The sequence below is a fragment of the Acartia tonsa genome, chromosome 8 (assembly GCF_053477335.1).
Source record: "Acartia tonsa isolate MP-2025a chromosome 8, ASM5347733v1, whole genome shotgun sequence".
NCBI classification, from domain to species: Eukaryota; Metazoa; Arthropoda; class Copepoda; order Calanoida; family Acartiidae; genus Acartia; species Acartia tonsa.
Window position 1 is genome coordinate 43805998 of NC_137267.1, and position 211991 is coordinate 44017988.

Here is a 211991-nt window from a genome sequence, read left to right on the forward strand (position 1 = left end):
AAAACACAAATTGAAGAAATTAGTCCTAAATAATTCTAGTTGAAGTCAAGATTTTTGTTTTTATTTGTTTGTTTTTTAATCAACATTTAAGAAGACAGTAAGAGGAAATATGTTTTCGCCGGGTGTCGCCGGCTAAAAAAACGATATTTGATTACCCAAAGACATATTTTAATCACCAGTACTGGTTTCATTTACCCCCCCGCGCCCCCGTAGGGGTTTTTAGCCCGTTTTCTGAACGTGGGTGCACGAAAAGCTTGTAGGAAAAGGCGTTTAAATGCGCTTTTAAAGTCAAAACTTAAGATATAATTCAAATAAATAAAAGACACAAAAACATAGACATATTGGGAAATATTTATTCTGACTTAGAATTAAAGTTAATAATAAATATTTTCAAGTTTTATTGCACTAAATGATGAAGAGGAGAGGGGGGGGGGCTAAACCTAAATCTAAACCTCTTTATGTTTGATGTTTTAATGTAACTAAATAATCGTTTCTATAGATTATTACAAATATCAGGGATCTAAAGGGATAAGACAAAGGTCAATAAATTGTTGTACATCCCCAATGATAATACACAAAATTACCCCTTGTGTAGATTAAAGTTAGTAGTTAAAACGTTTGAACACACAACTGTAAAACTTTGGGGACTAGTGTTATAAACAGCCCAATGTCCCCTACCTCACTGCGGAAAGGTAAAGTTAATATGCAAATAACGTGAGGTTCTTATAATCATTCTAAATTGGAATTAGCAAGTAGTCTTCTGTTGTCTATTGGTAATGCTTTGTTTTTAAATTATGAAGTTACAGGGTATTCATGTTTAAAGTCAGCAGTTTCATTTAGAAAGGGAGAGGACTGTTAATTACACTAGTCCCCAAACTTCAAAGTTTTATAATAACGTTTTTATATTGGTTAGCATAAGAACTTCAGGAAATTTAATTGATTTTTTATTGGTTGGTTCATTAAGATGAGTGTCAAAACTTTTCAACCACTAATTGTCATCTACAGACAAATAATTTTGTAATATAATTTATTAACTATGTATCAATATTGGGGATGTACATATTAATCTGTTATTGTTTTGTTCCTTAGATCCCTAGGTGTTAATATATAATACAAAGTAGCTTGATGTCTGTTTGTCTGTCCGCCCATCCCTTAAGATCTCGCTAACCAATAAACTGATTGAATTCTACTTTTCAGGGAATATATCTACTGGTCCTGTGGTTGTTTAAAGATCTTTTTCCAAAATAAAAATCCCCATCAATTTTTTTATATTTCTATAATTAGGGTCGGTCCGTCCGTACGTCTGGTACAGTTAGCTCTTTTACTTAACTTAAACAGGCTAGAATTGTCCTATCAATCTCAAACTTTTCATGCTGATTTCTACAACAGTTAGGTACGACTTAGAAAGCACAGCAACTCTATAATCGTTACCAGAAAGTCCGTACATCCATTTATAATAAGCTGATTGACAACAAATAATGGTTTTGAATGTTAAAAATATCCTATTCATCAGATTTTTTGAATACTGATTCCTATTTCAATAACGTCTATTATTATAAGCGAAGCATCTCTATAATCAAGTCCTAAAAACGTCAGTATGTCCTTAAACAGTAACATGTATTTAATCAGTTTTAATTACAATTTTGTATAGACATGCATTAATATTCAGTTCTAACACTTCACAAGTGTTAATATTCGTTTGTCCTTCCATTTCAGAGCTTCGCTTCTTTCATGGATGTTGTCATCCTTGTTTAATTACCTCTTGGGGCAAATCCCCTAGAGGCTAGGGGCGAAGCCGCTAGTGTACATATAAACAGTAAACAAGAATCATAATATCATTATAAATATAGATATTAGTTAATAAAAATTTATGTTAATCATGCCCACATTTATAATGGATTTATTAAACATAAAAATAAAGTGAAACTTGTAGCTTGCTAAAATAAGGATCCCCATCCACCCCCATTTACACCATCCCCTCCCCTCCTACTGAAATGAATTCCATGACCCCAAATTTGACACTTTGAACACTAAAATCGGACTACAAATAACCTAGTTACACTTTAAAGGGCCCAAAAAGCTAGTGATAGGGTAGCTGCGCTACTAAAAAATTCTCATATTGCTCTGATAACCAAAACCCCTAATTAGACATTTTAAACACGAAATTCAAGATAGTTGATGGATAGATAGATGGATAGAAAGATGGATAGGTAGATGAATAGATATATGGATAGATAGATGGATAAGTAAATGGATAGACAGATGGATAGATGGATGGATAGATAGAGGGATAGATTGATGGATGGATAAATTGATAGGTGATGGATAAAGAGATGAATAGTTGTTGGATAGATAGATGGATCGATATATAGATGGTTAGAGAGATGGATAGATAGATGGATAGATAGATGGATAGATAGATGGATAGATAGATGGATAGATAGATGGATAGACAGATGGATAGATAGATGGATAGATAGATGGATAGATAGATGGATAGATAGATGGATAGATAGATGGATAGATAGATGGATAGACAGATGGATAGATATATGGATAGATAGATGGATAGATTGATGGATAGATAGATGGATAGGGTAAGGGGAACTATTTTCGGGAGGGGTTAATCTGGTAATTTTCTATCTACCTTCATAAAATGACCTTTATCTCCATGTTCCTTTCAAATGACAGAAAAAAAACATAAAAGCAAATTTGTTTGTTGTTAAAATGTAATTTTTGTGAGATGAATTTTAAGGGTACTAAATAATTAAATCCCCTTTTTGGTTGATTTGCCCCAATGTGCAATGGAATAGTAATAATGTTAACAAAGCAATACCTATAATCTAAAGTTATAACCCAGGAAGAGAGGGAACATTGGTCTGTAAATTACACTGGTGTACCCAAAGTTTTTTTTATAACAATTTTATCTTTTTGAGTACTTTTTATTAAAAATTTTGGGATCTTAAACGTGTATTGGATCGTCCAAACTTTTCCATTAATAACTGAAATATACAGAATAAATAATTTTGTTAATCGTAATTTGGGATGTGCAGTGCATTAATTTATCGCCCATTGTCTTATCTCTTAGGTTCACTTAGGTGAAGAACAGTTTTCTTTGTAAAAAAATTTTCCGTGTATGAATTATTTTAGAAAATACTTAAAATTAGCATATTTATTTTCTCAAATTTTTATGTTCAATAGCTAAGATACTCTATGAAGAACTTTTTAATTGGCAACTTCTTTTAATCATTCAATTTTATATAAAAAAAGAATAATTTTAGCTTAATTTACTTTTAGTAAATAAAAGATCGTTCCTAAAACTTGGCCCCCTCCTTTTTAATAAATTAAAATTATGGGGGGGGGATGGGTATTATTTGTCTAACCTAACCTTGCCTAACTCCTGCGGGGCTACCAAGTGCCCACCCAATATAAACTGTAGAGAGTAACACCTAAACTTGACTAAATTCCTTATTTGTAGACAGATTTTCAAAAGTTATCTTTAGGGCTTGGCAGCCGCATGTAAGCCTCCATTTTAAACCAGTTTAAGGATGCTTAGAATATTTTAGAAAAGAGGAATTGCCATATTTCAGGGTCAGGTTTAGACTTCCAGCTGATTTTTAAAATTGTAAAAGGGTGACTTCCTTGTGGCTTACAGGCTGCTGAAGAGCCTTGTTATCTTGTTATTGCCGCGCTACTTAAGAATGAAATTGTCCTGTTTTGTCTGAAAATATGTTGAGTAAATAATACTTTAACATTTTACGTGCAATATCAAATTTAAATTGAGCAAAAAGAGAAGAATTTTAAAATGTAATGTTTTTTTTATATCTTTAAACCTTCGAACTAGTTATTTATCGCATAGTATTATAGACAGGTTTCCGCTGATATGTAAATTTAAAAAGTTTAAAATTAATTATATGATTTTAATATTCGTGAAAACTTGTCTACAATGCGATGTTATACATGATTTTTCAGTGTGGCTGATAAACGATTCTAATCCACCAGATATTAATCGGTTTCGAAGCCATACTCCAAATAATATCTATAGTATTTTAAAATTCCGCAACAAAAAAAAATTGGTAAACAATCTAAATTATACCTATATATTACATAAATTAAAATTAACATAAATTTGTTTAATGTTTTGTGAAAAGTTAAATTTTATTGTACAATTCAATAAAAAAATATATTTTTAGATCATAGTAGGAACAATAAAAACAAATAGAAGGATTATTTTTTGAAGTTAAGCTACTCTATAAGTAAGTTTGTCTGTCTCTCTTTCTGTAACGCTAATCTTGTCTTAGCTTATGTTGCAAGTAATCATCCTTTTTGCCTCACCAGATTTTTTTAATATCCTTATAATAAAGTAACAGGAGGTCTGTCTGTGTGTTTATTTGTACTGACTCCGAAGGATCTCGCTAACCGCTGAACTGATGTGGTTCTCCTTTACAGGATAGCTTCTTATAAGTCCTGGGAAGGTTTATAACTATATAATTTTGGGGAAGGGTACCACCACCCTCACAAGAGAAATTATGTTATCAAATTCAACTCCTCACGCCTTAAGTGCACCTAGAGGCCTTTAGGGGTGTAGCTGCTAGTAAACTGATAAAGTGATGCTCGCAGCTGGATAAATAACGATATCTTTCCTCCTACTGGATAAACGAACTGACCAATAAATCTCTTAACTATTAATAGTAAACTAAATTGACAAAAAAAATTCCCCTGTCATAATATTCACGTAAATTCTACATCTACAGTAGATAAAAAATACGAGACCTAGACAGAAATTTTCCTAAGTAATTCAGTTGTTGGTCAGAGTTGAATCTGCTTCTTTCCGTATAGGCTTATTTCCTCATTATATGAATAAATAACCAGAAAAAATCAACAATACCCAAATAAAAAACTATCTATTCTTTACAATAAATAATTTTCATAAAATTAAAATTATTTTATTAGCATAATTGGTTCAACTGGATTACAGTGGGTATTTTAAGCATATTTTAAATCATTTTAAGTCATGTTTAAAATCACGGCTACGTATATCTTCTTATTTATGACACCGAACCTTCGCATCTAGGACATAGTGACGAACTCCTCAGGCAAGATCATCAGTAGCTTCACCTATCCTGATAGAATGCAAAGAATTATAAATATTATTGGACAAAAAGAATTTTTTTTTTTTTTTTTTTTGAAATTTGGATAAGCGGCATATATATTAATTAAAATCGCAAATTTCATAATACGTATTAGATAACTTTATTAGTCTTAGATTTCGAAAATATAATTTGAAATCAATAAATATGAAATCAATAAATATGAAAAATTTTAGGTTTCTACTGAAGTTTAGTTATACAATCATATCTACAGAGTACATAATAAACAAAAACAATCATAACTATAATAAAAATAAGTTTTTAATTCTATACAACATATTTTATATTTTTATAGAATTTTTTCAAATGTATGATCTACTTTAAAAACAAATTTTTTAACGTAATGTCGTAAATGATAAAAATATCCATTTCAAAAAGATTTAAATTTTACAATAGGATTGAATTATGAACCAAATCTTTTACATGTAATATCTTCCTATCCGCAAAAAATTTATTTGAGAAAATAGCGTTTTTAAAAAATATTTCTACTATTGCCACAATATAAGATTTTATTTCATTATTTATCAGAATAAAAAATCAGAACTTAATACGATGTCATCAGGAATACCAAGGGATCCACTGAATTGGAATAAATATTCACGTGACCTGAAATAATCAAAGATTAAAATCTAATAAACTATCACAGATTAATAAAAATCTTTTGAATAATGGTTATTAGTGTTTGATCCAATTTTGAAAACATTTTTTACGGAAAAAAATATTTTATTTTTCAAACTCAAACGTGAAATTTCAAAACAGCACAAATTTCTGACGTTTTCCAATCAGGTAATAATACGTCCAATCCCTTATAGTCCAAAAAAGATTATTAGTTTTTAAAATTAATCTAGAATACTACTCCAATGATATTCAACCCAATCAATACCATATGTACTAATACAATCTGTTAAATTTAATCTTAAGCATTTTATACAGATGTTTGATTAAGAAATCAAGTATAATAACACACTAATTTAAATAGAGATTGTGAAAAAAAGGAAAAAATATATGTTTAATATACAATCTTTATCATAAAATTTTATAATATAGTTTGTATTTCCATAAATTATTGAATATTGCTTTTCACCCATATTTAGTGTATATCAATTGCACTTTGTTGTAGTCTAGGTGTTAAAACTTCCCTTTTTTAATATTAAACGCGCATTCACATTATCTAAATGCTAATCAAAATTGTAACTTTTGAAAAAAATAAAGATTCAATTTTACATTTACTTCATGTAATGCACCAATCCATTCTCATTCATTCAAGTCTAAATTAATTTCTTCCCTTTAACATTCTGTGCTAAACCACCATTTTTAATATCATTACATCTGCCCAAAGCACTATATACAAAATCAACATGTCTATTCACACTGTTATTTTGAATATCTAGCTTTTTATCGACAGAATTTAACTTTTTCTTATTCAATTCAATGATCATACAACGAATTTAACGCAACAACTCACCATAATCAGGTAGGTATATTTTGGTCTAAAATTCCTCTTACTGTAATCAGATTTTGGAAACGAAACTTTTGATTTTTAAACAAAGAATATAAAACAGGCGTGTCTGTTATATATATAAATGTTTTTAACGTGTCAAGTATACAATTGTCCCAAACCATTAAAAATAGGGTACATATTATTTAGAATTCCAGTTAATTTATATAATTCTCGATTTTTGACATTATGCCATTTTCATATCAATAAGATGTATTCTTAACAAATATTTTAGATCAAATAGGTATTTCGTCTGTATTTATAAATGAACATTTTTTATAAAAATCAAAAAGTAAACAATTCCAGTCTATTATTTTTACAGAGTGCAATGTACATTTTACTACCCATGCATTGTTAAACTAGCCTTTTTAATTTTTGATCTTCAGAAATTTACTTATGGCTTTATTATATGTCGTGCAATTACTACAACATTCTGTAAGCATTTTCATAAATAAATAACTCATTTATTCCAAAGGAGAAACTCAAATATTTTTGAAATTCATAATGCTAGGATTATTTTTAAAATCTCAATTAATATTTTGAACCTACAGGATGTATTAATCAATATACGAATTTAATGCCAACGTATAGGGAACTTTTTGTGCTAGTTTCTTTAACTTAGAGGTAAAACACGATTAGGTATAATATACTCTTAAAATTACTTAAATTCTACTTTTTTAAAATTCATCTACTACATTTGATATCCAGATATCAAGTTTAAATTTAATTATCGACAAATGCAACTTGGAAAAGTAAAACACAATTAGGTATAATTTGCTTTTAAAATTAATTAAAATCCTACTTTTTTAAAAATTTATCTATTTGTTTGAGTACCCAAATTTTGTTTTAATTTTGTAACGCACTTTAGTCAATTTGAAAAAACATTCTAAGAAAATGGTATTTTATATCTATATTCAACAATACTTCAAACCTAATTTAATGTATTTAAATTATCAAAATGCAACAAGTTTTTTACATTCTCCTTACAATTATAGGTAGTTCAGTTCCCAAATGATAGCAAACATAGTTTTACATAATTTCGTCCAATTTAAAAAACTTAAAAATTTTCTTACCTGTTGTCTGATAAATCGAACTTAGTTTTAAAGTATCCCATGTAATTTGTTCCTCATGCTACCTTCCATCGTAGACACTGAATATGCAGGTTTGGCTGTTTATGAACTGGCATCACTGATTTCCTACCAGAATGTTTCCTAAAATTTAAGTGTTATGTACTCTATGAAGTTTTAGACTTTTAATTTCCAGTGTCCTATCTTTGTATTTAAACTTTCATGAAATAACCTTTTACTAATTTTAACCCAGGAGTATAAAATAACCAACAAGCGAAATAATTCTAAAATTATATTTAGAGGGCAAATGGAGGGGTTGTTAATTTTACGATGCGTTGTCCCCCAATGACAACTAAAAAACACATAAGTTTCATGATTTTTTCCAAATTAATTTTCTAGTAAAACAAGGATAACAACATCCAAAAAAGCGAAGCTCTGAAATGGAAGTACAAACGAACATTAACACTTGTCGAGTGTCAGAACTGAATAAGCAGAATATTATTGCTCAAAACTAAACAAAATTGTTAGTAAATTTGTTGCAAAAGAAATTAAATACATGATACTATTTAAGGACATACTTATATATAAAAAGTAAATATATGAAATATGGTTAATTTTGTGCAGGTTGACAAGGATTAGATGTGATTTAATCGAAATATATTCCTACAATTGAGCTGTGTGTTTTTCCTTGGATAGTCTCTTTTTAACAACAGTGCCGTGTATTATTCCATTTATACATTTAGAACTTATGCTTTGCTTATAAGATTGTACCTTGTTGTAAAAGGAATCAGTATTCAAAAAATCAGATAATTTTATCATACAAAAATTTGTTATAATAGTAAAAAATCACCATGTTTTAAATGGACGTATGGACTTTCTGGTAACAATTATAGAGTTGCTACGCTTTCTAAGTCCTACCTAACTGTTATAGGAATCACCATGCAAAGTTTGAAATCGATAGGACAATTAACCTGTTTAAATTAACGAAAAGAGCTAGCCGTTACGAGCGGACGGTAGGACCCTAATTATAAAAATACTTCTCTTTTAACAAGGATACTATTATTCATGTTGAAACCGCGGAAAGTACAGTGTAATGAATGTTGCCCCGGATTGCGAATTGATGCTCGCAGCTGACTAAAATAACGGTACCCTTAATCTAGTCCCTTTAACCACATCCCCTCCCCTCCTACTTGACGAACTAACTGAACAAAAAATGAGTTCCATGTTAGCAAGCAAAATTGAAGACAAAGTTTCCCCTGTCAATAATATATCCACGTATATCCTATATCCATTGTTATAGGATAGCTTTACTAAAAAAAGAAAACTATAATTATATATTTTATTATTTATTTAGTGCCGCTATTAAATATGGAACTTTTCATTACAAATGCACATTTTATATTTATGTAAATATAAATATTTAAATATGGAAAATACATAGAATTACAACATTTTTATTATTTCTGTCATTTAATACCCGAATTACTTAACAAGATACACGGACTACAAAGATTATAAACGAGGCACAAACAAAACAAAAAATTCTACCCCCCAATTTAATTAATCCCCCAGATTAAGATTTTAATTCGTTAAACCATTAACGTTTAAAAAGAGCCAGAATAGAAAATGATGACATCTTTTCTATTATTTAAAATTAATAATTTAACAAATATGAATCTTAGCCTAACTTTTTAATTTTGAAAGCTGTATTAATCACATTTAAGATTAAAGATAATGGGATAAAATTAATATATGAATATGTTTTTGTGATTAAAACAAAGTTTTGTAATTTATCTAAAGGTTTTTTTTAATGTTAATACATAATATCAACAAAAAATATTAAAATAATCTATATTATTATTGTACTTGATGTTAAAAATTTCATTTATTTTATTTTGAAACAGATTCTTGCTTAAGCAGCCATAACCTCCTAAAATATAAAGAAATATAACATGAAAAACAAGAAAAAATAATGATATCAAAACAATCTTAACTTAATATGCATGTGTTGATCCGTAGTAACCCCCTAGAGACAACAAAGGACTAGAATTCTAACAAACAATTCAAAGTGAAAATATCCCCACAACTTATTTTCTTTTTACCCCTTCTTAATCACTTCCCTTTAGTTACAGCACAAAACAAGTTTGACGCCAACATTAGGCAAAAAAAGTATCCAAATTTTCAGCAATTTCAAATTTAATTAATTTTCTGAAAAGTCGACCTCATCCGATTTTAAATTTGTGTTCAAAAGTGTAAAAAGATATTAATTTTTTTTAAGGGGGGGGGGTGAAGACACCCTCTCCAAAAATAGTTTGAAACCTTCCCAGGACCTATAAGAAGCTTCCCTGTAAAGGAGAACAATATCGGTTCAGCGGTTAGCGAGATCCTTCGGGACAGACAAAAACCACTTACTACTTTATATAATAGGATTACATACCTTCATTCTGTTGAGGGCAGAGCCGGCGTTGAACCAGCTGATCTGCTGCTCGTTGAATGTGTGGTTCAAGACGATGGTGTCGCTGCTGCCGTCAGAGTGCTTCAACACAGCGGTCAGAGGCTAGAAAGAAGCAAGATTAGATTTCATGAAAACTGGGGTCTTTGTGTACAGACATACAAACCCCAGGAGGAAAAAGTAATAAACGTTAAACAAGAATAGTTTTCATGAAAACTGGTGTCTTTGAAAATAGACTACAAATGCGTTCGTGTTCATGTAAAGACCTATAATCCTACCAACAATGGAGAAAAAGTAAAACAAACTTAAATTAGTAAATTTGTCTATCGTAGTATGACCGACAGACAGGTTAAATAAGGGTTTTTAATGCAACCATCTCGTAATCAATGTATAAATGACACTTAGATTTTTTAAAATTTCTAGTACCAGCAACTACCGGCTAGAATCGTTTGAAAACGTTTTGGAGCAGCAAAGAGTATTATGTGGAGATGTGTTTCGTGATGGATTTGCATTGAGAATACCAAAAAATGGATAAACGGGTGAGCCGCCAGCCATTAGCCGTTAGTTTTCCAACTTTTTGTTCGACTTAGAGAAAATAGACCTAACAAGGATTAATCATGCAAAATTTTAGATCGAAATTCGAAATATAAGTGCCATTTAGTAACATTGATTACGAGATGGTTGCATTAAACCCCCCCCCCCCCTTTACTGGGTGCTTTTTGGTAAGGCGCATCATTAACAAAAAGTCAATAGTAAATCTAAAACAACAACCGTTTACGGTTTCTTTCCGACAGACAGACATAAATGGATATACTTTGGATTTAGCACCATATTTTCATGTCCTTTAATAAAGGTAAACTTGGAGCTGGCTAAAATAACGATTCCTTCCTTTCACCCCCTTTACCCCATCCCCTCCAACTGGATGAACGAACTGACCAATAAACGTGTTCCATATTAGCAAGCAAAATTTACCAAATTTATTTTCCCTGCCAAAAAATCCACGTATATTCTACATCCATTTATCTGAAACAGCAACGAAGAAGCTCATGTTTCCTCTATATGGATTCTTTCAGACAGACGGACAGACATTTATAATTGTAGAGTAGGTTTGCTACTAAATCTGTGTATTTTACCTTGCCAGGTGTGAAAGTCTGTAGTCCCATGATGGAGATCTTATCATCTGGTCTGACGAGGTCGTAGTCAGCCTTGTCAGCGAAGGTCAGGGGGAGCATACCCTGCTTCTTCAAGTTGGTCTCGTGGATTCTACAAACATTATTCAATGAAATAAAAGTTTTAATTTTGCATACTAGAAGTCAATAGTAACCATGGTTTAGTAGTCGCGCGTCAGCCACGTTAAAGCCTCAAATTTAAACCCGTTTGAATGCTTTGAAATTTATTGTGAAAAGAGGGTTGCCATATATGAGTCAGGTTTTGACTTAATGGGTTGGGTTTAGAAAAAAACCTATCCCGCTTAATTTTTTCTTGTTTATACAAATGGGGGTAGAACCCGAAAAAAACACCGATTTTGTTTTAGATAAATACCTGGCAAAAGATTTAGTAATAATGGCCTTGCCACCCAAGAATCTTGGCTCCAGAGCAGCGTGCTCCCTAGAGGAACCCTCTCCGTAGTTCTCATCTCCAACAACTACCCAGCTGATACCTATAATATAAGATAGATAGATAGATAGCATGCTCCCTAGAGGAACCCACTCCGTAGTTCTCATCTCCAACAACTACCCGGCTGATACCTATAATATTAGATAGATAGATAGATAGCATGCTCCCTAGAGGAACCCTCCCCGTAGTTCTCATCTCCAACAACTACCCAGCTGATACCTATAATATTAGGATATATAGATAGTAAGATAGCAAGAACAAGGAAGTCATAGATTTACTTTACTAGACTAAAGTATTTTATATAAAAAAAAACATAGCCAATAAGCAATCTACATTTTAGAGTTGTTTTTAATTGCGAGGCTACTTAATAGTTAGCTTTCTCATTCTATTTGTCCGTAGCGCAATGGGAGAAATTAAATTTTCAAGGCTCCTATTTAATATAGACAGCAGAAATTTTTGGTGAAGATTCCCTGTAACAATGAGCATCCAATTAATTTGGTCCGTCGGTTTTGCATCAAAAGAAAAATACTTTTAAAAAGTGTTTCGTGATTTATTTTGAGTTAGCGCATACCTACCTAATCTCTTACTTTTTTATATCAACAGAAAATCTTTTCTTTAAATCACTCTGTCCATATGTACTATGTACGTACAGTACATCCATGATATTTTTATGTTCCGCTACTATAAAAAGGATCTTGTTCAAAACTATTACTAACCGTTATCTCTGTACTGCTTGGCAACTTCGGGGACAGCGTCATAAGCTCCAGTCTCTTGGTTCTTAACCTGAATTAGTAAATATTATGTCTGTGTGGTTATCAAGATCTCAAGAACAGTCATAAGCTCAAGGTCTCTTGGTTCTTAACCTGAATTAGTAAATTTTATATCTGTGTGGTTATCAAGATCTCGAGAACAGTCATAAGCTCAAGGTCTCTTGGTTCTTAACCTGAAGTATTAAATATTATGTCTGTGTGGTTATCAAGATCTCAAGAACAGTCATAAGCTCAAGGTCTCTTGGTTCTTAACCTGAATTAGTAAATTTTATATCTGTGTGGTTATCAAGATCTCAAGAACAGTCATAAGCTCAAGGTCTCTTGGTTCTTAACCTGAAGTATTAAATATTATGTCTGTGTGGTTATTAAGATCTCAAGAACAGTCATAAGCTCAAGGTCTCTTGATTCTCCACCTGAAGTAGTAAATTTTATTTCTGTGTGTTCATTAAGACCTGAGTAACAACAAACTTGTGCTACCACCAGAAATATGAATAGAATAATGATAAAACAGCTTCCCTTGAAATTAGTTGATCTTTAATATAAAAGTAACAGAATGACTGTGTGTTGTATCGAATAATCTCGCTAGCTGCTGAACCAATATGGTCCTCCTTTACAAAGTAGCTTCTCATATGTCCTAAGAAGGTCCATAATTATTTTAGTGTAGGGTAACACCACCCTTCCAAGAGAAATCACATTAGAAAAAAATGTTTTAAGTTATTCTTATAAAAATTTTAATATAAAAGGGGTAATGGGTCGATTTTACCCCAAATGCCTCTAGAGGCATCTACTGCCGCTACTGACTTATAATGCCTACCTTATTCATCTCCTCGTTCTCGCTGTTGATAGCTGTGATCAGAAGGTTGTTAGAGATGTTCTCCAAATGACCTCTAAAATAATATCAAATTCTAGAAATTAAATAGCAAAAATACTTAATTATTAACTTAGTCTGTCTGTCTGTCTGTAATGATTTGAGATATGTAATTTTCTCGGCTGCTATTTATGATACAGTGCTGACTTTTAGTGAGGATACACCTACCAAAGGTAGTTCAGTACAGAGGTGGATTCTTAAAAAAAAAATTGTCTAGCTAATCGCTTAGTGGGGCAAAATTGTTTTCGTGAAAAATCCACCAAAATCTACAAAAATTAAATAAAATCTTATGTTAATAACCCTTCTAAGATTTTGTTTAGTTTTTGTAGATTTTTAATTTGATTTTGGTGGATTTTTCACGAAAACAATTTTGCCCCACTACGCGATTAGTGTGGCAATTTTTTTTTAAGAATCCACCTCAGAACTATCTTTAATCGTCATTCAATCTATCATTCTTTCTTTTCTTTCTCTTGTTTTTTTATGACCACTGAACATCTTTTAAAATCACATTATTTGTTTGTCCATCCATGATGTTTTTGTACTTCGCTACTTATGGATGTAATAATCCTTGTTTTATACGACATAACTTTTTGTCTCATAAACAGAGCAATTTTAAACATAAAATTATCGGTTGAAATTTAAATTAGGAAAAAATCATTTTTTAATGAAGAAAGGGCTCTATATAATATTTCTTCCCTTCTATTTAAAAGCTATACCTGAACTTAAGCCAAGGTCCGGCGGCTGAAATGTGATCGGTGGTACACTTTCCTTTAACCTAGCAAAGAAAAAAGAAGTCAAAATTGGTTTGGGGAAAATGTAATTTTCAATTCTTATTATAAACTTTTAGTTTTCATAACTTAAAGAATTTTTCTAATATCGAGAGCAGAAAGAAAATAAGAACAATTTATTTGGTTAATAGAACTTTTAACAAGGGACATACAAATGACGAGAAAGCATTAAAAAAAATTTGGATTATTGGAAGAAGTGAAAACAATAATATGCCTTTTTATTACAAATCTATTGTTGGTCAAATATCTAAAATACAATAAATGTGCTGTAATTCCTAATCAATACATACAAGGAAAAATTATATAATAATAGGAATCTATTAATTTTTTAGTTGCAATTTGTCATAAAACAAAATCCTTATAATAAAGTAACAGGATATCTCTGTTTGTCTGTACCGAAGGATCTTGCTAACCGCTGAACCGATCGGGTTCTCATTAACAGGGTAGCTTCTCATAGGTCCCGGGAAGGTTTATAACTATTGTATCACCACCCTCCCAAGCGAAATCACAAAAAAACGAATTTTTTTTACGTAGAGACTTAAACGCAACATAGAAGTGTTACGTACTTAAAGTGCCACTAGTCTTAAATAAAGGATAATAAGTTTTTAGAATATTTTGGACGTAATTATCTTAAATATGAGTTATTCTACCTTGATGAGAATTCTCATGTCTTCCAGATCAGTACCAGCCCATCTGGAGAAGGGGCTCAGCAGCTGCAGTCTGTACGGTAGGTAACGCATTATATTCACATTAATTTAGGTATCAAAATTACATACTTCAGTAGATTTTTGATCATTAGTTAAGTTGTATCTATCATTTTCAAAAGTTTCAAAGCGAGATTTTATATTTAAAGTTAAATAAATTTTTTAACTAATGAAACAAATATCATTTTCGATGTATGGATACTTTTGGCTGCACCTCCAATCACAAATCTAGCTAATATATAAATTAAAAATAATAGGTATACATTCACAATGATAAAAGAAAACTTCGTTAGGAAAAAATTATCTCTTAAAAATTTTGGGCTCTAGTTTGGAACCAACCAATAAAAAATTAATACAAGTACCCAAAGTTGGTTTTAAGCTAAAGAATAGTTATTTCTCGCATCGTATCATAAACGGCTTTCCGCGGATATATTCGTAGAAAGCTGGATATAATACGATGCTACCCATAGTTTTTTCGTATGGATGAGCACCGGTTCCTATCCACCGGATTCGAATGAATATGAGAAAAATATAACATGACTTTAAATTTTAGCCAATCTAATTTTAACTGTCCTCTCCATTACTAAAGTTCATGCAACTTTGAGTACCAATGTGATTTACAATCCAATATCCCCTCCCTTCCTGAAGTATATTCAGTGGAAGTAATGCATTATTTCCTGTCTGAGGTGGGGGAGACATCGACAGCGACGCCAGATCCGTCAGCAGGAGGAGCCTGGTATTATGGATGTATTATTACTTGGATATTACAACAGATTTTCATGTTCTCTAATAAGGTGATACTTTTAGCAGGCTAAAAGAACGATTACACACTTTCATTTCCTTTACCCCTCCCCTTCAACTAGTAGATGAAATGACTGACTAATAAATGCGTTCCGTGTTAGCAAGCTAAATTGACAATTATTCCTCTGCTTTAATATCCATGTATATTCTACATCCATTCCTGGTATGTGTCCTCGCCAGCATCAAATCCACGCTGGGGCAGCTCGTCACCGTAGGGGGAGTCAAGAACAAACTCGCTGCCGTCAGCAGCCTAAAAAAAAATATAAAAATTGTAAGATTTTTTTCACTGATTTTGTTAAAATAACAAACTTTATTCTATAATATCAAAATCAATTTAAATAGTGGTTACAAACAGACGGAAACACAGACATTTTAGAAACCACTGTATTGTAGGTCCCGAAAGCCATAAAATTTACACGGTATTAACAATCATTGAAGTGATGAAATAATAAAATAGGTAGAACTTTTGCTTAGGTACACTTATTCTAATATGAACCTCATTTTTTGTTTGTTAATGATTTGCTTAATAAAGTAGAAAAGTTTTACCTTCAATTTGTCAGTCAGAGGGTTGAAGTCCAGGGTACCTGAAAATAAAAAATATATATAATATACATTGATTTTTAAATAAAAGTTAGCTAAACATAGGAAAATATGTGCTTTGGGAGTAAACACTTCAAACTTTAACTTGGGGAAATGAAAAAAATTATGTAAAAAGCACTTCTTATTTCAACCTAAAAAATTGCCTATAATATTTGTAATGAAGTCTTAGTTTGAAATTATCAGATTTTTCATCTAAATTGAGTTTGGATTTTGTAAAAGTGACCATAAAAATAAAGTTTTAGATTCTTGATTTCATATTAATCAACCTTAATTAGGTATGCATATATTATTATTAAAATACTATACCAGCGAGAGTAAGGGCAACGGTCATCTCGGGGGAGGTGACAAAACCATGGGTAGCGGGGTTGGCGTCGTTACGTCCAGTGAAGTTTCTAAATAAATAATAAAAAATGACCATTTTAAAATTAAATCTTGACCATGATTGTCTGTCAAAAGGTTTCTCAGGTAAAATGAAGTTTATCGTAATATTAAGAAAAGTTAACTATTACAAACATTGCATTAGAACGACTGGAAATTAAAATTTAGGGTTATAAAATAGTGAGTTAAACAACCCAAAAAAGGCGGCGTATGTTTTTTCTCAGGGATCTAAAAGGAATGAGGCAATGGACGATAAATTGATGTACATCCCAAATAATGATACTGAAAATTACCCCTTTAGTAGATTGCAAATAGTGGTTGAAACGTTTCGACACTCAACTCAATGTATCAACTTATCAAAATTCAATAAAAGTCCCAAAGTTGTTAAGCCAACGAAGAAGAATATGGGTACTAGTGTAATAAACAGCCCAATGTCCCCTCCCTCCAGGAGTTTATGATACCTGTTATAAGAAGTGACAATGGTGTTCTTTTCTCCCTTCTTGACGTTCTGTCTGTCCCACTGTCCAATGCAGGGGCCGCAAGCGTTAGCCAGCACAATACCTAGACAATGACATTTATTTAAAATCAACATACAAATATAAGATTACTCAAGTTATAAAAGAGAAGCATCTGAATTATGTAAAATGATCAAACTTATTATAATGATCAGATTTATTATGCTTGGGTGCCCCACTTCCAATGAAATACCTGAAACCCAGAGACAAGGGTCCAGAATTCTTACAAACAATTGTAAATGAAAATTTTCCCTCAACCAACTTCCCCCCCCCCCCCTTGTATTTAGTTTAAGCACAAACAAGTATTACGCCATATTAATTATCCAAATTTTCGGCAATTTCAAATGGAATTAATTTGCTGAATCACGGCCCCTGTCTAGACCCTTTGCATGACTAGCACGTATATTCCCTGACAAAACATTAGTAGTGTCTACCTTCATCCCTTAGTTACACCCATCCCACCACCTCTAATGTAGCCATTGGAGATGTTTTTGGACAAAAAGTCACACCCCATGCAAAAACCTGTACACGTCAGTGATTCCACAAGAAACCTACCTCCGAATTCTCTCATTGTCTCAGCGAGGCCATCCCTCTCAATAGTGGCTCTAATCTGCTCTGATCCGGGGGTAATGTAGAAGGTTCCCTTGGACTTCAGGCCCTTAGCCAAAGCCTAAAATAATGGAGGGTGTTAGTTAAGATATTTACTACAGCTTGACATAAACAAATATTTGATCGAAAAATAAAACAATACTAATATTAATTCCATGAAGGAAGGAAAAATTGTACTGGCAATTACACTAGTGCCCAAAATTTAGTTATCAAATTATCTATCTTATTAGTTGGCTTAAAAACATTTTGTAAGACTTTAGTAATATTTTGATTGATTGGTTCATTAACTATCAGTGTTTGAACGTTTCAACCAATACTTTTAATTTATAGTAAGGGTTAATTTTGTTTAACATTAGTGTAGATAATGATATGCATAAAGAAAGGAGTAGGTTGCGCTAAAAATCCGTAAAGGTGTGAGTTTTAAGGCTTAAAAATACTAGTAAAACGATAATTTACAATAAACATGTGTATTTCTTATTGAAAAGAACTAAAAGAACATAAATTTTTATCGTTCTACTACTGTTTTTAACTTATAACCTTTACGGATTTTTAGCGCAACCTACTCCTCCCTTCCTAAAACCTCATACGACCAGTCATAATGTTCCCTGAAAAGCGGAGCACAATAGGTCAAACAGACATTATTCATAAAATTCATTAAATCATATACTACTTTACCTGCTTCATGAGAGAAGCAACTCTGCTCATATCCTCATAAGAAGAGTTGGTGCAGGATCCAATAAGACCATCCTTGACCTCCAGGGGCCAGGCGTTGGCCTTGGCGGTCTCACCAAGCTTAGAGATGGGGGTGGCAAGGTCGGGGGTGAAGGGACCGTTGACGTGGGGCTCCAAGGTGCTCAGGTCAATTTCGATAACCTGAAATAAAGCAATGGATGTAGAATATATGTGGATATTATTATGACAGGGAAAAATTGTCGTCGATTTAGGTTGCTAACATGGACATTATTTATTTGTCAATTAGTTTATCCAGTATGAATAAAGGATAGAGAGATAAAGCGGTGTATGGAAAGGATCGTTATTTTAGTCAGCTACAAATTTCACTTTGTTAGAGTTCATGATAATTTGGTGTAAGATCCAAGTAATAATAAATTCAGTAATAAAGCTAGTAGTATTAGAAAAACTATGGCTTTATTATAAAATTATTTACATTTGAAGTAAACTTTACAGGAAAAAATTTTATTTTTAATGTTTGATAGGTAATTGTATGAATGTAAAATACCCTATTTTTCAGGTAAACTATTAAATAAAAGTCAACAATTTTAAATATTTTTCACAAATTCGGATCAGAGGCAATAAATAACAGATTAATTCAAAAAGAGTTCTGGTAAAATTGTTATGTAACCATTTTTTTATAACACAGATGTTAGATAGGAGAATTTAGACAAGTAGACTAAAAATTGACGAATACCCATGAAACGCAAGCATTCATTTTCTTATCATTGATCAAATTTCTTTTAATAAACAGATACATGTTAAGCAAAAAGCATTCAAAAGAAAAAAGTTAAAGGCCTTACAAATTTAAGTTTTGAGTGAGGTATAGACACATATTACATCCCCTTTTGCACGCTTACGTATCATATCAAAAACAAAATTACCTGGTCATAGTGACAGTTGGGGTCAGGTGAGAGAAGAGCTCCCTGATACTCGCTGGCCAGGTCAGCAATACCCTTGCGCTCAGTAGCCACCAGGTAGTCGGCCATACGCCCGTTGAAGGGGAACACAGAGGTGGTGGCACCGATCTCGGCACCCATGTTGCAGATGGTTCCCATGCCGGTACAAGAGATAGAGTCGACGCCAGGGCCGAAATATTCGACAATGGCACCGGTACCGCCCTTGACGGTCAAGATACCGGCAACCTAAACATAAAAAGTTTTAGTTACGAGTTAACATTTATACCAATATTTTGAAACTTAAAACTACTTATTATTTACTAGGGAGGGATCTTTAGGGATACGACAATGGACGATAAATTAGTGACAAAAACCCAATAATTATAAACAAAATTTCCCCTTCTGTAGATCAAAATTGTTATTTGTAAAGTTGAGACTCTACTTGTTTGGAACAAGAAACCAACGAATAAGATAACATGGTTAGTAAACATTAATTATGGGGGGAGGTGTTCGACGTTCGTTTGTTTGTTTATTACCTACTTTAGACGTTTAGATTTTATTGGGTTCTGGATAACCCAGAAAGGATTAGGCAAAGATAATAACCCCCCCCCCCCTCAATATTTTCACTTTTTAAAAGAAAAGTGAAAGCCACCAAAAATATCTACCTTAAGGATAACGTCCTTGGGGCTAGTCCATCCAGCCAGCTTGCCAGTCAGCTTAACACCAATAACCTTGGGGCACTTCAACTCCCATGGAATGTTTGCCATGACGTCGACAGCGTCAGCGCCACCAACACCAATGCAAAGACCGCCAAGACCACCGCCGTTGGGGGTGTGAGAGTCGGTTCCGACCATCAACAGACCTTAAGATTAAGCAACATTTCATATCAAACCCACTTTTAATAAATCATCTAATGGAATTCATATTTTTGTCAGATATTATTAGTAAAATCATAGAATTATCAGCTCAGCAATGGCATTTCAGGAATTGCTGATTTTTTAAATTTGAACTTTTGCGCAGTGGTCATCATATCAAATTATTGAGTTATCAAAATAGAACGTTTGGGGAAGGTTTTAAACTATCTTGGGGGAGAGTATTTCCTTAACACCAAGAAAAATTGTACCTGGAAAAATAACTTAAAAACTCTAATACTTTTTAATTTGAAAATAAAATTGATAGTGGTGGGTCGTCCCCCCCCCCCCCCATTCCTCAAGTGCCCCTAGAAACAGCTAAGGACTTTTCCGCATTTTTATTAGTAACATTTATATGATCTATTTTTAAGGTGAATTAGACGATTTAGCGTACCTGGGAAAGCATAGTTTTCTAAGATGATCTGATGGATAATACCAGAGCCAGGTTTCCAGAAACCAACTCCATACTTGGCACCAGCAGTAGCTGAAATATATAAAAACAATATCAGTTAAGTCACGTGTCAACTGAAACTATTAGGCAAATTTTTATGAATAGGTAATAAAAGGGAAACAGCAGTTTTTAACGAGCAGTTCCACATTGTACCTTCTGAAAGCAACTGTCACGCCAAATCCAAGTGCAATAAGTCTCTTTTTTAGTTAAATTTGGTTTCAAAAAGAGAATTACTTAAGAGAACTTACCCAAGAAATTGTAGACCTCCTTGTTAATGTCCTTAGCTCTGGCCAAATCTTGCTTGCCTTCAATTTGGGCCTACAAAAAATTAATATCTATAATACAAAGTAGCTTGATGTCTGTCTGTCCCTTAAGATCTCAGTAACCACTGAACCGATTGGATTCTAATCTTCAGGGAATATATTTACTGGTCCTGTGGTGGTTAAAAGCTATTTTCTTGAGGGATGGGACACCCCCAACCCAAAAAACAAAAAAATCCCCCTAATTTTTTTTCTTTTTTACGCAGTTAATGTAAAATGTGGTGATTGCAGCACCAGAGGTACTTCATTTTTTTTTATCATATCTTGGGGCAAAGCCCCTAGAGGCTAGGGGCGAAGCTGCTAGTTATCTATAAGTCAATTACTTATTTTTTGACTCTTTAAATATGCATTGCATAGGTAGGTACTTAATATTATGAGAGAAAATAAAATATTTTTTTTACATTGTATACGTTGAAAGATCAACTAAAACATTCCAACTGAAAGACATTTGTTAGAAACCACGATATTTAGCGAAAAGTTTGTATTTATTACTTTAAATATTTCAACTTTACGTGTAATAGCAGTACAAGGTCTTTGTTATCTAAAATAAGTAGTCCACGGGTAAGATAAATTATAGAATAGTTATTTCTCGTATCGTATTATAAACTGCTTTCCGCGGATATAGAATATACAATTATAAGATTAAAACTAGTTTTTTTTTAGCCCCGAGGTGCCGGGCTAAAAAAACTGGTTTCAATCTTATGATTGTATATTTCTATATTCGTAGAAAACTGGATATAATACGATGCTAGACATAGTTTTTTCGTATGGATGAGAACCAGTTCCTATCCACCGGATTCGAATGAATACGAGAAAACTTATTATACATCAGTTAATTGATTTTTTTTTGATAAATACAAAGATTTTAGTTTTTTACCTGGATTAAATGGTCACAATGGATGGTGGAGGGTACAGCGACCTACGAAAATAAAACATCTTGAATTATGGTAAAACAACTTATTGTAAAAGTATTTAATTTCCGATGTTCTAATTGATGGGAATAAGTTAAAACCACGAGTAAACAAGTTGAAACGAAAAATGGTAGTTCATTTTTTTTTTTTTGGGGGGGGGGGCGAAAATTCATTTAATTTGCATATTTTACAAAAATATGATTTTCAAGTCTTGATATTAATAAATATGCCCCATAGATCTAAAAAATATGCAGTTTTCTAAATTACAGTTTAAAAGCATTTCGTGCAACTACCCCTTTTTCTTGAATATACAAAGATTTATTTTTACCTTGGGTAGACCTGAAGAAATAAACTGAAGCATAGCCATCTGAGCTGTGGCATCCTAAAATATTTTTATTGCGTAAAAAAACGCAAGTTACCTAGGTAATGATTTTACTATACATTAATTACATTTATATAGTTCAATGACAAATATGTAAGATAAAGTTTACGTTTAACATCCCATTTATTTTCAATTTAGAATCTGGCCCAATCATACCCAAAATAGCCTAAAACCTGGAATGTACCATATAAGTAATAACACAGATGTAACAGTCAAGTCGTTTTAGATATCCTATTATATAAAGTATCAAGCTTTCTTTGTCTGTGGCGAAGGATCTCGCTAACCACTGAACCGATTAGGTTCTCCTTTAAAGTGAAGCTTCTTATAGGTCCAGGAAGGTTTTAAATTATTTTTGCTGAGGCTACCACCATCCGTCCACGAGAAATACCCAAAAAGTACCCCCAAAATAATATTCAAAAGTCGCTTGGCGGCGTCAGTATCATATAAACATGAATAAGAAACAGTTGATCTTGGCATAGCTAAAAAAATTATTTCTAAACTTAGTTAGGCCTCTAGGGGCGCAGTTGCTAATGTAATAGAATTTAATATGATAAAAAGATATGAACCTGCATAGCAACTCTGTCGGGTCTTAGTCTAAGGTAAGATTCTCCACGAACAATATCTTGTCCTGCGGGGTCATCCAAGTGAGAATATAAAACCTAAATAAAGTTATATATTAAAATTTGAATATACACTTTTTTCTAAGATTTATTGATCACCGAATTTATTCATATTAATAAATAATTAAAATAAAAAATATTAGCCCTTCAAAAACAAATATTACGAAACTTTAGTTTTTGGTGATAAATAGTTAAACTCTTAATTATCTTTTGTATAATCATGTGAAACACAAAATATCCCATAAATGCTTCAATTAAATAAATGTTAAACTAAGATAGTAATTTCAAGAGTATATTAAGATGTGTACACGAAGTAAACAAAGGGGAGCAACAAATATTTCAAGTGAATAAAATTTTAGCATTCCTAAATATCTACTTAAAACCGGTTTTCAACAATAATAATGTCATATAACTTAAACTACACTGAAAAAAATGTTAAGCACTAATAAACCTTTTCTTTAACTTTCAAATAAATTGAAAACAAGGATGACAACATCCATAAGTAGCGAAGCACAAAAAATCGTGGATGGAAATACGTAAAAGTAGATTTAAAGTGTATTTATTCCAAAAAAGTTTGAAAATTGGACCAAAAACACCAAATATATGGGGAAATACAAATATATGGCCAAAAACCTGATAAAAGGCAGTCTGACAGCCATGGTTGTTTTCTTTTAACAACGGGAAATCTAATTTTGATATCTATAACTGAAAAAATTTTGAAAATCGGACCATAAACACTGAAGATATGGAGAATAATGTGATAAATACAAAAATAGCCTAAAACCTGCAAAAAGGCAGTCTGGCCGTCATGGATGTTTTCTTTACACGACGGGAAATTTAATTCTCATATCTATAACTGAAAAAATTTTGAAAATTGGACCATAAACACTGAAGATATGGTGGAAATGTGAAAAATACAAAAATAGCCTAAAACCTGCAAAATGGCAGTGTAGCTGTCATAGTTGTTTTCTGTAAACGACAGGAAATTTAATTTTGATATCACGACGGGAAATTTAATTCTCATATCTATAACTGAAAAAATTTTGAAAATCGGACCATAAACACTGAAGATATAGAGAAAAATGTGAAACATACAAAAATAGCCTAAAACCTGCCAAAACGGGGTCCGACCGCTCTTGATGTTTTATAGTTAATTGTGCTCCTTAATAATGGGAATGTTGTCAAAAAATTTCAGCTGTCTATCTTTAATAGGAGCCGAGAAAATCACGTTTCCCCTATTCTGTCTTACACGGACAGACGGACGGACGGACAGACGGACGGACAGACGGACGGACGGACGGACGGACATTTCGAATTATAGAGTAGCTTCGCTACTAAAAAGGGGGTGGGGGCTTTAGTTTTTCGTTCGTTTCAGGAGAAATACCCATTTTTACATAACAAATGTTCTAAGGAATAATTTACCTTTTCTGAAAGGGTGAGGGGCCTGTTAAGTCTTGCCCTAACAACTTCTAGGTTCTTCACCAATCTAAAAAAGGAAACACATTTTTTAAGCATAAAATATACCTTAAAATTCTTTTATTTTACAATGACCATTATAAATAATGAGATTTTTTAAATCCAACAACATATGGATCCTTAAAGTCTTTAATGACAATTAAAAGGGCTTTATATTTTTTTAAATTGCCTATTTAAAAAAATTATCCTATACATCTTATTTTAAGAGTTTAGCTCTTTTGCATATTGTCTTCCTTATCTCTAACTTACTTTGGATATGGCATCTCTGATCCCTTGTCGAATTTTGACATGGCAACGCATGCCACTGGACTTGTGTGCAGGCATCTGGCTTCTGTCACCAGGCGGACCCGGGACACCTGAACATGAATATATATTGTAGTTTTAATCAAAAATGTTTTCATAGGTTTTATCTGGAAAATGAAGGGGCATTCGACTTAAAATTACGCTAATAACCAAAGTTTTATAACTTATTAACTACGTTAACTTATTCATTGGCTCAAAATCTTTGGGAACTTTATTGAATTCTGATAGGTTGCTGTCAAACTATTATCGTCTTATCTCTAGGATCCCTTGGTTTAATCAAAAATAGGTTATCTTTGCAATATATTTTGCAATAAATTAAATATTGTTCTGAGCTGGATCTTTAAATCATTTTAATGGTGAGCCAGATCGGGGTGAGCCGAATTTCAGCCAATCACAGCGCGGCATTACATAAAATGCTGTGCTCTCATTGGTGGAAAGTTGGCTCACCCCGATCTGGCTCACCACTAAAATGATTTAAAGATCCAGCTCTGGAATAATATGATATTAATATTCCATGTATCTACAAACATAAAATTACTTGTTCCGTCCCAATAATGAAATGTTAATGCAAAAATATTCTTCATTTTATTAAAATGTATATTATGAGATCAAATGCGAAGGCAATTTAATCATTAACGTAAAACATGCACCTAGTATATTTTACAAATGGCCGATAAAAGTGCATCACGTGAACAATTCAGCTCATATTTCGTATACAGAATCTGCATTTTTTTTATAATTAAGTAAGCAAAGAAAAAGACGTAGAAAAATTTAAATGATAATTAGAATTTAATTGTCCTAATAAAAGGAGTTCAAATGATATTTCGAAGCCTAAAACAATTCTTGAATTCGTAATTGAATATATCTTTAACAAACTATTAGAAAGTAATATTAGTTGTATTAAAAATCGTATATTTCATGAAGGGAAATCTTTTATTATTTACGTACATGCAACTCAGCTTAATAAAAGGGGGGAGGCGGAAGTGACACTTTTTGAAACCCAAATTAAAAGTCAATAGAACTCGACTAAATAAAGAGTTACAGCTCTGAGATTTGAAATGGCAGTTGCTTTAAAGAGGTATAATATGGAACTGTGAAGAAACGGCGGCGGAACCGCCGCTCCCGCCGAAAACTGCTGTATTTTCTCACCAAATGCGCGCAAATATAGGAAACGACAGAAAGTGAAAGGCTGCTAATGCAGGAGAAGAGAAGTGTGGTTTAACTAAAAGTGTGATGCCGTACAATATATTTGCACTTGACACTTGTGATTTTAATATTGACATGTTTGAAATAAAACAAGTGTCAAATTAAAATATAAGGAAAATTTTTATGAAAAAAAAGTTCATCTCATATGATTGAAAATTGTCTAATTTGGGTAGAAAAGGCAAAAATAAATTTCTCTATAAAGCATCTGTCATGTCATTTCACAGAGCTGTAATTTTTTATTTAGTGGAGTTCCTTTGATCGACTTTTGGTTTGGGTTTCAAAAAGTGTCAATTCCACCCCCTCCCTTTAATATGTCTAATCAATTTGTATTATTACAACTTTCATAGAATCTGAAAATCATCAAGTGCTAAAATTCTCGGAAAATGTCAATCCCAATAGCTAGGTTGTTATACTTTAAAAATTGTAAAAAAAAACTTCAATCTCAAATGTCTAGCTTTATTATTGGAATCATCATCATCAGACGCATCTCTCTTTTTGACTGTGAAGGCCAGAGAATACGGACACCTTGTTCCTCCATGAATTCCTGCTGTCTTTGGCAAGTTTCTCAGCTTCTCCCCATGTTAATTCCAAATTAAAGAGGTCCTTTTCAGTGCTCCGCCTCCAGGTCATTTTTGGTTGTCCCCGATTACGTTTACCAGTGGTGGGGTTCCATTTTAAGCACTTTTTTGGAAACCTATTTTGTTCCATTCTGAGCACATGTCCTAGCCACCTTAGTCTTTTATATTTCACTTCTGCTTCAATACTATTGCACTTGGTCTTAGCATACAGCTCAAGGTTAGATATTTTGTTTGGCCAGAATATTTTGCAAATTCTTCTTAGGCAGCTATTGTGAAATGCATTAAGTTGATTTGTTTCAATTTTCACAGTTCTCCAGCATTCCGCTCCATAGAGAAGAACTGATTTCACATTACTGTTGTAAAGTCTGATTTTTGTTTTCAGAGCAAGTTTCTTTGAATTCCAAACGTTGTGTAGACTGTTGAAATTATTGGAATAGAGTTATGTTATTCAATTTCCTGATATACCACGCCCTCAGATAAAAAAAAAAAGTTGGGGTGAGACGACTAGTTAATATATAAGTAAGTCATTAATTTCATGATAATAAACAACATTTATAACCCGCTGTCATCAAAAAATTAGTTCAATTTGACAAGTCTTCATGGAAACTCGTGGAAATTATATTTAAAGGTCGAATTTTAAGTGGGAATCGAACCAAAACCATAAACTCGACGTAAAATTGAATTTTCATACCTGTTTAGTAAGAACCTGAGTGATGGTGGCCATTTTTCACGACCGACTCAATCACTTTTTAAGTCACCACGACAAACACAAACACGGTAAGAATGGCAAAAAAGTTCACACTGCCACTGGAACCCCCAAAAATATTACGAAATGGAGGTGGGGAAAGAAGAATGGGGATGGGGGGCAAGACAATCAGCTGATTCCTAGCAGACCTCTGATCAGCTGGTAGTTGGATCCATAAAAAATCCGTGAAATGATAAAAAGAAAAATCCGCGAATTTACAATATTTCCCGCATTTATTTAATTTTCCCATTGAAATTTGTAGCTTACATTAATATCCTGTAAAGAAAGAAAATCGAAAATTTAAAAAAAAAATAATCTTCTTTTGTAATAAATATATTTATATCAAAACAAACTTTTAAGATCTGTACCCAGCTTTCTCAAAATGTCGTCTTTGGGGATTCAAATAAGGATACTTTTGACTTTTTTGGACTGTGGAAAACAGGGTCAAAAAAAAATTTTAGATAAAAATGATCAAATATATCAAAATTCAATAATTTCTAGCGTTTTTCTGTGTAAATTTGGAAGATTTTGTCATTGTTTCTATTTTATTACATGATACATGGTCAATAATTGAAATTGTTTTTATTTTTTTCATGAATCAAAAAAAAATATTCTTTTCAAAAATCAGTTCCTACAGCAAAAAATATTATGAATGTTCAGAATTTTTGTGTTTTATTTTCCAAAACGCTTTGTTTTTATTTTGTTTAAAAAGACTAGTTTGTTTTATATTTTTATTTTTTGTTATTGATTTTTGACTTTGAAATATGCAAGGAATTGTTTGCAACGCTTTCTAATGTTTTTTATCCTTCTAAACGTTCTTTTTAATTTTGCCAACAACTTCTTTCTCCCTTTTCTTATGACGAGCTTTGAAAAATGTGGACTATTTGCCTTGTTGAAATGACACACAAGTAAGTATATTGAAGAAGTCACAAGGCCTGAAACATGTGTTTGTTGTGTGCAGCAAGCAGCACCTGTTTTATCATGGCATAAAAGCGACAGCTGTATTGGTAAATGAAAGGATGTCAGAACACGGCCCAGAGTAGTCACGTCAACATGACTTTGCGGAGATTTTTTCAGCAAGAGTTGATACGGGAAAGCTAACTCTATCGAAATTTATAAAAAAAAACAGTAAAATGATTAATTGCAAATGCGTAAAATATTTATACATAAACTAAGTTTAATCCAAAAAGCTAGCTTTTTCAAACTAAAAAAATTCACTCAAATGGGGAAAAGACAGCTGCAGTGGTAGGTAATGTTAAGCCGTGCTGGTACAAAAACTGCATGAATAGGCTACTCAGACCGACGAGACAGTACAAAAATTGCATACTTAGATTACACTCAGTATCGAGACGGTAAAAAAACTGCATGAATAACAAGTTAGATTCAGCGGCGTGACAGTACAAAAAATTACGGACCATGTCTTGAATTGTGTTTTTCCCGTGAAACATTTCGCGCTCCGACAATCCCGTGTATAATTTTGCTGTAGAGGAAGCCAAATAAGAAACACGAGCCAAAACGGACGAAGATCGCCAAATGTAGAACTTTCGGGAGCCTGAGATTTTGGATCTTATACTTATAGGGATGTAAATTTAGGCCAGAAAGGAGGGCAAAAGTGTCCAACGCATAATTTTCCCAAATCTTTCTCTCTCCTAGTTGGAGAAAATATTGCTAGGTCTGTGAAAACAAAGGACTGTTTTGAGTATATTTGAACCCGGGTATCAAAACAAGAGTAGAGTGGCATGAGAAATACCCCTTTTATTATCCTGAATTTTTTTCACTTATTTTTTTTTTTTTGAAGCAACATATTAAATATTTTTTTCACATTGTGTAAAACGAATAAAAATAATTTTTAATTCGACAAAAAAGAAACATTGTTTTTAATTTTTTTGGTAGTCAGCTCTAAAAAATAGAAAAAACTATTTGAATGAATGTAGTCAACCAGCAAAAAAATAAATGCGAGAAAGTTAATTTGTAATATTTACAAAAAATATAATTTCATGTTAAATTTACTTTTTTCAAAGAAAAGGAAACCGAATTTAAAGAATATTAAAGTTTTTGCTTGACATATTGAATTGAGACTGGCCTCAACATCAGCTGATTTGAACCTGAAATGCATATAGAGTGTACAACTTTTTATTTACCTTTTTTCATTTTAAAGAATTTACGATTTTCATCATGTTTTATTTGGTTTTGAATTTTTCAATGTGATCATTTACTACAGTTTAGACTTTTTTAATCAATAAATAGTAATTTCAACCAATTTGTTTTAAAAAACAGGCAAGAAACTTTAAAACTTGATAACCCTGTTCGACACGTCAGTAGGGAAGAGAGGGATACAAATGTTGACATCAATGAACTCGGCAGCTTCAAATTTCAAATTATTCGTGATTATTAATTTGTTTCAATTTACGTTGTTTTTTTATTAATAATTAGTGAATGATTCATACTTTTTCATTAAAATCAATCTTTCAATTCATTTATTTGAATTAAGTTATATTAAACGATTCTGTTCAATAAAATATAAACTAATTTTAAAACTAAAAATTATGTTATTTAACTTTCAGATAGAACATAAACAAAATAGTCCTTTAAAATGTCAGCTGCTGCAGAGGTAAGTGTAAACAAATTCCTTTACCGCTGGACCCATATGGTTTTGATCGATCTTTAGTGTATCATAAGTCAAAGAAAAGTTACTAATTTATTTCATGTTTTTTTCTATATATATACAATCTGGTTGGTAGTGTGAACTTTGATTTTGAGAGGGCTGTCAAGAATAGTTTTGAGTTGGAGACTGAGGTTAATTTGGAACCAATGTGTTCTTTGGCGGCAAACGCTTGACTGAAGCTTTTAAAGTTCCTGCTTCTTAATAAAATCCCCCTCATAAATTATAATCTTTATAATTCTCTCTCAGTATAATATCATATAAATGATGTCAGTCAACCCGTTGTAAATGAGCAGAATGTAAATACTTTTTATAACTAACATGGCTAATATGTATGCATTTTTTGCATGTTGCATATCAACGTGACACAATTTTTTCTATTCTAGACCTCTCCCTATGGCGACATCAACTCTCCCACGGACAGTGTTATCGGAGCAGATTTCCAGGACCTGTCCTCTGAGGAGCAGGAGAGACAGAGGGAGGAGTGGAAGTCGGAGCTGGCTAAGACGGAGGAGGAGATCCTGACCCTGAAACAGGTTCTGGCCAGCAAGGAAAGACATGCACAAGGTAGTCGCTACATCAGGTGTTTTATCCCAACCCCCTACCCACCCCCTTTTCAAAACAAATTATGGTTATGGTTTTTATCTTATGCCTAACCCTGTGAGGGGGTGGGGGCGCTATATCTGCGCTGCTACCAGTTCCCAGTACATAATCTAACTATACCTATAGTAATAAACAATCAAATGTTAATAAACTCCCCCCCTCCCTTTCACTGATTTTCAATCCTTTTAATTATTATGGGAGGGGGTATTAGTCCTTAAACACCAACTTTATAACCTTTATAATGTATACTTTTTACTATCTCATATGGCTTCTCTTCAAAATGACAGTGATGTTAAAGCTTTTAAAATCTTATATTTTGTTATACTTATAATATGTCAATACATGAACATTGAATATTGTATCTATTTTAATTTTGATTACAGATTCTAACCATATATATATTATTGCCATTTCTGCTCAAATGTTGAGTAGCCCCATTTATTAAATAAGTAATCTTTTAATTGTATGACTTCGCACTAAGACTATATTTAAATTATTAGCAGTGGAAACGTTTTTAAACGTCTTTTGAAATGGCGAGTTTTTTTGGACCGTAGTCTGACTTAAACATATGAAACCCAAAAATAAACGATATTCGAGTTGACAAATTCTGTATTTAAGGTTTGAAGAGACGTCTTGGAATCACCGCATGGAGAGAATTCTCAGAGGACATGACCCAGGTATGAAAGTGTGGTTGTGTTGATTGTAGCTCACATGTACTGGGATTATATTCATCTTTAGGGTGATGCAGACTGGGTGTGGGTAGTCCCGCAGAGTTGAGTCACAGCAGGTATTGGCCCTGGAGTTAGGCATAAAAGTTATTGTTTCTTTATTACTTTGGGTCCAGTCAGTAAGCTTAAGTGGGTGGGTAGCCCCTTAGAGTTAGGGCCTAAGCGCAAGGGAAGGCATAAGTAAGGGGTCGGGTCAGTGATTGATAAGACATTTTAGGAAAAGCACCGAATTTGTTAAGTCAAACTTCGAATTGAAGTGTCGCTAAAAAATTGAGTTAATTGAAAATGTGAAATTTTTCAGGGAATTAAGAATCTTCAAGAATCTGCTACATACAAAAGAACATCAGAAAATCTCCAGTTCGCTAAGGTAATTTTTTTTAACAAAATGCAAGCTATCATAAAATTTTACACCCATAAGTATCGGAGCCAAAACAAGTTCAAATCAATTTGAGGAAAAAGAAACATGAAAGACAAACAGATATCCTATTATATAAAGTAGTAAGCGTTTATTGTCTGTCCCAAAGGATCTCGCTAACCGCTGAACCGATGTTGTTCTCCTTAACAGTGAAGCTTCTTAAAGGTCCTGGGAAGGTTTTAAACTTTTTTGGGGGAGGGTGTCTTCAACCCCCCCCCCCAAAAAAAAAAATATTTTTATTACTCTTTTGAAACTCAAATTTAAAATGGGATGAGATCGACTTTTCCCCCTTCTACCTTAGGTGCCCCTAGAGGCCTCTAGGGGCGTAGCCGCTAGTCTAATATATAGTATCTTCACTAATAAAAATATACTTTATAATTTAATATATAAATTAATAATGAGAAGTATGATAGTTCAATTAAACAAGTGTTTCATATTAACTATGTACATAAACATTTTTTTAATTGTTGACAAATATGTAAACGATTGATTTATCTTTGATTTATCTTTGATATAGCATCTTATTTGAAAATTATTATTTTGGCGACGCTAACCTATATTACGTGTTCGAGATCATGTCTGTCCTTCCTCTTGTAATGTAAAGTGGTTTGATTTTTATTACCAGTAACCAAACCAACCCTTTAGCATATAAACAATTGTAGAATAAAGATGAAAATCTTTCAATCTAAGTGACCGTACGTTTTATGTTTTATTTGATATACTTACTGACTTAAGATTAGTTAGTTCTAATTTAACTACCAGTGTTCTAACTTTTCAAACAATTAATTTAATGTAATTTAATTTTTAGGAAATTGCGAGAGAAAAAACAGCTGGACTATTCAGTGGAATTGCCGCTAGTAATGCTTTCCAGAAGGTAAAATATTTATAAACTAGGTAGTAAAATAGTTGCCAAAAATTGTTGATAATCCTTATATGAAAGTAACCGTGTTTGCAGCGATGGATCTTACTAACTGCTGAACCGATATGGTTCTTTACATTGAATTTTTAGGAAAAGACTCTTGGGAAAGAGTTTCTCCATCTCCTATGATAAAACGCTCCAAGACCCTACCCTCCAAACAAAAATTTTTTTTTATTTTTTTTTGTGAAAAACTAAAATCGAAGGAACATTAAAAGAAAACAAAGTAGCGGGTTTAATCGTATTTTCAGATTAGCTTTTCTAACCCTGCGGGCCCCAGGATAATCATTAACATTTACCACACCTAAATCAAAAACTGCTGTGAAAATACTACGAAACCCACTACTCCGTTATCTTTCCATAATCCAAATCGAAAGTGCTCTAGAAGTCCTTTCCAATTTAAATGCGCAAGTTTACAGGAGATCTAATTTTGTTACATTAAAATTTAGGCCTCTGGTTTTATGGGAGCTGCCAAGACAAAGATGAGCAACTCATATTCTCAACAAACTTTTGATGATGCCTTAAAGTAAGTCAGTATTATTTTTAAGATTATTTAAACTTGGAATTTAGTGAACCACATATTTTTTCATCCTTAATGGTTTATAATTACATGCATGTAGATTATCGAAACTTGAACATCATACTTTTGTGATATATGCAACTTAGACGTCTGACTTATTTTCACAAAAACATTTTGACGAATATTTTAGTGATGCCTATTGTTGCGTTATTTTTTGTAATACAAAATTCTAAGTAGGTAGGTAGGTATGTTAGAATTTTCTGAAAATCTGAATTTTCTCATCACAAATAGGACATTTTTGGACGTTACTCAAAAACCACTTAAAAAAAGATTTTTTTTAAAAATTATCTTTATGGCTAACAAATATTTTTCATATTCTAAAAACATTTAAAGGTACTCTATCTCGGTAAATGCTCTTCATGCAACTATACCTTTAAGTTCAAATGAATAGTAAGATTTTTTTCAGTGAGCACCAGAATGGAACAGAAAAGAATGGAGAGAGCAAGCCTAGTCCTGAAGCTGAAAAACAATAACCAAATCATTTTATACAGGTATAAATATTACTCAAAATAACGGCCTTTAGGGCAGGTTTGTTGCTATTAGGTACTGGGTTGATATAGTCCCAGCAGGGTAGGCGTAGAGAAAAAAAAATTGCCTTTCAATTTATTTCAAAAATAGGGGGTTAAGGGGAGTTTTCAGTGCTCAACTGACAATTTGTGGTGAAGCTCCAAAATAACATTTGGATACACAAATAGATTACTTTGAATTGGGAGTAGATTGTTTTAGATAATCTTGCTTTTTTAAATTCTATATATTTATTAGTTTTCGAGCTTGTTTTTTATCAATTCTTAAATTGTATTTGTTACCACTCTTTAAAAAAGAAAATCCTTTTTATAATTATTAAGGAAACTCGAGGGGGGGGGGGGGGGAGTCCATTTTTTTTTATCTGTGATTATTAAGCTTTTTAGAGTAAAAAGAAAAATCAAAATTCGGTTTTAGGATGTACTTAACTATTTTACCTAAAAATGAGCGAAGGAAGAATTTAGGCTTATCTTTACTAATTTTTATACTGCTTTAAAAATTGTTGGTGACTGTAAGAATATAATAATTTGTAGCCTATAAATGAGAAAACAGATCCTTTTTCATGTAGACAACAATAGTATATTTGAAATAAATGTAATATTTTATTTTATTTCAGAATTAACCTTCAACACACACACAACATAGCAAGCTTGAGAGTAATATCTAGATAGGACAAAATACAAAATTTAGTAATTTTTTTCTTTTTTAGCTCTTTTATATATCATTTATACTTGAGTTTTGCACAAGTATTACAATATATTGATAAAATGGCAACTAAAATTATAGTTTTTAATTAAGAAAATCAGAATAAATACACTCAAGAGAGATTATTGATCATTTTTAATGAAAAATAGAGATTTTAAAGCTAGTTTTGATTTTCTTAATTAAAAATCTGTTAAAACAAAACTTGGTGGATTTTGTGATATTCTATTTTATGGATTTTTATTGTATTATATCAAAAATTTAAGCATTTTAATTTATATTGCTCAATAAAAGTTAGGGAACAACATTTTATATAATAAATAAGAGCAATTTTTATAAAAATTTTAAATGACTTTCAAGTAAAGAAAAATAACCTTCCATTTTCTATTGAAAAAGATTTTAATAAAAGAAACAAATATTATACTGCATATCCCTTTCTTATATGCAACTATATTGATTGCAAAGCTTGTTTATAGCATGATTTACACCCCTTTTTTTTGCTTTTTTTAAAATTTAGCATTAACACTTTTTTATAAAAAAAAAATTATCATTCCACTGCTGGTTATTGTATTTTTCTCTTCTGATTATTTTATCATATTTGATATATTTATGTTTTATTTATATTATATAAAATCTTCACTGTAGATACTGCACTTATAAAAGTACTGTATTATTAAGTGTTGATTTATTAAGTAATTGTGATTTTTAACCAAAAAAAATAAGTTATTTTATTTTGACCTATTTTAATGGTCCCCAGTTATATTTATTTTATTTTGAATTAAGGGAAATTTTCACTATATAAGCCAAATTGGGTTTTGTGTTTTGATTATTTCTAATTTGCAGGGATCTTAAGGGATTAGACAATGGACGATTAATTGCAGACCAATTATAATAAACAAAATGTCCAAAATATTGGTTTAAAAGTTTAAACATTGCCTAGTTCTTAACCACCAATCAAGAAATATTAAAATTACCAAGGGGCGTCGTAGCTCAGTGGTAACACACTGAGTTACGGTGATGAGAGTTCGAGTTCTAGTCCCCATGTGGCAACTCGAACTTCTCAATTGAATACATTCTCGCAACTTCCCCTGCTTGTGTAAGGAGGGGATTATTGAGTAAGTTTGGATACTTAATAGTCAAGTACATAATATCAGTACTACCCTTATCCCAAGCTCCTCTGCGGAGAGCGTCATTCATTATGGTGACTTAATTTGGGACACGTGCCATACTCGACGAGGGTGAGGTTATAATGAGTAGCTCTCATGAGATAGCGGGTCAAGTCATAATGTGCTTGAACGTGGAGCTTGATAGCCCTAGTGGCTATACAAAAGTGTCTCAGCCTACTCCATGATTACTTCGGTCCAAACTCTAAGAGACTATGGCTATTCAATCAATCAAAATTAAAATTACCAAAAGTTTTTTTTAAGCAAGCTCATAAAACTTTGGGTACAAGTTTAATTTCTAGTTCTATGTCCCCTTCCTCCCTGCTAATATAGGAACTTTGAAAAGTAACTCTAACTAATTTTTGGTACTTGGTGAAAAAACTCTTTAATTTTTTGGCAAAGTTTTTTCAAACAACAAATGTTTGAAAATTCTAGAAGTATTTAAATTATAATATTGAAGAACGGTCAAATTGATAAAGGATTATACAATACATTGTATTGAGAAATCTTTATCCCTGTGTCCTTATTTATAGAATTGATCTGGTGCAGCATCTGTGTTCAGTGCGGGCAATGACGGAACTATTTTAAAAACAGAGAGACTAAATTAATCTCCATTTATTACGAATATTCATGAAAAGTAATTCTAAACTGACTTTCTTTTAGCTATTACAATGACTAATGTATGATGACTAGTATTTGAATTTAAAGGAGAAGAGAATAAAATTGTAGGAATTAATAAGATTTAAGATTCTGTTATTGCCCCCACTGAAAATAATATTGTATTTTTATTACTGCTGAATTATGATATTGTACTACCTATACTAGTATGTAATCTGAACAACACTTTAATAAAATATAAAGTTTTACACAAGTTTTAAGAATATTGTTTTTATTTTAGTGGCATAGCTACTCTACATTTTAATTTGTCGGTTAGTTTGTCGGTAGCTTCTTGGTTAATCAATGGTTTCTAGTCCATTCTGACTCTTTGTAGTGTAGGTTTATAACTTCTTTTGGGGGAGATTACTACCACCCTTCCAAATGAAATCGCCCCTAGTAAAAAATGACCCCCCCCCCCCCCAATTTTTTTTTAATGTTCTTTTTAAAACTAAAATAGAAAATGTAGGAAGGGCGATCGGCATCTCCCTCACCTCAAAGGACCCTAGGGGCATAACCGCTAGTCTTCTATAACGTAAGAATAATTTTTCAACTGAGCTTTCCTTTTTAGAAAAGATTCACATAGGGCCTGGAATCGTTTTAGGCTATTTTTAGATTTAATAACTAAAGTGCCCATAGACAGTTTATACCAGCAACGAATTTAATTCGGAAAAATCACGTAACCTATACATTGTACGTGTTTTCAGCTGTGGATGGGGGCATCCTCAAGGGAATTTTTCGCGAGATTAAGGTGGTCCGGAAATTGCTAAACGTTTCTTTGTCCCTTTGTTTTTTAGAAGCGCAGCTATGCTATAGTTAATTTAATTTTCTCATTGCACGCAACGAGAATGTAGTAATGTACAGCTTATACCAATAATTCATTAATCCGGAAAAAATCATGAAACCTATATGTGTTTTTCTTCTGTCGTTGGAGGGCAACACATCGTAAAATTGACGACCTCTCCATTTGCCCACCAAATTTAATTTTTGATTGATTTCGCTTGTTGGTTATACCTTATTATTCCTGAGTAATGTACTGTAAAACACGCTGGTACTCAAAGTTTTTTAATCGCGTGCTTTCATCGGGAAACTTAAGATTTTTGGACACTTCATTTTTTATAGATGTTGTCATTCTTGTTTTCTTTGAATGAATGAATTGACAAATATTTTAGTCGGATTCGATGAAATATAAATCATAGGGATTTCTTGGGAGAAAATAAGCTGCATTTTGAGGTAGCTTCATAAAAAAACCAAGCCCTAAGAATGATATAAAAAATTACTACTCCTGTAGATTACAATTAGTGGTTGAAACGTTTGAATAATCAACCAATGCAACGAATACAGTTAGGGAGTTGAATCCATTTTTATAGAAGCAGAACTATAATCTATGATTATGGTTTGGACCCTCTAAAACTATAATCTACCCTTCCACTTTCCCCTCTCTTGGTGAAGATATCTTCAACGCTGATACGATTTTTGAAATATAAGATTCCACTTTCAATAGGGGCGAAACTGAAATCATACATTCATGTTTACATATCAGCGTATTCATAAACATTGATTTCCTTATTTATATCGACATAATAGTAATGTATCATTCTACTTTCAATAGAGCCAAAATTGGAATAATACATTCAAGATAACATATCATATCTTTGAATCGACATAGTAGAAATGGTACATATTAGTTAGTTTTTTTTTATATTTTTATTAGTTTGAAGTTTTTAAGAAAAACCTAAAAATAAAGGTTGCTAACACTTAACAATCAGGCCCATTTCCGGACCTTAATCGTTCAACGCTCCACCCCCCCCCCCCCCACATATCATCTCTGCTCTTATTAGAGTTAGATGGCAAAAAAAATTGTGCCTGTTTCCTGTTTAATACTAAATTTCCGACTTTAAGTGAGACAAATTCATTTTTCGCCCTTTCATTTAACAACTTTATTTTTTAAGGTTAATTAAAATGTTAAATGGATGTAATTACCTTTTTTTGAAGCTAGAACAATTTTTTAAAGAAAATGTTTATCTTAAAGTAAATTTTCTATTAGAAATCTCAAAAAATAAATTTTCTTATTCGTTGGCTTAACAACTTTGGGGACTTTTACTGAATTTTGATTGGTTGGTTAACCACTACTATCTATAATACAAAGTAGAACCATGTCTGTCTGTCTGTCTGTCCATCCGTCTGTTGCTTAAGATCTCGGTAACAACTGAACCGAACAGATACTACTCTTCAGGGTATATACCTATTGGTCCTGTTGTGGTTTTAAGCTATTTTCTTGGGGGGTGGGACAACCCCCCCCCCCAAAAAAAATGAAAATTCCTCCCCCCCCCCAAAAAAAAATTCTGGTGATGCCCATAAATTATGGTCGCAGCACCAGATTTTTTTTATATCTAGAGGCTAGGGGCGAAGCCGCTAGTACTTAAAAACCTAACCATTCAAAATCTAATAAAAGTCCCTAAAGTTGTTAAGCCAGCCAATAAGAAAACTTTGGGGACTAGTGTAATAAACAGTCCATTGTCCACCTCTCTTTCTGCTAGTTCCCAAAGTTTTATAATAACGTTTTCATTTTTGTTTGCTTAACATCTTTGGGTACTTTTACTGAATTTTAATTGGTTTGTTTATTTAGTATAGTGGCGAAACGTTTCAACCACTGATGGCAAATTACAGTAGGGGTATTTTTGGGAATGTACATCCATTTATCGGCTATTGTCGTATCCCTTTAAATCCCTGGTGGCGATAAACGTGAATTAAAGAACCTAGAGGTTTTGGACCAGCTAAGAAGGTAATTTCAGTCCATTGTTCCCTACCTCCCTTGGTACAATAAAAGTTGTCTACAGGGAGGGAAAAATGGACGAAAAATTAAATAAATTCTGTCTATAATAACATGAGAAGACAGAATGAGAAGGACAGTAGCACCCTGTAATCGTTATCAGAAAGTCCTGAATGTCCATTTGAAACATTTTACAAAGTTTTTTATATTAAGAGTTATCTATAATACAAAGTAGAACGATGTCTGTCCGTCTGTCCGTCTGTCCGTCTGTCTGTCCGTCTGTCTGTCTGTCCCTTAAGATCTCAGTAACCACTGAACCGATCGGATTCTACTCTTCAGGGTATCTACTTATTGGTCCTGTGGTGGTTTTAAGCTATTTTCTTGGGGGGTGGGACACCCCCAACCCCCCAAAAAAACAAAAAATCCCCCCCCATTTTTTTTTTTTTTTTTTTGAAGGAGATTTCCATGGTCCTTTACGATTTTTGCCATAATTTTTTATCACCTCTTGGGGCAAAGCCCCTAGAGGCTAGGGGCGAAGCCGCTAGTAACAATATAAATTGATAAGATACATACAAAATGTTATTGATTCTAAGTGACGTTTTCTACAAAAGGGTTGGTAGAAGTCTGTATGTCTAAAAAATCACTCTTATGGTTTGCAGGTTTCTATAACTATGTCTTTTTAATATGTTCACTCTCAGCAAAATAAGAGAGGGTTTAAATTTCAGTAGTACCCAAAGTTTTATAAACATTTGTTGGATTTATAAATTTGTTTACTTTTATTTAATCTTAATTGGTTGATGAAAACTGGCATTGTCAAAACTAAACAGACAAGATTAATTGTTAATTGCATCTGTTTCCAGTTTTGTTAGTCCTGAAGGGGCAAAGGCCCAGTCTAACAAAACTGGTGTTCATATTACTACTTTTTAGTTTACTATTTGTAGAAAAATGTCTATAATATAATACAATACATGGTTTCAAGTATGGATTAGACGGGTCTGATCCAGCGGATATTAATTGGTTTCGTAGACATACTGGAAAATCATAAAAAATCATGGACAGAATGACGGACAGGCAGAAAAGTGAATTGTAGAGTACCATTGCATTTTATTCTTTCTTAGTTAGTATTTGTTTCCAGAGAGGGAGGAGACAATTGACTGATTATTACAATAGTACACAAAGTTTTACAATAACGTTTTCTTATTCGTTGGCTTTGATTGGTTGATTAAATTGTGTTTATAAACGTTTGAACCACTAATTTTAATCTACAGAAGGGGTTATTCAGTGCGTCATCATTATAGATGTGCATTAAATCATTAAAGATAAAAAAAGGGTGTGTAAAAATGCAGACATTGAAAAAATTCAAACTGCTTGGCATGTGTGAATAGTAGAAAAATGCTATGTATAATTATATCGTTAGAACCGACATAAGCTCTATTTTTTGAAAATATAAGTACGATTTTTGTGCTATTTTTAGTTTAGAAGCTGTATTGATAAATGTGAGAAAAGTGAAATTTTTTTTTTGAGTTTTAAGTCAGTTGGGACATTCTACCACATAGCTCATAAATTAGAGCGCAGTGATATGTTAGGCATTAAACTGACAATTAAACAGAGAAAATGGAGATGGTTGGGGCACACTTTAAGGAAAGGGCATGATGATATAACCAATCAAGCCTTGACTTGGAACCCCCACATAGGAAAGAGGAAACCAGGTAGACCAAAATCAAAAAAAACTTCCTAACGGTTCTAACGATATGCGTAACATTTTTCTACTATTAACACAAGCCGCGCAATTTCAATTTAAAAAATGCCTGCATTTTTTTTGCACACCCTTTAGCTTTGCTTAAGTGAAAGCTTTTTATTACATTAAGTTTTAAGTCTTAAGTATGTGTTATAACATATAAAATAGGCCAAAGTTAAACTTTATCTAAGAGTGATAGGACAATGGCAGATTGGTTATCATACCTTTTTACATAAAAATGAAATGGTTTGGCATGGATAATTAATATTCCATTGTCCTTTACCATTATCCCAAAGTTAATTAAATCTATAAGGCCTTTGAATCTAATATATTAAGCTATTTGAAATATATCTAAATCTATTTTTACAGTTTTCAAGTCCTGAGATAAGAATTACCTTTACATAAATTCAATCCACCTAAAATGAAAGCCAAAATAGACAGGCAAATTTCTGGATTCTATTTTGTACTTCAGTTTGAATTTTCATTGGTTTGAAATAAATGCACATTCCCATATAAACAACCCCTTAAATAGTGGATGTAAATATTCATTTATTTCCCGGGTATGATCATTTATATCCCTGGTATGATTTTAGAAGATTTTTAATTTTTTTTAGAAGATTTTATAATTTTTATCAATTACTAAAAGAAAGAAAAATTATACCAGGAAAATAAATGAAATGTAAAAACCAAAATTAAACCACATTTTACTATCATAAAAACGAGTTTTTGTTTAAATGAGAATGATATTCCTGTCCAGTTTTTTGTTTAGGAAAAAACTGGACAGGAATACCCCATTTAAAATAATCTTTGTCTAAGAAAAGATAAATATACCATGCGTGATTTTATTTCACTTTTTGGGCTAATGATTATCACTGACAGAAAAGTAAAAATAAGTATTTTTCCGGTGGTTTTTTGGTATATGTGTATATAAAAAGAAACGGCATTATCCTCTTAGGAATTTTTTTACCAATTTTGAAAATTTGGGTACTCCCCCCCCTCCCCCCTCCTAACAGAGTCTGAATTCAATCTAAGGCAAAGTCTTGGTGAACTACACTTTCCTTTGACCTTTTCTCCCTTGCCCCGTCCAGACATACAGAGGCAAGGGTAATAGTAGGGGGGGATTGAGTGTAAAGGGGAAGAAAAGGGGGAGGCGGAAAATGTTTAAATTTTGAGTGCTGTGGCCAGAGATGTTCGTTGTCGGGTGGGTACTCAAAATTTCAAAAAACTATTTTAAGTTAGGTTATAGGCTAGGGAGCCGAGCACTGCGGCCAGAGATGTTTAAATCTTTAATTTGACACCTTACTTTTAAAATTCTGTTGAGTAATTATTGAAAAAATCAATTTTTTTAACCTCGGTTTAATAAAAACTTTAAACCTAAATATTTTCTTAAACAGACAAAAACAATATGGGTTCATATATCAGAAAAATATTACAAATCCATTCTAAGCAAAATTGAAAAAAAGTAAAAACTTAGAAAAATAAAAATGGCCTAAAATATTATATTTTTAACACTTAATTTTAACTATTAAACTAGCCAATCAAAAATCTCAAAAATTGACAAATCAGGAAGCTTCACCTCAAAACCTAACCAATAGAATTGACAAAAAAAAGGATAATGTTCATACAACAATAAAAATATTGATACATACATAACATGTAAAGAATGAGAAAGTATGAACAAATATGCTTCCGTCTGTTTATAAACTTCAAAACAATGCAGTTAAAAATGCATTATTGTTTCTTGTGTTAAAAAAATATCTGTTACAGTGTATGTACATTTGTTTAGGTTTTGTTCAGGTTTTGTTCAAGTCAGCCCTTTAAAGCCAAAATTATGATTCTTAAAATAAACTTATATTTTTTATTATAGTTTTATAAAACTTTTTCAATTTTGCTTAGAATGGATTCGTTATATTTTTCTGATTCTAAAGGTATATATGAACCCATATTTTTTATGTCTGTTGGAGAAAATATTTAGGTTTAAAGTTTTTATTAAACCGAAGTTAAAAAAATAGATTTTTTCAATAATTACTCAACAGAATTTTAAAAGTAAGGTGTCAAATTAAAGATCTTACTATTTTTGTTCATACTGGCAATTTTCTTCTTTTATTTTGTTGCGTTTTAGTACCTTAAAACCGACTTAATTATTTTTTTTTAAAACTTAAATTACTTCAAAAATACGAGGTCTACATAAAAACCGATTGCATATCTAAATTCTATGGACCATTTTACATCTATTACTTACTAAAAGAACAGGCTAGCTATCTTAATTAAATAAAAAGCAAAAAAGTTCAGACGCCTTCTTTTGAAAATTTGAGTACCCCCAACAACGAACATCTCTGGCCGCAGTGCTCGGCTCCCTAGCCTATAACCTAACCTAACCTAACTTAAAATAGTTTTTTGAAATTTTGAGTACCCACCCGACAACGAACATCTCTGGCCACAGCACTCGAAATTTAAACATTTTCCGTCTCCCCCTTTTCTTCCCCTTTACACTCAATCCCCCCCTACTATTACCCTATTAATTAAAAGTAAGGTGTCAAATTAAAGATCTTACTATTATTGTTCATACTGGCAATTTTCTTCTTTTATTTTGTTGCGTTTTAGTACCTTAAAACTGACCTAATTATTTGTTTAAAAAACTTAAATTACTTCAAAAATAAGAGGTCTACTAAAAAAACCGATTGCATATTTGAATTCTATTTCACATCTATTACTTACTAAAAGAACTGGCTAGCTATCTTAAATAAAAAGCAAAAAAGTTAAGACGCCTTCTTTCAAAAAACTATTTTAGGTTACACTGGTCGCCGGAAGGGAAAAGCAGTTTTTTGAAACAGGCTCTCTGAGATTATTACAGATTCTGATATATACATATATAGACTAATGAAAAATGCAAAAAACGAAATCAAAAGCGTTCCTTCTTGGGAGAAAATCCGGGAAAAAGATTTTAGCTATTTTTAACCTAAAATTCACATTGTCAAGCCTGCAAAGAAATATACAGACATTTAAACATGTAATTGCTCAGCACCTAGAAGTGGTAGAAAAATGCTACGCATACCATTAAAAAGCTCATAACCTCTAGTTTTCATATTGGTATATAACGTTTTTGTACTATTATTATTTTTTGAGCTATCCTCTGAAGTATACACAAGTTTAATAAATAAATTTTTTCATGAATTTTAAGTTTGATACTTGTTACACAAACCTTTTTAAAATTGTATTGCTTAGCACCGAGGAGTTATTTAATTATTTTATATAGGTATATTTATATATTTTGGGTGCATTTAATTTAAGCATAATTAAAAATAGTCTTTGAAATGTGTTTAGTTTGTAGTAAGAACCAAAAATGGAGGGGGGGGGGGGGAGTTTATACACTTTTTGGCAATGAAATTCAGTATAAAATTTTGCTCTGGATGTTTTTGGGCTTGTTGTTATAGATATTAACATAATTCTTTTTGTAAGATCTCTTATATGATTAAATCTACCAAAATAAATATTGAAAATTGAATTTTGGCACTATCCTTCTAGGGGCTAGTGGGGTAAAACAGCTCCAAAACACTAACATCTAAGGTCTGAACTTATTTTTAGAGATATCAAACTAATTTTTTGTAAACTTTGTTTTGCATAATTAAGCTAAGTAGTTACTAAAGATTTCATTTTGCCACTTTCCTTCTTGGTACTAGTGGGTTTTAACACCCCCCAAAACACAAATATTATAAGTTATGTGCCTATCAAGATGATTTTTTTAATTTAAAATTTATTCTTATAATTGAGAAACATAGCCACTAAAGATTTTGCCCTGGCTGTTTGGACTTGTTGTCATAGTTATCAATTGATTCTTTTTTTTAAATTTTCTTATATGATTGGATCTTCCCGTAAAACTTTAAAATTTTATTTTTGGCACTATCCTTCTAGGGGCTTGTGGGGTAAAAAGCCAATAAAACACTAAAATTATAAGCTATGAGATTATTTTAAAAGATATCAAGCTAATATTTCTAATGTAAACATTTTTCACATAATTGAACTAAGTAGCTATTACAGATTTCAATTTGGCACTTTTCTTTTAGAGTCTAGTGGGGTAAAACATCCCCCAAATACAAATATTATGAGTTCTGAGCTTCAAAGATATCATGTTGAACTTTAATGAATGATTATTTAGTTCAGTTATTCAACAAAATCAGCCCAATATTTTTTTAAAAGCCCAGAACTTAAAGTTTTAGTAGTTTTGGGGGCAGTTTCACCACACTAGCCCCTAGAAAGATTAGTGGCTATGTATCTCAATTATGTGAATTAATTTTAAATTAAAAAAAATCATCTTGATATCTTTAAAAATAGGCTCATTTTAGTGTTTTGGGGGCTGTTATAAAATGCTAGCCCCAAGAAGAAAAGTGCCAAAATGAAATCTTTAGTGGCTACTTAGCTCAAATATGCAAAAAAAATTATGTTAAAAAAATTAGCTTAATATTTCTAAAAATAAGTTCAGACCTTAGATGTTAGTGGTTTGGAGCTGTTTTACCCCACTAGCCCCTAGAAGGATTGTGCCAAAATTCAATTTCAAATATTTTTACTTGTAGATTTATTCATATAAGAGATCTTACAAAGAGAATCAGGTAAATAACTATAACAACAAACCCAAAAACATCCAGAGCAAAATTTTATACTTAATTTCATTGCCATTAAGTGTATAACCTCCCCCCCCCACCCTCCTCCTTTCTTGGCTCTTACTACAATGTCAAACCACACGCATTTCAGACTATTTTTAATTAAGCTAAAATTGAATGCACCCAAAATATACACATATACCTATATAAAATAATTATATAACTCCTAGGTGCTAAGCAATATAATTTTTAAAAGGCTTGTGTAACAACTTAAAATTCTAGAATAAACTGCATTTATTAAACTTGTGTATACTTCAGAGGATAGCTCAAAAAATAATAATGGTACAAAAACGTTATATACCAATATGGAAACTAGAGGTTATAAGCTTTCCAATGGTATGCGTAGCATTTTTCTACCACTTCTAGGTGCTGAGCAATGACATGTTTAAAATGTCTGTATATTTCTATGCAAGCTTGCCAATGTGAATTTTAGGTTAAAAATAGCTAAAATCTTTTTCCCGGATTTTCTCCCAAGAAGGAACGCTTTTGATTTCGTTTTTTGCATTTTTCATTAGTCTATATATGTATATATCAGAAACTGTAATAAGCTCAGAGAGCCTGTTTCAAAAAACTGCTTTTTCCTTCCGGCGACTAGTGGGTTAGGTTATAGGTCAGGGAGCCGAGCGCTGCGGCAAGAAATGTTTGTTGTTGAGGGTACTCAAATTTTCAAAATTTCAAAAAACTATTTTAGGTTAGGTTAGGTTAGGTTATAGGCTAGGGAGCCGAGCGCTGTGGCCAGAGATGATACAACTGATACAAGCAACTTTTACTATAAATGTCTAAGGATTTATTTACTCCATCCACTTTTAACTCACAAATCAGACCAAATTGTTCAGTAATTGATCAGTAAACCACAAAAATGCTCAATTAAATAAGCAATTAATCTCTTAGTGCTTACTTACATGGTGAGAGATTACTAGGGAAATATTAAGATGAAATAAATTGAACAAAAAAATTACAAATATATACAATTGAATTAATTAATAAACGACTTTTTAAATTTTGAATACTCATTTGATACCCTTTTTAAAGTATTCTTTTAAAATAAACAAAACATCTTTTATATACGCTCTTTGTATGTTTTGTTTATTTAATTAAGAATATACAACAATGTTTAAATTATATATAAAATCTATGCTTTTTTTCACAATTGACATAATTTTGAAATAGTATGGTACATTTCTATTATGTCGATGTTAAAAAAGGAATGGAAGATTACAGAAACATAGATATTAAAAATGTAAACCATGATTCCAGTTTCGCCTCTATTGAAAGTGGAATCTTACATTTCAAAAATCATATCGGCGTTGAAGATATCTTCACCAAGAGAGGCAAAAGTGGAATCTTACATTTCAAAAATCGTATCGGCGTTGAAGATATCTTCACCAAGAGAGGGGAAAGTGGAAGGGTAGATAACAGTTTTAGAGGGTCCAAACCATAATCATAGATTATAGTTCTGCTTCTATAAAAATGGATTCAACTCCCTAACTGGAATAGGCACAGAATGGATGTATTATTATTGGACCTTACACCAGCTTTTCATGTTCTTAAGGTGAATCTTGTATCAGGCTAAATTAAGAAACTACCTATCCCCTCCCCTTTATCTACCGGATGAACGAACTGACCACTAAACGAGTTCTATGTTAGCAAGCTAAATTGACGATAATTTTTTGCCTTTCATAATATCCACTTATATTCTGCATCAATTAATCAATAGACCTTCGTATGATGTGCTTTGACTTTTGTGTCAGAACCTAAATTGGGACATAGTGCAATTCATTACCCTAGGTTAGGTAACTTCATTTCACTTTTTAATAAAATCTAAAATGAAAATTTCTTGTTCAATTTAATCAAGACAAGAAAAGCAAAGGTTATTTATTTAAATTTTTGAACAACGTTGCTTTTATAAAGTCTGTCATAAAACCTCTCTATATATGATTTATTTAAGGCTGAATTTCCGTGACCTTAGCAAAGCAACAGATAAAAAAGACATTAATTAACTCACTTCAGGAGTGGTTTTATGAAGAACTTTATAAAAGCAAACTTGTTCAAAATTTTGAATAAATAATCTTTGCTTTTCTTGTCATGATTATGCGGTAACTCCTAGTGGATGAAAAATGAACTTGAAATTTTCAAATCTGATTTTCTCAAAAACGGCTGCATTTTAGATTTTATTGAAAAGTGAAATGAAGTTACCTAACCTAGGGTAATGAAATGCACTATGTCCCAATTTAGGTTCTGATACAAAAGTCAAAGCACCTTCATACGCACTGTGCCTATAGCCACAAATCTTGTCTATGTGTACAGCTATATAGTGTTGTAGAGTAGCTTCGCAACTAAATAACAATGATTGATACCTTAGGAAAAGTGAATCTCTCAAACGATAGGACAAACATTAGAACATTAACACTTATTGAGTGTCTAAACAGAATATAAATGTATAAGTCTAAACAAAATTTTAAGTAAAGTTGTTCCAAAACTGATAAATTACAGGATACTGTTTAAAGAAATACATACATTTTAAGGATTTGATTTTCGAGATACTTCGTTTATAACATTGCACCTTATTGAAATATGAATTAGTATTCCAAAAACCAGATTAATAGGATAATTATATCATATAAAAATTTGTTCTCAAAAAAGAAAAAAATAATCGTGTTTTAAGTGGACGTACTGACTTTCTGATTACGATTATAGAAATGCTACGCTTCCTAAATCTCACCTGATTATTATAGGAATCGTCATGCAAAGTTTGAAATCTAAATTAACGAAAAGAGCTAACCATTTTGGACGTACGGACGGAAAATTTTAAAGATTTTATTGAATTTTATAATCTGGGAAGCAAACTAGGTATATGACTATTAGATTATTCAATAATATCGCCACCAGCTTCAATCACAGCTTCTACCCGCCCCCTGAACCGCCCGCCGACCCTGGTTACCATGTTCCTGTCCAAGCTGGCGAAGTTCTCTTTGATAGTGCCAATAAGGGAGGTCTTTGTGGAATGGGCGCGTCTGTTGGTTCATGCTTTAATGGTGCTTTAGGCCCAAAAGTTCATTGGAGTAAGATCGGGGCTGCTGGGAGGCCACATCTCCTTAGGGACGTGAGTAACCGCAGGATCCAAATTAACCCATCTTTCAAGCTACCCTTTGACACGGCGGCTCTCATTTGAACTAGAACAACGTTTTATACCTTTTTAAAAATGGCATGCAGATTAAGCTAGGGTTGTCAGCGCAACCCATAGTCTAAAACGAGTTTCAAGGTTTCATATGGGCCTCTGAAGTCAAGAGCCTTTAAATTTTCAAGATTTTTGACGTTTTTGAAATCTTAAAATCTACCACGATTCACTTTGCCAAGGTACTACGGCCAAGCTAGCTGAGATAGAGAGCTCTAGTCTTTTCTAGTGTCTTCATTAAGTATCTAACAGTATCTCCAGCAAGTTTCATAAGTCTATCTCATCTACAGATAGGCTGAGGTCATATTTAGTCAAGTCGAGGATCCAGGGTAAACTATCAGCTCATTTCGAATCTGCCTTGTTGAACATATGCGCGGCCAGCTTGGAGTACAAGATCTTCATAGTCTAACACTTTTTATAGGCAAAAAGGTCATGAACTAAGCTTTTTATAGTGGGGTCAAACGTCCTGATTGGTAAAGTAGTTTTGGTGCTATGGCCATTTTTAAAAAGTCCAGATTTATGTGACGCACCCTGTATGTACTACTAAGGCACTATGGAGTATTTCTTTTGTAATTTTGTGCATCATCATTGGGGATGTACATAAATTTATCGGTCATTGTCTTATCCCTGACAGATACAGCAATGTAGAGTAGATTTGCAACTAACTAAAAAATTTAAAAACAAACACTTAAGTGATGGTGAATATATATATTTTATGACACTTTTTAGTTTATCCTGTGAGAATAGTGTACTTACATATGTATTACTAAGGCACTAAAGAGTATTTTTTTTTATACATTTGTCTACTTACAAAGATAAAATAACAAAAACTTTTGCCAGATTTTTTTGTATGTTGATTTTCTAAGAGACAGAAATTTTTCTAAAAATAAGGTAGTCAAATTATAAATTTTAATTCCAATTTTTTTTATTTTTAGAATTAGTTTTATTTCCAGTATGGCTTCGATTTCGATTAATATCCACTAGATTAGAACCGGTTCTCAGCCATATTGAATAATCATGTATAGCATCGTACTAAAGTCAGTTTTCCACGAATAACAAAATTTAACACTAGTTTTGTTACGTCTAACAAAACTAGTTTGATCTTTTAAGTTTTTGTTCTAATATCCGTGTAAAGCTGTCTATAATACGATGCTATAAATAACTATTCTGTTAATTAAGTTTCTTAAGTTAAAGGTTTTAGGTTAAAAATTACTTATTGACTAGGTAATAAGTCTATAAAGTTAAGATCACTCGGATGGCTTAGAAATTGATAAAACTCCTTAAAACCCTAAAAAATTTTAAAGAGAAAAAAGAAAAAGTTTTTGTTATTTTATACAATCATGGCACATACAGTTTTTATTTGTAAATTATTAGGTGATTCTAATATCATAGAACAATATTTTTAAAAACACTGTTTTATGATATTAAATAAATTACAATAATAAGTATAAGGCTGCATTTTATTAAAGAGTTTAGCAAGTTTGAAACGAATTTGAAGAAATATACTATTCAGTATGGCTTAGAAACTGATTTATATCCGCTGGATTGGAACCAGTTCTCATCCATACTTAAAACTCATGTATAGCTTCGTATTACGGACATTTTTCCACTAATATTAAAATAAGAATCATAAAATTGATACCAGTTTTGTTAACCCAGGCCTTTGGCTCCTCGAGGCGACAAAACTGGTAAAGATTTTTAATTTTAATATCCACGGAAAGCTGTCTGTAATACGATTCGATAAATAACTATTTCAGTACGTTTTTCTTCTCTTATCGATTCAAACTACCACAACTTTATAAATTGTAAACATTTAAATTCAATCTTCATAAAAATTTACAAAACTTTAATTTGTGATTATAAAATTGACTTAAAAATTAATAATTACATTAACATTTATATACGTGCTTAAAAATATTTATAATAACTATACTGAAAATTGAAAGCCTTTTTAAGTTAGATTAAATATCAAAATTTATTTTAAAATTTCTTTATTGCTATACATATTTAATATCAATTTTGCATAGATATTTTTTATATAAAATTTTGGAAGCTGATAGTCAATATTGAGAGCACCAATACATCAGAAAATAGACTATAACGTAGCACCCAGCAGGATATAGATGATAACAAATGTTTGCTGGGTGATTTTCAGAGGTTGCGTGAATATTATTCAGGATACTAAGTATTTCTTGGCACTTGATAAGTATAAAAGGGGAAGGAGGGGTTCTTTGTAATGATTTCGTAATCCAAGAGCCGCTTAATATCCAAAAATCTTTAAAGATAAGACAATCGACTATAAATTGGTATACATACCCAACAAGATAAACAAAATTACACTTGGATTACGGCATCGCCATAAAAATCTTGCCCCCCTCCCCCTTTGTAAATTTAAATTAGTAATATGGGATAGTTTCATGAGGGGTATCTAATTTTAATTGTGTTAAATCTATAAAAAATGAATGACAACTTAAAATATAATTTCCATAATAAAATAGTAGGAAAGGTAAAAAGCAACTTTGTAAGTAGCTCAACGTGTCAAATAAACCTCATGAAACTAAAAAAATAAGTAATAAAAAAATATTTCAATTCAACATTACAGATTTTTAAGTAATATAGTACAATATAAAAATATTTGGACGGAGTATAACTTTGAAAGTGTAATTGAAAATCCCAACAAATATTACCCCTAGAATTTAACTATTCAAATGCAACTAAAACTAATAAAATCCTATCTTTAAAAATTTACACTTTTTAAATTTTTGTAAATTTCATTAACTTAAAAAACAGATCAAAAATTTACCTCAATTTACATGAACATAATACATTAATTAAAAATATAAAAAAAATAATATAAGGACAAAGAAAGAAAAAAAACTTGTTTCTGCTGCAATGTCAGGCAGCTGCAATTTTTAGCAGTCATCATGTTGCAATTTACATAGAAATATAATACATAATTATACACAATTTTGGGAATACAATTTTTGACATTTTATTTTGATATAAAAATGGGCAGTTTTACAAAAAAATATCAAGGCACTTTTTTATGGCAATTTTTAATTTAAGGGCTAAAAAAATATGACCAAAATTTTAAAATTTACAAGCATTTTATTATGCCGGAGTCTTATTTTTAAATAAACAGATCACAATAATACATAATAACAAAAAATACATAAAAAAAAAAAAACATTAATATCTAAATTACAATTTTAAACATTTAGAAATAACAGGATTCATCTGACTATTTAACACGAAAGAAAAATATTTAATAAATTTTTTTTTTCTTGTTATTTTAGGGACTGTTTCTACTATTTTTAAAAACAAGTAATCAAATAATTTTGATGGCTGAATGTTGAACATTTAACTTCTAAACAACTTCTTCCTCAAAGGGTTAAGGCACTACTTAATTTTCTTGTTCTGTTTGTGTGTCGTCAAGTGAGGGTTAAGAAATAAAGAATTTACCTAAAGAAAAAAAGAATTTATTATTATTTGTTACCTAAAAAATAGGACATTTGTTGATTTAAACAAAGCATTTAGCAAGGCTTAAACTATTTAATTTCCAGGTACAATATTATACAATTAGCTGAAATACAAAAGTAGAATAGCCTAAAACCATATTGTGATCTATGTAAAGGTTCTATAAAAAGGAGACCTCTATTGGTTTAATAGGTATCAAGATTCTAGGCTTTAGAAAATAACCTTACTTTATATAATATGTTACACCTAACTACATACAATAAAACGAGAAATTCTACAAAAACAGGCGTTTCAGATATAAATACAGAATAGGCTTTGCTAAGATTTATTGAACAAACTTCAAGTAACATAGTAGTCCCTTTTAAAAAGAAAATAACTCATTACAATATTAAAAATCTGATTTTAAAACAAGATATTTTGCAAGAATTATGTAAAAATTATAATTGTAAGCATTACCAGTCTGTTAAAAAGTCGTTATAATAAACCTATGATATATTTACGTCTATTCTTTATACAAGGAATAAATGAATAAATAATTGAAATTTGTAATTTTGAAATTTCGATTTTTTGGCAGATTAAAAAAAGTTGACTGTAAATTACACTGATACCAAAAGTTTTAAAAACACTTTTGTTCATTGGTTTGCTTTAGACATTTGGGCATTTCTAACGAATCTTGATTGATTGGTTCAAAGTATGAGTGTCCAACAATTTCCAAAAATTATAATCTATAGGGGTAAATTTGTTCATCACCAACGGGTATGTACATCAATGTTGTCTATGGCAATTTTTTCCCAATTTACCAGCACATTTAGCCATGAGAGAAAAAAATTGAAAAGCGGCTTTCATGGGTTTTGGGTAGAGAATTTTTGCTGCGAGGCAAACAATGCAAAAATTTGAAGTTCAAAGATTGAATTGCTACAGGTGCTCATGCTGCCTTTCTAGGGGTGCTACAAAACAGAGCGAGAGAGGACAATGGGCTGTTTATTACACTAGTCCCTAAAGGTTGGTTATAACGTTTTCTTATTGGTTGGCTAAAAAACTTTGGAACCTTTTAATGGACTTTGATTGTTTGGTTAAGTGTTCAAATATTTCAAGTGCGATGTAATTTTGTTTATCAAAATTGGGAATATTGTACATACATCAATTCATCGGCCATTGTCTTATCTCTTTAGATCGATGTCTACAAAACCAATTTCTTTGGAAAGCAAATGTTTTCTAGGTTTAAAGTGTTTCTGTCCGTTCGCCCGTCTCTGTACATGTAATTCACGAGGATTCCGATAACAATAAAGAATAACTTCCAATAATAATGTTTAAACTACAATACAAAAAGTTTTACCAATTTTTTAAATTCCTAAAAAGTGCAATTTAAAAAATTATTTTTAAAGTAATGAATTAATATATTTTTGTAAGACTCCTAGTGGACATGGTTTTACAAAAATAAAGTATCGCGTGCGCATTTATAAACAATTTTAGTCTATAATAACGTTAAAAATTGATTTTTAACAGATATTTTAATACAATCTCATGTCTGTTAAAAAAAACAGGGAGGGAGGGGACATTTGAATTTAAATTACACTGGTACCAAATGTTTGAAAACTACTCTATATCAATACTTAGCTTTCGGTACGATAAGTGAATTTTGATTGGTTAGTTCCAAACCAGTAGTGTCCAAACTTTTCAACCGATAATTCTACAGAAGGGGGTTCCTAATTTGTTTATCATCATTGGAAATTAAAAACAATTTATTTTTCATTGTCTTATCTCTTAATTAAAAAAAGAACAAAGAAAAAAATAACAAGTTTTATGTCTAAAAGTTTGGACCATATTGTTCATTATTTTAAGTAAAATGTCTAGTGCAATAAGACTTCAGGGATTAAAGGATGATTAATAACAAGTTCACTAGTAGTAATATCTATAATACAAAGTAGCTTGATGTCTGTCCGTCCGTCTGTCTGTCTGTCCCTTAAGATCTCGGTAACCACTGAACCGATCGGATTCTACTCTTCAGGGAATATACCTACTGGTCCTGTGGTGGTTTTAGGCTATTTTCTTGGGGGGTGGGACACCCCCAACCCCCCCAAAAAATAAAAAAATACCCCCCCAATTTTTTTTTTTTTTTTTTTTTTTTTGGCAGAAGATTTCCTAGGTCCTTTATTTTTTTTTTGCAGAAGATTTCCTAGGTCCTTTATTTTTTTTTGCAGAAGATTTCCTAGGTCCTTTATTTTTTTGCAGAAGATTTCCTTAGTCCTTTTACGAATTTCACCTCAATTTTTTTTTTGATCACCTCTTGGGGCAAAGCCCCTAGAGGCTAGGGGCGAAGCCGCTAGTCAGGGATATAAAGGGATAAGACAATGGCTAATAAATAATTGTACATCCAAAATAAGGATACTGTTTTACCCCCTTCTGTAGATCCAATCAAAATTAAATTAAAGTCCCCAAAATAGGTAAGCCAACAAATAAGAAAACGTTATTATAAAACTTTAGTGACTAGTATAATATTCAACAGTCTAATGTACATTTAAAATTGTCCCCCGTCAAGTCATACTGAATATATTCATTATACTTTGTTGGAAGACTGAAGTCTAAAGAAAGATCCATAAGCAACTTATTAACATGCACCGTTGAGACATCCAGACAAAGGTTGTGCAATCAAAGGGTTGGTTGTCTGTAGAACGTTTGCATAATCATGCACTTCATAAGCAAAATTTTGTTGAGACATTCACCAAAATAAAGCTCTACTGATGTATAGCGTCATCTAAAGATCAGCAATATATCTATCCAGCAAAACCCTGTGCAAAAATGAACCTTATTGCAACTAGTAAATTGCAGATTTTAAATAATTTCAAAGAAAATAGATTTAGAACCGTAATTGTTTTTTTTTTGCATCAGAGCTACTCTATAACTAACACGGAGGGACTACAAATTAAGCTGGTATCCAAAGTTTTATAAGCATGCTCTCTTATTTGTTGAATCCTTCAATTAAATCTCATTTGGTTAGTAAAAATTTGCAATGTCAAAACTTTTCAACCAATGTTTTTATCTTAAAGAAAGGGTAATTCAGTGCTATCTCCTAAGCTGGGGGGTACCTGGCAGCACCAAATAAACATTATTATTATTATTTATCATCATTGGGGATGCAAAGAAATTCATCATTCATTGTTAATAAGTGTGGAAGGTATTTGTGCTCGACTAAGCACTTGAAGGGAAACCACCTAAAATTTGTTTCTTAGCTATATTTTTGTAACGCTACAAATAAAAATAATCTTTCTTGTTTTTGTAATAATATTTGATTCTTAGTAAACATTTTACTTTAAATTATCCTAAAATTATCCAAGTAAAGCATAAAAATCAGGCATAAGACAATAGCCTATAAATAGATATACATTCCCAATGATGATACACAAAATTACCGCTTCTATAGATTACAATTAGTAGTAGAAATGTTTCAACATTCAGTTTAATGAACGAAACAATCAAAATTCAAGGAAAGTCCCCAAAGTTGATAAGCCAACAAATAAGAAAATATTATAATGAAACTTTGGGAACTAGTGTAATAAACAGCCCATAGACCCCTTCCTTCTTGATAAAAATACTAAAGCTGAATATTGGATACTAATTGAAAACGCTATAATTAACGTTAGGAGAATGTATCTTCTTGATAGTAAAGATTTCTTTATTGATTCCAATTACATCATACAAAGGTATCGGCAAGAAAAATAAACTTTTATACAAGTTTTTAAAAATTTGGAATCTGATACTTTAATTAAAGCAAATAATTTCTGTAAACATATGTACCATCCAGTGATATTCATATCAAAAGTACCAAAAGTATAATAAGCCAACAAATGAGAGGATGTATTTATAAAACTTTGGGTATCAGTGTCATTTACAGTCTAATGTTCACTATATCCTTGATCGATCATCCCAGTAGCATTTAAAGTATCTAATATGAAGAAGTGTATGAACAAATTGCATTGTATGTACACTTTTCAGAAAACTAGCGGACGCAAAGCACTATATGAAGTCAGGATTCAGATGCACAATGAGATTGGAAGTGAGAATGCTTTGACCAATCTTAGATAGGTAAGCTTAACGCACAACTGAATGTATTCTATGTTACATTACAAGCTGACCCGCAATTCTCGTGGAAGCTACTCAATTATTACATCATCATGGCCTAGAGTTTTGGCAGGTGTTTCATATTACACCATTCTAATTAATTACACTCTTCTGTGAATGAGGAACATGGACGAGGGAAAGCTAGAATCCTAAACATCCCAGGAATCTCCCTCATACACTGTAAACTACACACACGGATAGGCGCAAAACCAGGTATATAAAGGGATAAGACAATGGCTGATAAAGTGATACATATACTAAATGTTGATACACAATATTAATTCTTCTGTAGATTACAATTATCAGTCGAAACGTTTGAACACTCGAATAAATCAAGCACCAATCAAAATTCAAGGAAAGTCCCAAGCCAACGAATAAAAAGGTTATTATAAAACTTTGGGGATAAGTGTAATGAACAGCCCAATGTCACCTATCTCCCTGTCTAAAACTCTTAGATGAGTCATAGCAAAAAAAAACATAAAAATTATGTCAGAACTACCCATCTGACTTATAAAATGATTAACAACTAATTTTGCAAAGAAGTTGTATCAACTTTTTTTTTTATAGCTAGCCGGTTCTTTTAGTAAGTAGTAGATGTAAAATTTTTCATAGAATTCAAATATGCAATCGGTTTTTTTGTAGACCTCTTATTTTTTAAGTAATTTAAGTTTTAAAAAAAAATAATTAAGTCGGTTTTAAGGTACTAAAACGCAACAAAATAAAAGAAGAAAATGGTCAGTAAGAACAAAAATAGTAAGATCTTTAATTTGACACCTTACTTTTAAAATTCTGTTGAGTAATTATTGAAAAAATCTATTTTTTTAACCTCGGTATAATAAAAACTTTAGACCTAAATATTTTCTCAAACAGACATAAAAAACATGGGTTCATATATACCATTAGAATCAGAAAAATATTACGAATCCATTGTAAGCAAAATTGAAAAAAATTTAAAAATTAAAAAATTACAGAAATGGCCAATTATTTTTTTTGTTCAGACAACACTATTGTCTTCCCTTTTTTACCCCCTCTTTACCCCCTCTTTACCCCCTTCCCATTTTTATACTCAATTGAAGAATTAAGACGTTGCCTGTACAACATAATATGATATTTTCATATAATTCCTTTTATTGTAGTTTATATACTATATTGTAAACTTTTTTTTTCAATTTTGCTTACAATGGATTCGTAATATTTTTCTGATTCTAATGGTATATATGAACCCATATTTTTTTATTTGTGAAATAATAAAATTAAGTTCAAAGTTTTTATTCTCGTGGGTTTAAAAAAATCGATTTTTTCAATAATTACCTGACAGAATTGAAAAAGTAAGGTGTCAAATTAAAGATCTTACTATTTTTGTTCATAATGACCATTTTCTTTCTTTTTTTTGTTGCATTTTAGTACCTTAAAATCGACTTAATTTTTTTTTTTTTAAACTTAAATTACTTAAAAAATAAGAGGTCTACAAAAAAACCGATTGCATATCTGAATTCTATGAAAAATTTTACATCTACTACTTACTAAAAGAACCGGCTAGCTATAAAAAAAATAGTTGATACACCTTCTTTCTTCATTTATCAACAAAACTGTCAAAATTTTCAACAAAATTTCATTCCTATTTTTCTATCCTTTATATCAAAGACCAGAGCGGTGCAATCTTACATTTAAATTTAAAAAATAGGCAAATCACAAAGAATGATTTGATTATGGTACTTTTTCTGGGATTTATAAATGCCTTTGTTAATATGTACCACCTTCCTGTAAGCAAAGACATTTCCCCTACAAGTAAAAATTAAGCCATGCGTCTGAAATAACAGTAGTAAGTAACTTAAAGCGGAAAGTCAAAATATTTTTGATTTTACAATCAATTATGTTTTCTATTTAACAATCCTATAATGTATTTTTATGTCAGTTTTCATCTTTGTTTAAAACAAAAGTATTAAATCTAAAGCTGCACATCTCCTAGATTATAAAAAGTTATTGAGGAAAAAAAATGGTATCTCTTGACAAACTGGAAAAGAAAATTGTTTAATACCCAAAGATTTTAGCTTAAAATAACCAATTTTCAGCAACTTATCTCGTATTGAGATCTTTGATCATTTTTTTGATATTTTTAACAGTTAAGCTACTCTACATATAACTCTGTAAGTGCGGATGTTCATTAATTGAGTTACCTCCCCAAAATAATTACTCCTTCATTAGGTTACAATTATTGGTTGAAAAGTTTAGGCTTTGCTTTCTTTGACCAACCAATCAAGATTCAATAATAGTACCCAAAGTTTTTGAGCTCAACTTTGGTTACCAGTAAAATTGCCAGTCCGATTTCCCACCCATCTCTGATAATACTCCTTACAAATTTAAATTTAGGCGCTTGTATGTGTTTATCTTATATTTCTATTTGAGGCTTAATTTGTAAATTTAGTGCAAAATAATTCGCTACCTTTTGCACATAATTGAGCTTGTTTTAATATGGCAGTGATTGGTCAAATTTGGATGGTTAAATTGGCATGCCCAGGCTTAAACATGTTGTCAAGAATATACAATTATAATACCCACCCGCCTCAGATTTACAAAAAAAATCTAAAAATCGGGAAAAGGGTTTGAAACAGTTCCTTAGTAAAAGAATTTTTACTATTTTCCAGTATGGATTCTAAACTGCTTAATAACCGCTGGATTAAAACCGGTTCTCTGCCATACTGTAAAATCATCTATAGCATCGTATAATGGAAAATTTTTAACGAATTTTAAAATAAAAATCATAAAATTAACATTTTTTATTTTTTTATTTTTTATTTTAATATCCGCAGAAATCTATCTATAATACGACGCGATAAACAACTAATTTTTCTCTTATATAATACCTCTTTTTTAAAGAGAAGCTTTTCTATAATTATAAAAAGCGAAGCTTAAAAATCCAAGCTTGAATTATTCCATAAACATACGAGTTTTCGATTTTTAATACTTAAGTACAAGTTAGGTTAGGTTATATTGGGTAATGCAGGGTACGTGCACCGCTGGTATATGCCCTGCAGAGGTAAGGCATAGGAAAACTACTACCCCCTAATAAATTTATATATATTTTTTTCAAATTTAAGAAAGAGGGGGGGGGGGTCAATTCTCGACAAGCACTTAAAGGGAAAGCACACACTATTTGCCTGCTTAGCAAACCTATATATTGCACTTATTTGATAAATAAATGTTATAAATTGAATATGAATAGACAATGAGTTTAAAAACCTATTCATAGATAGTAATCTTAAAGTGATAGAATAAGCATCATTAGAATGCTAAAATCCAGCAATGAAAAGATAAAACAAGTTGTTCATAAGGCCTCATTTTTGGTGTATAATGTGCATCATTATATGGCAACATCCTATAGACAATCATCCCTTTGATTGTACACCTTTGGTCTGGAATTGACTGTTTTAGGCCAAGATAGCACCCCCCCCCCCCCCCCTCCTTAAACATGAAAGTAGGATGTACCATTCAATCTTCTTAGCTAAGGAACAGTGTTGTGCCAAGAATCGAACCCGTCACCTACCTGACATTAAGCGGATTCACTCTCTCATTCATTCTCAGAGATTAGTCAATGGCCGATAAATTGATTTCAATGATGATACACAAAATTATCCCATCTGTAGATTACAACTGGTGATTGAAACGTTTGGACACTAAACCTACACATCAAAAGCCAAAAAAAGTCCCCAAAGTTGTTAAGCCAACGAATAAGAAAACATTATTACAAAACTATGGATACTAGTGTAATAAATAGCTCAATGTCCTCTCCCTCTCTGTTATTTCTTTCTAATTAAATCTGTTGTATAAGGAAGACGCCAGCAATCTTAATGTAATATTGTTTGCCATTTAATAATTTAAAGCAATAAAATGTGTCTTAAGTTAATTAATAAGAGCAATCTTGGGACATTGGACTGTTAATTACACTAGTTCCCAAAGTATTATAATAACGTTTCCTTATTCTTTGGTTTAACAACTTTGGGAACTTGTATTGAATTTTGATTGGTAGTTTTATTTAGTGTCCAAACGTTCAAAATCTTCAGAAGGGGTAATTTTGTGTTTCATCATTTGGGATGTACGTCAATTTATCGGTCATTGTTTTATATCTTTAGATACTGAATCTAATAAGATTTATAAAGAATGATGCTTGAGTAGCTAGACGTGTATGACCAGTATGATCTCAATAACCACTGGGCTAACAGGCCTATAATTCTATTAGTAGACTTGGTATTGGATTTGGACTAAGTTTAAGCTAGTTAAAGCCATTAATGAAATATGAAACAAATAATAAATATTCAAAATATGAGTATAATTCATATCAAGAGAAAATATCAGGGATCTTAAGGGATAAGACAATGTACTCCCCCAATGATGATGAATTAAATTGCCCCTTCTACAGGTTAAAGTTATTCGTTGAACAGTTCGGAAACCGACATTTTGATCCAACCAATTAATATTCAATAAAATAACCCAAAGTTTTTAAACTGAGCTGGATCTTTAAATCATTTTAGTGGTGAGCCAGATCGGGTTGAGCCGAATTTCAGCTAATCACAGCGCGGCATTTCATAAAATGCTGTGCTCTCATTGGTGGAAAGTTGGCTCACCCGATATGGCTTACCACTAAAATGATTTAAAGATCCAGCTCTGGTGATTGAGAGAATGTGTTTATAAAACTTTGGGCACCAGTGTAAATTTAAGTCCAATAACCTAACTCTGCAGTGGTAATATGAATATCTATTGCCAATCTCAGCAAAATAATACATGTGTTATTCTTCAGGAATCAAAAGGGATAATAACATGGCTGATAAATTGATCCCCAATGATTATACACAGAATAACCCATTATATAGATTACAATCAGTTGTTGAAACGTTTAAACACTCAACTTAATGAAACAATCAAACAAAATTCAAAATTAAGCAAAGGTCCCCAAAAATGTTAAGCCAACGAATTAAAAACTTTGAGAACTAGAGTAATAAACAGCCCAATGTCCCCTTCCTTCCTGGTTATTCTTTGTTTAGTTGTATCTTTTACAAAAATAGACAAATAAATATTAGAAAATCAAAACCGCCATTTGAATATATTTTAGATCTGTTGCCGTTCTATATATAATGTTGCAGGAATCGATTTTTTCTCAAAAAAAAACTTTTAAGGATGTTAATGGCAAAATAGCTGCATGTAGATGTTATGCTCGTAAATCGTTATAAACAACAAAGAAAGGCATACAAATAATCGATCTGGACAAGCATGGCTAAAGAAATTTTTTTATGGATATGTGTAGTTTAAGATAACTGTCTTTTTTAAAAAGGGAATAAAGAGATAGGGCATGAACTTCATATCATACACAACTTATTTAAACCAAGAAAACCTTAATTACAAAGATTGTCAGAATATGAAGGAGCGACTTCAAGAACAATTTCTAGTATAGAAACACAGTGAAATCTACCATAACTCTATTTTCAATCTTGGAGGAGTGTCAGAATGTGGAATAACATTTTAGAGTTTGTGAAGTCTACTATAACTCTAATGTCAATCTCAGAAGAGGGTCAAAATGTGAAAAAGTGACTTCAAAAAACACCTTATAGAGAGAAAACTCAGATAATCCTACCATAACTCTATTATCAATCTACAGAGAGTGTCAGAATTTCAAGAAGTAACTTCAATAACATTTTATAGTGAAAACACTCAATGAACTCTACCATAACTCTATTACCAATCTACGAAGATTTTTAGAGAGTGAAAAAATGACTTTAAAAAATTTTTACAGTGTTAAAACATAGTAAACTCTACCATAAGTCTATTATCAATCTATGAGGAATGTCAGACTGTAAAGATATACCTTCCAAACTTGTGGAAACACAGTGAACTCTACCACAACTCTATTATCAATCTAAGAAGAGTGTCAGAATGTCAAGAAGTAACTTCAATAACATTTTATAGTAAAAACATTCAATGAACTCTACCATTATTCTATTACCAATCTACGAAGATTTTTAGAATGTGAAAAGGTGAAACAGTGTTAAAATATAGTGAACTCTACTGTAACTCTATTATAAATCTATGAAGAATGTCAGAATTTAAAGATATAACTTCCAAACTTGTGGAAACACAGTGAACTCTACCATAACTCTATTATCAATCTGCAAAGAGTGTCAGAGTGTGAAGAAGTGACTGTAAACACGGTGACAGAAGGTCAATTGCCCAAAAAAGTGGCAATAGAATTGCCTGAAAAAAAGTGCCAAAAATATTACCACTGCTTATTTTCTATTGTTTAGCATTTTAGTTGAATAATTTCGATGTTTTAAAATCTAAACTAATTAGAGATGGATATAGAATATATGTGGAAATTATGACAAGAGAAAAATTATCGTCAATTTAGATTGCTAACATTTATTGGTCAGTTGGTTCATCTAGTGAGGGGGAGAGGATGTTGTAAAGGGGGTGGATTTGGGGGTGTATAGTTATTTTAGCCTGCTGCGAGTTTTCCTTAATTAAAGTAAATGAAAATAATAATATATCCATTACTGCTAAAAAATCATCATTATAATTTTTTGAAACTTTTTTTTGTATTGGCCTTTTACTAACCACATAAACATAGAATACCATGAAAACTCTTATCTTTCAAATTATTCTTGTACATCCCTAACAACTCAAATATAACCAGGGAGGGACAAGTATCCTAAAAATCCAGGGAGGGAGGGTGCATTAGACTGGAAAATATAATGGACCTCAAAGTTTTATAAACTTGCTAAAAAAAATTTTTTTAGTCGGTCGGCTTAAAAAACATTAGGTACTTCTAATAAATATTAATTGGTTGGTACAAAAAAGCAGTGTCCACACTTTTTAAATCAATTGCTTTAATCTACAGAAGGGTTAATTTTGATAATCATAATTGGGGTGCACATCAATTTAATGTTTATTGGTTTCTCCCTTAAGATTACTTTGAAAGGTTGTCATCACATAATATGAAGTAGAAAGTTTTTTTGGTTTCAAGCTTTAGATTTCTGGAACTACTGAACCAATGTTTTCTCCGTTGCAGGAAAGTTTCACATATGTCCAGGGATGGTTTTAGGCCATTGAATTTTCAGGTTTTAGGCTATTTTTCTGCAAGGGGCGCATCCAATTGTCATATAAATGGCAACAACAAAAGAAAGGAGAATGCCTTCGCCTATAAATAGTTACAACCCATATCAAGCACATTTCAGAATCCGTCTCTAGATAGTGTAATCAAAGAATTGTTCGTCTGTAATGCAATAAGAGGCAAAAAGTTAAATTTAAATTTTCAATCAAAATAATCAGTATTTTTACCAAAGAAATACCGGTTTTCAAAAGTTAAATCAAATAATTTTCAATGCTATTTCAAATTATTAGATTTTGCAAAATAAAGTAATTATTAATTAAATAAATGTACCTATAAATAATGATAAGGAACTACTGTGTTACTGTTTATATGATAATCCAACCGTTTTAATGTTTACATACATAATATCATTAGACCAATGACTATAAGTAGCGTAGCTTACTGAAAAACCTGTGTGATGTCTAGATGAATCAAAACAAGAATAATTATATTCATAAGTAGAGCAGCAACAGAGTTGAATAAAATAATAGAGAATGTGATGGAAACATAAGTATAACCTAATATTTAAAGTAGTAAGGATTTTATTATTATAATCTCGCTCACCTCTTCACTAAGCCTAATTTCTTCATTTTAAGAAAGCTTCACATTAATTTTTTGGCTTTAAGCTTTTTTTATTTTTATGGTTAGGTATTGGGATGGTTTTCGACTATTTGTCTATCCCCTCCCTCCCTCCGAATATCTCTCTAATACTAAGGGAGCAGCCGCTAGTAGAAGATAAATTGTATAGAAATAAAATACTTAATAATTTTGAGTAAATTACATACGGACATTGTATGATTTTAATGTAGCTGCACTACTTAAAGATCTACTATCATATAAACTTTTAAGTTGAACCGACAAAGTTATAGAGAAGCTTCACATTCAAAACATTTATGGAAGATAAACACTACCCCGTCCCGGATTTGAAAAATGTTGTTAAAATTTTTGCCCCCAGCCAAAATATGGTTGATTTATGCATAGAAATGACCCATGCAAAATATTTTTTCTGTAATGCAAAAATTGCGACGGTACAAGCACTGCAAAGTTTTTGAAATCTGCAAAAAACCCTGTTTTTATGGCTATTTTGGGGCTTTTGTACCATCCCAATTTTAAAGATTTTTACAAAATTTCAATTCAAGTGTGTTGATATATACCTGAAATTTACCAAAAAAAATGGGGGCAGTCTCAATTATAACATATGAAGGTGTAGCAAGTAATATTTCATATACAAAATTGTCAAATTGCATACATATATAATAGGATTGGGCCAGATACTTTTTTGGACGGATACTGGATATCTGGCTGATATACAATGCTGGATATCCGGCAAATATATGTTATTTGGCCGGATATTCGGTTATTTGGCCGGATATCCGGTTATTTGGCCGGATATCCGGTTATTTGGCCGGATATCCGGTAATCCGGCCAGTTATCCGGTTATTCGGCCAATGTTCTTTTATTCGGCCAGATATTTGGTAATTTGCCATTTAACGATTATCTGTCATTAGAAATCAACCGGATATCCGGTATCCAGCCAAAAAAGTATCGGCCCAACCCTATTATATATGTATGCAATTGTTTCTTCTTTACAGTAAAGTTTCTGATAGATCCAGGGAATGTTTCAGTTATTACCACTTAGATAAAATTAGAGGATCGACCCTTCTCTAAGGTGCCCAAGAGTCCTTTAGAAGCGTTACCGCTAGAAAGTACTATGGAGAAGCTCTTCTTGTGAAACTTAGATAATATTTAACATTATCTTTTTATGTGTCATTATTCATTGTTTATCTCTGTTAATTTTGTACTGACCTAATGGAAAGAACTGTCTTAGCTTATAAAAGATGTTCGGTGCTTTCCTTCAAAGTGTCTTTTGATCCCTGATAACCGCTCCCTCCATATATTAACTTGCAAGGGTCCCTTTTTTCAAGGTCGGGAGATGGGGGGGAGGGGAGGTATGTGCTCGACTTGGCACTTGGGAAACTGGCAATAATTTCCATTAAACTTACGTCTTCAATATATCAAAAACGAAAGCTATAAAGCAGAAGTACCGATTGCAGAGTTGCTACACTTTCTAAACCCTTATTGTTACAGGAATCATCAACCAAAGTTTTCAATCAAAAAATTTCAACTTGCTTAGATTAAATAAAAGAGCTAACCTTTACGGAGTTCGTTCAGACTCATATTATAGAAAAGATTTGCATTTAATAAGTATCAGAAATAGATGGGACAAAATAGGCCGTTTAATACACTAGTCCCAAAAGTTTGAAAATAACCTTTTCTTATTCGTTGACTTAATAACTTTGGGGAATTTCAATAAATTTTGATGGATTGGTTTATTAATTTGAGTGTTCAATCGTTTCTACCACTAATTTTAATCTACAGAAGGGTTAATTTTGTGTATTATTAATGGGGATGTACATCCATTCATTAGCCATAGTCTCATCCCTTAGATCCTTGAGTAACATGTTATTTCTTGTTATGTAATAAAAATGAAAGTGTTCAAGTTATTATAAGACTTTGGGTACAGGGATCTAGAGGGATAAGACAATGGCTGATAAATTTATTTGTATATCCCATGATGATACACAATCTGACCCTTTTTTGTTGATTACATAGTGGTTGAAACGTTTGATCACTAAACCTAATGAACCAACCAATTAAAATTCAATAAAAGTCTCCAAAGTTGTTGAGCCAAGAAATAAAAAAAATGTTATAATATATCTTCCGGGACTAGTGAATTAAACAGCCCAATGTCCCCTCCCTCCCTAGTTATTATTAGACTTGTGATACACTCTTGTATAGTTCAGGGAGGGAGGGGACATTGAGCTGTTTATTAAATTAGTCCCCAAATGTGTTATAACGGTGTTTTCTTACATTTGGGTTAAAACATTGGGGAAATTAAGTAAATTTTATTTGGTTGATTTATTAAGTTGAGTGTTTAAAAGTTTCAACTTCTAGTTTTAATTTCCAGAAGGGATATTTTTTGCATCATTATTGGGGATGTACATCAATTTATTAGGCATTGTCTTATCCCTTTAGATTCTTGAATAACTTTGAATAACTTTGGGTACAGGGATCTAGATAGAAAAGACAATGGCTGATAAATACCCTATGATAATACACAAACTTACCCTTTCTGTTGATTACAATAGGTGGTTAGACCGTCTTATTAGACGAATTAAAATTTCAAACAATCTAAAAAGTTGTTGAGCAAACAAACGAGAAAGTTTTTTAAACTTCGGAGACTAGTGTAATTAACAGCCCATTGTGCTCTAACTCCCTAGTTATTATTAGACTTTTGGTACACTCTGGTATAATTCAGAAAGGGAGGGGAAATTGGACTGTTTATTTCACTTGTCCCCAAAGTTTTATAATTGTGTTTCTAATTCATTAGGTTAACAACTTTTGCAAATTTTATTGAACTTTGATTGGTTGGTTTATTAAGTTAAGTTTATAAACGTTTCAACCACTAAGTTTAATCTACAGAAGGGATAGTTTTGTGTATCAAACAAATTTCATACTTATATAATAGAGGTAGGCCGGATACTTTTTTGGCCGGATACCGGATATCCGGCCGAATAACCAGATATCCGGCCAAATTACCGGATATTTGCTAGATATCTGGCCAGATGCCGGATATCCGGCATTATAAATCAGCCAGATATCCAGTATCCGTTTAAAAAAGTATCCGGCCCAACCCTATTATATATGTATGCAATTTGACAATTTTGTATTTGGAAGATTACTTGCTACACCTTCATATGTTATAATTGAGACTGCCCCCATTTTTTTTGGTAAATTTCAGGTATATATCAACACACTTGAATTGAAATTTTGTAAAAATCTTTAAAATTGGGATGGTACAAAAGCCCCAAAATAGCCATAAAAACAGGGTTTTTTGCAGATTTTAAAAACTTTGCAGTGCTTGTACCGTCACGATTTTTGCACTACAGAAAAAATATTTTGCATGGGTCATTTTTATGCATAAATCAACCATATTTTGGCTGGGGGCAAAAATTTTAACAAAATTTTTCAAATCCGGGACGGGGTAATAAACACGGGGGGTTAATATAGGCCCCATATTAATATTTCTAAAAATGGGTTATAAGGGGGGGGGAAGTTTGTACAGTTATAGGAAATGAAATTTAGTACCAAATTTTGCCCTGGCCGTTTGGGCTTGTTTTTATAGTTATCAACCTAATTCTTTTTGTAAGCGCTCTTATATGATTGGATCTACCTGTAAAACTTTAAAAATTTCATTTTGGGACTTTCCCTTAAAGGGGCTAGTGGAGCAAAAGACCCCCAAACACTAAAATTTTAAGTTCTGAGCCTATTTTCAGAGATATTGAGACGATTTTTTTAATGAAAACACTTTTTAACAAAACCGAACTAAGTAGCCAATACAAATTTCATTTTGGGACTTTCCTTCTAGGGGCTAGTGGAGCATAAGGCCCCCCAAACACTAAAATTTTAAGTTCTGAGCCTATTTTCAGAGATATTGAGATGATTTTTTTTATGAAAACTTTTTTCACAAAACCGAACTAAGTAGCCATTACAAATTTCATTTTGGGACTTTCCTTCTAGGGGCTAGTTGAGCAAAAGACCCCAAAACACTAAAATTTTAAATTCTGAGCCTATTTTCAGAGATATTGAGACGACTTTTTTAATGAAAACACTTTTTAACAAAACCGAACTAAGTAGCCAATACAAATTTCATTTTGGGACTTTCCTTCTAGGGGCTAGTGGAGCAAAAGGCCCCCCAGACACTGAAATTTTAAGTTCTGAGCATATTTTTAGAGATATTGAGATGATTTTTTAAAATGAAAATATTTTTAACAAAACCGAACTAAGTAGCCATTACAAATTTCATTTTGGAACTTTCCTTCTAGGGGCTAGTTAAGCAAAAGACCCCCCAAACACTAAAATTTTAAGTTCTGAGCCTATTTTTTGAGATATGAGATGATTTTTTTAAAGAAAACATTTTTTACAAAACCGAATTAAGGAACCATTACAGATTTTATTTTGGGACTTTCCTTCTAGGGAATAGTGGAGCTAAAGGCCCCCCAAACACTGAAATTTTAAGTTCTAAGCCTATTTTTAGAGATATTGAGACGATTTTTTAAATAAAAATATTTTTAACAAAACCAAACTAAGTAGCCATTACAAATTTCATTTTGGGACTTTCCTTCTAGGGGCTAGTGGAGCAAAAGACCGCCAAACCCTAAAATTTTAAGTTCTGAGCCTATTTTTAGAGATATTGAGATGATTTTTTTACATGAAAATATTTTTAACAAAACCAAACTAAGTACCTAGCCATTGCAAATTTCATTTTGGGACTTTCCTTCTAGGGACTAGTGGAGCGAAAGACCCCCAAACACTAGAATTTTAAGTTCTGAGCTTATTTTTAAAGATATTGCTGATTTTTTTAATGAAATTTTTTTTCAAATAACTGAAATAAATAATCAGAAGATAAAATTTTAGTGTTTGGGGGTCTTTTGCTCCACTAGCCCCTGGAAGGAAAGTTCCAAAATGAAATTTGTATTGGCTACTTAGTTCGGTTTTGTTAAAAATGTTTTCATTAAAAAAAATCATCTCAATATCTCTGAAAATAGGCTCAGAACTTAAAATTTTAGTGTTTGGGGGGCCTTTTGCTCCACTAGCCCATAGAAAGAAAGTCCTAAAATGAAATTTGTAATGGCTACTTAGTTCGGTTTTGTTAAAAATGTTTTCAATAAAAAAATCATCTCAATATCTCTAAAAATATGCTCAGAACTTAAAATTTTAGTGTTTGGGGGGCCTTTTTCTCCACTAGCCCATAGAAGGAAAGTCCCAAAATGAAATTTGTATTGGCTACTTAGTTCGGTTTTGTTAAAAATGTTTTCATTAAAAAAATCATCTCAATATCTCTGAAAATAGGCTCAGAATTTAAAATTTTAGTGTTTTGGGGTCTTTTGCTCAACTAGCCCCTAGAAGGAAAGTCCCAAAATGAAATTTGTAATGGCTACTTAGTTCGGTTTTGTTAAAAATATTTTCATTTTAAAAAATCATCTCAATATCTCTAAAAATAGGCTCAGAACTTAAAATTTTAGTGTTTGGGGGGCCTTTTGCTCCACTAGCCCCTAGAAGGAAAGTCCCAAAATGAAATTTGTATTAGCTACTTAGTTCGGTTTTGTTAAAAAGTGTTTTCATTAAAAAAATCATCTCAATATCTCTGAAAATAGGCTCAGAACTTAAAATTTTAGTGTTTGGGGGTCTTTTGCTCCACTAGCCCCTTTAAGGGAAAGTCCCAAAATGAAATTTGTAATGGCTACTTAGTTCGGTTTTGTAAAAAAAAATTTCATAAAAAAAATCATCTCAATATCTCTGAAAATAGGCTCAGAACTTAAAATTTTAGTGTTTGGGGGGCCTTTTGCTCCACTAGCCCCTAGAAGGAAAGTCCCAAAATGAAATTTGTATTGGCTACTTAGTTCGGTTTTGTTAAAAAGTGTTTTCATTAAAAAAATCGTCTCAATATCTCAGAAAATAGACTCAGAACTTAAAATTTTAGTGTTTGGGGGTCTTTTGCTTCACTAGCCTCTTTAAGGGAAAGTCCCAAATTTCAATTTTTAAAGTTTTACAGGTAGATCCAATCATATAAGAGCGCTTACAAAAAGAATTAGGTTGATAACTATAAAAACAAGCCCAAACGGCCAGGGCAAAATTTGGTACTGAATTTCATTTCCTATAACTGTACAAACTTCCCCCCCCCTTATTTCTTAATGACAATTTAGGTACCTAGATTTCTTTAAAAATTTATATTAACTGGCCCAAAAGTTTCAGGCAAAATCTTTGTTATATGTTATATATCATAGAATTTTAAGGGATAAGACTATGGACGATAAATTAATATACATCCCCAATTATGATAAATAAAATTACCCCTCCTGTAGATTAAAAAGCTTGGATACTACTATTTTGGATCAAAATTCAATACAAGTGCCAAAAGATTTTGAGCCAACGAAAAAGAAAACTTGGTGATAGAACTTGGAGTACAGGAGTAATTTACAGTCCAATACCCCCCCCCCTGAAGGTATATGAAAGAGTTATTTAGAGTAGGGTTGGGCCGGATATCCGGTCTGATCGGTTATCCGGCCTTTTTCAATATCCGGCCGGATACCGGATATTAAAACTATCCGGTTACATGATATCCGGCTGATTTTTGACGCCGGATATCCGGTAATTTGCCGGATATCGGACGTTGGCCAGATATCCGACCAGAACCGGATATCCGGCATTAGAAATCAGCCGGATATCCGGTATCCGGCCAAAAAAGTATCCGGCCCAACCCTAATTTAGAGAAAATGTTAATTTAAGTCGTAAACAAATAATCATAACCCATCGTTAACTACATGCATTAGAAATAATTAATAAATAATAAAAAATAGTTATATCCCAAACGGACGAAAAAATTAGCTCCGTTTTAAAATTCCAACATAAAAACCAACCAATCATAGGTCGGTTAATACGTCAGGCAGAAGGGAAAGGCACACAAACGCTTTCGGTAGATAGGAAGATTTACTCTACAAATGGGCCCATCGGAAAAATCCGACGTCAAAAGCCAAAACGATATCTCAAAACGTCCCATTAGTTAGCAAACCTCCCTTCCTAGCTAAAAATGATTTAGTGCCAATGCCCCTCTTTTAAATAATTAGTATGAACAGGCTTTTTGTAAGATTTTTAGTAAAATATGGAGATTAATTTTATTATTTTGACAAGTGCAATATGTTAATGTTTTTTATACTTCTACTAAGGAAAGAGATAGATAGATAGTTGAGAAATAGAAAAATTTTGATTAAAAATATTTTTTTTCTAGTTTAGTTAGTATTAGAACTTTTAGAGTTGTATATTTAGTACTAGTTAACCCTAAAGAGAAATTAATATGTTAATTTAAGTTATCAACTAATTGTTAGGTAGATATATAAAGTTAATTGTTAATACCAATTTATTTCCCTTATAAATAATACAAAATATACAACTCTGAGCTTTTAATTTTTTTTAATTTGTTCTTGTTTTTTAAATAAAAATCTATGTTAATACCCAAAAAAAACTGCAGAGTTAAGTGTGAGAGTTTGTTATACATATTTTAATAATTATTATAATTATAAAAGTGCAAAATTAATAATTAATATCATCAATAGTTAGTTAGTTATTATTTAGCTTTGATTAGTTTTAGTTTTTTCCCCAATTTTTAGTAACAAAGTTAAAATTAAATATATTTCTTCTATATTAAGAATTTTTTACCTCTCGTTTTTTTTGTCACACATTTTTATACCTGCAGAACATTTTTTTGGAGATATTAACACAGCAATTTTTTTTACAGATTTATTTAATAATAATTTACAATTTTGTATACACTTGATCAATTCATTAACATGTAGAGAATAAGAAAATAATATATAAAGGCTCTTAAATAAAATATCTCCATATTTTTAAAAAATTCTTATGCCTATCATAAAACTATTGTTTTTAGGAAATCAAATGCTATGATAAATTCAAAATTAAAGCAGTTGATTTTAAAAACAAAGTTTTAATTTTGTTTTAAAGCTATTGGGCTAATATTTTTCCTCCGTGTGGGGTATAACTAGTGTATAATATACACTTTTATGCACATTTATTCACATTTTACACATCAAAAAAAGTTCTATAATGTTTTTCTATAAAAAAAAATCAATTTTGTTTGATTTTGTGTAAAATGTATGTGTAAAAAAAGTGTACATTATGCACAGTGTTTATACCTTCTGTACACACAGTGGGAGAGAGATGAAGGGCGGAGTTTTTAAGGACGTGTGTAGGGGTGTTGACGAACGGCTTGGCCGGTCAGGCCGGCAACCCGACGCTCAACCTTGGCACCACCTAAACATTTCAGTGCTATCAATTTTGAAAGAGCCCGGATAAAAAAAAATAATCAGAAAATTATAATCATAAAAGAATCATTTGAGTTCTTTGTTGGATAAATGAGCCAAAAAATTTATATTTATGCTCAAAAGTATTTTTTAGTTTAATATTTTTCCAACAGAGGTCTCAAACATTGATTTGTACACACCAGCATGAATCTTTTAATTTAAACACATTCATATAGAAAAAAAAATAATAATGGCACATTGATTATAATAATTATAAAATAAAGAACTAGACTAGCATATAACAATTAATTCATAAAAGTTTTTTTTTGTGAAATTTATCTAAAAATTTGAGAAGTTGTCGTCTTGGTATTTACATTTGATAACAAGGGTAAGTATTTTATTAAGACCATTTTATGTTAGTGAGTTTTTATAATATGGCCTTAGCAAGTGCGGAAAAGTTAACTAAAAAGGCGGCTTTTAGCAAACAAAAAAAAGTGTTTTTAGTTTTATTAAGTCACGCCTTTAAAAAATATGCAGAATGATATATCAAAAAATAATGTATCATATATTCTGATTCTATTGCTATGACAGAAAGTTAGTGCTCAATAATGATAACAAATTTATTTTGTTGAAAAATTCCAAAAAAATAATTTTTATAGCAATAAAATCAACTATAGTTCATTTCACCTATCGACTTTTCTTGCTAGTGAATGGGTGGTAAATTAGCGATATTGATAAAACACCCCAAAATGATATGATTCAATAAGGAAATAAATATCAGCAACTCATTGCAATAAATAATAGTTATTTATAGCATCGTATTATATACAGCTTTCCATGGATATTAAAGTCAAAAGTTATAAGATTTAAACCAATTTTATTAGTACCGAGGGGTCAAAGGCCCTGACTAACAAAACTGGTATTAATTTATGATTTTTATTTTATTATTCCTAGAAAATTGTCTATAATACGATGCTATATATGATTTTTCAGTACGTCTGAGAACCGGTTCTAATCCAGCAGATATTAATCAGTTACGAAGCCATACTGAAATATCTGTTAAATTATTTTCAAATATATCATTCACGCCACCATGTTAAAATAATAGGATGCCAGCTTTTAATTTTCTCCGGCTAAATAATGCGAATTTAATACTTTTGGTAAATAGATTTAGAATTTAATATATGCAACTTGGTTTTTTAGAGGATCAAATCGGATATACGAAGAAGGTCTTTAGGGTTGGAATCTTTAATGACAAGACAATGGATCCCCAATGATGACAAACAATATTATCCCTTCTGTATATTAAACTTATTGGTTTAAAAGTTTGGACACCACTAGTTAGAGAACTAACCAAAAATTCAATTAAAGAACCCAAAGATTTAGAGCCAACAAAAGGTTTAATATTTATGAACCTTTGGGTACAAGTGTAAAATACAGTCCAATGTCCCCTCCATCCATGCATTTCATGGACAAAAAAAACCTGCCTTCGTATCTCCGACTGAATCCATTATGTTTAATACCTATACAGTATACACAATACATATCTAATAATTTTTTAATACTTAACATTAATACAAACGTTAGTATGTTTAGTAACATTGTAATATAAAAATGTTAAATCATGGTTAATTTTATAATACATAAATCTTAGTATGTTAAATTTTAATTTAAAACTTATAAACAAAAGGTTTTAGTAAGTGTACATAAAAATGATAAAGGGCGTGCATAAAAAAAATTCATAACAATTATTTTTGTATTTTTTATTTATATAAAAAATTATTTTTCACTGTTTTTAGTTCTACAATACAAAATACCTTTTATTTTCAATTATGTGAGATGATAAAAATTAGATTCTTTAATAAATTAATAATAAAACTCAGCTATAGTTTTAGTTTCTTTTTAATATGTTTAGTTTTTAAATTAAAATGTAATACCAAAACGTAATAATTTTTGAAAATCTAAAAAAGAAAAAACATAAATTTTTACCTGAAATCTAATAAGCATATTAAAATAAAAATAGAATAATAAAGAGAATCATAATGCAAATAATTTTTGTAAAATTTGTAAATGACAAATAAAATAATATGGTCAATTTAAAGCATATTTTAAACCATGTAACAATTTGTTTAAAATAGATGCACAGGTAAACTATATGCTTTAAAAAACTGCACAAATAAAATATAAAAAGAAAGAGAGCACCTTAGTTCAGCAAAACAAATTTAAAGTCTTTTATTGACCTTTTTTACTTTGTATTTTGAGTAAAAAATTATAATATATAACTTTGGTTTTGACAATACATACATAGTACATAAGCATCTAAAACAAATCAGGAAAAAATATATTTTTTTATTATTATTATAACGAATGGGAGCTTTAAAAAGCAGTTGTTTAAAATTGATGTACATCCCCAATGATGATACACACAATTATACCTTCTATAGATTAGTTATTGAAACTTTTTGACAATTAACCAATATAAATTCAATAAATGTCCCCAAAGTTGTTCAGCAAACTATTAAGAAAACATTATTATAAACCTTTAGGGACTAGGATATTATTCAGCCCAATGTCCTCTCCTTACCATATGTATTGTCAATAAATCCCTCGGTATGACATATTCTAACCCGTTAAAGGGTAGGTGCGCAACCAAAAAGTACAAAAATTAGGTGGGGTTCGGTGCAAGAAACAACGGCCCACTCAAAAAATCCATTTTAAGTCATACAGACTAAAAAACTAAACACATATACACTTATTCAATACACACACACACACACACATTCACCCAACTCCTTATTAGGGAGCTGGAATCCTTGCTTATTATAGGCAAAGATAATTAAGTAAATAATAGATAGTTTAAGACAAGTTCTCATTTAAATGTCCCGCCAGATTAAAAATTTTGTCTGCTTGGAACTTTTTTGGACATGTGGATGATATCATTTTTGACAAGGGTGTCAAACAAAAATTCTAACATTTTAAAGTTAAATCTTAGTTCCATATATGGGAAAAGATTCCACTAACCCTGCCTTTTAATTTAGAAGGGATAAGACAATGGCCCATAAAATGATGTACATTCCCAATGATGATGCACAAAGATTACCCTTTCTTTTGATTACAATTAGTGGTTGAAGTTTGAACCAAACAATCAAAATTCAATAATAGTCCCTAAAGTTGTTAAACCAACTGCTTTTAATGTCATGATTCTTTTTATAAATAGTTAACAATGTATTTTAAAGAAAACCATTAATTTTTTTCTTTCAATAATTTTGTTGGCACCTAAACAAAGAATCTAAACAATTAAGTTGGCAACTCCTAAGTGCATGACTGTTGGCAACCCTGGTCTGTACGTCCTACGCAGTGGCAGCTACATTCTCCTAATTTTGTCTGGATGCACTTTAAAAAATCGCCCAATTATCCTCCGCCCCCCCCCCCATTCCCCCATATCTCAGTCATGCTTAAACTAAAAACCAACCCACAAAATACCGCCCACGTCAGCATGATGTTTCATCATATTTACCAAAAAAATGAAGATTCATTAAAAAAAGATGTAATTCTTCACATTATTACTAACAATGTTGTATAGATAGTACCTACCTACCTAATAGGAGAGAAAAATATAAAAAAAATTTAAAAAGTTTGAAAAATCTTTTTGGGGGGTTTGCAAAAACACTGAAATATGACTCATACCTATTTTTAAAAAAATATTGCATGTGCAATTTTTTTTATAGAAAGATAAAAATATTATGCAAGTTTCAGATCTTTAATAAATAAAATAAATGTTCAAATGATATACGATATAATTGTTATCTTATTCTGCAAATTGAAATGATATTTAAAAGAAAAAAATTTAATTTTGGGAATGGAATTTTTAAAGTTATGTTGCTTTTGGATGTATCCCCAAAAAGGACATTTCACGATGGACCCAAAGTGAAGCAGTAGAGGTGGGTTTCTGAGGTTTACAGTTGAGTGACGAGTTTGCGCTACTAAAACGGGCAATTTTACATATTTCGCATGTGCAAAATTACAGGCAAATTTGCTTTCATAACATAGGCATGACAACGATAAAATCAATCATTTTTAAGCATTTTTTTATTTTAAGACAAAAAATAAAGCTAAAATTAAAGGGGGGGGGGGGCGAAAGTGACACTTTTTGAAACCAAAACTAAGAGTCAACAAAGGAACTCAACTAAAAAAAGGGTTACAGGTCTGAGATTTTGCATGGCAGTTGCTTTATAGGGGTACAATATGGAACTGTGAAGAAACGGCGGCGCAACCGCCGAAAACCGCCGTTTCCCGCCGTAATTTTTGTTGCCTTTTCTCGGCGGTTTTCGGCGGTTGCGCCGCCGTTTCTTCACAGTTCCATATTGTACCCCTATAAAGCAACTGCCATGCAAAATGTCAGACCTGTAACTCTTTTTTTAGTTGAGTTCCTTTGACTTTTAGTTTTGGTTTCAAAAAGTGTCACTTTCGCCCCCCCCCCCCTTTAAAAAGCTTAAAATAAAATGAAACAAATTTTATTATACCCATGATCTATATTTCAAATGCAAGCCATATTTGGACGTTATGTTTGATATATGATAATATTCATAAGAATTTATGCACAGAAAAAAGTAGGGGAAAGCATGAGAGTGGGGGAATTTAATGTTTATGTTAGGATTTACGCTAAAATACGAAGTAAATCTTATTTCCCTTTACATTACATTAGGGCTTCGCAGCCGCTCGTCACCCGCAATCAAGCCTCAAATTTAAACCCATTTGAATGCTTTGAATTTAAAAAAAAAGGGTTATTGTCATATTTTGGGTCATATTTAGACTTTTAGCTGATTTTTAAATTTGTAAAAGGTTGATTTCCCCGAGGCTTAGAGGCGGCTGCCGAGCCTTACATTCCATAGCCACGTTATGTTTATGTTTTTACTCGGTTGGGACACAAAATCCCCCATTTTTGAGGAATGTTATTTAATAAAGACAATATTTTTATCGATAATGTTTAAAAGAGAGGGGTAGGTTTCTGGTAAAATCCGTAAAGGTCATGTGTTACAAGTAAAAAACAGTAGTAGAACGATAAAAATTTCTATAGTTCTTTTCTATAAGAAATACACATATTTAGTGAATATTATCGTTCTACTACTATTTTTAAGCCTTAAAACACACACCTTTACGGATTCTACCAGAAACCTACCCCTCTCTTTTTGAGCAAAATGGGTGGATTTAGTCTATTTGCAGGTAGAAATCCCCAAATTAAAAGACAAAATTATATCAATAAACGCCATGCTTTTTTGTAACCCTACTCCTTAGATATATACTTAAAAATTAAAGCATAAAAATCATCTTGTATTTATTTGATGCTCTCCCAATTGTCAATATATTTGAGGGGAAAATAAATAATTTTTAAAATTATGCTTTAGAAAAATAATTTTAAAACAGTTTTTTGACAAATTTTACCAAAGATTTTTATATCAACGAGTAAATTAATCAGGAATATAAAGGGATAAGACAATAGTTGATAAATTGTTGTACATCCACAATGATGCTAGACAAAATTATCCCTTCTGTAGATTGCAATTAGTGGTTAAAATGTTTAAACACTCAAGTAAATAAGCCAGCAAATCAAAATTCAATAAAGTCATCAAGGAGGTTAAGCCAACAAATAAGAAAACGTAATCATAAGACTTTGGGGACTAGTGTAATAAACAGCCCAATGTCCCTTCCCTCCCTGAATTCAATTTCATTCCACCCATACCCAAAATTTTATAGAGTAAACTCTTAAAGGAAGTAAAAGATCGTTTTAGTTTAATTCTTCATGATTAATACTGATCTTGATGCCCTATAGTCTAGTCTATATACATGGTCCTCACATCAATACTTTACCAAAAATATTTATTACAAGGGAGGGAACATTTGACTTTAAATTAAACTGGTACCCAAAGTTTTACAAAAACAATGTCTTATTCGTTGGCTCAATGTCTTTGGGTACTTTCAGTGAATTTTGATTGGTTAGTTCAAAACTTTTAAATCCAAATTCAAGCTATAATTTTGATCTACAGAAGGGGTAATCTTATTTATTATCAATGTAGATGTAGATATCAATTTATCATCCATTGTCTTATCACCTAAGACGTTTTTTAGACATTCAAAAAATGTCAGAATAAAATAATCTTATTGAAGACACAATTGATTGAAATAAAATTTAATGTAAAAGTAAATTCTTTGTATATTAACCCCGTAGATACCATATTGAAGTGTATTATAAAAATTATGCTTAATGGTTAAATCATGAATAATAACAACTCATGTTATAATCATGTAAAAACTTAATAGCAAAAATGTTCAACATATTAAAAGTAATAGCATGTCTGTGTGTCTGTCTGTATTTTATATGTTTTAAGTGAATTTAATAAGAGCTTTTATAAAAAGAATTATACTCCATACATATTTTTTGCAATCTATCATTAATTTCCTTATTAAGAACTATAAAATTATTTGGAAAGGGAGTATATGGTAAAATTTGTATCAATATGTTTCCCAAAATTCTGTTTCCAAGAGCTAATATATATTAACAACATACATATATATGCATATTTTATTTATCTTCTATTTGAAAAAAGGGAAATGGAAATTTGCCAAAAATGTAAACCCCAAAATGCATCATATTATAGACAGCTTTCCGTGGATATTAAAATAAAAAAATTTAAGATTAAAACCAGTTTTGTTACCCACGAAGGCCGAAGGCCTGGATCGCCAATACTGGTATTAATGATTTTTATTTTAATATTCGTAGATAATTGTCTGTTATCTGATGCTATTCATGATTTTTAGGTATAGCTGAGAACCAGTTCTAATCCACCGGATATTAATAGGTTTCAAATCCAAACTGGAAATAATATTGTCAAAACATTTTCCCCTTAATTTTTTCACTAACTTACAGACTACTTGATTCATGAAGTGTAATAATGTATATGAATATTAGTTGCCCTATAAGGACTGCTTCCAGGTGTGTTTAGTCGGTATGTGAGTAATCATCCAGGCAGAGCCTTAAAAAACACCCAAAAATATCCCATTTTTTGCTAAAAAATTCTTGTACATCTTGTAACTTTTTCTCGTAAGTTAATCTTTTTTATAATTTTGCTTAAATTCACGAACAAACGATACAGCCCTTTTAATATGTATTTTTAACCCCCCCCCCCCCTCAAACTAAAACTTTTTTGCTCCATCTCCCATACTAATATTGAAAGCTTTTCTGTATTAATGAAATTCTCCTAATTCAGGAATCTAAAGGGATAAGACATTGACCGATAATACATCCCCAATGAACATACACAAAATAGACCCTTCTGTAACATAAGTTGTTGAAACGTTTGATCACTCAACTTACTAAACCAACCAATCAAAATTCAATAAAAGTCCCAAACTTTTTTACGCCAACGAATAAGAAAGCGTTGGGGACTAGTGTAATAAACAGCCAAATGTCCACTCTCTCTCTCTGTATTTAGACCTTCTAGTAGTAGATGTATCATGGACATATCTATAATACAAAGTAGAATGATGTCTGTCCGTCCGTCCGTCTGAAGCTTAAGATCTCGGTAACCACTGAACCGATCGGATTCTACTTTTCAGGGTATATACATATTGGTCCTGTGGTGGTTTTAAGCTATTTTCTTGGGGGGGGGGGGGTGGGACATCCCCAACCACCCCCCCCAAAAAAAAAAAATCCCTCCCCAATTTTTTTTTTTTGCTGAAGATTTCCTTGGCTTTTTTTTCGATCACCTCTTGGGGCAAAGTCCCTAGAGGCTAGGGTCGAAGCCGCTAGTATCTTAAATTTTAACACCTGTTTTTCCATAAACTATGTAGATTGTAGGCGTATGCAAAATTTCAATGCAAATTTGTCACATGTTGCAGTTTTTCTTGGCAAATTGATGGAACTTTAGATTGCTAATTGACAGTAAAAATAACAGGAAAATAACAAATTATGTTGATTTTTTTTATATCTTATTAAAGCATTAGACAATGGCAAATAATTTGATGTACATCCCCAATGATAATTCATAAAATTAACTCTTCTGAAGAATAAAATAAGTGGTTGAAACATTTGGACTTAACTTTATGAACCAACCAATCAGTCCCCAAAGTTAGTTAGCCAACGAATTAAGCCGTTATTTTAGGACTTTGGGGACTAGTATAACAAACAGCCCAATGTCCCCTCCCTCCCTGAATCATACACTTTTTGTTTATTTGCTGATTAAAAAAACAAGCCGCACTGTTTATTAAAATCATTGAGACCCAGATGTGCAAAGAATACACACTGACAATATAGGTGCACTACTTAGACACACACACACACATACAAACACACACACATACACATTACACACACACATACAAAAACACACACACAATTTACACAGAAAAACCTCATAAAACACCCACACACACTCATAAACCACACGCAAAAAGGCCCCAAAGATTATGAGTTTAGGACCCAAGACTTGAAAATAATATTTTAAGATTTAAATTTATAAAAAGTTATTTAGTAATTTTTTGCTGAAACATTATAAGTTTATCCCAAAAAGACTCCTGTTTGAAATTTTTAAAAGACCCTTTTTAAACCCACCATGAACACGCAAGCCTAAACAGCCATTTTATAAATGCACGTTTTGATGGCTTGTTTTAAAATCATAAATATTTACTACCATTGTAGGTTAATCAATAAAAATTAAATAAATGTTTTTTTAACAAGGAAAAGAGCCTTGGAAAAAAATAATATATAGCTTATGTTCCAAGTTTAAAAGAGCCTTGGAAAAATATTATATATAGCTTATGTTCCAAGTTTATAGGTATATAAAATAACCTTACATAGGACCTTAAGACCTGTACACAATTATAAAGTAATCAGAATTCTTATTTATAAATGGAATAAAACCAGATATGTTTAATAAGCAGAGCAGTAATAAGATAAAGATTAGGAAAATTTAATTGCTTTTTCAAAGTGAATATTTTTTTAATTTTTAACGAAAAATGGTAATTTTTGGAGCACATCTATTCTATTAAAGGGATATTTAGATTCGTAGGTCAAATCAAATCAAAGTTTATTTTTGTACCTCGTTCTTTCAACTATTTTTCAATATGCAGTTCAATGTTTCTCCCATAAGGTGTAAATGTATCTTTGGTCTAGAAAGTTATTCATTACCCCTCCCCCCCCCCCACCGCCAGATTTTTAACCACAATTTTCTTCACATATCCCCACCCCACCCATTTCCCTTTTAACCTTTCCATGTTTGCCTTTTCTCTTTTTTCCCTTGCTTATCTAAATTTATTCCCCCTAAATTACGCCCACTGCATGGCGTATTCTTGCAATATGGAGTAAAATTAGGAATTTATAAATAGCAACATATATTAATTATCCTTATAAAGTAACAGGATCAATGTCTGTCTGTTTGTGTGTATCAAAAGATCACACTAACACTTAATGGATATGGTTCTTCTTTACAGGGTAGCTTCCAATAGGTCCTGGGAAGATTATAATTATTTTGTGTTAGGGTACCACCACCCTCCCAAGAGAGATCGTCTCTAGAAAAAAATACCACCCCAAATTTATTTTTTGCTTTTCTTTCAAACCTACAGTTGAAATTTAAAAATAATTTAACCAAGTGTCATATTCAGTGATTTATTGACAATATACATATTCTCTGCTATTAGTTTTTTGACTGGCAGAAATTGCAGAACACAAATGCATGGCATGGCTAAAACTGCACATATGTAAGTGGGCTTAACTTCTGATAACGAGTATTTAACACTTTATATGCGGGGCGCAAGGGGGAGATTAAGAAAAGGGGGAACAGGTTAAATTAATTAACACCCCAAATGTCATGTCTCTATATTAAAATTTTAATGATTATTTTCACTAAGTATTAAAAGCGAAGCTTTTCTATAATTAGGGTCGGTCCGTCCGTCCGTCCGTACGTCCGTCCGTACGTCCGTCCGTCCGTCCGTCCGAGATAGATAGCTTTTATTCGTTAATTTAGGCATGTTAGAATTGTCCTATCGATTTCAAACTTTGCATGATGATTCCTGTAGTAGTTGGGTACGATTTAGAAAGCGTAGAAACTCTATAATCATTACCACAATGTCCGTACGTCCATTTTAAACGTGTTGATTTTTCTACTTTTTAACAACAAATTTTCAAGTGTTTTAATTATCCGTTTGATCTGATTTTTGGTATATTGATTCCTGTGATAACAAGGAACAATATTATAAGCGAAGCAACTCTATAATCAAGTCCAAAAATGTAAGTATGTCCATAAACATTATCCTGTTTTTAAGCAGTTTTTCAACAAATTTACCTACAATTTTGATTCGACATTTATACATTTATGTTCCGATTTTTCAGTTCAGATACTATACAAGTGTTAATGTCCGTTTGTCCTACCGTTTCAGTGCTTCGCTTTTATGGATGTTGTCATCCTTGTTTAATATTAATTTCCCTATTTATAATTTTGATAAATCATCAAAGGAAATGTGATTAATTTTTCAAAATTTAATCCCCCCTCCCCTTAAAATGATTAAAAGTAAGCTGCACCCCACCCTAAACCAAATCTTGCTAAAACCGCAGGACTGATAACGTGGTTATTCTCAAAATGATAACTTTATCAGAGTTTCTAAAATAATATAAGCTCTAATAAAATATATTTTTTCCTGATTGCTTTAGATTTTAAAATAGTAAAATATAGAAATATATAATAAACATGGAACAAAAAGATTAAAAAGAATACTACTATTAAAAAAAATAAGTTCATTTGTGATGAAATTGTAATGAAAGTTTCAAATAATCTGGTTTTTTTTATAAATGATAGATGAACTTTTTAATATTTGGATAACTTATATTTGAAGCAATTGGGTCCCCCTTTTACAAAAAAAAAAGAAATTTTAGATATAAACAGGGGTGTATATCCCTTCCAGATAGGATATTTGTAAATATTTACCCCTGTAAGCATGGACTATCTTATTCAAAATTAAGTTTTAGAAATAAGATATACACCACTGAATAAAAAAAAATGGAAAAAGGGGACTTGAAAAAATATGACTTTTTTTGTACAATAATGCGCATGGTTAATATGACTGTTTGTTATATTATTAGTTAGTGTAGAGGACTCGTGTTGGCTGAGGAGTAATCAGAAGGTGGGGGACTCCAGTTACGTACAAACATCATGTGGTCCAAATATGTCACTAAGAGAAGCAATACATACATACATATACTTAGTATATAGTAGCATCGCTACTATAGATATTCATTAACTTACATTTATTTAAACACTGGTCTGATTTTATATTATTTTGATAATACCTAAAATGATCAAAATGAAGGATCTATTAAAAAATATTTATTTTGAAAACTTTCCAGTAATATGTCATCTGAATCAAAAACTTTTTCTCCAATTAGTTTGAGGCAAAACAGTTTATCTTCAAGTTACATATTCCTGCTTTTAGCACATTTGTAAAATTAAAATAGATCCCTTATTAAAATGTATCAATATACATATAGAATTTTTTTTGAAATGGCCAATTATTAAAAAAAAAGATTAAGATATTTGAAGAAATTAAAAAAAAATAAAATGATTAAAAAATCTGCATAAACTTGTTGTCGCCATAATCTGCTTGCCTTTAATCTAATAATTGGCCTGAGAATTATTCTAATTTGTGAATCTGAATTTACATAGCAACCAACTGTCCATGACCTAAGGTACATACAACAATTCTATCAATTTTAAGATCCAAAATAAAACATTTTGAGTTAGTTTTGAAAAAAAAAACACAACAAACTTGAAAAATGAAATCTTACCAAAAGTTTTCATTGCTACTTAAAAACTTATCTCCCTTATGAAGACTAAACATTCCCTTCCATTTAACCTTCCCTGAAACCTTAATTAGAAACTTACCAAAAAAGCAAAAGTGTACTTTTACCGCCTGCCCTTAGGAAACCTTTTTCCTATTTGATTGTAGGTGTTATAAAAGGGCAGAGTATACTAAAAAAGCCAAGTGCCTGACTACCCAAAAAGGGTCTCTAGCTCTAATTGGATAAAAAAAGATAAGATGTTTGGGGAAGCAATACCCTTTTTGGATCTTCAAATTGCTTCCATGTATGGGGCAATAAGTCTATATTTTGATTAACAAAAAAAAACTTGTTTACTTTTTAATAACTAAAGCATTATATAAGGACATACCATGTATTTTTTCTTTTCTAGAGTTTTGTACCTACTATTTAAGGATTTTTCACATTCAAAGTTTAACTTTAACGTGTATAGGTATTCCAAATGGTAGCAAATAAAAAGTATTTTCCCATTTGGTAAGTTTAAATATTTGTTTTACCCCCAATATAACCTATGTTTTAACAGTATAAGTATCCTTTAAATATAAGTTTAATTGTTTTTAAAATGAATTTTTTTTGGTAGCAATGAAAACTGTTTGGCAAAAATCTTTTTAAGACCGGGGGCAAATCCAAATGATACAAAATACTTGCATCCATATGTCTAAAAATGTTAGTATACCCTACTTATTTTGATATCAATTCAAATAATAGCACAGTTTGGGGGGTAAATAAAAAGTGGTGTTGGTTCTCTACAACTAACTTTTTTTGCATAGAATAAAGATAATTTTTAACATTTTATAATATAATTGTCATTTGTACCTTAGGAACCAATGGGTGTACAAAACCAACGCCATTCAAATATTAATAAAAGTCAAAAATAAGTTTTTAAAAATTGAGACCAATACTTAAAATTGTCGTTTAATTAGACATTTATCTAAAATACATAAAGTTACAAAAATCAATGCCTTTAAAAAGCTTCTACAGATTATTTAATGTGACTGCTTTTTATATAATAAAAGAATATTTCTAAAAACTGGTTTACTATACTTCAACTGGTTTAGAAATGGGGCATATTTAAAAACTAGTTTTCATAATCTCTTTACAGCTGATTTACATCAAAACTGGCTCTATTTTCTAAAAATGTACTGAAAACCGGCTGTTCATCATCTGTTTATGTACTGTAAACCGGTTTTTTATTAAGTCAGCTGTTTATGTACTGTAAACTAGGATACCTGTGTTATCTGCGGCGGTTGTGTAATCTATGAGGGGAGATGTGAGCCCCGCGTAGGTTGAATAGTCCACCAGGCCGCACTGGGTGTACAGCAACTGTTGGGTGTCCTAAATATTCAGGTATATGTTCTTTTAAGGCAGGTTACGGGAATGTTTTCAATGTAAATGCGAGAAAGGGATGGAACCGGAAAGATAAATTAGTCTTTCCCAAAATTAAATAGAAAAAGTAGATAACAATGGTCAAAATGTATATTCAATATCTGTGAAAATTACCTGAGGATTTAAAAGTGGGGGAGGGGCACCGGACCCCATGGCCAGGGTGGTGGGAAGGCGGGGTGAAAGAATGAGAGGGGCGCCTCCGAGGGTACCGCCGCGCAGGGCAGCTGCCTGATTAGCCAGAGCTGTGTGCAGCGAGGCGGGAGTATGGGCGGCTGCCTGCAGCTGTAGTCTTGTAGTATCCAAGCCAGCTGAAATAGAAATAAAATTATTACTCTTTAAATATTACTCCAAGATAATTTAGGGACAAGACAATTACAGATATAGTTATTTTCCTTATTCTAAGAGTATATAATGACTTACTTCAATTTAAGCAGGGATCTTAAAGGGTAAAGACATTAGATGATCAATTTATTTACATCCCCAATGATAAATTACAACTTCTAAAGATTTAAAATAAAGACTGAAAAGTTTGACCACTACTAGTTTGAAATTCTTTTCAAGTACCCAAAGTTTTTGCGTCAACGAATAAGATTTTGCGTTTATAAAACTTTGGGTATCAGTGTTATTTATAGTCCAATGTCCCCTCCCTCCTTGAATTATGGGGATGGAGAATAAAGTTAAGATGACACTCGGATGCAAAATAATGTTGAGATAAAAATTAAGGTCAAACCTGTCTTAATCAATTTTAGAAAAACTTTGCATAAAAGCCAGAAGTAGGCTTAACTTAGATTTATAATAATTCAATAAAATTTTCCATTAAAAAGAAAACATACCTAGCTATTTCACTTAAAAATAAATTTTAATAAAATAAAATGAATATTTTCGATTTTATAATAGTCAAATAGTCATTCGTCAGGTGCAATATTTCTCTTCAAAAATATTATTTTTTTAAAAAATGAAGTAAATGTTTTGTTCACAATGGAGTATTTTTGTTTTACAGTTCAAAAAAGAAATCCCTTACTTTAAAAAGACTAGAAAGTTTATAAATTCAATCTGATATTTATAATTGTGTCGAAACTTCTCCACCGATTATTCCAATCAATTTAATGGGTAATATGTTTATAATAATGAGGGCAAGGGGTGCAAATTCATTTAACTTCCAATGTCCTATCCCTTAAGATTCCAATAAAGAGGATAACACAGTAGTTTTGCTTAAAAAATAGTTTAAAAGATTAATGAATTGACGTTTACTACGATTATAATAAACTTCAAAGATTTAAAATTGTTATAAAAACATTTATAACTGATGTAAAATGTTACAAAAGATTTTTTCCCTTAAAAATGTAGTTTTTAAACTAATATAAAAGTAAGTGTTTTTATCATAAAGTTAAAGCTTTAAAAAAAAATCTCGCTAGTTTTAAATATAACGGCTCTGTTATTTCTTGATAATGATAATCTTTCAAATTAATGAACTTCATTGTATTACAAGAAGATATTATTTTCAGATAACATATCCCTCTTCTCAAGTTCTCAGATAAAGCTATTCAGGTTTATGTGACCAAAATGAATTTGCAGATCAACAATGAGTTGAACATTTTTAAACTTTGTAATGGGGGAAAATTTGAGGCTAACATAAAGTTTCGCAAGATTGTCGGGGAGGGAGGGGACAAAGGAAGTTTCAATAATCTACAATGCTCTTTTTTCTCTTAAGATTTGCAAGCATATTTTCTCTTTGGGGAAGATTAATTTAATTTCAAATGCTCTATCCCCGAGTCCATGAAGATTTAATCAAATGGGTCAGCTTGAGGCTCAAATAACAAGATGATTTTAGGATTATTTGTTTTATAGGACAATACATATCAATCTTTTCGCTACTAATCATATGAAATTTTGCCTTAGGAAGCTGGAAATCAATATTCTAGTATGGCTTCGAAACCAATGAATATCCGCTGGATTAAAACCGGTAATAAGCCATACTGAAATATATGTTTAGTATCGTATTACAAACAATATTCCACAAATATTAAAGTAAAAATCATATAATTTAGGTCTCTTTAGGCCGTGTCTTAATTAATATAACTGTTAACTGGATAATAGCCTAAAGCCCAAACTAATTTTTCAAGATCTTTAGACAAAAAAGCTTACTAATTTAAATTATTTATTTTTAAATTCGTCGTAAAGTATTACCATTTGACCTACTGAGTAAAACATAAGCATATGGTAGCTTTGCTTTTGAAAAACGATCGGTCTTATTATGGAATAGCTACGCTATTAAAAAAGGGATATGTGCTATTTTATCATGGTATATCTTTTCTGCAGAAGAATTTGATTTTTTTAACATTGCATTTTTTGCAGGGAGGGACACGTTAATGGAAGATAAATTGAGTTAATGGATTTATCATTACTTCGATCTTGCACCAGATAGTCATGTACTCTTATAAAGTGAAACTTGTAGCTGGCTAAAAAAAAAACTCTTTCACCCAATTTACACCCTTACTAGATAAACGAACTGACCAATAAGTGTAATCCATGTTAGCAATCTAAATTGACGAATTTTTTCCTCTGCCATTATATCCACGTATATTCTATATCCATGATTGAGACAATCTACTAATACAGAAATAAGTAAATTATCAGATGGTAGATGAATTATTTATGTTCAATTAACCTATCCCCACTTCCTTGCATTTTTGAAAACATTTAGTTCTGATATTTATGAGCTAAAAAGGATAAAAATGTTATCACAAGGATAAAATTTCATTTCTGAAAAAAATACAAATTCTGATCAGAATATGATTTACACTGTAAAAAAATAGTTAGTTATTTTCTTTATAACAGAAACTTTCGGCTTCGCCCCTAGAAGCCTCTAGGAGCACTTGAGGTTAGGGGGTAATTCGACCCTATATTTTACTATTTAGTTTTTAAAAAGAATGTTAGTTTTTAGCAATGGACATTTCTCTTGGGAGGATGAAGGTTCCCTCCAAAAACAATAGTTTAAACCTTCCCTAGACATGCCTTACTTTAAAGGAGAACCATATCTGTACAGATTTAAGCCACAGATACACAGACATATATTATGTTACATAGTATACTTGTATAGTTAGTTTTGCAACTTTATATTCATTAAGAGTATATACCTATACTTTTTCCTTATTCATAAAAAAACGTAATTATGATATTCTACAAAATATGTATCGCAAGTGATAATCAAAAAAGAAACCCTTAGTGTACAATTAGGCTCATATTAAATGATCTTTAATATATATACGCAAGATACGATGCCTTCGAGTTTAAAAGTTCACGGATTTTTGTGGTTTACCCGCGACTTATATTTCACTATGGGAAATTCGCGTTTTTGGGGGACAAAATACATTAAAAAGGCTAAACTTAAAGCTAAAGGGTCCGATTTTTTCTCCCATTGAACTACTCCTGTAGGTATTTTGGGAGTAAAAAATAATTTTAAATTTCCATTAATAGGTAATAATTGGGAGGGAAGGGACATTAGACTGTAAATTACAATGAAACCCAAAGTTTTAAAACCACGTAATCTAATTAAATTTTGGGTATGTTATTTGAATTTTGATTGTCTAAACTTTTCAACCAATAAAAACAATTTTGTCCATTTTTAAGCTATAGTGCTATAGCTGTGTGCATCATTTGATTTGTGGGGCATACTCCGGGAGGGAGGGCGCCACGGACTGTAAATTAAACTGGTCTTAAATGTTTTATAAAGACATTTTCTCATTAATTAGGTTAAAAACATTAGAAATCTCTTAATAAATTTTTATTGGATTTTTATAATCCACCAGTGTTTAAACTTTTCAACAAATAACTTGGATGTGCAAAAGAATGTTCCTTATTTTACTGTTTATTATCTTATCCCTTGCGATTCCTGGTTATACTACGTGAATTTAGAGATTTTTTAAGACCCAAGTTTAGAATAGGGGGATAAGAATATCCATTAGAACCCAGCTCTATTAGCTATCCCAATGAATCCGATATATTTCCGCTGTATAAAAACCTGTTTTTAACTCCCTTACTTCCAGCTAAGTATAGTTAATTTCATGATTTAAACGTCTCCAAAACAATACAAAAATAAATAAAAATTTGGGCTTTCTTTAAAAGTTTCAGTAATGTGACATATAGTCTTATAAAAAAAATAATAGTTGCTGCGCTTCGCACAGAATTACTATACATGTTGTAGCCATGCATAAAAAAATCCGTGTTCGGGGTTAAAAAAAATTGCAAGTCCCCCTAATAAATGGATAAATTATTACTTGGATCTTACAACAGATTTTCATGTTCTCGAATAAGTGAAACTTGCAGCGGGCTAGGCTAAAATAACGATATCTCCCTCTCTCACACCAGTTGCCCCAATCCCCTCCCCTCCTACTAAATGAATGATCTGACCAATAAACGAGTTACATGTTAGCAAGCTTAAATGGCTACAATTTTACCCCTGTCAAAATATCCACGTATATTATACATCCATTCCCTAATACTATAACTATTAACATAAAACTTAAAAACAGAAAAAAGCTTGTTAATGTTTCATAAAAAAAACAAGGATGACAAAATCCATAAATAGCACATAAAATCACGGATAGACAGGTAAAAAACAGATGTTCACTGGTCATAAAAACGATAAATAAAGAGAGATAATACCTATGTAATTAATTAACAATAGAAAATCACGAAACCTTTTTTAAAAAAATATTTATGTCCCTTGTAGCATTTTTTACTCAGTAGTCAAGGGCAATGAGAATCCAGGTATTTATTGTCATAACAATTAAATTTCAACTTCTTAAATTAAACAGGAAAAATCCTGCAAACGAGCATTAAACTACGAAAAAAACAAGAATGACAAGATGCATAAGTAAGCTCCATAAAAATGTGAGTGTCGAAAAGAAGTTTCCGTCGTGTATCTTGAATAGGTGTTGAGAAAATCACGGTGTCTTACGGACAGACGGACATTCCGAGTTAAAGAGTAGCTTTGCTACTAAAAACAAGGATTACAATATCCAAATGAAGCAAAGCAAAGAAAATATAAACAAATATAAAGTCATAGCCAATGAACTTTAAACGTCTATCTCGGATATCAGCCGACAAATACATTTCCCTCGTAGGAAGAATAAACAGACAGACGGACAGACAGACAGAGTGAGTTATTGAGTAGCGTCGCTACTAAAGTGAAAGACTTACGTGAAGAATTTTTGCTTGAAGAATCTCTGTATGTTCCATTAATGATGGCCAGCTCCATCAATTGTCTCTTCTTTAATTCATCCTCTCCTTCGCTCTAAATAGATAGATAGATTAATAGATAGGTAGAAAGAAAGATATATAAATGTATAATAGATAGATAGATATTAATAGATATATATATATATATATAGATAGTTAAATAGATAGATAAATAGATAGATAGATAGATAGATAGATAGATAGATAGATAGATAGATAGATAGATAGATAGATAGATAGATAGATAGATAGATAGATAGATAGATAGATAGATAGATAGATAGATAGATAGATAGATAGATAGATAGATAGATAGATAGATAGATAGATAGATAGATAGATAGATAGATAGATAGATAGATAGATAGATAGATAGATAGATAGATAGATAGATGGATAGATAGATAGATAGATAGATAGATAGATAGATAGATAGATAGATAGATAGATAGATAGATAGATAGATAGATAGATAGATAGATAGATAGATAGATAGATAGATAGATAGATAGATAGATAGATAGATAGATAGATAGATAAATAGATAGATAGATAGATAGATAGATAGATAGATAGATAGATAGATAGTTAGATGTATAGATAGACAGACGAACAGACAGACAGATAGATAGATAGACAGACAGACAGACAGATAGACAAATAGACAGGCAGACATACAGATATATAGATAGATAGATATACATACAATCTAATTAATGATAACCATAAAAATATCTAATAAACAATAATTATCAAAATAAAGAAACCTGTTTTTTTTATATTAAAGAACAAAAAAAGGCAATGAATTGTAATAAAACATCATAACCTAATTAGGTAGTTTTCAGGTCTGAAAAATATTTATTTAAACCAAAAAAAAGGAATAAATATATTCTTAAGTGTCACAGCAATAACAGGATTATTTTGAAATGTATTTTTTGTTTTATCCAGAGATTTTAAGTGATAAGACAATGGATGATGAATTTATGACCATCCCAAATGATGATAAACTATATTACACTTTCTGTATATAGAATTTGTTGGTTGAAAATAATGACCACTACTAGTTTAGAACTTCTATAGTACCCAAAATTTTAAAGCTAACAAATAAGGTATAGTAGTAGAAAAAACTTTGGGTACCATTGTAATTTAATGTCAAATGTACCCTCCTTCCCTGGTTTTAAGTAGTCTGCAATCCTCCAAAGTCGAACTGTGAAATATTAGTGGAGAAAGACAAATTTATCTTTCATTTTATTATTTTTATTAATTTTTGGAAACTAAATCCTTTTTCGTGGTTTTGATTGATTTTTAAACAATTAATTCGCCTTGTTGTGATGATAAAAAGTAGTTTAATGCATGAACATTACTACTTTATTCATCACATCCTATGAATTACGATTCATACTAGTTTTTCATTCGGTTGAAAACGACCTCTTTCATTACAAAAAAATTAAACAGAAATTAAGAAAATATTTTCAAGTATGCCGTACTGAAAATGATATATAATATCGTATTACAGACAATTTCCCACAAACATTAAAATAAAAATCATAAAATTAATCTCATAATTTTTATCTTAATATCCGCGGAAAGCTGTGAATGGGTTCAGTTAAACATAAAAGGGTTATAACTATGAATTCTGTTGAAAACGCCCAATAATGGGTTCATCATTCATGTTTGTAGGCCCAGCCTTTTTCTGGACAATATTACCATGGCTTAAAATTGTACCAATCACAAGGAATCTGTTATACATTCGCAATGATGATACACAAAATTACCCCTTATGTTGATTACAGTTAGTGGTTGAAACGTTTTGAACACTCAACTTAATATAGCAACCAATCAAAATTCATTTAAAGTCCCCAAAGTTGTTAATCCAACAAATAAAACGTTATTGTATAACTTTGGAGACTAGTGTAAAAGACAGCCCATTGTCCCCTCTGTCACTGCGGTTAAGTTATTGAATTTTTATTCTAAGCTCTAAACTAATAGGGTTTAAACTTTTTAATAATTTTAATCTACAGATAGGTAATTTTTTTTATTTGGATGCATTTCATTATACCTTCCCTTTGAGAGATTAGTACAAAATATTTCTTGATATCTTCTAAAAATATATTTTTGTCCAATTATTTGCACATTGCCCCACTGTGAGGTGTAAACAGAACTTGCTTGGTAACGAGGTCCCATTGTTTTGTGAAAGCAAATAAACTAAATGTTTGTTTATTTCATCTTCAAATTGGTTCAATATCTTTTTATCCATCTATCTTATTTTTAAAACGAATCTTTGGCTGATGGCTTTGTTCTTGTTTATATTCATGTTATAATTGTCCTCTTGATTTAAAACCTAGCTTAAATATTTGGTATAATTTTGAATTATCTCCTTTTTTACATTTTGATAAAAGTTTTTGCTAAGGAGCTTTTACAAAAAGTACTAGTTGAACAATGCCCATCTTTTTTTTTAAAATAAAAATAAAATAATTTAGTGGGGTAAGTTTTTTCTACACCTACCCCTGCGGTAACCCAGCAAACAGGGCAATTCAAAACCCAATATAACCTAACCTAAACTTAATTAAAGGAAAAACACACACAAATGAAAGACTTAAGAGGGGGGTGGGGTGATTTCAGTGCTCAATAGGGCAATTAATGTGAAAGCGCAAATTTTTTTGCGGACATAAACAGCCATAAGACTTGAGTTACAACAATTTTATCATATCATCTTGAGGCATATGAAAAAGATGAATTTAACTTTTTGCCAGGCGCAGCTTCTCTATAACTAGGTCAATAGTTCCTTCCTTTTTTCCAGGCAGGGACGGGACAATGGTGCACTAATACCAAAATTTTATAATCACGATACCTTTTTTATTTGCTTAAAAACTCTGGGTACTTTTGAATTTTGATTTGTTACCTCAAAACTAGAAGTGTCTGAACTTTAAAAACAATAAATTTATTCTACTAAAGGGGTTATTTTGATTCAATTTATTGTGCATTGTCTTATCCCTTTAGATTCCTACTTTTTGCATTGCTTATGCTATCTAATGTAACAAATTGAATAATAGTTATTTCTCGCATCGTATTTTAAACAGCTTTCCGCGGATATAGAATGTACAATTATAAGATTAAAACCAGTTTTTTTAGCCCCGAGGTGCCGAAGGCGCGGGCTAAAAAAACTAGTTCTAATCTTATGATTGTACATTTCTATATTCGTACAAAGCTGGATATAATACAATGATAGACATAGTTTTTTCGTATGGATGAGAACCGGTTCCTATCCACCGGATTCGAATAAATACGAGAAAAACTGTTCTTTTTTTTCATCAAAAATATTGATGATGATGGACAAAATTATCCCAGTTCATTTACAACAACAAATATTGCTAGGCTTTCTGGGAATAGGGTGCTAGAAAAGGGTAAATCCCAGGAATACAACTATATTAAGAGAAAAATATGTTCTTTTACAGGAAATAAGCAGGGTTTTAAAGGGATAATACAATGGCCGGTAAATTGATAAACATCTCTAATAATAAAATAACCCTTATGTAGATTAGTGGTTGAAACGTTTGTATACTCAACTCAATTAACCAACCAATCAAATTTAAGGAAGGTTCCCAAAGCTGTTAAGCCAACGATTAACAAGGTTATTATAAAACTCTAGGGACAAGTGTAATAGACAGCATAATGTCCTCTCCCTAAGGGAGGCAACATCAATAATCTATAAAAAAAAATATGCTTTCTGTTACATATCCCTTCTGTAGATTAAAATTATTGGTTGAAAAGTTTGGTCATAACTACTTTCAATTATTAAAATTCAACACAAGTACCCAAAGTTATAGAATCATTGAATGAGATAACGTATTTATAAGACTTTGGGTACTAATTTAAAGAACAAAATAAGAGTGATATTTTTAAAACAAATATAAAATGATGTATTCTATTTAAGTTTTACCATTTAAATTAGATTAATTTTTATTCCCCTCCCAATTAATAAATGTCTGAATAAAACTGAAGCAAAGAATCTTTCATCAAATTCATGTTTAAAAGCTGCCACAATGTTTCAACAAATTAAAAACTGAATCAAAGTAGTTTTACAGAAGTACTGCAGAATAACAGATCTATAGTTTAGATGTATATACAGACAAATATCTTCCTTCCTTTTTCAATGACCCTTTTCGTCTGCTTCTAAATTATTTTCTGCTAATTGGCTGTGTTAATATAAGCGACACCATTTTTCAATGACCCAATAGAAAGGTTGCACAAGGTTGATATACGATGGGGAGATAGTTATTTAACCCTTTCTCCCTCCAGTGTTTTACCCTAATTACAGAATTATCATCAAAGTATTATCCCTTGTACAATAGCGTGCTGTTATAGTTACCAATAAAGAAAATCAAGCAAAGATCTTTAATTTTGACTGCTAAACAGTTAGTATAAAAGTTAGATTGCGTTAGAATTTTTAAAATACTTTTCAACATTACTTTGGTATATATAAGGGGAAATTAAAAGAATTAAAAACTTTCCTTACAGAGTAATGAAATTTAATATTTCAACAGGGCAAAGTCAGATTTCTCAGTGATAAAACAATGGCCGTTAAATTTATGTACATCCCTAATAATGATACACAAATTTACCCCTTCTGTAGATTACAATTAGTGGTTAAAACGTTTGGGCACTCTTAATAAACCAATCAATCAAAAATAAAGTCACAAAGTTGTTGACCCAACGAATAAAACTTTGGGGAGTAGTGCAATAAACAGCGCAATGTCCCCTTCCTCCCTGGAACAAAGTACATCAGTTAGAAAAATCTAGGTTTTAAGTATTTTATCCGAAGCGAAGCTTTTCTATAACTAGGGTATAGAGCTCCGTCTGTCTGTCCGTTAGTACGCCCGTCCTCAAAGGATATCCCTGTCGATAATACAAGCATGTTAGAATTGTCCTATCGATTTTTTGACTTTATGATTTCATGTGATTTTAAAAATGTGGCAACTTTATAATCGTTACCAGAAAATCCGTGCATACATTTTTACATGAATTTTGGAATGTGATTGTGGATTCCTAAGACCATTAGTTACCAATTCTTAAGTAAAGCAATTTCAAGCTTTTAGTATTCAAGTAATTATGGGATTAGTTATTTATCGCAATATATTATAGACAGCTTTTCACGGTTACTAAAATGAAAGCAGTTGTTTGCCCCAAGGCTTCGATTTCATAGAAAATGTCATCATTGTTCTATTTTAATTTACTTTCAATATAAATTTACATGAAATACAATTACAACGATTACCTCAAAAACCAAAAAATGGGCGTTACCTTATATACGAATCCAAATTAATTTTGATGGATTTCTATATTTTACTTGTAAAAGCTTTTTGGGTGGATATGAATTACATTTATAGGCTGTCATTTAGTTTTGATGGCAAGAATAATTGAGTCATTATATTGGGCAATCTAGTAAGATAGCTTCATTATAGATTTTGTCTACTAATTAAAAGAACGATATTTTAGAATTGTAGATTAAAACAGTTAAAATTATGCAAAAAAACAAGCCCATGACGTCAAAGGTTTTGGTTAAAGGGGTGATGGCACCCTTCCCCGCTAATGTCAAAATAAAAAGCTTAGACGTCCCTGCATTTGCCCACAGGTTATTAAAGATTCAAAAATTACTTGACACTCCCCACAATATTAAAGATTACATTATTAATAAACATTCTTTCCCTAGTAAGTACATATAAGTGTTTTTGAAAAACAACATAAAAATGTTCAAAAAAAATCTTCTAAAGATATAACAGATATCTCCGAAAAAGTAAAGTTTATTTCGATTTATTATTTGACTTGAAAAAAGACAAAACACTTTTTAAAAAAGAAAACAGAAAGCATAAATCACAAAAACACCTTATTAGCTTAAACGGAGAAACACCTGCAAAAATTTGTCTAATGTTAAATTAAGAAGTTAACGTAATGAAGGTAAAGAATTTAAATTAATTATGTTATACGTGAATAATTAATATTCTCTACATTTTATCATAAGCTAGCTATTGCACTTTCCTTATCGCATTTAATGATATTTAAGATCGTACTACATTACATCTAGGGAGTGAGGGGACATTGGGCTGTTAATTTATCAAGTCCCCAAAGTTTTAGAATAACGTTTCCTTATTAATTGAATTAACAACTTTGGGGACATTATTGAAGTGGAGTGTCCAAACGTTTCAACCACTAATTGTTATCTAAAGAAAGGATTATTTTGTTTAATATCATTGGGGGTGTACACTAAGTTATCGGCCATTGTCTTATCCCTTTAGATCCCTCAAAACATCCAAGTATTTTAGGTATGCTAAATAATCTAGAAGTTTTTAATGTAACAGATATACATAATTTAAATGCAAGATAAAACAAGGATGACAACATCCATAAAAGCGAAGCACTAAAACGGTAGGACAAACGGACATTAACACTTGTATAGTGTCTGAACTGAATAATCAGAATATAAAAGTATAAGAGTCGACGCAAAATTGTATGTAACTACTACAGGAATCATCATGCAAAGTTTGAAATCGATAGGACAATTCTAACATGCCTAAATTAACGAATAAAAGCTATCTATCTCAGACGGACGGACCGACCCTAATTATAGAAAAGCTTCGCTTTTAAAAAAGAAAAATTATCTCGGGATTTTTGGCTACACCTTTGCTTCATTTAGCAGGTTTAACTTTAAGCTTTTTAGTTAAGGGGCAAAAATAAGAAATTAAGGATCAGCTGTATATTATATTGTATTAAAATAAATAACAATTATGAATTTTGATGTTATTGAAATCAATATTATTTGTTAAGTGTATCGTCTTGATGCTTATTGGCCAGAGGAATCATCACAGAAAAAAATCCCGTCGTCAAATCACAATTTTCTAATAATATGTAGTTCTCTTGTGGCTTTGCGGAAAGATGGATTATCAGATTATTAGTTCAGAGGAATCGTCACAAAAAAAATTGCATGCTTCTTTCATTAATAGAATCCAAAAAGAATCATGTTTTCCTAATATAGACAGACGAACATAGTGAATTATGGCAGGGATCTAAAGGGATAAACAATGGCTGATAAATAGATGTGCATCCCGAGTATAATACACAAAATTACCCATTATGTAAATTACAATTAGTGGTTGAAATGTATGGACACTCAACTTAATTCATCAACCAATCAAAATTCAATAAGTCTCCAAATTTGTTAAGCAACGAATAAGAAAACGTTATTATAAAACTTATAGAGTAGCTATGCTGGAGGCCTGTAGGCTGTCAGTGGAGCTGAGACAAGTTTATAAAGCTGTCTGTACGCTTCAATTCAACTTGAGGATATTAAAGTCCTATCTGGGATTGCATTTGTCTTAGGATTAACTACTTGCAGTTTACTTATTTGATAAACTAAGGAGGACTCTAAATTACCAGGGATGGAGGGGACATTGACCTGTTTATCACACTAATCCCCACAGTTTTATAATAACGGTTTCTTATTTGTTGGATTACTAACTTTGGGGATTTTTATTTAATTTTGATTGGTTGGCTCATTAATTGGAGTGTCCAAATATTTCAACCACTAATTGTAATTTACAAGAAGGGGTAATTTTGTGTATCAGTATTGGGGAGGTACATAATTTGCCCAGAAATACGTCGTTAAGGGAATGGTCGTTGCTGTAAAATATAAATCTAACGTAGAATTTAGTAAAATTATGCTGTATTAATAGTGTCAGACATATCAGTATAACTATGTTTATTTTCATATACTTCCCCCATGGCAATAAAGCATTTCTTACCAGAGAAGAGAAGGGGCAATGGACTGTTTATTACACTAGTCCCCAAAGTTTTATAATAACGTATTCTTATTCGTTGACTTAACAATTTTGGGTATTGATGTATCATCATTGAGAATGTGCATCAGCTTATCGGCCATTGCCTTATCCCTTTAGATCCCTGATTTCTTACACAGTTAAAAAGTTAGAAAATCATAAAAAACTTTACAATACATGATAAAATGTAGAAGATTTTCTATAATAGACAGAGTTCCACGGAGAGTAAAATAAAAAAATATAATTAATTCCATTTTGTTAGCACAGAAGTCCTACGGTTAACTTATTATTCGAATAAAATTATCTATAATAAGATGTGATACATGTATCCCAAAAATTGTTATTCTCTCAAATTTTATTCATTTTTCCTGTACAAATCTAATCTTGAATCTTCGTCTCCCCTGTTTACTAATTGTTTTTCCCAATATACAGGGAGGGAGGGGTTATTGGACTGTAAATTAAATTGATGCCTAAATCTTCATGCGTTGACCCCAAAACTTTGCATTTTGATTCCGAACTAGTAATATTTTAACTATTAATCTAATATTTCTCATCTACAGAAGGGGATATTGTTTATCATTATTGGATAAGTAAATCAATTTATCTTACATTGTCTTATCCCTTCAGATCCCTGCAAATACCCTTTCTCCACTCTCTTGACCTATCCATAAATTATCCACAAGGACAATTATGTGTATAAGTAGCGCAGTAATAAAAAGATAAATAAATAACAAGAGCTGGATCTATAAATCAATTTATTGGTGAGCCAGAACGGGGTGAGCCAACTTTCCACCAATGAGAGCACAGCTCTTTATGAAATGCCGCGCTGTGATTGGCTAAAATTCCGCTCACCCCGATCTGGCTCACCACTAAAATGATTTAAAGATCCAGCTAATAACTTATTTTTTTGCGCTCAACAAAGCAAAGCAGCTGCAGTTATTTTATAAAGGTATTGATCACAGACAGACAGACGCACAAACATGTCCTAATCACAGAGTAGTCTCGCTACTTACAATCTCACAAACGCCTTGTTTGGACATGTTCAGAACTGATAGGAGAAAGACGTTCATTTAGTTAAGCTAAAATCTTAAAATAGCAAGATCATTTAAATCCTTAACAGTACATTTTGTCGCAGTAAAGATTATTTTATAAATTGCAATATTTTCTCTTCGATATTTCCTCCTTATCTTGAGCTAAGACATTTTCTTTATTCATAAAAAAAACCTAAATATTTTTTTTCTATATAATTTGTTTGAAATAACTTTTAGCATTAATGTGAAAACGTTGTGATACAATAATTAATTATTTAATCACAATACCACATAATAATAATGACCAATACTTCATTTTTCCTGTTCGAGGCTCGACATCCATTGTCGCGTTAAGACAGGGATTTTAAGGGATAAGACAATGGATGATACATTGTTTACATTATCAATGAGGATAACATGATGACCCCATATGTAAATTAAAACTATTGGTTTAAAAGTTTGGATACAACTAATTTGAAACTAACTTGCCATCAAAATTCAAGAAAAGTACCCAAAGTTTTGATTCAGTTTTGGGTACTTCTAATTCGATAAAGTCCAATGTCTCTTCCCTCCTCGTTAACTAAGCCACTTATTTTTAAACAAACAACTGCCGAGCCCTTGTAAATATTCTTAAAATTGTTAAAATTCTCCCATAACTACCCATGTATTATAAGATAAGAAATTGTTGAATTATCTACAAATTGTTGATATATTTATTATGTTGTTGCCTTGTTTGTCGATAAAACAGCCATTAAAATTGCTAATGAAATACCTGGCCTTTGGGAAAATTAAATCTACTAATCATTAAGAAAAAGTTAATAGGGAAATATTTTCAAATGATGTTTTTTTATTGTCTTTTAATAAAAATTAACAGTAAAATAGGGAAAAAGTTTGTTTAATAACCAAAATGCTACAGGAAGTAATATCATCTAAAATAATTTTACTTTTAAATTTTTCAACAGTTAAAAAAAAAATAATTATTTTTTGATACCCAATTCTTTTTTTTTATAATAACAACAGATACACATACATATAACATCTTTTTACAATGATGATCATTATAAAAAGAAAATATACTTTTTGAATTCAGCTCCCAGAATAAATATTTTTTTCCCTAAGTAGGTATAGAATGTTCTATTTGTTTTATAAATCACATTTTTAAACTATTTCAAAGTTTAACGTGTAACACCAAAAATCAGCATTTAAAATATTTCCAAAATTAGTAGCGAAGCTACAACATAACAAGTGTCTGTCCGTCTGATTCCTTATGGTTTATTAACTACTAGCGGCTTCGCCCCTAGCCTCTAGGGGCTTTGCCCCAAGAGGTTTGATCAAACCAATTTTCGTATCTTAGATATAGAAGAAAAAAGAAAAAAAAAATTTTTGGGGGGAATTATTTTTTTTTTTTTTTGGGGGGGGGGTAGTCGACCCCACTATTTTATTTTTAGTTTAAAAAAGAAGAAAATTTTTTTTTTGAGGGGGGTATTTTTCATTTTTGGGGGGTTGGGGGTGTCCCACCCCCCAAGAAAATATTATTAACCTTCCCGGGACCTATGAGAAGCTACCCTGTAAAGGAGAACCCGATCGGTTCAGCGGTAAGCGAGATCCTTCGCTACAAACAAACAAACAAACAGACAGACATCGTTCTACTTTGTATTATAGATTCCTTGCAAATTGATAGAACTAATATTGCTATTTATCAAACAATTAAAGCTTGACATAGCTGCGCTACGTATGGACAAAGTTATCCTTGTTTTAGAATATATTTCCAATTTTTCCCCAATAAATACTCTAGCCTCAATTTAAACCGTGAAGAAATAAGCAGTTTGAATACTTAACTATCATTTTTACTATTTGACCTCATATCTTTACAAGGATGACAACATACTTAATAGCGGAAAATAAAAATATTCAAACATTTAATTGTAAGACCTTTCACTGAAAGTTTGCTATCTGAAGGTTGCGTCTGTTTATTAAAAAAAAAAGTATTCCCAATATTAATGGATAGGAAAAATACGTAGATTTTGCAAATATGGCTCTCATGTATTGGTCAGTTCGTTCATCCAGTATGAGGGGATGGGATGGGGTAAAGAGGGGGATATCGTTTTACTAGCCAGCTGCGAGCATCATCTTATCAGAGTACATGAAAATCTTGTGCAACATCCAAGTAATATTATATCAATTCCAATAATATTCAAAATTGTAGCTGATAAATAAAGTTAATTTTTGACGTCTCTAGCTTGAATCCGTCCTTTATAATTTGATAGCCAAACAACCAACATCAAGAATATTTTCACTTCTAAAAATTGGAAACAGAAAAAAAAGGGGGAAGTAAGGAGGAAATTTATTAAGAGACAAAATCCTAAAGATGGGGGGGGGTGGAGGGTTATGTGTTAAAGATAAAGAAGGAGGGGCTTAGTGACATCTTTAAAAATGAATATAAAGGGGGGAAATACTGGAGGAAAGGGGAGAGGGGAGGTCAGGTGTCAAATGTAGTCGGCGGGTAGTTTGCAAAGGTAATTTAACAACACCGTAAATTGAAAAGGATTGACCGGGCTTCATATATATACACTACACACACACAAAACAAATATGACAAATATTTTCATGCTTGTTTCACTCAAATAAATATCAATAAATTTCCAAGAATGTTTGCAATATTTCTAGGTTTTCTATTGTTTGAAAAATTACAAATTTTATGAACTATGAAACTATTATGATATCATTAAAATATAACTTTTTATGTGTCCAGATATGTGACTGTTTAAAAAGTAATATATCTATAAATAAACCTCTATTACATATAAACTAAGGGATAAAGGGCATTAGGTATTGAAAAAAATGTATTATGAAAGTTATTTTTTGCCAAAAAAAAATCGTCCAAAATAATCTTAAAAATCCTCAGCGAAAACACATTCTTTTTTGCCATAATAGGAAAATTTTCTTAAATTATAATAGATTTATTATTACTTGGAACTTGAAACACCAGATTATCATGAACTCTAATAAAGTGAAACTTATAGCTGGCTAAAATAACGATTCCCCATCTGACCAATTCGGGATGGGAGACCAGTTACGTGCACGCCGTCCATCCTGCACCGTGCATCAATGATCCTAGGAGCTACACCAGAAGAGTCCTACTGTGCTGGAAAGGTCCTAGGGTAGATGCCAGACTGAATTCTGGTCACTTCCCCCAGTTCAGGGGGTTTGGGTGGGGCTAACAATCCTTCCCTAGAAAAAACCTGCTCACGTTCAATCTGCACAAAGTAAAGACCAATTTAACTTTGGGCTCGGGAACGAAGTAGAGGTTGGAAACAACAATATGATGTTTGGCTGGGAAACCGCTAAAGGACCAGTCAGGCGGATGATTCTGAATTCCCGCAGACCAGCAAAAATTTGCACCTGGAATGTTCGGACAATGTTTCAGTCAGGCCAGACAGAAAACATTTGCCGAGAAATGCTTAAAGCCAAGGTTGATATCCTGGCTATCACCGAATCAAGGTGGACAAATAATGGAGAGTTTAAACATCATTCTGGCTTGAAAATACTTTACTCAGGCCATATGAATGAGGATCTAGGACATAACCAAGGGGTGGCTCTTATGCTGACCAAGCAAGCAGAGCAGGCCATGATCAGTTGGCAACCCCATGGTCCAAGAATCATGGAGGCTTACTTCAAATCCTCAGATAAAAACATCAATCTGAGAATAATAGTAGCATATGCTCCTACAGAACAAGCAGATACAGAGGTCAAAAACGAATTTTATGACCAGCTTGACTCTGTATTTAAAAATGGTCATAAAGAAAAGGACCTGACCATGCTCCTAGGTGATTTCAATGCTCAAGTGGGGAGTAATAATGAGAATTTAGAAGAAGTCATGGGCAGATATGGCCTAGGCTTAAGTAATGGCAAGGAAAATGACAATGGTGATAGACTTGTAAGTTTTTGTACTGAAAACAAACTTGTCATTGGTGGAACCATCTTTAAACACAAGAAGATTCATACTGCCACCTGGAGATCACCAGATCAAAGAACCTTTAATCAGATAGATCACATCTGTATATCTAGACGTTTTAAAGGTTCTCTCCTTGATGTCAGGGTTGAAAGAGGACCTGATGTTAATTCAGACCATTATCTTCTATCTTCTAAAGTTCGGCTTAGATTTAAAAAGCAGGACACAAAGCCTAACCCCAGGAAAAAGTATAATTTAACAACCCTTCAAAACTCTGAAAAGCTACAAGAGTTTAAGCTCACTCTAAAGAACAGATTTGAGTTGTTGACTCTTCAAGAGGATGATGGAGTTGAAGATATTTGGCAAGGTATCAAAAAAGTTTATAATGATACTAGCCAAGAAAAATTAGGTTTTAAAAAGGCTAACCAAAAGCCGTGGATCACTCAAAGATCCATTGATCTCATGGATCAAAGAAGAGAGGTAAGACAAAAGACACTCTCCAGAAACTCTCCAGAAGATAAAGACCTGTATAAGATGCTCAGCAGGGAAATCCAAAGAAGTGTCAGATTTGACAAAAAAGAACACTTGGAAAACCTTGCTATGCAAGCAGAAAATGCTGCTAATCAAAATAGAATGAAAGATGTCTATGAGATTACTAAGAGCATTGCAGGTAAAGTACACAAATCAGGATCACACATCAGGGACAAGGATGGTTCACTCCTTAAAACTGATGAAGATATTCTAAATAGATGGGCAGAGCACTTCACTGAACTGCTAAATCTTCCAGTTCCAGAGGAAGAAACTGAGATTCCACCCTCAGATGCACTTGACATTGACTGTCGAGCGCCAAATCTATTGGAAATCAAGGAGGCCATTAAAAGTTTGAAAAATAACAAGGCCGCTGGACCTGATAACATCCCAGCTGAGGTCATAAAAGCAGACCTAGATACATCTGCTGAGGCATTCCTTCCTCTGATCACAAAGATATGGAATGATGAGTTATGCCCAGAGGACTGGAAGAATGGACATATCTCAATACTAGCCAAAAAAGGAGACTTGACCCAATGTGGAAACTACAGAGGGATAATGCTCCTTTCAGTACCTGGCCGTATCCTTAGTAAGATTCTTCTTAATAGAATAAAGAAAAAGGTTAATGAAAAGCTAAGACCTAATCAGGCTGGATTTAGACCAAACCGTTCCACTATTGATCAGATAACCTCTCTAAGAATCATCATAGAGCAATCCAAGGAATGGAACTCTGAGCTTTTTGTAAACTTCATTGACTACAAAAAAGCATTTGATTCTTTAGACAGAAGATCTCTCTGGAAAATCTGCAGACACTATGGCATTCCAGAAAAGATAATCAATATCATTAAAGCTATCTATCATAAAGGAGGTGGAAATGTAATGTATAAAGGTAAACTATCAACCTTCTTTGAGATTGTAACAGGCGTCAGACAAGGATGCCTTCTTTCTCCCTTCCTTTTCCTCCTTGCCATTGACTGGATCTTGAAGAACTGTGAAAGTAATGATGGCATTCGTTGGGAGCTATTTGGCAATCCCAAATATTTAGGCGATCTGGACTTTGCTGATGATATCGCTTTGTTAACAAGCAATAGAAGTCAAATGCAAAGAAGGACTAACAGGATAGCTGAAACTTCCAAGAAAGTTGGACTAGAAATAAATGTTCCTAAAACCAAAATACTCAGATTAAATGCAAATTCCCAAGAACCAATTACTATTGGAGACCAAATTCTTGAGGATGTAGATTGTTTTGAGTATCTTGGAAGTAAAATTGATGAAGCTGGAGGCACTTTAACAGATGTTAAAGCTAGAATTAACAAATCTAGGACAGCCTTTGCCAGCCTGAACATAATTTGGAATTCCAACAACATCTCCATAAAGACCAAGTTAAGACTGTTCAAGTCAAATGTTCTCTCTGTTTTGCTGTATGGGGCTGAAACTTGGTTCCTAAACACAGCAGTGGTCTCCAAGCTACAGACATATGTCAATAAATGTCTAAGGAGAATCCACAAGATCTTTTGGCCAAATAAGATCACAAATGCTGAGCTTCTAGAGCGCAGTGATATGTCAGACATTAAACTGACAATAAAACAGAGAAAATGGAGATGGCTGGGGCACACTCTAAGGAAAGGGCATGATGATATAACCAATCAAGCCTTGACTTGGAACCCCCACGTAGGAAAGAGGAAACCAGGTAGACCAAAAACAACCTGGAGGAGGGAACTCTTAAGTGAACTGAAAGAAAAGAAAATTCCATCTTTCAGCAATGCCTCAAAACGTGCCCAAAAAAAGGAAGATTGGAGAACCATTGTGCATGGCCTACGTTCTGCCGAGAACTAAAAGGCAATGATGATGATGATCTGACCAATTCACCACATACCCTCAACTCCTACTGGATGAACGAACTGATCCATTATTATTGTTGTTAAACCGTGATCCCTCTTATTTGTGAGTAAGGTAGGTAAGGAATGTAGAAGAGCTCAATTTATGGAAAAGATTTGAAGTAAATGATCCAAATTATTATCTCTGTCTGTCCCCAAAATAACGATTTCAACATTTTTTGAACAAGTCATTGGAAATTTTTTAATCCAATAACAATCAAAATAATTTAGATTTTTACAAGACTTGAAAACAAGAGATTGTATGGCAATAGCTGCAAATAAATTAAGTTACCTAGTATTTAAAGGACAAATCTGTCAATCAAAATTTAACAAGGCAAAGAACTAAAGGAATAAGACAATAGCCGATAAATTGATATACAGACCCAATGATGATGCACAAAATTAATCCTTTTGTAGATAACAATCAGTGGTAAAAACATTTGGACACTCAACTTAATGAACCAACTAATAAAATTCAATAAAAGTCCCCAAAGTTGTTATGCCAACGAATTAAAAACGTTTTTATACAACTTTTGGGACTAGTGTAATTAACAGCCCAATTTCTCCAATTTTTCTGTGGACAGGGGCAGGTTTTAGATCATTTTTTATAAAGAGGTACGTTTAAGTTCTCCTTTACAGTAAAACTTTTATAGGCCCTAAAATGGTTTTAGGCTATTTTATTTTTATAAATAAATGTTTAATGTACTAGTCCATTTATAAAAATAGTTCGCCAATAAAGGGTTATTTAGTTGACGTTGATTTTATCATATGTCGTCACTTCTCTGAATTTTAACAAACCTCAAGTCTTACCAGAGAGAGAGAGAGAGAGAGGGGACAATGGGCTGTTTATTACACTAGTCCCCAAAGTTTCATATTAACGTTTTCTTTTTCGTTGACTTAACAACTTTAGGGAGTCAGTGAATTTTGATCGATTCATTCATTAAGTTGAGTTCAAACGTTTTAACAACTAATTTTAATCTGCAGTAGGGGTAATTTTGTTTGTCATAATTGGGGATGTACATCAATTTATCGGTCATTGTCTTATCCCTTTAGATCCCTGAGAATCACCCTGCGAAAGAAATGACAATTTTAGAAAATCTACAACCCTCCCTAACACCTAAAACTTACTAGATTCAAAAAGTTTAAATAGAAAAATAGGAGGAACTATTAATTTATCGTTCATTGGTCTATCATTAAACCCCTGAGTCTTAACCTTTATTCTTTTCTTTTTAATCTTTTTCACAGAAATTCATAAGATTTTTTTTGTATTTTGGATCTTTTTATGAGAAAAACGACAGTAGAAAATTGATAACATAACGGTTGTGCAGTTTTTGAGATCTAAAGAGTCAGGCCTACCTTTGGAACAAGATGATTGTCTTATTTTACTCGAATGATCATTCTTTTTTATTTAAAAATATGTAATTTAAGCAATATGTAAAAAAAATGTAAGGACATAATGACAAAAGGACAATGACAGACAGCGAGAAAATGCAAAAATTGACGTGAAAAGAAATATATTTGTTCATACTAAGTATTTATAGTAGTTTTTAAAATGCAATTTTGCGAAAAATGGATAAAGTTTTTTAAATTATTCATTTTGATCAATTCATGACAGGTATTAGGCTATTTTTATAGATGAATAGTACACAGGGATCTAAAGGGATAAGACAATGATCAATGATGTACGTCCCCAATGATGATACACAAATTACCTCTTCTTTAGATTGAAATTAATGGTTGAAACGTTTGGACATTCAACATAATGAACCAACCAATAAAATTTCACAAAAGTAACCAAAGTTTTTAAGCCAACAATTAGAAAAACGTTATTATGAAACTTTGGGGACTAGTGTAATAAACAGCCCATTGTCCTCTCTCTCTCTCTCTCTCTCTCTCTCTCAATAAGACAGCCCTTTTTTTTAAAAATTGTTTAATTCTTTCTGAAGACATTTTTGTTAATTATTCTGTATATGTAACAAAGTGTTTCATCCATATATATTAGATCTAATTCAAGTTTTCTATTCTTACTAAATTCACTAAACATAGAGACATTTATAATAATGAGTGAAATCTTTTCTTTTCTAAATGAAATATGGGGGGTAAATGTCTGTTTTACGTTCTCCGTTTCACAGTTAATCTACCTTAGCGGGAAAAACGACGTGTACATACAATTACATACAACCCCCCCCCCCCGTATTCGTAAAAGGAATCCTAAAAATGGTAAGTAAGTGAGCTATGGCATATTAAGTCCAAGTGTAAAGCTCAGAAAGTCTTATTAAAAATGACACATATTCACTCAGGAGATTTCTATCTTATGATGAAAAAGTTGGGGAAAATAATTGAATTCTTTTCAAAAGTTAAATTTTTAACATTTGTCTTTACGGTAAAGGTAAAGCTTATTCAAAATTAGTTTTGATGTTTTCGAGGGGGGAGGATTTTTAACTAGGGCCCTAGCATCTAGTGTGGACCTTATTTTTGTTTTTTGATTCTTTCTTTATAGTTTAAAAAAAACAATACTGTAAGGTAGCCTTTAGAAGAATGGTTACTGACTAACATGCAAAAATATTTGAATATTAAATTCATTTTTACTTTTATTAAAAATAATCTTTTTCTTATTTAATAATTTATTCCTTTAAGAACAAACTATACATAATTAAATCACATAGTCTTGGATTATTAATATATACAGTTTATAAAATAGCACATAAATTGATAATAACAAGCGATATTATAATATATTGTAAAAAAATTATCTAGTTATATTTGGAGACAGTTTAAAAATCAAATACTAAAATATTTTGTGTTGTCTTTATATTTCAAAACAAAATTAATAAATTTTTCAATGAGATATGTTGATATACCACCTTTATCTAATAATTTTGAACAGAATTGAGCTAAAAGCAATGTTTGAGAAAAATAATTGTTTTCATTCCATCTTGATAGACAAGGTTCTTTACTAATTTTTAGCGCCCTGTCTTTAGCTGCTAAAATGAGCATCGAAATTTGAGCAAAATCGTCACCTTTAAAGCATTCATAATAGATGTTAAAAAGAAAGAAATTTTCTTTAAGGAAAATGAACTCAGGGCAACCTTGGAAATAAATTTCATCTAGAAAAATAGCAAGACAATGGGCGAAGTATTTCGGAAATTTGCAGAAAAAAATTGCATGATCTGAATCATTTTTTACATAACATTTAGTACAAATATCACTATCTATTAGATTCCATTTGAATAATTTTGTACAACTTACCAGTGTGCGTATGTATTGTTCAAAAAGGAATCCTTTATAATATAAAGTTATAGGTAGATCAAGAACAATCTTAAAACTATTTTTTTCAAATTATTGAGAACTAAGCTAATAATGCTTTTAATATATATATTATTAAAACACAACCTTAAAAACAAGGAATATTATGTCCATAAAAGACAATGATTTTTTCTTTATTGTAAATAAATCACTGAATATGACAATGACAAAGATTACTTTTCAAAAATGAAGCTTTTCTTAAATATTAACAAAGAATAAGGAAATAAAATTATGATTTTTCGGTGACATACAGACAGACATGCAAATCTATACAGAAACTGTGCAGTAAAAAAACTGTATGTAAAAATGGCCACAGCTTGAGATTGAGATGAAAAACGGATGCACTTAAAATTTGTGTAATATAGGTATACCCAACATTTTGTGGCGTTCTAACAGCATCAAAATTAAATCTTTATATAGTATCTAAAAATCAGTTTTATAAACCCCCCCTCCCATATTTTCAATAAAAAATAAGGGTGGGGTGGATTCCTATGCCTTAATCATGCGGGGCCTTTACCAAGGGTGTCCTACCCTTGCCTAAAGTAAAAAGTAAACACACGAAAAATCAAACTTCCCTTAATTTCAAATTATTAAACTAAGGATTGGGTTTCTTTACTCGACAAGGCACTTTGAGGGGAAACAGCCTAAATTGGTGACCCTGCGGGGGCTAATCCCCCTTGGTGGCCACAACTCTGTTAAAATAGAGTTCACACTATAAGCATGCATATCACATAAAATGGGAGATTATTTACGCCACATCCAAATTTTAGGATGTCATACAAACGGACAGAATTTTTTTTCTCTCTAAAATCTACAAAATAAACTTCACAAAAAATTCGGGGGGAGGAAGGGAATGCCTTTGGACTTGTACATATATAACACGTTCTTTCATTCGTTTGCTAAAAAACTTTGGGAAATTTGTATTATATCTTAATTGGATTGTACAAACTAGCAATGAACAAACAATATACAGATGCGGTTATTTTGAAAATCATGAAATCATTGAAACAAAATGAAAACTCGTAAAATATATGATTTTTGCTAAAATGTTTACATTGTTTGTTTTACTTGCCAACCTAATTTGAGACTTGAATGAATGTATATTATGTTTAGGTAGATGGGTTAGAGTTATTTAAAAAGTAGGCAAAATTTCATAAATTATATTCTTCTTAAATCATAATTAAGTGATGCACAATTTTGAGGGAAAAACGTAATGGGTGACAGTACAGTACACCAGAGAGAAAGGGGACAATGGGCTGTTTATTACATTAGTCTAAAAAGTTTTATAATAACGTATGTACTATTATTCGTTTGCTTAACAACTTTTGGACTTTTGATTGGCTAATAAGTTGAGTGTTCATACATTTCAACCACTAATTGTAATCAATGTACATCAATTTATCGGTCATTGGTCTTATCCCTTTAGATACCTGACAGTACACAGGGGAAATTAAGGCTTTACAGCCGCTGTTTTTAGCCGTTTTTTAATTCGCAGAAGCGATTTTAAGACGCCTAAAATTCAATAGCAGTCGCCAAATTTCATTATTATCATCAGCAAAAGCATCCAGATAGTCAGGCCTCAGCAATAGGAAAGCTTTAAAGGCCATACGGCGGTTTTAAGCTATTTCTCGAGGGCGTACTGGTTCCTACAAGCTGGGGGTTAAGCATTTTAAAGATACTAAGTTGTTCATAGCACACACACAGAGAACTTAATTAAGAGGGACACATTTCCCCGCAATTTTGTTTTGCAAAGGTCAACATATTTGCATATATAGATGCATAATTTCTAACTATTTATATTAAGCTCATGCGGATTTTTGTATAATAGACGTTAGTAGAAGACATAGCAGCCCAAAAGATTCACATTTTTTTGTTATTTACGTAAATATAATAAAATTAAAAGCCTTCTTAATTGACAACTATTACAACATGCTATTGTACCTATTTTCACTTATAGATATAAAATATAAGAGAGGTAAAATTATTTTTGAGAAGATCTAATTATTATGAATCTAGTTTTTACAACAAATTAAGATGTACACTCTTATATAGTTTTACATATAAAACAGAACAAAAATGCAATTTTTTTATCTTTTCTATTCGATATTTATTTTTAAACTAAATTTAAGGAAAGAAATAATAAAAATCAATGGATTTTTAGAAAATATTAAATCAGATAATAGATTTTTTCTAACAATTTTTACACAAAAATTTAAAATAAAAGTTATATACCTTAAAAAAAAACATAACAAATAAGCATAGAAGCTGCAAAAACATGTTAATAAACAAATCAATTTTCAATGCCAATAACTTTTTCTTAAGACCAGAGATAGAGGAATAGAAGATTAATTCGATCATTATTTACAACAATCGCATTGTATATTATTGTACATTGATACAAAGTAGTTATTAATGGTGTCAAATTTCTCCCCAGAACTATACCTAATGATTTTTAAATACATATTAACTACTTCTTTAATCCTTATAAAATAGTAATACTATCACAGAGGGGAAAGTGGGCTGTTTATTACACTTGTCCCCAAATTTTTATGACAACCTTTTTTTAACTTTTAGGGACTTTTAAATGGGCTGTTTATTACACTAGTCCCCAAAGTTGTGCGATAACCTTTTCTTACTTGTTGGGGACTTTTAATGGACTTTGATTGTTTGGTTCATTAAGTTGGAGATGTACATTAATTAATCGGCCATTGTCTTATCCCTATAGATACCTGAATACTACGAAGAGTTAAGAAAGAGAGAGCAAGCAAAGTGTTGTGCTATTTGGAGGTTAAATGGGGCATCGAATGAAAGCTCTGCTAATTGATGAGTTTGTTTTCAAGCTATTCTTTTCTCTACAGATCTAAGTACTACACGAATAGGGGAGGTAAAACGTGAGAAAAATTTAGTATTCTTAAATTTAGTTAAAGAGGCCTATATAGTCTCTGATTTATTTGGGAAGAAAATGATTTTAATGCCCATGGACATTATCCTTGGTATCCTCGGATTAATTTAATCAGGAAGGAAGAGGACATTGGACTGTTTATTGCACTTGTCCTTAAAGATTCAATAATGTTTTTTTCGTTAGATTAACAACTTTGAGGACTTTTAATGATTTTTTGATTTGTTGATTCATTAAGTTGAGTGTCCAAACGTTTCAACCAATAATAGTAACTAAAGAAGAGGGAATTTTGTGTAATATCATTGGGGATGTACATCAATTTATCGTCCATAGTATTATCCCTTTATATCCCTGTGCTACAATTCTTTTCTATGTGAACGTATGTACAACTTGTTAATCAGGGAAAAAGTGATAAGAAAATAAATTATTGGTTAATATCCCCTTTTCTGTCTTAGGAAGCTAATGATATTTAGGGCTTATAGATCTATTTCTCCTCCCTTACTGTTTAAAAAAGGGTTAAAAAAATCTTCAAAATAAATCGTTGTATCATTAATTGGATGTTGCACCAGATTTTCATATACTCCATAAAATTGATACTCACAGCTGTCTAAAATAACGATATCCCCTATCCAAAAAATACTTTTTTTTTTACAGGAAATCTTCGTAAATCTAAATCTTGTACTAAATCAAGCATCTAAAAAGTTCACCTACCAAACAAACAGACATTTAAAATTTGGAAGATTTTTTGTAAACAAACATATTAAAAACATTTTTTTAATGATTTTTGCATAGATGTGACTTTGGGCAGAAAATTAAATATCAAAGTCGACATATAATAGTTATTCATCGCATCGTATTATAGACAGCATTCCGCGGATATTAAAATAAAAAATTATAAGATTAACCCAGTTTTGTTAACCCCGAGGGGCCAAAGGGTAGGGCTAACAAAATTAATATTAATTTTAGGATTTTAATTTAACATTCAAGGTAAATTTTCTGTAATACGATGCTAAAAATGATTTTTCAGTATGAAAGAGTACTGGTTCTAATCCAGCAGATAATAATCGTTTTCGAAGCCATATTGAAAAAATATTTCAGATTTTTATTCTTAATAAAATCCTATAGCTAGGGTCACAGTCACTCGAATAGATAAAAAGTGTCCTAATATATCCCCGCACACCCCCATGGAGAAATGAAATTGAAATGGTAAATTCTTGAACGGATTATGCCGGATTAATGTTGGATTCATACAACAGGATGGTCTGAGGGTGCCAAGATCCTGATATTTATATCAATAAGGGTTCAGTACAGGGAGGGAGGGGACATTGACTGTAAATTACACTGGTACCAAAAGTTTTATAACAGCGTTATCTTGATAACTTTGTGTATTCCATACAAGTATTATCCAAACTTTTCAACCAATAATTTTAATTTACAGAAGGAGTTATGTTGCTTATGCCAATCTATTATTTGTCATTGTCTTATCCCTTTAGATCCCTGACTAGAGCTATACTGGCATGGACATGGATCAAGAAAAAAATAGTGTCATCAAGGTGTTTAAGGGGATGGGTAGAAAAAAAATAGCTGAAAACCAGCCCAACAAACTCAGAAACTTATACAAAATATATTTCTAGGCTTTTATATAAAATTATTCTGTATTTCATAATTTCTTAATTTTTCCCTCTAAATATTTGTCTTTAACAAGTAAAAAAGGCTTAGAAAACCATGATATGAAAAAGCTTTAAGAATTCCATTTTAACTAAGTACATATAGATATAAAAATATCAGCAAATAAATTCTATTATTTAAAGTAGTATTTTTTTGTCTGATATCGGAGATGCTGGTATATGTTTGTTGTAGTTTTCAAGGAAGATTTATAATTGTCTTGGGTTGATTTAGGCTAATCCCCCGCCCTCCTATAATAGATGCAAGGGGCGAAGCAACTAGTTAATATTTATATAAACAAGCTAAACAATGTTTCTGGAAAGGAAATAATGAATTTTGAGTTTTTTAGAAGACATTAGCATTAGACATTACAGAGCTCAAATTAAATAAAAGAATTAATTTTGTTTTATTTTTTTAACTGTTTACAATAAAGAGTTATGCAATTTAGGATAAATGAATAAGTAAAAAAAAAATATTTTTCAATTAACCTTTTATCATTTAATGGTATTATTAAACGATATAGACAGGATAAAATTGCATGTGTCTGTCTGTTCCAAAATATCTGCCTAGCACACCGCTGAACTGGTTTGGTCATCATATAAAGGAAAGTTTCTTATAGGTGAAAGGTTATATCTACATATTTTGTTTGAGAAAGTCCAAATAGATGGCCTATTTCCTATAAATAAATTCATTTCCAATACAAAAAATTGTTAAAGAAGAAGGGGATCAAAACAATTCTTCTTAAGGCTAGGGCCGTAAAAATTAGAATCTATTTGTCAGTATTCCAAAATCTAAACACAGGTGACTATACCCTATATTCCTGTATGCAACGGAAAATGCTGTCGTTTTTTTTCACAACTCACAAATCCACCTTTTTATTTATATTTGTTATGAAAACTACGCCCAACCCCTTCTCATTTACAATTCATTCATACAGTTTTTTTTACTACTTTTTATTGATTTCTAATTATTCAATTTTTGTTATGTTTTTTTGTTGTTGTGATAGATGCCTGATTTATTCATTTTTTTGGTTGATAAAAAAGTCATGGGCTGATGATTTAATTATAAATGTACTTTTTTCAATTTAGATTTTTTGAATATTGCTTTCATACAATTATCCATATGATGAAAATAAAAAACCTAATTTCTCATGGAAAACTTTTTACCAGTATGGCTTTGTAACCGATTAATATCCGTTGGATTAGAACCGGTTCTCAGCAATACTGAAAAATCGTGTATAGCATCGTATTCCAGACAATTTTCCACGAAAATTAATAAAAATATAGATCTTTTATTGTTTTATTTTATTATTCGCGACAAGCTGTCCATAATACGATGCGAAATTCTTCAAATTTTGCCAGTTTATTTTTTAAATTATCCTATGTCAATTTTAACAAAGGACCCGTAATTATGTTCAACAACGAGTAGCCATTTTTACACATTTTTTTTCAGGGAAAAAGAGTTTATCACAAAAATATAAAAAATCTTTGACTACACTTTTCAGCGGGGCAACTATTGTATTTATTTGGGAAGGAGGAGACAGTATACTATAAATTACACTGGTACCCAAAATATTGTAACTAATTTATCTTACAAAACTTTGGGTACGTATAAAGATTTTCCCTTTATTTCTGGTATTTAAGCTTGACATCTTAATTTTGTAACAAGTAATTTTGTATGATGAAAATTTTATCCACAGTCGACAATTAAATAATCCACAGCAGAAAAAATATTTCTTTTGTCCAGGAATACTAGTTAATTAACAAGGATAAATGTGCTCAAAAATTGAGAAGCAATAAATCCGTTTAATCAGGGATCTAAAGGGATAAGACAATGGCCGATAAATTGACGTCCATCCCCAATGATGATACACAAAATTACCCACTCTGTAGATTAAAATTATTGAACTTAATGAAACAACCAATCAAAATTCAATACAGTCCCCAAAGTTGTAAAGCCAACGAATAAGAAAACGTTATTGTAAATCTTTGGGGACAAGTTTATTAAACAGCCCATTGGCCATTCTCTCTCTCTGCATTTTGATAGAGTTGCTACGCTTGCAACAACAGGTAATTAGGGAAAGAGTAAAAATTTATATCTAACAAAAGTTGAGAATTTAAATGCATCAAATTCCTCAACCCTCCTTATGGGTCTATTTGCATATATTTTATACCAAGAAAACAAGGATGACAACATCCATAATAAGAGCATATATCAGGGATCTTCATGGATAAGACAGTTGATGATAAATTGAAATAAATCCCCAATGATTATAAACATAATCACTCCTTAAGAAGATTAAAATTATTGGTTGAAAAACTTGGACGCTAATAACAAAATAAATAATGTGATTATAAAACTTTAAATACCAGAATAATTTACAATCCGATATCCCCTCTCTCCCTGGCAAATATTCAGTACCAAAACCAATGTGACGTCCCCTCTCTACTAATGCCTATGGGTATAAGGTAAAGTAACACCCGTTGCACGACCTTTGTTTGAAGTCCTATATTTTCATTTAAGAGAAAAAAACGTAGCGGCAGTATAATCAAGTATTTTAACATTAAAATTTTGAAATAAAAATGTAGAATAAATATGCTTAGGTATAAATTAAAGCGTAGCTGCGTCTCTGAAAAAAAAAGAATTTATCTTTTCTAGATGACTACACAGTGATTACTTAGAATTAAAAATTTAACAATCTTAAATTTCCTCTTTTAAATATATGTACTAATGTAGGTTAAAAGATTTTACCAGGAAGGGAGGGGACATTTAACTGTAAATTACACTGGTACCCAAAGTTTTTAATCACGTTATCCATTTCGTTGACCCAAAAACATTCGGTATTTTTATTAAATTTTTATTGGTTGGTTCCAAACTGTACAACCTATAATTTTAATCCACAAAAGGGGTGATTTTATTTGTCATCATTTTGAATATATCAATTTATAGCTGAGTTTTTTATATTATTTTGTTGCTAAAAACAGCGAAGTTGCAGTTTTTTTTCTAAATAAGGAAAAATTAAGTTTAAGGCTCAGCCAACTCTTAACAATTTTTACTAGAACTGTAAATATCTTTTGAACAAAAAACACCTAGTAATCAGGGATCTTAAGGGATAAGACAATGGACGATAAATTGAATATTGATATAAATCCCCAATGAGAGAAACAAAATAACTTCTTAATAATTAAAATTGTATTGGTTAAAATGTTTGGACACAACTAGTTTGGCACCAACAAATCAAGATTAATTGAAAGATCCCAAAGTTTTTTTTACCAACAAATAAGATATCGCAGTTATAAAACATTGGGTACCAGTCTAATTTACAGTCCAATGTCACCTCCCACCCTGCCTAGTAATTGTTTATCTTCATTCTAACATAGTTTATGTTTAAAGCTTTAAAAACATTACATTGCAGAAATAAGATTTTAGTCTTTAGCGCAATTTTCTAAATTTCTAAAGTTAGAAAATGAGAAGTTTTACGAGGAAAAATCCTTGTATAAAAGTAACAGGATGTCTTAGTGTAGTTATCCTTTACAAAAAAGCAGAGGTACAGGGAATGTTTATAAATATCTAATTGGAGGGTAACTACACCCTTCAAAGAGAAATTGCCTCTTGAAAAAATACCCCCTTAAAAATAATGGTTTCCTTTTAAAACTAACATTGAAAGTCCCTTAAAAGACCTCTAAAGCATGCCCGCCAGTACAAAATAAGGAGTTGAATACGTAATTAGCTCATCAAGAATATATGATCAAATAACACATTTACTAAATATGTTATAAATTACGTTTAAAAGTAATTCAATAACTAAAAGATCAAACATCCATGGCATTGTTGTAAAAATATTACTTTGCCAGTGTCATAAAATTTGCCTAGCAACTTTTTTTGTGCGCTGCACATCTCAATTGCAAAAAATTTGGTGGCTGCACTTAAAAAATGCACGCAAATTTTCCTAACACTCGCGTAATGCTAAAAATGTATTTGCTACCACGGAAAAAAGGAGTTGTATTTCTTTTTAAACATAATTAATGTAAAGCCAAGAATTTTTTTCTTACATAGGATTAAACGCCACAATCTGAAGGGATAAGACACTGGCCGATAAATTAAAGTACATTTCCCAATGATGCTACCCAAATTTCCCCTTCTGTAGATTACAATTATTATTAAAACGTTTGGACACTCAACTTGATCAACCAACAAATCAAAATTCACTAAAAGTCTCCAAAGTTGTTGATCAAACGAATAAGAAAGTAATTATAAAACTTTGGGGACTAGTGTAATTAAAAGCCCAATGTCCCTTCCCGCCCTGATAAAACCGGTAAAAATAGTCTATATCCCTATATTCCACATTTCTTTACAACAATTAGGTCAAAAAATATCAATCACCCAACAGACTAGCTATACAAAAATTAACTAAAATTATGCCTTTGAAGTTATCTTTCTCAATTAGTTGACCGAATATTTAGTTGTGTACTGTTCTTTAGAAAACCTTAAAACCCAGGAAGGAAGTGGACAATTGGCTGTTTAATAGAATAGTCCCCAAAGTTTTAGAATAAAGTTTTCTTATTCGTTGACTCCATATGCATATGGGGTAATTTCATGTATCATCATTGCAATACACAGACAAAGGTTGGTAAATAAAGCCCAAATAATATTTGACAGCTTAAACAATGGATCTACAAAAAAATGTGACTTACCACTGTGAGTAGTTTTGTGACCTCCTGTACTGCTCTGTCGATCTTCATCTTGGCTCTGTTGTCGCAATCCTCGACAGTGATTAGCACGTGCAGCTCGTCATTCAGGTGCTCCCAGTTGGGCTTGCCGCGGTTAGCCTCCTCCTAAACAAGGATGCATACAGTGAGACCCACAAAAAAAGTATTTTTTTAGGGTATACTACAGCCATTAGTTCTTAAGTAGAACATGTTATTGTTCTCTATACATTTCAACACAAGAATATACATAGATAGATATTTTTTAAGGTGCTCCCAGTTGGGCTTGCCTCGGTTAGCCTCATCCTAGATACATAGATAGATAGAAAGATGGATAGATAGATACATTTTTAGGAAGCTGGATAGATAGATAAATAAGTTGATACTAAGTTAGATATTTATTAAGGTGCTCCCAGTTGGGCTTGCCTCGGTTAGCCTCCTCCTAACATAGATAGATAGAAAGATGGATAGATAGATACATTTATAGGAAGCTGGATAGATAGATAGATAAATTGATACTAAGTTAGATATTTATTAAGGTGCTTTCAGTTGGGTATGCTTCTGTTAGCCTCCTCCTAACATAGATAGATAGAAAGATGAATAAATAAGATACATTTATAGGAAACTGGATAGATAGATAAATTGATACTAAGATATTAATTAAGGTCCTCCCAGTTGGGTATGCATCTGGTAGCCTCCTCCTAACATAGATAGATAGATAGATAAAATGGATACTTTGATAGTAACCAAAATAGACTACAATAGTCATTTCGATGATCCCAATATAGATAGATAGATCGAATAAAATAAAAAGATAGATTGATAAGTTGATAAGGTAGTGTTTTAGGTTAGATAGAAAGTCAGAAGAATAGATTTAGATACATACAGATATTAAACTAGATAGATATACATATTTGTAAACAAATATACACATAAATTACTATTAATAATAGATAAATTCAAAAAGAACAAAATTATTTACCTTCTTTTTATCTCTCATAGATCCCTTTCCTCTGACCATAACTTTGCAACCTGTCTCCTGTTCCAGCTGCTTGGCGGTCAACCCGCGGGGACCCAAGATTCGGCCAACAAAATTAAACTGAAAAGAAACATTTTGTTAGTATTATTATCATCAATAGTTGCTGTAGCCAAGAAAATCTTTATTTTTAAAGTTACGGTTTGTTTCAAATTAAAAAAATAAGTAAGTAAAATGAAGGGAGTCCAAAGTGTCCAAACATTTTAACTACTGATTGGAATCTACAAGAGGGGTAATTTTGTGTATCATCAATGAGGATGTACATCAATTTATCGGCAATAGTCATATCCCTTTAGATCTCTGGTAAAATGTGTTACTTAAGTGAGAAATAATCATTTAGGAGTTTCTATTAAAAGTTAGGATGCATAAACATACAAAAACATTGTATGCATCTTTAAAGTAGCGAAGCTACTCGACAATTCATGTCATAGTCTATGGACAGAAATCGCAAAATTAGCTATAAGTCATGTTTGATGTACTTTCCATCAAAGTGCATGGCGAGCCACAATCCCCTCCCCTTAGTTTCAAAATCTATGCCCAACTCCAGTAATGGGCCATTAATGGTAATAATTTAATGATATTCTATTTCAATGTTCGTAGAAAATTGTCTGCAATATGATGCCATGCATGACTTTCAGTATTGCTGAGAACCGGTTCTTATCCAAAGGATTTTGATCGGTTTAAAAGCCGTGGATGATTCGATACATGAGTTTTCAGTATGGCTGTGAACCGGTTCAAATTTAGTGGATATTGCCATACTGAAAGATCATTTACGACGGAAAAACTAATATTTTTAAAAATCTTTGTCACTAACGAATGTTATCATTCTTGTTTAACCTCAAAAAAGGTTAACAAGTTAAAAGGAATGAGTTATTAGTTAAAACTACCCAATAAATATAATCTTTTCACAAAACGAGAAAACAAGATTAGTCTTCGTGAAAACTTATGCATTTGCGTGGAGATAAACTGAAATATATTTATATAGACACACACATTAACCCCATAGGACATCTCATACATGCAGCAACGAAAATTTGGAAAACTTTATACAAAATGCCGGTTTCGAAACATTAATGGTTAAGTTATAACACAAATAGGAATTTTGTAAGTGGTAGAAAATGTAAAATAAAAATGCCTTTTACAAAGGCATAAATATTCTATACAAAATGCCGGTTTGTTTCGACCCACAGGGTTAAGATAAAACACCAAAAGGAATTTCGTAATTGGTGGAAAATGTAGAATCAAAAAGCCTTTTTACAAATGCGTACAAAATAGAATAAAAAAGGTATTCTTTGTGACATGAAAAGGCCAATAACAAGCGCTTAAAATTTGAACTAGGGCCAATATTTTTTGCAATATTGCAGTAGAATATTAGTTTAGTTTGCACAAGCGAATTTTTAGGCTTTAGGCGGATTTTTTATCATAAATTAAATAAATTAAAATTTTAAAAAGATGGGATTTAACATTTTCAAACTCATATTGTAAAAGGTATAAGTATTTTTTTTTCTTCATAAATTTATGGAAAGAATGTTTTGTTTCTATCTAATTTATGTTAATGATTCTTTAGATTATTTAAGGAAAAATAAATAGGTTAAAAATTCAGCAAAATTTTTCTATCATTTACTGTAGGAGTCAACAAAAAAGAGAATCTTTAAGAAAAGATGCACTTCCTCTACCTAACTACCCCTAAAATAGGGATAATTTTTTTCCCTATATCTAACCTTGCGGGACTATCTAATACCCAATCTAACCAAACCTAACCTGAAGTAAACAAAAAAAGAAAAACTAACACCCTATCCTTATTTTCAATTTAATTTACATTGCGCTTTTAGGGAAACAAAGTTTTTTTTAAAACATATATAATTTTATTTTGTGCCATTAGAAGCCTAGCTTTCTGGACCTCCCTGAAGGTAGCTTTAATACAGGATTAAAAAGGATAATACATCCGTTAAAAAAAGTTGTTAGCACTTTATATTTTAGTTTTAAAAAGCTTTAACTTATAAACTCTGCCAGTTCTGCCGTTTAAGATATCTTGAGTAACATATGAATAGACTTTTACACAAAACAAACCTATTATAGAAAGAAATAATGTTTTTTTTTGTTGTATGAAACTTAACTACTGAATTGATTCAATTTTTCTTTTTAATGTAGCTTTGTATAAGTCACAGAATGGTTTTAGGCTATTTGAGATTAAGCATTATAATGTTTTTACCTTTTTTTTCCACAATTTTTACCCCTTTGCATAAAGAGCCCTTTGAGGCTAAAATTGCAGCCTATAATATAATAAATGTTGTACAATTCTTTAAAATTTTTCTTATGATAAGCAATCCCTTCAAATTATGATATTTTCAGTGCTTTACCCATCATACAAATAATATCAGAATGGACAATAAAATATAAAACTGGCCAATAACAGAGTTTTCTAGAATGTTGAATCGCCCTGGGAATCCCCTATCCACTTCCAAATTGTTATCTATTTTAACAATATTAGAGTACAAATTAACAACCGTAGTAATTCTGTTTAAAAATATTTTGGAAAGTACGTAGACATTTAAACCTCACATATTCATTTTCGCTTTCTAATTATGTTAAATCTGGTAGGCACAGCTATTATTATGGACAAAACCTTTTATTTTTACATTAGGCATTAGGCGTTCATTTTTAGTATTTTAGATTTACATTTATTTTGACAATAAACATGAATGAAATTATTCTAGAGTTGCCCAGCAACAATTATCAAAATAGAATGGAGTTTTCCCTGAAAGTCTCCGTTGAACACTGTAACTCCCCTCCATCTATTTTATAAAAAAGATGGAAATAAAGAGTGGATGTAGTTTTTCTTTTGTTACATTATCACTTTAGGTTATGATAGTTCATGGGTTGTCCGACAGGGTTGGACCCCCGCAGGGTTTAGGCATATGAAAAAAAAACCTACTTACAAAACTCTAAAAACTGTACATTTTAATGTGTTTAACGTACTTTTTATTTAATTGTAGTAGAACAAGGAAATGCATGTCCAACTTAGACGCTGAAATAACATTTTTTTAAATTCTTAATAACACGTTTGCCGCTTTTTTTATTCTTATATTCTTAAATTTCGTTCATAAACAAGGATTTTATTATCAATATTGATTGGACGTAAGTAGGAAACACCTCGCATTACAGAGTAGATTCACTGCTAACAAGACCTTATCAAAATAAAGATAGCAACCTTTTTAGGCAATCTACAATTCACCTTTGTTTATTTATGTATCTATAATTGAAATCTCTCAAATTAGGAGTAGCACAAAATTATCATGTTAGCATATTTTAATAGCAGAGATACTCTGTAATTAGACTCTGTCAGTAAGTTCGTCCGTGGCCTCATATGATCAAAATATTAACAAACTATCCCTTGCTTATTGCCTTACCTTAAAGATTTAATAGCATAGATTTATGAGCTTTCTAAAAACAACATGATATATCTGCTGATTTTTCCAAAAATTGCATCGAAAATTATTGTATTATTGCATAACTGTACTTAATATTTTATGTACTTTATCTTAGTGTAAAAATATTGTTATTTCTGAGCTATTTATGAACTTAAATGTCCTTGTTTAAATTGCATTTATTTTTCATTATGAAATTCTAAAATTGTCAACAAAAGTACTGCAAGCAAACTTGATTATTTGCAGGAATTTTAAGGGATAAGACAATGGATTATAAATTGTGTACACTCCCAATTATGATCAACATTGCCCCTACTGTATGTTAAAACTATTGGCTCATAAACTTTACTTAGTACTTTAATGATTACTAGCGGCTACGCCCCTAGAGGCCTCTAGTGGCACTTTAAATGTTGTTGTTTGTTAAAGTTAATTTTTTATGTACGATACCACCTTATTTGACGTTGAAGTCTCCCCTAAATTTTTTTGTCATTTCAGGAGAACCCGATCGGTTCAGCGGTTAGCGAGATCCTTCGGTACAGACACATAGACACACAGACAGGTCCCGGGAAGGTTTATAACTATTTTGGGGGAGGGTACCACCACCCTCCCAAGAGTGGTACCCTCCCAAGAGATATGACAAAAAATCAAAAAAAAATTTAAATTCAAAGAGAGTTAACGAAATATAATGACAAACGCAACATAGACATATTTAAATATAAAAAAAATGCCAGTAGAGGCCTCTAGGGGCGTAGCCGCTAGTTTTTTCTATAATAGTAGTGTTCAAACAAATAATTTTAATATAGGAGGAGTAATTTTGTTTATTATCATTGGAGATATACATCAATTTATGTTGTACACCTACAAAAATCTAACTCTAAGAGTTTCCTTATAAAGGGCATCTTTTTGCAAATAATAATTTGTTGAAAATATGTAAAAATGTGACCAACGGACAACAGTTCTACCCAAGATTAATCAAAAAAGTCCAATTTTGATCAAAAACTGTTTTGACAGGGAAAAAGTGATAGTTAAAGTTGCATTTTTTATTATGATCAGAATAGTTATTTATCGCATCGTATTATAGACAGTTTTCCGCGGATATTAGAATGAAAAATTACAAGATTAAAACCATTTTTTTGACCCCCAAACTAGTGTTAATTTAATGATTTTTATTTTAATATTCGTGAAAAATTGTCTGTATTACGATGCTATACATGATTTTTTTCAGTATAACTGAGAACTGGTTCTAATCCAGCGGATATTAATCCAGCTTATACCAACAACGAAATTGATTCGGGGGGAAATCAAGAAACCTATACATGTTTTTCAGCTGTCGTTGGGGGGCATACATCGTAAAATTGACGACTTCTCCGTTTGCTCCCCAAATATTATTTTAGATTTATTTCGCTTGTTGGTTATACCTTATTCCTGATATTAATCGATTTTAAAGCCATGCTTTAAAAAATTTCCCCCCTAAAAAGAAAAAATAAAGCTACTTCAGCATCTCCCTTGATTCGTGGCCTCTCCATAACTCGTTCATTGTTTAATGCCTTGAAATTTTAATAATTCTCCACGCAGCAAATCAGCAAAAATTACATAAAAACAAGGATAGGTGCCACCAAAAATGGCATAACAAGAAACTATTGCTTTATTTTAAGGAAAACCTAAAAAAATGGACCTAAATTGTAAGATACTAGATTTCTTGAATAGTAAAATTATAGTAATTTCACACAAAGTACTATATTAATCAATGATAACCCAACCCCCACTTATTTTTTTATTCAAATTGAAAGTAATTAGTTTGTAGTTTTTCTTAGATTGATTATTACTTTAGGTTAGGCTATGATATAAATGGTAATAGGTAGCCCCGAAGGGTCACACCACAGGTAATGCAAATAAGAGTTTTTGGCGCCCCCCCCCCCCCCACCCCCCTTAGGAGTAAGGCAAAAATTACAGACCCCTTTTCAATTAATTTGAGTTGGAGTGGGGGGGGGGGGTATCAGTTGTCTACACGCATCTGTTAGTGTAGAGTAGCTTCACTATCATATAAAAAGTGGTTACATCCAGGGAGGAAGGGAAGGGACATTGGACAGTAAATTACACTGGTACTCAAACTTTTAGAACAACGTTATTTTATTTGCTGCGTCAAAATCTTTAACTTTTTGGTTTGTCCCAAACAAGAAGTGCCCAAAAATTTACTACAAATAATCCTAATCTACAGAAGGAAAGATTTTGTTTATCATCATTGGGAAAGTACATTAATCGTCCATTGTCTTATCCCTTATTATCCCTGGAGGGTACATCAGAATATTTGCGCACACAGTTGTGGCTAGTTCTGGGTATTTACAATTTTACAGGGATAAAAGGGTACAAGACAATGGTCAATAAATTGATTCACATCCCCATAAATTACCTCTCCTGTAGATCAGAATTATTTGTTGCAAAATTTAGCACCTATCAGTAAAGAACCAAACCAATCAAAATTCAATAAAAGTCCCAACAAATGAGTGGTTTAAAACTTTATGTACTAGAGAAATTTAAAGTCCAATGTCCACTCCCTGGAATTTTTTTAAGTTTTGGTGGCCGCCACACCAAATTTTGCGTCTAATTGAGACTATACACAAGAGAGGACAAGGATAGCTTCTCTAAAAAGCTTTTGGTTGTATAAAGTAAAAATTATGGTTCTTTATCGCGTCGTATTATTGACAGCCTTCCGTAGATATTAAAATGAAAAATTATAAGGTTAAAACCAGTTTTTGTCAACTCAGAGGGGATGAAGGCCTGGGCTAAATGTAAAATTCGTTGAAAATTGTCTAAAATACGATGCTATACATTATTTTTCAGTATGGCTGAGAACCGGTTCTAATCCAGCGATTATTAATCGGTTACTTTACATAAATGTCGTTAGCGAACAAATGAATTTTCAATTTTTATACTTTTTATGAATTTTTATTCCTGAATGTGATTTTTGTTGTAAATAAAAAGTAAATAAAGAGAAATAATATTTTGTGGGGAATGGGTATGAAAAAGGGGTAAAAAAAGGGCTAAAATTTAAAATAAAATAAAAGAATAAAAAGTTGTAACTCTCTATAATTAGCGCAAGTGGACAAGAAAATATAAAATTCAAAAGCGAAGCTTTTCTTAATTTCATGTTTTGACAAGTTTATCTCAAATGAGTTGCGATTTTTTAGCTATTCAAAACCAGATTTTTATGCCAAGAAATGAAAATGTCTAGGACGATTTAGTACAAAGTTATACTTTAAGATCACCATAGAAACAGCAACATTATCTAAGAAGTATCTTAACATTGTTTTGTTAAACTTCGCTTTGAGTATCTTGCTATCCTTGTTTAGAACCAAATAGATTTCGTGATACAAAACTTTTCATGCCTTTATATTTTGTGAAAATAGCAAAAATAAATCACGATAAAAACATGGCATAAAATAAAAATTAATAATGTTATAACATGTTTTGCAATAAAAAAAATTACAAGGAAAAATAAAATAAAAGCGACGCTTTTTAGTCTTACAACCATTTTTATGCCCAATATTTTTTTTATTTCTTTTTAGATCTAGTAAAATATTTAAATTGTCAGTACAAAAATTTAAAATATTCTTAATTGTTGTCAAAATTAACAACAAAACCTGATTTTCTTTATGCCATTTTTTGTAACTTTTGAAATGGCTTGATAATGTCATTAGGAGTATATTTCTTTGTAAGAACAAGAGCATAAGAGTACATAAGTAGCGCTTTTTTACAAGCTAATAAAGCAACAATATTTGGCTTTTCTTTTTTATAAACAAAAATTCTTAGAAGGCTGTAATTTAAATTTGGTGGCAAGAATAATATATCCCAATCGATATATTATTACTTGGATGTTACATCAGATTTCAAAGCACTCCTATAATTTAAAACTCGCAGCTGGCTAAAATAACGATACCCCATCATCCATCCCCTTTACCCCCTCCCCTCCTACTGGATAGACGAACTGACTAATAAATTTCATTGACCAATTCTTGATTTAGCATATAAAATAATTCAGCTAATTATGTGATTTTTAAGTAACACCTCTCCACAACAAAAAATTATTCGCAAGGCGAGGAGATAATAAAAGAACATTTTTATTGACCAAAAATTTACATGAATTTAACAATTTTTTTTCTTGCAACTAACATTTTCAGTAGCTTTTCTATACTTCTGTACGTTACAAGTTACAATTCTACAAATAATTTGATGAATTATTTAAAGGGATAGTACAATGGACGATAAATAAATAGTAATAACCCTAATTATTAGTATCTTTCTAAAGATTGCGAAAGAATGAAAATTAAAGTTAAAGATAAATAAAATTAAGGTAAAAACGTATTTAATACCCAAGTATATATTTTTTTCAAATAACCCTTCTGTAAAAGATAGAACACTGCTAGTTAAAGTCAAATCAATCAAGCCTAAAGTTTTAAAGCTAAAAAATAAGAAAACGGTATCATAAAACTTTGGGTGCTAAATAAAAAGAACATTTCCCAATTCCCCCTACTTTTAACATAAAACAAAGCATCGCCTTCATGGATATTGTCATGATTGTGCTGCATCTATATTTTTTTAGCCAATGAATCACGATAAAAGTTTTTTTTTGTTGCAAATTTATATATATGCACGGTCACACTTTACTTTATTACTCATTTGTAAGGCAAGGAACACAGCGATAAGACAATGGTCGATAAATTTATGTACATCCCCAATGGTGACATACAAAATTACCCTTTCTGTAGATTAAAATTAGAGGTTAAAACGTTTGAACACTCAACTTGATTAATCAACCAATCAAAATTCACTAAAGTCTCCGACAAATAAGAAAACATTATAAAACTTTGGCGACTAGCGTAATAAACAGCCTATTGCCCCATCTCTCTCTGCCAGGAACAAGTATCAGAAAATTAGTAGCAGATAAAGATTTATAAAACTATGGAGATTTTTCAGACATCCGAGCCTTCCTAATTTCCCTAAAACATATTTTTTTTGGAATTGAGTACTCAACAAAATACTTAGAGGAAAAAAGGTAAAGAAAATAACCTTTTTTCTTTCTTTAATGGAAAAAATGCCCCTCGACTATTTTTAATGTTAAAACAATTATTTTTTTAAAGGAATATATCATCACTTATGAATAATTATAAATACCTTACCCCTAAAGTAAACACAAGCAGACTAGACATAGTACTTTTATGAATACAAAAAAATCTACAAAAACTACCTTACACAAAAAGAAATAATGCGTATTAAAATAGATTCTGGATATTATTACGTGCCCGCGTTCAACTGTCTTTTGTAAAAACAAATTTATCTTTAAGAACTGTTTAATATAACAACTTGCAGTTACGCCCCTAGAGGCACCTACGGGCACTTGAGCGGAGTCTTCCCTGGACCTAAAAGAAGCTTTACTGTAAAGGAGAAACCAGCGGTTAGACAGATCCTACCTACAGACAGACATCAAACAAAGACATCCTGCTACTTTCCCTCTCATTCCTGGGTACACATTTCTAGACTCAAGCAAAGTTTAGGAAAGAAAAAGAAATATCAAAATGATGATTTTTACGTAAAACAAACAATTTTTGGTGTTTTTTATACAGGATTTTTCGAAATGAGGGAGTTAATTGACATTGCATTGAATATTTTAATAGTCCACAAAGTTATATAGATTTATCAAGGGGTACTAACTCGCATTGTCGAAACTTTTCACTAAATTAGGGACGTACATTCCTTGCCTCATCGCATAGGGAAAGTACAAACTTTAATTATAGAGTAGCTGCGTTACTACAAATTAAATTTCTGCTTATAATGTATCTTTTTTAATGAAAAAAATATGAGGATATGAATAGATATCCTCATATGTGTTTGTATGTTTGTACCGAAGGATCTCGCTAACCGCTGAACCGATCGGATTCTCCTTAACAGGGTAGATTCTCATTTGTCCCGGGAAGGTTTATAACTATTTTGGGGGAGGGTACCACCACCCTCCCTAGAGAAATATTTTTTTTTTTTCAATTTCTCCATTTTAGAAAGAGAGTTCAACGAAAAATAAACGTCAAACGCAAAATAGCCATATTTTAAATATAAAAAAAACATTTAAAGTGCCACTAGAGGCATTTAGGGGCGTAGCCGCTAGTATTATATACGCGAATATCATGAGTCATGACAGGGAGAAAATTGTCGTCAATTTAGCTTACATGGATCTCATTTATTGGTCAGTTCGTACATCCAGTAGGAGATGAGGGGATGGGGTAAAAGGGGCGGTGATTTTAGCCCGTTGCGAGCATCACTTTATCAGACTACATAAAAATCTAGTGCAACATCCAAGTAATAATATATCCATTAGGATATGTCTACTGCTGTGTATGGATATTCATATAGAATATACGTAGATATATTGACAAGGGAAAATTTGTCGTCAATTTAGCTAACATGGACCTCATTTATTGGTCAGTTCATCCATCCATTAGGAAAGAAGGGGATGGGGTAAAAGGGGCGGTGATTTTGGCCAGCTGCTAGTTTCACTTTATCAGACTACATAAAAATCTAATGCAACATCCAAGTAATAATATATCCATTAAGATATGTGTCTACTGCTGTGCCGGAGAGAGTGGTGTAAGAGATAAAAAATAAACAAAGTACCCGGGCTATGCCTCCATACTCAGGGATCTCAAGGGATAAGACAATGGACGATAAAGTGATATACAACCAAATTATTGTATTAAAATAGTGGTTAATACGTTTGGCCACTAACCAATCAAAATTGCCAACGAATAAGATGACATATTTATTAAACTTTGGGTACCAACCAATGTAATTTACAGCCCAATGTCCCCTTCCTCCCTGCTCAATCTTATGTTTATTCTTTAAAGTTCAGATTTATTTTAAGAATTACTTAAACTGTATACTATGGCTTTGTTGGTCTATTTTAGTCTTTTCATTAAAGTTTAAATATTTCATTACTAAAAGCAAAGATTTTCTTTGTTAAAGGATAATCCGTCCGTCCGTCCATCTTATAGATTATTTCGAAATGTTAAAATTGTCCTATCGAATTCAATCTTTACATGTGAATTCTGAAACAGTAAAGTACAATTTAGAAAGTGTAGCATCTATATAATAGTTTCTAGAAGTAAGTAGTTTAATTTAAAACATATTGATTTAAAGAAAAAAATTATATGATACATGCTATTCGTCATATTTTTGGAATAATGATCCCTAGGGCAATAAGGTACGAACAACGCTATATATTATTCCTTTAACTAAAAAAACACGTCAATAAGTCTTTAAAAAACTGTGTTAGAAAATGAAAAATTAATATGCCTATTGTTTTGCCCATTTTTGTGCTTAAATGGCCAAAAACAAGTATTACAAATTCTATCTAGTCAATACTGACCTACATAGTGTTGTTATCATAGTTTAGAGAGACCTTAGAAATTGTACTAAGTACGACAAGATTGATTAAGAATTAATATTCTTTTAAAAGCTTTAAAAATACTAAATAACAGCATATTAGAGTGTCAAGTTATATAATGCATTTTCTAATTTATAGATTGAAAAGAAAACAGTTAATACTATAATTTTCCTAAAGAGGCCACTTTGGGGGGTTGTCTTATTACAGGGTCAATTTCTATTCTGAGGGTGATGGTACTATACCCCAAATTAGTAAAAAAACATTCTCTGGTTATATGAGAAGCTTTACTATAGTATAACCATGTCGATCCAGCAGTAAGCGAGATCCTTTGGTACAATCACACAGACATTTTCCAATCCCATTTTCCCTGGTAAATATTTGACACGACTCTCCTTGAAGTATCAAGAGTTACATTTATAATTCTAAAAATACCCAGGAATATACAGATGCAGAGTTAGTTAAAAATACGGGTAAAAAGAATCGATGTAGTATATACGTAGATATTATGACAGGGGAAGAATTGTCGTCAATTTAGGTTGCTATTTTCCATATCATTTATTGGTCAGTTTTTTCATCCTGTAGGATAAAACGGGATGGAGTAAAGGGGTTGGGAGATCGTTATGTAAGCCAGCTACAAGGTTCACTTTATTAGAGTACATGATAATCTGGTGTAAGATCAAAGTAATAATAAATCCATAGTAAAAAGATGTAAAAAAAACTTGCATTTATAATATGATTATATTTATAATTCGTGAAATTTTTTTTCGTCTTGTTCTGATCCCTGTATCCTTGATAAAAAATATTGTAACGTGCTTGTCATTTCAAATAATCAGGATGAATAGTTTATATAGTTGATATGAGAAGACTTTTTGTTCTATTTATTATATTATTAAAATAAAAGAATGGAGGGGACACGAGCTTTATGTAACTCTGTCCATGGGGTGGGGACCCTGTGTAGACTTTCAATTGGGTCTTTGAATATCAGTCAAAAGCTTCAGAAATATAAACACAGCCAAGTCGCTATAAAAGAAAAGAAAGCAATTTGCTAGCAGACGAAAATTGTCCCCACCACTTGGGCCAAATGGTTATTTGTATTATACATCTATATTTATACATTTATTATTCTTAATATTAGATTAGGAATAATATTGGCAAAGCCATCTTTTTTTTTTTTGTGAGTTGCGATTTCTAATTAGGCCTAAGCTACTTTTCTAATCCTTATATAAAAGTATCATGATGTTTGTTTGTCTCGATGTTTGCACCGATATGGATCTCCTTTACATTAAAGCTTTCCATAGAAGGTTTATTTTTGGGAAGGGCATCTCCACCCTCAAATAGATATAACCCCTAGGAAAGAAGTACCCTAGTCCCCAAAGTTTTATAATAACGATTTCTGATCGTTGGCGTAACAACTTTTGATTGTTTGGTTTATAAAGTTGAGTGTACAAACGTTTCAACTATTAATTGTAATCTACAGAAGGGTTAATTTATTGTTTCATAAATGGGGATGTACATTAATTTATAGTCCATTGTCTTATCCCTTTCGATCCCTATTAATGGAAAAATTAATCTTTACCAAAAAATAACACGAAAGAAATATCACAAAACCTTTCCTTAAATTATAAAAATATTTTATGTCCTAAATTAAGTGAATTTTATATGTATGTAAAATGTTCGAAAAAAACTAGTACAATTATATCCACAAGTAGTAAATCTGAAACAATGCAATGTTTTATGGAATTATATGAATATAAATTGCACAATAATTGAGTATGTAATAACGAAACATTTGAAAAAAAACAGCACCATTAGAAAAAGTATTGTTTTTTTGTTTAATGTTAATAGAATGTTAAAAGCATGAATCTAGAGATATAAAAAAATAGCCGATAAATTGATGTACATCCCCAATGATTATAATTAAAATTACCCCCATCTGTAGATTACAATTAATGTTTTAAACGTGTGTACACTCAACTTATTGAAAATTCAGTAAAAACCCCCATAATTGTTGAGCCAACAAATAAGAAAACGTTATTATAAAACTTTGGAGACTAATGTAATAAACACCCTAATGTCCCCTCTATCTCTGTGTTTAAAGAGAAACTTTGTGGAGACGGCAAGCTTGAAGATCTTTAATAAACCAACGAATGGACGGACGGACATACCCTAATTACAGTGAAGCTGCGCTACTTTCAAATACATGCATACATACATACATAGATTGTATCCAAATATAAGTTGTGGATAGAAAAAGCAATGTCATTTGCCTAAATAAAGAGAGGAAAAACTGAATCGCAGAGAGCAGGGACTTGCAGGGATAAGACTATTGACAACAAGTTTATGTACATCCCTAATTATAATAAACAAAATTTCCTCTTTTGTTGATTGAAATTAATGGTGGAAAAGTTTAAACACTGAAAGTTTAAAAAAACATTAGTAGAAGGATGGCAGGTTTAAGGCTATTTTTTTGGATAAAATTATTTGATATAAGCGTTGAAAACATATTCCTTAAAACAAAATAGTTTTTTGGACAAAAAGTGTAAGACGCCGACACTTTCTGTATGACATGTGAAGACTTCTAGTCATGGTGACTTACTGACTGAGTGTTTCCTAGTCAGGGAAGGAGGGGATAGTGGATAATTTGGTTAATCTACATCACTATTTTCTTCCAATTATGATATATAATCCCTTTCATTTTGGAAATAAACAATCAAGATTCAACCCAAAGTTTTATAGCCAACGAAAAAGATAACTTGGTTATAGAATTTTGGGTGCCAGTGTATTTTACAGACCCATGTCCCCTCCCTTCCTCCCTGAACCCAAGACCTACCTCTGGGTGATCCTTTAAACAATCGAGAACCAATTAAAGTAACCAAAGTTTTATAGCCAAAGATGGATATCAAACTTTGGGTACCATTATATTTTACAGACCAATATCAACTCCTTTCCTCCCTGACCCTAAGACCTACCTCTGGGTGATCCTTGATGGGGACATACACCTTCTCAGTGTGGACGACTGGGGGGCCAATACCCTCGGGTAGCACCAGCGGCTCCTTCACGTACCCGTTGATTTGAAACAGGTTTCCGCGAACTTTGGCAATTTCTGAAACATAAAAAAAAGTTAGAAAATATTTTTGGGTAAAATCATGGTTGCTTTAATCCAAACAAACCTAGAACATAAAAAAGTTGAGTTTTTATGTATCTTGGGAATTTGAGAAGAATTATTCTGTAGAACAACGCTATACATGATTTTTCAGTATAACTGAGAACCGGTTCTAATCCAGCGGTTATCAACCCGTACTTCTTTTTGGGCTTTAACAAAAATAAAGCTATATATAGGTAACAACCCCCCCCCCCCTTATAAGGTAAAAGCTACTAGCTTTTGAAAACAAAAACACTTAATTCAACCTGTCTTATTTTCTAAATAAGAAATCAAATACATCTAAATTTTCCAAATATTTATTTAAACAAAATACAGCTTTACCTACCCCTTTTATTTGTCTAACTTAATCCAAATTGAAGTTTGCTATTACTAAATAAAACAAGGATGACAGCATCCATTAAAGAGAAGATTAACTTTTTAATATACATATGGACGCTCCTGGTCTTTATAATAGAGTCGATACGCTTTCTAGTTTGTACTTAACTGTTAAAGGAATCACCAATCGATAGGACAATTCTAACATTCCCAAAATTAACCATAAGAGCTATCCATACCGACCCCTTTAGGAAATTAAACTGAGCTGGATCTTTAAATCTTTTTAATGGTGATTTAGATCGGGGCGCGTCGAATTTCAGCCAATCACAGCGCTGCATTTTTAAAATGCCGCGCAGAGAGACTAATGTATGAGAGTATACATATATAAAATCTTTAATTGAAGTCGATTTTACGGAAAGAACCGTTTTGTCGAAAAGCCTTTCTCTTAAGAACAGTTTTATTTACAAATATCAATAAAAGTAAAAACAACAAAATAAAATCAATAAACTTTGCTAGATTTATTTTATACCTTTAAAATTAAATTAGAAGGGGAATCTTGGATTTCATTTTTGAGTCTTTTTTGTACTCAGGTAGGGAGGGAGCAATGAAATTTATATTATAATGGTACCCAAAGTTTTTAATACTTAAACTTTCAATCGTTGACTTAAAAACTTTGGACACTTTGCTTATCCGTAAAAATCCAAACATTTACACCAATTATTATGATCTAAAGAAGGGGTAATTATGATTATCGTAATGTGGGTTGCAAATCAATTTAAGAATTAAATTTAGAGTAGCCACTGTACATCAAACATAACAGAAAATTAAGATATTTTAGTGTAGGTACTAAAATAAGATTTTTTTATGTTTAGTACTAACAAACTGTGGCATTTAAAACTTTATTTTTCCTTTTTAAACGAGGCTCGTAATACACCTCCTGCCTGCCCTTAAACTATTTTAATTCATGATTCTAGAAAGAAATGCGGGAAAGTGGGGGAGGGGGGGGGGGGGGTGGAAAAGTGACCCACAAAGTTTTCAGTATATAATTGTAATTGTTGGAAAATTATAAAATAATAAATTATCTTAAAATATTTTTTAGCAGGGGGTTCGACAGCTGCAATATTATTGTTGTGTTATTTTTTAAACTGTATATATCCGAGTGTCCGTCCGTATGTCATTCAGTAATTGTAAGTTATATTTATTCAATAGCCTATTCTTTAGCGGCCAAACTTTTAATTGACTGAGATTCTGACCAATTCGTTATTTTTTCACGGCTTACAATCCCGTTTAATTACACAGAGAACGTTCAGCTTTATAAATACAATAGTTGTGCTATTAATGGATGATGTCATCCTTGTCTTTTCTCTCCATGTGTGTATTAGTATAATCTTTGTGAAATACATCCCATTTTTCTCTTCTCTTTTAGGATCAGTGAAAATAAGCTTTCAAACAAAAGCAAATTTATAAATAAATCACAAAGATAGTAAGAAATTTTAACTTTAAGACGTTTGAATTTTACAAAATAAAAGTTTATTTAAGTTTAGTCTTAATATCAAAAAAATATCCTAACTCACAGAGTACCTTGTTAAGCAATTACTTTTAGGGGGGTAGTTTTACGTTTGTTTATCTATTTCTTTAGTTCAGGTTATGTTATATTGGGTAGCCCCGCTGCATTAGGTCACCTTATATTTAGGCCCCGCAGGGGTTAGGCATAAGAACCCTCACCCATTATTTCAAATTAGGGGGAGAGGGTTTTTAGTGCTTAACAAGCACGTTTTGTGAAAAAAAACAATTTCTTCTTAATAATAACCTTCCATACCCCCGGCCCTAGTGTTCTCTCTTGGGGCTTTGAAATCATTGTTTTTCCAGCAGAGTTGAGCAAACACATTACACTCTAAATATCAAGGTACTTAATCAGGATGAAGGATAAACAGCTAGGGAGACGACAATGGCCGAAAAATAGATGTACATCCCCAATGATTATGCACAAAATCACCCTTTCTATAGGTTACAATGAGTGGTTAAAAAAAGTTTGGATACTCAACTTAATGAACCAACCATAAGCATTCAATAATAGTACCCAAAGTTATTAGCCAACGAATAAGAAAGTTTGGGGACTAGTGTAATAAACAGCCCAATGTCCCCTTCCTCCCTGATGAAGGATAAACAGGCAGGGAGACGACAATAGCGGTGAGTTTAAGCTACAACTGGGAATAATCAGTGTATCTTCTATTGTGTTTAAAATATATCCCTTTTGTGACTAAATATTCTTAAGTTAGTACAGCATATAAAACGCCATTCATTTATCAAGCTGAGAAAATTCTATAGTTTGACAATATAGACAATTGATAACTAATGTTAATAAATAGGTTAGAACACAGATTTGTATGAATGGGCAGTTATTATTTCATTATATTCCAACAGCTATGATTAGTTGAATTATTAAGGATAATGCTAGCTTTTCGAAAACAGCCCATCTAAAGTAATAAATATATTCTTATCTTAGTTTTAGCAAATAAAAGACTTAAAATATATCAAATTAGTACACCAAGTGAAACTGAGGATATTAGATTACAAGACATTTGTCTTGAAGTCTTAACTGTACATTGTATTGAATTAAGACTGAATTAAGTCCAAACCTTCCAATGTATGACGTTGTGATATCTCAATGTGATTTTTTCTTCAGAAAACGTTCCCTGCCTTCCGCATAAGAGGAAGTGTCCCTATATGACTCCATATATATAACATGTTTAGATTTTTAAAAAGAAAACAAATTTACGTAGGTGTGAAGTTTTAAAAGTTTACTCATTTTGACTAATGCCCTATAATTGTACAAAGTTAAATTTAAATCTAGCACATGCAGGGAAGAAGGGGACATTGGACTGTAAATTACACTAGTACCCAAAGTTTTATAACCACTTATTCGTTTGGCTCAAAAACTTTGCATTTTATAGAAATTTTTAACCAAAAATTTTATTTACAGGAGGGGTAATTATGTTTATCATTATTGGGTTTAAATATTTTAACAATCTTTAATATACACATATGATATTAATTTAGATTTTCTCCAAAAATCCCCTAAAGTCTTATTTCACATATTCAACGTCCATAATTAAAATTAATTTGTTATGGTATACTAATGTATAGTAGTTAGCTTGGGATATAGGGATACATCAATAGAAAATAAATTAAATTTTCCTTTTAACTTTTAAAAATATTGATTCCCACCATTCGAAATATTATTACTTGGAAGTTGCACCAGATTTTCATGTACTGTGATAAAAGTAAGACTAGCAGCTGGCTAAAATAACTATCTCCTCCCATCCTACTGTATGAACGGACATACCAATAAATGAGGTTCATATTAAAAAGCTAAATTGACGTCAAAATTCCCCTATCAATAAATCCACCTATATCTTTTGTCCATTCTCACACAACTTTATTTCCAATGTATTATTCTTATAGCTCTGAGAACTTAGTGAGAAAGATAAAGATTACCTATTAACCTATTAGGTAGTGAGGCTAGGCATTTCAATTTTTATAATTGTAATCACAAAGTATAGGTATTGTTGGCAAAGCAACTGAGGTGTCTAAATAAAAGTGCCAGTTAAGCACTGCATCCCTTTCTTATTTATTCAAATTTAGAGGTATTTTAGCACTGCATCCCCTTCTATTTTCAAATTTAGGGGTATTTTTTTCCTTTACGGCGGGCCCTAACCCTGCTGGTCTACCAAGTACCCCATATAACCTTACCTAACTTTGTGAAAAACTGCCTCCTCCCTTTGTTTCAATTTTATTTAAAAAACAAGGTCCTTTGTGTAAGCGCCGAAACAAGTAGGTAGGGAGCTCGAAGCATAATTCTGATTAATATTTAATATTTCTATTTATCTAAAAATGAATCAAAACCTTAGGGGGTAGGGGGAGCCTATATGTATAATTAATTTTAAAGATATAAATTTCTGAATTAGTCCGTAAGATATATAATTTGTCTTTTCTCTTTTCTATAAATGATCCTAATATAATAATAAAGCGGTATAATTATCAAAATCGAAGCTCTTCTATGTATATAGTTATAATTGTCACAACGTCAAAGATTATGTAAAAAATGCTAGACATAAATTGTTAACTGTCAAATTATCTAGAAATCATTATTCCAAAAATTAGATAAATATATGTCATATAAAAAGTTGATGTCACTCAAAAAGGTTTAAACTAAGTATGTCTGAAATGACTACCTAACAATGATAAGAATCATCATGAAATCGATAGGAAAATTCTAACATGTATAAATTAACGAAAAGAGCTAACTTTTAAGGATGGACGGACAGCCCGACCCTTATTATAATAAAATTTCTCTTTTAAAAAGAACCAGCCTATTTCTTTTTTATCTGTGCTTTGACCTAGATATGATTGTATTGTCATCAATAAAGAAATAATCCCAAAAGCAAGTTCTTTTTATTAAAAACAACCTTGATATTCAGGGACATGGAAACATCACCTGAAGATTTTTTTAATATTCTTTATGACGTCCAAGCTTTTTTTGTGAGGGGTAAAATGATGCATTTTTTTTAGATTTTAGGGGGGTAATCTATTGTATCTTTTAAATGAGGGGTTTTAGGGGAGTAAAAACCTCTTTACCCCCACCATTAGACGTCTATGTATCAGTGTTATATTATATTAAAGGAAGAGGACAAAATTGTTTAATTGTTAAGGTGGTTTTTTCATTTTTCGTACCATTTACCCAAATATCCCTATTTGATATTGAATGTTGATTGGGAGGAGGGGGTTAATTTATTTCCATTGTCATATCCCCATTTACCCCTGGTTGTTATTGAATGATAAATATTTTATATGGATTAAAATTATACCTTGAAAATTTTTCATGTGTAAAATATTTAAATATCTCCTAAATAAATCCTATTCTATATTGATATTATCTAAAACATCATGACTTAAAATATTTGAAATTTGTAAGGAAGTAGATTATTTATTTCATTTTGTGAATAATAAAGACAAGGATAATAATGATCATGATTTAAATAGTGCAACAACAGAAATTTTACAATTTAAGATTCTTTTACATACACGGACTATTTGGAAGATTTTTTTCTTTTTTCCTTTTTTAAAAGTAGTGTTAGACAACAAATAAATCTTCGAAAACATATAAAAACATGTAATAACTTCTTCAGCTGGCAAAAAAAAATACAAAATAATACATAGAGCATTTTACTAATGATATGCCCCCCTAGTACTTTTGTAGATGAACCCTTAGATCCTATAAAGTAAACTAATAATTGTTATAACTACTTATTAATAAGTACCTGTAAATAATAATTTACATGTAAAGGCAATAATAACAAAATTATAGTGAAATCTTCTATTGAAAATGAAAATTGAAATGAGAAATTATGATATAGCATTAATAATAAATATATGTATTTGATATCAGGGATCTAAAGGGATAAGACAATTGCTGATTAATTCAAATAATAAACAAATTTACCCCTTCTGTAGATTACAAGTAGTGGTTAAAACGTATTGACACCCAACTTAATGATAAAACCAATCAAAATTCAATAAAAGTCCCCAAAGTTGTAAAGCCAACGAACAAGAAAACGAAAATTTTGGACTAGTGTAATAAACTGCCCAAAGACCCATCCCTTCCTTATTTGATATGTATGTCAGATTAGGGATAGGACAATGGGCTATAATTTAGTGTTCCCCAAATTCTTGTGTGTGTAAATCCTGCCTTTGAAAGCTAGAATATATTTGGAAGGATTATTGGAGTATTAATAATGTCCTTTCCCTTCCTAAGTTAGGGGCATATAGGCACCCCTTTAAAAGAAAAATCATATTGTCCAGTTTAGGATTAACATTGAGGGGGGGGGGGTGTAACCCCCTAACATCAAAACCTGTGTTATAGGGGAGTGTTGAATTCCGCAGGTATTGATAAGAAGGAGTTCTTTCAAAACCGTGAAGAATATATAATAATTCATACAAAGCATAAAAGAGTATTTTTAAATTAGTTCAGTAGGTTTTTAACAAAAAGGGTAAGAATTGCTGTGGTAATAATTTTCGTTCAATAACTGTTAACAATTATGATAGCTTTGTAAATCAGAGAGAGAGAGAGGGGACAATGCACTATTTATTACACTAGTCCCCAAACTTATATAATAAAGTTTTCTTATTCGTTGGCTTAACAACTTTTGGGACTTAGTTGATTCATCAAATTTATCGGTCATTGTCTAATCCCTTAAGATCCCTCTTTGTAAATACCGTTTTTTTGCGAATATGAATAAACACCATGTTTGAAGAATGACATATTCACACAAGATTAAAGTCTATCAATTGATGCTTCAAACGTGTTCCTTCAAACCAACAATTTTTTGTGTGGAATAAAATCAGGAATCTAAAGGGATAAGACAATGGCCGATAAATTGATGTACATCCCCAATGATGATAAACAAAATTACCCCTTCTATATATTACAATCAGTGGTTGAAACATTTGAACAGTCAACTTAATGAACCAACCAGTCAAAACTCAAAATAGTCCCCAAAGTTGTTAATCCAATGAATAAGAAAACGTTATGATAAAACTTTGGGAACCAGTGTAATAAACAGCCCAATGTCCCCTTGCTCCCTGTAAGAGAATACATACGCTAAATATACAGTAGCTATGCTACTAATATTTAAATATAAGGGCGGGGGGGGGGAAGTTTGTACAGTTATAGGAAATGAAAATTCTGCCCAAACGGCCAGGGCAAATTTGATACTGATTTTTCAATTCCTAAAACTGTACAAACTCCCCCCCCCCCACCCCCCCTTGAAGAAGGCTAAGACTATGAAACACCAGTGAATGTTAAACATACCTAAAAAAGTAAATCATATAATAATATTTATTTCTTATTTACTGCATATTTTAGCGGCATAAGTTTATTTTATTAAAGATCAGAAATGCCCTAAATAGCAACATATTAGAAAAATTTTGGGTTAGAGAATCAACAAATGTACAAAAATTCCAATATAAAACGAGGGATATTAATTTCTTAGATTATATATATTGTATGCATGTATGAACAGCTCTAAGAGTTGAGAATTTAATATTATTATAGTAAAATACAGCATACTTATTATTTTTATTATCTATTAATTTCCTATAATAATTTTGTGAATCATCATTGGGAATATACATCAATTTATCAGCCATTGTATTATCCCTTTAGATCCATGATTACATACATTATGACATTTCTTGTAAAACTAAATTAAAGTAGTTAAACAAAATGAATGACCACTCTAGTTTAGAGTAGTAATTCTATAGTCCCCACTCATTGACTTTAAGACGCATTCCTTTGACGCTTTTACGCATGAGTACGTTCTTGTGCACTATCATCAGAATATCAATCTCCAGGGACCAAAAGGGATAAGACAATAAATTTATGTACAGCCCCAATGATGATAAACAAGATTAACCCTTCTGTAGATTACAACTTTTTGAGCCAACGAATAAGTGGATATAAAATTGGGCACCTATATAATTTACAGTCCAATGTCCCCTCCCTTCCTGGTAATATCAATTTCTAAGTTATATTCATATTGATAGGTCAGGTATATACATCAATTTTAATTTTGAGGGATCTGAAACTGGATGATAAATTAAACTTTGAGTGTTAAAAATTCTGCCTTTAATTATGACGGAAGTAAGGGCTGTAAATTAATTTAATAAGTACATTCTCTCAAACTCATATATTTTGTGGGTGTCAATATATAACCCAATATCTCATAAACACTGGGAAGGAAGGGACATTGGCTGTTTATTATACAAGTCCCTAAAGTTTTATAATTACGTTTTCTTATTCGTTGGTCCGACACCATTGGTAACTTATATTGAATTTTGATTGGTTGGTTCATCAAGTTATGTGTCCAAACGTTCCAACCACTAATTGTAATCTACAGAAAGGGTAATTTTGGGGTGTACATCAATTTATCAATTGTCTTATCCCTGCAGGTCCCTGAAAATAACCATGTCCACTTAATCTTGTATATATGAAGGAATAAAGGATTAAACTTTATATAGAGTTTGTTATTTGAATTAAAGTTTATCTTATATTATTGATCATAACAACAATACCTACTTAATACACTAAGCTATTATACAGGGAGGGAGGGGACATTGGGCTATGAATTATACTGGTACCCAAAGTTTTTTAATCATGTTAACTTATTCATTGGCTCAAAAACTTTGGGTACTTATATCAAATTTTGATTTGTCGGTTCCAAACTAATAATGTCAAAATTTTTAAACCAAATTTTTAATCTACCAAAGGGTTAATTTTGTTTATAATAATTGTAGATGTACATAAATTTATCGCTCATTGTCCATAAGATTCTTCCCTAAAGAAAATTTTTATATAGAGATGAAAATAGGATGAAATTGTCGTTAATGTTAAAATCTATATATTTTATGTTAAAATGTATATTAAAATCATTAATAAAATACACCCAATAAAAATAACAATGAATTATTTTGATCAAAAAGTATTAAATAAAGTAAACAAAAGACAAAAAATGAAGCACAAAAAAAGTTTAACATCTAAATAAATGAATTTTTTTATCGGGATAAAAAATCTGTTTACATTTAAGGGTGGGCGATATGTGGGGTGGTGTGTGTGTGTCTGTGTGTGGGAGGGTGGGGGTAATAACCCGCGAAATTTTGAAGCAAGGGAACCACCCTCTTATTTTATTATTCTTATTATTAAGCGTAACATCTGTAATATCATGAGATGAAGTTTTAGACCATTTTGATAAACATGCATATTTTTTATATAAAAAAAATCTGGAAAATTTGCATAGGTATAACTTTAAGGCTGGTAAAAAAAAGGCAATTATTAGTGTATTTATGGTTTTGTTTCGAACTTTCGCTAAAAGCAAACATATATTTTTTAAAACACTTATTCACTAAATTAAAAGGCATGCATGTGATGCTTAAATTATTGTTAAAAATTCAGATGTAAGTCCTTCGTATTCTGTCATCAGTGAAATTACATCTTTATATACATAGTGTAAAAATCTTTAGGGATAAGACAATGGATGATAACTTGATATACATCCCCAATGATAATACAACTAAATTATCCCTTCTGTAAATTACCTATTGGTTTTGACACTAGTAGTTTGGAACTAACAAATTAAAACTCAATATAAAAGTACCCACAATTATTTAGCCAACGATTAAGATAACGTGGTAACACTTTGGATAATAGTGTCTTTTACAGTCCTATTATCCCTCCCTCCAGTAAAGAAAAATAAATAAAAATAAGCAACGACAAAGGAAAGGAGAAAATAAGGTAGAATTGAGAAAAATTATACCTATATCATCTTTATAAAAGTAATATTTTTGTAATATTTAGTAGCTACATAAAAACTGTATGTCCAATTGATTGTCAACCTTAGGTAATTTTTATTTTGCATTTTCAGTGGATATAGGATATACGTGGATGTATTGACAGAGAAGATTTGAAGTCATTTTAGCTTGCTAATATGGGCCTCAATTATTGGTCAGTTAGTTCATCCAGTAGGAAGGGAGGGTATTGGATAAAAGGGGCAGATGGGGGGTCTCATTATTTTAGCCATTTGCAAGTATTACTTTATCAGAGTTTATAAAAATCTGGGGTAACATCCAAGTAATAATATATCGATTGCCTTTTCATACTTACTATATTTCTAAAACACTTTTAAGCTTATGCTGTACTACTATAGGACATAATTGACCTTGTTTTTAAATGTTTCTACTTTCACTTATGTAATAAAAGATACTGCAATAAAAAAGCATTATTTTTATTTGGATGGTAACATTTTCAATCTAATAAAGTATACAATTATAAAATTACAACATTGTGCCTTATTGTTCTGTGAATCAAATATCCAAAATGATTATTAAATTGGAAATACTTTCTTAATTGTACCTATCTATTACAAGAATCATCATGCAAAGTTTAATATCACTATGAAAATATGAACATGCTTAAATTAACAATTAGAACTATACGTTACGGACAAACGGACAAAAGACTCTAATTATAAAAACATTCACTTTAAACAAATATTGCAACTATTATCTATCTATTTTTTTAAAATCTTATTGGAATTTTTAGTAAAGTAATTTTCTTACAATCGTTATTTAGCAGTTGGAGCTAAGTTAATGGGCCGCTAATATGCAGTTTATATCACCATGAATATGGTAATTTAACGTCAGTTTATATCACCCTCAATATCAGGGGAGGGAGGGGACATTCAGCTGTTTATTACACTAGTCCCCAAAATTGTATAATAACGTATTCTAATTTGTTGACTTAACAAATTTTGGGACTTTTATGAAATTTGATTGGTTGGTTGATTAAGTTGTAAGTCCAAATGGTTCAACCACTAATCAAAATCTATAGAAGGGGTAATTTTGTCTGTAATCATTGGGGATGTAAATTTATTTATCGGCCATTGTCTTATCCCTTTAGATCCCTGCTGAATATGCTAATTTAATGTTGATCTAATTAAAAAAAGAATCAATTTATATGCACAGTACAATTAACAGGGATTTAAAGGGATAAGACAATGGCCAATTAATTTATGTACATCCTCAATGACGATACACAACATTTACCCCTTCTGTGGATTACAATTAGTGGTTTAAACCTTTGGACACTCAACTTTATCAAACAAATAATCAAAATTCCAAAACCCCCAAATAATAAGAAAACCTTATTATAAAACTTTTGGGACTAGTGTAATAAACAGCCCAATGTCCACTCCCTCCCTGACAAATGACCATTACTGTTATCGACAATTTAATGGGTTGCTATTCTATACTTTGGTCAGTCAGTCAGTACGTCCATATATGGTATTAAACAAAGGGATATGAAAATTGACGATTAATAATTGTAACCACTAAAAAAAACAAATTTACCCTAGGAGTATATTAATGGTAAAAATAATAAAAAAATATTTGTTATTTTAAACAAATGTTTAATTTTGGTGACAAAATTTCTTAATTGCAGCATTGCATTTTCTAGATTAATCTAATAATTATAAAATTACTTTAAAAAGTTGTGTTCTTAAAATGATAAAATCGGAGATTCGACAAAATTATACTAGTAAAATTATTTTCCAGTATGGCTTTGAAACCAAGTAATATCCGCTGGATTAGAACCGGTTCTCAGCCATAATAAAAATCATGTATAGCATCTATTAGACAATATTCTACAAATCATAAAATTAATACCATTAGACCCTCTGGGATAACAAAACTAGTTATTCTAGGTATTTCCTTAAGAATTGAACTCTGATGCTTAAGTAAAACCATAAAAATGCTCCCAAGTACTAATGGAAGTTAAGATAACAAAAAATAAATGCAATTTTTGTTGTCTGAAAAAATCATGCTTTTCAAATTTTTTTAGTAGCGAAGTTATAATTTTGGTATGTCTGTATGTACAGTCTACACTCTAATGAGTCTCAGGAAGGTTCTAGGCTGTTATATTTATAATCTTTGATAAAAACGCATTGAAAAAATGCGCAACAATACGTCAGCTCTGAATCTAGGTGACTAACTACAACATTAAAAATATCCACATTTTACTTTATCAGCGATAAAGTTATATATTAGACGAGTAAAAAGTTAAATTGTTATAATTGTAAAATACCCAACCGGTACACAAAGTAACTACGTAATCATGTTCGTTGGCTCAAACCTTTTGGGTACTTTTTTTTAATATTGAATAGTTTTGTCAAAACTTTTAAACCAATAATTTAATTCTTCAAAAGGGTTAATTTTATTCATAATCATCGGGGATGTTTATCAAATATGAAAATATTTACATTTAGCTTTTAACACAATTGCTTTTACTTATTCCCCTGTGTTTCATGCAAAAGTTTTTTTTGTCGCCTCTTTAGCTAATTGAGATGCATATATTTGTGCTTTTGTGTGTAGTCAGTTTTGTTCTAGTGGGTCATTATCTCTGCAATGTAAATAAATGAACCTAGTCTCTTTTCATCGAAACTCTGGCATATACCTATTTTTTGTCTATTAGGACGAAAAATATCAAAACATTACATTACTTCCTACATATAGACCATTTTGGAAACACATGTCTACTTTTTTTCAGATACTAGCCCTTGCGAACAAAAACTGCGTGGCTATCCTTACTTAACAATCTAATCTAAAAAATTTTGAGGGGGAGATTCGGTTCCACCGCGATATAAAAGGATTTTCTTGTCTTATCTAGAAAAGATTTGTTTGTTAAGTACTAAAATACTTTTAAATGCACCAAATGGTTGTGGTGATTTTAGTTTTAAATAGCGCAGAATATCCCCAATGATGATAATTTAAACTAACCCTTCTGTAAAATAATATTAATTAAGTTTTGTCACTATTATATTTGAACCAACCAATCAAAATTCAGTACCAAAGATTAAGAGTAACATTAACATGTTATAAAACTTTGGGTACCAGTAGAATTTATAGAAATTTCCCCTCCCTCCCGGAGTAAAATGGACCTAGAAATTATGCATGATAAAAAAATATCTTCTGAAACAGAACGGGGGGGAAACGGATTTTCTCGGCTCCTATAAAAGATAGAGAGGTGAAATTTTCAGGGATTAATTATGTTAACAGTCTTCATATTTTCACCAAGTTTCATTAAGATTCGTCAGTTGGTTGGGGTGCTAGATCGATACCTACATATTTAAGTTTTCATGATTTTCTCAACTCCTATTCAACATAGACGGTTGAAATTTTCAGGGATTGAATACTTTCATATTAGGCATACTTTTATCAAGTTTTATTGAGATTTGCTGATTGGTTGGGGTGCTAGTTCGATTCCTAGATTTTTAGGTTTTCATAATTTTCTTTACTCCTATTTGAGATAGACGGCTGATATTTTTAGGGATTAAATAATTTAACAATTTACATATCCCCACAAAGTTTCATTAAGATTTGGTAATTTGCTGAGGTGCTAGATCGATTCCTAGATTTTCACGTTATAAATCTTACAATGTTTCGTGAATTTTTAGTTTAATGTTTTTTTTATGAAACTGCAATAAAGTTAATTTTTTTCCGGATATCCATCCATAATATTTGTGCTTCGCTACTTATGGATGCTGTCATCCTTGTTCTACCTATTAATATTTTATACTAAAGTATTTCTAAGAACATTAATCAAATATTTGTTGTACATCTAGGATGATAGATTTATCAGGGATCTAAAGGGATAAGAAAATGGCCGATAAATTGATGGACATCCCCAATCATAATGCAACAAAATTACCCCTACTATAGATTAAAATAAGTGGTTGAAAGTTTGAACATTCCCCATAATAGTTATTAGGTCAACGAATAAGAAAACGTTATTATAAAACTTTAGGGACTCGTGTAATAAACAGCCCATTATCTACTTATCCCTTGAACCCGTCATTACTCCACTCCTTAATTTAGTTATTGATAAAAGATGATTTATAAAGGAATTTCCCCTTTTTTAGAAAAATTGTCTACGGAGTGTCCGTTCACGTTCGCTTAAGTTTAATATCTGCTTGAGAATACAGAAAGAGGGGCGACAAAGACGGTTTATTACACTACCTAGTCAACAAAGATTTATACTAACGTTTTCTTATTCGTTGGCTTAACATTTTTGGTGACTTCAGTAAATTTTTATTGGTTGGTTCATTAATTTGAGTGTTAAAACGATTCAACCAATAATTTTACGCTACAGAATGGGTAATTTTGAGTATCATCATTGGGGATATACATCAATTTATCGGCCCATTGTCTTAACCCTTTGGAATCCTGATAACAATAACTCTGCTAAAATCATATTAGCAATGTAAAACTTATTAATTAAAGGACAAAATATAAGCAAAGATTATTAGATTTGGATGCTGTGAATATTCAGGTATTAATCATAGCGAAAGCGATAGAACCCCACTTTAAAAGGTCATTCATTAAAGTCGCACGTGAGTCACGTCCATATTTTTAGTAATGCAGCTACCATACAATTATCTTTTGTCGTTCTGTTAGTCTGTAATGCTTTAAGTTCTATAATAATTATGCCATACTGGCCTACCATTGGTAAATTAGTCTGTGTTATCGGCCTATTATTAATTATTTTTATTGTATGGCGTATTTTTTTAAATCTTGAATATTTAATTATTAAAATGTCTACGCCGCTTTAATGGAAGTTATTAACCTTGTTATTTTTAAATAAAATCACCCATTTATAATTTTTGTTGGCCTAATAGATTTCCTAGCTTTATCTTTTTAAAAAGTGACTAATCGGTTCTTTTTAAGGCATTTTAAAGCTTTTTTCTCCCATTTTGAAAGAATTTTTTTAAAGGATTAATTAAGTCACCAATAAACTTAACAAATGCGTTAGAGGGGAAATTATTTTCCGAAATAGGTTTTGAGAGAATTTACCGGCTAAAAAGCCTTTGATACTTTATAAGATCTCTTAAACATATTCGCAGAAAAAGCAATTAAAATATTCTAAATCTAAAGACGAGTAATAAACAAAATAATATTATACTTTTATATTTATAGTAAACTTATACCTATCCTTAAGTAAATTAAGTCACTAATGAAAGTACTTATGCATTAAATTCAGTAAATACATTTATCTTGCAATAATAGACTTCTAACATTCCCAAAGTGACACTTGAAAAATTCTTTAGAAGTTACTACTTTACATTTTTAGTAGTTTTGACTTTAGAAATGTGTTTGATAAGAGCTTTGCTCGTGGCATTCTGTTCTCTAAGATCTCGGTTACGTTATTAGCTAATTTAGGATTTGTCCTACACTCCCCCTCCCCCTATTATTAATTTAAGCTAGCACAGATACCCCCCACATCCCTTTTTCAAATCTTAAAAATAAGGGGGTATATTTTGCACCAAAAAATCCACAAAAATAAAAATAAAAATGCGCAAAACTAAGGTAAATAAGAGCTGCGCGCCTTAAGAAAACAATGTGTACTAAGTTAAAAGATAATGACATCATACATCTCCTTATGTCTGCAGGAATTGAAGGATAAAATAAATCAATTTTCCACACATATTAAATAAACATCATTAAATCAATACCAGTTTTGCTATGCTTGCCTTTAGGCTCTCAGGGACAACAAAACTGGTTTTAATTTTATAATTTTTAAACATTTAAACATCCACGGAAAGCTGTATATAATACGATGCAATAATAGTTATTTCTCGTATCGTATTATAAACGGCTTTCCGCGGATATAGAATGTACAATTTTAAAATTAAAAATAGTTTTTTTAGCCCCGAGGTGCCGGAGGCACCGGCTAAAAAAACTGGTTTTAATCTTATGATTGTACATTTCTATATTCGTAGAAAACTGGATATAATACGATGCCAGACATAGTTTTTTCGTATGGATGAGAACCGGTTCCTATCCACCGGATTCGAATGAATACGAGAAAAACAATTATACGGTAAATAAGACATTCATTGTTTTATTCCTTGATCCCTGCTATGTTTGAGTAAAACTTTGCTTTACTCCTCATACAAAAATATTACTAATGAGATGTAAATACTAACTTTTATCCCTTCACAGCCGAAAATAATATTTTCTAGACGAATCCTTTAATAAAAATAACAGAATCTCAGTATGTAGCTAAAGATCTCACTAATCGCTGCACCGATATGGTTCTTCTTTAGAGTGAAGCTTCTTTAAGATTTAAGAAAAGTTAATATTTTGGGAGAGGGCACATCTACACTCCTAAGAAAAATCGCCCCCAGGGCGATAGATCCACATTTCATATGATACACATTAGCGAGTCGCCAGTAAAGGGTTAACTACTCTTGTTATCACTAATGATGAAAGCTAAAACTAGACGTTTACGAAAAGGACACCGCCCACCAACCCCTAACACCTCCCCCCACACCCCCCACTCAGTTAAAAAGGACTTCACTGCTAAATGAATGTAATTTTTCAAGCCCTAATTGGAAACTTTTTGGCTTAGGCAAATATTTATGCTTTCAAAAAAGTTACAACAATCTTGCTATCATCAACGATAGGTACTTAGATACAGAAAAAGATTTAAATTCAAAATTTGGGCAAACATAGATCTCATAATATGGACCAGTCATTCAGAATTCTTGATAAATTAACAATTTATTTTCTTTTTAATTGTTTAATCGTTTATTTCTCAAAAAAGCCTAAAACATGTGTATAGGTTCAATATCAAACTTTTCTTAACATTGTAGGATGTTTCTGAGATCTTAATGTAAATGCAAACACATCCAGCTACTTTATATATATAAAGGAGAACCATATAATTTCAGCGGTTAGCGAGATCCTTCAGTACAAATAGACAGACATCCTGTTATTTTTATATAGGGATATAATTAAAATCTCTACCGCGTTCCTCATTTTGTCTTACAAATCATTAATGTTGCAAAAATCCGCAAAAAGTGTCAAAAATATTTGAACCAACATTTTGGATAAGGTATGAATTCCTTTTTTGAGCATCACCAATTATGTTGTAAAATAAATCTGCTTTAATTAAACTATTTGGCGGCATTTTTTGGTAATTTTCAGTAAAATGGATAATGCTATTGAATTTTGATTGATTGGTTTCAAACTTGTAATGTCCAAACTTTTCAATTAATGATTTTAATCTACAGAAGTGGTAATTTTGCATTGATACAAATTATTCGTCAATTGTTTTATCCCTAGTTAAAGAAAGACCCGATAAAAATCCCCAACCCATCTTTCAAAAAGATTTTTCCATAATTTTTAATTGAAAATCCATATCCCTACTTTTGAATTTAATATTTGGCATTTTAAAAAATACAAAAAATCTTTTTTAAAACTAGTTTTCGCAAGATAATGCGAATTTTCATTTAATTTGTATCTATTACATAATTATATCTAGGAAATATTGAAACATCATCGTGTAATATTATACTTAATATTTAAAAGCTTATATTATATTGTTTAAATCAATATATTATTACTTGGGTGTTGCACCAGATTTTCATGTACTGTGATAAAGTGATGTGCAAAAGTAAAAATTTTCAACATATTTGGTTATGGCACTGTTTACAACTTATTTCTCATGCTAAGTCAATAGCAAGAAAGTTTATTTATACTTCTAACATCTAGGGGCTGTGAATTAACAGATCTATAGTATAGATGTATATACAGACAACTAAATCCCTTTATTTTTCAACTACCTTTTTCGCCCTGCTTCTAAATTATTTTCTGCTACTTGGCTGTGTTAATATAAGCGACACCATTGGTTGATTTTCAATAGAAAGGTTGCACAAGATTGATGCGATGGGGAGATACAGTTATTTAACACTTTCTCCCTCTAGTGTATTCTCTTATTCTGAATTCGAAATTGTAGGGAATGAAAAATAGCCTAAAAACACCTTAATACTCGATTCTAAAACTAAACAGCCTAACACCATCCCGGGACATATGTGTAGTTTTAAATAGAGAACTTAAAAGCTTATGTACTGTAGTTATTGAAATCTTAAGCTACAGACAAGAAAACTCCCTACTTTATAATAGGAATTAAATTTGACTTCTACCCCTCCCCCTCCCCCTAAACAAAATTAAATCTGCAAGTAATGAAAGTTTTGATAACCCAGATACATTTGTTTGTTTGTAGGTATTCTTTCAAAACAACTAAAAAATTGGTTTAATTTAATGATTTTTATTTTAGTATTCGACGGGGAAAAAAGAGAGTAATACGATGCTATACATTATTTTTGAGTATGGCTGAGAACCGGTTTGAAAAAATATTCAGCGATTCAAAACTGTATTTTTGATGACTTTAATTTCACATATCATTTGTATCAAATGTGTTTGTTACCAGAGATCTAAAGGGTTAAGACAACGGCCGATAATTTGATCTACATCCCCAATTATGATACACTAAATTATCTTTTCTGTAGATTACTTACAAAAATTTTGGATCTGGGTTGAAAATCAATTTCTCAACAAATATTGTTTTCTCCCTCTCTCAAGAAAATAAAAATCTTCCAATTTCTTATCCAAAAATCCGTGGCTCAAATAGAGGGTAATTTTCATCATATCTGTTATTAAACAAAAATACATGTAATCTAAATAAACATACCTTTTTATGTCCTTTTTAATCATTAGAAAACAAATGGAAATAGTAATTCTTTTTTTTTATTTTGAAACTAAATATATGAATTTTGATATAGAAATGCCCCTTTTATTCATTATTTAAACTATAATTCGTTAATTTCTGATATGTAGTTTTCATATATCATATGAAAAAATAGCAGGAATCCGAAAGGACGATCCCTCATGATAATAAACAAAAATTACCCCTTATATAGATTAAAATTATTGGTAAAAAGTATAGACAAATTTAAACCAACCTATCAAAATTGACAAAGGGAAAAGTAGGTTGCGGGTAAAATCCGTAAAAGTGTGTGTTTAAAGGCTTAAAAATAGTAGTAGAACGATAATGTTCACTAAATATGTGTATTTCTTATTGAAAAGAACAATAGACAACATTTAAAAAAAAATATTTATCGTTCTACTACTGTTTTTAACTTAAAACACACAACCTTTATGGATTTTACCCGCAACCTACTTTTCCCAACCAACCTATCAAAGTTAGTACAAGTACCAATTGAGACAATAAATGAAAACGTATGTTTATAAAACTTTGGGTACTAGTGAGTGTAATTTACAGTCGAATATCCCCTCCTTTCCTGTAAAATAGCCAACCTAAATGTTGGAATAAACCCATTGAAAAACCAGACAGACATAGATCAAAGAAAATCATTCAAGTAATAGGTTAATGACTTCAGACACATCTTTTTTTACGTACAAATGTTTGTAGATGTGCAGTTTAGATCAAGTATGAAACATGAAGAATTTTTAACACCCTCAATCCTTGTTTTCAAAAACTTAAAGGTTGACCTTACAGCCTATATAAGCAAATCATTAGAACCAATAGAATATAAAATTATGCACATGCGCACAGCTTGCAAAAAAGCGCGAACAAGACTAAATAACATATACTGTGTTCGTTGGTATAGTAAACGCGCGAAATAAGGGTTTCAATAATGGATGTAAAATTTATTATGACAGGGGAAAAATTGTCATAAATTTAGTATGCTATTTCCTCTGTCATTTATTGGTCATCTCGTTTATACAGTAGGAGAAGAGGGGAAATGGTATAGAATTAAGGCGGGATGGGATAGTTTTTTTTAGCCAACTACATGTTTCACTTTATTAGAGATCATAATTAAAGTAAGATCCAAGTAATAATAAATCCGTTGAAGCCTTAAAAAAATAATATGAGAGAGGATCCTTTGTAAAACCGACTTGATCCACCTTAAGTCTTGCCTTGTTTAATTAGCCATGCATTTACTTAAAATGACCTCAGAATAGGTTGAAAAATAAGGGCAAAATAATGTAGATTTATATTAGATTGATAAAGAATATCATTCTTGCATTTTTTACGTGTTGAATGTACATTTAACTTGGAATTTAATATCTCTAAAATAAAAACTTATCTTATTATATAAAGAAATGTCTGTGTGTTTGTACCAAAGGATCCCGCTAACCGCTGAACCGATCGGGTTCTCCTTAACAGGGTAGCTTGTCATAGGTCTCGGGAAGGTTTATAACTATTTTGGGGGAGGGTACCAACACCCTCCCAAGAGAAATCGCCCCTAGAAAAAAATTACCCCTCCCGAAAAAGAGACTTGATCGAAACATAAACCAATTATTTCTCTAATTAGATATTTTAAATAAAAAAAACATTCAAAGTGCCACTAGAGGCCTCTAGGGGCGTAGCCGCTAGTATTATATAAAGAAATATAGTTTTTAACCTATAGCTTCGCATATGTCCCAGGATGGTTTTCGTCTATTTAATATATAGATATAGGCATTGTAGTCATTTAAGGCTATCCCCCCCCCCCTTTCACCCCTTTGAACACAGATGCTAGAGGCTTATATTGATTTTAACCATTTACTGTAAATTTATTTACCCATTTTTAACATGTAAAGATGTGTTATTACTCTAAATAATTCTCTATTAGTGAAAATTGCATTATTTCTAGACATTGTCGAAAATGCTTTTTAAAAGCTGCAGAAAAATTGTCCTCTTTATTCATAAACAAGGATGATTAGCAATAGTTAAAGCGAAGAAAATTGCAAAGTTTAAATGTTTTCTAATTACTGCCATTAGGAATGTAAACAGATCTATAGTATAGATGTATATACAGACAACTACCTCCCTTCCTTTTTCAAAGACCTCTTTCGTCTGCTTCTAAATTATTTTCTGCTACTTGGCTATGTTAATATAAGCGACACCATTGGTTGATTTTTAATGACCCAATAGAAAGGTTGTACAAGGCGGTTGCGATGAGGAGATACAGTTATTTAACACTTTCACCCTCTAGTGTTTTACTCTAATGGAATGGATTTTTCTTCAAAAAAAGGACACTGTTTACAAACAATTTTTCCATGAGCCACAAAATAGTTATACAAATGGCTGTGTCTTTTATTCTTACCCCCCCCCCCCCATCATCTATAAGGGTTAATTATAACAGCATACTTTAACGTAGGTCATATATACAAGATAAACAGCTGCGCTACTATTGAATATTCATGACTATTTGCAATATAATTAGAGGTCAAATTGAGTTCAAATATGTAACAGAGATAGGGATAGAACACTAGACAAAATAAGCCTTTCTGCCTCCAAATTTTCTGACAGTCTAAGTTACAGCTTTTAAATAATGCACAATTTTGAAGACAATTTTTAAATTTGGGGGCCAAAAGTTTTTCTGTAAGTGTGCTATCCCTGTCCAACACTTTACTGTACGCTAATACAGTCTTTACATACTTATAATTACCAATACAAAATATCATGAAGGGCACTTTGGGCTGTAAATTATACTGGTTCCTAAGTCTTTTAAATTCCTTCTTTTCATTCCTTAGCTTAACAACTTTGGGGACTTTTATTGAATAGCGATTGGTTGGTTCATAAAAATTTATGGTAAAAAAGTTTCAGCCACTAATTGTAATCTATAGAAGGGGTAATTTTATGTATCCTCATTGGGTATGTACATCAATTTATCAGCCATTGTCGTATCCCTTTAGATCCCTGGTAAATTATACTGGTCCCCCAAAGTTTCAGTATCATAATCTTAGACAAGTCCTACAAAAATTAAGCAATTTCTAACTGACGGAAAATGTGATAGCAAAAGTTTTTCAAAGTGTCAAATCCCCTTACATGTACTGTAAACAATGATTTTTTGCTTTAAACAATATTTACTGTATTTACATTTTTTCAACAGCTATTTTCATTGTTCACGGAATATGAACAGAAAATTGATTTTAACCGCCTTTTTTTTCACCAAAAAAAAGAAAAATTTTACATTATAATTAATTTCAATTTGATTTGGTTTACTTTTGTTGAGTATTTTTTATTTCAGTCAATCAACACTTACCTAAGAAAAGAAATATAAAATTAGAACATTTAAAAATTAAAACAATTATGAATCTATGCGATGTTAGCAAATCGGTGTAAAGAAATATAATCATTTTATGCCTTTATTTTGAAAAACCTAAAAGCTAAGCATAAATAAGATAAAATGTAAGTTTGAATGAAAAAGGGATGTTTGTTTGTCTGTCTGTACTCTGATTAAGTGATACTAGCAGCTGGCTAAAATAACGATACCACCATCCCCTCTCTTCCTACTGGATGAACGAAGTGACCAATAAACGAGGTTCATAAAGCAAGCTAAATTAACGATAAATTCCACCCGTTAATATATCCACGTAATCCTATATCCATTACCACTACCGAAACAAGACAGGTTTTAAAATCTATAGAGTAGCTTTGCGAAAAGGGCCTTTGGAGTCAAGGATATAAAGGGATAAGACAATGGCCCATAAATAGATGTACATTCCCTGATGATAAACAAAATTATCCCTTCTGTAGATTTTAGTTTGTGATTGAAATGTTTTAAAGCACAATAAAAGTTACCAAAGTTGTTAAGCCAACAAATAAGAAAACTATAAAACTTTGGGGACTAGTGTAATAAACAGCCCCAATGTCCCCTCCCTGCCAGCTATAGAGTACATCATATTGTTTGAAAGGATGTAAGGTTGGCTAATCATAAGAAAATTATCATGATGTAATTTTTAATAATAAAAAGATGCAAAAATATACATGTTAAATAGACAGTTTCACGAATATTATCTTTTCGGCGTATGGCTTTCGCTGAATTATAACCGGTTTTCATCCATACTTCAAAATCATGTATAGTATCTTATTACATTCAATCATCTACAAATATCAAACTAAAAAAAACTGGTTTAATCTTATAATTTTCATTTAATACTTGCGAAAAGCTGTCTATTGTTCGATGCTATTAATAATTAAACCAAAATTAGCACAAAACTGAAACATTCTAATAATATAAATGTACACCTACAGAGCCAGAAAAAAGAAAAGTTTATTAAATCAATTCCACAAATAAAAAGTCAATTTCATACTCTCTGCGTTTTGCGAGAAATAATAAAAGCATAAGATTTGAATGATGACGATTTTGTTTATTATCATTTAAGTATAATTTATTTGTTCTTTTCAAGGAAGGTTTCTCAATTGTCTGTTTGAATGTTTCTTTGTCCATTAGAAGGTACTTAGAGGATATTTGTAAAGTGTAATAGTTATTTCTCGCATCGTATTATAAACAGCTTTCCGCGGATATAGAATGTACAATAAGATATATAAGTTTTCCGGAATTTTAATGTTAGGGGGAGATTTGAAATCTCCCCCTAACTTTAAAATTCCGGAAAACTTATATATCTTAATGTACAATTATAAGATAAAAACCAGTTTTTTAAAGCCCCGAGGTGCCGAAGGCACGGGCTAAAAAAATGGCTTTAATCTTATGATTGTACATTTTTATATTCGTAGAAAGCTGGATATAAAACGATGCTAGACATAGTTTTTTTCGTATGGATGAGAACCGGTTCCTATCCACCGGATTCGAATGAATACGAGAAATTACTTTATAACCACGTTATCTTATTCGCTAGCATAAAAATTGGGTACTACATTGAGTTTTGATAAGAAGGCTCCAAACTAGTACCTAGTGTCCACACTTATCAACCAATAATTAATTTGGGATTTAAATAAATTATCGACCATTGTCTTACCCCTTAATATTTCTGTAATATTTTTGATTGTATAATCCTAATTAAGACAAGAAAGGGTTTAGTCATTATCATGAAAAAAGTCGAGGACAGAGAAATACATATTTGGTACCACAAGAAAGTTATTCAATAACAAAAAATCATTATTGTTTCTTTGAAGCTTTATGTACTAATTTTTCTAGGGGGATTTCTTTTAGGAGAGTAAAGGTTCCCTTCCCAAAATAGTTATAAACCTTCCCAGGACCTACTAATAAAGGAGAACCGTATCGAATCAACGGTTAGCAATATTCTTAGGTACAAACACACAGACAGACAAACTCATAGACATCATGTTACTTTTATATATGGATAAGATAATGTAATTGTATAAACGAGTGCAAAGTATTTTTAAATGCCACTCCCCTACCCCTGCCTCTATCCAGAAACAACTTTATAATGCAAATATTTTTACGAACATGATTTACAACAAAAATATGACTAAATTACACCCCTTTAAAACAGCCACTATGCCAATTTAAGTTTTTGTTTTAAATCACGTAAGGATATTTTAAACTGCTAACATGATATTTGTCCAAATTAAACACATAATGAAAGACCCTTATTTTTATCTAGTTTTTGTTTTTAAAAAAAATATTGAACAATTTTGTACATAGCTAACGCAGCAAAAACATGACTTACTTATTACTTAAGACTATGTTATATTGGGTAGAGGTTATCCAACTCTACCCCCCCCCCAAAAAAAAACAATAGGGCGCTGGTTTTCTGTGGGAAAGCACCTTGTAATTTTAATGGTATAAAGTCTTTTGATTAGGTATGTATATATATCCATTTGTATGTTTTATTGTTAGGAAAAGGCTTAAAGATAGTGGCAGAAGATTATTAAACTACCTCAACAGATAATGACGTCATACGATAAAATAACCAATGAGAGGCCAGCATAAATTTTAACATTATTCAATTACAGTGTATACTGGCCTATCGTATGACGTCATAATCTGTTGAGGGACTTTAATCATCTTCATAGTGACAGACAGACGGACGGACGTAAACGAAAAAGCTTCGAATAAAACTAAAACAAAAAATTACATGTTCTGTGCTAAAAAAAAAAGTAACGGAAAAATGAATCATGGGGCTTGTACGGATAAAAATACATTTTGTTCGTATTGTGACATGATTGTAGTTCTATCTCAATTTTTACATTTAACCCCAGGGAGGGAGGGAGGGGACACTGTAAATTAAACTGTTACCCATAGTTTTATGACTACTTTATCTTCTTCATTGGATTTAAAATATAGGGTACTTTTACTGAATCTTTATTGGTTCGTGCTTCATCTTTTCAACCAAAATTTTAATCTATAGAAGGGTAATCTTGTTGATTACAATTGGGGATTTTTATCAATTTTTGTCCATTATTTTATCCTTTACCATCCCTAGATTTTGTATTGCTGATTAAAACATGGACGAAAATTTACATAGATAGGGATGAAACATGTGATATAACTGAAGTAGATTTCCAATAATCAGGGATCTAAGGGAATAAGACAATGGCCGATAAATTAATGTATATCTCCATTAATGTTACATATTATCCTATCTGTAGATTACAATTAGTTGTTGAAACACTCAACTTATTTACCAAAGTTGTTAAACCAATGAATAACTTTGGGGACCAGTGTAATAAACAGTCCAATGTCCCCTCCCTCAATGCAAATAATACAGTATTTAAATAAGTATTTTGAAGAAAGCTTTATCAAAATAGTTATTCTTCGCATAAAATATTCCTTTTTAAATCAGAGAGAGAAGAGAGACAATAGGGTGGTAATTACACTAGGTAGTCCCTAAAGTTTTAAAATAACGGTTTCTTATTCGTTGGCTTAACAACTTTGGGGAATTCATTGAATTTTGATTGGTTGTTTCATTAAGTTGAGTGTTCAAACGTTTCAACCACACTAAACAGAAGGGGTAATTTTGTGTATCATCATTGGGGAAGTACATAATTTTTTCGGCCATTGGCTTATCCCTTTACATCCCTGCTATTAATCCCCCTAAATAATAAGTTATAGATAAGAGTATGGGAAAGCAAAACTAAAATCTAAATTTCTAATATTATTGTTTTTGTTAATGTAACAATAACAAATTATTATTTTCACTAATTATGGATTCTTAACACCCTTAAATACTTCAAAAGCCTTAAAATGCCAAAAATTATAAAAATATGCTTTAAAATCTTTAGAACACAAATGGATTATAATGAACAATCTTTGATAAAAACATTACATAAAGCCTTAGTAAATTGTTAAGTATATTAATCCATATCCCAATGTTTGTAACTCCTTTGGGGAGCCTTACAGAATTTCTACTGAACCTAACCTAGCTTTATCATTCATAAAGGAATGCCGGATAGACGGACGGACGTATCCATATTATCAAGTAGCTGTGCTACCATAGAGCATATAAGTCAGTTGAAGCCTAATAAATGCTAGTTTTCTTCTGCAATAAGGAAAATACGTACACAGGGATCTTAATGGATAAGACAATGGGTGATAAATTAATATACAACATAAATCATGATAAACAAAATTACCCCATTTGTAAATCAAAATTATTGGTTAAAATGTTAGAAATTTCTATATTTCATACCAACCAATCAATATTTGATAAAAGTACCAAGATTTTTTAAAGTCAAAGAATAAGATAAAACTTTGGATACCAGAATAAATTACAGCCCAATGTCCCCTCCCTCCCTGGAATTTACGGAAATAGGTTAGCCCATCATATCCCCTTCCCCCCCCCCCCTTACATACATTAATCTACACCCCCCAATTCTTCTCAAAAGAAAAAATAATATTCGTGTTGAAAGTGTTAAAATGTTCTCGACGTTCCTACAAATTTCTGCTAAAAATGTTCGAATTTATATAAAAAAAATCCGCAAAATATAAAAATTAAATAGTTAAGGAATTTTATACTGTCGGCGAGTGTTAGTTTTAAGATCCTGCAATTTGTATTTTATGTAATTTTGGGGACAGTATCGTATTGATCCTTAAACAAAATAATTTTGTTAAATTTTCCAAATCTTTCTAAATGTATGAACACCTAACATAAATTTTGGCTAAATATCTTCACACCTGGCGCAATTAACAGCTTAGATAATTCTCAGGGATCTTAGGGGATAAGACAATGAACGATTTAATAATGTACTCTCCCTATGATGATATACAAAGTTACCCTTCTGGTAAAATTAAGATTATCGGTTAAAAATCACTGCTATCATCAGTATAATAAATAGTCAAATGTAACTCACTTTTTTTCAAAGCTTTATAATAAGTCATGGAAGCAAAATAGTTTTTTTGTGTGTGAGTTACAACTTTTCAAAAGTCCTTTTTTTTAAAATTCAAAAAAGTTGGTGTCTGTGTATGTACTGAAGGATCTCACTGAACTGATATGGTTCTCCTTAATAGGGCAGCTTCTATATGCATAGGTCATAGGAAGATTTATAACTATTTTTAGGGAGGATACAACCACTCCCGAAAAGAAATAGCCCATAGAAAAAAAGAAACTATAAAATTTTTTTAACTTTCATTTTAAACCTACAATTGAAAATAATGGAGTCGACTCTCCCACCCTCAATGGTCCCTAGAGGCCTTTTGGGGGCGTAGCCGCTAGTACATCTATAAGAAACTATAAGCGTTTAACAGTCTGAATGTATTTAAATCCTTAGCTTTAAGATTTATCAGGTAAAACGTCAAAACAGAACTGCAAGCCAGCCACATGTAGGTTATCCTGCAATGTAACCCAAGTGAAAAGTGTTATTAGCCAAAAAAAAAAAGTATATACTAATTTGCTCAGTTAGGACCAAAAATAAAGGTTTTACAATTTTGAATGCAGTAATATATAATGAACTATCTATTAGAGAACAAGGATAACAACATCCATAAAAGCGAAGCACTGAAACGGTAGGACAAACGGACATTAACACTTGTATAGTATCTGAACTGAATAATCAGAATTTAAAAGTATAAGAGCCGAAGCAAAAGTGTAAGTAAATTTGTTGAAAAACTGCTTGAAGCAGGATAATGTTTATGGACATACTTACATTTTTGGACTTGATTATAGAGTTGCTTCGCTTATAATATTGTTCTTTGTTGTCCCAGGAATCAATATACCAAAAATCAGATCAAACGGATAATTAGAACACTTGAAAATTTGTTGTTAAAAAAGTAGAAAAATCAACATGTTTAAAATGGACGTACGGACATTCTGGTAATGATTATAGAGTTGCTACGCTTTCTAAATCGTACCCAACTACTTCAGGAATCATCATTCTAACATGCCTAAATTAACGAATAAAAGCTATCTATCTCGGACGGACGGACGTACGGACCGACCCTAATTATAGAAAAGCTTCGCTTTTAATAAAATAATTTGATGTTTTGTAAAATATAATCTAAAAGTTCACTAAATTTTAATATTTAGGGATCTTTTAAGACTTATAGGGGGTTTCCAGCACCTTTATTAACAGCAAAATTTAAAAGGGACAAGAAAGTACTTCATCAGTATGGCTTCGAAACCGATTAATATCCGCTGGATTAGAACTGGTTCTCAGCAATACTGAAAAATCATGTAAATCATATATTAAAGACAATTTTCCATTAATATTAATATCAAAATAACAAGACTTGTTGTAATCTTTAAACTTGTTATTTAAATTTCCACGGAAAGTTGTCTATAAAACGATGCATTAAATAACTAGTATTTACAATTTAACAAGAACATTTTTTTCCAGGGGTAACGCAGCAATAACAAGCTAGAAATATCTGGGATATTTGAAATTTCGATATAAAAGATTTTTAAAACGATTAACAAACAAATAAGTTATACCTAATACATTACAATTTTTTATTTTTTAAAGTATAAATGCCTTTGAATTAGTTTTAAAAAAGCAAATAAAATGTGTAGTTTTATAATCCCGTAATCTTATTAGTTAGCTCAAAAACTTCTATTATGATAGGTTAGTCAAAATTTATAATAAATTATGGGAAATTATGTTTTTCTTTGGGGATGTACTTAAATTTATCGTCCATTGTCTTATCCCTTAAGATTTGTGGCAACTATGCTTCACCTTAACAATGGAAAACAAAAACATTAAAAAAAGGTCAAGAGAAAGCATTTTTAGGATCATGTAGGAAATGCGAAGGAATGTCTTTCTTTTCAATAATACAATTAGAAGCTCCTAAGGGAAAGGTATCGACTAGGTATTTCAGATTTTTCATATGGCTTTTTATGAAGCACTTAAGCAAAAATAAAAGGACTCTTAAAGGATAGGACAATGGACGATAAATTGATGTACGACCCCAATCATAATAAACAAAATTACCCCTTTTGAAGATTAAAACTCAATAAACCAACCAATCAAAATTTAATAAATTACTAAAGTTTTTAAGATATCGAATATGAAAACAAAACTATGGGTACTAGTGTAATTAAGAAGTCAAATGTCCCCCCCCCCTTCCCGGTAAGACTTATGTATCTTCTTGACATGATCATTCATTTCTTAGTATGGGTGAGGAGATAGAGAGATATCACAAGGGGGGGGGGGGGGGAGGGGGAATTATGACTGGCATCTTAGCAGGGATCTAAAGGGATAAGACAATGGCCGATAAATTGATGTAAATGTCTAATAATGATACACAAAATTACCCCTTCTGTAGGTTTAAAATTAGTGATTGAAACGTTAGGACATTTTAGTAAATCAATCAATCAATCAAAATCAAATGGAAGTCTCCAAAGTTGTTAAGCATATAACTTTGGGGCCTAGTTTAATTAACAGCCCAATATCCCCTCCCTAGCTCCCTGCATCTTAGACTGGGATAATCATGTCCATATGTAGTACAAAATTAAAAGGTACATCATGAAAAAATATTATAATATTATATATTAGGATATAAATCATTACGTTACCTACTCTTTTTAAAGTTTAATACAAGCAAAAAGTTTAGAAGGCAATAGCAATGATTGTGATCATAAGAGACTTAGAAAGGCTACATAAATATATTCATTATAGAGTAACTTTGCTACTAAAACAAGCTGATCTTAGAAGTAAGGGTGGGGTGGGGAGAAATAAAGGGAATAAGAAAATTTTTGAAGAGAAGTACGACTTCACAGGGAGGGAGAGAGGGGACATTGGACTGTAAAATACACTGGTACCCATAGATTTATAACCACGTTAACTTGTTTGTTGGATCAAAGTTTTATCATTGTTTGGTTTTCAGCCAATAATTTTAATCTACAGAAGGGTTAGTTTTTTTAACAATCATCATACATTGTCTTATCCCTTAAGATCCCTGACAAATTCGACATTTTTGATTGCACTGCTTTGCTAAGCAACAACAGGTGGACATAAATTGTATTTAATAATAAGTAACCTAGTCAGCTGCATAACAAGAATAACAAATACTTGTTTAATGCAGAGATAGAGGGGACAATGGGCTGTTTATTACACTAGTCCCAAAAATATTATAATAACGTTTTCTTATTCGTTGGCTTAACAACTTAGGGGACTTTTGTGAATTTTGATTGTTTGGTTCATTAAGTCGAGTGTTCAAACGTTTCTAAAACAAATTTTTATCTAGGTACAGAAAGGGTAATTTTATGTATCATAATTAGTGATGTACATCAATTTATTGGCCATTGTGTTATCCCTTTAGGCCCCTGGTTTATTGAGAACAAATTATAAAATTCTGTGTGTTAAAATCTAACAAACAATATGTGAAGCCATCAGTGAAAAAACAAGGCAATAATATATTTTATTTTATTTCCACAAAATATTATTAACATCAGCTTTCTCTGCATCTCTCACAGCCTTAATTTATTAGGAAGCAAGGTTGGGTTACAGGGATCTAAAGGGATAAGTCAATGGCTGGTAAATTGATGTACATCCCCATAGATGATACACAAAAATACCCCTTCCGTTGATTTCAATTACTTTTTAACACTTAAGTTAATTAACAACCAATTTAATTTTTTTAAATGTACCCAAAGTTGTTGTTTTGAGGACTAGTGCAATAACAGCCAAATGTCCCCTCCCTCCCTGGTTGTGTTAGGTAATACGTTCAGATTTAAAAAGTAGCGCAGCTTCTCTTTATTTCATAATTCCGAGTTTTGAATGTAACAAAATAAACCAAGAATTAAACAAAACTTTTCTGTTAATTAGCAAATCAACAAGGATGACAACTTCCATAAAAGCGAAGCACTGAAACGGTAGGACAGACGGACATTAACACTTGTACAGTGTCAGAACTGAATAATCATAATATAAATGTATAAGAGTCAAAGCAAAATTGTAAGTAAATTTGTTGAAAAACTGCTTGATTCAGGATAATGTTTATGGACATACTAACATTTTTAGGACTTGATTATAGAGTTGCTTCGCTGATTACATTATACTTTATCAATCGGATGATTAGATCACATAAAAATTTGTGGTTAAAAAAGTAAAAAAATCAACATGTTTAAAATGGACGTACGGACATTTTGATGATGATTATAGAATTGCTACGCTTTCTAAATCGTACCTAACTATTAAAGGAATCACCATGCAAAATTTGAAATCGATAGGACAATTCTAACATGCCTAAATTAACGAAAAAAGCTATCCGCTACGGACGTACGGACCGATCCTAATTATAGAAAAGCTTCGCTTTTAAAAACATATCATTATTTTAAAAAGTTAAATAGGAATTTTCAATTGCAAAGAAACTTTTTATACCTATTAAAATGGGATGTCTGTCTGTCTATCTGTGTTTGTAGCTCACCACTAGACCGATATGGTTTTCCTTTTCATTGAAGCTTCTTAAAGGTCCAAAATGTTTTTAACTGTTTTGGGGTAGGGTAACTTCACCCTCCAAAAAGAAATTACATTACAAAAATTTCCTACCATTTTTGAAACTAAACAATAAAGTAAAGGAAACGTCTCAATCATAATTCTGACTGACGAAGCCTTTTGATGAAAATGCATGTTTTCATCCATGTTTTATTAAGAAGTTTAAGTTTGGTTGTAACCTTCACATAAAATGCCTTTTTTTGTGTAAAGGAAAAAAAATTGCTACTTCTGGCAATGCTAAAATGTTCTGTATTTATAAAGAGTTGGATTCAGGGATGTAAAGGGATAAGACAATGAACTATAAATTGTTGTATATCCCCAATGATGATATACAAAATTACCCCTTCTACAGATTATCATTAATGGTTGAAAAGTTAGGACAATCAACTTAATGAACCAACCAATCAAAATTCAATAATAGTCCCCAAAGTTGTAGAGCCAACGAACAAGAAAACGTTATTAATAATCTTTGGGGACTAGTGTAATGAACGGCCCAATGTCTCCTCCATTCCTGAGTTGGATATCAGGGAAGCAGGGCAGAGACACAGAAGATTAAATTAATATTCCTCCAAATCAATGAATGTAGAATTGTTGCCTGGTACATAATTGAGGAAAGAAAGAAATGTAGGCTAATTTAAATGCTATAGTCCCATCCCTCCCTGGATAGGAAGGGTACATTTTTACTTTGTTAGTAATGGGTTAAATAAAAAATCATGGATAGGTAAAATGGTTAAAAATCTAAAAACTTCAAAATTTTAAGGTAGGTATTGTGTGTAGATCCTTAGATTGTTAATTTTCTTTTTCGTAACAATCTATAAAATGCTAGGGACAAATGAGGTTAAGATGAGGTTTATAATAATAGTTATGTATAGCATCGTATTATAGACAGCTATCCGTTTTTAATATCATTATTTTTCATTTTACTATTCGTAGAAAATTGTATAAGAAACGATAGATACATAATTTTTAAGTATGGCAGAGAACTGGTTTTAATCCAGCGGATATTAATCTGTTTTAAAGCCATATTGGAAATAATCTAACAAAGTAAATGAGTTTTTTGTCTACTGATTGTTCCCTCTACCCGTGTTGAACTATATGACGGACGGATGCTTAACATTGTTGAAAGAACCTTAATCCCCTTAACCAGCCTTCAACATGCATTTTAGATTTACAAATGGATATGTACCAGAGAGAGAGGGGACAATGGGCTGTTTGTTAAACTAATCCCCAAAGTTTTATAATAACGTTTACTTATTCGTTGGCCTAATAACTTTGGGAACTTTTTAAATTTTGATTGGTTTGATCATTAAGTTAATTGTTTAAACATTTCAACCACTAATTTTAATCTACTGTAAAACTATTTTTGTGTAACATCATCTGGGATGTACATCAATTTAACGGCCATTGTCTTATCCCTTTAGATCCCTGGATATGTACACAAACACAAGGATAATAATGTTATTAGAAGAGCAGCTTTCATTCATAAAAAACACAGGAAGCATTGCAATGTAGATTTACTGGTATCCAAAGTTTATTTGTTGGCTCAAAAACTTTGAGCACTTTTAATGAATTGTTTTGGTCGGTTTCAAACTTTTCAACCAATAATTTTAATCTTCATCACAAATAATTTAGTTTACCATCTTTTAATGGATGTATATTGTATATAAATGTAATATCCTTTGTGATGCTTAATCGAATTTAATAAAAATAATTTTATATTTATGATACAAATTACTTCATTTTCTAGGTCATTTTTGTTTATAATATGATAGCTGATGGATAGATAATGTTTATTGTATGTTAATTTTTTAGAAAACTACAACAATAATATGATAGAATTTTGGTTTGATTTTTAATAACATACCTAAAAAAGAAAATTTATGAAAGCAAAGAGAAAAAGATAATTTTACATAAGTAATCCTCATAAAAACAAAAAAAGGGAATTAAATGATATATTTATATAAACCTCAATAGACCATAATTATTCCCAGTATTGAATAGATTACTTGGATCTTACACCAGATTATCATGTACTCTCATAAAGTGAAACTTGTAACTGGCTAATATAACGATACACCATTATCCACCCTCTTTTCCCCAACCCCTCTCCTACTACTTGATGGTTGAACAGACCAATAAATGATGTCCTTAGTTGACGACATTTTTCACTTTCATGTATATACTATATTAATAATATATTAGGGAAAATAAATGTTTAACCAATAAACCTATGCCTGCATCCCTGTTAACATACTTACAAGTTAATGACACAAAAATGACGGAATTTTTGCGTTGCACGCTCAGACATTGAAAATGTTATTAATTATCTTTACAATGTTTGTTCTATGACAATGGAAAAGGTAGTAAAAATTCTCATGAAATTAGTTTTAAAGAAACATTTCAGAAAAATATCTTATATTTATATGCCTCGTTGTGATAGAGCAAGATACTATTACAGCACAACGATGAAACCATAAATGACATGAGTATATTTTACTATTATATTTCAATAATTGGTATTACAGACAATTTTAACTGATACTAAAAAATTTAAAATTAAAACTAGTTTTGTTAGCCCAGTACTAATAAAACTGCTTTAATTCTTTTCATTTTATTATCTGCGGAAAGCTGTCTATAACACGATACAATAAAATAACTGTTATCCTTTGAACTATCCCTTTCTCCGACGGATTTCCAGACTAAACAAATAATAATAGAAAATATATTATCTTTAAAAGCACAACCCATTTATTCTAATTTTACTTAAAAGGACACCTATAGTAAAAATCAGACTTAGGCTTAACAACCTTGGGTACTTTAATTGAAATTTGATTGGTTGGTTCATTAAGTTGAGTGTCTAAACGTTTCAACCACTTAATGTAATCTACCTACAGAATGTGTAATTTTGAGTATCTTTGGAGATTTACATCAATTTGTCTTATCCCTTTAGATCCCTGAGTAAACTATGGCCCAATTAAAATCTTTCCAAAATTCTAAGGATCAATATGATAAAATAGGCTAAAGAAAGGCTTTGCTCTATACTGCAAGAAATCTAAATCCCCAAATCATGCATTAATCTTCAAAATTATTCCCTTTGCATATTTCTTTGAACCCTCCTTTTAGAGTATCTATCAACAAGCAGAAGGTGTGTGCAGATTAAATTTTTACAAGATTTTTTTCAAATTAGAAAACGTAGTTGTCATAAAATCTAACAAGACCTTATGTATGTTTAATATTACTTATACGATAAATTAATATACATCCACAATGATGCTAAACAAATTCATTCACCCCTTCAGTATATAAAAATTATTGGTAGAAAAGTTTGGACACTGTCATTTTGAAACAACCAATCAAGATTTAATAAAAGTACCCAAAATTTTTGAGCCAACCAAAAAGAGTACTTGCTTTCAAAACTTTGGGTACCAGTATAATTTACATTTGTATCTGACAAGAAAAACCCGTTGAATGGCCTCAAATCAAACATTTTTGGGGGGTGAAAACTATGTCTGCACGTCCCTGCAGCATAAAGGAAATGATGGTAATTTTCAATTACAAACACAAGCACTAGTATGTATATTTGTACCTAGTATAGTTGATGTACTTAAACAGTAAGAGCAATAGCCTTACTAGAAAGTCTATTCCAGTATGGCTTCGAAGCCGATTAATATCCGCTGGATTTGAACCGGTACTTAGCCATACTGAAAAATCATATATAGCATCGAATTACAGACAATTTTCCAATAATATTTTAAAAATCATAAAAGTAGTACTAGTTTTGTTACTCCGGGCCTTTCGGGGCTAGCAAAACTGGTTTTAATCGGCCCATCGGTTATCGAGATATTAAGCTAAAGTCACACAGACGAACATCCTGTTACTTTTATAAAAAGAAATTATTCAATATTTTCAATTTTGGAACATACTAGTGCATGGCAATGGAAAGAGACGAGGGAAGGGGGGGGGGCTAAAATCAACAACCCCCCCCCCCATCTCTATCAATACAAATGCCTATCCTCACTTCAAACAGAAAAATTAATGATTATAAGCTATGTTTTGAATTCAAATAGTTATTTATACCTTAAAGGGGAGAGAATAGGGGTTCTCCCATTATTTCCTTTAATAAAAGCCAAGCTTTTTTTATTTTGGAACGTCTGTCCGTTTGGTTTCATACATGACATTCAAGTTTAGCTGTGTAATGACTTTCCATTTTCTGAAGGGTTCTTTCCATCAAAGTGCCTGTCAAACACCGAACCCCCCCCCCCTCCTACTTATTAAAAAAATATATAAAAAAATGAGGGTAGTCTTTTTCTTGTATGTTATACCCAGTACCTAAAATACCTAACCTAACTTGATCTAAAGTAAAAAGTGCTCAGCAGGGCAGTTTGAAGGATAACTTCTTTTCAAAAATTTTTAAATTATAGTCACGCTAATACTTATACAGTTTTATTTTATTTTTAGGCTTGTTTCATTTATTAATTGCCATGATATGAACGAATTCTATCAAAAGTCATTTTCTTCCATGTTTACCAAAAATGGATGTTGTCATCCTTGTTTAAAATACAAACACATTGAGAAGAATAATAGAGTATGAGTTGGGTTATGAACAAAACTTTGTAAAACAAGGATGACAACATCCATGAAATAATCGAAGCTCTAAAATCAGAAGGAAGTACAGACAAACAATAACTCTTGTAGAGTGTCAGAAGTTAATAAGCAGAACTTTAATTCGGTAAGTCTAAACAAAGTTGTACATAAATTTGCTGAAAAATCCTACTTAACTGTTATAGGAATTAAAATTAAAAATACTATAAAAGTTGACTTATACAGTGGCTTCGCAACTAAAAGGAGGAGCGAGACTCCACGTCCAGTGACGCAAAAGTTACGCATTGTTGTATTGTTGACGCTTAAAAATGTGTTAGCCAAATTCAAAGGCTCTTTCAATTGAAAAAATGAGTTTGCCCCTTTGCGGCCAAAGTTCAAAAAGTATTAAAAATTGTTAACATTTAATACCATACATGTAAAGAAATTGCAATTTTGAAAAAGAATAAAAGGCCATAATTGAAAAGTAGTTATCTAAATCTAATCATTTTAATGTTCATGCTACAAGGGGTTAAATGTTATAAAGGGACAAAAATTGCATTTCTTGACCTTACTGACTTGTTTAGCAGATTATTTGAGGAGTATTCTATAGTTCTCAGGGATCTTAAGGGATAAGACAAATTCATATGCATGATAAAAAAAATTATGGTATATACAGATTATAATTATTGGTTGAAAAGTTATGGCACTATTAGTTTTGACCCAACCAATCAAGTTCAATAAAAAGTACCCACAGTTTTTGAGCCAATATTTAAAGTGAAGTGATAATAAAACTTTGGGTACAAGTGTAAATTCCAGTCCAATGTCCCTCTCCTCCCTGCGCGCAGCTTGTTTAGAAGATTATTTGAGGGTATTCTAAAGTTCTAAAGATTGACTAGATAGTGTACAATATACCCAGGGAGGGAGGGGACTTTGAGTTGTTTATTGCACTAGTCCCCAAAGTTTTATAATAACGTTTTCTTATTCGTTAGCCAAACAACTTTGGGAACTAAATTAAATTTAGATTGGTTTTCAAAGTAAGAGTCCAAAAATTTCAACCACTTATCATAATCTACAGAAGGGGTAATTTTGTGTATCATAATTGGTGATGTACATAAATTTTTTGTCCATTGTCTTATCCCTTTAGATATCTGGTACAATATAAACCTGCCATTTAACAACTTGAAAACCATCACAAACTAAGGATGCTGTGAAAATTCGGTATTTTTTTTTAGAATAACAAGAAGACATATGTCCATGAGTAGTCTATAATGTCCTACATTTTTTTTTTTTGGGGGGGGGGATTAACCTTTCTTCTTCTAATATACAAAATTCAAAGAAATTCAGAGACCATATAAAATAGTAAAAATAGAAAAATTTACGTATAAACAAGGATGACAACATCCATAAAAGCGAAGCACTGAAACGGTAGGAAAAACGGACGACTATAGAGTTGCTTATAAAATTGTACTTTATTGTACAGTGTCAGAACTGAATAATCATAATATAAATGTATAAGAGTCAAAGCAAAATTGAAAGTAAATTTGTTGAAAAACTGCTTGATTCAGGATAATGATAATCGGATGATTAGATCACATAAAAATTTGTTGTTAAAAAAAGTAAAAAAATCAACATGTTTAAAATGGACGTACGGACATTTTGGTTATGATTATAGAGTTGCTACGCTTTCTAAATCGTACCTAACTATTAAAGGAATCACAATGCAAAATTTGAAATCGATAGGAAAATTCTAACATGCCTAAATTAAAGAAAAAAGCTATCCGTTACGGACGTACGGACGGACCGACCCTAATTATAGAAAAGCTTCGCCTTTAAAAAGCTAAGAAAAAAAACTTCATATCAAGAGGTCTTAGAATGCAAAATCATAATAAATATAAAAATCTTACTTTAAATGTAGCAAGTTGCAATATATTCAAATTTTTATCCATTTTTTTACATCGAAAGCTTTCAGGGATATATAAGTAGACGTTATATTTGTTCTTTTTTACGATTTATTTTGTAGAATACTTTAGTCTGACCCTAGAGAAGTGACTGATACCTCGGAGTACATAGTGATGCCTATCTTTTCATCAGATTCTCAAAAACAGGAATATAGACAAACATTTCATAGAAAAAAATAATCAGACAAAAATTTAAGAGTGATATGTTTCTCCTATACAGTGAGGCTTCTTTTAGGTCCAGGGAAGTGTTCTATGTTTTTTGGGGGCGGGAGGGTATCTCCATCCTCCCCTCGCCCCTTGAAAGTTAATCGACCCATAAAAATGTAATAGCAAAACTTTTTTCCCTCCACATTTAATTATTGCTAAAGTTTCTTCGTTCATAACAATGACAACAATATAATTTGACTAAATAGTGATTTTAAGGAAAAAAAGATATTAACTCCAAATATATGTACTTGAATCTTTATTCAAATGTATTAATTTTTCCCCGAATAATGTATCCTATCCCTTTAGTTACCCCCAAGTAACTAGACAATAAAGTAAACGTATCCTTAAATTGCCTAACCCCTGATATTCTTTGTTTCTTAAATTTTCAGGGATATGTAACTGGATAAAAAATAAATATTATCAAATTATTTTTATACTACCAGAGAGGAAGAGATAATTTTATCTTCTTTTTTCCAACCTGCAATGTTGATTGCTAGTTCAAATGGTTTGTACATTTCACTTTTCAGGGAAGCACTATAAATGGACTAAGGTGGTTTTAGGCTATTTTCCTGACATCCCCCACCTCCTTATATAGAGATTTGGGGATTTAACTAGTTCTAATAAATAAATAAATAAGTTAAGTTATTCAAAAACTAAATTTAAGCGTTCAGGGGAGAGATGACTAAATTTACCCTCAAGGCGAAACCTCTTGAGACAATGGCAGAAAAACAGTATTACAAGAAAAGTTAAAAATAGACACAGTACATATTTTTTACTGTAATTAAAAAATGCTTAAAGAAAGCAAAATAGTTCTAATCTAAGACTAAAAGTAAACAATAAACATAGTCTTTCCTTTTAGTTTTAGCAACAGAATAAGTAAGATTAGACCAATATTAGAAACAGACTTTTTTTTTTGATATAAATATAGTTTTATCTACCTAATCATAACTCAATCTGTTTTCTCAAAATATTACTGGTATTTTAAGTTTAATAAGTATGTTTTCTCTTTCGTTGGGTACTCTATGGGTACTTTTTTTGTTTGATTGGCTAATTCAAAGAAGTGTCAACACTTAAGTGATAATTAAATTTTGTCATTTTGGATTATCATCAATTTATTGTCCATTGTCTTATCCCTTAAGATCCCTGACTTGATTAGTCTACCCCTGGTTACCTATAATGTGCTGCATGTGTTTACCTGTTTGAGTAAGAAGAGAGCACACTTTAAAAATTTTAACAAATCATAATTTACTTTTTTGTACAACGCAGAGATAGAGGGGACAATGGGCTGTTTATTACAATAATCCCATACTTTTACTGAGTTTTGATTGATTGATTTCGTCGTATTTTCACAGTAGCATTTCTCCATTCTCAAGACTTTGGAGCTTTAACCCTACGGGGCATATTTCATAACCCTGCGGGAATCTTTACCTAACCTAACCTAAAATAACCCATCAAAAGCTAATGTGAAAATACGACGAAACCCACTACTTCGTTTTCTTTACATGATCCAACATATTTGTAAAGTCTTTGTGTGAAAATCCAACTTTACACAATTTCCTTCAAGATTTGTTGATAAGCACATTGTAGGTAGGTATTGTCGTACAATCATGCAAATTAATTTTTAATTCATTCTATAATCATTAGTACTTAACAATTACAGCATTGTACTGAAAATTAGATATTTACTTTAACAGATCATTTGGATGTTTTTCTTACACTCAAAATAATTTTTTAGTGAATTAACGTTTAAACGTAATTAGCTGTCTTTGAATAAAATATAGTTTTATTGAATAAGCACTCCCCATCCCCTCGATAGTCTGCTCATCACAGGGACGAGATATGGCCTTTACTTTTACAAAGAGTCAACAATAATATTTATTATCTATAATACAAAGTAAAATTATGTCTGTCCGTCCGTCTGTCTGTCTGTCCGTCCCTTAAGATCTTGGTAACCACTGAACCAATCGGATTCTACTCTTCAGGGAATATACCTACTGGTCCTGTGGTGGTTTTAGGATATTTTCTTGGGGGCGAAACCCCCAACCCCCCCAAAAATGGAAAGAATCTACCCCCCCCCCCTTTTTTTTCTTTCTTTAATTACCTCTTGGTGCAAAGCCCCTAGAGGCTAGGGGCGAAACCGCTAGTTTATTTATAGGGTAGGTACAGATGGTTGCATTTTTTTTTGAAAATCTCGATTAAAACCGATCTAAGTTTGCATTTAAGGGAAGCTTCGACTAGTATATGGGCAGATTTACGGTTTATTTTGTGCCAAGAAACTTCCTCCCTTCCAAAATGTAAAGTGACCCTCATAACTTAAAAGAAAATAATAAAGGATAACAGCATTTTAATTTAGTGAACATTTTAATTGAATTTTCATTTATTCAGATACGTTATTCCTTATCCTGTGTACACCTATGCACACTGTATGTGGGCACATCAGGTCAAATATTTAGACAATTTCAGTCACATAGAAGCATTTTATTTAAATAAAATAGGATTAACACGCACACATGGATATGTAAGAAAACAACCAGTTTTTGCAATTATAAATGTTAACTCATCTTCAATAATATAAGGATCTTTGAGTTCCTGTACCAAAGGATCTGGCTATCCGCTGAACCGATATGGTTCTCCTTTACAATGTAGCTTCTAAGTCCTGGGAAGGTTTGTAACTTTTTTGAGAGATAGTCCCAAAATTTTTCCTTTTGAAATTTAAATAAAAATGGCAATTCAAATTCAACCCCCGTTCAACTCAAGTGCCCCAAGAGGCCTCTAGGGGGCGAAGCTTCAAACTAAACTAAATCTCTTTAATCTCTCAGGGACAAAAAAAACCTAATCAAAAATTCTTCAGGTTACCTCTCCCTGATCCTATGACAATGACATACAACATTGTAGACTCGTATATTTTATAATCTCTATGAGTGTTACAACTTTTCAGTTTTTTCCACGCATTTTTTGCAATATTAATCTATAAGCAATGATGTAGAATATACGTGAATATATTGATAGGGAAAAAATTGTCGTCAATTTAGCTTGCTAACATGGAACTCACTTATTGGTCAGTATATCCAGTAGGAAGTTATTTTAGCCCGCAGTAAGTTTCACTTTAACATAAAACATGAAAATGTGGTGTAAGATTATATCCATTTCTATAGGTAAGACTTTAGGTACTTTCTTTTTCAAGTTATTTTTTGTAGATTTTTAAAACTAAATTTTATTATATTGATTTGACATATTCCACAAAAAAATAAGTCCCCGGCCCTTCTTTTGATGATTTCATACAATCATACATACCTAAAATTAAGTTAATTATCAATAAAGAATATTATAATAGCTTTTTCTCGCATTGTATTAAAAATAGCTTTCCGCAGATATAAAATGTACAATTATATGGTTAAATCCAATTTTTTTTAGCCTCGGTTGCCGAAGGCACGCGGGCTAATTCACTATCTAAAACTTTTTCTAAACCCATGAGGGACAAAAAAATAAGGAGTCTTTCTCAAAAACTTTTTAACACGTTCTGCAATTGGATGATTATTTGTAGAAAGATCGCTTCATCACTATCTATATACCCTCATATAAAAATAACAGAATCTGTGTGTGTCTGTCTATACCAAAGGATCTCGCTAACCGCCAAACCGATATGGTTCTCCTATACAATGTAACTTCTCATAGGTCCTTGGGAGGGTTTATAACTATTTTTGGATAGGGTACCACAACCCTTCCATGTGAGAGAGCGCCTGCTAGTCGCTAGTACATGAATATACTTAGTAGTAGTACAAAATATAATTACCTAAATAAGGTGTATATAAGATACGATTGTATTTTATTTAATTTTGTCATGACTTAGAAACAGATGCAGATTAAGGATTAACTAACACAGATTTGACAGGGATATGCTATGGAAGAAAAAAAGGTGGTACAATAAATAATACAATTAAATGGTTGTAAATGACATATATTATATCAAAGCTTACAATAAGAAATATATAATATACGGTTAAGAATGCAGCTCTAATAAGAAAACTAATTCATGTACATCCCCAATGATGATAAACAAAATTACAACTTCTGTGGATTAAAATTATTTGATGATAGGGTTGACACTAATATAGGTACTAGCTGGGAACAAACCAATCACAATTCAATAAAACCAATGGCAGATCATATCAATTAAGTTTGAGGGGAAGAATCATTTCAAGTCCATTGTCCTCTCTCTCTCTCTTCATCCATGGCCTTGAAAAAAAGGCAGGGAGGGGTGGATGGGGATTTTTATTACAATACCCAAAAAGTTTTAAAATAGCGTTTTCTTATTCATTGGCCTGACAACTTTGGGGACTTTAATTGAATTTTAATTGGATGGTTTATTAAATTGAATGTCCAATAATTTTTTCCTAAAGTTGTGTATCATCATTGGGGATATGCATCAATATATCGCTAATTGTCTTATCCCTTTAGATCCCTGAAAAAAAAGGGATTATCAAAATTGAAACATGAGGGATGAAATATAATCTTTATATGAATTAAATTAGTTTTTATTTCTCGTTTACAATAGATAAGATTTATCATAGTATAATTCTAAGATAAAATGTCATAAAATAGATGTGGGTTTGTGTGTAAAAGAATAGAGGGGGAAGGGATTAAAAACTGTTCCTTACCTGTGGACCCTGTGCTGAATTTCAAATGGGTCTTTGAATATCAGCCAATAGCGTCGGAAATATTAACACACAGCCAAGTCACTACAAAAGAGCAAAAAGCAATTTGATAGCAGACAAAAAAAGTCTCCAACAATGGATCCAGTTAGTTGTCTGGGTTATAAATCTATATTTATACATTTATTGTGTATGTCTGTTTGAATGTCTCTTATCAATTTTTTATCCACAAAATAAATAAGTTTTCCTATTCAGAGCAGCTTCCTATATGTCCCAGTCAGTATTCAATCCCCTAAGGGGCGTAGCCGCTAGTATGATAATATCAAAGTACACTTGACAAAATCGGCATGTACATTGTACATTGAAGTACATTCTTGACAAGAGGGACAATATTATGCACAAAAGTTTACAAATAATGATGCCCCATTAAATAGATAATGGACCTAAAAATGTTTACTTTCTGTGCAATTTCTTCCCCACTTCCCTAGTAGGGACAAAAGTTTCCCCCCTAAACCAGAGGACTTTATTCCCCCTGATAATTTTTCCCCTACATGCTAAAACATGTTTGTTACTCATGAATTCATGCTTATTTGTCATTGGTGACCTTCTGAATATTAAAATGGTTAATGAGCATTGAGCTGAGGTATCTTGACAATTTTTATGCTTTATAATATGAGTAGTTTTTTTTCTTTATTGCTTCCTAATACATGGAACATTTTTTCCATTCTATGCATTACATTACTTTTAATTAATTGCTGCTGTGCCCCTAGCATCTAGTGGCTCTGTATTCAAAAAACCATTCCAAGATTTTATTCTTAAAATAAAATAGCATAAAACCTATATGAAGCTTCCCTAAAAAGAAGAAGTCAATCAGTTCAGTAGTAATTAAGATCTTAAGCTTAAGACAAAAAAAACGTACTACTTTATATAATAGGATTAAGAAAAGGGGGGAGGGGGGAGAAATTTCAAAACTGTTATGCTAAAATTACTTTAAGTATCTTTTACACTAGGTACTTTTTATTATTAAAACCCACTTGTAGAAGACGGCAAAAATATGCTCTCGTTATTCGTGAAACTAATTTTTACGAGTATATTGATATTAAGGTTGAATATTTTTTTCTCTGCAGTCAAGGATCAAAGAGAAATCATTTGCTTTGGATACACATTCTTAGAAATAATTTTTAATCTAGGGCATATGAAGATTTTAGGTGCTTTCAGGAATCTAAGGGGATAAGACAATGGCCGATAAGTTGTTGTAAATCCCCAATGATGATACACAAAATAAACCCTGCAGGAGTTTAGAATTATGGTCTAAAATTTTGGAAACTCAACTTAATAAAACAACCAATCAAAATTCAATAAAAGTTCCCAAAGCTGTTTTTCATTTTTCAGAGTATGTTTCCATTTCCCCTCTAGTTCTTTAGATCTATTTATCATTGAAGATCATAAATATTTTAAAGCTTTCCTACAAAGTGCAAGTTTTGCACTGAAATCTCCCCCTTATTTATAAAATAAAATTGGGAGTTTTTTCATATGTCTAACCACTGCGAATGGTGCGGGGGTACTAACCCTGTAGAACTCCAAAAGAAAAACTATCCCTAATCACCTGATTATCTACTTGAAAATAAGGGGGGAGGGGGTGGCATTGCTCAATAAGGCACTTTAAGGAAAAACGCCAATATTTGAACATTGCATAATTTCAATGCATTTACCACATATTATCAAGTGCATGTGGATGGAATACTAAACAGGGTTCTGCAGGCAGCCGTCTGGGTGCTTTAATTTTTGTGTTATTCTTCCCAAAAAGCAAAGTTTTCTTTGTAGTGGTATATTCCTCTAAAAATAAGAAGTTAAAAACAATCCATAGAACTGTAAGAAGCTTATTGGTCCATCGGCTGGTGAGACAGACGGATATTTACTTAAGGCCTAACGGCTACGCCCCTAGAGGCCTCTAGGGGTACTTAATGCATGCAAGGGGGGATATTTTTTCAAATGGCGATCTTTATAGGAGGTTGGAGGTACAGTCCTCAAAAATATGTTGTTATAAACCTGTCCTTTACCTATAAAAGGCTTCACTATAAAGAAAAACAATATCTGTCCAGCGGTTTGTGAGATCTTAAGCTACAGAAAGAGACATCCCTCTACTTTTATAAAAGGATATGCGGAATCGATGATACAACATTAATAAATAAACAACTCAAATTTTGATTACAAATTAAGGGCTGAAAATATTAATGACATAGATTAAATAATCTAGAATTACCAGGGAGGGAGGGGACATTGGACTTTAAAATTACACTAGTACCCAAAATTTTATCTTATTTTTTAATCTTTGGGTACTTTAATTGTATCTTAATTGGTTGTTTCCAAACTAGTAGTGTCTAAGCTTTTCAACCAATAATTTAATCTCCATAGATGGTAGTTTTGTTTATCATTATTGTGAATATCAAGCTTAATATGCAAGACCTTCTAAAAATGAAATGGTCAATGTGTTTAACGTTAAAAGATCTGTTTTTCATTAATTAGAAGTCTGATCCAATATTTACAGAGATATAAACAATCATACTTACATGTTTATATTAAACACTTTAGACAGGTATATTTATTTTAAAACATCTAATACATCATTTTAAGTAGCGTAGCTACTGTATAAGTAGTCTGTGTGTATGTTCGTCATAGTGATTTTGCGATAATAACACAATTTTAATTGTAGTTCTAAAACAGTTCTATTATTTTTTTAAATATTGTTTTACCTGATCTACTTAATACTTGTACAGACATGAAATTCCTTGTTAACATATTTTAAATTCACAAAAAGATAAATAGAATATATCGTTATAGGCATTATGTATAAAAATGAGCATAACAACGAAGGATAAGGTATTATCGCATCGTATTATAGACAGTTTTCCAATAATTTTAAAATTAAAAATTAAAAGTTTAAAACCCGTTTTGTTAGTCCCGAGAGGACGAAGACCCTGGCTAACAAAACTGTTAATAATATCATTATTTTTAATATTCGTGAAAAGTTGTCTGTAATACGATGCTTTATATGATTTTTCAGTATGACTGAGAACCGGTTCTAATCCAGCGGATATAAATAGGTTTCGTTGCCATACTGGAAAATGATTACCCCCCCCCCTTCAACAAAAAAAGTTATCCTTATTTTCGATGCAATAAACCAGGAAAAACCAACGAAAAATTGGGACCGGCGGTCCGGTAAACAAACAAATACGTATATGAATTGGTCTCCATTAATGATAAGATCTTGAAATATCTAAAAAAATCTATGTATTCAAAATTACAGTATATTTCTCGCTTGCCAGGGCATAAATTGCACTGTTATGCTTTAGTGAAAAATGTATTGAGAAATCACGTATTGAATTTGAAGAAATCGGCCATGACAAGACCCATAATTGGCTTTTATTGTTTTGGTATTAGGACCCAGAGAGGGACATTTGGGATGTTCCCAAAGTTTTATAACAACGTCTTCTTATTCTTTGGCTTAACAACTTTGGGGACTTTTCTAATATTTTGATAGGTTGAGTGTCCACACGTTTCAGACATAAATTGTAATCTACAAAAGGGGTAATTTTCTTCATCATAAATGGGACTGTACACCAATTTATTTGTCTTATCTCTTTAGATACCTGATAGAGTCCTACAGGTTTGGTTGATAATATAATTCTATACTCGATTACAAGATTAAAAACCCAAAAATATTTTTTGTTTTTAAATATAAAAAAAGAAGTAGGCACTTTTCTTTAGGTTCAATATAATTATACCCCCCCCCCCCCCCCATCCCCGTTGAAAAATGTACTTTTAATGTAAGATGACAAGCCCCGCAGTACAGTACGGCTTTGAATATATCACACTACCCCAGATAAACTCAATTTTCAGATGAAAATCTCCTTTTCCGAGAAGGTGAATAAAGTAGATATTTCAATGCAGTAAAAAATCTGGGAATTTAAAATTAGAAAATTCGTGATAACAGACATAGGAAAAATAGTTATTTATCGCATCGTTGTGTTAGCCCCGATGGAGGTAAGGGCCGGGATAGCAAAACTTCATTTGATTTTATGATTTTTATTTTAATATTAGTGAAAAAATTGTCTATAATACGATGCTATTTATGATTTTTTAAATGCATGAGAACTGGTTCTAATCCAGTGGATATTTATCTGTTTTGAAGTCATTGGAAGTTTTTATAAGATCTTTATAACGGCTAATTTATCAGAAAATCAATGTATTTATAAACTTTCCTTCACAAAATTTTGTAACTTTTTCAGCTAAAATGATGACATTTTCGTTGAAACACTTATGTGTCTAACAGCAAGACAGTCAAATAATAGGGGAAAAGAAGCAAGGAGGGAGGGTTATTCCCAAGAAAAAACAAAAAATATTATAGGGTAGGACACAATTTAAAACTTGCCTGAGAATCCGTTAATTCCCAGTGGCTGTTGGATTTTTCATGACCAATTTTTGTATTTTAGTATTTTGTTTAATCATCTTATCAGTCAGCCATTTTATTTATTATTGTTATAGCTGCGCTGATTATGAACACAATTGTCCTTGTTTTTTTGGGGAGAATAACTGACCCTTTCCCTGAATAATAGGGACATCTCTTTTTTTTACAGGTGACTGCAAATATCACGATTAAAGCTTTCCCAGAAAATAACAGGGATATAGTCACAGGGGATAGGGAACTGAAGCTAAAAAAAAATTTTATTTCTAAAGGGTGATTTATCTTGAGAGGGTGGAGGTATCCTCCCTTAAATAGTTACAAATCCCTACCCATGACTAAACTTTAAAGGAGATCCATATCGGTCCAGTGGTTAGTAAGTTCCTTCGGTTCGGCAGACATTTTGTTACTTTATATAAGGACTAACTGCTATACCCCTATAGGACTTTAAGGCAAATTGTGGGAAGGGGGAGGGGCCTAAGTTTTTACAACTTACTTTTTTTATAACAAAATTAAGATTATATTTTCCTGTAAATCACAATAATTGCTCAATATAAAACGTTTTACAAGTTTATTATCACTCAAAAACAACTTTTTTTTTACATTTTCCCTTTTATAAAAGAAAATTACCTGGGTATAATCTTAAAGAATTAAAAATAACATTTAACTGAAAAATGTAAATTTCTATGGCATTTTCAGTAAATGAGAAGTTTCAACATATGATTTAAAAATATCTTTTGCTGTGTGTCTTTTTGCATACCTCAAAAATAAATTCTAAAATTCTTTTTCTCAGCTGCTATAAAAATATGATTTGACCCATTTTTCTTAGGCATGCATGGCAATGGCCAAAGAAATGGAAAGGAATTCAGAATAGTTATTAATAGCATCGTATTATAGACAGCTTTCCGCGGATATTAAAATGAAAAATTATAAGATCAAACCCAGTTTTGTTTTTTTTCCCGAGGGGCCGTAGGCCCAGCTAGGCTAATAAAACTGGCATTAACTTAATTATTTTTATTTTAATACTCGCGGACAATTGTCTGTAATTTGATGCTATACATGATTTTTTAGTATGGCTAAGAACAGGTTCTAATCCACCGAATATTTATTTATTTCAAAGCCATACTGGAAAATAATATAACCTTTATTCTAGATGTATTCTATTAATATCCAATTTAGTATCATTTAATGATTTAAAGATTAAATTGTATTTTTTTTAAATGTCTTTGATTTAATGACAATAACTTCCAAAATTGTATGTTGATATCAATCAAAAATACTATAAAAAAACTTTAATTTAAGTTTCCATAATTTTTGTCCCTCCAATGCAAAAGTAATAATATTTAAAGGGCCAGTTCAGAAGCATGCATATGACATTTTTTCATACATTATATTTTGTGTTTTAGTTGAGTTGAGCTTCTCTTAAACTTTATAATTTTTCTATTCAGTGAGGTTTTTATATTTAAGGTCTAATGAAGTTTACATTTCAGGAAAGCTTTTTAAATATCTCAGGGTGGTTTTAGACTATTTTTCTGATAATAGCGGTGAAGCAATATAATAAAAGAGTGTGTCAAATAGAATATACTTTACTTTACAGAGAACCTTTGCGATGGTTCAATGCAAGCTTTCCGGCAAAGCCCTAATTAATGATACTAATATCAATTAGATAACAGTTGCAATTTTGATAAGATACCAACACCTGATAGCCTTTTAGAATTACCGAAAAGGGTACATTATAATGATGAATTTTAGAATTTTGTAATAAAATTTTGTATCAGTTTTTTAATCTTAAACAAGAAATGATTTTATATGTAGTTACCACACCCTGCACAGTGCACACCCTAGCTGACAAGCTGTTTTCAAGATCTTATTGGACAAATTCTAATCAAGCTGTTTTAGCGTATAGGATATTTTCTTTTTCTAAACATTGTCATTTTTATTTTTTCTAAATACAAAATCAGAACTGTTTTTGATATAAAGAACAGAATTTCAAAACAATGACCTTTTTCATTACTGTTTACAGTAGAGATTACTATCCTTATATTAAAGTAACAGGATGTCTGAATGTTTCCAGCTTATAATTTTACAAACTTCTGAACAGATATAGTTCTCCTTTACAGGGAAGATCCTTTTAGACCCAGGAAAAGTTTCTACCTTTTTTTATGGGAGGGAGTTTTCACCTCTCCAAGGCAAACAACCCACGAAAAACAAATAAAAACCTTACCAAAATTATCTTTTCTTTTGGAAACTAAACTGAAAGTAGAGGTTTGATGGAATTTTATCTCCAAATAACTTATCCCCGCTTAAGAATTTTCCTGTTTAAAATATTTTATTTATGTTTAGAGATATTCAAAATTCTTTTTTTTCTCTCAGGAGAATAAACAAATAAGTGGGGCATGAAAATATAATGAAATACAAGTTAGGAATCTAAAGGGATAAGACAATGGACGAAAAGTTGATATATAATATATATCCACAAAATATTTCAAATGTTTGGACAATGCTAGTTTGAAACCAACCAATCAAAATTCTATAAAAATACCCCAAAAATAACCTTGTTAAAAATCTTTTGGTACAACTGTAATTTACAGTCCTTTGTCCCCTTCCTCCCTAAATAAAAGTAGAAAGAGAATTCGTTATTCCATGATTTTAATAGTTTGAAATTAGGTAACATTTGTGTTATATTAAGAGTTTTTCCAATTATGTGAAAGAGTAAGGTTTTTGTCTGTTCCTTAAGATCTCGCTCAATCGAGATATCTATTTTAGGGTACCTTTATATAGGTCCTGGGATGGTTTAAAGCTATTTAACCAATTCTGACTTTGAATGTAAATCCTAAAAATTCTAAAGGCGCAGATGCTAGTGAGTTAGTGTAGCTAAACATTTAGAAAATAAAAAAAGGTCTCAGAAAATTTCTTTCTTTCTTTTTTTTCAGAGCATGTAAAATCGATTTAAATCGTTGAATATCGGTTCCTTTCCGAGAACACAAGGACATTTAAAAGCTTATAAAATCCTATTAACTGTTGTCATATTTTATTTTTATTGTTAAATAAAGATTTTAAATAATCTAGAATATTCAATATTTATGGTAGTTTAGTTCTGCATTTTAATAAACATATTAAAAAGAAGAACAAGAACAATTGAGTCCAAAGGAAGTACACAACAAAAAAGAGGGACTTAAATTATTTAAGTCTACTTGAATTGGTAGTAAATTATACTGGGTAACATCTTTCATTGAAGGCTTTTTTGAACGCATTGTGTTCTTTCCCAGGGGGGGAGAGGACATTGGACTGAAAATTACACTGGTACCAAAAGTTTATAAATACGTTTTCTCAGTCTATGGTCTAAATAATTTGGGTTCAATATACAGAAGAGGTGATTTTGTTAAATCATCATTGGGAAAGTGTAATAATTTAGAGTCTCTACTGAACTAAGTACCTACAGATATATATCTGTCAATTCAAGAAGTTGAAGAAAAGTTAGGTACTTTTCAACAATCTTAACGTAATACTAGTGTCCAATGAGATAAAAAAAAACTGTTTGTCTCAATAGTAATAATATTTTAACTATATCAATTTTTTTCTTCCGTTACCCTATCCCGGAGGTTGGTAAGTACAAGAACACTTATTGTAATTGATTAAAGAGGCATTCGTGTCAAAATAATCTGCTTAGTCGCGCCACAGAGACAATAAAGGCAGCAACCATTACATTAAACAGCAGACCGCCCAATAAACAACCCTTTTAATTTTTGAAGAAAATTATTTTAGAAATTGTTTAGAAAAGATCAGAAAATCACTACAAATTTCGTAATAACTTATTTGACACAAAATATTTTGTAAATAATTTAAATTGCGGGGGTGGGATTGTTATGAGTGGTCAACTATAAATTTAAGGGATTTTACCGCCAATACCAACTTGGCAAAAATGGCACATACCACCCCCCAGGAAGGGAGATATGAATACCTTATAAAATATTTGTAAATGCAGTGATTGGTCAATTTATTGTAAATTAATCTTTTTCCTATACTTATGTTCAATACTCTTGAAATAATTTAGGGGTTTAGATTAGTTGCTATATTGTCTTTTGTTTTTTTTAAGAAGGACGATTTCAAAGATTTGCAATAGAAATTTTAGCACATATGTAACACATTTCTAATATTTTGTACTTTTTTAATTGGGTAGAGGATTAATTTTTCCTTTCCTTTCTGTAATAAATGATTTGCTATTTGCTTTTAAGAATGATCTACACTGTCCAGTAGAATGTCTTAATAAGCTTGAGTAGTTGGATATATATATTGGTTCTTGGCATGTTTCAAGCTATTTTATTAAGAGATTAGAGCATTCATCAAAAAGAAATTTCTCCTGAATAATATATGGGATTGAGGGTAGGAGCTCCAAAAGTTTAAGCAACTTCTGAACAAAAAAATCATTGAAGGAAATGAATTTTAAGCTTAATTTTCTTAGAAAGTTTTTTTAAAAAGGTAACATAAGAATAAGCCAAAAAAGATAAACTTTTCAGAAGCCAAAAAATAAAACAAAAAGGTAAATATCTAGTTTCTGAAGTGAGTCTATTCTAAATTATCAAAGCATAAAAGGTATTTAATTTGTGTTTGCATGTGTTTGCCCGCCTTTTTTCTAAATTCTTTTGTATGTAAAACATGCTTTTTAAGTCCCACACACTGCTAGAAATAAAGAGAGGTTCGGAAATAAGAATATATTCAAAGACAATATTCCAAAAAGAAGCTGAAAATAGTTAGTTGAGCTTTAAAACTTTAGTTTTCTCTCTAAAATTATATCTTTATTTATTTCAAATAATAAAGAAGGAAGGGAGGACACAATGGACTGTAAATTACACCAGTAGCCAAAGCTTCATCAATATGTTACCTTGGTGGTTAGTATTAAAACATCAACTGGAGGTTTAATTCGGTAAAAATTCAAAATCTATAATTTTTTACTTCAAAAACATCTGATTTATTATTTTCTGTTATTTTCTGTTATTTTTTTAATTAAAGTATCAAACTAAACTTCTTAATTAACCCTATACTTTGTTTTGACGAGGTGTGGATAAGGTTAAAATATTTTGCTGCTAAAACGGCAAGATTATGTAAATAAGTGTTTAAGGATTATACTTCACTTTATACAGAGCTTTAAAATATTCTTTTTTTCAACATATTTTATTATATAAGGCAGGAATCTTAAGGGATAAGACAATAGACGATAAATTTATATCCATCCCTATTAGGTAATGATAAACAAAATTAAAAAGCTTGGACACTATCATTTTTAAAACAAACAAATCAAACTTAGATAAAAGTTCCCAAAGGTTTCAGCTACCCAACAAGACAACTTGGTTTCAAAACTTTGGATACCAAAGTAATTTACAGTTCAATGTTCCCTCCCTTCCTGAATCTAAAGAATGAATTTTTCAAAAAAGGGTTGTACTTTTAAAGTATCATATTTTCACACAAGAAAATGTCTTAAAACATACCTAAAACACAAAAAAAGAAAAATAATAAAAAATATAAGAAATCAATACAAACAAGAGCTTTTACGTTCAAAGGAAGCAAGGAAACTTCATTAAAAAGACCAGGAAAGTATTATGCAGATATAAAAAATCAATTTTAGCACACTCTTAGCATCCCCCAAATAAAATATTTATAAAAACATTTATTATTTTGCTAAAAATAACATTAAAAGCTTAGAAAAGAGGAATGAAGTTAAAGATAGAATAAGATTAATGATAATGAAAAGTATAAACACATTTTGATATACAGATACACTCAAATAATGCGCTGTATTTTTTAGCTCCACTTTAAAAAAGGGGCGACTCACAGGGATCTAAAAGGATAAGACAATGGCCAATAAATTGACGTACATCCCCAATTATGATACACAAAAATACCCCTTCTGTAGATTAAAATTGGTGTATAGATCTGTTATTGAAACGCTTGAACACTCAACTTAATTATCAACCAATCATAATTCACTAAAGTCCCCAAAAATATTAAGTCAACTAATAAGAAAAGTTATTATAAAACTTTGGGAACTAGCGTAATAAAAAGCCCATTGTCCCCTCTCTCTCTGGGCGACTCGACACTCAAATAAATTTTAAATATAACAAGGGTTAAATAGTAATGAAAATTTCTACTTTGTATTAGCTGCAAATATAACATTCAATTGAATTATGTGCATTCTTTTTATAACTGAAGCCAATTTCAATGAAAGCGAAATTTGAGTTAATCTTAATACGTATAATACATACATAGAGAGAAAAGGTTAATTATTTTCAACTGTCTAAACATCTTAAATTTCAACAAGTACAAAGTAGATAAATTGCTAAAGCTATTTTTATCCCAAAAGCAAATATCATCTCACCCTATGATTCATGCTTAATTAATTTCTAAGAGATAAAATTATATCAATTTTGATGGTGAAAAGTAGGGAAAATAATCTTTTATGCTTAGCCCGAAGGCTTAAATCCCCCTAGCCTGGCATATGTCTGCGCACGCCACTAGTTGGGGTTCAACTTATACTCCTCATTTTTCCTATGCCCCTCAAAGCTAGTGCAACAAGGGATCTAAAGGGATAAGACAATGGCCGGTAAATTGATATACATTCCCAATAATCATAGATAAAATTACCCCCTCTAAAGATTAAAATTAATGGTTTAAACGTTTGGATACTCAACTTAATGAACCAACCAATCAAAATTCAACATATCATACATGAAATAACCCTTCTGTAGATTACATTTAGTGGTTGAAACGTTTGGACACTTAACTTAATGAACCAACTAATCAAAATTCAATAAAATTTCCCTAAGTTTTTAAGTCAACGAATAAAAAACAGCCAATTGTCCCCCCCTCCTACCTTTAGTCCAACACCTCCCCACCCCCATCCCACAAGAAAATATAAAATGGAAATAATATATCAAATGAATCACATATTTTTATCGCCCGCTTGTCTTCATATGTATGTTTTTTTATTAATCGATTTAAGATTCATTGAGAAACAGCACATTAATAATTTTACATTCCATATAGGAATTATGCAATTTAAATTTTTTATGAAAGACAATTTGGCGCTTACACACAAAGTACCTTGTTGAGCACTCAGACCCCCCCCCCCCTCCTTTTGTTACTTACTTAAAATATAATAGTATAAAATAAGCATTGAGATAATTGTCCGATCAATCTAAAACCTTACAGATTACAAAAATATTACCGAATAAAATATAAAATTTCACCAAAAATTGTCAATTTAACAGTTTTTACCAACTAAAATTTTCAGGGATCTAAAGGGATAAGACAATGGAAGTTGAATATATGTAAATTCCCGATAATGATTAACAAAATTACACCTCTTCTAAAATTAGATTATTGATTGTAAAGTTTTGACACTTCTAGCTTGCAATCAAACAATAAAAAGTCAACAAATAAGATAACGTATTTGTAAAACATTGGGTGCCAGTGTAATTTACATTCCAATGGCCCCTCCCCTCTCTGGCAATTTTAAATGGCGTTTGAAGAAAGGATAATTTTAGAAACCTGTTTCAGCTATTTTACTAATTTACCATTGCATAACTATATTTTGACATCTTCAACAAAAATTGACCAATTATAAAATTCGGGGAGTGAGGGGGGACAATGGATTTGGAAATTTTACTGTATCCCAAAGTTTTATAACAACGTTGTCATATTTGTTTAATTTTGATTGGTTGGTTCCAAACTATAGCAGTGTTTAATCTTTTCAACCAATAATTATGATAATAATTTTGTTAACTATAATAGAATGTGCGTTTTATCCCTAAAATTTTATTTAAGCTGTAGTTTGATAATATAACAACAGAATTCAAAGCTACCTAAGCTAAGACACAAATCTTTCTGTCATATAACCTATACAATAATTCTAAAATCTTTTCAAATCTGATACTTCATTATATTTTGGGAGCTGATGATCGAAATTTTCAGAAAAAAAATAAATATTGTAACAAATTTCATTTTTTTTTTCATTTTATAAGGAAAGTCCTCACTCATGCCTTTTTTTTATTCAAAATAATTTTTCTTTCAAATTTTCGAGTCTTTTTACTTTACTCTATGAACTTTTAATTTGCTTTTCTAAAAAATTGATGGATTTCAAAGCATTTTGTAAGAGTTTTGGAGATGGGGTAGGGGAATTTACCAAATTCACCAAAATCAATAATGTGCTAAAAAATCCACAAACAAAATTAAGTGTAAAAGCATCTTTTTTTTTGTAAATATGAATTTTTTCTGTTCTAAATCTGCATATCTGTTCATGTTTCATGCCTAGAATAATTTGAGTGGATGAATCCTTGCATGACTACTAGTACACATTCATTCACTATGGATGTTATACACCAGGCTTTAAAATTGGTTCTTTGTGCTAATTAAAATCTCGCAAAAATCATCTCTAATGGGTTTACAATTTTCAGAGAAGCTATTTAATAAAATAAAATCAGGGACGTCCAAGTATTTATTTTAATGGGGGTAAACTAATGTATTTTCAAAAATTTTGAGGAGGGCAAAATAAGTTGTTTCAAACTTTGAGGAGAGTAAACACCCCTTTACCTCCCACCCTTGGACTTCTACATTGTATATACCAATTAATATCTCGTAAACAGCTTGCCTAATGGGTTTACAAATTTCAGGGTAGCTTCCAGTTTCTGCCATTTGATAATATATGTTAAAATCAGGGACGTCCAAGCTTTTTACTTTAGGGGAGTAAAACTAAAATGGTTTTAAAAGGTTTGAGCGGGTAATCTAATTTATTTTTTTTAATTTTGAGGGGTTTCAAAGTTTGAGGGGGGTAAACAAGCCTTTACCCCTAACCCTTGGAAGTCTACGTTCTTTGAGACACTTAATATCTCGTAAATTAGCAGTTTTGGTAGGTTTATATAAAATATCAGGATTTTTTATATATCAACCTTTAGTGAATAATCCTTGAGTTTATTTTATGATGTGTCCTCTTTTTTTACATTTTATTTATCAGGTTCATGAATTTGTTTGTGTCAATTTTTTATATGAGTGATTTTTTGGAAGCGTACCTGCTTAATAATACAAAAAATACGCAAAATCTTCCTTGAGATATATAGAAACTCAATGATTGCAAAAAAATCCAGGGATCTAAAGATAAGACAATGGCCGATAAATTGATATACATCCCCAATTATGATACACAAAATATCCCCTTCATTTTAATTACAGTAAGGTTGAAACGTTTGGAAACACATCTTGATGATACAACTAATAAACATTTAATAGAAGTCTCCAACGTTATTAAGCAAACAAATAAGAAAATGTTATCATAATACTTTGGTGACTAGTGTAATAACCACTTCATTGTCCTCTGTCTTCTTGATGCATATCCTTTGGATATTTTTGTCCTTAGCGAATGTGTTAATATTATATGTGTCATATTTGTTACGACATTTTAAAGGACTAAAATTACTCATTTTAGGAAATTCAGTTTACAGTAATGACTTTCCCTCAAAAAGCCTATAGAGCAACCCCCTCCCCCCTACTTCAATCATAAAATAAAGGGGTAGTTATTTTCCTTATTTTCAATTTATTTCTAAATTAGAAAAAGGAGGGTTTTCAGTATTCGACTAGGCATTTTGAAGGAAACCGGATCCGATTAATGAATACCTAGTACGTTTTTTTTTATTAATCACATTTGTTCGAATAAAAGCTATAGGATGTGTTTTTTTTATTAATGAAATTAACAGTTTGACTTTTTACCTAATGGAAGATAACAATTATAAAGTTTACTGATTTGACATTATGACGTCATAAATAAATAAATAATTCGAAAGGTTACAAATTGTTTATATCAATGATTTTAAAAAATGAAATGATGAACAATTAGACAAACTCAAGAACATTAAATAAAAGCAATCGATCTAATGCACACTAGCTCTCTGAATTTATAATTTATTACTAATATATTGTCCTATCTTTTCCTATCTATAATACAAAGTAAAACGATGTCTGTCTGTCTATTTGTCCGTCTGTCTGTCTGAAGCTTAAGATTTCAGTAACCACTGAACCGATGAAAATTTAAAATTGGAAAAATTCAAAAAATTATTTATAAAATTTTTCATTTTATATCTGAATTACAAAAAAAATTGTCGAAATCAACCTTACTCCCCCCCCCCCCCCCCCCACCTCTCTAGAGGCCTCTAGGGGAGTAGCCTCTAGTAAAATATACTGTACATAGGACATAGGTATCCTTGTACATTCCTTTATGAATAAAACGTATTAGCATTAAACATATTTGATTAGCGGAGCTACTAAGTCTGACAGTCCGCCCGTCAAAAATTGACCCCACTAATGAAAAACAAAATTACCCCTTCTAGTTGAAAAATTGCGACCTTTTGACACCTACCAATAAAAATTCAGTAAAAATACCCAAAGTTTTTTAGCTAACGCAAAAAAATAACGTGGTTTTAAAACTTTTGATCAAAGTCCGATGTCACCTTTTTCCCTGTGTTCTATTTTTTTATTAATTTTTGTTGTTGTTTCTTATGGAAATAATTGTCCTTGTTCAAGTAATTTACATTATCAATCAAAAATTAAACTACCTCCCTTTACTTATTTACCTAAGAAGCATAACTACATCATAATATTCTATAATATTAGGTTGTTTTGAATGTTCGTTAAGATCTCGCTAACAACTGATCTCAATTTTCAGAAAAGCTTTATATAGAACATAGACGGGTTTTTAGCTATTTTTTCTACAATGTAAGATTCTTCTAGTGGCTTGAAGTTACAAATAACTCAACAAACATACCTAAAATAATAAAATAATATAAATATCTGTTTATTTAAAGCCCATGAAAGAGTTATCATGGATGTTATCATCCTTGTTTTATTTTCTGCCATATCTGTCTAGCCGAAAGTCATAAGCAAAATAACTGAACGTCCTAACTATCTATGATGGCCCAATACTAATAAAGAGACAAACGGATAGGTAATAAGTTCAGGAAAAAGTCAGATTTTTTCAGAGAGAGGGGACAATGTGATGTTTATTAAAGTTTTATATTAACGTTTTATTATTCGATGGCTTGAAACCTTTGGGGAATTTTGATTGGTTGCATCATTAAGTTGAGTGTTTAAACGTTTTAACCATTAATTTTAATCTACTGAATGGGTTATTTTGAGTACTATTGTCTTAACCCTTTAGATCCTTTGATTTTTTAGTACAATTTTCTCTCAAAGATATGAATATGGTACCTAAAGCCCCAACTGCTTTGTCAGGTGCGTGAAAACTTTAGTAGCATAAAGAAAAATTACACGACCTTAAGCAACTTAAAACAATAAGGTCTTAAAGACAAAGGTCAATCAATTCCTTTTTACAACCCCCCCCCCCCCCCCTACAACCTCCCTTGAAAAAAAGTTGAAATTTTGTTTACAAAAGAACATATAGACAATTTAAATAACTGCTAACCCCTGACAACAACCCCATACCAAACAATATGTCCTTTAATTGCAAATTGTCAATAAAAACTTGGATGAAAAAAAGGCAACTAAATGGCTTATGTTTTGTAAGCCTTAAAAAGGGTAGAGATTCCTAAAAAAAAATAGTCATTTCAAACATTTGAGGTGGGAATTTTTGACAAACTATTTTTCCGAAAACTTTTCTGTCAGTAATAACTGTTCATAATTTGGATAAAAAAACATAGTGTTTTTATATGTTAGTGGACAATTTTTTCTGTAATCCTATAAGTAATTTTTTTTTTCTGAAACTGAAGATCTGGTAATTCGAATTAATTGTACTTTTCAGGGAAGCTTTATAAATGTCTTTGAGTGGTTTAGGTTATTTCCAGACCCCATTCCCCCTCCCCTAGAATCTAGGGGCAAGGCAACTAATTGTCCTATAGATTAATAAAATAGTATATAATAATATTTGGTAATTTTGGTTCATTTTTGTAGACTATTTATCTATATTTCTGCTAAGAATTGTGGGATTAAAATTGAAGTACTAACAGATAGTGATATAAAATATACTACAAAAATGTTCTTCTTATAAGAACTTAGTCGAGCACATAAACCAACCAACCCCCCTCCCTATTTTGAGATAAATTGAAAATAAGGGGGGGAGGTAGTTTTTGTTTGTTTTGGTAGGTTGGTACTTTAAGGAAATGCCCTAAAACAACTATTTTACCTCTGACTTTTTTACCAGTGCAAAGTAATCACAATTACTTGAGTAAAAGGCAGCTTTTCAGTATAAAATATCATGCTGAAATTATACAGGTAAAAAAGGTAAAGGCAATACAATTTTCTTGAGAAGAATTATCCGTGTGAAAGTACAAAGACACATCAGATCTAACATGTGTCTACTTAGGCAAAAAGGAAAAACTTGGTATGACATTAATCCAAAGGGTGTGTAGGATAAATTGTGTGTGTGTGTGTGCATATCTGTGTGTGTATGTGTGTGTACATGTATTTTTCTGTGTGGTCTTTTGTGTGATTTGTTTAATTTGCTTTAAAAGTAAGTGTGAGCTTTAATTTCAATTTAAATTCAGCTTTTTTTAGGGAAAAAAAAGATGCCATTTTCGCTCAAAGTTCATAGTCAAGCAAGGAACCACCCCACCCCCCCCTTATTTCCAAAATAAATTAAAGAAAAAAATTGTTACTTTAGGTTATGTTAGGTTATATAAGAAACCCCGCAGGGTTAGAACTTAGGGCACCGCAGGTATTGGTCCCTAAGGGATAAGATCCACCACAGGGGTTATATGCAAAATAGCTACAACCCTTCCCAGGACCAATGAAAAACCACACTGGAAAGGAGAACCGTATAGGTTTAAGGGTTATCGAGATTCTTCGGTACAGACAGACAGAGATCCTGTTACTTTTATATAAGGATTGAAATTTTTAATAAAAAATGTATGTTTCCTGACCTTAAAAAACTGCTATAATAAAGCTTTATCTTTTTATTTGTTTGCATTTGACGAAGATTATGAATTATAAAATGATATGTTAACAATCAACATGTTAACACTACATTATATATTCTTCTGGGCCTACCACTAAATTTTAGTAGCGCAGCTACTCTATAAAAAGGGTATATTGTAATTGTTGGTTAGTTTTTTTATTTCTTGTAGTCTGTGTCCTTCTTAATTATATTCGTCCCAAGTGCGTTACGATTGTATAAATAAATGTTTTGTCAAATAATCTTTTATAACCACAAATAGCGTTTACAAAATTTGAATAAAGAATGTGTTTTGATACGTCTACAATATTATTTTCATTGCTGAGCTACTTATGGGTTTAACGTATTTGTCCTTGTGTAAGTTATCTTTGCACATTAGGAATATAAGAACGATATCTAAAAATAATCTAGGACCTATATTTTGTATCCAGCGAACCTTCGATTCGAAATCAAATATGATTACCAATCTAAGATATTATTCTAAAAAACAATATGCATAAAATAATCTCAAAAGTTTTATTTATATATATATTTCTAATGCCTTATATACGTGATAAAAATGCATTCTTTTTATATAAAAATATGGCGCTGAATGGTCTTTTGAAGACCTTTTGGACTTGTAACTTTTTTCAGTTACATTATCAAGGACAGAAACGTTAACATTATTTTGGGGGCAGAGCTCGATATGCACATTGAGTGAAAGCACCAAGAAAAAGAACTGTAAAATATAATACAGTAAAAATAGTCAAATAAATTAGCTCTTAATTTACATACATAAACCCTTTTTTAAAATCATTTTAAACTGACGAGCATACCCAAGTTAAAGAAAGGATTATTTTAATCTATTTTTGATAAAGTAAATTAAAAACATATCCATTGAAAGGGTTAAACATGGGGCTATCAAATAAAATAAAAATATGATTTATTTGATGAAATTGAGAACTAATTCTCACTCAAATATTGTTCTTTCATATAGAACTGCAAAATAATTAAAAAGCAAGTCGTATATGGACTCTGTAGTCAACGGGGTAGGGCAGGTATAGAAAAAAATGTATAAAAGCATCACAAGACTTAAATCTAATAATAAAATAGCATAAAGCCATCAATGGACTTACGTGAAGCTTTTTAAAACTGGATAACTCAATCGGTTCGGTTTTGTTATTGAAATCTTAAGCTTCAGAAAAAAAACCTTACTACTTTATAGAATAAGATAATTAGAGTCTGTCCTTTTCGGATGAAATGACCACTCTAGTGATAGTCTGTACACTACTAAAAAGTATAACATATATTTTAGTAAGAATGTAAAAACATATATTACATCATGATGTACCACAACCACCATATTGGGGGGGCAGACTTCAAATTATAGTACATAAAGTTTCTTCAATAATACAAAAAAAAAAAATGCTGAACACAACAGACATTGATAACAGTCAGACAACTTTTTTTTTATTGCAATCATAGACTTCCATGGGGGGGGATAATGGGGTGATTACCCCCCCAAAATTTTGGATTTTCAATTTTTACCCCCCCCCCCTCCAAAAAAAAAAAATTGCCTCTATGATATTAGGATTTCCCCCCCCCCAAAAAAAAAAAAAATTGTATTTTCAAATTTTTAAACCCCCCCAAATGACGCCCCTGATTGCAATACCTTTATTTTAAAGTCAATTTCATGTAAAAATCCTAAAAGATTCTACCTTTTTTAAAGCACTGGTACCCAAATTGTTACGACCACGTTTCTTGTTTGAGAACTCAAAAACATTGTATACTTTTATTGAATTTTGATTGAATAAACCAAACTAGAAGTGTTGAAACTTGTCAACCAATAATCTTAATCTACAGATAATCATCAATGTACACCAATTTATAGTCCAGTGTCTTATCCCTTAGGATCCCTGATGTCAAATCGGCTGAGAGTACAATTGTAAAATATGGAGAAAATCATACTTTCATAGATTTTTTATTTGGCATTGATGAAACACTAATGAAATAGTTAGGGTACCTGTACAATATTTGATACATATATATATATATCAGGGAGGAAGGGGATATTGAGATGTTTATTACACTAGTCCCCAAAGTCTTATTTGTTGGCTTAACAACCTTGGGGACTTTCATTGAATTTTGATTGAATAGTAGAAAGTCCAAACGTTTCAACCACTAATTATAATCTACAGAAGGGTTAATTTTGTTTATCATCTTTGGGGATGTACATCAATTTATCGGGCATTGTCTTATCCCTTTAGATCCCTGTATACATATATATATTGTATAATATTGCTTGGGATATTGAATTACAGTCCATATCAAGTAAGCATTTACCCACACAGACGCACAATGGTATGTAGCTGGAAAAAAAACTTTAATTATAATTTCATTAAGGGTTAGACACATTGGTGTAATCTATAATTCTAACAACAATCCAAATATATGAATTTTTAATGATAAATTTTAGCTAAAGAAAGTCAACTTATGCTATGGACTTTTGACAAGTTTATTTTGTCCATTTTTGTAATATTTTAACCCATTGTGTTGACTGCAGGCTTCATTTACGTTAATATAGCAAGCTAATACATCAATCTAACACACCTACATTTTATTTTATTTCATTTTGTTTTAAAGATAAATCTGTAGGTGTATAAAATATTACAAAAAAGCCACTAATATATATAAACGGGTTTAGTCTTTGGGTCTCAAATAGTTTTAGAAGTATAAAATGAGATCTAAAGGTACGAAAAGACATATAATCATCCTATTTTTAAAAATTAGAGAGAAAATAAGAAAAGTTTTAAACTCATTTAACCCCACCAAAAACTTTTTCCTATCGCTATCAGTTAAAACTGATTAGGAAAAAAACTTTACAGAGAGAAAAAGTATTTATGCCCAGGGAGTAAAAAAAGATAGTAAGTAGAAAGAAAGCATGAAATCATTCAAAGCGTTCGCAGCTTTAAAAAAATAGCAAAAAAATAAGCATTACTTGGTAGGTATAGGGCCCATAATGTTAATAATACACACCAGTAAAATTCTAAGTCCAATGTCCCCTCCCTACTTAATCAATACCAGAGATCTAAAGGGATAAGACAATGTTCGATAAATGTATGTAAACACCTAATGATGATTCTCAAAATTACCCTATCTGTAGATTACAATTTCGTGGTTGAAACGTTTGGACACGTTACTTAATGAAGCATCAATCAAATTCAATTATAGTCCTCAAAGTTGTTAAGCCAACGAATAAGAAAATATGATAAAACTTTGGGGACTAGTTTAATAATTAGTCCCCAAGTTAATAACTAGTTTTGTTAATAATAGAAAAGCTATGCCAACTGAAATGAGAAAGTATACATACATAGAAAGATGGGTAAAGAGAAAGAATTAGAGAGGGCATGAAAGTTTATTTTACAAGTTGTAGACATGTAAATATTCATAGTGTCTACACTCACTCCCAAAAAGCGTAGTTTTTAGAGGATTTTTTCTCTCAATTCATACAAAAAAAAGCTAAGCTAAGAATTTAGATGATTGAAAAAGGACAAAAGAAAAAAATTAGGAAACAAAAAAGCATTTAAGGGAAAAATAAGAAATAGTGTGCTTTTAGAAGTGTAATTCTTATTTAGAAGTAGCAGGATGTCTATTTTTGGCTAATATCAAGCTGACAGCTGGGCCGATATGGTTCTCCTTCATACTACTAACTTTTGGGAGAAGGGAACCTCCCCCGTCCCAAAGAGAGATCGCCCCTAAAAATAGCCCCCTATATTTTTTTAACTCTTTTTAGAACTAAAATTGAAAGCTACCTTATAATAATTCAATGAAATAATATTGAATACAACATAATGACCCAATTTTAATTTTTATTAATAAAAAGTAATAAATAAACTGTATAAAAAGTTAACCCCTCTCTTATCAGGAGATTAGCTATTAGTTAAACCTTCTCACTGACACGTAAATAGATTCAAATTAAATAAATACTAGAAAATTTACATATTAAAAAAGGCTTTCTTTTATTCCTAAACGAATTTAATAGTTATTTCTCGCATAGTATTATAAACAGCTTTCTGCGGATATAGAATGTATAGTTAAAATATTTAAAAACTGGTTTTAATCTTATGATTGTACATTTTTATATTCGTAGAAAGTAGGGTTGGGCCGGATACTTTTTTGGCCGGATACCGGATACCGGATATCCGGCTGATTTCAAATGCCGGATATCCGGTAACCGGCAAAATTACCAGATATTAAAGTAGTAAAAAAAAATTTCTTCAGAAATCTTATATAAATTTACATAAAGTTAAACTTATTCAGAAAAAATGTTCTTCTAGCTTCAATAATAAGAAAATTATAGCCATTTAAGATTTTAAAAAGCAGAGATTTTTGGTGCAAAGTATAAAAAATTATAGAGCCGGATATCCGGCCGGATAGTTTCAATATCCGGTATCCGGCCGGATAGTTTCAATATCCGGTATCCGGCCGGATATTAAAAATGGCCGGATATCCGGCCACACCGGATATCCGGCCCAACCCTAGTAGAAAGCTGGATATAAAACGATGCTAGACATAGTTTTTTCGTATGGATGAGAACCGGTTCCTATCCACCGGATTCGAATGAATACGAGAAAAGCTTTTTCTTTCTTTTAAGTTAGGTTGGGTTTAGTTGCCCCAAAGTATTTTCTTCATAGAGTTAAAGAACTTACTTCAATAGTAAGAATAAAATGGACTAAAACCTGTTTTTTTTTGTGTGTGTGGATATTTATCCCTATCCATGAGACTCGCACACGTAAAATTTAGGGAGGGAGAGGTGGCATTGGACTGGTACTCAAATTATCATAACTGCGTTACCTTATTAGTTGGCACAAAAACATTGGGTACTTTTAATACTTGGTTAATTCCATTAATTCAAAACAAGTAGCATCCAATCATTTAAACCAATATTTTTTTATCTAGAGAAGGGGATATTTAGTTCATCATCATTGGGGATGTAAAACAATTTATCTTGTATTGTCGTATCCCTTAAGATCCCTGATAAAAATTAGAGCAGAATTAAAGGTTGTGTTCAAAGAAATGCCATAAAAGTCAATGTTTAGCACCGCCAGATGGACAAAAATAAAATGCCGTTTCTAGAAGTCGTACGCGATCATACGCAATGTTAAAAGTTTGGTTCAAATTTAATATCTCAGTTTTCCGGATTTGATATACTTAATTTCAGCAGTGCTTGCAAGATTATCTAATTCGCTATGATATAAAGATGATTTTTTCTCAAACCGCGAACACAGAGTTCTGAAATTTGCGTTACCCTTCTAACATTGCGTATGACCGCGTGCGACACCGAGAAATGGCTTTTTATTACTGTCCATCCACCGCCAGCGGTGGGATGGGGGGGGGGGATTAATTTAAGAATGTTGTTCTTCTAATAGTAAAATTACAACATTGCTTTTTAGTCTGCAGAAAAAAAATTGCGATCGGCTTATTTGTGAACTTGTTTATGGAGCGGAGCTACTTTACAACTGGGTAAGTTATAAATTATCATTATCTAGCGGCTGCGCCATTTGCATCTAAAGGTATTTATTTAAAAAAGAGGGAGAAGGAGTAGAAAAACAGCCTATAACCAACCGATAGACCTATGTAAATGTTCCTTAAAATGGAGATTCTGTGGTAAGAGAGGTTTTAACGTACAAACGAAACTTTAATACCTCATATATTAGGATAAGACAAAATGATTTTAGAACAATTGTATTAGTTTTTCTCAACCAAAACCCAGAAATAAAATGAATTGATGTGTAAACTTCAGAGTTACAGGGATAAGAAAACGAAGGGAAAATAGATCTTCAAAAAAAATGCATAAATGTGTAACACTGCTATGTAAATATATGAAAATAATGTCGGTAAATCAATTCATCTACCATTGAACCCTTCCTCACTAGAAAACTAGAAATATGGGGGGGGGGGGGAAGTTCTGACACATTTGCGTAAACCTGGTATATAGGCTTTATCTTTGGACTGAAAGGATTTTATTTTTATTTTTACCCGTACAGAGACCACCTGGAGGCCTGGAGCTCCGGAACCTGGAGGCCTATCCAAAAAATCTTAAAACTTGGGAAAATTTATCATATAAGAATGATTTTATCCCTAATAACCCATCCTCTCAGTCCAAAGATAAAGACTATATACCAGGTTTACGCAAATGTGTCAGAACTCCCCCCCCCCCCCTTAGATCTTTGCGTCCTTATAATTTACACTTCGTTAATTCTTATTATTCAATTTACGGAGGGATATTTACTTAGAAAAAAATAATATTTCTTTCTCAGGAATAGAACAATGCACAATAAAATGATAGAAAAATATACATCCCCGAAGATAAGAAACAAGATTAATATTATAGGCCAAAACGTTTGGACACTACCTATTGAAGGTTTTAAAAATAATATTGTCTGAATTTTAAATGAAAGAAAAATTTTTAGGGATTTCTTATTTCAAAAGAACATTATCTAAAATTGATCACATTTCCCCTAAAAAATACACACACACACATACAATAACATTCAAATATTCATCAATACCTAAATGAAGAAGGCCCTATACAACATTTGTGTGTGTGTGTGTGTGTATTTTGAGTCTTAGAACTTTCACCCCCCAAAAATATTATACTATACGGTTATATACATAAACACACAGACAGACACACACACACACACACATAAAACCGTGAAAGTAAGCAAGAGCATATGTAGAAGTTACCTCCCTCTTTTCTCCTAACTAGATAGTAACTTTAAGTTTATAAAGATAAAGTCTGTTATAGGTTTAGTCACAAGAAAGAGATATGTAAATCCACAGATTTTTTTTGATAAAATATTTGGAACTTTTTATTGTGTGTTAGATGTAAATGAAAAGTAAAAAAGCTGAACATATTATTGACTAACTTTGAAGTTAAATTATGTGTTTTGATATTTTTACAATGGATTTATTATTGCTTGGATCTTATCACCAGATTATCAAGGAAAACTAGAAGCTGACTAATAATACGACCCCCCCCCCTCCCAATCAACTTCATTCCCTCCCTTCCTACTGTATGAACGAACTGACCAATAAATTATGTACATGTTAGCAACCTAATCGACGACAATTTTTCCCCTTTTATAATATTTTTTATTTTTACCGAAATTAGTTACTTAAAAATCGATTTATTTATAGAAAAAGTGCATTTTATCTATCTAAATAATGATCATGTTTTAAGCTTCAATACTTATCCCCTATATGAATGGTGATAGGTTAAATACAGGTGAGGGCATATGTGAAAAGAGCAAAATGAGAAAATGGGGGGAGGGGAGGATAGAGTATATTGAATATGAAAATTGGGGGACTTAGCATGGAGAAAGCATATGAAAGGGGGGAGGGGGGTGATTTTAAGATTTAAATTGGTCCTAGGGCAACATAATAATTGATAACACAGTATTATTTACACCCTGACTAATCTCAAAGGGGGATGAGACACGACAGTAAGAAAAAGACGTTGAAAACTGAGTAGGTATAATGTTGCATATTTTATTAAGTTTACCAACTCAACACAGAGAGGGAGGAGATATTGGACTGTAAATTACACTGGCACCCAAAGTTTTATAACCACGTCGTTTTATTCGTTCGCTCAAAAACTTTTAATAAAATTTTATTGGTTAATTTCAAATTATTGGTGTCAACTAATAATTGTAATCTATTAAAGGGTTAATTTATAACTTTCATTATCATCATTGGGGACGTACATCAATATCGCCCATTGACTTATCTCTTAAGATCCCTGACTTAACACCTCTTATTTACCCAAGCTAAACCAGAAATATTTAGAATGGAATTCTTTAAAACGGAAAGGAAATAGTTTTTAAACAGTTATTATTTATATGCATAAAACCAATTTTTAGGGCATAAAATCGCATGAATTTATCTATCATTGGACTATCCATGATTGGTCTATATTCTTTCAAATTTTTTCAGTTTTATTGCAAAATGAAGTAAATAAAATGTTAAATAATCTAGAAGATCATAAAATAAGAGAACAAGGACAACTATAGGTATTCATAAAAAATATAATGATATACTGTAAAATACACTGGTACCAAAGTTTTAAAACACCCTTTACGATTGGTTTGCCTTAAAAATTTTGGGTACTAAATGAATTTTGGTAGATTCTAAATAAATAATGTCAAAAATTTTGTATCAATAAGTTTGATATACAAAAGAGGTAATTTTGTTCATCATCATTGAGAATGTATATCAATTTATCCGTCATTGTCTTATCCCTTAAGATTTCTTTGTATTTAATCTGATCTGGATCTTTAAATCATTTCAATGGTGCGCCAAATCGGGATGCGCCGAATTTCAGCCAATCACAACGCGGCATTTCGTAAAATGCTTTGGTATTTCAAGTATATTGAAATGAATGGAAATTTTCTCTAATGTTTTGCAATGAACGTGATTATTTGTAACTTATAATTTTTATATTTTTACCTTGTTTTTATCTAAAACTCATCTTTTTATCAATTTTAATCTTATTTTATTTTCAGATTTTTAAATTTTATTTAAAAGTTTTTCATTGGTGGAAAGTTGGCTCACCCCGATTTGGCGCACCATTGAAATGATTTAAAGATCCAGCTCTGGGTTGTAGAGGGAGCTACGGGGTACAAATTAAGCGTTAGTGTAGAAATATTTAGAACAACATAATTTGAAAACTATAAAGATATAGACATACACACTTGTCGATCTAGAGAAGCAACGCTTCCTAAAAAATGTTGAAATTAACATCAACCTTTTTTGCAGACGTATTTGGAGATGTAATAAATGAGTTAGGCCCCTCGAGGCAAAACAAAAGCAGCAACTTTTTAGCGGATTTTTTAGTATTTCTACCAAGATATCTTTGTAGCTAATCAAAACATTTGCATATTAGGTATACAGTTCTTAAAATCAAAGTTTGGGATAAAGGTTCTTTAATTAAATGGTAACAAATAAGGGTCATGGATTAGCGTACAGTTTTGATTGTAAAAAGCCAACCTTATATGATTATGAATTGTTCTAGGTTAATATCCGCTGGCTTAGAACCGGCTCTGAGCCATGCTGAAAAACCATGTATAGCATCAAGTTAAAATATAGTTACGAATATTAAAATAAAAGCCATAAAATTAATATCAGTTTTGAGAGCACAGGCTTTCGGCTCCTCGGGTCTAATAAAACTGCCTTTAATCTTGTAATTTTTAATTTTAATAATCACGGAAAGCTGTCTATAATACGATGCGATAACTAAATGTTCTTCACATGATATTTAATATACAACTAACATTTTTTAAGTTAATGCAATAAAACTTTTTTGGGGGCATTCTTCCAAAATTTTAGTGAAAATCCACTTTTGGTAGCATATAAATATTTGGGTAATTTTTCTGCAATTGTCCTTCCTTTCTAAGAATCGTTTAAACAATCTTTTCAGTTGACAATACATTAACATAAAAAGTTTTAAAAACTTGTCTTTATCTTATGGTGTCTTAATGGATGTAGAATATAAGTGGATATTATGGCAGGGAGAAAATTGCTAACATTGAACTTGTTTATTGGTCAGTTCGTTCATTCATTAGGAGGAGAGGGGATAATGTAAATGAGGGGGGAAGAGGGGTAATTTTTATTTTAGCCCGCTAAAAGTTTCACTTTTTTAGAGAACATGAAAATCTGGTGTAAGATCCAAGTAATAATATATCCATTGGCGTCTTGCTGAAAGTAACATCACAAGAAGCCACCTTGAATCATTTAATTAAAATCTGGTTTTAGTTTTTTTTTCCAAAGCGTAGCTACTTTAGAATTAGAGTATGTTAGTACGTCCGATAAAAAATATGATATTATTATTTACTCTCTTAGACACACAGGCCTGGGCTAACAAAACTGGTATTAAGGGGGAGGTAGGTTTCTGGTAAAATCCGTAAAGGTGTGTGTTTTAAGGCTTAAAAATAGTAGTAGAACGATAATATTCACTTAATATGTGTATTTTTTATTGAAAAGAACTATACACAAAATTTTTTTTTTAAAAGTTAACATAAATTTTTATCGTTCTACTACTGTTTTTAACATATAACACATAACCTTTACGGATTTTACCAGAAACCTACCTCCCCCTTTTATGATTTTTTTTTAATATTCGTAGAAAATTGTCATGATTTTTTAATATAGCTGGGATGAGAATCGGTTCTAATCCAAATTTGTTGCGCTACTCATGAGCAGTATAATCCTTGTTTGCTTTTAAATATAGAGCAGTAAGAGATTAATATCTACGTAATGAAAAGTTGAATTGAACTATATCTCTAAAATTATAAACCCGACCATTTTTGGAAAATGAGTTTATATTGATAGCTTAATTATACACACAAAAAGCTATCATTTTTTATGACAATTAAAAGAACAAAAGTACAAAAAAAACCGTTTAATTTCTTTATATTAAATTACCTATAGTTTTATAAAAATGATTTAATCAACCAATTTTTAAATAAGTTAAGCTGGTCATAAAAGAAACACTTACTCCTTCGTTGGTTAAAAACCTTTGATGGTTAAAACCCTTTAAAGACTTTAATTAAATACTGATTGGGTAGTACAAACTAGCAATGATAAATGTTTTCCCTTAGTTTAAAGAAAGGGCAACTTTGTTTACTTTAATTGGGGTCGTACTCGTAGATACAGAACGTTTTATTTAGCAGGAGTAATTCTGTTAAATAAAAACATCTTTAATTTTAAAGCACATCTATGATACCTATGCATTTAATAAATAAACAATAATCTAAGAGAAATTTTCATATGAAAAACAAAAATAAAGGATATATGTTTTCGCACCTAGCTATAAATAATAATACTAATAAATATATTTATACTTTAATTTCAAATGTAGGAACAGATATTCTAATAAAAATATCAATATATAATATTCTTAGGTAAAAATTCAAAGTTCATTGTTGTTAAAATAGCTTATTTTGTGGTATATAGGTTTCTAGCAGTAAGTTTGACATGACCCTTTATTCAAAAAAATGTATCCATGGCTAACAATTGCAACATTTTGCTCTATTTTGTTATATTCAGAATAAATATCCCTTCCCCAAGCACAAATATATGCTAATAGTAAATATATTCTAGCCGGAAATACTGTCGAGTCCCACAGGTGTAAGACTTCATACATGTTAACCCCTCCCCCCCAAACTCTTATTAATAAATGAGATAACGAGGAAAGTAAACGAGCAAATTTGCTACGTTTTTTGGTAGATTTTTAAGAATAAAATATTAGATTTTGGTGATTTTTAAGAAATCTAATATTAGATTTAAAAGAAATTTAAGTAATCAAGAATGGATTTTCCAAATAAAGAAACATTATTTAGCCTAAAACATTTCGAAAGTCAAAATTAATCATTATTGAGACAAAATCTATATATAATTTTTATGTGTTAGAATACCTACTGTATTTGAGAAAAGCAAAATCTTAAAGGCAGATTCATTTTGTCTTTTCGTGAATAATTTTTATAAATGGTTTTTGAATATTATATTCATCTCTTTTTTTGTCTATTTTCTCCTTCCTTTATCCCCTTATTATCTCCTAAACCCCCATCCTTTCTATTTCACTGTACACTACAGTGATAAATCACACATTTCTGTTTATCCTTTTATCTCAAAGTGAAAATGAATTTCTAATTTGGAAAATATTTCGACAATTAAATGTAAGAAGCAATAATAAAGAATTTGTACCTATATAGTACTAATGTATTTATAGGCGATTCTCAGAGGTCAACTCTTTTTTATTTAACCTAATAATTCATTTTACATTTTTCTATACACTTTTAGTCTGTAGTTGATCTAAGAGTATCATTTCCAGTATGACTTCAAAACCGATTAATATCCGCTGGATTATCGAAAGATCATGTATCGTGTCGTATTACAGACAATTGTCTGCGAATAATAAAATAAAAATCATATTAATACCAGTTTTGTTTAACCGGGCCTTCGTCTAGGATTAACCTATTAATTTTTAGTTTTAATATCCGCGGAAACCTGTCAATAATACGATGCAACAAAAAAATTACAATAAAAAAAATATGTATATTATTTAGGTATTAAAAGATTCTATATCAAAAATCAGAAATACAAACGCATCCCTCTTCTAAAATGCCACCTAGAAAGCTAAAAAGACATGTGCACCTTAGAAATTAATTTAAATAGTAAGGGAAATTCTTCTCCAAGATTTATTTTTTCTCAAAAATACAATTATATTGGAAAATGTCTTTACTTTGTTGATAACAATTAAAGCATAATATTTGTATACTTATAGTAACAAACATCACCTTTAAAAATTTCAATACATAAAAATAAGCCATTATGCATAGTTTTTCCTTTAAAAATGATTTCAAAAAAAGATTCTGATTCAAAAAAGTTTGTCTTCACAATAAATATCCCTCCTCATATAATATAAACCGGGTGTAATATAAATAAAAACATACACCTAGAGACCACGGTAAGACAAATAGCCGATAAATTAATGTACATTTCCAATGTTGATAAATAAAATTAACCCTCCTATAATGAAAAGTTTTGATTCTACTGGATAAGACCAACAAATCACAATTTAATAAAAATACCAACAGATTTTGGGACAACGATTAAGAAAACATGGTTTTAAGACTTGGGTACCATTATAATTTCCAGTCCAATGTTCTCTCCCTCCTTGCATGCTAGAGACACAGAGTAGAATATATATAGTAATAATAAGTATATAGTTAACCGGTTTATTATACACATATGAGTGAGAGAGAGACATTTTACCTTTACAAACATAAATATCTTACACCTGTTCAATTTTTTTAAACTTTTAATTTTTTACAAAAAAAATCATTTTTTTTCATTAATAACATATAAAAATTACATAAAATCAAAGTAAAAAGGTGAATTTTTTTATATATAAACCCTGAATTAAGAAAATCTTAAAAGGAAAGCTGTAATAGAATACGCAGTTTTCCGTCCTAAAAATACATATAACAAGGATGACAACATCCATAAAAGCGAAGCACTGAAACGGTAGGACAAACGGACATTAACACTTGTATAGTATCTGAACTGAATAATCAGAATTTAAAAGTATAAGAGTCGAAGCAAAATTGTAAGTAAATTTGTTGAAAAACTGCTTGAAGCAGAATAATGTTTATGGACATACTTACATTTTTGGACTTGATTATAGAGTTGCTTCGCCTATAATATTGTTCTTTGTTGTCCCAGGAATCAATATACCAAAAATCAGATCAAACGGATAATTAAAACACTTGAAAATTTGTTGTTAAAAAAGTAGAAAAATCAACATGTTTAAAATGGACGTACGGACATTCTGGTAATGATTATAGAGTTGCTACGCTTTCTAAATCTTACCCAACTACTACAGGAATCATCATGCAAAGTTTGAAATCGATAGGACAATTCTAACATGCCTAAATTAACGAATAAAAGCTATCTATCTCGGACGGACGGACGGACGGACGGACGGACGGACGGACCGACCCTAATTATAGAAAAGCTTCGCTTTTAAAAAGTGCTAAAAAAATGCACCTACCGTCATCTAGTAACCGCTCCATGTGCAGAAAAACATTTGGAAAAGCTGCCAACTGCTTTTTATCTTTCAGCAGCTGTGCTAGGTAATCAGCTGTGCTTTGGGGAGTGGGACCTCCGCCGCCGCCGCTAGTATGATGATGGGGGGATAGTGTAGCCACGGAATTTGTCTCCCCACCCACACTCATTTTCATTCTTGTTTTTATAAAGGCACTTTAATATTCACTTTTAATCTATTTATCTCCAAGTCTTTTTATTTTATTTATACCTATTCACTTTTTAATGTTTATATATTAACACAGGTCTATATATATGTACGTTGTGTATATGTGTGTATGTTGTCTGCTATGTAGACATGAGAAGAATGGGCATGGATGGGCTTCGCTATGCCTACTAATATAACTGAGCTGCCTATGATTCAATCCAGCCAGCGCAGGCGGACGGCATGGGTCAACAGAAATTTTTTTGCGCATTTTAAGCTCGGTAACAGGTGTAATTTTAAAGCTAGCTTTCCACAAAAATAACATTTATAAACCTAAAACTCAATTTTAAAAAGAATATCAATAAATAAAAATTAATTTAATCATTATGACTTTTAAAATGTGAAAAAAATCGTCTTGGAAAGAATTCAAGCACTATAGGCAGTCGCGTCAGTTTTATAAAAGTTGCCAAATAATTTACAAAAATAATATATAATTTTTTTTATACAAATTTAAATTTATCAGATCAAAATGTTTGTCGGTATCCTATGTTATCCGATAAAAATAAAAATATAATTTTTATAAATAAAATAATTAGGCAATGTGGCAACCTCGATCAAATGTCATATGAGCCGCATAAAGGTATGCTCTCCTCTCTGCAAGGAATTCATTATAAAAATTTTACTATGAAATTTCAAGCAAACGTTTGCATGAAAAGGTGTTTTATGTACTTTAATACATTTTTTAATCTATATGATATAGTATCTTTGACGGCAAATGGAGTAAATTGCTGTAAATGTAGTATTGTTTTTATTTTTCAGCTGATTTGTAAAATATTTTAGCCGTGACAGTACGAAGTTGTACGCTAAGCCTAAGGCAGAAAGTGCTTTTCCACTAAGAAAGACCCAAAATTTGGAAGGACAGTACGTTTGATTTTTTTCTTCAAAATAAAATGAAGAATTTTAACAAGATTTTATCAATGATTTAATGATTAGATCAAATTTCTTATTTTTTGAAATATCCTTATTCTTATCAGGGAGAATTTTTCGTTTATAAAAAAATGGCAAAAAAGTAAAATGCAAAATAAAACTGCAGTTAAACTTTTTTTCACCAATTAAAAGCAGCCCAATTGGACTAATAAAATATTTGAACTTGTTTTAAAAATAAATATCTGACAATCATCAGCATCATACTACACTGTGGGCTAGAATTGAATCAAGACAAAAGTAAGTGCCGAGCCCTCTGGGACATATGTATGGTGAAAATAGACATAAAACCAAGATGATTCCAGGTAAAACCAAAATATTTCAGCGGGGGCTTTTTGAGAAAATTAGATTTGAAAATTTCAAGTTCAATTTTCACCCCCTAGGAGTTACCGCATAATCATGACAAGAAAAGCAAATATTTTTTAATTTTGAACAACTTTGCTTTTATGAAGTCCTTCTTAAAACCTCTCTATATATGATTTATTTTAGGCTGAATTTTTGTGACCTTTGCAAAGCAAGTGATAGAAATGGCCATTTATTAACTCCCTTCAGAAGTGGTTTATGAAGAACTTTTTAAAAGCAAAGTTATTCAAAATTTAAAATAAATAATATTTGCTTTTCTTGTCATGATTATGCGGCAACTCCTAGGGGGTGAAAATTGAACTTGAAATTTTCAAATCTAATTTTCTCAAAAAGCCCCCTCTGAAATATTATGGTTTTACCTGGAATCATCTTGGTTTTATGTCTATTTTCACCATACATAGGTCCCAGAACTCGGCACTTACTTTTGTCTTGATTCAATTCTAGCTCACAGTGACTACCTTTATTTACTGAATCAATTTCTCGGCGTTCCTACAAAAGGTCTATTTTACGTTAACCCTTACAGATCGGGCCCTTATTCCCACCTTAATAGATCGGGGGGGGGGGGGGTCATATTGACTCCCCCCTCTATCTCGACTTCTGTTACAGATAAAGACGTAAAATTTTTTTCTGGTGGTTCATGTGTATTTTTAGAGAAAATTACTTTTTCTAGTCATAGCGGTCAGGCCGCTCCTTAGCCGCTTTTTAGCGGCCAGCCGCTAAATTTTAAAACAGCTGTAGAGCGGCCAATTTTGCAGCTAGGATGACCAAATTTTAGGACGAACTTTTATTTTTCATAACAAAAAAATTACTTTTTCTGATCATCGCCAAAAAACGGAAAATAACGGAAACCGCCATTTTCGGCGGTTACGGCGGTAAAACGGCGGTTGGCGGCGCCAATTAATATTTTTATCTGTTTATTATTGCTCAAGGATTTACCAAAAAAATTTATAGGTCTCTAGCTGTAATAGAAGCCACGATATTCATGATATATGTCTGTAGTAAAAGCCGGACAAAAATCGGTCATAAAGTCGGTCAGGGTGCGGTCAAACGGTCATAACACCACTTTTCTCATAAGGTCATTGATAATCACCAAAAAAAATTTAGGTTTCTACCTTATATACAAAGTCATAATGTAGAAATTAAGATTTATTTAGAATTTTTTAAAATTTTGGTGCTACCCAACCGACTTTGACCGGACACCATGACCGACCCAGACCAGATATCCTAATAAAATCAACTCTTGCCGACGTGTAATTACTAAACTTAAAAAGTCATGAAGTCACAACTCTCTATCTTACCTACAAAAAAAATGACATTGAAAAAATAGAGGGGGGGGTCAATATGACCCCCCCCCCCCGATCTGTAAGGGTTAAAGGTCTATCCCTACATACGTGTTCCTCCTACAAAAGTTCTACTCTACAAAAGGTCTTATGCTTACAAATGGTCTAATGATATATAGGTATTTATGATATAAATAATATAATTAGATTATAAACGACAAAATTATTAGACATTTGTAGAAAAGCAGAATTTTTTTTTGTAAAATGTATTGAAATAATAGCATAAAAATCTTAGAATTTTTAAAGAAAAATCTTTCATTTTCATGGTAAAAAATCATTACATTCCGACATTCTGCATCGAATGGTAATGAAGAAATGGCACTAACACAAGTTGTTTTTTCTTTATCCAAAAAGGGAATCAGCATCCTAGAAGATGAACATTGGTACCAGTAGCTAAAATAAAGATCTATTGCCAATGGTGATATTACTTACTGGTTATGAAGGCAAAAAAAGGTTCAGAAATGTACAGCTCAAGTGGTTACAATTACCAAGAGTGGAATGGAGTACATATAAAGTGTTAATGTAAGCAAAGTTTTTAAATACCTTGTTTCTATATTATAAAATAATTTGAAATTCCTGAAAATTCAATTTATTAAATGTTTGGTCTCATGTTTTTATAAGTTTTGTTCTTACATCAATAGGGAGAATATGTGCATTTGTCTAACATTCTTAAATTGTGAGTGGCTTAAAAGGAGAATGAGTGTGTAAACAATGCCACCTGAAATCCAACATTTGTAGTTTATTTACTATTTTGTAAACTTTTTATTTCAATTTTGCTTACAATGGATTTGTAATAATTTTCTCATTCTAAAGGTATATATAAACACCTATTTCATATGTCTGTGTAATGATATATTTATATTTAAAATTTTTATTCTCATGGGTTCACATAAATCGATTTATTCAAAAATTATTCAATAGAATTTAAAAAAGTAAAGTGTCAAATCAAAGATGCCAACCCTGACTTTCCAATTTAAAATTTATTATCCAAAACATGTCAGTCCGTAAGTCAGTCAGTTATTTAGCTTTCTGCTACACGGTCCACAAGATACACATATTGATTGGCCTCTTGGAGCTGTTGCAGCCTAGAAATCTGAAATAAACAGGATATATCAATGTTTATAATTTTTTTGTTGTGGTTATGACGTCTATTTTTAATTTAAAAGTCAAAGTCCCTCACTTCATACCCCACAGTGCAAATGAAGGTGCTTTGACTTTTGTGTCAGAACCTAAATTTTCATTACCCTAGGTTAGGTAACTTCATTTAACTTTTCAATAAAATCTAAAATGCAGCAGTTTTTCAGAAAATTAAATTTGAAAATTTCAAGTTCAATTTTCACCCACTAGGAGTTACCGCATAATTATGACAAGAAAAGCAAAGATTATTTATTTTAAATTTTGAACAACTTTGCTTTTATAAAGTTCTTCATAAAACCACTCCTGAAGTGAGTTAATTAATGGCCATTTTTATCAATAGCTTTGCTAAGGTCACGGAAATTCAGCCTTAAATAAATCATACATAGAGAGGTTTTATGACTGACTTTATAAAAGCAAAGTTGTTCAAAATTTTAAATAATTAATCTTTGCTTTTCTTGTCATGATTATGCGGTAGATACCAACCAAAGATACCAAGCAAGGTCCTATGTAAAGTTATTTTAAACAGAATTGATGAGAAAATTGACAATAAACTAAGAGAA

General features: G+C 31.3%; 3 protein-coding genes across 15 annotated transcripts; 1 reads left to right on the forward strand and 2 right to left on the reverse strand.

Moving 5' to 3' along the window:
- Positions 1–9045: 9045 nt before the first annotated feature.
- mAcon1 (Mitochondrial aconitase 1) lies at positions 9046–27463 on the reverse strand. 3 transcript variants are annotated; one of them, XM_080170509.1, is made up of 25 exons: positions 27295–27463; positions 24766–24872; positions 24463–24526; positions 22987–23079; positions 22367–22420; positions 22005–22046; positions 21056–21125; positions 20751–20840; positions 20111–20307; positions 19431–19691; positions 18493–18690; positions 17764–17878; positions 17155–17254; positions 16622–16707; positions 16262–16299; positions 15875–15965; positions 15592–15646; positions 14861–14930; positions 14139–14197; positions 13369–13441; positions 12501–12567; positions 11710–11827; positions 11301–11430; positions 10153–10272; positions 9046–9645 (listed from the first exon to the last, which is right to left on the reverse strand). In XM_080170509.1, the coding sequence occupies exons 1-25, from the start codon at positions 27325–27327 to the stop codon at positions 9628–9630; spliced, it is 2349 nt and encodes a 782-aa protein (XP_080026635.1). In that variant the 5' UTR covers positions 27328–27463; the 3' UTR covers positions 9046–9627. The 3 variants fall into 3 exon arrangements, with proteins under 3 accessions (XP_080026635.1, XP_080026636.1, XP_080026637.1); XM_080170510.1 differs by lacking the exons at positions 9046–9645; positions 10153–10272; positions 11301–11430; positions 11710–11827 and adding an exon at positions 11909–12003; XM_080170511.1 differs by lacking the exons at positions 9046–9645; positions 10153–10272; positions 11301–11430; positions 11710–11827; positions 12501–12567 and adding an exon at positions 12843–12887.
- A 2366-nt stretch (positions 27464–29829) lies between these two features.
- Positions 29830–34846, forward strand: LOC145327041 (tumor protein D55-like). The gene is made up of 8 exons (XM_080170536.1): positions 29830–29959; positions 30397–30577; positions 31232–31290; positions 31643–31708; positions 32565–32630; positions 33122–33198; positions 33659–33743; positions 34391–34846. The coding sequence occupies exons 1-7, from the start codon at positions 29942–29944 to the stop codon at positions 33723–33725; spliced, it is 534 nt and encodes a 177-aa protein (XP_080026662.1). The 5' UTR covers positions 29830–29941; the 3' UTR covers positions 33726–33743; positions 34391–34846.
- A 14484-nt stretch (positions 34847–49330) lies between these two features.
- Positions 49331–208021, reverse strand: LOC145327042 (protein held out wings-like). 11 transcript variants are annotated; one of them, XM_080170545.1, is made up of 11 exons: positions 207410–208017; positions 133399–133532; positions 119516–119632; positions 118522–118662; positions 90702–90795; positions 85614–85807; positions 85343–85436; positions 72143–72260; positions 51441–52099; positions 49974–50017; positions 49331–49443 (listed from the first exon to the last, which is right to left on the reverse strand). In XM_080170545.1, exons 1-8 carry the CDS (start codon positions 207597–207599, stop codon positions 72184–72186), a joined length of 1041 nt encoding a protein of 346 aa, XP_080026671.1. In that variant the 5' UTR covers positions 207600–208017; the 3' UTR covers positions 49331–49443; positions 49974–50017; positions 51441–52099; positions 72143–72183. The 11 variants fall into 11 exon arrangements, with proteins under 11 accessions (XP_080026671.1, XP_080026673.1, XP_080026670.1 ...); XM_080170547.1 differs by having other exon boundaries at positions 49331–49467; XM_080170544.1 differs by having other exon boundaries at positions 49989–50017; positions 85343–85448.
- Positions 208022–211991: the final 3970 nt, after the last annotated feature.

What these genes read in the sequence shown, in the direction of transcription:
- LOC145327041 (XM_080170536.1), top strand. An exon ending in CTAGTAATGCTTTCCAGAAG is followed by an intron (nt 32,631 to 33,121) that starts GTAAAATATTTA and finishes ATTAAAATTTAG; the next exon opens with GCCTCTGGTTTTATGGGAGC. An exon ending in ACTTTTGATGATGCCTTAAA is followed by an intron (nt 33,199 to 33,658) that starts GTAAGTCAGTAT and finishes GATTTTTTTCAG; the next exon opens with TGAGCACCAGAATGGAACAG.
- mAcon1 (XM_080170509.1), bottom strand. Translation starts at nt 27,327, where the DNA reads ATGGCCACCATCACTCAGGTTCTTACTAAACAG. An exon ending in GGAGGTCTACAATTTCTTGG is followed by an intron (nt 20,841 to 21,055) that starts GTAAGTTCTCTT and finishes TATATATTTCAG; the next exon opens with CTACTGCTGGTGCCAAGTAT. An exon ending in TTGCTTCTCTCATGAAGCAG is followed by an intron (nt 17,879 to 18,492) that starts GTAAAGTAGTAT and finishes CCATTATTTTAG; the next exon opens with GCTTTGGCTAAGGGCCTGAA.
- LOC145327042 (XM_080170537.1), bottom strand. Translation starts at nt 207,599, where the DNA reads ATGAAAATGAGTGTGGGTGGGGAGACAAATTCCGTGGCTACACTATCC. An exon ending in TCACAAAACTACTCACAGTG is followed by an intron (nt 90,796 to 118,521) that starts GTAAGTCACATT and finishes CTATCTATTTAG; the next exon opens with AGCGAAGGAGAGGATGAATT. An exon ending in TTCAAGCAAAAATTCTTCAC is followed by an intron (nt 85,808 to 90,701) that starts GTAAGTCTTTCA and finishes TTTCTATTTCAG; the next exon opens with CTGGCTTGGATACTACAAGA.